This window comes from Nematostella vectensis, chromosome 9 (assembly GCF_932526225.1).
Source record: "Nematostella vectensis chromosome 9, jaNemVect1.1, whole genome shotgun sequence".
NCBI lineage: Eukaryota > Metazoa > Cnidaria > Anthozoa > Actiniaria > Edwardsiidae > Nematostella > Nematostella vectensis.
This window is the reverse complement of record NC_064042.1, coordinates 14066029-14333774: the sequence shown is the minus strand read 5'-3', so window position 1 is coordinate 14333774 and position 267746 is coordinate 14066029. Positions and strand designations below refer to the sequence as shown.

Here is a 267746-nt window from a genome sequence, read left to right as displayed (position 1 = left end):
GCATTTTTAAAATCAAGCTCATTGATGGTTTTAGCTCTATAATTATACCCTTTTTTTCTGCACAGATGTTTATAGCTTTTTTTTCTGTTTATGCAGGGTGTTTCTAAGGTGTGCGTCACCAGGGTTACGACTTATTCCGTTACCAAGTCTCCTAGTTAGTGTATGTTTGCTATTGCGACAATCACTATCAAACCAGTCGGGATAAGCAAGTCTATACGTATTTTTTTTGCCTCTGCGTATTTCAAGACTAAGGGCTGTCAATACGCTAGTAAGGTTTACAATCGATTTTTCTCGTCTTCGGGGGTATCTCTTTCTTTGGCAGTATAGGTAAATTGTGTTACCCATTGTTCAGAGTTGGATATGACATGAGGTCATTAACCCTACAGTAACGGAATTGGTAGACGATAGCCTCGTCACTTATAGTCTACCGTACTACACCCATTGTATTTAAAAAAGGTCATTTTACCCGGACAATCGCCTATAACCCTCCCATTCACTATTCGCGCAATCCCAGGGCAGTGCATGAGTCGATAGGGGCCTTCCCTCTGCTATTGGTAGCGTGATCGGATGATTGGCATATAACTAACTCTCCCTTTACTCGAAAATCTAAAAATATATGGTTCATGCCCGTTTATAAGGTCATCAGGGTTGGAGTTTTGCGGACTTAGATATTTACTGGCCCGTTTTCAAACGGTTACCAAAGAACTACTTGTGAAGATGGAGTGCGGATCTGTAGAAGGCCTTGAAATATCGTGTGCGTGTGTGTGTGTCTGGGGGTGGGGGAGTGGTACAGCCTTCCGAGATAACTTCAAGGATACGGTTGGAAAGCAAAGTTAGTCATTGATTTTATTTCAACATCATTACAATCAATCAATTCCGTCTACATTCCCATATGTTAAAATAAAAATGGTCAAGGATTATTAATTATTGGTGAGAAAATCATAAAAAAATATACAATGTATGGCGCACTTAATATAAATTTAGATGCTAGATCAACATGGTAAGCTGTTCTAGACTCTGATCATGAACGTAACGTGTCATTACAAAATCAGGACCTTCAACGGCTGAAATAAGTCAAGCTATCGCATAAAAAAGGGATTTGTGATTACTTAGAGTGCAAGGTTAGTAAGCAAAATACGAATACAAAATCTATAGTGATATGCAACAAATTGTCAGCCAAATTGCGTATAAAAATCTTTTTAACAAGCTCTTTAACCTTAGCAAATTCAAGTAAAAATATGGGAGCCTTATCGACAAGCACTGGTAATCATATAAGCTTAAAGGTGCCGTATTTCGAGTTTCCCGTGGGCCACGGTTAACATTCATCCATGAGGATGACGAGCATCAGGTATCAAACCTAAATTTTCCTCGGTTCTAATGGTCATTCGTGTGATATATTATATTGGAATAAAATCACAAAGTTGTCCCATTAGTATGGCCCACCGGAAACACAAAATACCATGCGCAAAAAATGCACGCAGCTAATGAAACAACCCCTTTAACTTATACCAAAGTGACCACTAGAACACGAACCTTGAATTCGTAATACCGATCATTTAGACATTTTTTTACAGACTGGTACACATTATATCGAGCGGGAGACGTACTAAGAGAAATGGCAAACTGGCGCAATCATGACTTAAACCTCAAAGTTTCGATAACTGCGATTCAAGTTATCAATAATTTCACGAGCTACCTGGAATTTGTTAGCTTACATGGAACTTTACAATGGAATATAAAATTAAAGATGCTTTTCTCTACTATGTACATATTCAATCTATTTTTTCTACAATCAATTTCAATTATGTTATTTGCCTAGTTGCATTTGCGAAACGTCTAGCATTTACTTCAAAACCATCAGCAAAAATCATACTTTGACTAAAAAAATCTGAAAAGTACCTGGCCTGAACATGTCGAGCCTGCGATCATGACTGCCTGGGGACAGCGGTTAAACTATAACCGCGCAAGTGCTGAAGCACTAAAAAAAATTTACTGTTAATCTTTGCAGATCAAAACGTGCTTTCAAAACAAAACTTCAATGTCGTCAAACCTTAGTGGCAATAACGTACTTGTGTTGGAATAAAAAAGGTGCTTTGAACAATAAAACAAAATTCAATGCAACGACTTAATGGTTTAAATAGACCTATAGAAATAGACCATAAATATCAACAAATCGTCAAAAGCAAAGTCCTATTAACACTCATGTGTTACTGCGAGCGTAGCTTAACTTTAACCTTATCAACGCAACAACATAGACCTACGATCTTTACTAAATAAGCCATCCTAAGCTATAACAATGCGACGCGCGCTACCGTGGCAGTTGACAGTTTGGTGAGGTAAACCGTTAAAACCAATAAGGACCCGAGAAAAAAACTAACATAAACTTTAGCCAATAAGAGAGTGAAAGACACACTTGAGTGCAGGAAGGATTGCTCCTACTTATGGAGTTCGTGTCAATTAAAATTGGATTCTCGGACGCTAATTGGCTACCTTCCTTGGTAACTATAACACTTTGCATTAGTGGCCACGGTAGCGTGCGTCGCACTATAAATGGCCTGCTAGTAATTTCTTTAAGCGCTAATGAACAGTGGTAACAAGAACTATTTACGAGCTACTTATCTGTTACTGTGGACTCTTGTTACAGATCCCACGATTGGTAGATAATGCTACCGTTAAGTTTCTCGTCCTCTACTCTCCTATTCGCCTTATACTCCTCCATAAGCTTGGAACATCGCTTGTCCTTTTCCTCGAGACTGTACCGATCAACATGGTACTTAGTTGGCGATAAACTAGGAGAAAACTCCAGAGCGTCCGTGGCCGCCATTTTTTCGTATTTTTCTTTGTCCGGGAGCGACTCGCTCGAGCTGGCGCTGTCGAGGTCTATCCCGAGGCGCCGTTGCAAGTCCAGAAGATGTCGCATGTTAGCGATCATATTCGGCTTAAAGGAAAAACCGCCAGTGTCACTTCCGCTCTCAAATTCACTCCCAGTCCCTTCGCGATCCCACTCGTAAGGTTCCTCCAAGTGTGGGAATCGACCAGCGGTGGTGTTCCTGAGAGCATGCGCCCTGGCAGGATCGATGGTCCTAAAGCCTTCACTACTGTAGCTGCCTCGTGAAGAGGCGGTGTCAAACCCGCTGGAAGACGTGCCGCTCGATCGCGCAGACCGTCTGCGTGACTGGTGAGGAGACGACTCGATGCTGTTCGTCTCACTGGAGGAGACCTGGACCGAGAACACACCGCTGGACGCGTTAGAGGGTGTCCTTGCGGGCCTGCTACCAGCGCGGTAAAACGGATCACAGACTTTAAGTTGATCAAGAGAATCCGTACATTTAATATCCTTTAGGGTTGTAACTGCTTCTTGTTCCTTGTCTTTATTGTGTTGAGCTGATAGTCTACTTTGACGTCGATCACGATCGAGAGTGTTCACATTTTTATCGTCCATCTCGCTTGTGTCCGACGCTGAACCTGTGTCAACAGACTTCAGGTAAGACACCGCTCGATACAAGTGAGACTTATCGGGTTCCCCAGAATAAGATAGCGGCCTTGATTCGCCACCTTCGTGAAGTTTCCGCGCAATCTCAGCGTCTACGTCGGAGTCCGACAAAGAAACGAGAGAATGTGCCGGCGAGACGCTGTTATCTGAATCGCTAACGTTACAGTAACCGGCTTTAGTCCTTTCGTGTCGTTGATAAGGCTGCCCTATGGCTTCCTCCTCCCATCCCTTCAGCTGATCCACAAACGAAGATTTTTGCGAGTCGTTTCGCTCTAAGTGTAGATACGAACTCCTATTGTCCTCTTTAGCCGCATCCTTCTCATCCGTGCTATCTTCACACAAACACTTGAAGCTTGGATTCGAGTCCTGTTCGCTAATTGGTACAAGCTCTGGCTGCTGAGACACCGCGCCTTCGTGGTAGGACTCAGGTCTCGCCCGCCGCCTTCGTCTGCGTGAGAATGAGTCGAGCGATTCCGAGTCCGAATTATGACTCTCTTTGTTGTTATTTGAGTCATCGACCCTTGACCCGCGGAATACTTCGGGCGTTGACCAATGGTGATGGGGACGTTTGTGGGATCCTATCAAAGACACATCTGTTAAGTCCACCTCTTCGGCGATCGCACTAAAACGCGATTCCCTGGCTGGCGGTTTTTCAAACTGGAGACTCGAATTCGAATCGAATTTCTTCACTAGGTGAATCTTAGATCCTTTGTGTTCGTATAGTGCACGCTTGCGTGACGCGCGGTCCAGTGAGTCACGCGATCCAGCATCGGCAGGCGATTGGCAAAACTGGTCGTAAGAGTCTCGCACCTCCCGAGATGCAGGCCGGGATAGGGTACAGTCGTACCAGCCCGACGGCTCTCCGAAGAAAAGAACCTTGTCCTTCGGAGAGTGGACAGGTGACTGATAGGGGCTTTCCTGTATTAGATCTTTGTGTCGAAGCATTTGACCACCGAATGGTTCATCATACGGAACGTTAGTCAAGAGAAGCATGGAATCCTCTTTTGTAATAGGCGAGCGCTTTGATCGCTTCTCTTCCGTAGTAATGTCGGGAGTGAATCGAACGGCTTCGGGCATTAGTTTGATCTCGGAGTCACAGAAGTCGTCTTCCGATTCTCCTTCGTATGCGTGAGTCGAGCTATAAAGAAAAAATGACGAATTTAGCGAATACGGAATAGTAAAAAAGGGTATATTGTATTGTGTAGCTGCCCAAAATGATAAAATTCATAAATATATCAATCTAGGGGGGGGGGGGGGGGGGGGGAAGAATGAAAGAACAAATAAAAGAAATCCCAACCTTAAACTCACAAGCAGAATGTATCTGGAGTTATTTTGCTACCTGAAGTCTCTTTATTCTTTCTTAATTTCGCTAAAGAGGCCTCACAGGGAATTACAAAGTTATGTCCGCCAGTCAAAATTCAGCAATCTCTAAAATCAGCTACCTTGAATTTAATCCTTTGTCACGCAAACGATTAAAACATTTCTGGAGAACTACCCAATATCAAAAGTATATAACTTTCTAATATGTCTTTTATATCTACCACATAAGCCTTAAATATCTGTATGTTGTCAAAACACAAAAGTTTTCAGACTGTTTACTTTCTGTGGTTAACCATTTCGACACTGAAGGTAAATGTTACGACTTGCATCTGTTTCAAAGTTAGATATTTGTTTTATTCCTAACCGTTGGCAAACAAAGAATGCAGGAATCGCTATATTTTCCAACAACTTGGTAGTTATAATTCAAATTCGAGAACACGAGGAAGCCCAATGCTTATAATACCTGAAGAGTGAGCCCATCGCGGGGAAAACCCTGGCGAATGTAAACAAAGAAAGCCCCAAGCCAAGGGAGCAAACAAATTACTTCAGCTGCCATATATCTTTAAGATCCCACGACAATGTCTTTGTATATATTAAATTTAACACCGCAGCTACAATATTGGTAAGACAAGCAAGTCAGACGCGCTGATATCATCTCATAAATAACTTATCACTTATTATCACTTATCATGCCTAAGAGCTTGTGCCGTTAGCAGGGTTATCAGCTCGACCGTCATTGGCGATTTCCCCGCAATAGAAGTCCAGATTTCCAGGGTTTTGTTTACGCGGCCACCCGTCAAATACTCATTGATTCTTCATACATTGTTTTTTGTATCATTTATTATTCAATATATAATGACAACTAATCTATCCGTCATTCTAGAAGGATAAGGGTCGGTAAAAGTGAGGAGCAAATAAAAAATCGCGAGCGAAAGAGGCATTTACGGTACGATATTTGTTAGGGGAGACTTTTGATGCAATATCGTGTTTGAAGAAAGGACTTTAACAAGATAAGACCTACACGTATCGTACAAATTTCCAGAACTCAAATTCCAGTACATTTGAAGACATTTTCAAAGACTTTGAAAAAAAAGGAAGTATATACTTAGTAAAATAACGTTGACAGTGTAAGCGGCAAATGGCGATTGGCAAATGGCAGTTCTACAACTGAAGGGTAAAATGCGTCTCATTATATTTCAATCGAATGCAGAAGAACATGAGTCACTAATACAATTGTCAAATAAAGGTTATCGATCTATAGCTCTGGCATCGCAGGAGCTCATTTATAGGCACCTTTCAGTACTGGAACTGTCATTCGCATTACCAATAAGCATTCTTATATAAGAATGTCTGATTTTCAATTGGGGCTGAGCCGTTTTCTTTTTTGGAGCATTTTAAGGCTGAAAACGCTCTAAATTTCAGTGGCATTGCACCCTGGAATGGAGGGTAGGATGAGATAAAAAAGGAAAAATGGCCTAACTGACAGGAAAGGGGGAATCTAGAAGACAACTGGAAATAAAATAGGAAGATTTTATTTGGAAGATAGTATAATAGAGAAACTAGCACTCACCCATCCGGAAGAACAAAATGGACCTTTTTGGACTTGCTATTTTCTGTTCCTGAAAAGTAAACCGATAAATTATAACCAGCCTTTCGATCACCGCGGTAACCTGATCTTTGTTCATGTATTATGAAAATGAATATTGTCAGTCATCCAGATACCTTGTTAATAACGGAAAAAAGAATATCCAGAAAAAAAATCCAAAAGAAAAAAAAATCAAGCTTCTGAGTATAGCAACAAATAGCTCCACAGCAAGAAAAGCTGATGGTTTAGGTAAAACCGCCATTTTTTTTCAGAGAATACTTCTCCAAAATTAAGGTCAAGTCTACCTTTTTTCTTGGCGTGGCATTGAAGACAACAGAAACAGACGAGACCAAGCAGAACCAAGAACGCCAAGGCGCCCAGGACACCCGCAACAATGGGTATGACGTCATCATTTGTCATGCGCTTGGCAACGACCGGTGCAGCTGAAGCAAAAGCACGAGACATTTAATGAAGAGATAGTCACAAAGAGTTATACGTATTTGTGAAGACTAATGGCGATGCCCAGCTCATTATTGTTGTTATATTTGTTTTTCCATATTGTTTGTCTTAGTACCAGAGGTTCTTGCATGACCTATTTTAGAGTGTGTGACACGTATGAAAAACTAAGCTTCAAGCTTGTCACTCTCTCACTTGCTTTCGCTTAAACTCAGTCACGCTAGCTCAGTCACTCTCACTCGGTCACCCCACTCTGTCACGCTAACTTGGTCACTCTTACTCGGTCACGCTAGCTCAGTCACTCTCACTCGGTCACCCCACTCTGTCACGCTAACTTGGTCACTCGCACTCGGTCACGCTAGCTCAGTCACTCTCACTCGGTCGCCCCACTTTGTCACGCTAACTTGGTCACTCTGTCACGCTAACTTAGTCAATCTCACTCGGTCACGCTAGCTTAGTCACTCTCACTCGGTCACCCCACTCTGTAACGCTAACTTGGTCACTCTCACTCGGTCACGCTAGCTCAGTCACTCTCACTCGGTCACCCCACTCTGTCACGCTAACTTGGTCACTCTCACTCGGTCACGCTAGCTCAGTCACTCTCACTCGGTCACCCCACTCTGTCACGCTAACTTGGTCACCGCACTCTGTCACGCTAACTTGGTCACTCTCACTCTGTCACGCTAGCTTAGTCACTCTCACTCGGTCGCCCCACTTTGTCACGCTAACTTGGTCACTCTGCCACGCTAACTTGGTCACTCTCACTCGGTCACTCTCACTCGGTCACGCTAGCTCAGTCACTCTCACTCTGTCACGCTAACTCGGTCACTCGGTCACGCTAGCTCAGTCACTCTCACTCGGTCACCCCACTCTGTCACGCTAACTCGGTCACTCTCACTCGGTCACGCTAGCTTAGTCACTCTCACTCGGTCACGCTAGCTCAGTCACTCTCACTCGGTCACCGCACTCTGTCACGCTAACTTGGTCACTCTCACTCGGTCACTATCGTTCGGTCATGCTAGCTCGGTCACCCCAGTCGGTCACTCTCACTCGGTAACTCAAAATACCGCGAAAAACTCTTACATGCTTAACTGATACATGCTTAACAAATCTCTTGCATAAAACTAGCCGAACGGAACTTTAGCATTGCATACAGACATCGATATCTGTTATTCTCTCACTTACCGATATGATAAGTATTTGAGACATACGCAGGTCGACTTCTAGTGTTCCCGTAAGCAAAGATTCGAAACTCGTAGTCCGTATTTGGGCTCAAGTGCTTTGCTTTCAGCGTGTAGGTTCTGGTGTCGCTAGGAATGCTGCCATCCGCTTCGATCCACTCGGACGACGCATTCTGCTGGCGGTATTGTACAACAAACGCCTTGACCGATGGTCGTCCAGGGACAGGGTCATGTTTCCATGACAACACGTAGCCGTCTGACGTGATGTTGACAATGACGTCAGTGGGAGGGAGTGGTTCTTCTGTTAAAAAATAGATAAAAAAAAACGTTTTTATGTGAAGAGCCGGTTAGCTTTAGGCAAACTAATATAATATTTACAACTCAAGTAAATAACAAGTAGTATTCAGTAATATTCAGGCTGAAGCAACAACAAAAAAAACCGGCATACGGTATTGCTCTATAAATACGCAAAACCCTATAGCCAAGTCAAGCACCCGGACATGATAGATAAATACCAAAACGGTTCCAGTAACATTCATTTAGCCTACAAAAGAAGGTGTCTTAACTGCGGTTTACAATATTCTACGAACTCGATTTCTAAGAGCTAAATCGTCTTCTGACTTCCGTCTTTTTTTTCTCTTGAAGCGCGTTTATTCTCCTGCACAGAAACTTCTTGGCATGGTGCTGACCAATAACAAATCGACAAATCACAGTAACCTCTCAAACGAAAGTGTAGAGATGTGTCAATATGGTAAGTATTTTTCGCTGTCGTTTGGGACGACTTTAGCTGAAGCAATCCATATCAAATTCTTCATATCATATCAGTCTCAGGTCTCAATAGTACTCCGGATGTAGCATTACTTACGAGGCTTGTTTGTTATTACGGTCGGAGAACCGCTTCCCTTCTGCGACATAATCTGACTGAAATCCCCAGGCCCTTCCTTATTAATAGCTCGCACTGCAAAGTAGTACTCAGTGTTTTCTACGAGTCCCGGTATCTCGTGAGACAGGGTTCCCAAGGGCAGCTGAGGCGTTTTTTTCCACTGGCTATCTGAGTCTTTGGACCTGCGGTACCAGACACGGAATCGCTGGGCGAATCCTCCGTCGTATCCTGCTGTCCATACGATTCTTGCTGTTGTGTATTCGATGCTGACTGCTGTGATGGTAGGCCTCGAAGGAACGGCTACACGTGGACAAGAGTCAGTGGTTGGTTAACCATCAAGGGAGATGTATCAGTGTGAACAGGGCTGAGTGATATAAGGCAACTGTTGCCATTTTCACGGGGAGGCAATGCATTTCGAAATCAACCGGCTTTTGCGAAAAAAAAATCATTATGAGAAGGTAGACTTAGCAAAGAGGAAGTATTGCTGTCGACCCTTTATATAATGGCTATAAATATTATTGTGGTTTGTATATAGAAATGATTACGTTTGACTTACATATGACGTTTAAAGTCGTTGTGTGGACGGCTTTTCCTTTATCTGTCTCGGCGACGCATTCGTATTCTCCGTGGTCTACGGTCTGCACGCCTAATATGGTCAACAAGCCCTTACTCGTCTGGGTTCGGTTCGAGAAAGCCTTTCCGACGCGCCGCCAGCTGACGCTCGGAACGGTCTCGGAAACCGCCGAGCACTTGAACCGAATTTCCTCGCCGACGCGTACGGAAACTACGCTGGATGGGACTTCGGTGAACGTCGGAACAACTAGGAATGACATATATAGTTAGTCATAAAAAAAAAAAAAAAAAAGCTAATTGCTAATTTGAAAATTCACGCTGCAGAAATTTCGCTTTATACTTCTTCATGATCACAGACCATGACCCAGTCTCTTTGAGAAAAAGAGCGGGCACGCAAATATCTGAGTCGCCCTACCCGTGATGCATTGCGCGTCTATACGCGATTTATGACTGCATTTTCCACAAGATCTCGCTAACTCTACTACAGTTTTCACCTCACCTTGCACGACCAGATTTGTAGTTCCAGGTTTTCCGGCACCGATATAATTAGAAGGAGTACAGACATACGTTCCCATGTCCGACCTTTTCACTTTTCGAATCAGAAGCGAACCCCTCTCGAGCACAACGAATTTATCCGGCGGGCCAAGTTCGCCGCCTACTCGGGTCCACTTCGTGACTTCGGTAGCTGGGTTCCCTTCCGACACGCATGGTAGTCGAGCGTCTGTGTTTTCTCCGACAGTAACGACGCTACTGATGACGATGATACTTGGAGGAACTATACGATGGGAAACAAGCATATTAGATAAATTTATCTTAGCACAGTGCCCTCGAGCGGTCATGAAAGCTAATGATGCATTGATGATTGCGTCAGTGAAACAAATTAGAAACGGCTGTCCATGACGATATTTTTTCATGAAAGCCTCAAAAGTAAGAATATCTCTAGATGCGGAGTCTTTAGTAAAGAGCAACTCTCTTCTTCTCTATTGGTCAATAATATCCTGAGTAATGTCCATAAGAGCCGCTCCGTTAATCCATTCAAGATGAAATGCAATACTTGAAAAATCGATTTTTCAATACTTTGTCTATAGACTTATATTTGTCATCCTGATTACAAAAATGTGTTTCTTTTTAAAATCGGACAAATATTTAATATTTTATGGATTTTTCCTTATTTTTCTCGGCTTGACCCTGAAAAACGCTACAAAGTTTAAACCAGATATCGCTACCTGCCGCGCAAAAAATAAACATCGCAGAAACAAAACAACAACACAGGAGGCAACCAGGATATATGCACTCAAGATCATTTTAATCTCGGCTTAATCCAATTGAAATAGAATATTTGACAGATTTTTTCAAATATAGCCTCACATCCATCATTTGGCACGATCGTTAAACCGACAAATTGAGGCCTCAAAAGTCGCGTCTGGTACATTGATCTATTAAAAATTGTCATTTTTCCTGAAAATACAGTCACTTATTTGTCTAGAATCTGAAATAAAATTTTGGGGATAATAAAATCCGGAGGGCTGAGAGCGCTTAGAAGATACAACACTTCACAGGTAATTGACCTTTGAGCTTGGGCATAACTGTGACACCAAGTGCTGAATAAGCAGGGAATTTTGGCTTTTGTCGACGCTCCCTCCTCAAAACAACGCCGAAAATAAATTTGAGGACCAATAAATATGTGTGTTATTACTTGAATTCATCACTGTGCGAGATGATTTAGGAAAAACACGTATTTTAAAGCGTATCTGAATAGCTTATATTTAATCGCGCGTAATGTTTGTGTCCAAACAATTTGTAACATAAATCAAACAACAAATTTAGTGGTTTCGAATTTCCCTCACCTCAGCTTGCGAAAGCACTTGATAGGCATCGTTTTTTATCAACGCTTTTTTCCTTTACAAACGAAGAAAAAACGCTTTAAAACTCACTTCGGTTTGCGATCCCGGAATGTTTTGGTTATGACCGGAAACGCACACAGGAATCCCGAAGGTTTCCTTAAACACACAAAAAAAAGATAAAAGAGAAAGAGCAACTAACCAAATAATATGACCCTTTTACTTATTTTTGAATAGAATGAAATAGATAATGTCCAACCGTAAGGATTGTTTGAAATTGTACGCCATCGAAGTTACCGGATAATGGATTTTATTCCAATGCGGGGCGGAAGTTACACCTCTTTTGTTTTGGAAATTGACAGTTGGCAATAAACAGATAGTTTTTTATACCAGTACCAGGTACCGCTAAAACTTATGCGTTCTATGAGTGTTCATACGCTGGTCTCTTCTTGCTGTCCGTATTGCTCAGTTTTAGTGAGAATATGGCGTTTTGCTCGTACTCTCAGTTTGTAGGCGGGACGTGTGGCGCTAGTCAAGACAACCCTGGTATAGTGCAGTGCGTGAATATCACAAACTGCACTAAAGATATCAAGAAGCATCTCCGTTCTTTGGGGGTGAGGGATGTTTCGCTAGATTACGAAGCGAAGCTGCTTCTGGCCCGTGCAGGTAAAACAATTTCAACATTGACGCACTATGAATAACCACTTTTTAAAACATACAGTTTGATTTGCTGTCCAGGTTTGTTTGACCCTGAAGGAAAATACACCAAGGTCACTATCTGTCCAAGCCATCGCGATTCACATGGTATCCGATGGCGCAGTAATCGTAAGAACTGCTGTTGCCCATTATCGTGGTCAGAACACCGGAGCCGCGCTAAAGGGGAACGTGGAATAACCTTAGCACAATCTAAGCAACTGTTCGCGGTCACAGGCATCCTTGTACCTGTTGGCTCAGGTAAGGAAGTATTTTTATCTTAACCGCACAGTATCAATCGAACCGGAAGCCATAGATGTGGTAAACGAGATATGTCCTGTTTAAACAGTTCGAGATTTAGGAGGAGAGTGGAGAAACCTAGAAAACGACAAGGCTGTAGGAACAGAGTTTCTAGACTTATCAATTCATCGGGAAAAAAACATTTTAGTGAAGTGATTTCGTGTTTTTATTGGGATATCTCCTAATAAAACTATGTTCCTGCTGCCCTAGGGTACGTCTAATTCTATTGTGCCTAATGGGTAATATTATATTTTTTACAGTAATCTGTACTCGTTGCCGAAAGCGACTAGACAAGGATGTAAAAGAACAACCGCAAGTGCCGGCCTTGGAGGTATGTTTTTTTCTTGTGGTGGAGCGTTCGTAATCGGTTTATAATCATTACCGTTAATGCTCATTTTCGAGCCCTTTCCGAGAGCCGTGTTGGTAAGTTGTGTTGGGGACAATAAGAGTCATGCCTAGATTTCCGAAGAAAAAAAATAGTACTATAGCTTCGATAAAGATGTCACTTTCTTGACAATATTTACTTAACTTTAATGGTGAACCACGCAGTAAGACACTTTGCTTTGCTTTATTGTTAGGAAGCCAAGAATGAGGTAGTAGAATTGTGCGAAACACTTCTAAACCTTTCCCTTGCTGAAACCAAAGGCGACGAAACACTTCCGGAACCTGTCGTAACACCAGGCGAGTACATTACGCCCATTACATCTACAGATATCACGCAGAAGGATCAAGCAGAAGAAAGCCTATATGTCCCTATTGGAGAAAGTGGTAGCAGCACAGCGTCCTCTGAAACACTTCCAAATATGCCACCAGAACCTCGTGGAAAGTTGAACAGTTTTTTGGAAGCTTGTGGTGTAGAGACGCGCATAAACAAGATAAGAAAACCCTGGGGAGAGGCAAGTGCGCGGACCCGAAAGAGTCACGTGGTTCAGGCGAAAGATGTCGTGGTATCTTCTATGCGAGTCATGATGCCTGGTGACGAGGCACAGCTTTGGGGAGCTCTAACCTCGTCTAGACTTGTAGAGAAAGAGCTTGGTAGTGACGACGGGGTAGATGGCAAATACCTGTCAGCGCTAGCCGAGGCCTATCACCTGGCGAATGGATGGGAAACCAGACGAGAAATACTTTCTGTTATGGCTGATCTGGTACCATTCAAGCGACTAAAAAGCTTTATTCCAGGGCTTACAGAATATCTCTTCTTGGCTGCCCGGCGACATAAAAAAGAGTTCGGCAGAGGTGCACCAAGACCTGCTATCAAACAGGTGCGAGTGATGATCGAAGAAAAGCAGCTGGACCACTTCCTGGACTTTATCACCAGTCCTCACATTGTGCAGGACCTGCCATTTGGTTTAAAGCACCTCTGTCTGTCTTCTGGCGAAATCCTCGAGACACCGAATGTCATAAGAACTATGATACCGGAAAGAATCGTCCGCCAATACCAGAGCTACTGTGAAGAAAGTGGATTCAAGCCTTTCGGGAGAACAACGATGCTAGCCATCCTTTCTGCTTGTAGTGCAACCGTGCGTAAGTCACTTCAAGGACTCGATTATGTTGCAGCTGAAGGTAGCAGTGCGTTCGATGAGCTGTGCGATATCGTCAAGGAGCTGCAAGACTGCGGGGCGATTGAACAGGGCACTGCGCAAAATCTTCAAAAACAACTAAAGGCCAGCAAACAGTATTTGAAGTCAGAATACAAGGTAAAATTCGCTATTTGCATCCTGTTTTTATTACAAGCCCTGGCTAAACACGCATTTCCCGATATTTGAACTAGTTCAAAACATTTTCATCAAGCATTTATGTACGAAACACGTTTGCCTGTTTAGCCAGGGCTATGGAAAATTATACTTTGCATGCGTCTGTCCTCTGATAATTCATGAATGACGTCACATCGTTTAATGAACAAGAAAAGTACACAACGAGACGGAATAATTTTTTTAGCAAATGAGCAAAAATAAAAACATGCGTATGTGGGGGGAGGGGTGTGGTGAGAGAGTACTTGCGTGACATATTTATTTATTACAATTAAAAAGTGATCTAAATCAGTGTGAAAATAATTCCATCCTATCATTAAAACTGCTCCGTTCTATTGCTAAAATATAAAATTTAAACATTTTAACATATCTATTAAAAAATACATAAAATAAAAACAAAAATAAAAAACCAAAACAACAGTGCCACAAAAGTCGCATCTATAGTCTAATGTTCTCTCTTTTGTATTGATTTTGCAATGTACAACTGAAAGCCGTTGTATGGCATTCATTTCAGATTCACGTTAGCGCTTCATCGCCTGTGGCCGACCACTGCAGTACATGGGCGCTGAGCGACAGCAGGGATAGACTGTTTCGCAAAGATTGTGACCATCAGCACGACTTTTCCTGTCCCCAATGCGAAGATCTAAGCGATGTAATAGCAGCGATCAAAGTCTCCCTAGAAGAGGATATCCTTCCATTTATAGAGGATCAGCTAATAGACCTTCGCCATAGATGTGGGAAGGCAGCAGAGGACATTCAGCTGTGGAAAGCTCATCTTCTTCGCAGCAATCGACAGGATGCTGCAAGAATTAAAGTAATAGCAGATCTCGACGAATCTTCAGTACTGATCACAGACGACTGGGCGATGAAATTTCTCCCGAAAAAATACCGTGAGTCCCAGACGGACTGGTTTGCCAAGAGGGGAATTTCTTGGCATATAAGTGTGGTGGCCAGGAAAAACGGGGATGAGGTCCAAACTCAGACCTTCGTTCACATCGCAAGGAACTGCAATCAAGATGCTTCTGCTGTGGTTCATATTGTGGAACACGTCCTGCGTACCATCAAGAGCGAGTGCCCTGAAATAAAAAAGGCATTCTTACGTCAGGACAACGCAGGCTGTTACCACAGTGCGGCCACACTAGCCGCATACGCCGACATGGAGAAAAGAACTGGGATAAGGGTCGAACGTGCAGATTTCAGCGATCCACAAGGAGGCAAGGGACCGTGCGACAGGAAAGCGGCGCACATAAAGGCGCATGTTCGCAAGTATATCAATGAAGGACACGACGTGACGACGCTTGAACAGCTGAAGAATGCTATGCTGTCATATGGTGGTCTTCAAGGGGTCCGTATAGCACTAGTGGATGCGTCTCTCATCAAGCAATCTCTCAGCGCCAAGTGGGAAGGAATCAGCTTTCTCAATAATTTTGAGTACCAAGGCAGCGTCATCAATTCATGGAGAGCTTTCGATGTGGGACGAGGGAAAGGTTTTCCTGTTGACGACATGCAAGGTGGGCATAGGTTTCTATACTTATTCAAATGAGCGGTGCAACTATTATCCATCTTCATCTAATATGCGCCGCATGGATCGAAAAATAAAATAAAATAAATGTCACCCTATGTTAGGAATATTCTGCTTTTATTCGCAATTGTATGTATTTTACTTCCATTTCCTCTTTCGTAGCCACTGTATTTGAGACGTCATTTGGGGAGACCTTTTCCCCTGGTGGCTTCACAGCAACGACTTTACCAAATACTCAGAGCCATGCATCGCAACAGTCGTCCTCTTCCTCTTCACTATTTCAGTGCACAAATGAGGGATGTGTTCGCACATTCATGTCGCTTTCCTCTCTTGAGAGGCATCTAGCCTATGGGGAGTGTGAAGTGCGTGACACTCGAGCAACAATGCTCGACATGGCAAAGATCAGGTACACTCATCGTCTTCAGGAGGGAGCATCAACAGCACTGACAAGACCAGGCCACCAGCAAGACCCTGCTGCACACCAGCTCGAAATGGGATGGGCGCTGAAATCCACCAAGAAGACCAAGCGCTTTTCAAAGCGTCAGAAAAAATATCTAGATGACATGTTTTCCATTGGGCAGCAGACTGGTAACAAAGCTGATGCCTCCGCGGTCGCGCGCAACATGCGCTACGCAAAAAATTCAGACGGCGGGCGCTTGTTCAATCCTGAAGAATTTTTAACGCCTCAGCAAATAACGTCTTACTTTTCCAGAAAGGCTCTGAAGAACCGACAACGCCAGTCCGTAGACAGTGATGATGAGGAGGCGGCGCTAGAAGAGCACACATATGCAAGTACTAGAACCCTAGTGATAAGAGAAGTCGCGCTTCAGCATCCCATCGCCTATGACCACTTTAACCTATGCGACATGATGGTGGAAGGGAAGTTGAAGCAGCTCAGTGTTGTAATGCTTCGTCAGGTGTGTGAGCAGCTTGACATCCATATACCTCCAAGCACTCGGCGGAAAGCTCTGTTTATTGACCTACTCAGTGATGTACTCAAGAAATGTACCTGTCACTCCTCCTAATGCCCAATCGCAACAAATCCAAAGCCAGTTCCAACTGTGAAGCGCCAAAGCCAGATCCCCCTGTGGACAGCGCCAGAGCCAGATCCCTCGTAGACAGCGACAGAGCCAGATCCCCCCGTAGACAGCGCCAGAGCCAGATCTCCCCGTAGACAGCGCCAGAGCCAGATCCCCCTGTGGACAGCGCAAGATCCAGATCGCCCCGTAGACAGCGCCAGTGCCAGATCCCCCTGTGGACAGCGCCAGAGCCAGATCCCCTCGTAGACAGCGCCAGACTCAGATCCCCCTGTAGACAGAGCCAGATCCCCCCATGTGGACAGCGCCAGAGCCAGATCCCCCCATGTGGACAACACCAGAGCCAGACCCCCCCTGTGAACAATGCCAGAGCCAGATCCCCCTGTGTACAGCGCCAGAGCCAGATCCCCCTGTGTACAGCGCCAGAGCCAGACCCCCCCTGTGAACAATGCCAGAGCCAGACCCCCCCTGTGAACAATGCCAGAGCCAGATCCCCCTGTGTACAGCGCCAGAGCCAGACCCCCCCTGTGAACAATGCCAGAGCCAGATCCCCCTGTGTACAGCGCCAGAGCCAGACCCCCCCTGTGAACAATGCCAGAGCCAGATCCCCCTGTGTACAGCGCCAGAGCCAGATCCCCCCGGTGGACAGCGCCAAAGCAAGATCCCCCCGTGGATAGCGTCAGAGCAAGTTATGCACCCCTATGAACAGCGCCAGAGCCACATATCCCCGTTTACAGCGCTAGTCAGATTCCCCAATGTAGATCTGATTGTGTACTGTACAGCCAGTTTCCCTCGGTGATAAATGTTATAGCAAAAACTAATCAGGCCTTTGGGGGTTTCAAACTATTGTGATTTTGTTTTCCGTTTTTGGAATCCCTTGCTATCAGTTTTTGTTAATATATTTCGGATACTTCGGGTACTATTTCACTGCAAAGACTAAACAATATTAAAAAATGGTATATACCTAACCTGAAACAAATTTGTTAATAATCGATGTGTCCCCTAGTCCTACCCACCATTTGAATAAAACCGTTATGGTTTTCCTGTGGTATGTCACGTGGCAACATGAATGAGCGCTGTTCCGACAAAAATCAACCTTAGTTGAGATAGTTCTTTGCTTTAAAAGCGTTTATGCGTTTGTAGAGGAACAGGCATTGATAAAAAACGATGCCTATCAACAGTTTTCCCAAGCTGAGGTGAGAAAAATTTGCAACCACTAAATTTGTTGTTTTGATCTATGTCACGAATTGTTTGGGCACAAACATTACGCAAGATTTTCAAATACGCATTCAAATACGTGTTTTTCCTAAATCATCTTGCACAACGATGAATGTAAGCATTAACACACATATTTATTGGTCCTCAAATTTATTTTCACCGTTGTTTTGAGGAGGGAGCGTCGACAAAAGCCAAAATTCCCTGCTTATTCAGCAGTTGGAGTCACAGCTAGCCCAAGTTGAAAGGTCAATTACCTGTGAAGTGTTGTATCTTCTTGGCGCTCTCAGCGCTCCGGATTTTATTATCCCCAAAATTTTATTTCAGATTCTAGACAAGTAGGTGACCGTCTTTCTAGGAAAAATGACCATTTTTGATAGAGCAATGTACCAGACGCGACTTTTGAGGCCTCAATTTGTCGGTTTAACGATCGTGCCAAATGATGGATGCGAGGCTATATTTGAGAAAATCTGTCAAATATTCTATGTTAATTTGATTAAGCCGATATTGAAATAATCTTGAGAGCATATATCCTGGTTGCCTCCTGTGGTGTTGTTGTGTTTCTGCGCTGTTTATTTTTCGAGCGGCAGGTAGCGATACTTGGTTCGAATTTTGAAGTGTTTTTCGGGGTCAAGGCGAGAAAAATAAGGAAAAATCCATAAAATATTTAATATTCGTCCGATTTAAAAAACAAACACATTTTTGTAATGAGGAGACCAATATAAGTCTATAGACAAAGTATTGAAAAATCGATTTTTCAAGTATTGCATTTCATCTTGAATGGTTTAACGAAGCGGCTCATAAAAACGTTTAACAACATATCGCTCTGGGCATTCTCTAGGGGTATTTTGAGGGGATAATTCTATAATAAGTGAATGCTAAAATGTTTGGTTTTCGGCTGTAAACAAGCTTTAAACATAATAGCAGGATGGATTGGCGAAATACTCACATTGAACGTCAAGGAAAATATCCGATCCAGGGTAATTGACAATACCCGATCCTGTCTGATCAAACGTCTTAGCTGTACAGCGATACACTCCAGAATCCGACCGCATTATGCCTCGAATAAACAGCGAGCCGGAGACTAAAACCGAGATCCGGGGATTTTGACTAGACGTGACGTCACGTCCATCCTTTGTCCACGTGAAGAGTACATTGGAAGAGGGGAGACTAGTGTCGGTTTGGCAGTCGAGGACGGTTAGTTTGCCCTCAGTTACTTTCTTGCTCTGCGATGGTACGGAGCTAGTTGAACCTGAAAGAACAAAGAGTAGGATCAGGAACGAAACAGTAATGAAGCTAGACAAGAAGCGTGCTAAGAAGAATATTGAATATTGTACTGGGATAAGGAAATAACTTTCTAGCGCAACATTTCGGCTAAAACTCTACTCTTGATCACGGATTGTTCTAGCCCAGGGGCGGATCTAGAAGTTTTAAAAAGGGGGGCCGAAGCAAAAGTTTCAAGGCAGAGGGGGGCGGACCAATTGTTCTTCCGTATATTTCCTGATAATTCTTGTTATTTTTAAGCCAAATGTCTGAAAATAGGGGGGCCGCCACTGTAGCCGAATGTTTGCGTTTTTTCCTATCCCACAACAAGTTGATTTCAGGCGCGTACCCAGGTTTGGCTGAAGGGGGATTCGCATTTATGGATATCATATGGAAAAAGCACAGTGTTTGAGATTGCTTAATAAGAAATGACCCGCTTTTTGGGACGCCAAGGGGGGAGATGCGCACTCTCCTGTGTACCTGTCCTAAAACGTACGAAGAATGTAAAGAAAGAAAGGCCCCGTAGTAGTAAGCATGCTGTTATCGTGCGTATGGCTGGGTAGAAGAAAACAAGAAAGGACAAGGCAAAAACCAAATGCATAATGCGGTCCAAGACGGCTTAAACATTCATGCGTCAATGTTGTGAATGTAAGAATGGGTTTTAAAGAGTCAACCTCACACCATCCATAATGCACTGCCTGAGCCAATTTTGATTTCAACAGCGTTCAAAACAAGATCAAACTTCTCAAAAAAACCTTTTGTAGGTTTTAATGTAAATCCTAACACCGCAATGCATTGTTGATAGACAAAGTTGCTCTACAATGCATAAAAAATAAAAGTGTGATAATACATAAAAGTATGATAATAGCAGAGAGGAAAGCAAAATAATTTGCAGCAAGCCAAGCGTTTTGACGTTGCTTTATATATTATCCAGATATAATGCACCCGTGCAACATGCAAAGACACATTGCGACAGTTACCAATGCACTAGCCCAACAACGTGGATTCGCACGCAACTAAACAATGATTTCTTTTATGTAAAAAAAAGAGAAGTATATTTGTATGTAATATAACTGAGATAACCAGCCTTTAACAGGAACTTTATAAATGAATCCAGACGAGAATAATTCGATTTTATGAAGTAGTAATTAAACGCTGAACAGGAAATTCATATCACCGAGAAAATTTCGAAGTCAGACGTTTCTCTAAAATACAAGCTCACCTCCTAGTAGCCACACAAAAATTATAAATGACCATGTTATTAGCATTATTATAAGACAACACCATATATGTATCTAACGAACAGACGTAGCGAGAAGACCGCATCCACAACAAGACGAGTACGAAACCAGGGTTCAAATGGCGAAAAAAATTATAATAAGAAGATAGAAACCACACGCGTGCTCTGCGGTATGTAATCGGTATAACCAGTAAAGGGACATGGAACTTCTTAGTATCGGTTGGGCAAAGTTTTCGAACAATAAAGAAATCTCTTAAAAGGCTTCAGGCTTAACGACTAAAAAGCTTTACAAGAAAAAAAAAACCAGTAGTATATTTTGTAGTTATATGCTCTACAAGTCTGTGTTATTAAGCAAAGGCTAAGGAGTATTACCGCTGATCAATCAATAGACGTATAATATTTCACCATTCGAAGAATGGTATTTATAAAGTGAACCACTCGCGTTTTTTGCTTTTGGCGGGAAGAAAAAGGCGGGAAATCACTTTGCCTCTTCTCTCTAGCTGCCCATCGCTACAAGGAAGACAGAAATGTTTTAAAAGAACGGAACCAATCTGGAACCAGTGGCATTATTCGGCTGGAAATTTTCACAAAAAATAACAAAGTGCATTATTTATTACGTATGGATGCTCATGTGCGAAACTAAAAGCGTTTTTTTGCAGCCAGCAAAATTTAAAAGAAAAAAAGATGTGAGAAAAAAAAACGTATGTGGATATCGATTTTTTTAATGAACATTTGAAGTCCTTACGCTGAACAACTATGTCGAACTCATGGAAGATAGACCCGTAATCATTGGCGGCGTAACACTTATAACGACCAGCGTCTGAGGCCTCGACTCGGGCGATGACAAGAGAACTGTGCGGTTCCCTAGACAATGTCGCACGCTCAGAGGGCAAGACGCCATTTAGTCGCTCCCAGTCTATCTCAGGATTTGTGCTCGTGGCAAAATGGCACTCAAGACTGACTGAAGTGCCCTCGACTGCAGTAATTCTGTCCTGCGGTGTTTTGACGAAGAATGGTGCAACTGACGTTTTGGAAATGTCAACAAAGAGGGAGAGAAAGACGTTACAGTTAGTAACTTTTAGTGGTTCTCATAAATGCGTGAAGTTCATTTTGGCGTGTTTTTAAAAATGGCTCTTGTTGTGTTTTCTGGGTTTGTCGGAACTTTCTTTCACGGTAAATGGCCTACTTCTTAGCCGAATTGGCTATAAACAGGATGCATGGGCTAATGAAAACCACTTTGACAGGGCGTCGGAAAAAGGTTTAACTTTACATTATTCACATAAACACTAAATAATACAGACATTACAGTACAAGGAAATTGTAGATGGAGAGGTATTAAGGAGAGTTATAACAAGGCAAGGGGAAAGGCGTGTAAGAGAAAATATGAATATATGGTCTCAGTGTTAGAGTATGCTTGTCTAGGGCGCGTATGTATTTCTTTGTTTGTTTTTCACGTTTTGCGATGTTTTGATTACATTATAATTCAGGCAAATGATTATTCATCTAAACTCCAGCTAAGAGCAGCACAAATCCGAAAAAAATGCAGGTGCAAACTCAAACACGTGACTAGAGCAACAAAAATAAGCTGTGCTTGCTATAATTGCCTCACAGGGTGTGGTATATGCTTAGCTAGTCCTACTAGTCTGCTAGTGCATCCATAACAATACAGTGATATCCTACAAGATCTTTCCTGCACCTTCTATTTACTCAAAAGTAACAGCTAAAAAGCCTGATGGACATATGCCAGCGTGAACAAAGCTCTTTAAAACTGTTTATCTTAATTCAAATCCAGAGCCTCTGTCACTATGGAGACTAGCGACATGAGTGACAGTTACCTTGACTAAAAAAAGCTCTGGCAGACCGCTGTACAACATAAACAAAACCTTTATTAAAATTTTAAAATTCAAGTTGGTGCTTCCGAAAGCCAGATTAAATAGCAATTTCAGCTACGTAAGATATAACAACTGTTGTTTAGATCCGAAAGGGGTAAATAAAACACCGGGAAAGCAAAACTTTAATCTGAATATCAAATTTAAGCAGCCAGCATTGTTCCAGCAGCCAATTTTGCAGTTGGCACATTTCAAAAAGATTATTTACACTTCTCTGTCAACAGTATAAAAACGAAATTAAAAGACATCCGTTATCCAATCCCTAAACGTGGGAACAGGATTACACTCTAAAATCAGCAGCTTTCGTAATACTTTTGGAATTTAATAATATTCTATCTAAAAGAACTTGTAGTTCTTTCAAGTTTAAAAAATCACAGGAATACATAACTAGTGGAGTTTTGTTGGCAATGAGACATAGTCACTTCACCAAAATATGTTTGTGAAAAAAAAAAAAAAAATCAGAAAGAAATTGTAGAAAGGCGAAATATAACAAGTTCTCATGCCAGTTGAAGTAAAGTAGTCCCAACCAAAGCATGTAAACTTACTTTGAACACAAATTAGGGAGGTGTTAGGCTTCTAACAATAGGGCTTGAAAAATAACTTAATATCTTTTGAAAACAAAAAGCCCTTACAACAAAAGCACTTATTTCTTTTGTACGGAAATGTTGGTAGTAATTTCCATTGGACTAATTTGACTGCAGCACGGAGGTTCAGTTAGTCTTTTTAACTACATGACTTTACTTAGAGCACGAGGGCTCTGAAAACAGGCTGTTTAATTCTTATCTTTGCGGGTTTTTTAAGTATGATAAGAACGAAGATAAAAACCTCCGACAACCGCAAATTAAATGTACTCATAACAAGAAGACTGAAAGCCACATTCTTTATCCCTTGTTCACTGAAACAAGATGATTTTATATGAAGATAGACCTTCATAAGGGGGGCATAAGGGGATCGGCTAATTACCAAACAAACTTTAGGCGCCACGACATACTTCTTCGAGTTTTATAGAATATAAGAACTTTTAAAACAGTTTTAGCATTTCCGTTATCCAAAGTTGATCAACATTGTAATGTTTCTCCATTTTTGCGCAGAAGTATACCAGGATATAAATCTTTTATCACCATTTTATTTGGCATTTCTATCAGGTGGCAACTTAAGCTTTAATTTTTTTCCCATCCATTTCCAAAAATTTTAAAGATATCAAATTACTTTCCCAAAAGAAAGCTAGCTTGAGTTCTTTATGAAAGCGAACAAGCCAAGACATACTTTGAATAGTTCCCTGACAATTCCTCACATTTTCTTATCCGAACTTTGTCATGTCCCGATAATTTAGCGATCTAAGTCACGAACGATAGCAGATAGAGTGATCTTGTTTTCTGATGATTGTTAAGAGAGAGAGTTGAGTGCAAGATAACCTCGACCTTAGTGTCAGGGCGACAGATTAAGAGGAATAGTTTAGTTTAAATAAACTCATACGGGCAAAATCGCATTAACAAATGTTCGAGAAACTATTCAAAGTTTGTGCAAAAAAAAAAAAATACCTAGCCGAAGGCTTTCAAAATAACTGGGGAAATTTAGATCGAATTTCAATCACCATTTATATAAAACTGTCATGGGATGAAAGGTTTGACAACTCTTCCAACCCGCATTGCCAAAGTAGAAGCTTGATCTGAACTTACAGGGCTTCCAAAGAATTGACACAAGCAGCAGGGATGACCTTGTCTAATTGATATATGAGACAAGGGTGGTCTGCTTGATGTAAAAGGGATAAAGAAATAAAACACTTCTGGCATCATGCTGCTTCAGAAAGTAAAAAGACACCGGATATTTTTTGTGTGTTTTCAACAGATCTAAGACATCGAATTTGATAGTTAACAATATCAGAAACAGCAGGAAATAACAAAAAGGGAGCTCACACAACCAATATCAATTGCTAAATACGATCCTAACGAACTGCCTCGTTCATAAAAAGGGGTTAATTATCTAGTGAAGGAGGGAGCAAAGAATAACCAGAACATGCATTGCATTGACAGATCGCCACAAAGCGAGATTTCCCGTGCTTTATACCGGTGATTTAATGTCTAACTTTGTCGGGACGGGCCAGGAAGAATCACTCATAACAACAATGTGCAGCACGGCATATCTGTTATACGATGATTCTAAGATTAGAAGGGTTATCGACCCGTTCCATTAGGACTGAAGTATTAGGAAGTAGAGATTGTTTAGAGAGACAACGAGGGTAGAATAGACAGGAATGTGGCCTGTCGCCTTTGGGCCTCTACGGATGGGTGTGTATGAGAGTGGGTAACCTCAGTAAATTGGGTATCCTATGGCTAATTTGAGCAGAAGATTAGGCGTTCAATCTTGCCTTTCGTTTTGGGAAATAGTCAGAAAAGGTGGGAAGAAAGATCGCCAAGCCTTAATATAAAAGATGGAGATAAAGTTTTAAAATTTGTGCACGAACTTTTTATCGCTGCCCGCAGACTCACATGCATGTTGAAATGGTCTCCGTTTTAGTATTGAAGTCTAAACAGAGTTTCACACAGTTGAACACAATTCCCCAAACAAATGGTCGACATAGTAGGGTGAGCCAAAATTAATATGACATACCTTGAATACGCAGTTCTATTGGTGTGCCCAGTTTAAAGAGGCCGGCAGTATCACCCGTGGAAGTAGCCATAGTCTTACACCGATACCTCCCCGCATCTTGCCCAGTCACACTCGAGACCAAAATGGCGCTAGAGTTCACCATGTGCAAGCGGCGAGCGTATTTTGCCGCCACATATGGCTTAAAATTCATAAACTTAATGAAAAAGGGGCTTTTAGAATTGTTTAAGCTCCAGTTGATCAAATCAAACGAGTTTCCGCCCGTATCGCACGACAAAATCACATCGCTGCCAGACTTCACGTCGATTATTATCGGGCCCGGAGTAGGACTCTGCGCCGAACCTGAGAATTAAACAAACGACAATTAAAGTTGAGTCAACTGCAGCTTTTGCTGCTGTGATCGCTGTTTTAACACACATTATTTAGTATGCGGGACGGAGGGAATTATGACTCACTCGGACTCAAATAATCGTGATTTATCTTGCGTGAAATTCAGGATTATTTCTCGAGTAGCGCTAGTAGAGTATTGCGCCTATCTTACGCTTATTCTATCCTATACTTTTGCCTAGTTTTGGTCAGTAAATAACGATCTTAGCCTCAGCAATTTCCATACACTGTTTCGACATTGGGATCTGAAACTCGAGTGGCCTGTACACATAATAGTTTCAGCGTCACTGAAGCAAAAACACTATCCCTCGATCTTCGCTTAGAAAGTTTTTAATTTCTCAAAATAGTTCATTTTTATTTAGAGCACCTTAATAAAATGAATCTTAACTCCGAAAATCGGAAGCGCATCTTGTTTATAACGTCACAAATAACACGGGGAAGGGTCCTTCTCTGAATTTTCACAAATGTGTGAGCTTTTCCTTGTCGTAAGGTTACAGCTCTAGTTGTTGTTCGGGATAGATAGCGAATATAATATTAGCTTGCCGTTCGGTGGATCGGCACTAGACATTTGGATTGCGCAGCAGTGCGTGATACTAAAATTGTGTCGTATTTAAATCTTAAGTTAAAATCACTTACCTGGGCTTGCGGCAAGAGTGAAGATACAACAGAACCACGCGATAACCAAAATCATGCCTCCTCAGATCCTAGGACACAAGCCCGCATATGAACCACAGTGGTATCAAATCTCACTCGTAACAATAAGCTCTCTAAGTTCGTGGCCACAATGGTAATATTTATCGCGATCAGAAGAAGTTTTTCACATGATCACGAAGATCCACAATCACAATGCTTCGATAAACTCAGATGGGCATTTGTAATGACTAAACTGACATGAAACGTTCTCACGGCCGACAGGAACAATCGGCTGAAACAAAGGTCATCGCTAGCCAATCAGAGCGCGCGACAAATGCTTTTGTCAACAGGTTAATCGATGCCATGACAACATCAAATAAGTGATGTGGAATAGAGTATTTGTTTGACTCGCGTGAATCTTAATCGGCCAGAGAAACAACTTTAAAAAGCAGGGCAAAGAAACTCGCGAAAGTGCTCTTGAAGTATCATAAAGTTTTGACAAAGGATTTATCATAATTAGCAATACAATAGCTCAACGGGGCGGTGAACCAATGGGCTAGTGTTTTATTGTGAGTGATGAGTGACGGCGAATAAAGGATTCAAAAGGCTCCCGGGGGCAGAGAACCGTGCAATTAATCAATTATAAAAACCTTGTATGGACACAAGATATCTTTGATCAGATTTGTTACGGCGAGTCAAAATATCACTTTACCAGCGCGTTTTACACGAGGAAAGCGTGCTGTCAATATTTGAAGCCATTAGTGAATTGACACTCTTTCACTTCGTTTGTTTTCTCGTGTTTTTAAAAGCAAACTAATTGATCGGCCTTTTGTTAAAGATATTGCAGGACTTAGCGTTGTCCTTGGTTTGTGGTTAGTTTCGGAATGCATAAACGTTTTTTAAAAATCTCTCGCGGAGAGCACTCTCATTATGCCCCACACAAGACGTCTGTGTGTCGCGGTTTAGCTGCTGTCGAATGCGCTCTAGTACCCTCTTGAAGTCGAGTTGACGGAAGCTTATTTTTCCTCTCGAGTTACATTCCATAGATGGGCCGTTGAGATGCAGTCGGCTTTCGACGGTTAGAAATTAAAATCCTTAGCGACGCATGCGACGCGCTCCACTTTAAAAAACGCAATAAACTGAGGCTAAGAATAAAGCGTAGATTGAAGAGCGTGGCGTCAGCACGTGTATCAGAGCGAAAAATATGTTTTCTTAGAACTTTTATCAAGACCCTTTTTACATAAAAAATCCAACAAAAAAGATACCTTGTTATGGGTTTTTGCCTGAATAAATTGATGTTTCAACTTAGTCGAGGGGTATAATCGTAATGAACGAGACTCAAACCATTTTTTTTCTTGACATATTTTTGACAGTTTAACTCAAATATATAGAGTAGATGCAATGAGTTCACAGTGAGACTTTACACCCTCGATACAACGAGCCAGTAAATACAAGAAAAAATGGAAATAAGTCGACGATTATTCTGAAGTTTAGCCAATATCAGTAATACAATGTCTAAGCTAAAATATACTTTCCAATTCTACATTTTAGAACGAGTGAGACTAAGGCCCAGTCCCCACGCATCCGTTTTCGTTTGAAAACGCAAACTTTATATTCCGTTCACAAGATCCGCGTCCACACGAAGCGTATTTCATTTTGAAACGACCCGTGTACAGTTCTACAGCGCATGCGTACTCGCGCGCCAAGTGGACTGGACCTGAGTTAGCACGCCATCGTTTTCGAAAGGTTCCCTTTTTAGTCCGTCCCCACGGCACCGAAGGGGTATCGTTTCCAAATTGTTCCACTCTGGAGTTTTTAAATCGTTCCTTTTTCGACCATCGTTTTCGCGTTTCCGTGTGGACGATACCCGTATCCGTAACAAAAAGGTTGCGTTTTCAAAAGAAAACGGATACGTGGGGACGGGGTTTAACGAATCAATACTATGCGCAATCTGAGCCACGGCATGTTCTTAGCATGTTCTGAAAATTTAGTGAAATCTCGGGCCGGACTTTCTTATAAAAAAAGGTTCTTATAAAAAAAGGTTCTTATAAAAGTTTTTATTTAAAAAAATGTGTATTGTGTCGGTCTCACAGTCACGAGTCACGCAATAGCGGCCTCCGGAAATCTTTGCAATAAATTTACCATTGTGTTTCCTTTCTTACATATCCTGTATTAAAACATAGTATTATATAGAAGAAAAATCATAGGCTAAAACGGATGTTTCGTTTACATATCTAGGTCACAGCTCTTAAAAAAAGATGACGTTTGAAAATTCCACGGGCTAGTTGCGTCTAGTTTTCAAAATTGGCGCCATACGGTGGCTGAGAAGCGTCTGTTGGATTAGTTGAAAAAGGAAGAACCAATGAATTAACGGGCTTGTTTTTTTTTACTCAATAAGCACCATGCAAAACTGCAAAATCCAGCATATAACAGATAAACCATAACAGAAGTTGATGCAGTACGAATTGACAAAATCGTTGCTTGTGAAAGCTTTGTGTCGTTCTAGATATCATCGTATAGATAATACCAGAATGGTGGCACGGGCGGCATAGTTTGCAAGTACGTCGTCCTCTCGCCGCTGTGGTCCAGATTCGAATCCTGGCTCTAACTGGGGAGAGCCCTTATCGTGCGATTTGACTCGAATTTGTGTCACAAGTGAGAGATATTTGTTCTCTGTGTCCAGTCTTCTTGTACCCTGGTTCCAGAGCCTCGAACGTCTCTCTATTTAGTGGCCAGCGAGGTGGAAAAAAGTAACAATTACTACGCAGATACAATTTAGTCATTGACATTGTACTATCTTTTGGCTGCTTTGATCTTGGAATATAATTCCGGGCCTAGAGCACAGTGAGCTTACCAAAGAAAGTATCAAAGCCGGTTTTTCTTGCTGTCTTTTCTACTCTTTCACAGTGCATCCACTAGGAAAACCATACAAAAAGTAATCTTTCTTTTGAAATTTATATAGCAATTTAGCAGTATTCTCCTATTCCTCGACGGAGGCGACTGCTCGAACTCCACTAATTAGGAAAACCTCACACAAGCTCTTAATTCCGCACTACTTGAGCAGCCAACGAATAGAGAGCTGCGTATTAGTTATATCTTATAAATACTTGTTCAGAGGATAGTTGTTTTGTCTAGCCCTTATCCGCAGCACAAATGCCTTAGTTTGCTTTGCATGGTCCGTATAGACAAAATACAGGGCGATGATATTACTTTCAGTTCCTTGCTTTTAGTCACACGGTCTGTAAGGGAAGATACCAGCTTGACTTCAAGATGGTTTTTGATAGCTTTTTTCATCTTTATAGCACTCGCACATATCTATCCTCGGGGATAGGCACGCTAAGTCGCGATGACGCCCTTGGAGGTACCTAGAACTTGATTGTTGATGAGATTTTCATGTTTGACGGGTCGCTAACGAATTCTACTAAAAAAATTCATGCAAAAATCTTAAAACCCAAGCAAAAAGCATGGTGACATTGGCGATTTTTAAAGAAGTAACAGCCTCTCGCAATAAGCAATAGGTAGAAAAAGAATCCCACTTATCTGAGCTAATGCCATGATATGAAAGGATAAATAAAATCAACAAAAGGGAATTCATAAAAAAGTATTTATAAACTTTTTGATGGAATAATCTTCTTTTTTTTCAGCAAAATTTCTTTTCATCTTTTGCCTTTTACAAAGCTTATTCTGATCACGACAGCTCTATACGGCAATACCCTTTATTATTAAAGCCTTCAATAATATAATGGTAAAACAGGAGGAATAACTAGATTAAAAGTGTAGCTGTGGAAATTGCTGACAACTATGGACGATGCGACGTGTAGAAATTGTAAGAAACTCAAATGTGAATTACGATGGATTGGATAATCTAAATGACAAGAGGATTGACTCATTCTTTTTTTCATGAGCAAGCAAATATGAGAATAATCTAATTGGCGTAGCCGTCAGTTTTCTTATAATAAGAATGACTCATCTACTCGAAGCAAAACGACAGGAACTTAGGGGAAAGCATACAGATTATTTGTACTATAAGCAAAAGGGGTTAGCTTATTTCTAGTGTAAACTTTTGGTAAAATGGTGAAAAATTGATCGTTCTTTTGTCGTTTGTTTCAGACCAACCGCTTTTGAATTCAAGTGTAATATTTACACAACAAAGCCATTACTTTCACCTATATAATCACAAGATCTGAACTGTGCAAGAACCAGAGGAAGTTGAATTACGATCTTTATCTTTCTTAGGCATAGCATGCACTTACCCAGTACCAAAAGAATGGTTTTAGGCAAAGCAGGATATACTAGAGAAAGAAAGGCCCTGACGTCTGAAAGAAATGCAAAATGGTACTTACAGTTTTGCAGAGCGGAGGAGGACGAAGCAAGAAAAATAAACTGGAGGCTCAGGCCTAGCAAAGAGCGAAAGAAAATATTGATTAGAATATTATGATTGGAAATTGAGCTACTGCATTAGCAAACAGAAATGGCGGAGCGCTGGCGACAATAATTGAGAACTCCCGTGACCTGGGGAGTAAATTAAACAACTCACCTCTTTGCAAAAAACATTTTATACAATCCGAAATGGAATTCAGGGATCGATCAAATTCAGCTTCGCTTTGAAACATCTATGGTTTTCACCATCCTACTACCCATTCCCCAAGGCTAACACTGAACGGAATAATAACTAAACCACTTCTTCCAGATAAGAAGATCTTGTGAGAAACCTGTTTATGGCAAAATGTTCTAGCAAAATGAAAAAAAAAAAAAAAAAAAAACAGCAAATACGGAGCTCCGAAATCGGCCACCTAACTCAAGCCAGAACCTTTCACCTGGAATTAAAACGGAAAAAGAGAGAACGCAAATTTCCTAAGCCCGGCGTGTCTCCCCATCTTTGATCGTCCAGTGAGTGATGAATATTTTATCCTATTGTAATTTGAAGCATGCTTAAATTTCAGTGGAGGAGAGTGGTTTTACGTAGAACAAATGCAGATCCATAGCCTTCAGTCTGGTAAAAGTTAGAGGGGGAGATTCATAACGAAGAATGAGTCTGTGTAGGTAGGTGGGAGTAAATTTTATTTACGACAAAGTGGGGGACTTAATTTTATTTCCATATATACAAGAGGAAGATCTTCCAAGCGAACTTTGGTCGCATAAAATAAAATAAAAACAAATTTTAAGCTACGCAGGTTATTTGAACTTTAACATGTCACATGATTTGCCATCGAGAAAAAAGTCCTATTGTCTATTACGACTTTCTCTCGGTATGGGTAAAGTTTATGACATCTGCATAAGTATATTACCCCAAGAAGCATGGTGGATAATCATTTTTGCGTTGCTGCTTTGGTCTTTTTGATGTTGAATTGTTGAACTGTACTCATCCGCTTTTGTTATTTGTGCCTTTGGGCTTATAGACCCTTTTTGCTGTCGTTACCAACAGTAAACATGCATAGTTTAGCAATAAAGCCCATCAATAGTGAATTTACTGTAAAAAAATATTTATATTTTACTAAGTATCTTACCTTTAGCAAAGCTCAAAACAAATGTAATCAAAGTTCATTGAATTTTGAACAAAAATTAAGTAAACAGCAACGTCATTATCAGTTTCTCTCTGTCAATCCAATTTTTACAGGCTAGTAAGGAGGTATATATATATATATATATATATATATATATATTTTCAAGTAAACACGATCCCAGAGCTAAGAAAATGATCGTTGATCCCAAAGCTGAGTGCGAAAACGTGATCCCTGATCTGATAAAAATCTTGTCTTGTGGTCCCGTACATTTTAGGGCAAATGATCCTTGATCCCTAAAAATTTTCATGATCCTAATAATGTTGAAAACGATCCCGATCCTACTGACCTCATTTTGATCCCTGATCTCCCATAAATACCTCATTTTGATCCCTGAGCTCACATAAATACCTCATTTTGATCCCTGATCTCACATAAATACCTCATTTTGATCCCTGATCTCACATAAATACCTCATTTTGATCCCTGATCTCCCATAAATACCTCCTTATTACTCTGTATTAAAAATTGTATGGAAGATGAAAAGAGCAATAAAGAATAGTGACAGAACACAACATAGGCAGTCGAAAAAATAATCAAAACGACACACAATAATATAATTGCAAACATATAAACTATAAGCAGTTTAAAAAGAATAACCAAAAGATGATAAATAGCATCATCATCAGTTTAAATACGACGCTTAGAAAGTGTTTTATAGCATATACGTCTATAGCAGTCTGCAAACCTTTGGCGTAATGAATTCTTCTTTCTCCACGACAAGCCGTGTGTCGTTTGAGGATAGATTTGTAGAAACAGATTGAACCCGGTATCTGAATTTCAAATGGCTACCTTTCTTGACTACATAACGAAAAAGTACCCATTAAACGAACTCTATTATATCATGCCATGTCCACTCAGATTCTTCCCACGTATGAATATAAACTACGATAAATAACTAATTATCGATACAGGGTGCCAATATTATCATAAGAACATCTGAATTAAAGAATCCAGATAAAAGGCATCAAGTGAATGTCAAATGACCCGTATTGAGTGGGTTTAAGTAGCGACTGTCTTTAAACGCATATAAATGAATATTGAATATTTCCAAGTCTCAGTCAAATATATCTTATGGTCACCAGATAGGGGCTGTTTACGCCCATTCTTTTTACTAAACAGAGGCGTGTCATAAGAAGATGGAATTTTAATGGTACCCTATGGTTTCGTACCTGTGGATGCACAGTTCCCGCCTATAAAACAAGGCGATTTCTCTTACGTACGCGTCTCTTCGACAATGTTCATGCAATGTCTCGGCCAAGCTTTTATTGCGCCCTGGGTCAATAAGTAGCTTTAGCTTAAGCTATCCTATCTCCAGTAGGACCTTGCACAGTATGTCTTAGAGACGCTTACATGATCAAAGTATGTCTTAGAGACGCTTACATGATCAATGCGCAATGCAATGTCTCGGCCAAGCCTTTATTGCGCCCTGGGTCAATAAAGATTTTAGCTTAAGCTATCCTGTCTCCAGTAGGACCTTGCACAGTATGTCTTAGAGACGCTTACATGATCAAAGTATGTCTTAGAGACGCTTACATGATCAAAGTATGTCTTAGAGACGCTTACATGATCAATGCGCAATGCAATGTCTCGGCCAAGCCTTTATTGCGCCCTGGGTCAATAAGTAGCTTTAGCTTAAGCTATCCTGTCTCCAGTAGGACCTTGCACAGTATGTCTTAGAGACGCTTACATGATCAATGCGCAAGGGTGCTCCTTAACAAAAACACCTTTTCCATGTTCAATGCTTGTCCAATCGATAGGCGACTTGCACGAAGAAATATTTTGACTTTTTGCGTGGCAAACTCAAGTCCAAATACACACGGAGTCACGCCAGAGAGCGACACAAAAAATACTGAAATGGAAATAATCTTTTTCTGTCAAAGAAAAGTTCTGGCTGCTTTGTGAACTCTAAATAAGTTTTGTTGTTGTTGTTGTTGTTGTTGTTGTTGTTGTTGCCTTTTTCCCGCTAAAAACGGAGAGTGTGCGCGAGTGACACAAAAAGGTCACGTGATTTCTTAGTGCAGTTCAAATTTGTTACGTATTACCTATAGGATCAAACTATTTTTCTAGCATATATTTTCTGCGCATAGCTGATCAAAGGTATAGATATGGATTTGATACTGGTAAATACCTTTTATTCAACAATCGAGTATAAAATAGGATGCCGGATAAAAAACTATGCAGGGGTAACGCTTTCTAAAAACATTTTCAACTTTGCATTAATATCAGCGATATATGTAGTGAAGCTAATATTCCTGAAAGACATGGGGCCGAAATTTTAAGCGCATTTGGAGATTTGAGCTGTTGTCTGCCGGCAAAAAGTTTATCGCCTTATTAAATTAACAAACTCATGTATATAATATAACACATGAATATCAGAAATTGTGCAAAAGCGAGGATTTCTATGATGGATAACGGTGTTGGAGGCTCTTTGTTATTGTTATCTGGTCTATAATAAAATACGTAAGCACTGAGAACCTTTGCGATTATTTCACGGGTACCCTGTGTTAGTTAAGAGCACACGCGCAAAACAAAAGGTCGTATTAAAGAGCCACGTGTAACCAGAAGGAAATGTGATATGCTTTTAAAAAAATGTTGTGCTTTTTATTTTATTTTCAGTAACTATGAAAACACTGCAAACAGGAACCATTATTGTCTCATTTGCAACAAAACTTTCTACATTGGAAAATCATCGGTAAAGAATTGGCTACATCGTTGGTTACAGGCCTCCCATAGGAGAATTGAGAGAACAAACGATTTCTGAAAGCAGAGCGTTATTTTGCTATCCTTTATATTGCTATCCTTTATCTTGCAAAAGATAAGTAGGCAAAGCCAAGTTTCAACTGCACAATGGTTAGATAATAGTTTGGCTTTGGGATTTTGAAAGGGGTTACCGTCAAAATCTGCTCAATATCTGTGATTCTATATGGTCATTCGAAAAGTGAGATGTGCAATCCGGTATTTCCAGGAACCCATCAGATGAAAAGCGGAGAGATAACTTACTACTTACTTTAGCTTCCTTATTACATGTGGGTTATAATATAACCGCCATTAAAAAAACAAGTAATTTTTTTATAAAAAAGTTAAGTTTGTAAAGCAAATATAAAGAACAATTTATATTTTACCGAGTGAGAAGATTTCAGAACTAAAAAATGGAAGCTTGATTAACATCCAAAATTCCATCATACATTTTGTAGTAAGTAGCGGTACTTACATAACCAACAACTTTGCGCTTGCCTTGAAACTTTATCATAAATATCGAATCTCAAGTATGTAGGAACTCTGTCAAAGTGCAATAACTTACTTTTAGCTTTAAGCCAGAATTCTCCTAATGCCAGACCCAATTCTAAAGAAAACTTTTTTTTTTCTTTATATGTCTAACAAAATACATACAAAGCGGAGAATTATGGGCACGTGTCATAACTTACACAGAAACCGAAACCACAAGATAAAGAGGCCATTGTAACCCATCTAAACATAATTCGATCTCGGAATGGGAGAGTTTTGGAAGCAAAAGGTGGGAAGATCCACCTGTCTAGCTTGCATCGCGGGGTTCCTTATTGTTGAGCCTAAAGCGCAACGAACGATAAACTTTCACCTAAAAATACGCACTCTAGAATGAAAATAACCTAGGTCCATCAATCTATATAATCAAAAAAGTCAATAGCTTTTAGGAGTTGGTGGTTTTAGTCTGCGTTTGAGTACGAGGGTTGAAATTTACATACGCGTGAGTTCGAAAGTAAGAATTTGAATTTTGTACCGGTGGAGCGCAGGTAGAATTCTTTACAGCGTGAAAAACGGGGAAATACCCATTGACCGTACAATAATAAACGATAATGTACTTGAAAAAGGTACTGTTCTCTGATTTATTAAGAAAAAAATGTCAGATGTAAAAATACACACAACCAAGCCATCTAAAATGAATTATTTTTATAGATATTCCTCTGTTTATAAAATCGCTTTTGCCGGTAAAAGTAATATTGGATACAAACATTTTGTACTTTCGCATTGAATTATTTGATCGCTCAAGTTACTAAAATGGCGTGAATATTTGACAGAAACAAGAATCTATGACATGGACAATAAAATAATTTACTTTTTGAAGGAGACAGTCATCCTCACAGTATATTCAAGACAATTACAATATTTGTAATTGTCTCAAATTTTATATCGTGGCAATATGGTTCTTCTAAACAGGTCCTAGTAAATTTTGTTGAGCAATGTTCCTTTAAATAAGTGGATAACTGATCCATGAATTTCGAAGAATTTACTAGCGAGTGAGCACTCTTTGCGGTCGAATGTGGAAGACATTAGCCGGCACTAATAACATGCGCTCCTTACCTGTTTCGCGACGGAAGAATCGACTGGCAAACTTCATGTGTTCTTTCAGATCCAGAACGTTAACACAGCTAACACCGTCCCTCAATCTCAAGCATCTGGCCACAAACAGATCCAGTTTCGTCCTTACTCAAAAGAAAAGAAACACAAAACCATTACATGAGATGGAAATCGAAAGAGTCCCACTTTGCGGCAACAGAAAACAAAACCAAGGACTGCTGACCGATCTTATCGGCAGGCTCATGACTGTTGAATGGTTTCCCAGACACTCAAATAGGTTCCCATACCAGTTTGCTTACATCATGGCTTTATACTGATTTGCGCCCGTCTGACGCAAATGCACAAATACGCAAAATAAATTTCCGCTTAGACTTAAGATTTAATAACAGCCTAAGGGAGTACGACAGTTTGTAGAAATTAATTCTTGTCTACTCAGACATTTTATAAGGGATTCTTCATGAAAGAAAGTGCTTTTCTGTCATGGGAATTTTTATAGGGGTGTAAATACCAAATTTTATGGGAAAACTGTATAATTGGTACTCAAACTAATGGGTAAAATGTCTAACGTGCTTATACTCACATGCTATACTGGCTTTTCAGAATAGAACTTATAGTCTATCACCTATTCGTTCTTCATCAGCCTTAATGGCTATTAACACATAACTCACCTAAAAATGAGCCTAGAAGTCTCCGGGGATGCACTGTTAACAGGTTCACTGTATTAATTAAATTTTTATTAAGGAGGGGGGGGGGGGGGGGGGAGATAGTAGTCATAGGCTTGGAGAAAAGATAAAAAGATATGGCGTGGGAATGGAGGTTAGGGAAATGACAATCAAGATTTGACTATCTACTCTTTTAAATCCAAAAATTGAACAATAAATAGATAATAGCCTTAATGGCTATTTACACATAACTCACCTAAAAATTAGCCTAGAAGTCTCCGGGGATGCACTGTTAACAGGTTTACTGTATTAATTTATTTTTTATTAGAGGGGGGGAGGTGGTCTTCATAGGCTTGGAGAAAAGATAAAAAGATATGGAGGGGGAATGGGATTTAGGGGAATGGCAATCAATATTTGACTATCTATTCCTTTAAATCCAAAAAAATTAACAATAATAGATTCTTTTGGGAAATTTATACAAATTTATTTGTTTATCTATTTCTTTTTAAAACTCTGTTGAAGAAGTCTTATTTTTGGAAAATTAAAAAATTAAGGATAAAGAACATTCCATGAAAACAGAATCACAGTGTAAGGTTAATAATTTATTCCTCTTGATTGCTGGGAAACGCTTAATAGGCTGGTTCTTTAAGTTTTTGACTCACAACTTTTTTAATATTCAATCTCCAGGGATCAGAGATGAGCAGGCAAAACACACAGACAAAGCTTTGCAAGACTTTAGAAAATGTCTAGCAATTTGCCCTTACCTCTCTAGATTTTATAGATTAGTGATTGTAAGCTGATTAGGAAATAAATAAATATAGCCTTTTTTTTCCAGAAGTGCACTAGCACTCCGAGGAGGGGTCCACTTTCTGCTCCCAATGGACGTACTATTTGTAGACAAAACTATAAAGCATAAGCTAGATCACTCTGGTACGTAGCCAATTCCGACAATTACCGTCCAGTGGATATACTGCAGTATTACAAATATGCCATGCCCATCTTTGTTAAAGACATAATACTTCAGGCCTGTACCCAGGAGGGGTCCACTTTCTGTTCCCAATGGACGCGCTATATGTAGACAAAACTATACAGCATAAGCTAGATCACTCTAAGCCAATTCCGACAATTACCGTCCAGTGGAAATACTGCAAAGCATATTAAAAATCCCAAATTGTTGAAAAAATAAGGTCCATTTTTTTTCGATTTTGCCCCCCCCCCCCCCCCCCAAAGAAAAATACTGGGTACGGGCATGTACTTGACATGGTTGGTATACATGCAAACGAGATGTACATTTCAGTAGGGAGAAAAAAAACTGCTTGAGTCACTCTGAAGAATAAAGTTTCATTTCATTGCTAAAGCATGAAATCATACATGAAAAGCTATATTACACATCAATTTTGGTCTGATTTTCCAAGGATACTTTGAATACAAAGAAGTTTCTTGTGAAGAAATGTATTCATGACAGTAGATTGCATCTCTATCCACTTGTTCTCTTACTGTAATACGACTCTGACAAACTGCAATATGCAAATCATCTAAAGTTTGGGTCTTTGGTTGGTAGGAAAGAAAAATTTAATATCACATATCATCTGTATTTTTTTTGTAGGAGATATAATAATGCACTTTGTCAGTAGTTTTGTCTTTGTTGGTAGTAGACAAAAATGCACTAGTCACATACAGTATCAACTGTAACTTTGGTCTTTGGTCTTGGTTGGGTAGTAAAGGGATATACAGTACCCTATGCTCATATCATCTGTGATTTTGCTTATATTCCCCGAATTTGTTTTCTTCTTATGTAGGAAGATATATCTATGCACATATCATATTTTGTTTTGTCTTTATGGGTAGGAAAGATATACCCCAGGCACATATCATCTGTAGTTTTGTCTTTGTGGATAGGTGTTTGGGGGCAATTGCGGGCTGACAAAAGGAGGATGCCCTCTTGACACCATTTCTGGTGTGTATGGAAACATTCCTGGATGTGATGGAAACTGTGCTCCAGGTTGCTGCCAAAACTGTCCTGGTTGTGAATGACTACGCCTAAACTCAGGTCTTTCAAAGGAGTTTTCAAGGTCTTTTTGCCTGCCATTGTGCTTAGGGGTGAGGAGCAGTAGTGGTGATTGTCTGTTGGGTGTCATGGCTGCATCTTGGTTATTGCTCTGTGGCTTCACATTAATTGCGCGGTCATACAACCTTATCCCATCTAATAGTTCGCTTGCATAGTGGACTGATACTGGGCTAGAGAATTCAACAAATCCAAATGACCTTTGTTGGCCTGTGTTTTTGTCTGTTGGGATTCGAACATTTTCCAAAGGGCCAGCCTACAATAAAATAAAAGTAATTTAAGTTATCCTCAAGACAATTATTTGCAATTACTGACTCCAATACCTTGTTTGGGCTAAAAAGTAAAAAAAAGCTCATTGAATTTATTTGAGTGTTTTCACATGGCTGGGATGACCAAATCAATAGGCCATTGCAGCTATTAGCTTGTGCGTGCATTACAACAGAAACCTACCTAAACTACCAGAATGCAGCATCCGCCTTTTAAAGCTTGCACCAAACAAAGGTACACTGCATGACGGTAGTTGAGGTAGGTTTCCATGCTTATAGCTGGAATGACCTATTGCATGCAGATTTCTTTCATCTTTCAAACTAGAAGCTGGTGCAATCAGTTCAATGGGAATCATTTTATAACAAGATTTATTTCCCTTTTGTTTAAGTAATTGTCATCCAATCACAGTGAAATAGTGAAATGGAAGGGAGGCCATCAGGCTTGATAGAGATTTTCTAGTAGTATCCCTCTTCTTGGTACTGAACGTAAGTAATAATCTGGATTTACAAGTGCTTGTATAAATAAGTATAAGTAATCTTGCCTAACACTGTCCATACAAAGCAATATATCCATCCTGACAGACTTGCAAATCCTCGCATTGTTTTAAATGTGCTGAATCACAATGGACCACTTGAAATTCGACCAGCTTAACGAGAGGAAAATAGGAAACTAATTTTAAACAGACAGCCGACTTATAAGTACCTGTAAAAAGAGCTCCCATAGAATCTCCTCCGTGACTCTTGAATCCAGATTGCCGACAAAAACCGAGCAGTCTTTTTCGCTATATCCTCCTGAGGCCATAGTATCTGGATTTTAACCATAAATAAACGAAAAATCTGTATGAAGTTTTGATGCAACACGAGTAAAATTGGAGTGAATTTTGAAGAAATTATAATCTGACCAGCGGTATACCATTTTAACCACAGGGCACCCGCACAAGTAAAGTGGTCTCACCCGATGATTCCAGGTGTTTCCGATGTCTAAGTATATTGCAGGCATTTATTCCTAAAAAAATATATATTTCATTTAGACTCCTTGGCTCAAATACTCAGAGACGATGACTCAACGGTATTTGTGGGAGCACTATTTGCGATCACCAGAGGGCCTACATTGCTCCTCAGCCCCTCGCCTTTGAATAATAGACTTAGTCGGGAATATCTGTGGGAGGAGACGGTACAGAGCCACAGAAAAAAAATCTATGACTGTTTTTTATCGGCTGATGGGTGTATGTGTGCGCCCGCCTCTAGCTACGCGTTTGCATTTGACAGAACAGGTAAACCATTTGTCGCATTTCCAGTTAAAATGTTTTCGACTGATTGTCAAACTTTGAGATACAGTTTGAATTCAACTGTTACCCCCTATTTTTTGTTATTAATATATCGACGTTATCTAACCTTCAATTACCGCTTGGTTCGTTGTCTATGCGGTTATCTAGGGAGGGCGCTTTTTTCGGTGAACGGCAAACACTCAAGCCCAACCAGGATTCTGGGCGGGAGGGTTCGTCCTAAACCCCCGTTTTGTTTGCTCTGAAGGGACCTTCAAGCCGGGTGGGGGGGGGGGGGGGGGGGGGGGGGAGGGTTCGTCCGAAACCCCCGAAACCCCCTAGCTACGGGCCTGACACTTTCGAATAGTCCCTAAAGAACGATACCCGGTTATCTTATATGTACCACAGTCACAATTCCTTTAGCTTAACCTTACAACTTCGAGACCGCGAAATGAAGTACATTTTAGAGAGATACTAAGATAATTCCGAAAAATGTTTAAAAAGACAGAAACCCCAGCAGGTGTATTTTTCGCATCGCTGATCTAAGACATGCGCAGTAAAACTCGCGCTTCTCCGGAAACCTCTATTCTTTGCCTATAAACTGTCGGCGAACTGCGCCGGGCGAAGCGGAGCCTCTCTCAGGCTATATATACCAGAAAAAAGCGTCTATGACCGGGATAAGGATATTCATGGATGAATTTTACCACACAAAAACAGGGAACAAATCAACTGGTAAGTTCCCAGCGTAAAAATAACAGGCAGGTAGGTGAGCGGAATTCCCCCTTCTTTATGTCTCAAACTATTTTACGGCACAGTTTCTAATAAAATCCCCGCGATAATTCTTATTTTATTAATTTTCACTGTCCTTTGTGATGTACTAAATGAGTGAGGAAATTATAATGTTTGCTAGTCGACTGCCTTAGAATCGAAGAGTCGGATAAGAAGTCACCTCGGAAACCACTTTACTGCGCTGATATTCGCCTTTTGCCTTCTCCGCTATCGTTCGCCAAAAAGACAGACATGGAATAAGTAAAAAGGGAAGTAAGATTTGCAGATAATACGAGTCAGAAATTTTCAACTCTGATTGCATTATTATTATGTATAGATCTTTTGCAAATGGTTTCAAGTTGCGCTAAAATGAAACCAAAACAAACTGAGAGTCCAGGTGTAAAAAGCTAAAATTTGCATACCATTGAGCTGGAGCGCCTGGCAACGAAGAAGATTCTTAGAGAGATGGCTGCTCATATTTTCGAGAAAAAAGAAAAAAAAAATCAACAATAACGAAACCAAGGACGTTGATATTTTTGCAGTATTTAGTATAGGTCTAGTCGTTTTCAGACGCCCCGGGTTTTTAATTATTTATTTACGAGTAAAAAAAATCTGCAACAGTCTTTTCTTCTCTGCTTGCTCGCTCCTTTCAGTGATATATGAATGAGATGACGGGATTAGGAAGATAGAAACTACCATAGATCAAACATGTCAGTTACTTTCGCTCGGAAGTGCGATGGTAAAGCGGTTTCGAAAGAAAACCTCCCAAATATTACTATATTTGTAGTAGTTTTAACAGTAGTTATTACACATACAAGTTTTGGCGCACTTCCTCAATATGGTAATAAAATCAGGAGCGAGAAAATATTGCATTGTAAGCTAGAATTACAGTGACAATTTCAGACCCTTATCAAGTCGGTCAACAAAAAAATTAAATTACATATATTTTCTTTTTTTCTAGGCCGTTTTCGGGTCGATAGGATTTTGGCACGAGAAACGAGCCTTTAGTCGTTCGGAGTTTTGTTTGTCTTTCATTTTTTTTTTTTATTTTTACTTTATTGACAATAAAGCCTAAAGTTAAACATCTGGCGAAATTGTTTGGCAAGATCTGACAAATTAGCCTGGCTCTCGCCAAGAAATTAAACCATCTGGCAAACGGCTTATTTTCAATCTGCTTAATAAGGGTAACCGCGGTGATATGGGCAGTTTAACACTGTTATTGGTCCGTTCCCTCTCTACACCTGAGGAATGGTGTATTTTAGTCCCTTATACCCACCGTAATAAGTCGAGTAAGCGCCGCGGCATTTCGGGCGAGGCGCTTATTCGGGGGAGGCGACTTATTCAAGCGATGTCTTTATAAAAAGGTGCATAAAAACGCGAAAGGAGTAAATATACTCCCTCTCGTTCCCACTCTACACCTGAGGAATGGTGTATTTTAGTCCCTTATACCCACCGTAATAAGTCGAGTAAGCGCCGCGGCATTTCGGGTGAGGCGCTTATTCGGGGGAGGCGACTTATTCAAGTGATGTCTTTATAAAAAAGGTGCCTAAAAAACGCGAAAGGAGTAAATATACTCCCACAGACACTAGAACAACATAAAGTCAAGTTTATCGTTATTCCAGAGAGTAGATATAACAGCACACTAGCATACACACACTGGCACCAGTTGGGCCAGTTATCTATAGTTTGCAAGGACAATGCTGTGTACAGTTAGTATTTCATTACTTTTTTTTTTGTTTTTCATAATTTATTTAGTGAATACTAGCAATTGTAAGCAAGAAATGCTAGGCAGAATAACACAAAGCTGATTATAAGTGTATAAAAGACACTATTGAACCATGATATAGTGTTCTTATTTTAAATATTGTTGATAATTTCAGGTTAGGGGTAGGGGACGGGTAAATTTTTATTACCCGTCCCCTAAATAGCATAATTTACATATGGTAAGCTTTTCTGCTGTAACTTTCTCTTCTTTTTGTGTATTGGGCTAGAATTTACAGCAAGTGTGTATTATATGATAGGGAACAATTTTTTTTTCAACATTTTTTGAATGACTTGATTTCAAGTGTATAATGTGATATTTTCTTGTAAATAGTATATTACGTAACACCTTAATTAGCATAAATTAATACAAAAACAATTAGTAAATGGTGAAAAAATTAAAAATGAGGAAACCAATGTGTAGCCCATTTTGTAAGCTTTCCATAGACATATAGCACAAGCAAATCGGATAAAAGCAGAAATGGCAGAATATTTTACAATGAGACACACAAAAAATGACCCCTTTTAGGGCAGGCACCAAATGGTTAAAGTCAACCTATTATTTCAGAGTCTGACATATCTTCTGTACAACTTGTGGTTTCGGCCTTCATAATTTCATAATTTTTTTTTTCGTGCAATGATTTTACGGTAAAATCGTGAAAAATGTTGCAGGGTTGGGTTGGGATTTTTTTCCTCAATCAGTTGCTTGCAGGAACGTTTTTTCCAAGTCACCCCCCCCCCCCCCCTAAATCAAATTGTTTTTCCCTGAGGACGCTTGGGAAGGAGATAACATTTGTATTTTTGTTTTTCTGTATAAAAAGCGTTACAATGCCCAACGACAACATTGTATGCATATCGTTTTGTGGGTTTGCATGCTCCTCCACTGTTTAGAAGTTTATTTCCATTTGTTCCTGTTAACTGATAAAAAACAGTATCGGTAAATCCAACTGTTATATACTGAAAGCTGTGCTTTGAACTAGATCATATAAGTATAATATAAAAGCTGAAAAAAACGGCTCCTAAAAAATTCAGAGCCCAACTTTAGAGGACCCTTTTGGTGGTTAAACATTTTAGGAACCCCCCTTCAATATCCCCCCCCCCCCCCTCGGTGCATTTACTGAACGCTCCCTTAGTCTAGGCGCTTATTTGAGCAATCACGTATGCTTATCTAAAACCCCATAAAAAAAATGCCATTTTTTTCAGATTTGTCCATGTTGGGTAAATGCCAGCTGATCACTACAAATTTTAAAACCCCAATGAAGACTGAAAAGCAGGTAAGTACTGCATCGTAGAAAGCACTTGCAGGACCTTGCCCTACAGCCTGGTGTGTTTCCTTTACTTCTTTTTCGAATCCCCGGATTATACTATTTTGTTAAACAGCCTTCCCCAAAATAGTAAAGGCGGATGAAAGGTCGCGGTTACCCCTTATGTACTAGCGGTTAGAAAACCTAACGTTGGAATGATGCACCACGCTCATAATCATCATCATCATCACCACCATCATCATCATCATCATCGTCGTCGTCATCATCATCATCACCGTCTCTATTATCACCTCTATCATCAATATACGCAGCATTCAGCATTCAACAGTCATACCTATAGTAATATTGTAATTTTATTGCTCCTTTTTCTAATAGACTCCACCAGACGTCATCCCGTTAAATGTGGGAGGTTACTATTTCGTAACGAGGCGGTCCACTCTCATGAAGGACAGCGATTCCATGCTGGCGGTTATGTTCAGCGGTCGCCACCATCTCGACACGGACAATGAGGGCAGATACTTCATAGACAGGTACTTAAATGGATTGTACTACAGTCAACCCCCACCCCCCCCCCCCCCCCCCCTACAAATGAACCCTCAAGACAGACTCCACCCCGAATAATACGAGTAATTCGAGTTTCTCCATACTTCCGGTCGCACGAGACGGGTAAAACAAGCTACCTAGAACATGGCCGTAGCACCGGGTAGGGCAATGGAGGTATGTGCCCCCCAATAATATTAAAAAAACGATATAAGGAAATGACATATTGGGGCGTGGCTGTGCCATCCCCTCAATATTTTCTTAATATTTTTATGCATTGTACCCCTCCCCCAATCTTACGTGGCCTGCCAAGGCTTTGTAGAAGAGATTATTTCTTATTCAAGAAAAAAAGAAACATTTTAAACGCTTTCTATTTTTTTTAGTTAGCAAGGGTTATCTGGCTTATCAACCACGCATATCATTTGTATAAAATTAAAAGTCTTATCACGCACATTATTTGTATAAAATTAAAAGTGCTATCGCTAGGATTATTCTGTACCTCCTTTCTGAGGTTGTTTCTCCCTCTCTTATCTCACTCAGGGACGGCACATACTTCAAACACGTGTTGGATTTGTCCTTTAGTCATCTTCTCTTATATCACCATCCTCACTTAGGTAATCTTACTCAGGGACGGCACATACTTCAAACACGTGTTGGATTTGTCCTTTAGTCATCTTCTCTTATATCACCATCCTCACTTAGGTAATCTTACTCAGGGACGGCACATACTTCAAACACGTGTTGGATTTGTCCTTTAGTCATCTTCTCTTATATCACCATCCTCACTTAGGTAATCTTACTCAGGGGCGGCACATACTTCAAACACGTGTTGGATTTGTCCTTTAGTCATCTTCTCTTATATCACCATCCTCACCTAGGTAATCTTACTCAGGGACGGCACATACTTCAAACACGTGTTGGATTTGTTCTTTTTGTCATCTTCTCTTATATCACCATCCTCACTTAGGTAATCTTACTCAGGGACGGCACATACTTCAAACACGTGTTGGATTTGTCCTTTAGTCATCTTCTCTTATATCACCATCCTCACTTAGGTAATCTTACTCAGGGACGGCACATACTTCAAACACGTGTTGGATTTGTCCTTTAGTCATCTTCTCTTATATCACCATCCTCACTTAGGTAATCTTACTCAGGGACGGCACATACTTCAAACACGTGTTGGATTTGTCCTTTAGTCATCTTCTCTTATATCACCATCCTCACTTAGGTAATCTTACTCAGGGACGGCACATACTTCAAACACGTGTTGGATTTGTCCTTTAGTCATCTTCTCTTATATCACCATCCTCACTTAGGTAATCTTACTCAGGGGCGGCACATACTTCAAACACGTGTTGGATTTGTCCTTTAGTCATCTTCTCTTATATCACCATCCTCACTTAGGTAATCTTACTCAGGGACGGCACATACTTCAAACACGTGTTGGATTTGTTCTTTTTGTCATCTTCTCTTATATCACCATCCTCACTTAGGTAATCTTACTCAGGGACGGCACATACTTCAAACACGTGTTGGATTTGTCCTTTAGTCATCTTCTCTTATATCACCATCCTCACTTAGGTAATCTTACTCAGGGACGGCACATACTTCAAACACGTGTTGGATTTGTCCTTTAGTCATCTTCTCTTATATCACCATCCTCACTTAGGTAATCTTACTCAGGGACGGCACACACCTTGTCCTTGGGCTTGTCCTCCTACCATCTCCTCCCTTCTCACCCTTCTGCCTTACCTCAATCAGGGACGTCACATACTTCAAACACGGGTTGGGCTTGTCCTCCTACCATCTTCTCTTATCTCACCCTTCTGCCTTACCTCACTCAGGGACGGCACACTCTTCAAACACGGGTTGGGCTTGTCCTCCTACCATCTTCTCTTATCTCACCCTTCTGCCTTACCTCACTCAGGGACGGCACACTCTTCAAACACGGGTTGGGCTTGTCCTCCTACCATCTTCTCTTATCTCACCCTTCTGCCTTACCTCACTCAGGGACGGCACACTCTTCAAACACGGGTTGGGCTTGTCCTCCTACCATCTTCTCTTATCTCACCCTTCTGCCTTACCTCACTCAGGGACGGCACACTCTTCAAACACGGGTTGGGCTTGTCCTCCTACCATCTTCTCTTATCTCACCCTTCTGCCTTACCTCAATCAGGGACGGCACACTCTTCAAACACGGGTTGGGCTTGTCCTCCTACCATCTTCTCTTATCTCACCCTTCTGCCTTACCTCAATCAGGGACGGCACACTTTTCAAACACGGGTTGGGCTTGTCCTCCTACCATCTTCTCTTATCTCACCCTTCTGCCTTACCTCACTCAGGGACGGCACACTCTTCAAACACGGGTTGGGCTTGTCCTCCTACCATCTTCTCTTATCTCACCCTTCTGCCTTACCTCAATCAGGGACGGCACACTCTTCAAACACGTGTTGGGCTTCCTGAGGGACGAGCAGGTCCTTCCACCGCCTTCTCTCGCCATACACGTGTACAAGGAGGCCCAATTCTACCAGATACAGCGGTTAATCGAGAGACTGGAGCGCTACGCAAACGTCTTCGCGCTCAAGCTTAACAACGCTAAGAAATTCAAACTGGGAGATTCGTTCGACGCGTGGAAAAACAACATTATCAGAACAGCTCAGGAGAGAAGCATGGAGAGCCTTTCGTCGACAGGAAGGGTGAACTTCGTGTGTGCCGAGGATAGAAAGATGTTCAAAGCAGCTGATGACTGCATTGGACAACTAGAGCACTCTCTTGTGGTCACGAGTCCAGGCAAAGACAGGCAGACCTGCTGTCACGAGTCGTACGAACAGGTCAGAATTACAATTAGACTTTTCTTAATAACCGAGGTTACTGGGAGGGCGTTAAACGGGGAGGTTCGATCAGTCGGTTTTCGGCGGTGGGGTGAAGGGGCAGTAGTGATTGCTATATGTATGAAGATTTCCATTGCAGCAATGCGATGGAGTGTGGAGTGTTATGATTGTGATGATATTAAAATGACGCTGCTTGTGATTTGGTGATAATAATATAGGTGATTATTATAATAATGACATCGACAACTATGGTGATAAAAAAATAATTATCCCTAAAAGTCCTATGTAATACTTGGTTAACCATTTTTTAATCAAAATACTTCGCCTTGAATTAGTCGACGGAAATGGATTTTTTGTGTAACCGAGTATTGACCGTCAGCGTGAAATGGGGGCGTAATTGGCCTTTAAATAAGGCCCCCATTTTTTGCTTCTGCTCGATGCTGAGGCACACAAAGCATCCATTTACATCGGCTAATTTAAGCGAGTAACCAATATATTTTCAATAAAGTAACGTTAAACGTAACAGATTTCATTCTTAGATTGTTATTTTTTTAGTTTCCTTGCGAATAAACCGTTGTAAAAGTCAACAGTAATCAATAACAAATGAGTAGTTGATCGATATTTTAAAGCCTTGATTTTCAGGTTCTAGGTAGAATCGCTAAACCTGACCTGGAACTGGAACTCTCCCCTGGGGACACAGAACTCTTTGCCCGTCTGACGGAGCGCGAGCTGAGAACGGAGGGCTACACGTGCCGGGTGTGGAGGGAGGAGATACGGTGCAATAACGTGCGCAAGCTGTTCGGAATCGGGCTAGAAGAGTGTGAACTAAAGCTAGTGGAATATTACGTGGAATTTGAGTGGCCCGAGCCGGAATCCGCTTGCGACAGACAGATACCATAGTATGACATCATGAGCATTAGTATGACGTCATAAGAATCCAGTCATAGAGAGAGAACGAGCTACAGCTAATGGAATATTACTTGGAGTTCGATTGGCCCCTGCCGGAGCACATTTGCGACAGACACCATAGTTTGACGTCACGACTGTCATGTCGTAACGTATAACAGAATGCGGTATACTGGTAGTAGTACTAGAAATACTACTGTATTTGACCTTAAACTGAAATCTGCTAAGAACAGATTAATTCCATTAATTTACGTCACGCCGTGATGTAAAAAGCAAAAGAAATGAATTGAAAAGCAAATTGAATGAATCAGACAGAACTCTTTACCACATGTGACATTTTCAAGTCGATTTTTTTACTGGGATACCTGTGGTAACCCAGTTATAAATTGCAACTGTTTTTTTTTCCGTGGTCCCGGGAAATCTGCAATGTTTCACAATACCCCAAGAGCCTCTGCGCCACAGTCAATACTTCGCTTGTTTTAGTATTGATTGCGACCTTACTGAAGCCTTTTTCTTACACGAAGTATCTAGCCTATTGTCCTTCGTCATCGCAACGCTTAGTTACCAAAAACTTTTGCATAATTTAAAACTGTGTCATGGCCGCCATCTTGAATTTGAGATTCCAGCTCTCAGATCCATGTTATTTGTGCAGTTGAAGGCCCGATTCGCGATCTAATAACTGTATATTTAACCATAGCCTCAATTTCTACCAAGTTATTTTGGAAAATCATCTCAGCTTGGATTGATTTCGCTGTATTTACTCGTGTTTACATTTGCGACCCGAGGAGACACGCGGCTCAAGATAAGAATTAAGTTAAGTGCTGACTGCTTTAGACTCATACAGCTTACTTCAAGACGTAATTAAATGTGCTCTGGACACTCATGAATGGACTCGAAGTATTTACCTTGATTGCTTAATCTATTTTGAAGTGGAAGAAGTTTGAAAAAATTAATGGAAATCGTCTCCTACAAATCGCTTTGTCGATGAATCTACTTTACATTGTACACTTAACCGGCTACCCTAAGATGAATTTTATGTTCTTACTATAAAATATCTTGATCTCTCTCATTGAATCTCATCATTTTAACCATGTCGATTTTAATAAAGTACAGCATAGGTGTTGTAAGTCATGTAAGTGTAAAATATGTACTTAACATATTGACCCCTCAACCGGCCTGTACCGGCTTTGGGAAGGACCCACAACCCAAAAAATTCATAAATGCAAACTAAACACAACAAGATGAAGATACTCAGGCATCAGTCTAAGGGATAAATGGTCTTGCAGATATGCATCCAACCAAGGTGTTGGCATCTACTCTTAAGCCAAATAATAGCACAGGTTCTTTGACAAATTTCAAATCGAACAAGGAAAGAAAAGCAGAATCACCTCTCTCAATAAAACGCTCAAACACAGCTCAAGACACAAATAAATAATTTTAAAACACATTCTCAGCTATCCTTAATCTTATTTCGATGCTAACTCTGATGTCGGGATAGTATTTGAAGATAGGACAATCAGCCCTGTCTACTCTCATGGAGCACACCTCGAGTCCACCCCACACCTGAAGAGATGATGCTCTTACTTTTCTTGCCCCAATCAGTGTTGTGATATGGCATTTACAATAAAAAACAAGATTATATATTTTTTATTATACCCAAAGTAGGCAGTAAAATCTTTGTCATACATGTCATACAAACAAGTTGCACATCTCAGGTATCCCAGTCAACCCTGCGGCAAGGGTCTAGTTTACTTTTTTCTGGCGTTGCCGTCGACATTTGCGGGTAGCAATACAGACGTCACCTCACTAACGATTAAAAAAAGACCAGAAATAACAGACTAGTAAATGGTCTATTTTTTATTAACGATTAAACACGAGATACCAACATTTTCCAAGTGTTAAAGTCATTCTCATTGAAATTTTGAAGACTTTCCGTTGAGGTGTGGCCGTACTCATTTCAATCCTCAATGTCTGCACCGAGTCCATCAAAAATTCTCTGTTTCCCATATAAACTCTTTTTTTTTCATATTAAATGACACATTGGCCTAAATCACGTCGGTTGCCTCTTTGCTGACGTTTTCCGCGATTTCTTTCGCTGCCGTAGCGACTGTAGAAGGTTGTAGTTGCTATAGTGGGTGAACTGTTCGGATATGAACGGAATGTAAAATGCGCGGAAGAATGGATGGGACCTACGAAAACATACAAAAAAAAAGTCAAGTATTCCTTCTGCAAAGAAACGACCCAAATGTATAGATTTCCTGTATTGTTAACGATAGAAAACAAGAACATATCAAAATGATATATGGAAGAATTGGTTCACCTACCTTTGTGAGTCAAGGAATGGTTTGGAAGCGACCACTTCCCAGTCTTTGCTCTGTCTGGAATAGTTAGGTTCGAGTGGGGTTTCTGTACCAGTGTCCAGATCCACAAGGAAGTGACATTTGTTAATGGACACCTGCAATAGCAGGAGAAACCAGTTCTTAGACCCATTAAGACGAATCACTAGATACTCCCCATGATCTTGTCGACTAGAAATTGCAAGCCAAAGTCCGTCCGATTTACCTTAGATAACACTGAGCAACCTTTACCGAACTACTTATTGCATTCTTGACCTATTCTTTATGCCTCGACTTATTACAAGTAATGTTTGGACGGAATGTGTGTGGCCATGTTTCAAAATAGACTCAGGACATGAATGGCCGAGGCATGTCTCGGCTACCTGTTTCGTGTGAAAATATATATACCTCGGCGGAAATGCGCGTGCTGTGTAGGTTATAACGGTTGAGGATGTGAGATTTGCGCACCACTGTTCGGTAAAGGCGTATGAACCATTAACCATTGGCTTATTGCTAACATTATTGCAAACATTTTTTATAGTAATCATGTTTAGAGGCGTGTGTGCGTTGAAGTACTTCGCAGCAGCCGAGGGACATGGATTTTCACGATAAACGGACCAAAGAGGCTGTATGCTTACGTATCTCGAGGGCTCTTCTTTGTTCATGTCGTTCATCTCCGTCGGGATGATCCACGTGGCGTTGGATCCCTGTGCGTATGGTTTTGGTAGTTGCGCACGGAACTCGGATTTGATAAACTGAAGGTGCCACCTGCAAAGTGAAGGCATACATAACATATCATACCGTTAGACCGTTGCTTAATTGTTTGTGAGATCGATTTGAAAGCAGCAAATCATCACGAGAAACATCGTTATTCTAAGTGGCGAGTCTACAAACTTATTTCCATCGCACAATGAAATAAACTCTCGACGGTTCCATAGACTAGACAACGATAACCCCAGCTTACGCATTGAGCTTCATCGTAACTCACCTTATTGGGTCAAATATAAGGGATACTCGCAAATGCAGAACTTCCTAGTTTAATAAATCCTATTTAAAGTACCTCGCATTAGGGCATTTCAGGGGATAACAAACCTCCCCGCCCCGTTTATGCGAGTTCAAATTTCTTATCATTTGAATAGTGCTGTATTGTATTCTTCTCTTCTCATATTAAAAATGGTACAAAAACGTGGCCAAATTGTGATTGATATAATTCTTCCTCTGATTGGCTTCGTTATCGAATTTGTCATTTCTGTTTGGTCACTGACCTGTCATTTGGGAGAAAGAAGCTGCTGGGGTAGCGGTACCACTCCTTGCCCACGCACACGTTGATCTGTTTGTCTCGCAGGGTCTCGTGTAACCTCTCGCTCATGTGGTTCATCTCAAGGTAAAGGTCAAGCGGCGCGTGATACCCTGAATCAAAACAATCCTTAAACAACGGAACCTCCACAATCCGGGTACTATTACCCTGAATCAAAACAATCCTTAAACGATGGAACCTCTACAATCCGGGCATCTATATCCTGAATCAAACCAATATTTATAAATTCTGATCTCCGTAGTACGGACATGCACACCTCAAACAAATCCTTATAAAGCTTAGCCTTTGCAGTGGAACTTCCATATAACGAACATCCATACCCTTCTTTATATCAAAACCAGTGGGAGCCCCATTTATCGGAGCTCAATATCCTAGATTAAAAAAAATATTGTTTTCAAACCTAGACTAAGTTACCAACAACTCCTGTTACCTTTACTTCAAACATAGCAACGACAATAGCTCAATTAAGAAAAATACAGTTAAACAACAACGACAAACCGCAACAACAACAACATCTACGACTGTATTGGCAAAAAAGAAACCAACAACAACAACAATAATAGCAGCATCAATAACGACGACAACAGCAAGAAAACTACACAGTGTCTGAAGCAGCAGCAGCAGCAGCAAAAACAGCGATAGCAACAACAACATCATTAGCAACAACAGCAGCTACAACAACAACAAAACGTAGACATCTAACCTACCGTAAAACAATGCGCTGGATCTTGATAGGGAGGCGGCTGAAAAGATCACCCCGACAAACACCGCCAACCACGTGGACGAAGCGGAATAGTGTCTCTTACTTGTACGTGCAGACAGGTAGTGGTACACCTTCTGTGGAGAACAAACCAAGAAACAGTTGAATAGTGTTCGCCTGGCCAAACGTTATTAATAAAAATATGAACGCTAATAAAAGTCAAATGGAACGAAGCTATTGTAGAAGATAGGTTTCGTATCTCATGCATTGCAAGAGTTGGTGGTAAGGTCTATTTCGGTCAGACGAACCTCTTGAACTCAATTTCAACATCTTCTTTAGTGAGTTCCATGCCGCATATATGGATATTAAAACATCAGGATGTTACTAAAAGTATGAGTAACCAATATAAAATATAAAATCGAACTCATTAGCTCTACTTGATGTAGCTATGTGCATGTTTGATAAAATTTTCACGTCCACCAACCTGTAACTCCGATAAAGAGACAGCTCCAAATAAACAGAACAATGGATAGATGGGAAACAGGAATCGCTCCTCCTAAAAGACACAGTAATTTCAAGAGAACATTACTACAAAATGCAAATCAGGTTATCACAATGTCTCCTAGTTCTTCACATACAACTGTTGACCCGTAAGTACAGATACATAAAATCCGCCCGGTCTACTACACCCAAGAGCGTGAATTAGTGTTCTATTAGAGGTCTAGGGACTGTGAGTCTCGCGTCTTCTCGGATATATATTTTAATTCGGAGGTCCCAACTCCATGAGGCTTACGAAAGATTTAATCTAGGGGGTAAATTGATCGTGACCGAAAGAACAATTGCAAAAAATATATATATTCTTAAAATGCACTAGAGTTTGCGATCCTGTTGAATCATAATGACTACGTCAGTGAAGAAAAGGAGGAGCGGAAAAGGAGTTGGGACAGAAAGTGCTTGTTCTTTTTTCCAGACAGCAATCCTCATATCTATTAGCTGTATTGCCTATATAAGGTATATCTCACCTTGTGAGGTCGTGTAAAAAAAATTGCTATCCAGATGTACATTCCACTTATAGGCAGCCATATTGGTAGGATAGAGGACGGAACTATAAACAACACAATTTAATACACAAAAAATAATGAACATTTGAAAATTGGAAGGGTACTTTTTGAAGGAAAGTACCCATGCTTAGTCCATGTAGCTCGCGCTAAAATCTACTGTGTAATCACGGGAGCATAGCAAAATTTGTTTCTAATAAGCGCACGGTTTAGATTACATGCTTACATTGTATGTGTTACTGGACGAGAGAAGTCTGGAGGCTCTGGTACCCAAGGTAAAAGATTACTAATCAGGTATTGGTAATGCGAGCTCCTTGTCATGTCACCTGGACAATAATAGCACTTAGGTCAAGAGTCGTTTCTCAACCCCTGTCATCGGTTACAGATCGCAAAAAATAAAATAATAAATTAGGCCCGCTATACACTTCATGCATCTTTTGCGCAGACACTATCTATCCAATATCTTTGGGTGGTCTGTATCTGATAGCAGGCATTCTCAAAGGGAGCTCGCGTTACAAATACTCAAAGAGTCAACTTTGTGAAAACACATTATCTAAATTGCTTGTTCATTAGAAACACATTTTGCTGTGCTCCCTTGGTGTAACCCGTCCATCTGCAACTTAAGGACGAGGAGCTGATGTAATGGCGGTAAAAAGAATGAAAGCACTGCATACTTTACAAGGCAGTTTTCATCTACTTACACTAAGATAAAATAGGAACTACCAAATGTAATACTCACACTTTCTTTCCTGTCTTTTTCTCATAACTATTTTAGAAAAAATCTGAGAAGAGAAAAATGAAAACTTAATACAACAACAAATGATCGCAAACTTATTTATTTTGTTATTAATATCGATTCTTGCTAATAGCTTTTAAAGCTAAATCGCCTTCTGGCTTCCATCATTTTAAATCCTTGAAGCGTTTTCATTGGCCAGTAGCATTAGTCTATGAATTTTAGTCTACCTACAGTATAAAACAAAGCCAGCAAAGTTACTTACTACAATAGGTAAGACAAGAAAAGCCAAGACAAACACAATGTTGAAGTTCAGGAAACCATTCCTAAAGTAGTATGTCCAAGGTTCAACACCTAAAATAGAAAGAACCAATCTTAGCCTAGAAACAACATGATTCTATTGTATTTTGTGTTTTCTAAATGGAATAAATTGATTCCTAGACATGGGTGCAACATTTTTGTTCTTCCAGTTAAGGCATGGCTTGCATTGCAGCTGGAGTTTGATTTAGCAAGTGATAGAGCTTGTTGCAATGCAGTTGGAAGACTTTAAAAGTGTTTCGAGCAAACGTACGTACCATATACAGTAGGTCAGGTCCACTTTGCCAAACACGTTGTATATAACTCAATGCTTAAAGGTGTAATGTCCAGATGCTTAAAAAATATGAGCACAAATCCATACGTACCATATAGGTCAGGTCCACCTTTGCCAAACACGTTGTACATGACAATATTTAAAGGTGTGATGACCATTTTACCATAGAAATAAGTATCCACATATACCAGTGGTCCCTGAAAGCATTAACCTTGCATCAGCTTACACATTAACGAGTACAATAAACATAGTTAGATTTCTACCTACAGTAGTATACATTGCCTATGTACGTGTACAATGTTTTATCTTTTAATAGTATACTTGTTATAGTCGACACAGATATTAAATACAAATCCCATCAAGAACGGCAAGCCTACAGCTTTGATTTTTGTGTCTGCAAAAAGGTAATTGTGCAAGAAGACATTGTGACGTCCCTATAAAAAAAATCTTATTCAAAGCGGCAGCTAAAACAAGCATTTATGGCAAGCTACAGTATCTACAAATAAAAGTCTGTATTTAGCCAAAAGTTTTGACTGCACAAATTCTGTCTTGAATACCATGATGTTTAACCATAATTCTATTCCAGAGTTTATCTATTATACAAAATTAACTAATAATAACTTACCAAAATGGCAATAAGGGAAATGAGGCACCACTCAATGAAATAACGAATTCTTCTTTGTCTGATGACAACATCCCAAGCAATTGGAATCCTGTGAAGAAAGTACAAGCAGGTTTTACTTATAGGTTTTGAAGGGTGCAAATACATACAGGCCCATACCCAGGGGGGTGCAAGGGGTGTATTCGCTCGCGTCCACTTCTGGCTCACAATAGACATGCTATTTGTAGACAAAGATATAAAGCATAAGCGAATATATATAATATAATTATATATAAAAAAGGCATTTAAGATCACTCTGGTATGTCATAAATCTATAAGTCTGACTTTTTTTGTAACCAAATCCGATAATAAATGTCCTGTGTAAATACTGCAATGACTGTTTTGTGGTCAGTTAGATTACTTATAAAAAAAACTCAACCCCTCCCCCCCAACCAAGAAAAAAAAAATACTGGGTACAGGTCTGACACACTTCTTCTTCTTCTACACTGAAGGGTCATTTTTTATAGTTTTAAATACGATTTCTAGGGTTTGAGCAAGTTGAATAAGACATGCATAGATGCTATCCAGCAGTTAAATCCCCTATGTACAATTAGAAAAAAAGTAATCCAAAATGGAGGGATTTTGTTGAACAACCTTAATAACAATTATGAAGCTTATTAAATAAAGGCATCCACAGATAAAAGGTTGGTTAAAATTGTATCTGATAAATGTAGAAAAAGGTGTGCTACCATACCAAGGCTTTTGAAGTACATACCCAAGAGCTGCACTGAAAGGCCAGCCAATCAGAGCACCTGCGGCAGTGGTAACTATGGCAACCTGCAGATAAAATGTTAAAAAATTCAGCCTCATATGGAATAAGTGGTGATAGCTGGCTTAGCTAGCACTCTTTTCTCAGTAAATCGCTTGGTTATCTCAGATAATTTTCTAATGCTATATGATTCTTCCGACAATGGTATTCAACTTTGCAAAATAAATATTATATTCCATATTCTTATTATATATCTCTCAGAGAAATTCCTTTCTCTAAGCCAGTAGAATCCGAGCTTAACAGGGGCAGGTTGCACCAAGCCTGGATAAGTCTTATCCACCGGTTAAATCCTTATCCAGCGGATAAAAGTTATAAGAGTGGCGTGATTCGGTTGCACAAAGCCTGAATAAAAGTTATCCAGCGGTTAAAGTTATCCAGATGATAGAGGTTGGATAAAATCTTATCCACTGAATAAAAATGTGAAGAAAAAACAAAATGGCGTCTTGCTTTGAAAGTTAAAACACATGCAAACAACTTTTTTTACAGTTGGTAAATTTACAATAAACTACGAACTTATGTAAATGCAGCTCTGGTAGGACTGGAATCAATCTATAATGCCGTTCTGTCAAGAAATGTGACTCCTAAAGACAGGAAGAAGCTAAGCACTATCCCTTTGATCATTCTGTGATTTACGTGTACTTTGCCTCATAAACTGTTTGTTTCTGGCACTTTTAGTAGCTCTTTCAACGGTCGCCATTTTGCTTGAAGGAAAAACAATGCGCGCTTTAGTGGTAAATGACGGCTAATAGTGGATAGTTATCCAGCGTGCTATCCAAGCTTTGTGCAATGCTATTTTATCCACCGGATAACTATCCTCTAAATAAGGATTTTATCCAGTGTGTTGCGCCTATCCGGCGGATAGCTTATTCACATTTTGTGCGACCCGCCCCAGATGTTTAGGAGATTTCTTATAAACACATAAGAATAGAACTAAACAGGACCTACTGTATATTCAGTCCATATTTATGTGCTATACAGCCTTGAGGTGTTACTCACGGGGTAGTTCCCGGCAAACCAGCCACCATAAGACAGCAGCATCATGTACATGGCAAATGAACTTGGTAGAAAGGCTGCAAGTAGAATAACCATGTTTGCTGAGATTAGACAGCTTAAAAAAGGGGGGAGAGGAGGGGACAGGGCGGGGCGGGGTGAGGCACAGAAAAAATGAAAGGTGCTGCATGGCTACCTACATAGGGGTACCGTTGGAGTTAGCGTTCTTAATGGGTTGCCGTCTATATGGCAATCAGTCAGGAAGAGCATATGGTTGGAGTTAGGGTTCCTAATGGGTTGTCGTCTATATAGCAATCAGTCAGGAAGAGCATACGGTTGGAGTTAGGGTTCCTAATGGGTTGTCATCTATATAGCAATCAGTCAGGAAGAGCATACGAAATCCTTTGAGTGCAACCTTATGTGAAATAGGTGTATAAAAACCAAGCAAATTATGTAATAAATAATTAAATAATATCATTAGTCTTTTTCTATATAGTGGTTGCTTGTACATGACTCCTAATGATTGTCTTGTGAGTATATCTTTTATCAAATTAAAGGAGGCTAAAGCTGTATTCACCAGCCACTTGCATATTTAGTATATAGAAACACAAATGAATTAAATAAGCAGTACTTACCAGCGGCAGATATAAACATCCCTGTACTGAAAACAATAAATACTGCAGCAAGTTGACTAACATAGCTACCGAACTGCTGGATAACACCCCTAGAACAACAGAAAAAATCACATCAATAGCAATGCATTGAGGGGGTAATCATCCACTCAATTTCATAGGGGGGCTCAGTGAGAAGGGGGAAGAATTTGCACCAATCAAGGAGGTTTCCCAAGAAGGATAATTTTTTCATTTAATGCTGGTACTTTAACTTGTCTATTTTTTTTTAGCAATTTATTTTAAAAAAACAATGATAAAGATGGTTAGTGGCATGTAAGTTACAAGAACAGATGTTACAGCTGAAGTTTGCTATATTCTTTTGATGGCTGCTGCCCATCAAATACTACTTCATTACTCCCCTTGGCCAGTCACTAATGCGCAAACACAACAAAACACCATATGTGTGTGGCTCGTGCTGGGTGCCTGTGAACATGGTACCACTTCACATTTTATTAATGTAGAAGCATTCTAAACTTATGACTTATAATACTTGGTTATATATTAAGTGCAAGTGCAGTTACACATTAGAAATTGAATCCAAGAAAAATACAAATTCATAACACATCACAGATACAAAAAAACAAGATTAATTGATCAAATGCATTGATTTATAGCCTCAAGGATTGAGGCCTTAATGTAACATGTTATTAAGTTTGGTTACACAGTGGTTCTCGGCGTCCAACAGGCGAGATGAGAAAATTATCACCTCTTATTGTATGATATGTAGTGCTTAACATAGTTACGTCATTTTACAAACATAAAACAATAGTTGTTATCAAAACAAGAAATTGCGGAATTTGATAAAACATGCTTACTAACAAAAACACTTTCCAACTGCATCATGTTACATTGGGAAGCAATTACATGTTATGCTTGCTGAAAGCTGTCGTGGGTAGTCTGGCAAAGCAATGCATCATGGGCAGTCTGGCAAAGCAATGCATCATGGGAAGGTTGGCAAAGCAATGAATCATGGGAAGGCTGGCAGAGCAATGCATCATTGGTGGGGGCCTCGTTAATCATGTACAGCCATGTATACAAATAGGACTACCTGTAGAAGTATGTTTCACATGCAGCACACACGATAGACAAGATGAACCGAAGAAAGTAGAATACCAACAGCTGTATGGCGAAAAAAACAAAAAAAAACAATGAACATTACATACTGTGAACCTGATATTTAGATCTTAGACCCTTTGTGACAACATCATACATTTTCAAATATATAAAATTATGCTAAAATGTGGATAGTATGTGAATGATACAGTACAACACCTTGTTGGCCTTTAATAAATGGACCTGCAGCAAGCCAGGGATGGTGTGAAGGGTGAGGTATCCGTACGACCTGATAGCATACAAGGGGGAGTACTCCCATGTCTGGAAACCTGACCCATACAACAGGAAGTGAGTCTGCAAGAAATGAAACATACAACAGGAAGTGAGTCTGCAAGAAATGAAACATACAACAGGAAGTGAGTCTGCAAGAAATGAAACATACAACAGGAAGTGAGTCTGCAAGAAATGAACATAGTGTACAACAGGAAGTGATTCTGGGAGAAATGAACCTACAACAGGAAGTGAGTCTGGCAAAAATGAAATATACAACAGGAAGTGAGGCCGGGAGAAATGAAAATACAACAGGAAGTGAGTCTTGGAGAATGAACAGAGTTTTCGACAAACAAACAAAATCTAAAAAAATGGCAGCTGTTTTAATAGAAGACTGAAGAAAGCAAGTCACTTAGAAGTGAAAGCTATGTATAGTGACAATGAACAGCTGAATGATGTTTAATTTTAGCATGGATTAAATTTTACAGCGATTAAAGCAAATTAAGTTTCTACAACTACTACTACTATTATTTGTGCCCTAATAATGCACATACATGCAAAATAAATGATACTAGCACTAAAAAATTAAAATTCGATCATTTCGCCGTTAACCCGGGCCCAAATACAAAAACAAAAATGTTGCCGCCCTACCGTCCGTTTCTTAACCCTGTAGAGCAGGCAATAAGTTGTTTGAAAGCAGCGATAAAGGCAGATATTTCACGGCCTGAAATATGTACAGGCAGACATGAACAACAGAGATGAAGCAGGGAACAGAGGAGTACCATTAGGTATTTATCGCACAAATTTGTTGCTGGAAGCGCTTCAGCAAAACATCAACACCATCGCACAGCCAAAATGTACCGAATGGTATAGGTTCATGCAAACCTATCTAACCACACTGCCTCAACGGCGAAATGATCAAAGGGTGATTTTTGAGTACTAGTACCATTTATTTTGCATGTATGTGCATTATTAGGGCAAAAATAAACGAGAAGTAATTGAATAATTATTTTAGGATATTGTTTGCCATAGAGGGATTATTGTTTGTACGGAGGCGCTAACGTTTGTAAGAAGCACGCAAATGTCTTTCACAAAATACTATTGTTTGCACTTGCTGTAATAAAAATGTTAATGAATATTTCGTTTACTGTATTGATTGCGAGGTCTTGTATTATTGATATTTTGTTTGTGTTATTGTTATGTATCAACGGACAGTGCTAAAAAAAGGCAAGACTAGTTCCAGTACTGCGCGGTTAAACCAGCCTTTTTGTTTTGAAATGGCGGCGTTTTACCGGCGAACTGTCACATTTTGGTGAATGCTAAGAAAACTAGATCAAACCTAAGGCTCAAATTTTCTTTATGGCTCCCTCATTATCAAACAAATCTGTCATCTTTTGTACAGTATGGTTTTAATGCTGTACAGTAAGTCAAAACAGCGACCGAAGTCAGCCTTTCGTACCTTTACTCAAACGATTCAACACTGAGATTTTGTTTGTTTTTTCCAGAACACGCGCATGCGCATACGTTTTTCAGCACTGTCATATCAACGTGCAAATGAAAATAGATTTTTTTATTCCTGGTTGTCGAATAGTGTAAATGAATGTGAAGAAAATGCAATTGTGTGCACTCAATTATGTAAAGTTCGTTAATGTATTTCCTTTTAGTTCGAATGATTTTCCTTCGCTTAAATGACAGTACATTGGTGTAAATGTTTGTAATTTTGGCTAAAATGAATGCGTATTTCTCTGTAATGAAAAGCAAAAGGTGTAAAATGAAATTTGGGTTTAATAGGGTGTGTGATGTAAGTTGGACCAACAGACATCCCCCCCCACAAAAAATAATAATAATAATAACATCCCTTGTTGTTATAGTATCAAGATTTAAAGGTACTCACTGGCTCCCAATAATTGAATGTCTCATCACAGTCAGAAATATTGCTGAGGAATGCTGAGCAGAATCTGGCTGATAGCAATAACTTGAAGATGGTGTATGGCTTAGGGCACCAGACCTCATTATCATGGGTACTGTCATCCCTGAGTAATAACATGTCAGAGATCAGCGTCAAAGTGTGAGGAGTGAATAGGTTCGCGGATCAGCGGATCAGCGGATTCAGCCCCGAAATGCTCACAGATTACTGATTTTGATAATTATTTCAGTGGATTGGCGGATTTTGGAAATACAGCGGATCACGGATCTGTTGACAATTTGGGCACAGATTTCTGATTTTGACTGCTTCGACGGTCGAATTTCGGATTTTAAATGAATTTCAATCGATGCTATTGTTAATCTGTCAAACCATGAGGATCTAAAAATATCTGTAGATCAATGGGTTTTCCCCGAAAATGTTGCGGATCGGCGGATTTACATACTCCTATCCACCCCCCTATAAAATTTGGAAAGATATGGCGTCACCAGAGAGCTCCCTTGTGATTTCATTTATACCAAGTTTTACAGTTTTTGGTTTGTCTTTTTCTCACACATATCATCAAAAGCACAGATTAAAGACTATTAACAAAAGCACAGTATAAATTTCCAAAGCAAAACAAAGCAAAGATTTGAGTGTAAAGTTTCAAATGCCCCCCCCCCCCCTTCACCCACAATACCACAGACAGACCAAGTAATAGAGAACAGTTTTACCCTAAAAAATAGCTTAATGATTGTAAGCTTAACTTATAGGAGCTGAGTAATATCAGCGTTCGACTATTTGCCCGGCGTAATTAATCGATGAGAATCGATCATCGGTTTGCCAATCGATAAATCGATATAAATCGATGAAATCAGCCGATTAATATTGATTGAACATTCTCTGGGGCCAACAAATATCGAAAAATATGTTTACTGAATGACTGTCATTGCAATTGTTGATAGTCATTAGTGGAGCTATGATTTGTTGAAATGCTCTTTAATGTTTTGCTCTTTTTGTCGACAGAGATCATAGCAGGCCGCTTGCGTCACTCATCTTGCCACGCAAGCTCAGCTCCCGAATTACGCTTTTCCCGCCGCTTGTGTGCAGGGAGACACAATATAAATGGCAATTGTTTTTTTATTCAAGGATTCACAAGGGTCCGTCAAAGGGAAAGGGGGTGGGCCAGGGAAGCCTGGAAAAGGACCAGCGACATGTTTCATTACAGCTAATCTCTGCTATTACAATCTGTATAATCAGAGAGGCTTATAACTCTGTTGCTGCCCGTTTCAAAAAGGTATCATCAAGGGCCTTTAACAACGAACGTTTACTAAATAAATGAAACATTTGTACTCTTTTATGTTCTTTGCGATCATTCAGATCATATTTAATGCAAATCGATATTAATCGATCATGGTACCATCATCAATTACTAATCGATGAAAGGTCACAAATTTGCAGATCATCGATTAACCATCGATTTCCAATATTAATCGATTGATTAGCATCGATTGATTTCGATTGATATCGATTTTCATCGATTATCGGTTTCATCGATTTATTACGCCGGGCTATTGGTTTTGGTTTGGTATGGGGTTCAGTTCCCCGTGGTTGAAAGAAACCCAATATTCATGGAAATTCACAATAAACATGGAGCATATCTTGTAAGCTTTAGACAACTAAAACTAACCTAAAAAAAATATTAGTTACAAAAAATGGTAACGTGCCGCGTCCTGTGTCGAGCTTGAAGAAGCGGTCACGTGAGTTTTATTCATTAACACACCAGCACAACAACTCATTAATAGGTGAAGTGTGTTTTTGTCATATAAGGACGGAACTGTTATTCAAGATACTTTAAGAACGCTATGATACTTACAGAAGGGACCTTTTTTCTGAAGGGGAATCTGAGACTTCCGGGTTGCGGGCTTCTACGGCCACTCGAGCCCTTCGAGTCGCCATCTTGTTTTCTGTGCCGCAAGTCAGCGGTCTTCTTTAAATACGGGGCATAATACTTCATGTGAGCAGTCAGCACAAGATTTCCAAGAAAACCTCAATCAAACGGAATTCGTTGCATATTTACAAAGTATTGAGCTTGTGCGGTTATTGCTGAAGGCTCATAAATGAACATGGAAGGCAGCTCGGAAGTTGCGGAGGAAAAATTGCGGGAATTTTGCTGCGATGGGGACGTTGAAAAGGCTCGATTTCTTCTCCAGCAAGGCGTTGATGTTAACTCTTCTAATAAGATTAATGGCTGGACTCCGCTTCACTGGGCATCGAAGCGAAATCATACAGGAATCGTCAAGCTTTTACTCGCAAATGGTGCGAAACTAGATTCCACGACCAAGAGAGGAGAGACTGCTGCACAGCTTACAAAGGACCCTAGTATCCAACAACTGTTATCCGTGGAAAATACAATTGAACCCGTGGAAGATTCTAAACTGCCCATAGTACCCAACTATATAAAATTTCCTAAATTTATATACGGGAGAGACGCGAAGGACTGGGGACAGGTTGATACTGTGAATGTTGCCAAGGGGGGTGGGGATGGGGGTACGCCCCAGACTTTGCCCCCTAAGACAGCCATTTCCAAGGATAACGTTAAAGAGCAACTATGTAGATGCTGTCAACATCAAAAAAACATTGCCCACTTAGAAGAGCTTGTCCTCAAAGTTCGGAAAAGAAACAATAATGGTATAATTGGGGAAAAGGACTTTATTGAAGTTGAGCTGGACTTTGGTGACTTAAGCTTTGAGAATCTTGTTGATGTTTGCTGTAGAGAGCTAAGCGTTGACCCACATTCAGTGACAAAGATAAGAAAACTACCTGACACCATTATTAGAAAGGATAAAGATGTAAAAAGGCTAAAGCAATATCAAGAGCTTGAAATAGTCCATAATTAGGCTGTTTGTTTTTCTCATTGTAAAGGACAGGACTCTTGACTCCGACCTAAGAAGTTTGAATGATTGGGCAAGTACTCGGCAGATGAAGTTCAATAGTTCCAAGTTGAAAACACTGATGCTTACACAAATAAGCGTAAACAAGTTATTTCTGAGTACAATCTTGGGAAGGGTGCTCTCTTCACATTATTGTCTGGGGGTCATTTGTAACAACAGGCTAAACTGGTCTGAATACTGTTCCAATATTGCTACAAAAGCTAGCAGATAATTGGAAATTGTTAGGCAGCTTAAACCCTATGATAGAATCATGGAGTGCAGAATACAATTTTGAGTAAAGTATATTTATTATTATTATTAACATAGGCTTTAAAAGGGTAAATGGATATATACATTTTTTTGTTTACATATTTTGTCGCTATAACTCATTTCTTGAGCAGGATGAATCACATAATCATTTTCGAAAAGTTGTGTTTTCCCCCGTCCACATGGTCCTGGAAGGGTATCGTTTTGAAATTCGTCCACCCTAGAGATTACTGTTCCGTTTTCAGTCATCGTTTTCACGTTATGTTTGAGCGTTGTATTGGTGACAGAAAGGTTGCCGTCTCAAACATATGCAGATGTATGGGGGGGGGGTCTCAGATCAAGTAAACCTCGGCATTCGTGCGTTCCAAAATCATGTTTTAGCATAGCTACAATTTACATAGTAACGATATACTGTTGGTTAAAGTCAGTGTAGGGTTGTCATACAAGGTTTACTATAATGGCTTTGGTGCGTTACTTCGGCTGCAGTATTGTGTGACTTCAAAATGACGTGACAATCACTGTTGGGTTGGTATATCTCGAGGCTGAATGGACCCCAGCCACGCAACTAAACTCCTGGAAAGCCTCTGTTTTGACACAACACGGACACAACCTCTTTCTAATGCCGTCACGAAATCTCTTGTCACGAAATGAGTAGATAACAGGGTTAATACAACCATTCAAGAGCGTGACAGTAAGTACAGCATTTGATCCCGTCGCTTCTACCTTAACCACACCCGGTGCAAACAGCTTCGTCAGTGAGAACATCGTATACGGTAACCAGGCAACCACGAATGCACCAATCACGATGAGGATCGTCTTGAGAGCGCGTGTGTCGTTGACGGTGACGCTTTGCTGTGAGGAGACGGAGTTCTGTTTTATTTGTTTCACGTGATGGCGGGCGACTTTGAAGATTTTACAGTAGCAGTAAATCATGATGGCGGTGGGAATGAAGAAGGCGAAAAATGCCAGAAACAGGGAGTATACCTTTGAAGACTTTACTTTTGACGACCATTCTATCCGACAGATATTGGTATCTAGATCAAAAGCTATCTCGCCCCAGCCTACCGATGGTGACGCGGCCCAGAATAGAGAGTGGACCCAAGCTCCTGCGATTAGTGCGGCCGCGCGCTCTGACGTCATGAAGGCCTGGTACCTACAAAAAACCAGCATTGACATTTTGTCTTTGGAGGTTAATTTTAATTAAAAGTTAAAAGCCTTTTGTTACTGTTTTACTGCTGCCCATAAAGGAAATGTTGGAAAACATCTCTCAACATGGTTTACAAACATGCTTTCAGGCTTTCTTGTTGCTGGTTTTTTTTTTTAAAATTTCTTTTTTAGTTGAATTTTCTATTGAGTCTATTATAGATTCCGAGTTTCGCTGAGATTTTTGTTTATTTATTAATTTCTGTTTTTTAAGATATTGAGATTTTATGGTCGATTCCTTATGGATATTCATAAAACATGCATGTCACCATTAAAAATAAGACAAAAGTGCTAATACACTAAAAGAAAAAAAATGCCGAATTAATTGGATAAAATTGGATTAAATGGATAATGAACAAAATCAAAAACCATTGTTTCAAACACTAGTATATCATTCTTTGACAGCACATAAAAGGGGTAAATTTTGCGGGACCAAATTAGATACGTTAAGGCATTTACAGACGTCCACTGGCAGCTAATCAACGTTTACATCTTGATACCATGGATACAGGGACACGTTCTTGAAAATACTCAATACTTTTTTAGTGTTCGTTGTCTTCGTAAAAGAAATAGTCAGGGCCGTAACCAGGGGGGTGGTCCAGCCCCTCCCCCCCCCCCCCTTCTAGCAGCCGAACATACAGTAAATAAATGAATCATTATCTAAAATACCGGAAAAAATGCCTCCCCCTGTTAAAAATCCTGGCTATACACCACTGATTCAATGAGCAAACTGGTAACTGGTAGCTTACAAGCTCTCAAGCTCTCTTATTCCAAGCGTGTAGTAAAAAAAACCCTGATTTTTTCCTCCTTTCCGACTTCTTTCTTGACGTTTTCGCCTGGTTAGTTAGAGAACCCACCATTTGATATCCGAACGGAGAGGTTACAGATTTTGTTTATGGTCCAATTTTTTTTCGTGGCCAGTTTAGGTGTGATCTTTCTTCCTCTTGGATTTGGCTGTGCTTTTTAGTCAGGGTTTACTCGAATTTATTGGGGGATTTTCGTATACCCGACCCACAACATATGAAATACGCAAATTGCCGGCCCCTAAAGAATATAGATATATCCAAAATAATGGATAAAATGGAGGGCCAAAATTTGCTACCACATTTGCTTTTTGGATTGACATTGAATGAAAATAGAAGCCATACTTTAAAAACAGCTGTACCATTGTATCCTAGCGACAGGATACAAAAAAAATAATTAGTTTCTGAAAATAATAAGTAACGGAAAAGTGGAAATGATTTCCCATCACAAAAGTGCTGAGCGTTTTTATTATTCATTTTGTGCTGGCTTAAAAGGCGATATTTTGGAAAAAGATATCGACAAGATGGTGAGGTACGCCATTCTTTTGACATGTTTGATATCCCGCTAATTTACCATCTAGATATTGCTGAGAGACAGATAGCTTTAGCTGTGATTTGTAATTATGACCATGCGTTGAACATATATTAAATTTAACTTTGCTTATGTAGTAGAATGGTTTCCCGTTATATTCCTATCTTACTTTAGAACGGGACAGCCTAAAGAGATGGTGTAATGTTTTTTTTTTTTTTTTACAGTAGGTGCCCCAGTTTTAGTGTACGGAAGATATTATGCCCCATTGCGATAAAAGACGGAAATGAAATGTTTGCTAGTCGAAATTACTTGTTTTCATTTAGCAAACACCGACATGGGTTGTACTATATATTAGTTGAATGTGAATTGTTACTGGGGTTAAACCAAGCAAAACTAAAACAGTAAAAAATAAGCTTTTCCCATTAAAACTACCCCATATAGATAGGATAGAATATGAAGTAGGCAGGATGTCAGATATTACGTTTGCGTTTCGAGGAAGCCAAATTCTTTTTGTTCTGTTTTTCATTTTCATTCTTTTGCTTGTAACACTGGAGTGCTATTATTTTTGCATGCTTGTATTTTTTTTACGAAAACTTGATATGTATAAAATAGTTTTTCCTTTGGGCTATCCTTTAGCCCGCGATATTTTTAGTAGATTGTATAAGGTCATCCGGTAACCCCGGTAGGGTAAGATTGCTTGATCGATCCGTAAACACATCATTCCTCCATTTCCGCGAGTTCTTTTGGTAGCAAAAAAAGAAAATGTAAAATACACATATATTTATATATATATATCCCCCTTTCTGTGCTGTAAAACAAGATGTGATTGAATTGTAATGAAACCGCCTCGCCTACAGCTCAAAGCCAAACAAGCACGGTAGTTCAAATCCATAAAGAAGAGATTGACGGCATACAAACGAAAATAGAAAAAAAATCTGCGCTGACAACTGTCATCAATCTTCTTTATAAATAGCAATAGTGTTGAAGAATTAAAAAAAGAGAGTATTTTTTTATATCTTGTTACACAAAGGTGACATATTATGTCATTTGTTAGAAAAAAGGGAATAGAATAGTATCATCATCATCCATTTCTAATTTCTACACCATTTTCCGGGAGCTATTTCTCGTAAAATTCAGTATGGCTTTCGGTAATTAAAAAATTTTTTAGTGCTTTGTGGCGGTCCATTCAAAGGTAATCAAAGGTGTTGTCATTTCAGACTGTAAAAGTAACAGTTTTTGGATAACACTTCCCTCTCCTACTCATACAAGGCTTTTTTCGCGTACTAAGTGAGCAAATGCGGAACTTTTTTCTTCACAGTGACTTACCTCAGAGGCTTAGTAATAGCCAGATAGCGATCCCAACTGACCAACGCAAGGGTTACAAGCGATGCATTGAAGCTTAAAGACACAGTAACGGCGAGAACATCACACCAAATCGTCCCGAAACCCCATCCGTCCAATACTGCTACGGCGAAAAATGGCACATACACAGCCCCGACGATGATATCTGCGACTGAAAGGCTGGCTATGAAATAAAATGTTGGCTTGTGGAGCCGATAATCAAAGTGAATGGTCGCTGCAACGAGTGCATTGCCGAGTACACTAGTTAGGCAAATGATGGAAAGTACAATCGCTTGGGTGACACGCTCTCCGATGCTGCGGGTTGGTGTTATTTCAGTTGAGTTTGCTAGTGTTAAATTATCCATTTTTGACCGCTACTTTTTGGGTGCAGTAGCGATAGTACGCTATTTACATGGTCTTTGGCTTAGCAAATTTCCGTTTGACATCTTGGAGATTCGCTGTTTCTATTGTGCTCTGGCCCTTGTTTATGTAAGACTGTGATAGGCGATCCGCGGGCAAAAGCTAAATGAATAAAATAAACCCAATTGTGAACTCTACGGTTGTTAAATGGTGACGGTTTTCTTTTTGCAATCATCTTATGTGAGCAGATGGAACATAAATTCTTTGTTTCAGTTATTATGTTACGAGCCTAGGGCAAAATAAGCCGTATGTAAACACGGGTAAATGAACTTGAGGAGGATATGTGAAATTCACACTTTGGTGTCAGTCAAGTTCGAACAAGATGAATTAGAATTGTTCAAATATTATCGTGTTTCTATTTCGGCACTACAAGCGATGTCAAAATAGTTACTCTATTCCTAATAACTAAAGAAAGAAAGAAAGAAAGAAAGAAAGAAAGAAAGAAAGAAAGAAAGGAAGAAAGAAAGAAAGAAAGAAAGAAAGAAAGAAAGAAGGAAAGAAAGAAAAAGAAAATAAATAAACAAATAAAAAGAAAGAGAAAGAAAGAAAATAATAGTAAAAGCACTAAATATTATTGTGGTCTCGAATTTTAATTGACTTTTATTGGCCAACCCAAAACCAAAACCAAGGTGTTGTTGTCATGGTAACAAGTGTACCAATCATTTTACCAAGGTTTCATGTTGGCTTTCACGGGATGAGGGCTTGTGTCGCCAGGCGTACTCTAGGAAAAATGGTTAAAGTGTGGATCACGCAGATGTGCAAACCAACATTTTACCCCAGATTTGAAATTTACAAAAGTTAAAGTGTTCACTTTCATTTTTATTTTTCCATACTGGGACGTATATTGTCAGAAGCTTTTTTTTTACAACGACACGCATTAATCGCGCGCTCTGATTGGTCAAGGGGCCATGTGTTATTAGAGGACAACACCCCTCCCCCCCCCCCCCCCCCCCCCCCCAACACAATTATTATGTATGATACAGCTTTTCAGGTAAATTTTATGTGGGTAACCAGCCTTGTAAATATAAGACAACAAACAGCTATTGTTCTTGCTTCTTCTGGAAATCACCAATAAGATAAATAGAAAGGACATGTTTCATACAATCTCTTAAAAATCTTACTATCTTCTAATGTTCTGCCTGCATGTTTAGTAGGAAAAAGATCCTATGCGGGAAAGCTATGACAAAGGTCTTGCCGCCGGACAATTTTACAACAAGCAACTTTGTAAATTCTACAACAATCGTTTTTTCTCGACGATTTTTGTTGTCTATTCTAACTATTTAGCATTCCCTGTATAATGTCCCAAAAAAAATGTTCTCCAGGTCCGGGTTCCTAGAAATTATGTTAACGCTAATCCAGGGATAAAAGCCCTTTTTGTCCAATCAAAACTAGTTAGCCTTATCCTTGGGTTAGCGCTACCCTGCTTCTAGGAAACGGCTCCAGGACGTTACAAACAGTATCGACTTGATTTTAACATATATCCAAAGATATACCCTTAATCCATGAAAAGCTATTAAAAAATTATTCTTTTGGATTTTTGGCGGTGCACTGTTCAAAGTTCTAATGTACTAATTTTTTTAATTCTCGTGCCTTGGCGCGCCACTGGAGATGGCTATCCTTCCAATTTCTTACACCAGGGCTTCTCTGTCGTTAAATTCAAAATGGTAGCTTTAATTTCGATTTGGCTTTCAATTTACTCTATTATTCTCACTATCAGACAAAAAATATTTTTTTCTAAAGTTAGGGATGAAGGAGAGAAAAAAAATGTAATATGAAGATTTAATATAATTCCGTAATCATGCTCGCTACAAGGATCCCAAGCTAAACATTCCGTGAAATGCATGTAGGAGAGGAAAAGCCATTTCAAGCATTGAAAATCATAAAAATATCCCGCCTTCCTCCCGTTACAAGAAGCCATTCGCTAGCAACAGAATTGAAGTGTAGATGTTATATTTTTATATAACAGGGCTTCTCTGCCGTTAAATTCAAAATGGTAGATTTAATTTCGATATGGCGTTCAACATGCATAATAAGACTTTAACAGCCAATAGTATTTCAAACTGTCTTAACTATCGATCTTTCAACAAGGAAGGGGGAAAGGGTGGGATGAATTCTGCCTTTATCCATGGCTGCGAGCAATGCCTTTTTATTAAAATCATTTTATTCTCTCGTGTCTCGCCGCGCCACTGGGGGTCCCCACAACGTTCAAACCTCATACACCAGGGACTCTCTGTCGTAAAATTCTTTATTTTTTTTTTTAATTTCGATATGGCGTTCAATTTACTCTAGTATCCCTAACAGACATCAAAATAATTATGTGTGTTTCTTTTTTCTAAAGTCCAGTAAATACTCGAGTTAACCCTAAATAAAGGCTCCAGTCTCACACCTACTTACTCGTGTCCCGCTAAAAAATACATGTAACTTTATGTTGCAGAGGAAAAGCCATTTCAAGCATTGAAAATTATATATCTCGCCTTCCTCCCCAGAATTAAAGTGGAGATGTTTTAAAAACATGAATGATGACACTTTAATAGCCGTCATTAGCTGACAGCTCATAAAAGGGAGGAGTCATTTTGAATGATGTATAGTGTTTGTTCGGTGGCAATGCGGAGAGGACATCATAATTAGTCATCATTAATTTAGAGCTCATCGCGACATAAGGGAAGGTCTTTAGGCACGAAGTCTTGCTTGATATATCAAAAGGGGAAGAGACGCAACCCAAAATAAAAGGGAGGAGTCATTTTGAATGATGTATAGTGTTTGTTCGGTGGCAATGCGGAGAGGACATCATAATTAGTCATCATTAATTTAGAGCTCATCGCGACATAAGGGAAGGTCTTTAGGTACGAAGTCTTGCTCGATATATCAAAAGGGAAAGAGACGCGACCCAAAACTATTACCCAATTCAGGCCGATCGTCGCGATGCAAACGAAAATAGTTCTTGGTCTATTTCTCATCTTATTTGAAGTAAAGAAATATACAACGGCTTTTCCAAGACCTCGAGTGTGAGAGCGGGAATGCTGAGGTTTTAGCTGTGTACAGAGAAGGAAGGAGTAAATAAAAAGGAAAACTAGAATTTGTAATTTGCCTTTTTGTTTTCATAAGAAGATTTACAACTTTTGGACTATGATAACCAAATTTGTGTCACCGGCTATAACTGGCTTACTCGAAGTGCCATCGAAAGTAGTGTTGTCCTACTGACCTCACTCTCGGTTAATAAGTAGTATTTATGTTGGTACTATTAACAGTAACTAAAAAGCGATTGGGTCTCAGATAGCTTTGTTTATTCAGCAAACATTTATTCTATAATAAAGTGACATCACTTAACATCTCCCGCAACTCTTCCTGCAATTGGCGATGACGTAATCGTGATTGTTGCAATAGCTGATCCAGCCTGGGCAGCTTTTATTGTTGTCAACACAGGTTTCTGTAAAAAGTACGTACAATAGATATAGAAATCGGGTAAGTGTATTACTTTATCGTTTCTAAAAGACATTCAAATTGATATCTGTAGGCATAAATACTTAAGGCTCCCACTGACGGCAACATCTCCACAGGGGGGGGGGGTGGAAATTAGATTTATTAGGGAAATTAAAGAATGCCAGTCCTGCAAATCAATTTGCATTGGATATTTCAAATATTGGATGGCGACAGAGCAAAAAAAAAAAAGGCAAGTTTTCCCAAAATAAGGTCTGGTTAGCTTCGGTAAGCTTGAATTTTTGCATAGAGGTTTCCTATGTTTTGTAAACCAACATATCAAAAAAAGTTTTTTTTAATGGACTCGTCTTCGAGAAATGAGGCTTGAAGTGCAATTTTCAAATGTTCAAAGTATGAATTCTCCTCGTTTTTAGGGAGAAGTCGGGCTCTGATCAGAAACTGCTCGCGAATATCTAAATTTCATATCTTCTAAATTTCTTTAGAATTTGGAATTAAGCTTTTGTTCAGAGGAACTCCTTGTATGCAGAATCTTGAGCTTACATATTAAGAATTGGAAAATTTCATGCCATTTTTTTTATCTTTCTTGGGTGGCTATTATGCAGGTTTCGTGCAAATAAACCGATGTGTTTTTCATTGTAAACAATAATAAAGGGTTGGATGATCGGCATCCGTGTTTTGATTGATTTCAAACCAAATTTTAAGTTAAAGAAAAAATGAACCACAAGCTCCCTTTAAAGATAATACATGTGATAGCTAAAGAAATGCTTGGACTTACGAGAGCCACCGGAGTTTTCGTCTCCTGTGAAATAAATACAAATTGTCAGTATCATAGTCGTATTAACCATGAGCTGTATTCGGTCAATTGTTTAATCTTCATTTGCAGGTTAATGCAACGTTAATATACTCTCAAAGAATGATATAAATTGGTGCTTTCAACATTTAAACATTTTAAGTGGCTTTACACTTCTGAGTTTGCAAGACGTGTATATCAATACTCACCGTAATGAGCCCTTATTCCCGCGATATCATCAGCCTTTAAGTTGAAGCCTGGCTTGTAACCCGTGTAGTATGGGTACATGACCGCATCTCGCACATCACTGTGGTGCAGGCAGAGGGAGTGGCCGAACTCGTGCGTCGCCACCCAGAGCAGGTTCGTGCCGTCGGAGGTCCCGTCCGTGAATTTCTCGTCCTCGTCAAAGTGGGCGCGGCCGTTAGGGGGGAAGAAAGCGTGCGCCAAGATTCCCCCAGGCCCATCAAAGGGGTAAGCACATGTACCCTCGCGATCATGAGGGCCTCCGTGAGACTTGGGTCCATAGCTGATGAGCGAAATGAATTATTTGTTAAGCGTGACTTAGCGTATGTGAAATGATCGTTTGTAATGGGTAGGCCCTAAACGTTTGTAAATATACAAACAGACCCTCTGCCAGGACCCTCCCCAAAAAGCTACATCAATCAACTTCGGACTTGTTTACTTTCGGTCGTATTCGCTACTTTATTGTGATAATATAGTCACTAGACTCCTCAGCAGGCGTCTCGAGCTTATTTCATCCAATGGTTTGTTCAGAAAGCACCGTTATTTCAAAGCGATTTTCATAATTGTTGCTAAAATGTGCGGCGTTTACTGCACTTGAACTGATCCGCTTCAGAAAAGTCAGATGAAAACAATACCTCCTTTAACAAAAATGTCCTTATTTTTATACGAATGCTTAGAAGAAAGAATGTTTGTTTATATGTATGTTTTTTTTTGGCTTGATGCGATTTTTTTTTCAATTTACATAGCTTTTAGTTTTTTGTGCTTCCCTTCTTCGTGGGTATAGTTCCGTATCACCCTGCGCCCATAGTGTGTTTTTGGTTTGACTGCAGATATAAAGCCGCGAAATGGAATGAGTGTTCATCCCGTTCTCAATTGACGATTGTTGTTGTTAACCAGTTGCATTGCGAAGTTAAAACCATTTTTATAATTCTGATTCTTCATGCGCGTCTTATTATCTACGCGCACTGTTTTTTTTTTGTTTCTAGTAATTCTTGAGACTACATACGCGTCTTCTTTTCTCAGCGCACTGTTCTTTGTTTTCTCACAATTCGAGTCTTCACACGCGTCTTATTATCTACGCACACTGTTCTTTATTTTACACGCGCATTTTCTTATCTACGCACACTGTTCTTTGTTTTCTCAATATTCTTGGGCCGGATGCACAAAGCTTGGGTAAGTCTTATCCACCGGATAAATCCTTATCCAGCGGATAAAACTTATCGGAGTGGCGTGATTCGGTTGAACAGAGCCCGAATAAAAGTTATCTAGCGGATAAAGCTATCCAGATGATAGAGGTCGAAAAAAGTTTTATTCACCTGAATAAATTTTGTTTGCAGGAAAATTAGCGCGCGCTTTGTATATTTGCCATGGAAACGGGGAGCCATTTAGTGGTAATGAATGCTATTCAGCGGATTAGTTAGCCAGCCTTCTATCCACGCTTTGTGCAACGTTATTATATCCGCCAGATAACTATTCGCTGGATAGGGATTTTCTCGGTGGGTAGGATGACAGTAGTAGTATATGGGGAGCAAAAGTTTGGCGGTTGGAGATTATAGGAGCAAACAGGAATGTAGGTTTGAATGGACCAATGGGAGCCACGGATAGGCACTCAGTGACGTCACAAGGCTGAGACTATAGGAGCAAATGAGATGTAAGACTCAGGGGTCAACAGACGTGCTCCTATAGTACGGAATGCGTTTTGCTCCTATAGAGTTTCCTCCCATGGTGCTCCCATAGTAGGGAATGGTATGCGTTTTGCTCCCTAGGTCCCGACGCCTGTCTGGCCACGAGGGTAAGCGGGGTCACATTCTTACGGTTCCTATAGGTTTTTCTACCACGCAACAACCCAAACACTTTCCGGCAATGGCTCAGCCCGAGCACCAAGAGCAGCCTAAAACAAAATTAGAACAAACTGTGGGGGAAGCTTTTGCGGTGCTCCGCACCTTCGGGGAGGAAAACGGGTGGCTACGGGACCGCGTCGGGGGAGAAAACGCGTAGCTACGGGACCGCGTAGCGTTATGAGGAGATAGAGGCAGAGACGGTGGCGGTCAGTATCGCAAACTCTACTCGCAAACCGTATTGACCTCCTCGACCCTTCTGTTTAAAAAACCCTCAGGATCTACACCAACTCCAAGAATTCCGAGGCCTCCTCTACGGCTACAAAGTATGGCTACAAAAGGAGGTCGCGGCCAAGGAAACCCTTAGGCGGGACCTATAGAGTTGGAGGGGCGAGAAGGGGCGAGGAAAAGAGAAGAGGAGGAGGGAGGAGGAGAGGAGAAAAGAGGCTGAAAAGGGGATGAGGGAGACGACGGAATGGTGTCGGGAGCAGCTAAGGGGTCGTCGTGTCGAGGGTGCCGAAGGGGATCCCACTCAAGTCGCGCATACCCGTACCGACGCGCTATTTAGTGCTGGACCGCAGCTCTGTAGGGCATTCTCTCCTAACGATGACCAGTGAGTCTACAGTACCGACGCGTTGGCAGGTCCCTTGCGCTTCTCGTTACGAGCAGTTGGGTTGCGACGATGCCTACATCGGTCATGAATGTGGTCATGGGCGCTTCCTTTGGCCAGAGAGCGGGTGGAATTTTGGAGCTGTAGGTGTAGCGGCTGCAACGACCAGCGCCTTTGTCAGCTCCAGTGGGTGATGAGCATTCCTGACGTTGTTGAGAAGCTTCAAGGGTTAGAGGGCAAATTGTACAGGACCCGAAATGATCCCAGGACCCGAAACGATCCCAGGACCCGAAATGATCTCTAAAAGTACCCCAACTGATCCTCGGACCCAAAACGATACCGAGAAGTCCCCGAAATCAACTCCAAGGAATTGCGGTAATGGACAAAGGGAAAGCATAAGAAATACTTGCAACTCTTGAAGCATAATTAATAGTTAACAGCGACTCGATTTCTAAGCAATGTGACTTAAAAATATTAAATTCCAACAAAATACTTCTATTTATTACATTGCCCGGCGTTAAACCCATAAACAGAGTCCAAAACAAATACACAACTTTAAATTGCTACTGAAAGGAATACAGCATAAACATAGTACAGCTTCGCTCAGATCAACCAAACTTTTGACCTCCCATTACACTCTTAACATTGTGCGGTTCCGACACATGACTTTGACACTATAAATCTAGTTTCCGGTAAACATCACCCCTAAAAATTAATATTCATTTGACAACCAAACATGTATTTCACCACCAAATCCTTGTTCACACGAGTGAATATTTACCGACACATTTTAGGCAGCGAGACATTTTTACCGACACATTTTGACCGAGAAGATGGAATGACAAAAGCACACTGAGTAATACACTCGAACAACCCTTCTAAAACCGATGCAAAATATTAAAAGGATGTGGCTTTTGTTGAAAGCAATATTATGTGAGTTTTGAATTTCCTCATGTAGTCGTGCGTACACCCCTGCATGATCTGATAGGTCTTTCATTCACAAAACAAACATGCCAAAAATAACTTTAAAACATTTCGCTTCATATGAAAAGCAGCATGCCCTATCTGTAAAGACTTTCTTTTATGGCTTGTTATGCAAAAATGATTTATCCACACCGGGTTCTTCAAGTTGCTATCACAGGAATTGTTAGTTGACCCCAATTTCTGACTCAACCACTGTATTTCCCCCGCAGTCGTATATTAAAATCTTAATACTATAGTTTTAGTTAATGTAAATTTCCCTTTTATAACACAAAAAAAGCTAAATGTTTCATATATTTTTAAAACTGAAAGCCAATCCTTACACAACCTTGAGTTGTCCATTACTGTAATTCCTTGGGGTTCATTTCGGAGACTCTTGTGGATCGTTTTGGGTCCCGGGATCAGTTGGGCAACTTTTGGGGATCGTTTCGGGTCCTGGGATCGTTTCGGGTCCTGTACAAAAGGTCTGATGTTGTTGTGCTGTTGTGACCCCCACGTACCCTGTCGTGCCGACCAACTGATTGCATTGTATAAGTACTGCGTGTTGGTGGCCCCTGATAAATACCTTGACAGCTTGGCGCTGACGTTTGGCAGGTCCGCTCAAGCCTAGTGGAAAATACTGTTACCACTGTCTAGTTTCAGTGTTCGCGCAATCATGGACTGTGTGGTGTGCCGCGAGGACGACGAGTGTCTCATGGAGTTGCTCCCCTGCTGCAAACATCCTTGCCATTATGGGTGTTTGTGGGTGTGGGTGCATAACCATACGATTTTGCTTTCTAAGTGCCCTTATTGTCGTGAGCGTCTCAAGTACCATGGCATCGTGGAGGCCATCTTGTGGGTGCGTGCGTCCGAGGGCACAGTTGTTACCAGCGTTCGAGCGCTACGCCGCGTTGTGTGAGGCGTACCCTCAGTACGCGCTGGGAGGCGACGACCCGTACTTGGCGTTATGTGTCCGCGCCTGTGCTGTGCAAACCGTCTGGAGGGGCTATGTGGGGAGCAAGGTCGACCGGTTTGTTAATTCCCCCAAGACGCTTTGCACCGTCTAAGAGCGACGTGTTTTGGTCACAGTGCGGTTGTGGGGGTCATGGCGTCTGGAGATATTGGAAGTACCCAGCGAATGGGGAGGGCTTGTGCTTCGCATGGCAGCACGGTAACGTGGTGCAGCCACCACCACCGTGCTGGTCGGAGGTCTACAAGGCTTACCTGGAAGACCCTAGGTGGTTATGGCGTCGATCGCCCACTGCCTGCATAGCAGCCTGGAGATCCTCGGCGGCGGTAGCGAGAGTAGTGGTAGCGAAAGCAGTAGATTTGGTAGACCGTTATGGTTACCTCTTGTTGCAGGCTAAGGAGGGGTTGGGGGGCAGTCCGTCGCGGGATGCTGTTGACGACTATGGCGAGGGGGGAGGGTTTGTAGGGAGGGCTCGCGCCCGTTTTATGATGAACACGCTGAACGCCGAGCGTCGCGAGGTAGTGGCCCAAGGACTCATAGCAGCCGCAAACTCTTAGTACTTTTTTATTTACCTTTTGTGCACTAAGGCTCCGAGGGTGTCCATAATGCTTTGGTGCACCCGAGCGTGCTCCCCGAGGCCTTGGTACTCTTAAGAAGAGTTCTTGGTACAGTTGCGCTCGCACGTCGTCGGGTAGGCTCTTGTCGACGAGCAGTGCTCTCATACGTTTCTCCAGGTTTCCCATGATACCGAGTTCAGGGGCCGGTGCAAGGCGCCTCTCAGTAATAAGACCATTAACAATTTCCTCGGGGAAGAGGACCATAGGTCGTAGTTGCGGGTAGGCATGGTGGGACTGAGGGTCGCCGTGTGGTGTGGGCCCCTTTTCTAGCGTAGGCTAGGGTTGCGAAACCTCTTCTTTTTCCGCGGCGGGGCTGGGTCCTCGTAGGCCTCAAGGTCCTAGACTTTAGGTCGCCGGCGGCGTCGTGGTGGTTTCGGTTGTGGTGGTTGCACTGGTAGTATTGGTTGCGGTGTGGGTGTTGGTGCTGGCGTATCCGGGGCACCTTGCCTATGAGGCCCCCGGCTATGGGTAGGATCATGTTCTTGGCCACAACCTATAGGTAGCATTTGGCTACGGCGGGGAGTAGGGCCGCTAGAGCGTTCCCACTACGTCGGTTGGCTAGGATGGCTTTGCGCCGAAGCCCCGATAGCTCACGGGTGCCGATGTTGCGGATCTTGTGGCGGTATGGGTGCAATTCCTGGTGCATCTGTTTGCTTAGGGGATGTTCTTGTTCAGGATGTTGACAGCGATCTAAACGAGATCGCGGGGCAGCGTTTTGGTCTTGGTTTCTGTGGTGCGTTTGCTCGGGGGTCCGGGGCGCTTGGTGGTCGATTTGGTCTTGGTGACAGTGCTCTTTTTCCGACCCCTTCCCTTTTTCTTCACACCCCCACTCTTGACGAACCCAGGAGTGCTTTGCGCAGAATTGTGTTACTTGTAGGTTTGCGATGGCGTGGCCGTCGTTTTCCTGTAATGTGTATGGGCGCGTTGAGGGGTACGATACTATTACCCACTGCATCCATGGTGTTGTTGTCGTGGCGGTAGGGGCGAGGGTTAGACTGATACCGCTGCTGTTCCTTTGGTGTGATTTTTGGCCTCCCAACCCTATGGTTCGGTGTTTGTGGTAGTGGTGTGTTACCGCCTCCTGGGGAAACCGCCTCCTCAAGGGTTAGATCCCTGTCGCGGCAGTAGACACGCGTATGGTGCCCCGGTAGGAGGTTCGTGCGGAAGCGACAGTGGCTGGGTGTAGCAGGGTGAAAGTCGAAATAGAGTTACCCGAAGGCTTGGGCTGTGGCGTGTTTAAAGGCTTCCATGACTTGGGGGACCACGGCCTGGGAACGCTTGCGCGACCATGGTGCGCACAGACAGCTGGTCTCGAGGGTTGCCAAAACAGAAGACACCGTGGGTATTGAGGTTGATGGTACGGATATCCTTTTTCTGTTGGAAAAGGACAATAATAATAATAATAATAATAATAATAATAATAATAATAATAATAATAATAATAATAATAATAATAATAATAATAATAATAATAATAATAATAATAATAATAATAATAATAATAATAATAATAATAATAATAACTGGTAGCTATGGGTAGTAGCCTCAATGCGGTCTTGCACAAGCCGGCACACTGGGTTTTGTGGCGTCAAACAAGAGATAAACCTGCAGCAGGCATCAGTCCGACGATCTTCAAGGGTGGCTAGGTTTGCCCTAGTTAGAGCCTCCTTGTAATCCAAGCCCGGATAGATAATGGCGAGGGCGCGTTTCTGAACTCTCTCCAATGAATCGGAAAGGTAGTGTGGCAGGTCTGCGAAAACGACGCTTGCGTACTCGAGCGTGGATCGCACAAGGGAGCGATAAACCACTATAATGTCATCAGTAGACACGCCACAGCGCTTTAGCTGCCTTATAGCATACAGGCGCCGGTTTGCTTTTTTCACTATAGAGTCACAATGTACCTCCCACGTCAAGTCGTGAGTAATGAAGACCCCGAGAAATTTTAAGGACTTGACTTTTTCTAAGATGGTGCCACCGGTCGCAATAGGAGGACATTGAAAACTATTATAGTGCAAAAAATCAACAGCCATTACTTTGCATTTTGTAGTATTCAGACACATATTATTGCTAGTTGCGAACGACTGGACCTGCGATACTATAAATGGTAAGGTGGATGGCGCGTTTCTGGGAATAATTTCAATAGCTGTAAGGCCGTCGACGAACTTCGCGCGTAGAAGCAAGCAGCGGAGAAGGTCATTGACCATAACTGCGAATAGAATAGGACCTAGACGTGTTCTCTGTGGTATTCCTCCATTGAGGTTGAGTGGTGGTGATGTTGAGGATGCTATGCTTACTACCTGGGTTCTACCTTCTAAAAAGGAAGCAATCCACCTGAGTAAACAGGGGTGGATATTTAGGCTACAAAGCTTATTTAACAGGATGTGGTGGTCTATTAGGTCAAATCCTTTCTTAAAGTCAGCAAAGAACCAGCGCACCCATACGCCGCCTCGGTCTAAAGCCTCTAGTGTCAAGTGGAGGAGATACACAATAGCGTGTTGGCACGATTTCCCAGCCACCGCAAATTGCTTCGTGTCTAGGTGTTGCACGATACCTAGAAGTGATCTGGATAGAGTGAAGCCTTCCATTGCTTTGGCAAGATGACATGTGAGTGAGATCGGCCGTATGTCGGTTTCGATGCTCTTAGGAGGGCTCAGTTTAGGCAGGGAGCGCACGTTGGCCTACTTCAACAGACCCGGGAGGTGACCTTCCTTTAGTGATGTGTTGTATAACTCAGCTACTATAGGTGACAGTTCGAATGCAAACATTTTCAGAATAAGGGCTGGGATCCCATCCGGTCTAGGTGCCTTGTTGGTGAGAATCCCTCGCAAAGACTTATAAGCCTCATACGATGATACCAAGAAATGATCCGGGACATCAGGAACAACAATGGCTGTGACGTCGTGGGGTAACAGAGGTCTAAAATCAGACGTTAGCTGGACGAAGAACTCGTTGATCTTCTTACACAGATTATCTACGCTGGCGATGGAGAAATCGTCTATTAACTGACTATACCATTCCCCTTGGCTCATTGACTGTCCTGTTAGGTTTTTAACTTCCCTCCACCACCTTCGCGTATTGGTGTCCTTAAGCTTTTTCACCTTCGACTGATAAAAGGAGCGCTTACACGTGCGAATGGCACTGGCGACTCTACCGCGCCAGAATTTGAAGATGACAGAGTCGCTGCCGAATTTAGCGAGCATTTTCTGTCTCTTAGCAATCCAGGACTTGATTTTATTATTCATCCACGGTTTGTCTGAAGGATGTGAACGGACAACTCTAGACGGGCAGAATCTATCGAGTGCGTCCGTAATTGTATTAAAGAAGACGTCAAACTTGGCTTGACAGGTGTGAGCGCCGAACAGGTTTGTCCAGTCGTGAGTAGTGATCCACTGGCCAAACTCTCTCAGTCTACTTGGCCTGGTGTCGCGTCTAGTAGATGACTGTTTGCGCAGTTTTGGAGAATTTTCAAGTATCTGCTCTACCAGGACAGCATAGTGGTCACTGGTACCAATTTTCGGCAGCTGGAGTCGAGTGATCAAGATGACAGTGATGTTACGGAGGTGGGAATCGCGGGTGTACAGGTCCGTGAGCTTGCATCGTCCATGAGGTCGTCGACAATGAGGAGCCCTGGGGTGTCGTTGGTTGTGAACAGGTCGGACACGTTGTCTGGGAGCCCCTTGTGGAATTCCACACCATTGCGCTTGGCCATGGCATTGTACGCTGGCTGCTCCTCGGCATAGCAGTAGACGATACGTCGAAACGTTTTGTTGAAACATTTGTTGTGTTGGTGTATGAGGTCTTGGACCAGGGTTGTTTCTCCGGATTGGCTGGGACCCACTACCATGATGTTGCAGGTACAGGGGATGCGTCTATCATCTACCGTTGGACCCCTAGAGTGGTTTAGGGTGTTGTGCGCTGTTTTTTTTTTTTTTAGATGTAAGGAGTCGTAATAGAGCGGTTTTTTCTTTTATTGGTTTAGAGGGTTACAATGGCTTTGGCTCTTGGCGCTTTGCATGCACACGTAGGGTGCACACACCTCCTTGGCGCAACAGGGTAGCGCGCAAGCCGTAGTGCGTACTAGTTGATTGTTTCATGTAGGGTCTGTGGTGTAGTAATCGTTTAAGATCGTGGTGTCGTCCACCCCTCGGGCGCGATCGTGGAGGAAGAACAGACAGTGTTGACCGCACACATCGGACGTTACAGTTTGGAGCATCTGAGGATTGTAGGTGTAGACGTTGCGGTGTGCACATAAATCCACCATCCGTGGGCCATAGGCCTGCGGGGGGTACCCGTAGCTATCGAACCAGGTGCAGCTGTCGGGTTTGAAATAGGCCGCTAACCTTACGTATGTGTGGTGGTATCCGTGGGTTGTTTCACTTGTTTATACCCTCCCTAGTACCCACCCATCATCACAGGGTAGCCCTTAAAGGAGGAGCGTCAGCCCTTCTCTAGCCTTCCGAAACGGATAGCCCGGATCGACCTCTGAGAAGGGGGAAAAGTGCCGTTCATAAATCTTAAAAGTTCTCTCTGTTTTACTGCCCATCCGGAAGCTAAATCCAAGTTTATGTTTCGAAAAATGTATTTTCTTATTAGCTAGCGTTTTATTTTCAAGGATAATCGTGTTCTGATGAAAAAATCAGTGAGATTAAATTTGAAGCCGTTCTTGAGGTTTGGCAAACGAGCGGAGGTCCTGCGATCACTATTGGAAGTCAAATCAGGCACAAATTTGGATCGAAGCGAGTGCTCAGTATCTTTATTAGAAGGGGAATATTCAATGCTGACAAGAATAATATCATTGGTAAGACTTTTAGTGCAAGTTTTATTTATTGCATATGTAAACACAACTCTCAATTCGAGTTTTGCTTTTGCTATCTCTCTGTTTATCTCTGATATTATATATATATAACATCAAATACGAACCACAACATTGCCTTAGAGTCTTCGATATGGCATCCAGGGACCTCTTCGAGCGCTGAAAACATATAGACGCTTATTTTATCAAGAAAAAAGAGATTTCTCAGGTGGTTTGAGTCATAACAAACAGTACTATTAACGAGTGCGATTCTCTTGCAATCTTTGTTACCCGATACTTTCGTATAATGGACTCTGATTTGCTATTTTGAAAAATAGTACACAGGCTTCCTGTCTTGCGAGTTACCGTGACGCTCCTCCTTTAACGACCCCTGCCTGTTTGTTTGCTAAGACCCAGACGTCGCAGTAGGGCTTTTTCCCCGAAACTCTCCGCAGCGATGATCCTGTCCTGGGCTGCTTTACTACCCTTGATTACTATGTTGGGTATGAAGTTGTTTTTCAGTTCGCTGGCCACCTTATTGCCAGCGCTTCGTGCTATGCTGCGTGTGATGGCATAGTTGATGAGTGGGTTTTTCAGGAGGTCACCCATGTTTTTTTTCACCCTAACGGCTGGGTCTTATGTGGAGTGTCACCTTGACTGAACGGTACCAAAATGGGATACCTTGGCCTGTGTATATAGACGCACTCTGCTGAGGGACCTGAACCTTGCGGGGAGGTAGAAGGGGTTTTGGAAGTTACGTTCCACAGGCTTCCCATCGTCCTCCTTCCGGGGTACAACCACCCTGAGTAGCTCTCGGGTGTCGCTCCCGAAGACAAAGTTCCCGTCGGCGAGGCTGCAGTAGATGGGGAGGTTCTGGAATCTGGACTGTGTCGACTCGGTCACCTTGACGGTTTCGCCCCCGTGCCCTATAACGCGCTGGTAAGTAGGGTCCGTTGAGCCTTGAATTACGAGCCAGAGTTCTGGGTCTTCAAGCTCGTAATGGTCCACGGTGGTTGAACCGCCTGTGGGGGTACCCAAACTGCGTCTCGTGGTTATGAAGAAGTAGCCTTTAGGAAAATCCTGTGAGGTGTCGGCTTTGTTAAGGGTGATGTCCATACCCTTTTAGGAGAGGAAATCACCTTTAGGCATCACATAGACCTGCCAGGGGCGGGTGTAGCCAAGCACTCTGGCGAATTCGATGGGTAGGAGCCCTTGGACATTGGGCGCGACATCTATAACGAGTTTAAAGATCGATGGTATCAGGGTGGACAGCTAGCCCCTCGTACCTCACGACGCAGTACCGGACCCGTTGACCCAACTGTTGGAGGATAGGTTTGCGCTTTTCGTTAAAACGGTCTATCTCGAGCCCCAGCTTCCGGGCGATGTCGTAGGGTCGTGTGAAGCGCACAGGCGCAAGGGTGATTTTGTGCCAGAGCTGTTTCCGTGTGGTCTCCCCAGGAGCGAGGGGGTCCGCTTGCGAGGGGAATACCCACACGGCGTAGGCCGCCTCAGGGTCGAACAGGTTCCATGATTGGGGGAAGATGAACTGGGTCATAGCGATTTCCAAATTGCCCTCTTGGGGGATCGCCACATCTTGGGGGGCTTGTAGTGTAAAGTCACCGATTTTGTTCCCCGGGTCAGCACCATCAATGGCGTTGCTTGAGCGCGTCACGTAGAAGCCCTGCCCTGACATGGTTGTGGGTGTCGTACAATGGTTGCGCGCAGCGTACCTCACAGGATATTATGCACTTTGCTAGCCAGGACCCAGCTGTCGTACTTGTCGGGCCAACTCTTCGCGGACTCCCACCCCTCGGGTTTTCACCACACTCTCGACCTTGAACAGTTGCGTACCCTTCAGGACCACTTATTGCATCTCTGGGGCGTTGAAGCGACCCTCGAGGGTAGTACCATCCCACTCTTGGAGGGTGTAGGTGTAGGGCGTGGCGTTGGTGTAGACCTTTGCGACGGTAAATAGCTCCTCGGACCAATTGGGACATACCCCATATTAAAGGTGCGCTTCACCTTGCTAATACGTACGGTGTCCCCCACCTTGAACCGTTGGGTGCCCTTAGATGGGGGGACCCCCCTCTCTTCCTCACCATACAGGACATCCCAGACCTCTTGGGCGTCGTCCAACGTCACGACCTCAGCAGGGGTACGTTTGATACTACAATGGTACGGTTGTAGTTGTCCACCAGGTCTTGGAGAACATTAATGTAGCGTCGCGTCTCCTTGTACGTAAAGTAGCGCCTCATCCACCCTTTGAGTGTATGGTTGAAGCGCTCAACCACGCTCGCCCTGGTCCGCTTCGTGTGGAGAAGTGGTGGATCCCTCGCTCGGTGAGGAACGCCTGGAAAGTGCGGTTCCGAAACTCTGTACCGTCATCAGTCTATAGCTTCTGGGGTACGCGACCCCCTTTGAAGATCGTCGTGAACGCGGTCACTAGCTCGCCACCCGTCTTGTCCTTGAGGTGCACAGCCCACGCGTGCTTGCCCAACACATCGATGACAGTGAGGATGTGCTTGTACCCGTCGTTGGCCTTACGGTAAGCCTGCATGTCACACAAATCCGCCTGTCACTGCTCATCCAGACCTTGAATCACCACGCGTCGCCTGGGGTAGGTGCGGCGCGCAGGATAATGGAGGTTGAAGGTGGCTTGTGAACATAACCAGTTCCTCACATAGCCGAGACTCGGATCCTTCTTCTTCCTCTCCTTCGCCATCCCGCGGACAGCCCGCGCTAGTTTGGTTGCTCCCCCCAGACCCCCAGCACTCCGTGGGCTGTAATACACCTGATGGAGAAGAGCGTCCCATGCCCTCTCCACCTTCTTCCTCTTCTTCCCCTGACCCGCCGTCCCCGCCTTCGCTTTGGCTGTCTTTGCCTTTGCAGTCGTCGTCACTGACGCCTTTTTGTAGGGGGGGGGGGGGGGGCATTGAGTTGGAAATCGAGGATCTCAATATGCCCCTTACAGCATGCGAGTATACAACGCAAAAGCTTCCACTGCGTCCGACAGCGTATTACAGGTGTGTCGGGAATGCTTGCAGCACCGCAGACCACCGTAGTGAAGTGTATGCACCTTGTCAGGGCAGATTACACGTTTACTATACAGCATACGGAATGTCTTATCGAGGGTTGTGGTGTGTAGGGTCCGACGCCTCACATCCCTCCGGATCGCTGCAGGGTTGGGGACGGTACGGCTCCCTGAGGGGCCCTCCTCCAGCAAATCTTCCATAGTGCGCATGTTCACCACATCAGCTGTGCGTACGTTGAGGTGGAGCCTCTTCACCTTGCACACGACCGTGCCTTGGGTCGTTGCGTACGAGTAACTCTTGGGGCCTGTGGACACGAACTGCAAGATGTGGTCCCCCGAAGGCAACTCACTGGTTAAGTCCTCGAAGAAATTGCCCAAGGGTGGCTTCCATTTGCCCGTGGACTGGGTGTAGATTATGCTGTCCGTGTCGTTGGCATCGACGGTCCAGCTGCAGGAGTAGCCGTAACAACTCAAGGCGTGCGTAGGCAGTGGTCAGGGCCGCGTAGACGACATTGTTGTGCTTCTGTGGGGGTACAAACTCGACCCGCATCTTGAACTGAACCTGCACCATATCATCATTGATGACGAACACGTCTTTAACCACGACGTCATCGTCCAGCAGGAGCGCAAAGTAGCGCTCAGGGTCGCTTGGGATCTCAGTCTTGGTCTGGTAGCCCTCTGACCAAACTTCCTCCACATACTATTCAACTTTGCCTTAGCGACGGTCCTCAACCCTGGGTTCTTAGCGATTTTGGTATGGCCGAGGCTTGTCCCTTGGTGCTCCTCGTACCTGAGGTACTCAACCTTTTTTCCGTCAGTGACACAATCTTCGCGCCACCCCCAAGCCTCCTGCTTGAGTTTAAGGAACGTGGAGATATAGTCGCGGAATAGCACACCCCATGTGTCCCAGTGCCATACTTCGTACACCTTGAGGACACTGTAGCCTCGGCGTAGGGCCTCCTGCACCTCAGGGTGGCACCACGTCCCAACCATGGCACGCTCTGCGTCTGTGTGGCTGCATGGCCCCTGGTGTTCGGCAGTGGCACAGGTTTTGCAAAGAGCAAACATCAATTGCCCGTTGATATCTGTTGGGAGTACGGGGAAGTATTGGTCCCGCGGGGGTAAGACCTTGAGCTTCAGCAGACCTCTGTACACGGTGATATCATCCGCGAACCCACTGGTGGTGACCTGCGTGTGGCCTTTGGGGAACTCCTTGTAGTAATTATAGAAGGGGTACAGCGAGCAGATGTCATCGTAGTAGATCTTGGAGTCCTCAGGGAGGTCGTTCACGACCTCCCGCAGAGTTATGGCGTTGGTGTGCCCCCCAAAGAACGCATCACGGGGGTTCAGAGGGACCTCACGCTCCATCTCCACAGCCAAGGCCGCTAGAGTAGGGTCCTCAGCCAACGTCTTATCGAAATCGCACTCCCACACCTCAACATAGCGGTACCCTCTTGCCACGATGGCCGCCCGACGCTCTAGGGTTTTGTCGTACAGCTCACTCCTGGTGAGGTAGGTTTGAGGGTTCACTGTCTCAGTGTCAAAGCACCGGGGGCATCCGTGGTAGAAACAACCTGTACAGAGAAGAAAGATAGCTTTTCTTAAAAGGGTAAGCGAACGCAGGAAAGATTGAAATCCCCTACTGATATTATACGATTTCTGTAATTTGACACTTCTTGTGTCGTAACGCCCCCTATGTCTCCCCGTGTTTATTTATGGTAATTAGTGGTAATAAGGTTAACCGAGAGGGGACTCGGTCAAATCAGGAGCGCAAAAAGCAGGAATGTTGAAGCTAGTAAGGTGTCTTATGAAATAATTGATTTTTATTCATCAAAAGTTGCCTGAAACTGAGAGTCCATCTTTAAAGGGCGCGTTCAATTTTATTTCTTTAAGGAAGTTGCGGCTTATTCGTAAGAATTCTTTGTTATTTTCAACAAAACAGGCGCGTAAACCGAGGATTATTTCTTAAAAAGGAATCTTTAAATACTTTTTCCACATGATAAATCTCCGAAAGCCAGATTGCTTTCAAGAAAACGACAAATAAATTACTGATAACTTATACTGATACTAATAAAATTCCCTTTGATTTTACCTCCGTCATAATTCCGGACATGGGAATGGACCACTTTGTTAAGATCACTTGCTAAGAAATGGTCTCTTTGATGGCGGCTACTCGCACCTCTAAGATACCCGGTGGTAAATGATGCTTTTGCAATCTTTGTCTTCGTAACACTTGTCGTTGCAGATACCGATGTTTTCCTCTTGGAGAGTCTTTAAAGAAACTCCAGTGAAAGCAATCCCGGGGACAGACTCGAAGTTCTCACGCTGTAACCCGCTAACTCTTGACGCAAGCATCAAAAGCGACCAGAGTACAATGGTAGATATGTCCATCTTAAGATTCGAGGACTTAAGAGATATGGCATCGACCTTTTTGGAAGAGATCCCGTTTTGACCTGTCATTTATAATAACAGAGTTGATAGAGGGGAATGGTTGCGGAACCCGCCGAACTTCAAAGGCCGAGCTCTCTGTTTTGATATTTTGTCACAGTGCACAGTATTGATGCAGATTCGAACCAGTGCTATTATGCTTGCATGTAGTCTCACTGAGATTGATTGATAGAACTCTAATATCTATAGAATTTGAACTTCGCTCGGCACTTGTTCAAGATACACATGGCTATAGAAAACTAATTTTCTAGGGCCTTAAAGCTCAGGGCCGGGCTCAAGAAAGCAGACGCTAAACCAGCAATAAATACCCTTTTTATCTAATGTTAACACTAACCTGCTTTCTATGAACCGGCATACGGATAAGATCCTATATACAGCAGTGATCCTATAAAAAACAGTGGTCCTATATACAGCTGTGATCCTATATACAGCACTGGTCTCTGGACTCTGCGATTCTGATTTGAGCCATAATACTACAAACTCGGAAAATTGTTAAATAATGGATATTAGAAATTGTCATTGGTAAGTTTGGAAGGCAAAGGGAGTTATGTCATTAGTCACGAACGAATTCTTTATGTGCCTTTCGTGTGTCGTTCATGTGTTGCGCCGTTGGTTGTTTGTCATAAGCGAACTTGAGATTTACGACGGCGGAGGGACGTCAAAGGCGCAGACGTTGTATTTCCCAGCGCGCTAAAAGAAAAATGCGGTAGCGCGCGCTGTGACGTCGTAGATTCTTCGCCTATAATTCATAGATCCGTCGCGCGCACGAACATCCAATCAGAAAGCAGCAAATAGAAGCCAGCGAAGTGCAACCCAAATGTCCCACAAAAGTCCCACAAATTGTACATGTCGGAAGAGGTCTGTGAATCCGCCCGGGTTTATCTAAAATAAAGACGTTTATAGGGGTTTTCCTGCGACTTGGGAAAAAAAACACGGTCACCTAACATGATGGATACTTGATTTGTTGTCCAAGCTTGTGGAAAATCTTGTATGAGAAGCTTAGAAATAGACAACAACAAGTATGTTTGATGAATGGAAACGGCACGAATCCAGCTCGAAATACTTGAAAACGATAAGATAAAGCGGTGCTCTCTTCGGTAGGTACTATGTGTTTATGTGCTTTTAACTTGCAGTGATTTAAGTGCGGGGAAAATTAGAAGAGAATGCCGTATTCGCTGTTTACGTCTGACTTTTAACTACAAGTTTTATCGGCAAACGTCAAGATTTACAGCAATAAAACGAACGACAGTCTCATTCATATATGTAATTGGAGTAACCTAGGATAATATCAAACTCAAGTTTAATGGTAGGACTTACACTGTTCTTGTATATGGTTTGTTTGCTTTTTGTTTTTCGTTTCTTTGCAGAAATTTTACGTCTTTTTCTGAAATTTGGGTTCCAACTCTACACTAAAAGTGGCCGGTCAAAGAAAACAGCTAGAAGAAAGAAAGAAAACTAGCACTTTCTAGGCTGACCGAAAAATGCTTATTTGCTTGTCCAGATTCGCAAAAAATATCTCAAAGCAATCTTTTTTTGCCGTCGACTGCCGACTTTTTGTCGGATCATATGGCTGTTATTGCATCATCTCTTTCCTGATTGGCTATTCGTGCGCGCGTGATTGACATCTATGAATTCTTTTTGTTCAGGCGGGTCTTATTACATACATGAACTTTTCGTTGTTTTCTCATAATTCCGATTGTTTACGCGGGTCTTATTATCTACGTGCACTATTTCTTATCTTTTAATATTTCTAATTCATTGTCTAAAATCAGAGGTGCGGTTGTGACGTCATAATTTATTGTGAGTGGCCCAAATTAGGGAGTGGCGATTCTTTGCATAATGATAGTCATTGTCTTTAAGTTGCACAGTCATAGGACAAATAGAGTAAAGTCATACATGATTAAACAATATGCTAGGAAAAGGCCCATTTCAAGATAACAATTTAATCACTGATTTCAATTCACAGGTCAATTTTTGCATGTAAGAGGTCCCTTGTAGGTCCCTTTTACTTCAGGCAGATATCAATTGCCCTCTGCTTTTCATTCGATGGGGTCTTTTGACATGGTGCTTTTCTCAGCCGGGCCTATCGGTCCACTATTAAGGATGCATTCCCCCGCAAACTTCTCCGACAGCGTACACCCGCGTTTCTTATTCCCCCATCGCCCCGAAAACCTAAAGAAATACGCCTGACCATTCCACTGCCCGTACGGGGTCACAACAAGGTTCGCCCAGGTATACCACTTATGCCCCGCGCTGGTGTAATCCCTCAACCTTTCCCCGTTAAACAGCTTCTTATAGGTATGTCCCCCTGGGCTGTCCCACATGCCATGCGAGCCCAAGGCACTATACAGCACAGGGTGCGAGTAATGCATCTTTATCTCCCTATCGCCTTTTCGGAACACTCCGATTTGCTTGTCGTAGTTGTACCGAGTGCCGAAATTGTGAGCACTCGCGTAGAACTGTAACGGCTCCATATTCCAATTGAGACGAATGGTCACGTGCTCCCAGTCGCCGACGTGGTGCCCGAAGGTGCTGTAGCCGCCGATACACCCGATGTACTTGGGTTTCAGGCCGATGCAGACCCTCTTTCCACGATTGTAGGGGTAGAACAGCCAGTAGTAGACGTCGTAGTACCGATTGGTGGTGGTCTTGGTGATCGCGTAGGCCTTTACGGTGCTTGAAGTTATGCCAAAGAGCACGCGGCCATTTGTGGCTGAGGGTTTACTCAGGGGAACTTTGGTCTCCAAGAAATCATCTGAAAATATTGCAGTTCTTATATCAGGTCTCAACATTCTGATATTAGGAACCTTGGGTAAGGACGACTCAACATCGACATTCAACCAGGTCAGTGGTTAAAATTCACTGGTCATAAATATGGACATTCAACCAGGTCAATGGTTAAAATTCACTGGTCATAAATATGGGCAGTGACGATTAATGAAAATGAAGAGACTATAAAGCGTTAATCAAGAAATTCTAGAAGGGGCACTATTCCAGGGGGGTATCAATTCAGTAATAATGACATCAAAATACCGTTAATGATAAATTTTGATTATCATGATGATGATGATGATGATTATTATTATTATATCTTACATTTATGCCCACTGCAAAGGTTGGACGACGTCAATGTTGTCTTTTTGCAGGTCTTCTTATCTCTTGAGTTCACCATGTTTACATAACTCAAGAAAAAGTCCACATCAGAGGGTCTGAACTTCTCGTCCTTGTGCAGATATACCAAGGGAGCCCACGCTTTAACCACGTACTCCAGCCGGTCTGCACACAGAATTTAACACTTTGCTTATTAATATTGGGATTGATAAGAAGACAGCCACGTAACTCCAGCCGGTCTGCCAAAAACATCTTGTTTTATTAACAGTGATATAAACCGGCCAAATACTGAAGCCGGTGTGCACATAAGAAAAAGCTTGCTTTATCAGGCTTGGAACAGACCGGCCAAATACTAAAGCAGTTCTATAAACAAAGAAAAAAAAAACAGCTAGCAATATTAATATAAATCAGCCAGTCATACTAAAGCAAAGCAAATAGAAACAGCTTTTAGTCGCCCCGTTTCTATTGTCTATCTTATTTTACATTTTTAATTCGAAAAATAGTCACATTGTTCAGGGTATAACCTAATATGCCCAAAAGAACCCATCAAATTTCTTAAATTGGTTGATATGAGGGTATGGGCATCTATAAATCAGAACTTACATTTCAAGGTTTTTCCAGCACAAGATAGTCTGTTGCAGCTGCGCATTTCCACCAAGACAAAGGAACACTTTCCGCCACAACTCTCGCTTTTCGTCTTAATGCGCATGCGCCTCTGAGTACCGTGTTGCCCACAGGCCTGGTTACAATGACTCCATGATGTCCAGCTCCCTACTTCACAGTTTTGGGGCGCGCAACGTCTGCGCCTGCGCCTTCTCCAAGATACCGCTGACGCGATGAGCACAAGAAGGATTGCAAGAAACAGCGCCGACCTCATGCTGACACCTTTAGAGAAAGTGAAATCAGGGATTTATAAGGAACGCAATAAAAGTATATGAAACTTTATGAGACTATTGATTCTCTGTTACTCCTGAAAGTATGAAAATATTACATTCAAAGAACAACGATTTTACACCTTAAGATTTTTTTAGTTGGTATGCACTTCTTGGGCAATTGTGGAATAACTCACGCGATTTTGGGGTTGACAAACATTCAAGCGCTTCGTCTTTTGGCGGCAAAATAAAAAAAAAACAGAAAAAGGAACCTATTTAGCCCTTATGGATCAGCTCCAATGTTAGAAAGGGTTTATTTTCATTAAAATCTTTTAATTGCTCTTTTGTGTGATATGACGGCCGCCGCCACCATTTCTTTGTTTATATTGTCCGTGAGTTTTCAAGCCAAAAAATCAGTGCAAGTCGTTTATTCCCGAAGGCTTCTCTCGGAATTCATATCATCTACGCGCACTTTGTTCTTTGTTTTCTCATAATTCGGAGTCCTTACGAGGGCGTCTTAGGCCCCGACCACAATTATACGAAATCGAATGAATCCGCTACTTTTTAGTTCCGGATACGGCTATCATCTATATCTACGCGTCCCCACGTATACGTCGATTACGCTGGCGAATCCGCAAACGAAAGCGGAACGAAATAAATACGCTTCGATTCCGTATACGCGTGGACGGCCAAATCCGAAACGTTTCGATGACGGAATCCGTGTGGACGGTTGAATCCGTAACTTTTCGATTACGATTACTTCAAAATCGTACCCAGTCTCCAACCTACAAGATGGCGTCGCAACGTTTAAAGCTAGAGTTAACACGGAATCCCCGTATACGTGTGGATGGGCGATTACGATACGATTACGCTACGTGTGGACGGGAAACTTTTCGATTACAGAAAAAAGTTGCGGATTTATTTGATTCCGTATACGTGTGGTGCTCTCTTCGGTAGGTACTATGTGTTTATGTGCTTTCAAATCTATTTTAACTTGCAGTGATTTAAGTGCGGGGAAAAGTAGAAGAGAATGCAGTATTCGCTGTTTACGTCTGACTTTTAACTACAAGTTTTATCGGCAAACGTCAAGATTTACAGCAATAAAATGAACGACAGTCTCATTCATATATGTAATTGGAGTAACCTAGGATAATATCAAACTCAAGTTTAATGGTAGGACTTACACTGTTCTTGTATATGGTTTGTTTGCTTTTTGTTTTTCGTTTCTTTGCAGAAATTTTACGTCTTTTTCTGAAATTTGGGTTCCAACTCTACACTAAAAGTGGCCGGTCAAAGAAAACAGCTAGAAGAAAGAAAGAAAACTAGCACTTTCTAGGCTGACCGAAAAATGCTTATTTGCTTGTCCAGATTCGCAAAAAATATCTCAAACCAATCTTTTTTTGCCGTCGACTGCCGACTTTTTGTCGGATCATATGGCTGTTATTGCATCATCTCTTTCCTGATTGGCTATTCGTGCGCGCGTGATTGACATCTATGAATTCTTTTTGTTCAGGCGGGTCTTATTACATACATGAACTTTTCGTTGTTTTCTCATAATTCCGATTGTTTACGCGGGTCTTATTATCTACGTGCACTATTTCTTATCTTTTCATATTTCTAATTCATTGTTTAAAATCAGAGGTGCGGTTGTGACGTCATAATTTATTGTGAGTGGCCCAAATTAGGGAGTGGCGATTCTTTGCATAATGATAGTCATTGTCTGTAAGTTGCACAGTCATAGGACAAATAGAGTAAAGTCATACATGATTAAACAATATGCTAGGAAAAGGCCCATTTCAAGATAACAATTTAATCACTGATTTCAATTCACAGGTCAATTTTTGCATGTAAGAGGTCCCTTGTAGGTCCCTTTTACTTCAGGCAGATATCAATTGCCCTCTGCTTTTCATTCGATGGGGTCTTTTGACATGGTGCTTTTCTCAGCCGGGCCTATCGGTCCACTATTAAGGATGCATTCCCCCGCAAACTTCTCCGACAGCGTACACCCGCGTTTCTTATTCCCCCATCGCCCCGAAAACCTAAAGAAATACGCCTGACCATTCCACTGCCCGTACGGGGTCACAACAAGGTTCGCCCAGGTATACCACTTATGCCCCGCGCTGGTGTAATCCCTCAACCTTTCCCCGTTAAACAGCTTCTTATAGGTATGTCCCCCTGGGCTGTCCCACATGCCATGCGAGCCCAAGGCACTATACAGCACAGGGTGCGAGTAATGCATCTTTATCTCCCTATCGCCTTTTCGGAACACTCCGATTTGCTTGTCGTAGTTGTACCGAGTGCCGAAATTGTGAGCACTCGCGTACAACTGTAACGGCTCCATATTCCAATTGAGACGAATGGTCACGTGCTCCCAGTCGCCGACGTGGTGCCCGAAGGTGCTGTAGCCGCCGATACACCCGATGTACTTGGGTTTCAGGCCGATGCAGACCCTCTTTCCACGATTGTAGGGGTAGAACAGCCAGTAGTAGACGTCGTAGTACCGATTGGTGGTGGTCTTGGTGATCGCGTAGGCCTTTACGGTGCTTGAAGTTATGCCAAAGAGCACGCGGCCATTTGTGGCTGAGGGTTTACTCAGGGGAACTTTGGTCTCCAAGAAATCATCTGAAAATATTGCAGTTCTTATATCAGGTCTCAACATTCTGATATTAGGAACCTTGGGTAAGGACGACTCAACATCGACATTCAACCAGGTCAGTGGTTAAAATTCACTGGTCATAAATATGGACATTCAACCAGGTCAATGGTTAAAATTCACTGGTCATAAATATGGGCAGTGACGATTAATGAAAATGAAGAGACTATAAAGCCTTAATCAAGAAATTCTAGAAGGGGCACCATTCCAGGGGGTATCAATTCAGTAATAATGACATCAAAATACTGTTAATGATAAATTTTGATTATCATGATGATGATGATTATTGTTATTATTATTATATCTTACATTTATGCCCACTGCAAAGGTTGGACGACGTCAATGTTGTCTTTTTGCAGGTCTTCTTATCTCTTGAGTTCACCATGTTTACATAACTCAAGAAAAAGTCCACATCAGAGGGTCTGAACTTCTCGTCCTTGTGCAGATATACCAAGGGAGCCCACGCTTTAACCACGTACTCCAGCCGGTCTGCACACAGAATTTAACACTTTGCTTATTAATATTGGGATTGATAAGAAGACAGCCACGTAACTCCAGCCGGTCTGCCAAAAACATCTTGTTTTATTAACAGTGATATAAACCGGCCAAATACTGAAGCCGGTGTGCACATAAGAAAAAGCTTGCTTTATCAGGCTTGGAACAGACCGGCCAAATACTAAAGCAGTTCTATAAACAAAGAAAAAAAAAACAGCTAGCAATATTAATATAAATCAGCCAGTCATACTAAAGCAAAGCAAATAGAAACAGCTTTTAGTCGCCCCGTTTCTATTGTCTATCTTATTTTACATTTTTAATTCGAAAAATAGTCACATTGTTCAGGGTATAACCTAATATGCCCAAAAGAACCCATCAAATTTCTTAAATTGGTTGATATGAGGGTATGGGCATCTATAAATCAGAACTTACATTTCAAGGTTTTTCCAGCACAAGATAGTCTGTTGCAGCTGCGCATTTCCACCAAGACAAAGGAACACTTTCCGCCACAACTCTCGCTTTTCGTCTTAGTGCGCATGCGCCTCTGAGTACCGTGTCGCCCACAGGCCTGGTTACAATGACTCCATGATGTCCAGCTCCCTACTTCACAGTTTTGGGGCGCGCAACGTCTGCGCCTGCGCCTTCTCCAAGATACCGCTGACGCGATGAGCACAAGAAGGATTGCAAGAAACAGCGCCGACCTCATGCTGACACCTTTAGAGAAAGTGAAATCAGGGATTTATAAGGAACGCAATAAAAGTATATGAAACTTTATGAGACTATTGATTCTCTGTTACTCCTGAAAGTATGAAAATATTACATTCAAAGAACAAGAATCTCAATTACTTTCACCAAAGGTGTCCAAGAGATCAATAAAGGTCTGGCCTCCGTCATTCAAAATAATTTTAAGGTTTTCCTTAGGCAGCACTGAAATGGTTTCTAGTCACGCCGCGTCTACCTGCCAGGCGCTGTCCGATCAAAAAGCACTGATCGTAATCCCGTTAGTTTGAATATTGACGACAACCAAAAGCGGTTTAAGTTAAATATCATCCAAGAGAGTTCGCGGAATTTTGAGAATCGTAATATAACTGTCTTGCAAATAAAAACAAGAAAAAGAGAGTAAAGAGAGATGTAGAAAATTTTATGAAATGGCGTTCATCCTATAGGTACAGAACGCTTGATGGTATAATTTTAGATACGATAAAATTATCCATAAAAAGTCAGAGATTGTGCTTACCTTTCCGTTTTGCTCAACTCCTAATCTGAAATAAATTAAGGAACTCAGTACGTGCTTAAATAACTATTAAGCCCAAAGGGAATTGCGTAAAAAAGTACACACTGGCAAGATAGTTCTTTGTTATGTTCGTAATCTGTTATCGTATCGCCTGAAATATCCACGCAACGATTTTACACCTTAAGATTTTTTTAGTTGGTATGCACTTCTTGGGCAATTGTGGAATAACTCACGCTATTTTGGGGTTGACAAACATTCAAGCGCTTCGTCTTTTGGCGGCAAAATAAAAAAAAAAAAACAGAAAAAGGAACCTATTTAGCCCTTATGGATCAGCTCCAATGTTAGAAAGGGTTTATTTTCATTAAAATCTTTTCATTGCTCTTTTGTGTGATATGACGGCCGCCGCCACCATTTCTTTGTTTATATTGTCCGTGAGTTTTCAAGCCAAAAAATCAGTGCAAGTCGTTTATTCCCGAAGGCTTTCTCGGAATTCATATCATCTACGCGCACTTTGTTCTTTGTTTTCTCATAATTCGGAGTCCTTACGAGGGCGTCTTAGGCCCCGACCACAATTATACGAAATCGAATGAATCCGCTACTTTTTAGTTTCGGATACGGCTATCATCTATATCTACGCGTTCCCACGTATACGTCGATTACGCTGGCGAATCCGCAAACGAAAGCGGAACGAAATACGCTTCGATTCCGTATACGTGTGGACGGCCGAATCCGAAACGTTTCGATTACGGAATCCGTGTGGACGGTTGAATCCGTAACTTTTCGATTACGATTACTTCAAAATCGTACCCAGTCTCCAACCAACAAGATGGCATCGCAACGTTTAAAGCTAGAGTGATCACGGAATCGCCGTATACGTGTGGATGGGCGATTACGATACGATTTCGCTACGTGTGGACGGGAAACGTTTCGATTACTGAAAAAAGTTGCGGATTTATTTGATTCCGTATACGTGTGGTCCACACTAACACGGATTCAAAAGTATCCGGATTCGTTTCGCCAAAAAGGCATTACTTGATTTGCGTCCACACTATCGTTTTCGCATCGTGGATCCAGCCGTCTGCACTAACACGGATTCAAACGTTTGAAAACGCTAAAATGTACGGGGTAACGTCATTTTTATTATATTTGCATGCTTGAAGCAGCAGACGCGCCTGCGATATGACGCCATCGTTTTTATTTTGATACGGATTCGACCGTCCACACTACGGAACAATGTTTACGGTTCATTTTGATTCACTTTCGACGGCGTGTTAGTGTGGCCGGAAGGCCTAAACGTATAAAAAAGTATACGGATCCAAACGAATCCGTGTAAGTGTGGACGTCCCCTTAGTGTGGACGGCCCCATATTAGACCCTGACCCCACGTATCCTTTTTCGTTTTAAGAATCAAACTTTTTTATTCCGTTTTTCAAAGGATCCTCGTCCACACGAAGCGTTTTGATTTTGATACGACCTGCCCTCACGAAAACGCAGAAACGATACGAAAACAAGCTTTACGGCGCATGCGTACAAGTGGACTGGACCTGAGTTATCATACGCCACCGTTTTCGGAAGGTTCCGTCCCCACGGCACAGAAAAACTATTAAACGCTGTTGCTAAATTGCTTTCGGAAATCTTGTTTCTTGCACATTTTTCGTTCTCTTTTAAAGAAGGACCTGCGGTATAAAAGGCGCCTGAGCATGGGCAAAATGGCTTTAGTTTTCAATAGACTTCCGAGCTGTAAGAATGGTACGAAGAATAAACAGTTGGCCGAGAAGCGAGGCTTCGAGGGCATTTTTTATTTTGAGGACCATTTCTAATGCACGGGCATTATCTGTCGATAGGCCAGTGAGCCAAGGAAGAAGTTTCTTTATTTTGTATCCCAACCACTTCACACTTCACACGTGATACACGTGGGCCAGACGTTCGGGTGTACCAGAATTAGACAAAACGCCGATCTGAGGTCGGTTTTTGCCATGAATGCACCTTTGCCGAGAATGCTAATGGCGCCGTCTAGCCTAACGTACTGGGGTGAGTAAGGGTCTTTAGAAATTCCGTCGTCAATGCTATCTCGCTCGGGGAAGGATAAATGATAAATAGTGCGCCAGTCGGCCGAATGTTTTTTGGGCACTACCCCAACTGGGTGGCATTGGAAGTTAGGTAATGGGGGCGCGGAGAACGGGCCTGCCATACGGCCTAATTTGACCTCTTCTTTTATGGTTTTTGAAATTATCTCAGGGTGCTCCCGAGCTGAAATGAGATTAGGTGAAACACGAGACTTTTGGGTGCCATCAAAACCTATGCGTGCACCGAAACGTAACGAATTAAATATTTTAAGTGCGTGTCCGCGACAGGACCATGCAGTCGCGGTACATGACCCCCCGCCGATCTGGATGAAACTTTGCCAGTTTGATGTGCTCCTCAGAGGACCTCTACACCTCGAACGGTTTGAAGTTTGAAGAAATTAGGGGGGAGTTAGACAACCCCCCTTGTTTTGGGCCTCAAATGGCCTTGAACGAAGCGCAGTGCGGTTTAGCCAACCCGGCGAATGTTACCGTCCACAGTTCAAGATTGACACGATCCCTGGGAATGGAGAAATCCTGAGCGGCATAGCGGCGAAAGTTCTCATCATATGTTAACCACGCAAAACCCCGGTATTTTGCTGCCGCGGTTGAGATTATCGCCTGGTATTGAATCATCTCCCAGTCCCGTCTTGGGAATGCCGTGACGATCGTAAGCGTATACCGTGTGTACGCGATAACCCATTTATAGAAGGAGTCGATGCTCTGGCGTTATTACGTTATTACGCAAGAGCCTGACGCTCTCCGAGTTCTCGGCGAAACCGAGCTGGAATTAAGGCCCGGCGTGCGCAAGATTATCGGGGTGAAGGAGGGCAAGATCGATGTACTCACCCCGAGTAATCTTGCCCTCTAGTGCCTCATCGTCCAGCGGGCGATCGAGGCCCAGGGGAGACGCCGAGCCAGGAGTGCTATGGCTTTCCGTGCCTTCGCTTGCAACGACTGGTGGTGGTGGAGGGTCCTGGTGTGGTGGCCGCCAACTTACTAGAGCGTCGGACACAGTTTTTCATATTACCGACAGCTGGGCTTCTGAAAAGCCGGTCGGATCAGTCGGATGACTGGTGGACGCTTGGCGCCCCCTTTTGCTACTCGGGGCTGAGGGTGAAGCCTCCTCACCGCCTCGAGTGGCTTGCCTGAGGCGATTTATTTGTTGCTGCCGCGTTCCACCGGATGGGAGGTTGAGGGCATGTAGTCGAAGACCTAGCACCTCGGCAGAGGCGGAAATACTCATCTCCTCCAGACTAACGCGAACGTTTAGGCATATTGAACAGATGTTTTATGTTTCTTTACAGTACTCGTAGCTTTACGGTAGCGAAAAAGCGAATGACTTTACTTTAGGTGTGGCGCTTAATATAGGTAGATAGCGACCAATAGAAATTAAGAGCGTGTATAGTGAGGTATCTCACGTGAAACATATTGAGTCATACCTGTGCTATCGTAGCATGTTACGCGTACCCTTACGATATATATGAGTGACCTTTGAGCCTGGCTCCAGCTCCATTAACTGAAAATACCGTCCCAAGTGGTGACGGTAATTTTGGATAAACGTCCCGTGGAGATACTGTAAAGGCATAAAAAATCCCTCTTTGTTCTTTCGGGGGTGGTCAGATTTTTATCAGAGAACTTCCCCCACCCCCCGGAAAATGGGGTCCACTTTTTCGGATTCCTCAACCCCCCCTCCCCCCCCCCCTCCCCAGGTACGGGCCTGGAATCAAATTCCCCTTTGTCCGCATCATTTTGGATCAGCTATGGCCCGCCAGTCTGTGGCATTTTGGACGCAGGCACAACATCGTAAAAACAGTCTATAAGATAAATATATTATGTAAATGAGAAAATAATTCATTCAAATTCAAACTTTAGCACAAAATCTGTAAGTGCACCCTCTCCCCCACAGAAAAGAAAATGCCGGATGCGCTTTACGTACTGATCAACAATATGGCGAATCTACAGAAGTCAACACAAAACTTAATTTTGTTATGCTGGTCCTGTTTTGAAGGCACAGCAAATGCGTGCCTGAAACGCGAATTACCGATGTGTGACAAATGAGCTTATTTTAAATGTATTGCTGGCTATGATTATGTTTCCCTAGCTGCTCCCAGCTGCATTCATTATTTTTCAAAACGCACTCGTGCACGGGAAAGTGCATATTCCCGTGTTCTTTGGCTCTGTGCATGATTAAATCTTAACAGTCACTGACGCATGCCGCCACTAGAAACGCTTATGTTATTAAATTGATTCGGTTCAAGTTCGGCTCGATGCATGCCTTAAGTATTTGCTTTCTTTTATTTTGGTTTATTGTTTACTAGAAATTAAATTGCAATTCGAAACTTTAACATAAACTACAAAAAGGTAAGTTGATACATAGTAAGATGTTTTTCAATCCTTTAAAATCGTAAAATTGCATGGTGTGGCCTGAGGTAGTTTGTTGCTGTTTTTGCTTTATAATGATGATGTAGTGTCTTCTATTATCTTATACGCTGTCGCCGATTACACATTGTGAAGTCTCTGAGGGCGTCACAATTTGAGTACTTTTGGCTAGTTTATCCTTTAATATTGGATTCTTGAGGTAAACCGTGGCCCACTGCAAACTAATGGAACAGCCCCTATTTAAGTCTTTGAATTTGGTTATATCTAGTAGTAGTTGCGGCGCAGGCTCTACTATTTACATTCACAATCATTAATCTAAATTCCAAAAAAGTTGCGAACAGATTGTAGTTTTTTCTCTTCTAGTAAAAGTGACCCCGAAAAAAAGCTTTGCGCTGTAGTCCCAAAAGCATATTTGAGTGCTTTTCAGGTCTGGCTATTTAACACTGCTGATTTACTGATGTTGTTACTGCCATCCAAAGTTATAGCTGTTGTCATCGTCTTTTTGTTATTGCTGATGTTGATGTTATTGTTTCTACTGTTGTTATTGTTTCTGCTGCTGTCGCTGTTGATGTTGATGTTATTGGTTCTACTGTTGTTATTGTTTCTGCTGTTGCCGTTGTTAAAATTGTTTCTGCTGTCGTCGTCGTAGTTGCTGTTATTGTTTTTGTCATTGTTGATGTTATTCTTTCTGCTGCCGCTATTATATTGTTACTTTCAATATTGCTGCTGCAGTTTTCAATATCAGGTTATTTGTATCGCTATTCTTAATCTTTGGTGTTTATTTGAAGCTGCTGTTGCTCTATTTGATGCAATCACTGAGCATCGTCTTCATCAGTTGTTGTTCTCTGCCACTCCCCTCTGCTTGTAATCATTCAGCAGTAGTTTCATCAAATCTCGGATCTCGCGTGCTGCTTTGGACCGCATGTGGTAGACCTTCTTCTGCATGGTGATGAGGACGACTGTATCTTTGGGGTTTGTTATCTTAGGCTTCTTGTCGTATGGACTTAAATTGAAATAAACTCAATTAACAAACGTGTAGCCCTTGAAGCACCATGCCTACTTTAATTTAGCAAAATCCCTGTGCAAAAAAAGGCTCATGATTTCACGCAGGCGTAATGCAAAGTATTAACATTTTAATGTTAAAACTGCACAAAAATTATGAATACCTAAAATCATCGGATCTATTATGATCACTATTTTGGCTCTCTCTTTGAATTGATCCCCCCCCCCCTTCCCTTTACACACTACATGTTGGGATGATGATGTTTAATGTACGAATAACGGGCATTCAGGTTTGGCTTGTGGACAACAACGTTTGTGTGTGGGGGGGATCCTTGATCCCGAGGGAGGGGGGGGGAACTCCGATGAAAACAGACAGGGGTGATCTTCGGCAAGATCAATCAGGGAGAACACTTTGGGTAAGGTCAACAGATATTCTTACCCCTAAGAGTTCAATTTATCCAAGTTCGAGTAGGCGGGGTTCTACTATATAAGAACTGCAGGTTGCGGGATCCCCGTGAGACTCACTTGTAGTCGGCGATCTCCTCTAGCTGGGCAAACTCAATACTGGCCCTATAGGCCTTGACTTGTGCACTGGGTATTGCTTGTATTATTGCCCCTGTTGAGTTGATATCTAGGTTGATGCGGGCTGGGTCAAGCTTGGGTCCTGATACCAAGACGCCTGTGTAAGACTTGGAGAAGGAAAGAGCCCATCGCATCATCGACTCTCGTACAAGAGACGCCTTCACTTGATCTGAGGACAAGGCATTTCGAATGCACGGGATCTGGAACGGAATGTGAAAATAGTGGAATATATTGGTATTTGGCAAAGTCGTTGCAACTTGGACCACGTTGCCTACAAACAATCCTTACGTAAATTAAAAAGCGTGCAAAGTAGACCTATAGAAAATAGCCTGGGACGTTATTAGTGAACATCAACCATGCATCAACCCTCGAAACAAAGGTAAGAACCAATAACCAATCAATCAAGCCCGGAACACAGTGCTGAGGAGCATAGCAACTACAGAGCGACGCTCTGCCCATCTCGCCATCAATGTTACCCTGTAGTTTCCACTGTATCCTTCATTTCACGCTTACCGAGTCAAAACTGCTTTTGATCTCCTCCATCAGATCTTCCATCATCTCGGGGTCTCCCTTGAGCTCGTCTTGAGGGGCAGTCTTCAAGATAACTTCTTGTAATCTATTTAAATCCAGCTCAGCCCCGTGCTCGATGTAGTATCGTTTGGCGATAATATCCGCTAGATCATTAACCTAAAAAGACATTAACAGAATCTATAACAAATTCACCGCAACAAGTCTACTTGAAATACTTCTAAGTGTTTAAAAATGCCATGGCCCTTCTCGTCCATCATTTGCCTCCGGGCTTAGCAGTTATTCATCCCTGGCTATATTTACTAGAAAGTAATTATTCACCTCTGGGCATAAGAGCTAAGTATCTATTCACTTCTGGGCATAGGTACTAGAAAGTAGTTATTTACCTATGGCTATACGTCTAGTAAGTAGTAATTCACCCCTGGCTATATGTGCTAGATAGTAGTTATTCACCTCTTGGCACCGGTATTCCCCCTTGTGCAGACCACCCATCAGTTGTGCGAAAACGAGGTTAGCTTCTAGAGGATCGTCTTCCGGGTTATAGCTTGGCCGGAAGATGTTCTTACGCAAGTAGAAGTGAAGTTTTGTATCACTTTCTGGGTTGCCCTAAAAATTGAAACGATATAACAAAGAATGGTATAACAATAACAACAGCAAAACAAATAATATTGATAAAATAAACAAATAAAATTAAAAAACAATTACAGGAAAGATGTAAAATGACCACGGCGGTCTGTGTTAATATGATGAACATTGTTCAAAACCACATTGAGTGTTTTATGTCTAACGCATTTTTTGGTTTGGCCGACGTTTCAAGCGTTGTAAACCATTCCTCGGATCATTAAGTTGAATCCAGCCTGAAATACAGGCGTTTACTATAAAAAAATAAAAAAACACCGGGTTAATGTCTGCATTGCAGGCTAAATTGAGTAATTTCCAGAGAGATTAAAACATAATATAATGCAGATGAGACAAGTAAACACACTGAGTGTGTTTTGTTCAATAACGGTAGACCGATATATCGACCTGTTCCGCAGCCCGTTTCTTTTCTGGCTGGGAAAATGTTAGACCCTTCGGCTGCTGGGACAAAAATCGTCCCGAATGGTTCTGCTGACAAATTTGTGGAGTCGAACTAGTTTTGCTGGGAATATTTTTGGGGCGTTGGAGCGGATGCTTGGGAAAAAAATTGTCCCGATCGGTTATACGTGCAATTATCCATGTGCTAAAACGCCTAACCAATGCTGGCTGGGAAAAAAACGAATGGTCCCTCCTGGAAAAAAGGAACAGATAATCTTTTCCTAGCAACTTCAAAAATGGATATTTTCGGCATCAGAATATATTCAAACGACAAAATATGCCATTATAGCGTATTTCGTGAAGGGGGGCTTGTTGTATGCCCTTGGATGTGCTAAGGCAATATTTTGGCTTGTTGGTAAGCGCGGATCCAGGAGAAAGTTGACCTGTTTCAAAAGAAAAAGCTGAACACTGTCGCCCCAATCAACAAAATAAAGACATGCGACACATACTTAACGTACTGACTATAAATATTTCGACCTGTTAACGTAAACAGGTGTAAATAGGTATGGATCCGCGCCTGGTTGGCTAGTACAAATCTTGTCAATCAGATAGTACGTTTCTCCCATCCTTATTGTTGTGGGCAGGTACTTCATGTAGCCGTAAATATACTGTCCTATACACTGACCCTTATCCTAACCATGTTGATGGCAACATGAAGTACTAGCCTTGTGCTGTCGCACACGTTCACTGCCCACAAAATGGCTCATTGGCAGAGCGCTAATGTTTTACCTTTCTCACAGAGTAACGTTCCGCTAAAGATACTGCATCCATTACATTCTCGTCATCGCTGCCCCAGTTGAAAATCTATAGAAAATAAAGGATATTTAGAACAATAAAAGAAGAAATCAGAGATTAAACTTAGTGTTGATTATCACAATTTGTGTGAATTAAACAGTGCAGCGAGGAGGAGGGTAGGCGGGCAGTGGCATTATATTTCAGTAAGTTTATCCTAGAACGAGCCAATACTTTTTGGAGTAGAAGAAGGAATGTTCGGCATTTCTGACATTCAAAAACTCCAGCGCTTCCTATCTATTCTAGCAACCAGTACCAATGCATTTTTTTTCTTTTTTTATCTTAGTAGACAGACATGACGAAAAAACATGACGTGACGCTTCAAATAAGCCCATTTCACATCGAATATGGCGGAGAATTTCTCTGAGTACTTAGCAACTGATAGCAAACAAAATATCAAGTGCGACTTTTTATAAATTGATGCGACTTTTTGTAAAGTGTCATTGAAATTTGAGCTTTCCGTCCTTGAACTGATACACAGGGCAATAATAATCAAGGAAATATTATCTTAAAAAGCCAAAATCTGGTTATGTTCACTTTGGCCTCACGTTATTTGTGTTTCGATAATCAGTCCGTAATACAAGGAACCTATAGCCATTGTAAGAAATTGTGTCATCTCTCTCTATCTGGGATTGCGCGTTTTCCAGGTTTTTCCGTCATGTCTAGTAGAAATTGCATTTGTAGGCCATACACACACACACGCTTCGCGTCTTGGTGACTATTCACCAAAGGTTAACGTCGCCGTTGGCGAATTGCTAAATATATTATTTATACTCTTTAGTGTTCAAGCAGATCTAAGTTTCTTTTAAACGCTTTGCTTTTTGGAAACTTATTTCCCTCTTTTTTATTTTGTCAGCCTTGTCCACACGCAAAGGTCGACCCACTCCCATTTATAGGGGTATCGATTTGGCCTGCTATGTTTTAAAAGAGTGCAATCACATCTTTGGTTTGTCATATTGGGATTGTGACCTGGTCAACAGCTGCGATGTAGATGGAGAATCCGTATATGCTCTTCAAACCGAGCTTTTCCCGGATGCTCTCGCAAAGCTCCTTGAACGTCGAGTTGGCGTCGACTTCACAGTCGAGTGTTGCGCCATCCATGAGCGTGACAGGTAGCACGATATTTTCTGCCCGTCTGGATGCCTAGTAAAAGAATATTGGTACTCATGTAAAGCACGTGTTATTCACGCGATTCCGGGAAACAAACTTAAGGATGCACCGAACGTCAAATGATTGGCTAATGGTAAACATAGTCAGATAAATATTTTATGAATTCCAAACTACCAATCATTTGGGGAAAAAGGAAGAGGTTGTATAACTTTCTGAATCGTTATTTTTAATTTGATTTATATTTTAAACTTAAATTTCCATATTTGGAGTGTATATTCAGACTTTCGGGTTACGCAAATCTACAGAAAATGCGCTATTTTGTCTTCCATTTCTATATTCAATTTAGGTACACTACGGTGTTTTGGATACAAGTTTTTAGCTACTGACCTTGAATAAGGTAACAATTTTCTGACAATATTTTAAAAAAAAGCTTGTGGTTAAATAAAGCAAAAGAACTAAAGACACGATCCTTTTATCCTATTCCCTCAAATTTTTCTACGTCTTGGTAGAAGCCATTCAATATTTTCTAATGATCAAAATAACAATCTAACAAACAATGGCGACAGCGTTAATACAAAGCGGGTGTACGGTTAACAGGATGCGCACGCTACCTGCATCTCTATCCAAGATGGGGGCTGCTTCCTATTGGTGCGTTCAACAGTCCTTCGCAGCCGACTGATGCAAAACTCGGCGACGTGTTCGGTGGCTTCCGTCAAGATGAAGTTTTTCAGGTAGTTCAAAAACTGGAACGTAAATTTAGGTAATCCGTCACTTGTTGAGAAGGCCAAATCCCAAAATGACATAAACTAACAATATTTTAATCCTGGGGTGAAAAATTTTAGGGTCCATCAAATCTTTATAGGAGATTTATAAACAGTGGGAACTATTGTAGAATTAATAAAATAAGACTTTATGGACCTTTATTGAATAGGTAGGATTATATTAAACGATTTATAGGGAATTGAATCATCTCTCCGTAGTTAGAGTTGAAGGTAAGGAGAGTTATAGTGGTGTTTAAGTCCCATGAATAAAATTTCGTATGATGGATCCTGCAAAACTAAAACTATACAATGAAACCAACCTTATACACTAGGAGCATGTGAGATACTTTAGCACTAAACTTATCAAAGAAAATTTTGCTACACGCTTTGTACGAGGGCTGAATAACAATAATGTTATACATTCTTTTTTAGAACGTCTAGCCTGAGATCTCACAGGCAATCTAGAAAACATGATAAGACCATGCCGAGGCTCAGATGAACTATACAATAGTTCGATATACTTAGGTTCAAGATACGACGATTCAATATGCTTAACTAAGGTTCAATAAACTAAGGTCCAGTATACTAAGGTTCGATAAACTAAGGCTCGTGAAACTAAAGTTTCGATATACTAAGGTTCAATATGCGACTGTACAATATACTAAGGGTTCGATAAACTAAGGTTCGATAGACTAAGGTTCGATATAAGGCAATTGGATGACACGCTGTACCTGATCGGAAGGTGGAAATACACCACAAAGGATACCCATCAGTATCCATCCGCGCCTTGTGCTTGTCATAGACGGATTGTTCACGAGTTGCTTACAAAGTTGGCAATATATTTCATCTCTGGAAAAACAACAGTTGAGGTTAGAAGAGCTGCGATATTTCTAGGGGTTGGGCGAGGACATGAAAGGGGCGATACAGAAGGTGAAAGGTGGCGAAATCATATGGTCTAAGAGGCGTGACAGGGTAAGATGTGGTCTAAGATGAGGTGTGACAAGGTAAGATGTGGTCTAAGATAAGGTGTGACAAGGTAAGATGTGGCCTAAGATGAGGTGTGACAATGTAAGAAGTGGTCTAAGATGAGGTGTGACAAGGTAAGAAGTGGTCTAAGATGAGGTGTGACAAGGTAAGATGTGGTCTAAGATGAGGTGTGACAAGGTAAGAAGTGGTCTAAGATGAGGTGTGACAAGGTAAGATGTGGTCTAAGATGAGGTGTGACAAGGTAAGATGTGGTTTAAGATGAGGTGTGACAAGGTAAGAAGTGGTCTAAGATGAGGTGTGAGAAGGTAAGATGTGGCCTACGATGAGGAGTGACAAGGTAAGATGTGGTCTAAGATGAGGTGTGACAAGGTAAGATGTGGTCTAAGATAAGGTGTGACAAGGTAAGAAGTGGTCTAAGATGAGGTGTGACAAGGTAAGATGTGGTCTAAGATAAGGAGTGACAAGGTAAGATGTGGTCTAAGATGAGGTGTGACAAGATAAGATGTGGTCTAAGATAAGGTGTGACAAGGTAAGATGTGGTCTAAGATAAGGTGTGACAAGGTAAGATGTGGTCTAAGATAAGGAGTGACAAGGTAAGATGTGGCCTAAGATGAGGTGTAACAAGGTAAGATGTGGTCTAAGATGAGGTGTGACAAGGTAAGATGTGGTCTAAGATGAGGTGTGACAAGGTAAGAAGTGGTCTAAGATGAGGTGTGACAAGGTAAGATGTGGTCTAAGATAAGGAGTGACAAGGTAAGATGTGGTCTAAGATGAGGTGTGACAAGATAAGATGTGGTCTAAGATAAGGTGTGACAAGGTAAGATGTGGTCTAAGATAAGGTGTGACAAGGTAAGATGTGGTCTAAGATAAGGTGTGACAAGGTAAGATGTGGCCTAAGATGAGGTGTGACAAGGTAAGATGTGGTCTAAGATGAGGAGTGACAAGATAAGATGTGGTCTAAGACGTGGTGTGACAAGGTAAGATGTGGTCTAAGATAAGGAGTGACAAGGTAAGATGTGGCCTAAGATGAGGTGTGACAATGTAAGATGTGGTCTAAGATGAGGTGTGACAAGGTAAGATGTGGTCTAAGATAAGGAGTGACAAGGTAAGATGTGGCCTAAGATGAGGTGCGACAAGGTAAGATGTGGTCTAAGATAAGGAGTGACAAGGTAAGATGTGGTCTAAGATGAGGTGTGACAAGGTAAGATGTGGTCTAAGATAAGGAGTGACAAGGTAAGATGTGGCCTAAGATGAGGTGTGACAATGTAAGATGTGGTCTAAGATGAGGTGTGACAAGGTAAGAAGTGGTCTAAGATGAGGTGTGACAATGTAAGATGTGGTCTAAGATAAGGAGTGACAAGGTAAGATGTGGCCTAAGATGAGGTGTGACAAGGTAAGATGTGGTCTAAGATAAGGAGTGACAAGGTAAGATGTGGTCTAAGATGAGGTGTGACAAAGTAAGATGTTGTCTAAGATGAGGTGTGACAATGTAAGATGTGGTCTAAGATAAGGTGTGACAAGGTAAGATGTGGTCTAAGGTAAGGTGTCACAAGGTAAGATGTGGTCTAAGGTGAGGAGTGACAAGGTAAGATGTGGTCTAAGATGAGGTGTGACAAGGTAAGATGTGGTCTAAGATGAGGAGTGACAAGGTAAGATGTGGTCTAAGATGAGGAGTGACAAGATAAGATGTGGTCTAAGATGAGGTGTGACAAGGTATGATGTGGTCTAAGATAAGGAGTGACAAGGTAAGATGTGGCCTAAGATGAGGTGTGACAAGGTAAGATGTGGTCTAAGATGAGGTGTGACAAGGTAAGAAGTGGTCTAAGATGAGGTGTGACAATGTAAGATGTGGTCTAAGATAAGGAGTGACAAGGTAAGATGTGGCCTAAGATGAGGTGTGACAAGGTAAGATGTGGTCTAAGATAAGGAGTGACAAGGTAAGATGTGGTCTAAGATGAGGTGTGACAAAGTAAGATGTTGTCTAAGATGAGGTGTGACAATGTAAGATGTGGTCTAAGATAAGGTGTGACAAGGTAAGATGTGGTCTAAGGTGAGGTGTCACAAGGTAAGATGTGGTCTAAGGTGAGGAGTGACAAGGTAAGATGTGGTCTAAGATGAGGTGTGACAAGGTAAGATGTGGTCTAAGAGGAGGTGTGACAAGGTAAGATGTGGTCTAAGATGAGGAGTGACAAGATAAGATGTGGTCTAAGATAAGGAGTGACAAGGTAAGATGTGGTCTAAGATGAGATGTGACAAGGTAAGATGTGGTCTAAGATGAGTTGTGACAAGGTAAGATGTGGTCTAAGATGAGGTGTGACAATGTAAGATGTGGTCTAAGATGAGGTGTGACAAAGTAAGATGTGGTCTACGATGAGGTGTGACAAGATAAGATGTGGTCTAAGATGAGGTGTGACAAGGTAAGATGTGGTCTAAGATGAGGTGTGACAAGATAAGATGTGGTCTAAGATGAGGTGTGACAAGGTAAGATGTGGTCTAAGATGAGGTGTGACAAGGTAAGATGTGGTCTAAGATGAGGAGTGACAAGGTAAGATAGGGTCTAAGACGTGGTGTGGCAAGGTTAGACGTGGTCTAAGATGAGGTGTCACAAGGTTAGACGTGGTCTAAGATAAGGAGTGACAGGGTAAGATGTGGTCTAAGATGAGGAGTGACAAGATAAGATGTGGTCTAAGATGAGGTGTGACAAGGTAAGATGTGGTCTAAGAGGAGGTGTGACAAGGTAAGATGTGGTCTAAGATGAGGTGTGGCAAGGTAAGATGTGGTCTAAGATAAGGATTGACAAGATAAGATGTGGTCTAAGATGAGGTGTGACAAGGTAAGATGTGGTCTAAGATGAGGTGTGACAAGGTAAGATGTGGTCTAAGATGAGGTGTGACAAGGTAAGATGTGGTCTAAGATGAGGTGTGACAAGGTAAGGTGTGGTCTTAGACGTGGTGTGACAAGGTAAGATGTGGTCTAAGATGAGGTGTGACAAGGTAAGATGTGGTCTAAGATAAGGTGTGACAAGGTAAGATGTGGTCTAAGATGAGGTGTGACAATGTGAGATGTGGTCTAAGATGAAGTGTGACAAGATATGATGTGGTCTACGATAAGGTGTGACAAGGTAAGATGTGGTCTAAGATAAGGTGTGACAAGGTAAGATGTGGTCTAAGATGAGGTGTGACAAGGTAAGATGTGGTCTAAGATAAGGTGTGACAAGGTAAGATGTGGTCTAAGGTGAGGTGTCACAAGGTGAGGTAAGGTCTAAGGTTAGGTTACACAAGGTTTGAGGTGCCGTGGGTCGTGCAAAGTAAGGTCGTGCCAAGTTTCACCTCAGGTTCGGGACGTTATGCCCATAACCGCAGATGAAGCGCACTTTTCGCAGATTGGTCGTCGGCTTAGCCATAATGCTCAAAGGTGGCAGCGAGGCAAATATCATGTCCTGAAAACAGATGACACTTCAATCTCAAATATGATTGACTAATATTATTCATGCAAATGGGAAGGTTGGGGTGGTGGTAGTGGGGAGGGGGATGGGGATCAATTGCGTGTCCCATAAAACGCTATAATTTCTACTCACGTCTTTTGGGCTGTCCTCGAGTTCTTCAACTTTGGGCTCTGGCAAATCGATCATGAAGCGTTGAATAGCGACGTAGATAGTCAGAGCCGCCTGAAAACGTTTCAACTAATACATTACAAAAATCAATCGCATCTCTCAGTCAAAATCTTAACGGAAATTGCTATCACAGCATTTAGCCTTAACCATCTATTACTACGGCACAAAGGAGTATCTTTAATTCGTGGTTACGATTTGCGTGACAATACTTCTTTTAAAAACTCAGCAATCCCTGAAAACAGAATTTAGTCATTTTCTATAGAAGGATTGATCGAATCACACTTCAAGCCGAAATAACTAAAATTTACATCGAATTTGCGTAGGATCTTATAGCCTACGAAAACATACGCTACCTATGGGCATTGACCGATAGTCAGGGTTTTGTTGAGTTTATTAACTACGAGCTCTTGGAGTTCAGGAAGGCTAGAGAGCAACTCCCTTCGACGCAAAGTGTATACTTGTATTAATTGAATCATGTTGAGGTTGACAGCTAAAAAAGTCACATTTTAATCATCTCGATCGGGATAAAAATCGTTTGATATTTTTAGTACCTCTGCCTCCATTTTGTCTTCATGGTGAAGTAGTGGCTCACGGAGTGATCCCTTCTTGAACCAGCAAGGGGCCTCTCCCTGGAAATTCTTCCTGGCATAAGTCATGAACTTGTACAGAGACAAGTCATGTGGTTCTGTGTGCTGTAAAATTCCAAAACAATATCATTTCATTACATTATCTATTTTTATTCTTATCTAATCAATATGCACGCAGGACCTTTTGTAGGCCATATTTAAGGGCTGAATGACTACTCCCCGTGGTCACATTGCTCAGTTGACCACGTTTAAGTTTATCAGGTTTTTACCTCCTCTTGATCTGGAAATTGTTCCGTCAAAGGACGCCCCGGCAGCGACCGCAGAAGCAGACCCCCCGGCAGTTGCAGCTGAGCCTAAATTGGAGGGAGGTTTTTATTTTTACCTCATTTAACCTCATTTTTATTTCGGGATTTCATGTATGGTTCTGTAACTCGCGGAGCACTACGCCTTTTGTAAGCCCTCACTGTGGGGAAAGTCTCACAAAATCAAATTTGGATTAAATTCACGTAGCTAACCCTTTAAGAAAGCAGTCATATTCGCCTCGCTGTTTGTCCAGTCAGCTGTTTATACATTTGTAGCCCTCGCGGAGATATGTAACCTTCGGAGCGAAGAATACACAATTATCAACGTCGCGAAGGTGCATCATCAGCGGTTCGGGTTCAATGCGTATATCCGCGGAGAAAAAGCACACAGAGTTGTACTGTTGGGTTCTTACCCTCAGCTATTCATTGTTTTACTTTCGCAATCTTTAAAATGTATTGAGCTTGCAGGTTTGCAAAAATACGAAATTTTGGCTTTTTTTATATGGCATTCCCAGTGGCGTAGGTCAAACAATGAATTCATTTCAATTCATTTCATTTATGAATTCATTTCTTTATTAATTTTATTCTAATTTATCTTAATTTAACTTAATGCCTCCCACGAAAAGGCACCTGCGTAAAAAGGCCTTTGCCACTGTCACAAGGGTCCTAGAGGTCCTAGAGGGGGTTCCAAGGGGGTTCTGGTCCTAGAGGGGGTTCCAAGTATTGACTCCTCGCGATCCGTCTCATGTATATAACAATAACTCAATCTATGGTAAGCAAAGTGCATATGTAAATTTGTTCTCGTTGCAAAACCTTTTGTAATAACAAAATGTAGTGATAAATTATCTAGTCAAACAAGGTCCTAATAATCTGTTCAAACTTTCTTTGATTCCTCGCTATTCCAAGGCCAACGTACTTAACGATAAGGGATAATAAAACACACCAGGAATATTGAATCTTTCTAAGGAATAGCTGTTACGTATTACTTAGGAATTTAGTTTTGCATATCCATCATTCTAGCCTTCTGCGTAGGCGTCTCGAGTGTTTTAGGTCTTTTATTGGGAAAAGGTTTTTTCAATTTCGGGCTGACTATGGCGCGACCTAGGAGCCTGGGCGGGAGGGAATAAGGGTCCCCTTCCATCTTTCGGAATTCGGAATTAACTCTCCCTCAGCCTCCTCTCTTTGACGAATACTACAAAAGGAAGCCCAACTCATAAAATACTGAAAGCGTCCAAAAAAACACTCGAGATGCCTGCGGAGGTGGCTAACGTCATTTATTGTTTTCACTGATCAACAAAAGCAAAGAACGCGTGACACGTGATATGAAAATTCTACGAAATCGGCGAAACAGAACTAAATTCAATCATTCTCTAGTTATTTCTCGCGAGAACAATCCATGGAAGCTACGGTGAAGATATACAATAGGATTATGCCTTGAGCAAAAATTTGCAAAACCTTTAAACTTGCTAGTTTTCTAGAAACGTTTGTCCAACGCATCTTACAGACTACGCATTCCGTACGAGCGATTAAATTAATGGACTGCATTGGTCTCGGTGAATAATAATAAATAGTAATTATAGATTTAAATTGGTTTCTTCACGCTTAAATTATTTCAGATATTTTGGTATGTAGTGTAATGTGTTCATCAGTCGCATAGATTTACCAGCCTGCCTTTTATTCTATAATAGATTTACCAGTGTCCTACCTACAGTATTAGCCGATACATTAGGTGATATTATTTGTCGTCTTAAAATGGAGAGGACAAAGAAAACTGAAAACTCTTTTCTCGGTTCCAGCTATATACTTTATAGAAAACGAAAGAAAGATACCCTGATGCAACGGCATTCAGAAGTTTAGACAGAGGAAGATATCCTTTTGTTATGTCAACAGCTTATGAAATAGAGCATGATTCGTCGGCGAGTGTACGAGAAAAGACCACTTGAATATAAAGAAAGCGCTAAGGGCTATTCTAGATTCATGATTATTTGCTCTTGTCATTATAGCCTTCGGGCACAAATAGTTCAAGTTTGTTTTGCGCCGAAATTGAATGCCTTGGACGCTCTCTATCTAATTATTATAATACCCATACTTACATTTCGTATAGTTTCCAGTTCCATATCAGGCTGTTAAAAATATTAATAAAACAGTCAGAAGACAAAATGAAGTAAAAAAAATACGTAAGCTGACTGGATAAATATAGACAAGTTTAGACACTTCTAGAAACTATTATAAATGGGGGGTTTGTCTTTATGTTCAAAGTTATATAATGACGAAAATATAAAGAAATGTCTAATCTGTTTTGTTTTCTCGCACACCATAGTTAGTATGCTCACACCAGGACCATGCTGTTGTTATAAAAGCTCACGGTAATGGGGCGTCTACTTATTCTACACAAATAGCATTAGTTTTGAGTATTGTCTGTTAGTTTTCGAATGAGTGTTTGATGTCCACAAATTGCATTAGCTTTGAGTATTGTCTGTTAGTTTTAAATGAGTGTTTGATGTCCACAAATTGCATTAGCTTTGAGTATTGTCTGTTAGTTTTAAATGAGTGTTTGATGTCCAAAAATTGCATAAGCTTTGAGTATTGTCTGTTAGTTTTAAATGAGTGTTTGATGTCCAAAAATTGCATTAGCTTTGAGTATTGTCTGTTAGTTTTGAATGAGTGTCTGATGTCTACAGATAGCTTTGAAATACACCTTAAAAATTATCTTTCATAGTTAATAGTTAATTATAGCCACCCCATAAATCTTATAGTATGGTGACAAAAGCATTACAATCTTTAACAAGCAGACTAAAATCTAAAAGTTGTAACAGATTTGACTCAATATACTGCCTTGATTCATACGACGAAGTATTTATTACTTATTTTGCAATACTTTTGAGGATAGTGAAAAACCAACAAGGGTAAATCATGCATATACTTGCATCTAAATGGTAAGTTCGTACGCGCGATGACACTTCCCAAATAAAACTGAACCATTATGAAACCCGTATTGTCCCTACCTGTTGATTTCTGAGAGACTTAACTTGCTTCCAGTAACTTTTTGTCACTTCAGCTTGAACTTCAACAAAGACTAGCAATGGACGTCTTCTTGAGTCACAGAGCTCGGAATGTATTGTTTGCGTGGGGTCTTAGTTCGGCGCGCAAACACAACAAGCTTTATATCATCATTTCAAAAAGTCACGCTTCAGAACAAGTGGATTCTACGTCACATACGCTAAGTACCGGGGCAAGCGCATCACTAATCTCTTAGATGGTAGGATCTAGACGATCGACAGCTATGGGGGGCAGAGTACATAAAGGCTTATGTTAGTCTGACTATATGCCACGCAATGCTCCCCGTTGTTTATAAAACTTTTCCTAACTAACTTCTAATTCTTAGAAGTCACGTAGTAGCCTGCGTTTCATTAAAGGTTTTGTACGGATGCAACACGGGATATTGGAAAAACCGACATGATGGCTTGCAAGATTTCCAAAAAGTTACAGAATATTAAAAAAAAAGAACATACAAATCATTTCTCTTTCAACCACTCTGAACAAGCCTCAGTAAACCATTTATATATTCATTATTCATCATTTGTTTAAAGATTGTTAAAAAATCCTAGAAAAAATACATTATATATTTTTGTTTCCTATCCATGCACCCATCAAATTTGCTTACAAACTTCTAAAACGACTGTCACAAAGTGACTACAGGTTTCACAGTCGCTTATAAAAATTACCAACAGTTTTCTTTTTCAGTTGCACAAAGCACTTTGTGCAGATTACGTCTGTCCTTATGGAAAGTTTCTGAAACGCTTGAGACTAAACGTTTCTTTTTCCCACGCTTAATGGCATATTTTGCGCCTTCCTTCTGCTAATGGCATATGGTACGACTTAACGTTGCTTCCTTCTGGTAATGGCATATGGTGAGACTTAACGTTTTTTCCTTCTAATGACACGAAGTGCGACTCTACGATCCTTAATTCTAATGGCATGAAGTGTGACTCAACGATCCCTCCTTCTCCTAATGGCATGAAGTGCGACTCAACGATCCTTTCTTCTAATGGGATGAAGTGCGACTCAACGATCCTCCCTTATAATGGGGTGAAGTGCGACTCCACGATCCTTCCTTCTCCTAATGGGGTGAAGTGCGACTCAACGACCCTTCCTTCTCCACATGGCATGAAGTACGACTCAACGATCCTTCCTTCTCCTAATTGGATGAAATGCGACTCTACGATCCTTCCTTCTCCTAATTGGATGAAGTGGGACACAACGATCCTTCCTTCTTCTAATGGGGTGATGTGCGACTCAACGATCCTTCCTTCTCCTAATTGGATGAAGTGCGACTCTACGATCCTTCCTTCTCCTAATGGGGTAAAATGAAACTTAATGTTCCTTCCTTCCCAAGCTAATGGCATGTATTGCGATTAAACGTTCCTTCTCATTGTGATGGCTTGAGCTGCGACCCATTTTCTTATATGGAGGACTCAATCTGCAGTGACGAGACTCCGCTGGAAGGAAGGTATGACTTTAGATTGCACTTCAGATGTTCGGGGATGCTCTCTAAAGGCTCGGGCTCATGCAGTCTGTTGAAGGCGTCCTTTGCCATCTCTGTAAGCTTGTCAGCGTTATCGGGGCCTGTCTCTGCCACAAGTTTAGAAAACACGCTTTCTGGATTTAGGAGCATGACAAAGGGCTCTTCGAACTCTACCAGTTTGCCATTGTCTAGGACCTGATTTAAAAAAAAGGAGTGATAATTATGATAATAATAACAATAATAACGGTGTTGATATAACGGATGGTGGTGATGATTAAGTTGATGATGATTACGAAAGAAATGATAAAAAAGTGTTCATATAGATAATTATCATGAAAATGGGTGCTCGCATCTTTTAAAACTGTGCCATGCTCTTGGCCATATAAACATAACGTATCGTTTAGATGATTTAAGCATCTACGTGGTCAAATAACAGTACATGTGCTCGACACATCCCGCCCCGTGGGGATGGTCCACAGTTGGTCCACATAAGCAATCTATAACGATCTATAGCTAGCACAATCGTTGTCCAAGTACTAGCTATAACCCATCCATCCTTGGATGCGTCCCTATATACATCCTCTTACCTACCCCTCCTAGCCCCGGTCCACCGTTACCCTTCTAATCTTGTCAAGCGCTTGACCTAACCTTACCCTGTCCATTGACAATGATGAGTCGATGAAATATCGTCAGTAAAATCGTAGTTTAATTACAAGCCCTAACTGTGTATCCCGTAAAAACCTCTCTGCCCGGTTTGCTTCCCCTTGTGAAGCGCTGAACTTAATATAAACCTGTCCATGTCAATGATGGTGCCGAATAAGCGTCATTACGTCCGTTGTCTGATAACAAACCTTAACTATACATTCCCTCAACCCGGTTACTCTTCTCTAGTCTGGCGCTGAACTTACAATGACTTTGTCCATGTCCATGATGGTGTTGTGTCGATGAGCTATATCGACAGTACAATCGTTGTGATATCAAGCCTTAACCGCACACACCCTCTCTCCTTTCAAGCGCCTGACTTACCATGACTCTGTCCATATCCATGATGGTGTTGAGTCGATGAGCTATCGTTAGTACAGTGCAATCTTTGAACTTGCTTCGTATAGTTTTTTGGATCAGGGCGTCCGTTCTGCAACACAGATTAGCCATCAGAAGGAACAAAGACTTGGATATTACCCTTTCTAGTAAATAAATATCCTAAAAACAACAGTTTTTTGGAAACTTTTGGAAACTTGCAAATAACAATCTACGAATGAAGTCTGATATCTTATTGACAATATTTGATTGTAAATATTTTGGTTTTCTCGCTTGAATAAGACGATGGAAATGGATGCTTTGTGTGACTCGCCATTGTAACACGGCGGCGTGATTGGCCTTCTCTAATGTAAGCAATCAAGTCAACATTTTGTAATTACAAACGTAAAAAAAAAACGCCTTCGTTCATTTTGCAAAAACACAAGCGCAAGCACGCGTCAAGAAGATACTTGATCCCAGTAAGAAGCAGCACCTGTCATCAACTAACATACTAACCTCTGATCAACATGTGCAGTAGCTTCGTCTATTATAAGGATAACATTGCGACGAAGCAGCGCGCGTGCTAAACATATCAGTTGCCGCTGGCCAACACTAAAGTTGTTGCCGGATTCGGTTACTTTGGTGTCCAATCCATCCGGGAACTCCAACACTGCATCACCCAGCTGCACCTAGTAAGGGAAACAGTGTTTTCTCAGAAAATATTAAGTGTTCATATAATGTGGTAATAAATAGTGCACACTAGTGACATAACGACATAACAACATAGGCGCGCACACTCTTTTAAGCCCGACATAACGACATGGACATAATGACATGTCGTTATGTTGGGCTTATGTCAAAATTTCGAACCATTCTCACTTGAACATATGAACATAAGGAAAACCGCGCCTATGTCGTTATGTCACTAGTGTGCACCAGGCATAAGTGTTATGTTGACATTTTAGTGCGAATTAGCATGCGAGGATCACATGATTGACACCACAACTTCCTCTAATGCCTGGTGCACACTAGTGACACAAGGACATAATGACTAATGCACATAATGCACCCTTATGTTCATATGTTCAAGTGTGAATGGTTCGACATGTTGACATAAGCCCAAAATAACGACGCGAACATATAAACATGTTTTTTCTTTTATGTCATTATGTCCAGGTCGTTATGTCGGGCTTAAAATTTTACATTCCATCGTGATCTGGCGTACACTCATACATTTTGTTTTGTCCTTGCTGATTGGCAAGTGAATTTCAAGACAATCAAATAGCACACGTTTGTCGCATTATTTTTGGCTTATTTCACAAAACTGTCAAGAAGCCATGGTAGCGCGCATCGTACTATACAGAACATTAAAGCTGGAGCTACAAGAATCACAAACATAAATCAATTCACTATCGACGACAAATGTCACAATAAACATTTGCTACTGCATTTACCTCTTTGAGCGCTGTCCATAGTTCCTTGTCCTCGTACTGGGAGACTGGGTCGAGATTATGCCGCAGTGAACCGCTGAACAGTACAGGGTCCTGAACACGAACGGAAGTATTACAGGAGTGGGGCAGAGTAGAACTGACTAACAAGTAATAGAAGTCTAATGAAAGATTATAGTGAAGCACATATCACCTATGTAAAGTGCAACACACCGGTTGATATACGACCTCACTCATCTATCTTACTTGCGGAATGACAGAGACTTTACTGCGCAAGTCATGAAGTCCAATATCAGTGATATCCACCCCGTCTATTCGCATGATTCCCTTGGGCTCGACCAATCGTATGAGGGCGGCGAGGAGAGAAGACTTTCCTGTACCTGTGCGACCAACAATCCCAACCTGGCGACCGAGTCACAAAATGTAACCAAGAACAAGCATAGAACAAAGGAGCACGGCAAAATAGGGTTTGAAATTGTTCTACGATTCACTTGCGTTGTGGGCGCGCGGTTGAAATTTCGAATTATATTTCTTCGGATTTTTTGTTCGTAGAACGCCTAAAAACATTTGAGGCTGGACATTAAAGTAAAACAAACAAACGCCGACAGACCATAGCCTCGCCACGTGCAAATAAACTGTATAATAAATCACAATCTATTGTTTATATGCTTTCTTCACTAACGGTTACAAGAAAACTGAAGGTGTAACATAGAAAACATATAGAGTCAACACTAGTCTCTGTCTACTCAGTGAGTTAAGCGAATTCAAATCTTCCCTATCCCCACTTCTCGCGCGGCCAAACAAAGATGGAATCCACGACTCGGCGCATCGCGAAAAGAGACCGCGAAAACGCATTCAAGTTAAGCCGATACCTTTTCTTTGGGTCGTACGCAGAAGCACATATTCTTCAGCACCCGTGGGAGGGTGGCATGGTATTGTAGTGACAGGCTCTCTGCAGTGATCAACCCGTGGACAGGCCAGATAGGGGGGACATCAGAACACTCCTTGTGCCACTCCCCCTCGGGCTCAACTTTGCTGTAATCCACCACGCGTTCAACAGCGGTCATCTAGAATAAAATGGTTATCTTAATTTGAGGGCAATCATTTGAGCGGACTGCTTTTATCAAGTGCATTATTTCTTATAAAGGCGGACGTCTAGAATAACGATAACGGTTGCATTACACCTACCGCAATTGGGGGGGCGGTTTTTGAGGTGGGGCGCTTATTTTATTTCGGCGCAAAAAACAGCTGCTGAATCGATTGAGAAAAATATTAATTTGCGATAAACTGAAAGGTAAAAATGTTTTACATTCATGGTTTTTCTATTGTTTATAAATCGTGACAAATCGTCTTCCAGTCGCTTTAATCAATAACTATATTCTCGGGGCAGCATCCTTGAGATTTACAAAATTCAAGTGGTGCTTTGAGATCTATTTCAGAGGAGGGGGTGCTTATTGTGCAGGGGCCGCTTATTCCAGAATTCGAGGTCGAAGTGGGACGCTCATTAGGGGGGCGGCACTCATTTAAAGGAGGGCGTTAATCGAATCATTACGGTGGCTTATCCACTCATTGCGCATACTTGGAGTCCTTGCTGGCAACTCTAAGTGACTCTCGGCCACGAAAGCTGAAACGGGGGTGGTATTCATTCACATCACCTGATTCTCGACCTCAGCGCTCATGCGCACACACCACTGAAACATTCCCGTCAGCATGACGGCGTACGACAACGTCAGACCGACAACCCCGGCATCGATATCTGGAAAACACGCGGCAATCACGTAAACAAAACGTGAAGGCAAATCCCGATCATATGATCGATTATGTGGATTGTCCACTTACGAGAAAGGAAGAAGTGGCAAGCACGTAAAGAAATCCTGCATTCTGATTGGCGGAGCTACTAATGGTATATTAGTTATAGACGGTGAGTAGCAAAATGCTAGATATAATGGCGGCTGAATCGCGATTTGCCGAAGTTAGAGACAACTTTCTAGCGGTAATGCTATCCCAGAAAAAAAACAAAAAAAGCAACCAGATTTGAAATGGGGATTTTCAACGGTAAAAAAAGAACTGAAAACGCCGATTAATTCTTGTAATGATTTCACGTTTTTCAACTTTTGGCGAGAAATCCCCGAGAGATGTAACATTTTTATCGTGTTTGTTTACGGTAAGTTTACATTTTGCAGAATGGAAGTCAAACAGAGAAGAAATAACTAAAGAAAGTCTCCAAGTATTTTATTCCTCGGTTCGACAAAAGGGTGGCACTGAATTCATGGTCACCTCAATGCAATCAACACGAGCAGCCACTGACCAATCGTCGCCATGTATTTATACGTTTGATCATCTAGTTGGTGAATTCTAAAACTATTAGACCTCCCCGCCTTTTGGACCTTAGGCGTCATGCTATAATGAATCATAAAACAGTCGGCCTTTTGGATCTTGGGCGTCATGCTATATTTAACAATTATTCGCCGAAGGCGAAGTAAATAGCGGTGGATAGTGGACGCGAAGCGGTGAGGGGACTATCCACCGCTATTCACTGAGCCTGAGGAGAATAATTGCTTTAGTATGTACTTGGTGGGGACTAGACCAGACACATTTTGCTGTAATTATTTTATCGAATTTCCAACTTTGTTTACCTTAATGGTCGCGAGTAAAGAGGTATCGATTCTGAGAGTTGTTGATGTTCGTATCTTTTTGAAGATTTTGCTCGCTTTGAACATTAAGGGCACCAAATCCATTCTGTTTTTTCCACACAATGCTTTAAACCACCACGAAATACAGAAACTCCAATGAAGACAATATACGAATTTTGACCAACATTATTGTGACTAATTTAGTCAAAATGCGCGCGTTGAAAATCATTTCGGCTTAAAGCAAGTTTTTGTACGGCAATTTTAACATATCGATTCATTATTCCGAGTTTTAGCGGTGAATACAGTCCCATTATTCCGAGATTAGCGAACCAATCAGAGCGCGCGTTCTTATGAATTTCCCGCCAAGTATATACGAATGAGTAATAGTACAACCGGCCTCGGGTTCTAATTTTTAAATTGCTGTGTTTTTTTCTAGATTATCTTATAGAGTTGGGCTAGGGTTAGGATGAGGGCGCGGGAAACCTGTGGTGATCTAATACGTTAGTGTCCAGACTTTCAAGGTGAGCAGAAACACTGTCGAACACAAATTACTGCTACTCTAAGTCGAAATCTACAGTTTGAACTCCCAAATATAACGAACTTAATCGAAATAAACAGATGCTAATATGATCGAGGCACGACACCTTCCGATCGAGAAACGAAACATCACGGATGTGGTACGCGACGCTTCAATCTATATATGATCAGGTACGATAGAGGCCCGACACCTTCCGATTGAGATATGAAACATCACGAACGACGCACGAAACGGTACAATCAAGATAATATATAGATTTAGGCACCGCCTAAACGCGGAGCCAGCATGCATTCAATTTGAGCCATACACTTATTTCAATAAACTTTGTCAGTGCAAATAGCGAATGACAGTAAGACCAATCACTGCTTATAATTATTTGCAATAATTATTATATTGTTATCTTGTTATTCACATTTTCCAACATTTAGTCGAAATTTGACGATTCCCATGGTATTTTTTTATAGCAGAACATATTTTTAAATAGCTTGTATATATTTTTTTAGGAAAGCTTCAAGGGAGGATGTTTTCAAAATGTTTTTAAAACTCTTTACATTGACACCATACATTATAGCGGAGCCAGCGCGGCCGCAGGCCGCGCGCGGAGCTCCATAGGTATAGAAATGTGGTATAATGTTTATTTTATTTTTTTTTCAAATAGTTGTGGAAATTAGTCAGATTATAAATGTCTTGATGAAAAGATTGTTTTGAAAGAAAGTCACTCTTTTATGAAGCAGTTATGAACCAGGGACTACCTGAGGGCCAAGATGAATGCTAAAGATCACATTAACCCCTGACCTCCCCAGAACCATAAAGGAGGGGGCTCAAATGACTAGGGCATTACTATGTGTTTCAGCAGTACACACTCAATAGGTACACACTCAACTAAAAACAAACTTTTGCTTTTTAAATAATAAATCTGTAACGAAAACAGTTTTCCATCAACCTAAAGAGAATGGGAAAGGGGATATTTGAGGAAAGTACTGAATATAATTATCACATTATTGTTATTATATTTTCAAACATTTAAAGAAAGGTCATATTTCTTCCTTTTCCTTCTCCCTGTTGACTATTTTTTATGCAATTGATGCTCTTTGTTATTTCCCCTCTACACCAAAAATAAATTAATGAACAGATTTGATTTTTAAATTAGAAATTTTCATTTAGTATTTTCACTTTTATCTTCTTTTTAGGATTTCCTTTCCAAGTCTCTTTTCCATTACATTTATTTTAAAGGTTTAGATTTATTTCATTGGAATGGTTGGATCCAGGGTTTCTAAAAACACAAAAATATAATGCATTACTGGATGTATATTTGTAGATATTAATTCCCATGAGGATGGAAAATCGCCACATAAAATGGTACATTAAAACTTCAGTTTTGCATCTTATCTAAAATTGTGTCTGACACTATAATCTATCTTTGAAATCCTGTTTCATCCATTACTTGTTCTTCGCAAGGACAAAGCTTGTCAGAATGTAGCTTTACAAATGTACATTAATGGAACTTTTATTAAGGGGAAGGGTTTTTTAGGGCAAGATACTTAAACTTTATAACACTAGCAACAACCTTGTTCTTTTTCAATAATAGAATTATGTTCACATAGCTTGGATAGCATAGACATGGCCTCTTTAGAGGCCTGTGGTGGTGAAAGGGTTAAGATAATGGGAAAGGGGAAATGTCAAGAAATGCTAATTCAAATTATTTTCATAACTGTTATATTTTTTTCAACAAACCTTTCAAGTTGAGTCAATTCCCCTTATATCTCCTCTCCTGTCGACTATTTTTTAGTCAATTGATATTCTTTGCTTCCTCTCTTCCCCAAACATAGATCAATGAAAGGGTTTGGTTTGAAATTAGAAGTTAGCATTTTAGCACTGTCAGTGATGCCTTAGATGTTTTTTTTAGGATTTGCTTCCAAAATCTATTTGTTTTTTCTTCATTGCATTCTTTTTGGAGTAGGCCACCAACAACAAGGCCACTATATGGTAAAGGGTGGGTGCACCAATATGTAATGCATGAAAGGAGATATATTTTTGGATTTTAATTTCCAGACATTTTTCTGAATTTTCGGTCCAATAAAGGAAAGAATCGCCAATAAATCAATACATAAAAATTACAGTATGGCATCTAAATAGTCTAAATATATAATTCAAATCTTTGGAATGCTGTTACATCCATGACATATTCTGCACAAGGGCAAAGCTTGTCGGAGTATTGTTTTGATTTAAAAAAAATATTCATAATGGAACTTCTATGATGGGACATAAGAATTTACCATTAGACTCTTGACAACTTTGACAGCCATATTCACACCAGGAATTGTGTTTGTTAACTTTGATGTACTGCATAGATTAAATTATTGAATAAGGCCTGGATCCATTTGGTTGGTACAATAAATAAATAAATCTCAGTAAAGAGCAGGATCCTAGATCCCCCAAAAATACCTCAATCAGTCAACAAATAAGGTGTTCAATACTGGCTCCGCTTTTAGGCAGTGCCTAAATCTATATATTAGTACAATATATCAGAAGATTACACTATGTATTGTATTAGATTTGCCAGGTGAATGTATAAGCGTTTTTTAGCAGAAATTGCTTTTTGTGCTAATAGTCTTGGAAATGTACACTTGTCTGGGTGGTCCATACAAGACACTGACCTACCTGTAGAGAACCATGTGTGCGGAAACATACAATAGAAAAACTAGTTTATTTGTTACTCAGGTTGTGTCAGTTTTCACTGAGCTGCATAATTCAAATGCATTATATAAATCCTGCCATAGCATCATTCTTCTAAGCTGGCAGCTTGCAGCTTGTCTCTTTTGTAAGTAAGATTCACATGAAAAATTATGGAGAACAGCATTTAATGCAAAACCCTGAAGGGGGGTTAGAGGACTTTAAAGGTAGATAAGAATGATCCTCCAATCTTTTAAATGAAATTCTACCATCTGCTATATTACTTCAAGGCTGTTTAGAGATTCCTTTCAATGCTGCTATTACTTAATTAAAAAAAAAATTAAAAAAGCAAATATATTTTCTTTGCTTGAACAACAACAACAACAAAAAACTTGTGGAAGATTAACAAGAAAGACGTATGTTTGCGGACTAACCCCAAGAATTTCCTATCATTTTTTATGGGCTAAACCTAGCTGAATTAGTGGGAAGGTATACTTAATAAAGCATCCCTTCGTCATCCCTTTATCTTATGGGCCGTCTACAAGGACAATTTTTAATTGACAAGTTTCCCGTGCGATGAGCCTTCAGACCTGCGGCAATACAAAAATGTAACAAAGCTTGCCATCACAAAATGGTGCCTCTGGTAAAAGATACAGACTGTGGCAGCAATATCAGCTTTTTTAATAATCCACAAGCATGAGAGAAGGGGGCCTAGGAAGTACTCTCATAGGCCTGGAAAAACTTGTCAAGTAAAACTTGTTGAGCGTCTACACGATGAACTTTGTACACTTGGCAAGTAAAAGCAAACACGCCAGCTTTTGAAAAGGAAACTTGTCAAGTAAAAGCTTGTCAAAGTTCACTATCTACACGAGGAAATTTTTCTTGTCTTTACTTGTCAAGTAAAAATTGCCCGTGTAGACGGCCCTTTACTCATGTTATAAGTAATTATAGAAGAGTAAGTTTTTTTTCGCTAAAAATGTCAATACAATAAGGAATGTCCATAGCTCCGGAACAATAAGGAATTTCCATAGCATAAAAAGCTACTATCACGAGTCTTTCTTACCTTCTTCTTTCAATTCTACGTTTGTTCTTCCATCTATCGTTTGTACATCTTTATATTATAAAAGTGTTTAGAGTGTCGTTCTATCTTGGTTTCTTACCAAGGCAAAAATAATGTTAACATTTGCAAAACCACCGTGTTGGCCGGGGGTTGCGAGAGCAAATCGCGCGAAAAATTACACGCAGGGTTCCCGTGAGTGCAAACACAAAAACACAAAAAGTCAAATTATTGTAGGTTTTAACCGTAACTGTCAGGGTTATATAAAAAAAATTAGCAATCCCGGATAGTGCAAAAGTGCATTCATTTCTAATTTTTCTACTGGGGAGACGATGCAAAATTATCGCAAAGTGTGCGGGCTGGCGGGCGGGCAGGCGAGTACCACAGGGTACCCGCACGGTGACCAACAAAACTGAGCCTCAGTTCCAACGTCGTATTCTCCATGAGCCGTATTCAATGCAAATGCATGCAAACGAATAGAGTCGATTGTTTCATCTTCATTTACACGCATTTTCATTTAATAAGGCTCATGGATAATACGACGTTTGAACTTAGCCTGAGTCGCATATTTATATACCATTTTTCTATACCTATGGAGCTCCGCGCTGGCTCCGCTACGATCTGGAACGATCGAGGCACGACACCCGTTTGAAAAACGAATCATCACGAATAAGGCGCGAGACGTTAAAATCAAACGAAACGACAAAATCAAGAAACGTTCGGGTAAGATCGAGGCACGACAACTTCCGATTAAGAAACGAGACGTCACGAATGAGGCACAAGACGTCAAAATCAAGATACGATCGAGTACGATCGAGACACAACACGTAACAATTGGGGAACGAAACAGTGCAAGTGAAGCACGAAACGTATCGGCCGATGTACAATTTAGGTACGATTGAAGCCCGATCACAATGAGTGAGAAATCTTCCCTTTATTAAACTTTACAGGCGCATACACATTTATTCCATTCTAATATACTATTAAATGGTTAGTGTTCAACATGATTATCAAAATCACAATTTAAAAAGAAATGCCTTGCTTTCCTATAATTATTATTATTTTTGTTATTATTGCTGTTGTTGTTGTTGTTGCTGTTGTTGTTGCTGTTGTTGTTGTCATTGTTATTGTTGTTGTTATTGTTATTGTTAATGGAGGCGTTTTATTGGAAATACAATATTTACAAGTTGCAAAATCCACAGGCGCTGGCTTTTTTTCAGGATGTGGTCAAATGAACAAGCTTCAAAATCAAAGGGGCTTTCGTCCTTTAAGCAAGCATTAGGGCCCCAAAAGGAGTCGCTAAGAAAATCACTCATAAAATATATATTATTAAGCAATTTTAAGTCGCCTTTTGAAAATAATTCTACATTATATGATTAACCCTACCTGACCGATATGGTTAACCTTTGGAAAAGAACTTTAGAAAAGTGGATATTTCCTGGTATTCAAAGCTCATTTTCAATAGAGCCTTATAGACCCCCTCGAGTGCATTTAAGAAGGTGGCTATTTCCTGGTATTCAAAGCTCATTTTCAATAGAGTCTTATAGACCACCTCATTCCTATTTCCTTATATTCAAAGCTCATGTTTATTAGAGCCTAGACCGGTTCCTTAATGCCTGTTCTTGATATATTTCATTATTTTAGACCATCAAGAGTCTACACCGGTTCCTTAATGCCTGGTCTTGATGGAATTTATTATATTAGACCATCTAGAGTCTAGACCGGTTCCTTAATGCCTGGTCTTGATGGAATTTATTATATTAGACCATCTAGAGCCTAGACCGGTTCCTTAATGCCTGTTCTTGATATATTTCATTATTTTAGACCATCAAGAGTCTACACCGGTTCCTTAATGCCTGGTCTTGATGGAATTTATTATATTAGACCATCTAGAGTCTAGACCGGTTCCTTAATGCCTGGTCTTGATGGAATTTATTATATTAGACCATCTAGAGCCTAGACCGGTTCCTTAATGCCTGTTCTTGATATATTTCATTATTTTAGACCATCAAGAGTCTACACCGGTTCCTTAATGCCTGGTCTTGATGGAATTTATTATATTAGACCATCTAGAGTCTAGACCGGTTCCTTAATGCCTGGTCTTGATGGAATTTATTATATTAGACCATCTAGAGCCTAGACCGGTTCCTTAATGCCTGTTCTTGATATATTTCATTATTTTAGACCATCAAGAGTCTACACCGGTTCCTTAATGCCTGGTCTTGATGGAATTTATTATATTAGACCATCTAGAGTCTAGACCGGTTCCTTAATGCCTGGTTCTTGATGGAATTTATTATATTAGACCATCTAGAGCCTAGACCGGTTCCTTAATGGCTGTTCTTGATATATTTCATCATTTTAGACCATCAAGAGTCTACACCGGTTCCTTAATGCCTGGTCTTGATGGAATTTATTATATTAGACCATCTAGAGTCTAGACCGGTTCCTAAATGCCTGGTCTTGATGGAATTTATTATATTAGACCATCTAGAGTCTAGACCGGTTCCTTAATGCCTGGTCTTGATGGAATTTATTATATTAGACCATCAAGAGTCTAGACCGGTTCCTTAATGCCTAGTCTTGATGGAATTTATTATGTTAGACCATCTAGAGTCTAGACCGGTTCCTTAATGCCTGGTCTTGGTGGAATTTATTATATTAGACCATCTAGAGTCTAGACCGGTTCCTTAATGCCTGGTCTTGATGGAATTTATTATATTAGACCATCTAGAGTCTAGACCGGTTCCTTAATGCCTGGTCTTGATGGAATTTATTATATTAGACCATCTAGAGTCTAGACCGGTTCCTTAATGCCTGGTCTTGATAGAATTTATTATATTAGACCATCTAGAGTCTAGACCGGTTCCTTAATGCCTGGTCTTGATAGAGTTCATTATATTAGACCATCTAGAGCGCGCTTTAACCGATAGCACAAGATCCGCCCTTGCCTGGCTAAGTGACCGCCCATCTTTTGTTACAAGCCTTCGCACAATGCATTGCGCCTTCTGCCAAAGAACCTTCTACTCAACTGTGGCCGCGTTGTGAACTGGGTCTCGCTGGCGCCGTCGGCATTCTGCAAAATCGAGGTCAAGAACTCGATAGAGTCTTCTCCCATTTCCTCCATGGAAAACATGGGCAATTGGCGAACGTGCTCTTCGAAGTACTCCTCACTGGATTCTTCAAGATCATAGTCCTGACTATCAAAGCTTGACTCATTATCGTCACGCATGTTAGTCAGGCTGTGGTTTGGGCGATGTAGGAAACCCAAGTCGCGCTCTGCTGTGTCGTAGACAAGCAATGGAGACGAGCCGTAGAATACATCATCGCTTAAATCGGAGGCGAAACTCGTGCTTTCATCAGCGGTATATCCAACTGAAGGTATAGGCGAGAGATGAACTCGATCGTAACGATCTTCAATACCTTCGCCATATTTGGGGCCATCATTCTCTTCACTTTGGGCTGGGAAGAAGTTCACCTCAATGCTGAAAGAGAATTTCTTTTTTCCTGTGACTTTTTCTTCGGGGAGCGACACGTTGATACTGTTTCTGTTGCTTTGGTCTTCTGATACACTGACTATGGGTTGCGAAACGGATCTTCGTACCAAGTGACTGGATGACGCAACGGAGGCATTCCCTCGATTGTTTTGCGCTGATGGTCCGGCATAGATGTTCATTTTGATGACTGGTGTATCCGGCATCGACATACGGCAGATTTCCTGTGAAGAGCCCAGGGTAGACATCGCAACGCAGAATGGCAGGGAATGTCTCTGTTCTTGTCGTGAAGAATCGGGGATCTCGCTGATTTGAGATGCACTCGGAGTAGAGAAAGGGTTTGAAATTAGCACTGACCTTCTTCTCGGTTCGGCGCCGTGCTTAATAGTATTGAAAGACTTCTGGTTCGAGGAATATTCTGCACTCTAAAAAACTTTCTGGCTCGTCCCCGGATATTTCTATTGCGGTTGGGTCAGAGAGGGTCAGAGATGTCATCATTTCCGGGTGTTTTGATTTCATCGGGTAAGTGCCTGGGACCGACCTTTGTCTTGGCTCAGCATCGTACATCGTAGAGATTTCTGTTTTCAGAGGCATGGAGCTTCTTTTTGGTTCTACAACGCCATGCTCGGGTGTGCTGAAAGATTGCTGATTTTGACTGAATCCTGTATTTTGGGAATACTTTCTCGCTCTGGCACGAATCTCTTCTTGGAAAATCTTGGAAACGGGGTTGTCATCTTCGCGTTGTGATGTGCTTGATATGGAGAAAGCGGGTGGTTTTAACATGGACTCGCCATTAGTGACATCTGTGCTTTGAGAATGTTTTCCCACTCGCCCTTTGATCTCACCTTGGACAATCGTCCCCAGAACAACCCTTTCCCGTTGTACTTCTCTGCCGTTCTGAATGAGGCATTGTGAAGGTAGCCCACCGGGAAGGGTTGTCACAAGGCCGCTCTTTCTTCTTCCTTGACGCTTTCGCGTGGTCGTAGATTGTGTTGAAGGAGACTGGGCGACTGATTCTTTTCTGTGAATCGCGGTCTCTCGTACTTTGATAGAGGCAAACGATGACAACAACGACGATGAACGCGCTCTCTGCTCTTTACTGGGTGTCAAATCTTCATCGAACGAGGAATGCGAAGTTGCTAACAGACATAGCTGAGGCAAGGAGTTCATTCGCTGTAGCTTTCCGTTTCTACAGCCTGTCTCTGTCAATCTAAACAGCGAATAAAATGGCGAGTGAAGAGACTTTCCGTCGGATCCGGCGGTCTCAAGGTGGCCAATATCACTTGTATGGTGGGTAAGGAAACCGGAGGGAACTGAAAAATAGTCGGGGAATGAAAAACCGGTGGAGCGGTCTTGATATCTGTTATCAAGGTCCAATCCACTTCGATCTGGGAATATGTTAGCGAAGCTCATCGCTTGGAATGGTGGCCCGAAGATCGCTTTCTCGACTCGCCAATATTGTCACTGTATCGACGAGGCCTTTCTTTTTCTTCCATGTTGTCGCTGATTTGAAAAACATCCTCCTGTTTGTACGAAAATGTGCTTCTTTGTCGAACAGTTGGTGGCGATGCAAGATCGCAGTTACTCCGTTTAGCGTCACTTGACTTTTTGAAACAGCAAACCTCAGACGATGACATTATAACGAGTAGTGGCGCTTTCACTCTTTTTACTTCAATTCCTTCGACAGGATACCGACGCTGACGTCATTGTAGTTGTTTACAATTTTCGTTATGTCAATCAAAAATCAATTTTTTGCTTGATTTTTTTAGTTTCATAATATTATCAAGAATGATTATTATGAATGATATTTTCAATTATGTTTAAGGCTCTCGTTTTCCAATACTTATAAGCTGGATATTCCTGGATATTTATTGTAAAATATATATTGATAAAAACATCAAACCTTAGTAACAAAATTACGTCCTAGTTGCTAAGATACCATGATTATAGCGGAGCCCCACGCGCGCGCCGAGTGAGCGGAGCTCCATACCTAAGAAAAAGTGTTCGGCAGGTGTCATGTAGGTGTCAAGGGGGATGCAACAATACGGTCACGTGTTGCGTTACGTCATCGATGACAAAGCAAAAAAACGTGATAAAAAACAAAAGCATTTATATATCTTGAAAGAAAAATTGTTTTACAACCAAACTTAGCAGGTGTCATGTTTGTGTCAAGGGGGGTATAAAAATATGGTCACGTGATTTGTGACGTCATCGATGACGTCACTAAAAGCAAAACTATTCCGATTTCATTAAGAACAAAAATATTCATATCTCATGGACGAATTATCATATAACAACCAATCTTGGTATGTGTCATGAAGGTGTCAAGTGGGGTGCACCAATATAGTCACGTGATTGTGACGTCATCAATGATGCACTAGAAGCAACAATATGCGGACGTCATCAAAATAAAAAAGCCTATATTTCATTAAAGAAACATCGTATGACAACAACTCAGTAGGTGTCATGTATGTTTCAAGTGGGGTGCTATGAGATGGTCACGTGACGTCATTGATGACATCCCGAAACACGCCGAAACATCGTATGACAGCTAAACTTGTTATGTGTGTGTTATGATCTGTGAAATCGTTGAATTTTTTAAAAACAGAAATATAATAATAATAATATTTAAAACTTTTAAACTATTAAGCGAAAATAAGCAAAGATATTGTCGTTTGGAGCTCCGCTTTTAGGCAATGCCTAAATCTATATATTATTGTAATGGCATCCTAATCGATGGCACAGTGCAGGTAAATAGCAATGGATAGCTATACTATTATAAAAATACGAGTAACGATTAGCCATTTAGGCCGTATAAAAATGAATTTCCGATACTCTTTGCCGTCTGCCGGCTCAGCTATGATTATTAGAAATTCAAATATTAAGCATAGTCAACAAGTCAAGTTGCTAAAATAATGGAAAGTTTCACCTTGTCCCGGATTACGCCCTCATTAACTAGTAAACTTGACCCCAAACAGTTCGCCCTTGCAGGTAGATCAACTTCTCAAGCGTTAGTCTATTTATTACATCTCGCATTAGAAGCGCTGGATAATGGCAACTGTTCGCTAAGATTCTTTTTTGCAGACTTCAAAAAGGGCTTTGATATTATTGATCATCGTATCTTGCTAAGTAAGCTTTCTAGCTATGGGTTACACCCCTCCTTAGTCAGGTGGGTTGCCGCTTTTCTTCAAGGCAGGTCACAGAGTGTCCAAATTGCTAACTCGTCATCAGCTTGTAAATCCCCAAATGGTGGAATTCCTCAGGGAACCAAATTGAGCCCCATTTTATTTGCAGTTATGGTAGATGATCTAGTGCGCGCCTGGGGTCCTAGGGTGAAATACGTTGATGACTTATCTATTCTAGAAATAATTCCTCGCAACGCTCCATCTGTCATGAGACATATGGTAAATAATGTCAACAATTTCGCACAAAATAATAACATGCTGTTAAATCCTAGTAAGTGCAAGGAGATGCGGGTTGATTTTTTACAGTACAATAGTTCTCAGTGCCAACCAATAGCGGTCGGCGGTTCCGTTATTGAGTCAGTCACCAGTTTCAAGCTTCTCGGTGTGTATATCTCTTCGGACCTTAGTTGGTCATCGCACTGTAACTATGTGATCAAAAAGTCAAACCGTCGTCTCTATGCACTCAGAAAACTAAAATCATGTGGTGTCTCAGAAAGGGAATTAGTGTCTGTGTACTGTTCTCTTATAAGGTCCATCTTAGAGTATGCCTGCGTTGTCTTTTCCAACCTTCCGCAATACCTATGTGCTGCCTTAGAAAGAATTCAAAAAAGATCTCTAGGAATAATTTTCGGTAGTGGCCTTAGCTACGAGGACGCCCTCGAACGCGCATGCTTGTCTTCTTTAGAGGCGCGGCGTCACAATGTGTGCAGAAAATTCATAAGCAATATCAAACAGGGGAGCGTCTTATACCCCCTAGTGTCAAGCAGACTTATATCCTCCAACTCGCCATACTCCCTAAGATCTAAGCGCTCACATAGTGTGGTTCCGGGTCGCACGGACCGTTTTTCCAAATTCGTCTCAGCGCAATATGCTGGGGATTTAATGTTATTATGAATTATGTATGGTGTAATGTATTTTGTAGTTAGCTGACCCCACCGGTAATTCAGTTGTAAAAGAACTGCAAACGGTTGAAATAAACGAGCATTATTATTATTATTATAAAAGTTTTCTTTAAAGTAACCTACGTTATTGTTTTTGTCGTTTTTGTTGGTAAAAACAAACAAAACAAACGTAAAATAAAATTACTTTTACTGTTTGTAATGTTATTTGTAGTATGGATTTTTTTGTTACTTCCGGTGCTTTGACGAAAAATCATTTGATTAAATAACAAATTGCCCGGAATAAGAAACCCTTCTGCCAGATTTTCAAGAAATCATTACAAGAAGCGAAAATATTGCTCGTATTTTGCCTTGTATAAAAGCCTTGGGAATTTTTTTCTTCAGATTTATTGAGTCAACATAACTAGTTACTTCAATGAATTTAGAAACATTACAATAAAAAAACAATACAGAGAAGGTTGTATTGTAACTATTGATAGGGTTAATACGCTTACCGTGGTTCCGAGAGAGGAAAAGCGGGGTGAAGGCTGCCATGGTAACGAACAATAAACAAAGCATTTCCAGCCGAATAGCTAACCAACGGGATGTGGCGATGAATAGGAACCAGGCCTCTGAGTGGTGATCCTGGCACGCGGCCAACTCCGCCGTGACCTGGGTCTGACTGGACAGGGACCGGATGGTAGCGAGACCTTCCAGGGTGGATGAAAAGTGATTGAAGATCGGAGTGCGGCCTAAGGGGGGTAGGGAAAGGCACGGCATTGCATTAATGAGCGAAAAGGTTCGCAGTACGAAAACTAGTCTACCAGGTATTTCCTAACAATACTTAGGATGTATCGGTTCGCGCATTTATTATTTTATTACACTTTCTTTTCGCGTCATTTTAATTTCGCGAATTTCGCGATTTAAAAAAAAAATAACGAAAATAAAGTGACGCGAAAATAAAGTGTCGCGACAATTGGGATGCCCGAAAATTAAATGAGTACACAAGAACCTTTGGTCGAAATATTAGCCGTTTAAATATGAATACGAAAACACCTTGTTACAGGTTCTTACAGTTTTATGATTAAAGCACATTTGAATTCCCTTCTTTTGTTTGGTCCTATTGTCCCAAAATCGCGAGATCGCAAGAATAAAGTGTCGCGTTAGAACGCCATTTTAAAATCGCGAAATGTTGACGTCGCGAAAATTTAGTGTAATAAGGCAGTTTGAATGTATTGTATTTATTAGATATTCTAGTTTGTATAGCCCTGCACAAGCTCTAGCCTCCCCAAAGTTATCAGAAAACAACAAAACCATCTAATCATCGCATCACGCGTTTAAACCAACCTCGTTTCAAAAGGCGGCATTTCACCGACAAAGTGACATGTTTCAAAAACAAGAACAACCAAAAGGCTATTATTTTCTTTATGATTACCCTTTTCTCAGAGGAAGCTGTAAAATAATATTTTGCCGAAAGGCGTACACTTAGTAAAAACGGCAACAACTGAACTAAACTTTTTCTTTTTTATCAGAGCTCGCGCTAGCGTATACGATTTTCAGTGCTGTCGATGGGATGTCAATAGGCTAGGCTACCTTACGATTTCTCTACGAGATCTTACCTATTGCCTCTAGACGCTTGACCTCTCTGCCGGTCTTCAGGTAATAGGATCGCAAGAAGAGAAAGGCGACAGCCAAAGGAAGTATTCCTATGATAACCCAAGGCATCGTGGCAACATTAACAACCACGACGGCAAAGCACAGGATTGCAAGCTGTAATACAAAAAAAACGTAAGATTAGTGACGAGACCCTTGGGATGGGGGGACTCCAATAAAAACAGACGGTGGTAAGGTCGTCGGCAAAATCAGTCTAAGAAATAGTATATTAGGTGTGGTCGAAGCAAATGTCTAGACCCAAGAGATAGGCATTCCTGAATTTTAGTCATTTTAGTCATCTGTTTTCTGACGACTTTTAAGTGTGCTGCCATAGTAGCGTAGTATTAAAGCAGAGTGTTGAGAAAGTTTTTCCACTTACGCTAATGAACTCGTAGAATGTTTCTGGAAGGAGATCATCCATAAAACCGATGTCTTTAGAAAATCTGTTGATTATTCGCCCTGAAGAGTAAGCACAACAAATACACTGTATTGCTGAGCCATCAAACAAGCGACTTTTATACCCCGAGTTCCGTGTTGTAACATGCCCACCCCCCTGGTATTTCAATGTCCGTTATTATTAGTTTTTTTTTTACATAGTTAATCAACTAATTTATTTAGTACTTATTTTATTTATTTATTTATCGATTTATTTATTTATTTATCTAGTTAATTTATATCCACAGTGATGGAAACTACTTTGTGGATTAAAAATGTAGATGTAGAAGTAGATACGGCCCTGCAGGCACACACACACAACAACAAAATACTTCAACAATTAAAAAAACCCTGAAGTAATGTAATAGATGGTTAAATCTCGCCAAAAAACTCGCCTATTGAAATGGATGCATTGTATGTCTAGGTGTTACGCTGGTAAAACATAAACTTGATTGGCCTTCTTTAGACAAAAACGTTTCTAGTCGGACGGGCAAACCAGAGGTATACTATTTTTAGTTTTAGCGCTACAGAATCACAAACAGGTTTCTTATCTAAGCCCGTGTGATAGGAAATATTTCTACCTTTTTTCGGTAATAACACAGTACTCTAAGTTTCCTATTACAGGCGTATACCTGCGGGGTTGGTGTCGAAAAAGTACATGGGTGCTCTTATCACAGCGCAAAACATCTTGTTGTGCAAAGCCTTGGAAGCAGCGACCTTGACGTAGAAGAAAAGAAACGATCGGATAAACGATAAAAGAAACGTGAGAAGCACTAGCCCGCCATACACAGCTATGTAGTAACGCCGGTCGTACGGAGACTGGGTGACGATCCCGCTGGTCTCGTTAAGCAGGTTTTGCTTGTAGTCAATGTCCGACCTGAGTACGAAAAGAAAGGCAAGTGGATGAGTGAGAACGTGCCGCTATTGGCATGACACAGCACAACAAGACACGACACGATACAGCACGACAAGACACGACACGATACAGCACGACAAGACACGACACGATACAACACGACAAGACACGACACGATACAACACGACAAGACACGACACGACACAGCACGACAAGACACGACACGATACAACACGACAAGACACGACACGATACAACACGACAAGACACGACACGACACAGCACGACAAGACACGACACGATACAACACGACAAGACACGACACGATACAACACGACAAGACACGACACGATACAACACGACAAGACACGACACGACACAACACGACAAGACACGACACGATACAACATGACAAGACACGACACGATACAACACGACAAGACACGACACGATACAACACGACAAGACACGACACGATACAGCACGACAAGACACGACACGATACAACACGACAAGACACGACACGATACAACACGACAAGACACGACACGATACAACACGACAAGACACGACACGATACAACACGACAAGACACGACACGACACAACAAGACAAGACACGACACGATACAGCACGACAAGACACGACACGATACAGCACGACAAGACACGACACGATACAGCACGACAAGACACGACACGATACAACACGACAAGACACGACACGATACAGCACGACAAGACACGACACGATACAGCACGAACGACACGACACAGCACAACAAGATACGACACGATACAGCACGACAAGACACGACACGACACAGCACAGCACAGCGAAGGAGAAAAAAGCACAGCACAACAATGCTCGACACGACATAGCACAGTAATACACGACACGACGCAGCAAAGCAATGAACGACAAGACACGACACGAGACAGCACGACAAGACACGACACGACACAGCACAGCACAGCGAAGGAGAAAAAAGCACAGCACAACAATGCTCGACACGACATAGCACAGTAATACACGACACGACGCAGCAAAGCAATGAACGACAAGACACGACACGAGACAGCACGACAAGACACGACACGACACAGCACGACATGACACAGCACAATAATGCACGACAAGACACGACACAGCACAGCATAGCTATGTACGGCACGACATACCACAGCACAGGTACACAGGAAGCTTACCTCTACGGATTGAATAAATTTTGAGTTGGTTCTTTAGCTTTGCGTTGTTGATGATTTTTTGTGCGTGTATGCATTTGTATTTCTTGTCTTCTTTTTCGGCGCCCGATGCTTTATTGCGCCCTCTTATTGGTTAGCGGTCTAACGGCCGTCCCGACTGCGCAATGGCTTCCGTGTCACGACATACCTAGTAAAAAGTGACAAGGGATGTAACTCTCGCTAAAGTTTTCAACGGCAATAGAACCGGCAAAATCTTTGAGAATGGCAATAGAATCGGCAAAATCCTTGAGAATGGCTTCGGCATTCGACATAAAAAATGGTAAATAACAGTTTTGATTCTTCGCATTTTCCTCATACGCAAGGATTCAGGGTAGGGCAAAGGAATAGGTTTAAAAATAGGAACAAAATATATTCCATAGAAAAATTCGAATAAAAGACAACTCGTAGAAACAAAGAGAAGTGTAAGACTGACATAATTTTCTTTGAAGAGTATTTCCCGCGTGTCTCAGTGCGCGCGAGCAAAACAAGCATGGGCTGGCGCGATTCGCTTATTAGTATGCAAACGGAAGTCAAATGTTCTTTAATGCATCTACTTCCGTCTACCTCTGCCTCGAATGAAACAGCAGAATAGAGCCAGAGAAAGAAAGGTTGCGAGATGCATTATTATGGACATGAGAACGCGTTGAATTTATTTTTTAACATCGCTAGCTTTAAAAGACATCTTCCTTCTATAGCTGTACGAATTTTGTGCCGATGAATTCGAGCTAAAGGTATTTCTCTGGCGTGTTTTCTTGGGCGGGTAAAAAGAGTTACATCCCTTGTCTCTTTTTACTAGGTATGTGGTGACAGGGAAGCCATTTCGCAGTCGAGACGGCCGTTAGACTGCTAACCAATGAGAGAGCGCCAGAAAGCACCGTGCGCCGAAAAAGTAGACAAATGATACAAACGCATACACGCGCTAAATCAACAACAACGCGAAGCTAAAAAAAATCTCTTACTTTATTCAAACCGTATAGGTGAGCTTTCTGTTACAGATGTTATGTAACAAGAATTAGAGGTTTAGAGAACTTAAGTTTTAAAGAGGTTCTTCCTGCATACAGCAATGTACGACACGAAATGACCCTGCACAGCACAGCATAGATACTATCTAATATAAGAATTGTATGGAGATCTCTAGTTTCAAAGTAATTATTCCCGAACAAATTTCTTTCCTTATCAAAAGCATCTTAATACACGCGCGGAAGGGTCACCTTCAAATGGTCGCTTACCAGTGTGCTAGCCACCAGTCCGTGATCGTGTAGGATCCCTAAAGACAAAAAGGTGATTCACAAATGCGCTTTTCAAAAATAATGTGCATAAGGGGTACATCATTTGTATGATGTCTCGTCGCAAAACCCACCACAGGAAACCCAAATATGGGGAGCTGGTTGCCAACGAATTATTATACCTGCGCGGCGAAGAAGAGGACGGACATGAAAACGAGGGTGCAGCAGTTTGCGCCTGCGTAGAACAGGTCGAGGTAAAGCTTGACGGGAATGCTTCCACGTGGTCTCTCCTCAGGCTCCAACTCATCAGTCTGGTTCGGGAATAGAGAATGTTAGGGAGGGGAGAGTGAGGGTGGGTTTTACTGTAGCAATAGCGGATTAACACTTTACAAGAGCAAGAAAACTGAGCACTGTGCTAAGCTCTATGAACGCACACAATTACTGCTACAAAATTTTAGACAACTATTATAGCTGGACAAGATAACAAATCAATCCATTCCAGATCTATAATAATTTCACGCCATGTCATGGTGGAAGACCACTGGAATGTGTCAGACAGAATTGCTATTGAAATTTTTGAAACCATTAGCAGAAACTTTCATAATTCAAAATCTTCCTCATATGCCCCCCTTCTCTAATAGGGGAATTGTGCTAAAAGAGCGAGTGACCTTTTCGGTTGCAAATTCAATAAAATAAAAACAGAAATAACAGCGCCCGTCACACCAGAGAACGATGAAAAAATAAAATTTCTAACAAACCTTTTCGGGAAAAAACTTCAGGGCTTTATTTGTTAGCGCTAAATAAGTTACTTTTTGTTGCTGTTATTTTGCCGCTTAAAGCCTGAGCGCGCACTTGCCACGATTGCCGCCCAAAACGTCACGTGATCTCTTAACGCAAGTTCCCTATTCCCTGGAGTCTGACACTTAATTCTCCCCTCACGCTGTTCGAAAAGCCCGATATCTGCTGCAAATCTAACACCTCCTCACCATTTCGGGTGCAATTCCGTTATCAGGCGCAATTTCAGCTGTAGACGCAGACAAACTTCTCCGGTAAATAGCCTTAGTTTCGGGTACCTCCAACGTCACTTCCGGGACAAGGAGCGAGTCATTGGTATCCTCCCCTATCGCACTATCCGCATCCGTCTCTTCCGCTTCCGGTTTAGTCTTGATCAGGGTGGTGAAGTCGATACCGGAAGTTGTCAGCTCTGTGTATGTTCCTATGCCAAGAACTCGTCCCTAAATTAAACATCAAGTAACGGAAAATAATATTTTTTGTACCATGGCGGACAACATGGCGATTATAGCAATCAACTGTGGATTTTATTCGGCCTAAATACAAGGAATACAGGACAAAGGGCGAGCTACAGCACAGCCAATCACAGCAGACATGACACCGCAGGGCTGCTTGTGTGTATTCCAAAGAATGTCACAATGAAAGCTACCACAAATCTGATCCCGTGCTTACAGAATACAAGAAGAAACAGAGATAAATCACGTGCCTAGTTCATTTACCATCTTAAAACATTCGAAAAAGGCAAAGTTCATACCCAGCGCATGATCTTAGAACAGAATTGTCATTTGCTTTTTACGCTGACGTGTAGTAGGTGTATGTAGATATTTTTCATTTAAGCTACAAGCAGCTCAAAGGAATTGCGTGAAAGAGGTAAGAACGCCTATTAGATGATGGACGTATCCTTTAAGACGGCAGTAGCGGATCTAGGGGAAGGGTTTAGGGGATTAACAAACCCCCTGTGAGCTACCAGAAAGCCATATGTAAAAAGAAAAACATTCCCCCCTTTGTCATTGAGCCAGCCCCCCCCCCCCTTTAACGAAAGGCTAGATCCGCCAATGGACAGTCCATTTTATTACCCAAACAGAATAACAAGTGAATATGAATTACTCACATATCCCCCTATTTCCACAGGCTCACTTTTAGAAGCTATTGTGACCCTAGGCTCAAACCAAGCATTCTTTAGATGATTACGTATTTGGCAATATTACTTTCGTCTAGAGAACTAAAGATCGTTAAAAATATCATTCTGCTCACCTCTTTTAGACAAAGTATCTCCGTAGCTGAGTGCAGATACTGCAGCTGATGCGTCACCAGTATCCGAGGACAATCTTTGATCAAGCCACAGATACACCTGAAAACACGAGAGAACAAATCCACCGGAATTCACCATCACCAGTATTCTAGGGCAGTTTTTGATTAACCATAGAAACACTTGAAACCATGAGTAATCTATCATAGTTCGTCATCACCAGTATTCTAAGACAGTCTTTTATTAAACCATAGAAACACCTGAAACTACGATAAAAATCCACCGGAATTCACAATCAACATATTCTAGGGCAGTTTTTTATTAACACTTGAAACCATGAGTAATATATCATAATTCGTCATCGACCAGTATTCTATTGCAGTTTTTTTATTAACCATAGAAAAACTTGTAACCATGAGTATTCTATCATAATCCGTCACCAACAGTATTCTAAGACAATCTTTGATTAAACCACAGAAACACCTGAAACTACGAGCACCATTAATCATAATTCGTTAGCAGCAATATCTCATGACCTATCATTCATCATAATCGCCTTGCAGGTCCCTCAGGGGACTGTACTTGGACCCATCTTCATCTTCATGAACGACCTGCTGGACAATGTTTCGTACAGCATCAAGCTATTCGCTGACGACTGCGTCACGTACCGAAGCTTCCTCCCATCGTCAGACCTTACATCTTGGAAACGCTTCTTCTTATATCTTAAGACATGAGCTGCGACAAGACAGATGTTTTTGCTCCAAAGAAATGAATAATAAAATGACCATCACTCTATTCCTGTAGTTTCACTACTTAATCGGTGACGTAGCACTTGAGGGGGTTCAGTATCAGAAGTAGCGTCTGTAATACACTTTAAACGCGCGCAAACAGTGCCCAGAAGTGATGAAGAAAGCCAGCAGGGTAATAAGAGTTTTCAAGAAGAACCTGTCTGCATGTAACTACGATATCAAGGCATGGTTAAGGCACATCAGACCGCTCGTGAAATACGCAACTCCTCTGCTTGGTCGCCTACCACAAAGAGAGACATTGTCTCCATTTGATTGCGAGGCCCAGTCTACGGTGACCACCGGCGTGTGAGCAGTGTGTCCGCCATGACAGATTAACTAGGATGGCCATCTCAAGGTCTCGCTGAGACACCAAAGATGTGTAGATTTTTATAAGGTCGATATGTGTCTCGTCCTGATCCCTTTTGCAGAGGAGGTGGAAAGGGTTCATGATGACACAGGGAAAAGATCGACGGCATTCAACCATTACCATCATCGTGATCATCATCACCATCATCGCCGTCGTCATCATAATACAATTGCTATAATATCCTATTAATAAAAATACTCAAAGACGCTTTTACAATTATGAATCAGGCATAAATAATTTTATTTATAATTGAAAACATTAATTAAAATAATCAAGATTTTCTTAAGTATTATCATTATTATAATTATCATCATAATTATAATTGGATATCCTCATTATCATAATCGGATATCATCATAATTATCATTATCATAATTGGATATCATCATTATCATAATTAGGTATCATCATTATCATAATCCGATATCATCATAATCATCATTATCATAATTGGATATTATCATTTTCATAATTGGATATCATCATTTTCATAATTGGATATCATCATTATCATAATTAAATAATCATCACTATCATAATTGGGTGTCATCATTATCATAATTGGATATCATCATTATCATAATTGGATATCATCATTATCATAATTGGATATCATCATTATCATAATTGGATATTATCGTTATCATAATTGGGTATCATCGTTATCATAATTGGGTATCATCGTTATCATAATTGGATATCATCATTATCATATTTGGATATCATCATTATTATAATTGGATATCATCATTATCATAATTTGGTATAATCATTATCATAATTGGATATCATCATTACCATAATTGGATATCATCATTATCATAATTAGATACCATCACCATTAATCAAGAGCGACAGTATGATACTCACGCGTCGAACAAGTGTCGTCCCACATGTGTGTCGACAGAGCTTAAAGGGTCGTCTAGAAGGTACACGTCGGCGTTGTAATACACAGCCCTGTAAGACGAACAATAATAAGTAAGGACAGGCGAGGTGAAGGGAAGGGCCGCACCAGGGGGTAGGGGCACTGGGGGGGAACGTATCCCCTCCCGCCCCTTAATATTTTATACTTAAATTTTAAAGGAAATGATTAGTTAGTGGAGTGGGTGGGTGGGTGGGTGAGTGAGTGCATGATAGGAAACAATTGATAAAGCCCGTAAGGTATGCTGGTAAAATTGGTTTTCGGGTTTTACTTTGGAGCTGACGATAACTTATAAAGAAGCAAATATAAAAGATATAAACATAAGCTGCATAAATACTGAGACAGCTTGGATAAATAAACTGGAACACGGCTATGATTTATAAAATGTTTGCAGCATAACGAACTTTATAGCGCTCTGAACGACTCAGCGTGAGCGGGGTATCAGTTTCAAGGTTGCGTAGCAACGATCCTTATCCAATTAAAACATCTTTCAGTAAGCACTTCTGTTTTGTACTTTGCTGTACTCAAAGAAGCGGCATCTGTTACTTGTATAATGACAGAGAGTGAACCCAGTGTGTGTGACAGTAATCCTAAATAGTTAATATGAAATATCCGTATAAATATTGTGGTTCCGCGCCAAATTCGAAGTTTCAAGTTCGTCCATGGCGAAGGAGAGCGGGAAGCGACCCGATCTAAGTTTAAGAAGAGTTTACAGCAATTCGCTCGATGCATCAAATGCGTGGTACGCAATCAATGTCGATATCTGCTATAGAGTTCATGATTTTCTTTCGATCGAAGAAAACAGAACGTATTTAAATAGGGATTTTGTCGAGCTAAGCCTCGACGAACTGAGGCAAGAAAATGGCGCGCAAATTCCCACCGATTGGTTCGGACCACGAGCACCAAGACGAGCCACTGTTGTTGTTGCGACCCTATATGGGATTATTTATAGAATAATCAGGATGAAGAAACACCCAAAAGAAACTGATGTCGCCTTTGGAATTCTAGAAGCTGCTAGAAAGCTACTAAATAAATCGAATTTGACTCCCCTTGATCAAGATCGCGATTTGGCGGGAGTCAAGTACGAGGAGAGTGAACTGCAGCCAATTTCACACGCGCCCTTGACTCCACCAGCAACTCCCGTGGGTAATCTTAAACGGTGTTTCGATTCATCTAGGGCCTCGAAGAGTTTCCAAGATATCGAGAATCTAAATAGCGCTGGGCCGCGTCAGAGGGCAAAGCGCGCCAAAGGCGCGTCATCGGTGTTGTTTCAGCAGCTCAGGAGAGATTTTACTCAGAGCGGAGAAGCGATAGGTCAACTGTTTGGAAATAGCTTTCTTTATGACGAGGACCAGCGGCCTTTCATAAAGGAAGCTATTTCTACAACATTAAACGTTGTATGTGAGAAGAAAGGGCCGCGGAAAGGATTTGCCGAAATCCTTGATGAGGATGTGCTGGAAAAATACATTTCCACCATGAAAGTGTCTGACTGGGTCCAGTTGCTGGTCAAACTATCGACGAAACTCCCAGATCGTTGCTGGCAGACTGTGCTCAGCTACCTATGTATTGGTAAAAGTGGGGTAAGCATTTGGTTGCTTTTATTAAATTTCAAGCTCAGAATATTTTTAGTTCTTTTAAGTAAGATTGGCAATTGTTTATTTTCTTGTCAGAAATCAACTGATGTAGGCATTCTCCTTACAAACAACGAAATCCGAGCCCAAAAAGAGCTTGTGTTTTCTGTAACACGCCAGTTGTTTAAAGTTGAGTTAATGCCAGATGTGCGTGGCTATGGAGCTTCACTTGAGATGATTCTGGTATGGGCCATCAGAGAATGCCGTCTCCATGCCAACATCCCGACAAACATAGAATTTAATTTGAAGTTGGATGGCAGGCCTCTAGGAGGTACTTATTTTATTTTTTCTGTTATTTTAAATTTTTCCCCTTACATAACTTCTTTCCCTTTACATAACTTCCCCTTACATAATTGTAGTTGTTATCATAGCCACTTTTAAGGTTGATATCTTCTGATCATTAATTAAACATCTTAATGTGTCCCACGCTCTCACATTCACCCTGTTTTGAAGGTGCAAAGCTTTATTGGGAAAACCAACTGGAGATTGACATGCTCTGAAGGGCTATTAGAACGGTTCAATACAATCAAACATTAATTTTAGTCACTAATGTAATCGTCGACAGCAATGGCCATATAGCTAGATAAGGCCACAGGTAGCCCGTGCTCTGTCAATGAGTAATTTGAACCAGCCAGCTTATTGATCGTTAATAGAGAGAACATAGAGAGATACTTTATGTTACATTTTGTCCATAAAAAAATTGTAATAAATTCCATCCAAATGCGCTCTAAAACCGCCTAAACGTGGAAATAATAGAAAACTATAGATACTACATAGATACTTTATGTTACATTTTGTCAATAAAAAAACTGTAATAAATTCCATCCAAATGCGCTCTAAAAACCGCCTAAACGTGAAAATAATAGAAAAATATAAATACTACATCAAGTTGAATAGAATTTATGGACAAATTCTAGCATAAACCAACACTCAGGTCAATAAAATAAGAACTTTAGAAGCACACTAGCATACACACATTGGCACCAGTCGGGCCAAGACGGGACGCTAGCACAGTCTATTACCCGTGCAGTTCGGCAACCATGGACAGCTGTTTCGTCCTTATTAGGACTCGTCAGCATGGCATAGCCGGTTTGCCTCAGTTAAACTTCATCGGCAAAAAAACTGCAGGGCGACTTCGACTCGAACGAAGTGCTTTAAACCACAGCTCACATCCATGTGGGATCTAGAGCTGCGACCGGGCTAGCGTGATGCCAATTGTGCGGATCACGCATGCGACCTTTGCTAGTCTAAAACTCCGTCGGATAGCCAAACTATCCTTGCGAGTATGTATACATAAATGTGAACTTTAGAAGCACACTAGCATACACACATTGGCACCAGTCGGGCCAAGACGGGACGCTAGCACAGTCTATTACCCGTGCAGTTCGGCAACCATGGACAGCTGTTTCGTCCTTATTAGGACTCGTCAGCATGGCATAGCCGGTTTGCCTCAGTTAAACTTGCACGGGTAATAGACTGTGCTAGCGTCCCGTCTTGGCCCGACTGGTGCCAATGTGTGTATGCTAGTGTGCTTTTAAAGTCCACATTTATGTATACATACTCGCAAGGATAGTTTGGGTATCCGACGGAGTTTTAGACTAGCAAAGGTCGCATGCGTGATCCGCACAATTGGCATCACGCTAGCCCGGTCGCAGCTCTAGATCCCACATGGATCTAAGCTGTGGTTTAAAGCACTTCGTTCGAGTCGAAGTCGCCCTGCAGTTTTTTTGCCGATGAAGTTTAACTGAGGCAAACCGGCTATGCCATGCTGACGAGTCCTAATAAGGACGAAACAGCTGTCCATGGTTGCCGAACTGCACGGGTAATAGACTGTGCTAGCGTCCCGTCTTGGCCCGACTGGTGCCAATGTGTGTATGCTAGTGTGCTTTTAAAGTCCACATTTATGTATACATACTCGCAAGGATAGTTTGGCTATCCGACGGAGTTTTAGACTAGCAAAGGTCGCATGCGTGATCCGCACAATTGGCATCACGCTAGCCCGGTCGCAGCTCTAGATCCCACATGGATCTAAGCTGTGGTTTAAAGCACTCTGTTCTAGTCGAAGTCGCCCTGCAGTTTTTTTGCCGATGAAGTTTAACTGAGGCAAACCGGCTATGCCATGCTGACGAGTCCTAATAAGGACGAAACAGCTGTCCATGGTTGCCGAACTGCACGGGTAATAGACTGTGCTAGCGTCCCGTCTTGGCCCGACTGGTGCCAATGTGTGTATGCTAGTGTCCTTTTAAAGTCCACATTTAATAAAATAAGCCGGCTGGTTGAAATTACTCAGACAGATCTCGGGTTACCTGTGGTTAATCATTGTTCCTCTTTTACTAGTTAAAGATTGTATTATTAATTTATAGTTTTTATACAACGATCATGCTCAAGAAATACCCTATTTAGATGTGTTAAGATTCAATTGTACTATGCAAAATAATATGTCCTCAAAGTCTTCCATTATTGTCACCTTATTAGCCCGAGTGTCAGGACCTTTTATAGTTCCCTTTTGAATCTAAAAAGAGTAAGTTCTATTTTCCTCTGCAACTTTTGAAAAATAAAATCGCCTCATATCCGGGCAACTATAATCGTGTAAGAAAAATTCGATTATGTAATGTTCACAAGCTAGCCACACGCAATCCCAGAAAGTGTCCCAGACTGCCTTTATTCTTCCGCGCATTGTCAAGGGGCGAGCGTGGGCGAGCGCAAACATCGAAAGACCCAGCAAACAGCTTATCAAGTTGAATAAATCTTAATTGAAGATGGAGATGCTGCCTTGTATTAGAGTTCCTTTGAATTCTTTGTTGTATTCATGTTGACTCAATAAAGTTGGGGCTCAGACAGAAATGAAAACGGAAATGAAAAATACATTCTTACTATTGAGATTGGTAAGTTACTAGGATAATATAATGCCGCCGGGAGGTACTTTTTAATAGCACTTTAAAGCGACATTGTCATAAGTTTAATTCCGGAGGGCCGACGGAAACCTCGACCGACCTATTTAACAGGCCATCCACTCTAAATTATCAATCACATTTTTAAAGAAACTTCCAAACTTCCAGACACATTGCTGTTACAATTTTGAAATATTTTTGGGGTGTTTCCGTTAAAAATCATCGGAGATTGTTACATAATTGCCCGAATTGGTGACTCCCGGTAACTCAAAACATGCAACACATTCAGTAAGTTTGCGTTACAGGAGAAAGTCGCGTTTAAGAACCTAACTTTACAATGTTTACATGAAAATTTCTTTATTTCCTTCTGTTCTTGTAGTCTTATTTAAAATTCCACAAAAGACGCTTCAATGGGAACCAATTTCCCTAGGCACAGCATGAGCCCACATTCTGCAAGCGCACTTGATCGCACGGGAGCTTTCATATGATCGCACATGATCGCAGAGAAACTTTCATCTCGATCGCAGAGAAGCTTTTATATGATCGAATTCGATCGTAGGAGAGTTTTAATATGATCGCAAACGGTCGCAGGCGAGTTTACGATTGCAAAACATAATTTTTTTTTTTAATTTAAACAACAGCTTAGTGGCTCATCTAGGGGTCTCGATCAATCACGATCGTCTGCGGGACATGAAATAAATAAACGTATCGAATTACTAGAGAGCAAACCAAAGAAGCTTCTGCTGTGAGGCATTTATCAATCCATACCCTAGAAAAAGCCACAATATGGAAAAGCTGAGTTTATTCCTTGTGATAAACATCTTTGTGGCTTTACTGTGGTGTGTTTATTGTAAGGATCCGCAAATTACCAACGAGGGCAAGATTCAAGCAAAGAGGATTTGCAAACCCGGACCGCGTATCGCACAATCCTCGAAAGCCAAGTGCCTCGTCATTGGAGATTCTATCAGTATAGGGTAAGGAAGCCACTTAACTCTTTTTATCGGTGGAAACCTCTAGATCAGAGGAGTTATACGAGAGTTTGAGAAACGAGACGGCCGCGTCATCAAGATTGCTCAGGGTCTAGATGGGGTTAACTGTTAACTGATAATAGCTGTTAACAGATCTTTTCACTTATTTTCTTAAAATAAACTATTCATCAAAAACTGTTATTAATATATAACAATTTTCCTCCATGTCGATAAGAGAGGGTAAAATTTTTATATATTAGTCATTTATATCGCTATTAATTATCGCTATTAATTATTGATATAAGATCAACCCATAATGGAAAAGATACGATTGCTGACTTTTATAGGGTACAACAGACAGATGGTGATCAAAGTAAAAAAAGCAAGAAGGCACGCACAGATCCCCTCCGCCCCTCTCTCTAGGCCCCGTACATCAGGGGATTTATTTGTACATGTGCACATAGGAGCACTTTTATCACGTTACTAATTTCCACTGAGCTTAGTTTATCCATTTAGATACCGTGCTTTTAAAGTCCACGTTTAGGCTTGTTGTGTTTATATGCATGGCGGTGGCGGTAATCACAGCGCGCGAACACGTTGCCATAATATGTATGTCTGTATGATCGCCAATGTAGGTACACTTCCTGGGTAAAAGACTCGGTGGAGGACCTATGCGATGTTTACCACGCCCCCTGGGACACCTCAGACGGAGGAGCACTGGACACGAAATACGGCGTCCAATGCCTAGACTACTTCCTCTCGTCCAATGAGCTCAGACACGTGCACTATGACGTCATCGTGTTCAACTTCGGTATTCACGACGTCAATTTCGACGGTGGCGATCCCGAGGAGTACACGAACGAGACCGACTACCGCGCGAACCTCAAAATCATCAAGGAATCACTGCTCAGAACCGGAAGTCACGTAGGATTCATATTAACGACCCCTGTACCATTCAATGTCACTGTAAATGATATGGTGAAGAGATACAATATCGTTGCTAGGGAAGTGATGAGTGGTGAGGTGGCTAGGGCTGGCAAGAAAGGTAGCGTTGCTAAGGGTGCAAGGAAAAGTGTTGAGGACTTTATAGAAAGCGTTGCTAAGTCTGGAATAAGAGGGAACCACGTTGTTATTGAAAGCGCTGCTAAGGCTGAGTCAAGGCATGACAACTTTGCTATGAAAAATGCTGCTAAGGCTAAGATAAAGAAAGGTGACCTTGCTATGGAAGAAGCTGCTAAGACTGGTATAAGAGGTGGACATATTGCTATGAATGGCTGGAGTTTGAGAGAGGAGAGAGATAGTGACAAGCCTATTGAAGTAGCGGATTTGTACGATTGGGTTGTGAAGGTCTGCGGTGAGCCGCCGTACAAGTCCTGCAGTATCGCCAGTAAGCAGCCCAGTCCTCACTATACACCACAGGGATACCAGTACTTGTCCAAACTTGTGGCGACTTTGGTGAGGGATCTCTTCCAGCGGAAAGGCAAGGTTTCCAAGAGAAAAGCTGTCTTCAAACATGGGCAAACGCAAACCAGTGTTGATGAGAATAAAGAAAGGCCGAATTCCCTTAATCATCTTGAAGCCAAGAGGGAGGAAAAATCACTCAAAGCTATCTTCCGACAGATCTTGCGACAGGAAAAGGGATATATTATAAAGAAGAGCAGGGTCTGGGATCTTCTCAAACCAAGAGGGTTAAAAAACAAGTTTGTGAATCAGGTGAGATGAAGAAAGGGTTGTGATTGGAGGGGGTATGATTTTGTTGGTTGTGGGGGATTGGGGGGATTACCAGTTGTATCCCGAAAGGAAATTCTAACGCGCGTTCTGATTGGTTGTATAAAAGTGGAGTCGCATGGTTTGAAATGGTGTTGAAACACAGGTTTCTCGATATACTTTTTCGTATTTTTTTTTGACACACAACAATTTCTCCATAAAATGGATATTTCTATACGAGATTTGACAAGACTAAACTTCAAAGTCCCTATGTTTATTCCCAGATTTCTGTAAAATTGCTTTGCTTACGCGTGACGCATTCATGCGATATGTTTTTTGCATGAAATACGAGTCCATTCGTAAACCTATATTCAACCTCCATAACCCACCGTTATCCATAAAACATAAAATGGTACCCTTGAGACGAGGAAAAAAAACTTGTAACAAAAAAAAACATTTCTCTCCCCAGGTCACCGCGAATGAATCTGGCCAGGCCCCGTGTAAGGATTCGTCCGGTGACGTTGTAACAGTGTGTCCGGACAGCGCCACTTGTGTCCCAGACACTTTCTCTGGATCGCACTGGGGCTGCTGTCCGTTGCGTGACGCAATCGATTGTCACGACGGTAAACACTGCTGTCCCGCGGGATACGATTGCGACCCGAAATGTAACCCTGAAGAATGCTCTTGCGTGAAGCCGAAAATTAGTGAAGCATAACTAAGATTGTTGTTTGGTCGGAAAATTTTACTTTAATTGGGAAGTTATCATACAGAAAGAAATCTTGATTGCAGCTTCAATATGTTAAAATGTTTTACAGGATTTATTTTAAATAGGGTGCGTGTTACTCCGCATTCGAGGGATAACTAGGGATAGGAATAAGAGTATAACGAAGTCCACAAAGTTAAATATCAACTTAATATTAAATTTAATGACAAATGATTTATATGTTTTATAAGAAACTTGGGTTAACTTCTGCACTATTAATTTCTGCTAATTTCTGAATTGATCCAAGGAAATCTTTACCCTGGTTCCAGAGCCTCGAACGTCTCTCTGTTTAGTGGCCAGTGAGGTTGAGACGAGGCTCTGGCCTCTAGAAGCGCTATTTCGACTTCTGCTAGGTTCAGAATCTGAACTTGGTCGCTGATTGGCCAATTGACGCGTGGTCAAGGACCAAGAAATTCTGAGAGTTTTCTATTGTATTTTTCGCTTCAAGTTCAAAATGTCAAAACCGGTTTTTAATTCTTGTTGTTCGCCATAACAAACATCTAAACGAACGAAGTAGAGGAGCGATAGATTATTTTAATCGCAATTAAATAGTAATAGTGCTTTGCAGTCCAAATTAGTTAAAGATTTACCAGTATTAAAAATGTAAAGTCTGTTCAAGAAGAGTCTTTAGGAGTTCATCAACAAGCGGCGAGATGTATGTCTTTTATGTGCTGCCGACCGGCTTCGAAGAATCGCTGATTTTCCAGCTTATTCCCGGCGTTTGCCTCGCCTCAACGATAGTGTATTCAACTATCCCAAGCAAGCGATTGTACTGGTCATTTGCCCCTTGAGTTCTTTGATAGACTCTCCGAGGATAACTGCGAACTTATCCGCGATTTTCTCTTCCTTGAAGCGCTTTCCCGAGAAAATATTGTACTCCCCACCTTCTATGCGCAGATTCTTGTCACTAACTCTACAGTAATGATCTCATGGGATTTCTGATGAATATCGTTGTTTTTAAATCGGGTTTTCATGCGCTTTTCATACTCGTGAATTCGATTCTCGAGCGAAGAGATGTTTACATCCCATGTGTAACTGACACATGCTAATCACAAAACGTTAACATGGAAGTGAGGCAGAAGTCGAAAAAGCGCTTCGAGAGGCCAGAGCCTCGTCTCAACCTCGCTGGCCACTACATAGAGAGACGTTCGAGGCTCTGAAACCAGGGTAGGAAATCTTTAGGAAAAGGCGAAAGATTTACTCGATATGCAGGAAAACCAGAGTTACCTTATGTGGTTCGCAGTCAATCTATATCCCCAAAACAAGACTCCATTGCATGTGGGACTGCAAAAGTATCTCGGGCGTGATGCGCAATGTCAAATGTCAATGTCAGCGACACATTTTTTTTTTCGATTTACTGTAGAATCCGTTGTATCGTGACCCGCGTTTTCAAAACACAGTTTGCTTGGGTTTTCTGTTCCGTCAGTAAAACCATTCTGAGCCAGAGTCTCGCTTTGTGCACTTCCCTGGCTATCCTCTGGACGAAAACCAGACAGTGTCGCGACAGAAAGCCAGGCAACTGCACTAGGCTAGAGATGGCAAGAATCTGATTGGCTCAGAAAAAACAAATCGATGTTTTGAAAATGCAGCGTCGCGGTACAACGGATTCGACAGTAATATGACTAGCTTTGAAGTGCTTAGTACCAGGTTTCCCATAAGTACGTAACCAGCACTCTAGTCTTTGACAGAAAACGGATTAAAATGAATCCACCATTACAAATTTCTAAATAAGGATAAACATAAGGCTAGAATCATAACCCTAATTCCTAGTTTAGAATCCCAAGGCCAACCCATGTTTTGTAAAACTCATATTATCTCACCTCGCTAAATTGACTCTGGCCTTTTGACCTCCGCTCAGGGCGAGTCCTTTTTCTCCAACCAGAGTGTGGTCGCCTTCAGGCATTAACTCGATGTCCTATGAAAAGAATTCGGTTAAAGAGGGCAGCTCACAATCCCAATAATGCATTGCACTGTTGTTGTTTTCAAGAAAACGTAATCCACTTAAATTTTATTTTGTCACTTTCAAAGTTCCTATCATTGGGCTAAAAACCTGTGCATAAAGCATAAAGATGCCTTAGAATTTGATTTTTCAAATGTCTATGCATTAATGGTGTCATGGCCAACCTATTCATTGGTGAGGCGAGTTGACTGTGTTGAATTCGCCAAATACCTTCAGAAATACGCTTGGTGCAGGTTAAAAGAATATAAAAAGATGTACTGCGTTCCCTAATAATGTAGAGTTGGCACATTCGCTTGTTAAATACTGGTCATCAGGTACGTCATCACCTTATATTGGTCAACGGCGAAATGAGCGGTATTTCATTTGGGATTTATTATTTCAATCCAAAACATGCTCTTGTCATCAGTACTCACCCTATCTAATGCGCATGCGCGGATGACCTTGTCGTAACGAGAATCGTTGTATTCCTGGCCGAACATCACGTTCTGCCTGACGGTTCCCGAGAAAACCCAGGCCGTCTGCGAGGCGTACCCGATTGTTCCGCGGGTCTTGATGTCTCCTCGGGTGAGCGGGAGTTCGCCAAGTACCGCCATCAACAGGGAGGACTAGAATGGCAAAAAAAGGCGAGGGGGAGGGGAGGGGTTAGAACGTACATCTAGCAAGAAATATCCTGCAAGTGTAGTTAGTCGTCGTCGACAGCATAAATGTCGTCATGATAATTCTCATCTTTTTGCCAAAATCAACACCAATGTAGAACACTAATATCATGATCATAACTATCATTGTCATCGCCATCATCATTGTCATCGCCATCATCATTGCCGTCGACAACATAAACGTCGTTATGATTATTATCATCTATTGCATTAAACATGATCATTGTAAAAAAAAAAACATTTTCTCATAACAATCAGCACTTTCATTACTATCACCATTGTCCTAATAATCTTCATTGTAATCGTCATCATCATCGTCGTAATGTCCACTGTCATAATCATCATCATTGTCATCGTCATTATCAACAGCAACAACATCGTTATCTTTGTCATGTCTAACTCGATCGAACCAATCAACCGAGACCAGATTAGCTTGCAAGAATCAGAATTTTTACATTTCTTTGTTTCTTTGGTGGTCCATACCTAACATTTTAATTGCTGAACATAAGAACTCACCTTTCCCGAACCAACAGCTCCGACAACAACCAATAAATCCCCCTAGAAAATAAATAATATATACGACGTTAATATAATTAAGCTGGGTGCCAAGACGGCTCCGATAGTTAAAATCAATTGGCATCGATGATTATAAGCACTTGTGTCCATTTCTTACTTTTTCAAATGTCACGCGATAATGATAATCACCTTGCCGATTTCGAAGCTGATATTGTCAAGTGTCCCGGTCCGGTTCGACGGATCCCATGAGGCACTGATGGCAGATGCGGCCACGCCCATTTCACCTCCTTGTGGGTTAAGCCGCGTCATACGGTCGTACTGGAGCTCATTCAGCTCGAGAAATTCCTATAGCAAGCCAAACAGAACGACTCTAGTATTCATGACATACGGTGGCAGCACAACTTTTTCAAAGTCATTATCAAGTATCAAACACAGAAAATCAATCTTCAAAAGTGATTTACTGAAAACGAATTTTGTCATTGCTTTCCTATAGAATTTCAACCTATTTCCATAGAAAACCGAGGATAAAAAAAATAGAAAATTAACATATTTTACAATCCATTGCCGTTGGTGCTTTCTTTCCGGAGCGTCATATTTATGAATAACCTAGACATTGGCTGCCTTCCCCTTTCCTAGTCACTTACTTATGTCTTTAACATCTCACTGGCTCCTCACCTGAAAACGCCCGAGGGACACCTTGTCACCATTATTTACACATAGTTTGGACATTTGCTGCCTTCCCCTTTCCTAGGCCTACAGTACTTGTGTCTTAGACATTTTATTGACTCCCCACCTGAAGCGCCTTTCCTAGGCCTACTTGTGTCTCAGACATTTTATTGACTCCCCACCTGAAGCGCCTTTCCTAGGCCTACTTGTGTCTCAGACATTTTATTGACTCCCCACCTGAAGCGCCTTTCCTAGGCCTACTTGTGTCTCAGACATTTTATTGACTCCTCACCTGAAGCGCCTTTCCTAGGCCTACTTGTGTCTCAGACATTTTATTGACTCCCCACCTGAAAGCGCCTTTCCTAGGCCTACTTGTGTCTCAGACATTTTATTGACTCCCCACCTGAAGCGCCTTTCCTAGGCCTACTTGTGTCTCAGACATTTTATTGACTCCCCACCTGAAAGCGCCTTTCCTAGGCCTACTTGTGTCTCAGACATTTTATTGACTCCCCACCTGAAGCGCCTTTCCTAGGCCTACTTGTGTCTCAGACATTTTATTGACTCCCCACCTGAAGCGCCTTTCCTAGGCCTACTTGTGTCTCAGACATTTTATTGACTCCTCACCTGAAGCGCCTTTCCTAGGCCTACTTGTGTCTCAGACATTTTATTGACTCCCCACCTGAAAGCGCCTTTCCTAGGCCTACTTGTGTCTCAGACATTTTATTGACTCCCCACCTGAAGCGCCTTTCCTAGGCCTACTTGTGTCTCAGACATTTTATTGACTCCCCACCTGAAAGCGCCTTTCCTAGGCCTAATTGTGTCTCAGACATTTTATTGACTCCCCACCTGAAAGCGCCGGAGGGTCACCTTGGATGAGAAGAGGTTGTGCACGGCAAAAGGGAAGTGTCTCGCCATGTTCACCTGCACCTGGTGCAGCAGCGCAAGCGAGCTGAACACCACCGCTGCAGAAAGGGTATTTCCGGTAAGAGAATACGTCACAAACAACAGGAAGCCCATCAATCCGGGAGACGCATAGTCGAATGCTCGGTCCACCGCCTTGATACACGACGTTTGGCGCACTTTGGATATCTCTTTACTAGAGAACGAAAAAAAGGGTTTTACTTATTTCAAGGGACATCGTCATGAGATTCCGTGGGCCATAATTTACCCGGCAATACGCCATTAAGAACAGAGTTAGAATTTAGTGTAGGGAGCTGAAGTTTACAAAAAAGAATTCCGGCAAGCATAAAACCTGATAGACTAGTGGCGTTAACCTAGCCTCAAGATAACAAAGTGAATTTCTTACTGGTCATTTGAGTAATACTTCTGGTACCAAACATTACATACATACATACACCTTTATTTCAATACGCAACACCTTACACAACTTGAAATTTAAAACAAACGTGTGTTTTCAAGATCAGCTGGTTTTCAGTAGGGGACATTGAAAATAATATATGTTCTAATAATAATTTATGCCCTTAAAAAAGTATTACATTTTTTGTCGGATCGTTGACAGAAAGTTTTACCTTCGTATTTTCTTGTGAGATAGTTGAAAGATCGTTTTAGGTCTTTGAATTTTGTTGTTAGATCCTTTACATATCGTTTTACCTTCGTATTTGGGTTAACAGGTCGTTGAAAGGTCGTTTTACCTTCGTATTTTGTTGACAAATGCTGTGTAAGGCAGTTCCCAGGTATACATTTTAATCACACCTATTCCACTGATTATCTCGTTCATCAGCTTGCAGCGCTCATCTGACAGTACAGCTGTTTTCTGTCTGTACGAGACAAAATGTGTGGAAAAACTTGATACCTTTCATGCTTATTGCCCACTTCCATCCTCCTAATACGTCCATGAAAAAGATTACAGAAAATTCAGTTTTTCCATGCACACCCATTCTCGGAAACCCAGGATTTTTCTAGCTCACAACGCAAACACATGAAATCTTTTTTTTTTTCACTGTTATGATGCGACAATGAAAAGGCACTATATTAATAAAAAAATTAGTTGATTGATACCTATCAACTAATAAATATCCTGTTTTTTTTCCTACGTTTCAAGTGTTTTGGAAATGCGACGGAAAAGGAAGGGGTAGCATAAAAACGTCCACATTGTAAGGGCTTCTATTACTTAGGGCAAAATCGGGGCTTCCCCACGTAGGAAGGGGTCTCACACACTAATGACGACTGCCCACGAGACTAATATCTCAGAAATAGACAACACCGGGCTTCGCTGACCAAAAACACTATATCTGAATGTAACGAACGTAGTCAACATCTCCTTTGTTTTGTTGTTAACCAAGTGAGGTGTCGTCAGCAGTTATCCTCCGTAACATACCTAAGTTTGCCAAAGACCTTGCCAATCCAGCTCTGGTAAGGTATAATTAGAAGACCGAGTGTGATCCCCACCAAACAGGACGGACCAAGCTCCATCCAGATGAGAGACGTCGCCACGGCGAGGTGAAGGGGCCCGATCCACATGAAGTGCGCCATAAGGAGAAACTAAAACCATAAATATTCCATCACCTAGACCGGTCCGAGTAATCATTTTACGTGAACCAGCGGGAACAATATATTTTTGAAAACCTGAATAAACAAGCTTTCAATTGAGCCTAAGCCCGCTTGTTCTCGTAAAATGAGTACTCGCGCCGAATTTTGGGTTCTTAGGTGATGGACTAAAATGCCAGGTTATAGAATCCCGACGACTTCAAGAGGAGATGGCCATGGCATGGACCTTCAATACGATGTTCCATATTTTCTCGTCAATAAACTGCTAACAGCTTTCTGTATCCGCCACCAAAACTAACTAATTAGTTATGGAGCGTTTTGATCGGTTAAAGTGCCTTGCGGAGAGGGCGCGGCCAATGATAATGCTTCAATGACTTTGAATGACGGAAGGCTGAATAGCTTGCTAGCCGGCTCTCATTCGCGCGCGCTACAGGATTCCCAATATTCGAAATGCAGAAGTAAATTTAGCTGTTGGAAATAGTTGGCGAGAATTTGCAGAATACTGTAAACACAGTAAGAGCCATTTTAGCTGGCGTATTTTAAACTTTTTAACTATTGCCCCATTTATTATTTTTTTCAAACCTCATCAAGTTTCTGTGCATCGGTTGATATAAGATTCATAATATGCCCTGTCTGCGATGCATCTTGGGACATCTTGCTGAGCCTCAGAACCTAGACGTAAAAAACGGGTTTAACGGCTCTGGACTTGGCAATAAATATAATGTAAAGCACTAGAAAAGATCTGAGAGCCACATTTGTTATTGTTTTCATTTAAAAAATGAAAGATAAATCTTCTGAAATAACCATACAATGTTTTTTACGTCATTCATAAATTTAATTTCATTGTCATTGTTGTTTTTTTGTTGTTGTTGAAAAAAATGAAAGATAAATTATATGAAATAGACATACAAAGTTCATTAACAAATTAAATTGAAAATATTCCAAAATCAGCTGATGCCAGGATAACAATTAGTGGCTGCATTATAGACAATCAGAAGCAGCATTATAGACTATTTCAATCTACACTTTTTTTAGCTGGAATTTACAACTAAGAGAAGAAAGACTACATTACACTCATATTACCCCAATACATCTGGGGTAATATGAGTGTAATGTAGTCAATATCCTATCAGCTACAAAAAGCTGATAGGATATTGAAAACTACCTTTTTGTAAATAGATCCAGTAACTGCAACCCTAAGCTGCATCCCAGCTTTTCGAGCACCATAGTAATAGTTCTGGTGAAATAAGATGGACAAGAAAACCAGGAGACTCAAGGCCCCCGCACTCAGGTACCCATAGAGTTCAGAAAGCTGAGATGCTGGATTAAAATATGAAATCAGGAGGAGAAGTAGTAATGCCTGGCCCATCTTGGCACCTTCCTGCAAAAGAAAAAGAAATAGTTCATTCAAATAATATGTCAATAGAAATTGAAACATAATTAAAAAAAAAACAAATTAAACTAGGACACTCTAGGAGATTTTACTGGAAAAAATAAAAATGCAATTCTGGTACATTTTGATGAATGAGCAATAAAAAATTAAAAGATGAAAGAGCAATACAAAAATGCTAGAAAGAATGTGGGAGGAAGTGCATTGAACTAGCTCCAATCCTATGTTTTATATCTGTGCCCCTTTAGTTCCCTAACCTCTGCCCCATCCTTTCCAGGAATTTTGGATTAGTATATCTAATGGATATATCTAGTATGGATCCCTTTAAGTTTAACAATATCCCTCAATATTATTAGTTCGCTAAAGGGATGAGCTATTTCTCCCATGAGAATGATCTTAGCTATTTCCCCCAGCTAGAATATAAAATTCAAGTGGTTGATGAACACTTTGGAAATCCCCCAGGCCAATATTTTACCATCACAACACCACTGAACCCAGTCCACAAGATGTCTGTCATGAACATGCGTGTAACAGCTCTCCATAATTTGGGTGATTTGTTTTTATTCTTGGTCCCATGGATTTCCTTTTGCCATTCACTAAAAAAAAAAAAAACAGAGCATCATGGTAAATATGAGAATAAAGGAAGATAACAGAATACTACTTTTTCACTGGATAAATCATTTAATCCCTACTAGTACTTTAAGAGAACTCTATGATAAATTTTGTGTGAAAATAAAGAACCAGTTATTTTTTTCGTATGCAATTGGAAATTTATTTATTTTTATTGAAATGATGTATAGTGGGATATAGTCATGGAGATACTGTCTTTTTAACAATTGGTAGACTTGGAGATGCAAATCCATTGGGATCCAAGTAACAAAGATGGGTCAGTTCTTCAAAACATTTAGTGGACCAATCTCCATCCTTCCAGCTGAGGGGGATGGTTCTCCAAACACCCTGAACTTTGCATATGGAACATTACAGAAAACAGTGCCAAGAAGTGTGCCAGCAAAAGCGGGAAGAAAGGAAAGGAATGGTCCCTTTTCCACCCATCTCATTTTCAAAATACTTTACTTCAGGGCATAGCTGTTCTCCCTCCCCTCCCCAATATTTTCTTAATTTTTCTGTATTGTGCCCCTCCAGTCTTACGTGGCCTGCTACAGCTCTGAACTTATATAGTTAATGGAAACCTGTGGAACAACAAAGACTAGACAGGGCTTACACAAGTCTGCCTCCTTCTCCATCCCCATTTTTTTCCATAAGAGAAAAGCCAGATAAACTTACCACTCTAGCCGGTCCACCAGAGCATTTGTGGAGTCTTCAGCGAGTACCTCATACAAGTCATCAGGCTCAAGGCGTCTGTCATAGCCTTTACGAAACAAGTCATTCAGCCACCTAAAACACAAAACAACACTGTTTAGAATTCACCAACTAGAGGTCAATCACAAATCCTGCATACTGATTGGCTTCTAATGGTCTATCAGTGATAGATGGTGAGTAGCAAAATGCTACCTAAAACACAAAACAACACTGTTTAGAATTCACCAACTAGAGGTCAATCACAAATCCTGCATACTGATTGGCTTCTAATGGTCTATCAGTGATAGATGGTGAGTAGCAAAATGCTCAGAAGAATGGCGGCTGAGTCTCGATTTGCCAAAGTTTTTCAAATTCTGATATTTATTTAAATCATCTAGTTGGTGAATTCTAAGACAATAAGATCTCTCCGCCTCTTTGACTATGATTTGAATACATCATTCGGCCTTTGGTCTCATGGTCTATTAAATATTAGTATAAATCTACTCACATACTATCATGAATTCTGCAATTTGATTGGCTCCCGTACTCACTATTTATGCTACCCACCTCGTTGACTATCTATTGACTCATAAAAAACTCAAACTCATAGTTTAATTGTTAAATAGTCCAATCGGCCTCAAGGTCTAGTTATTAAATATTATAGTAGATTGATTAGGTGAGGAAGATGATGGTTGAGGGTGAGGTGGAGTTATGTGCTGCATGTGTCTAATTTAAGGTCTTCAATCAGTCAATCAATTATCATTTTTAATCAATCATTTTTCTATTTATCAATAGGGGGCAAACACTGTCATAGCACCCCCTCCCTCCTCCTCTTCTATTACATACCGCCATCTATCAACAAATCCTCAATTCCTCATTGTTAATTGCCCCACCCAAACCTGCAAAAAGGCTCAACCACCCTTACACCCCAACCAGCCATCACACATGTAAAGGGTATGGAATTCTTTTATTAGCAGGAGGTCAAGTTAAGTTAATGTTCACGAGAAACACGACACTAAAAAATACTTACATTATAAACATTATCAACATACCTTCGTTTACAATGTAGTTATCTATCCTTCCGAGTCATTAGTTTTGAAAACGTCCCTAATACTCCTGTTATGCTATCTACAAATATCGGTTGTTGTTCCTAACTTTCTGTCCTAAAGATATATAACTTAAGTTACTCACCAAAAACTAACTCTGGATAGGATGCCGGCTCGTGCTAGCGGAGTCCCTAAACTCGTCTTTTGCGAGAAATTCATCAGGATAGATGAAGCTCATTAACGCATAGCACACACTACACAAAGAAGTCAAACATCGGCAGCTTGCTTTTGATGTTTCGTGGAGTTTTTACCCTGGAATCGGTCGAAATCCGGTCCGTCACAAAAGTAGCAAGAAATCTGATCAACAAACCACAGCACCCCCGGTTCCACAAATTTACATATTGATTGGGAGTCCTGTGGTTTTAAGCAAAGGAATATCACACTTTTGTTATTCAAGATTCAAAAATATCTTTGTTTAGGGATCAAAAGATATCAGTCTAAAAGTGACAAGAGTTATGTTTCCTTAAAGTGGTCAGTAACAATGTAATAAAAATGTGTATTCTATAAATAGAATGTCCCTAAGGTACTCGAGATGTCTTCGTGATGTCATCGGGATCTGCCGCTGTAAAATCGTAGGCTCATTAGGGAAGATGATCAAAACATGGACGAAATCACAAGTGCAGAAGATCTAAAGGTTTGACTATCACACGATTGCCTTTAAGAACTATAAATATTAGTGATTTATTGCACTAAAGCGTTAAAAATGCTTTTCTTGTAAGCTTTGGTATTCTTCTGTTATTCGACTATCGTTTTCAACTCCATTTACTCCCTGATTTAACTTTACTAATATTACTTCCTGTACCCTGGTGCCAGAGCCTCGTGTGTCTCTCTATTTAGAGAGACTCTCTAATAGAGAGACGCTCAAGGCTCTGGGACCAGGGTATACTTCTTGTTGAGTCCTAAAGATATTAGAAATGATGATAGGAAAAAAATGAACTTATATTGATCTTTCATTATTTCTAAAGAAATTTGAAGATATTTATATCAGAGAAGCCTCAAATGGGGAGGTTACAGCAAACACGCAGTTCAACTATGCTTACTGCCTCGTCCGAAGCAACAGCAAGAATAATATTGTGAAAGGAGCCTCGTTATTACAAGGTAAACTTTATCTGATAAACGAGCCTATTTTTCAGAATGATAGTATCAAGTAATATGACAATTAACAGATTATCCCTGAGAAGGGATGGCAGTACCCCTGTCATCAGACTCTAATTCTAGAAGACATGTATGGGAGCTAGCAACAACAAAATTGACCCCTCTTTACATATGTACACCTGTATACTCTCCTGCATTAGGCGGGAGTCTCAAGATTTTGGACCCCCTCTCCATCTCTCCTGCATTAAGCACCAGATCTCCCGCGTTTTAGCGATTTTTATAGCTTCCGAAAAATTATTCTATATAGAAAATCAACACTTTCTATTAAAATTAAAACAATAGTTTCCTGTGTAGCACAACTTAACTAATACCCTCGTGAGATCGAAAGTGGTTTTGTGTACGAGAGCTTTCTATGCAGGGAATGCCTGCAAGGGTATACCCACCCCTCCCCTGAAAAATAATTCTCAAAACGTAAGGTTTTCTGGGGCTGACAGCTGTATGCATGTTTTATAAAAACACCTTCTCCCCAATGTCGAGATGTCAAGTAATTCTGGATCTGCCTAGGCTGAATTCAGAGATTCCTGAACCAATCTACCAATCTTTCATCATTTGACCATTTGAACTCCTCCTGTGTTTCCGGACACCTACACCAGCATTATTAGAGTCTATCATATGTTTTCAGTGGGGGAGGGGGGGGCTTCTTGGTTTCTCAGGTATTATCCTTTTGGTGTTAAACATACTCAACTAACCATGGGATTGATATCAGCTGGTTTGTTTATAATATGTCTTCTTTAATTTTACAGGGCTTTGCCATAGTGGAACAGATCAAAGAGATTACTTATATTTTCTAGGAGAGGCAAACTACAAATTACATGTAAATTGATTTGAGTTTTTTTGTGTGAATACTTATGGATGTCTTAATCATATTTTGATGAGCTTATACTTTTCTCAAAACTTCAGGAATACAAAACAGCTTTGAAGTATGTGAACAGAGTTCTGCAAATTGAACCACAAAATAGACAAGCCCTAGAATTACAGGACAAAATACAGTCACAGATGCAGAAGGGTTTGTTTCTTGTTTTGAATGACCTATTTTAAAATAATGATGATAATAGATTATATCACCTATATATAATCACCTAATCACCTTATATGATTTATAGTCTATCTGATAGATTATACCATATATAACGTATGGTGCGGCCACTCCTAACTGTAATGTACAGCTATTGTAATTATTATGGTGATATAGTGATTAGGATTGTGAATGCAATGCTATAAGTAATGATGGTGGTGGAGCAGTTTAATGATTGTTGTTTATTGTTGTTTGATGATGATCATGTGGTGATGATGGTGATAGTGGTAGTTATTATGATGGTGGTGGTGATGTTGATGTTGGTGATGGCTATGATTGTGGTGATGATTGTTATGATGGTGGTGATGATGATGTTGATGATGATGACGACGATGATGTTAATGTGGTGATGATGATGATGATGATGATGATGATGATGATGATGATGATGATGATTATGTTAATGTGGTGATGGTTATGATGATGATCATGATGTGGTAATAATGCTGTGGTTATGATCGTGGTCATGATAATGATAAAAATAACATAGTCTTTATAACTTAACAAGGATTATGTATTCCCTGTCATTTCCAGATGGGTTGCTTGGCCTTGGGATATTAGGTGGCACTGCCTTCATTCTTGGCGGTGCAGCAGTATTGGTTGGGCTTTTTGCAGCTAGCAAATCCAAGTAACCAAGAGAAGAAGATGCTAAATACCAACACTGCTATGCTGAATGTTAGACTCCAAGAGACAGAGACTAAAATATCCCCACTGCTAGGCTAACTGTTAGATAACAAGTCATTGTATTTTAAGAAAGAAATCTCTAGTTCCACTTCTCTGCAGCCGTGGTTTCCAAATTGATGGCCAAATAACTAAACTAAGAAATCAAACTACTGTAGCTCGAAATAAAACTGCAACTCCTACACTTTTGCTAACAAGCATAAAATGCTCAATAATTTTTGAAGGCAGCTCCATCAGAGACTAGTGCTCATGATCACCCTATAGCACTTTAAGGTTGCTAAATAAGGATAAGGATTTGCTTTAAAAGTACATTATGACGCCATTTACAAAAAACTCTTATTACCAGCAATTCTCTGAAAGAGGTCGTTGGGTCGCCCCCATTGTGGTATTTTTTTTAAAAAAGGAAAAAGTTAGGATAATGGACAGGTATCTGAATTTTGTAGAGATAAGATCAAAGAATGGTTGACTTCTGCACCCAGTCATAATGGGAAATATCTCGTGGCCGTATTGTTGCGTGACCAAAAAGCATTGCGTGACCTAGGCAATTGGTATAGCGTGTACGAGACATAGTCCAAACCTAGCCTTGAAAAATGAATAAATTATTTCTTCGCCTTATTTTAAATTTCCGCTTTTAAACTTGAAACTATAAAAAGAAAGCACTGTCTAGTATTTTAGTCTATTTTAATCATGAAAGGGCTTCACGCCAATCCGGGGCTTGTCAGAAGAAAACCTCAAGGTGAGGCACAAAATAATAATTCACAGAGCACGGATCAATTAATTTCAAATCGGCATGTTAAGCTCAGGTAATAGGTCACTAGTTCTATCTGGAAACTTTTATAATTTAAATACACGCATAGAAATTGTTTGCGGGTTAACCGGGCCTGATAACTTGAAAACGAATCCATTAAAAAAAAACACTTTTTGATATGTTGGTTTACATAACATGAGGAACCTCTATGAAAAAAAATTCATGCTTACCGAAGTTAACCAGACCTTATTTTGGTAAAACTTGCCCTTTTTTTCTCTGTCAGCTCGTCATATTATTAGCAGGGTGGTCCGAACCTCTTAAACACCCCTTTGGACGCGCGCCTGCCAATTTTTATATGGTAGACTAATCACAAGGAAGCATTATTGTATCCCTCCTTTGATGAGTGGGTACAAGGTGCAGTAGCAGCTTCCTTGCACTGGATTTGAACGATTTGGGGCTTATTCAGAGCCTACCAGAATTAAAAGTTTCGGAGAAGGGGAGAATAGCCCAGGAACCTCCTAACGGTGCCCCCTCCCCCCGTGAAAGAATGCTTACTCTTTTCCGACCACGCCCAAAGTGTCATTCCTTAGAGCAGTAGAGTTCAAAGCGACTTTCTAAGGTGAAAGCTTTTAATAAAAAACTTTCTAATGTGCCTACATCAGTACGGAGACCTCAGGAAGTATGCTGAGATCGGGGCAGCTTTTGCCCTCTGCACTTCTCAGTTGATAGACGGGATGTCACTACCCTCAGGCCTGTAGCCAGGGGGGGTTCGGACGAACCCCCACCCCCCCCCCCCAACCCGGCTTGCTTGAAGGTCCGCTAAGAACAAATAAAAATATAAGGTTGGCTGGAAATAAAGGTTGGCTGGAAATATAGCGTGCACATCAATATATCTTTGAAAAAAAAACTATATTTTTTCTAATAATAATTATCTTTATTATTATCGATATATGTTAAAAAGCAATATTTTAAAAACAAGATAGATTACATAAAAAACATCTGAAATGGAAAAACGAACCACCACGCTCAAAATCCTGGATACGGGCCTGACCCTGGCTTTCTCGTTTCGCTCAAATCATTGTCGCCGCGATGCTCGGAGCCTCTGGTACCCAGGGTAGGATGTCACACAACAGGATGCCAACCTTGACCCTTCCGGGTGGTGACAAGAACTCGATACACAAGCTCACCAGGCTGACGTCGTGGTCTATCGGGTTACAGGCCAAAATACACCAAGGAATCGAATAACAGCTTGTTCTCAGAGACAGTGGTTCACTAGGGCATCACACAACCAGGTTTGTAAAGCCAGAGTTCTGTTCAGCTTAATAGTGTAATAGATTTGTTTTGTTCTGTAGCACAATATGTGTTACGACTCCTTACATGGTGATTTGCTACGATGTTTTTTTTTCTGAAGGTTTAAGAGGTCATATCTGCAAACATTCTTTCACGACTTTAAAAATCAATTTCTACCTTTTCTTGATTTATCAGTTTAGTTTAGTTATGGGAGTATACTTATTTCTAAAACTTACGAGACGCAAATGCACATTTCTAGAGGATCCAATGGTGATTACAAACAGTATCCGATAATTATAGCCTTTAATAAATGCCTCAAAATGTTATCAATTATCACACGATAAAAAAATACTGACTACCAAGATGTATTGACAATGTAGAAAGGTCCTATTTGCAGATTGTGTAGATATGAGTTATTCACACTTCTTGTACAGTTGTAGAGTATTCCTTAAAAAAAATGCGCTAAGCAAAAAACCAACCGCCGAAGGTGATGATCGGATGCCGATGATAAGAAACAAAGGAAACGGGTGCAAACGAGGATCCGGAGGCGGACTGGGGACTGGTGGATGCGTTCTCCAAAATACAGTCTTTTACTTTTTTTAAGATTTAAAAAAATAGGTATTTTCTCAAAAATCGAGGCACAGAAGGACAAAGTCCATTTGGGGTGGGGGGAGGGGGGGATAGAGTCTGTATGAAGAAAATCTCACGATGACAGCCATTATAACCCTAGGTCTTTTAATAATGTTTTGTTGCCTTCAAGAAACATGAAGCTACTCGCGCTGGTGTTGATGTTTGTGGTTGTTGCGGAATCGCGAATAGACTGCATCAAGAAAATGAGAAGGGATTACGAGGTAAATAATTCACTGGGCACCAGACGAGAGGCTCCAAGCTTCACTACACTCTTTTATTTATAAGGACGTCTAATTATCAGTTGAGGCTGAACCGTTTTTATTTTTGGGACATTTTAAGGCTGAATATGTTCTTAATGATGTTTTTAAATTTTAGGATATTTAAGATTATAATACCCAATGAATTATTAGGAAGAGAATTACACTAATGGTAAATAGCAATAATAAGGTTGTTACTATGAGCACAATTTGATTCTGCATTAGAACGCATCAGCACTAAAAAAGAAAAAAAAATCTGCTATCTGAGCCTGAGCATGTTCCTAACATGTTCTTAAAATTTGGTAAAATCTCTGGCTGGACTCTTAAATAAAAAAGGCTCTTTAAAAAAAGGGTGTACCATAGACGAGCCGCTTATCTATTTGTTTAGTTTTTCGATAATAGATTTTATGCCTTTTTCTTTGGATCTTTTAGGCTTAAAGCTAATAGTAGGGTTTCGTTTTGTTTCACAGGAAGATGATAATAATATCAAGTCAAACGAGGTGAATAGGATAAGCATTTTTGCCGAGTCACAAATGCGGCACGACTTGACTACAAATGTGGCACGGTGATAATACAAATGTGGCACGATCTTATAGTAAATGTGGCACAGTGATATTACAAATGTGGCACAATCTTATAGTAAATGTGGCATCGTGTTATAACAAATGTGGCACAATCTTATAGTAAATGTGGCATCGTGTTATTACAAATGTGGCACGATCTTATAGTAAATGTGGCACAGTGATATTACAAATGTGGCACGATCTTATAGTAAATGTGGCATCGTGTTATTACAAATGTGGCACAATCTTATAGTAAATGTGGCATCGTGTTATTACAAATGTGGCACGATCTTATAGTAAATGTGGCATCGTGTTATTACAATGTGGCACGATCTTATAGTAAATGTGGCATCATGTTATTACAAATGTGGCACATTGTCAGGCTCGTACAAAACACAGGGGGGGGGGGCTTTGTGATTTCTTATTAAGGTGAGTGGGTGAGTGGGGGCATCGTGTTATAACAAATGTGGCACGATCTTATAGTAAATGTGGCATCGTGTTATAACAAATGTGGCACGATCTTATAGTAAATGTGGCATCGTGTTATTACAAATGTGGCACGATCTTATAGTAAATGTGGCATCGTGTTATAACAAATGTGGCACGATCTTATAGTAAATGTGGCATCGTGTTATTACAAATGTGGCGCGACCTTGTAGTAAATGTGGCATCGTGTTATTACAAATGTGGCACAGTGTCAGGCTCGTACAAAACACAGGGGGGGGGGGGGCTTTGTGATTTCTTATTAAGGTGAGTGGGGGATTTCTTATTAAGGAATCTTCAAAAACTATGCTTTTCTATATAATACCTATGACTGTGAGCCCCCTCCCCTTTCAGCCAATCCTTGGTACGCGCCTGATTGTTATTACAAAGTGTGGCACAACCTTAGTCATCAGACATCAATACACCCACACAAAATGTATCTTGATATTTTGGCTAAGAATCGGGCACTGAGTTTACATAATTCCTACGACCAATGCCACCCGCCCGCAGTTCTTTTTCACTGTAGCATACAATAGTCGAGTGATAGTGTCATGTTTTGTCTAATACAATAATAATATCGACACTGTTTGTTTATAGAATGCCAAGGCCGCTAAATGGGGCTACACAAAGAACTATGACTATTTCGGCAACGCAACAAGTAAGGCGCCCCTCAGTATGACGTCACCAATGAACCAGCTTGAAGGACCAATCAACAAGCAGATTAACAAGGAGCTTTACGCTCACTACACCTACTTGTCCATGGTACGTGGGTAGTGTCTTAACTGGTAAAATTTAGTAGCTAGGGGGGTTCACATGGGGACCCCCTAACGCGCCTTTCTTTATCTAGGTTACTATAGTAGCGGTTTTGTCCTTATGAACAACTTGTATATTGCAAGTGTAAAAAGATTTGGGTAGATTTTGTTGTTGTTGTTAAATTCAATATCATTGACTCTTTCAGGCATTCCATTTTGATAGAGATGACATCAACTTACCGGGATTTAACAAGTTTTTCAAAAAGTCATCAAAGGAAGAATGGGAGCATGCCCAAATGGTAAAAACCGCTGCACTGCAAACTAAATGCTATATAAAGCTTACAATTGTGTGGTTGTTGTTTCAGTTCATGGCATATCTTACCAAACGTGGCGGACGTGTCAAGCTGAATGACATCCCTGTAAGTAACTTTTTATCTTAAACAATACAAAGTCACATAGACCGACACAATTTGATGTCGAAATTGATCATTAAACAGGTTCCACCCTGAGCCCATCTCTAGGAGCGTATATAGCTACTATGAGTGAGCCCATCTCTAGGAGCGTACAACTGTGATATAGGTACTATGAGTGAGCCCATCACTAGGAGCGTACAACTGTGATATAGGTACTATGAGTGAGCCCATCACTAGGAGCGTACAACTGTGATATAGGTACTATGAGTGAGCCCATCACTAGGAGCGTACAACTGTGATATAGGTATTAAAAGTGAGCCCATCACTAGGAGCGTACAACTGTGATATAGGTACTATGAGTGAGCCCATCACTAGGAGCGTACAACTGTGATATAGGTACTATGAGTGAGCCCATCACTAGGAGCGTACAACTGTGATATAGGTACTATGAGTGAGCCCATCACTAGGAGCGTACAACTGTGATATAGGTATTAAAAGTGAGCCCATCACTAGGAGCGTACAACTGTGATATAGGTACTATGAGTGAGCCCATCACTAGGAGCGTACAACTGTGATATAGGTACTATGAGTGAGCCCATCACTAGGAGCGTACAACTGTGATATAGGTACTATGAGTGAGCCCATCACTAGGAGCGTACAACTGTGATATAGGTACTATGAGTGAGCCCATCACTAGGAGCGTACAACTGTGATATAGGTACTATGAGTGAGCCCATCACTAGGAGCGTACAACTGTGATATAGGAACTATGAGTGAGCCCATCACTAGGAGCGTACAACTGTGATATAGGTACTATGAGTGAGCCCATCACTAGGAGTGTACAACTGTGATATAGGTACTATGAGTGAGCCCATCACTAGGAGCGTACAACTGTGATATAGGTACTATGAGTGAGCCCATCACTAGGAGCGTACAACTGTGATATAGGTACTATGAGTGAGCCCATTCCTAGGAGCGTACAACTGTGATATAGGTACTTTGAGTGAGCCCATCACTAGAAGAGTACAACTGTGATATAGGTACTATGAGTGAGCCCATCACTAGGAGCGTGCAACTGTGATATAGGTACTATGAGTAAGCCCATCACTAGGGGCGTACAACTGTGATATAGGTACTATGAGTGAGCCCATCACTAGGAGCGTACAACTGTGATATAGGTACTATGAGTGAGCCCATCACTAGGAGCGTGCAACTGTGATATAGGTACTATGAGTGAGCCCATCACTAGGAGCGTACAACTGTGATATAGGTACTATGAGTGAGCCCATCACTAGGGGCGTACAACTGTGATATAGGTACTATGAGTGAGCCCATCACTAGGAGTGTACAACTGTGATATAGGTACTATGAGTGAGCCCATCACTAGGAGCGTACAACTGTGATATAGGTACTATGAGTGAGCCCATCACTAGGAGCGTACAACTGTGACATAGGTACTATGAGTGAGCCCATCACTAGGAGCGTACAACTGTGATATAGGTATTAAAAGTGAGCCCATCACTAGGAGCGTACAACTGTGATATAGGTACTATGAGTGAGCCCATCACTAGGAGCGTACAACTGTGATATAGGTACTATGAGTAAGCCCATCACTAGGGGCGTACAACTGTGATATAGGTACTATGAGTGAGCCTATCACTAGGAGCGTACAATTGTGATATAGGTACTATGAGTGAGCCCATCACTAGGAGCGTACAACTGTGATATAGGTACTATGAGTGAGCCCATCACTAGGAGCGTATAACTGTGATATAGGTACTATGAGTGAGCCCATCACTAGGGGCGTACAACTGTGATATAGGTACTATGAGTGAGCCCATCTCTAGGAGCGTACAACTGTGATATAGGTACTATGAGTGAGCCCATCACTAGGAGTGTACAACTGTGATATAGGTACTATGAGCGAGCCCATCTCTAGGAGCGTACAAGTGTGATGAAATTACTATGAATGAGCCCATCACTTGTGCCTCTCTAAGCCTTTGATCTTATTCTTGGAGGAAAAAAAATTCCAAGAACTCCCGGGGGCGCGCTCGCTTTATCTGAAATCAAGGATCTCTATTTGCTTGTCCCCAGACCCCGTGCCGCGACCAGTGGGGTAATGGGCTGATGGCGATGGAGGATGCCCTGGCACTAGAAAAAGAGATTCTCTCCTCGCTCCAGGCTCTCCACCGCAAGGCCCAGGAAGAGAATGACGCACAGGTAAACACCAACGCACATGCGCTTTGCTTATAGATAGTCACGATGTGTGCTCAAATACCTCGTCATCCCTCCTTACAGATGCAGGACTTCATTGAGGAGACATTCCTGAACGAGCAAATGGACAGCATCAAGCAGTTATCAAACTATGTCAGTACGCTGAGGCGACTTGGAGGGGAAGGGCTGGGGGAGTATCAGTTTGACAAAGAGACTCTACAATAGTACTTCACTGACGTCACACGGACTGTTCTTACGTCACGCGGACTGTCTCGACTTGGATTGCCGTGAATGCTTATTTTAGCGCCCTGACTCAACACACCCCCTCCCTCGAATGAGCGCCCTCTTTGAGACATAAGATATTAAATTAGTTCTCAACCAAAAACTTACGAATTAAGAATTACCTTATGCACGGCTTAGGTACGTGACGTTATCGTTTCCGATCTTGACCAAATAATTGTCACCCCCATTGTTTCTATTGCTTTATCGTTTATGTTTTGAGATCAGCTCGCACCCTTTCCACAGGACTGACTAAAACATAAGCGTCCAGTGCGCTAAAACGAGTATTACGTCTTTTGAACTACATGACGAAACATGTATCTTACCCGTCTTAACGTCTGTTTATTTAGAAAAGAATTTGATTTTTTTTGGGGGAAATTGAGGTTGTTTGAGTTTATACTGTAGGTTTTATATGGGGGAATAAATCTGAATTAAAAGGTTTTAATGTATTTGTCTTTTTCTATGTTTTATTTCTCCTACGGTTTACCTGTGCTCTTTTCTTTTCTTGTTTTCTTTCTTTTTACAAAAAAAGACATTTTTATAACAAAGTTAAGCTTCGAATAAATCAATTTAATGGAAGTATTCGAACAAGACGGTTCGGTTTTACTCTGCTCTCGGTGATAACTGAAAAGGGCAACCGAAGCTGAAGTATTCTACGCTACGCTGAAAACCACTTGAGAAAATGGAAAAAAAAAAAAAACGTCCAGTTATTAACCAATAACAAAATTCAGTTCAAAATCGCTTGCCCTTTCTCGACAAATATAGAATACTTTGAACTACAATTAACTAGGTTATTTGAAGAAATTGAGTACTGTCGGGTACTTTAGTCAACTGAGGACCTTTTAGTTTAGTTTAGTTTAGTTTATTGGCTTTGTCACACAAAAATACTACGGTTTACAATAGGAAGTATACAAAATAAAGATAATAAGAAACAACATGACGGGAGAAGAAAACAGGGCGTAAGCCCCAATTGAAATTCTTTCCTGAGTATCGGGCATATAACAACTGCGAAATATAAAGAAAAAAATGAAGAATCATAACCAGGGATTGAGTGATTAATTATACGAAGATTTATTTACTCTTCCATAAAGATAAGATTACAGATAGAACAGATATACAGTAAGATATCTCTATAGCAAATTGGCTATGTATTCCGTCACACTTCTTTAATTATGAATCAGTGAATTCTTCTTGGGGAAAAGGAGGAACCTACAAATATAAGAACTCGTTTGGGCATCTTACACAAGGGTTTATCGAATATGGTTTATCGCAAAAACAAAAAGATGCTAAGCCTCAGATGACCAACTATCTCACAGAGGTAAGTAAGGACACTCGGCAGAATGTTAAATGGTCATTCATCACAAGCAAGTAACACGAACAGAGTTCGTACAATATATATAACCTTGTTTATTTTGCTAACTTGACCATGTGGGTTACCTAAAGATTAATGCGCATGCGTTGTCATGTAATAAAAAAAATATTGTCGTAAACTTTATCCTTATCCTCGTTTCACTTCCTAACGTCTAATAAATCACCTTCAAGAGTCTGATAAATAGGAAAATTAAACAGTGTAAAATGAGTTAATATCAATCTATCGCTAGGCTCTATTCATCGGCCGCCCCAGAAACGTGCTTGGAATCAAGCCTAATCTATTGCTACAAGGCCTTTCTTAATTAATTTAAAGATCCTTGATCCCTGAAAATTGTTCGGAGTGTTTTCTTATTGTGTAGAGTGGATTTATGATGAAAAGTCAGTCTATGATTTACAATATTTGATTGACAGCGCTCTGGTAACTAAACGATAAGACACAGATCACCCAGAACGAAATCATTACAACTCGAAGTCGCATAAACAGGAGGAGGGGTATAAGTTAGTGCTGCTTCTCTTAGAGGGCTTTACATAGTAAGGACAAAGTAGATATGGTCTAAAGATTCGCCTGCGCTAAGGTACGCAATTGATACGCGACTTTCTACTGATCTTTAACACGCTAGCTATTCAAACGCAATAACAAGCACCATGAGCAGATAACCCACCCTCCCCACCCCCCAACTACCCAAGGCAAAGCTGCCTCCGATGGCCAGTGCTAAAGCGATCTGAATTAAAAGAAAAAAGCATAAAAAGGATATTTTATTTGGCAATGTTTTTATAGTATGAGGGGTCGTACAATCAATGTCCCTCCCAACAGGAGGTCATCTTCAGCGTGAAGCTGTCCTTAGAGGGAGATCTTTGTTAATATCTGGACTAGTATACCTACAGCTAGAGAAAAGAAAACAACAACTGGCTTTCTTTTTATCTATGCCTTGCACTTTCAACATTTATATATCCCCCTTGTTTACGAAGAAAATAGCACACCTAACAAGGGAAATAACTTAAAGCAGTATGTAAATACCGTATCAGCTCCTATCAAAACTATTACCATAACTGTAATGCGATTTCTAATGTGTGTCGGAACCCAAGCGGAACAGGCTAAAGTGGCATCACTATCCGACTGTGTCCAGGCGAGAGCAAGAGACCGATAAAGGTACTTATTCAACTCACTTCTATCTCCCTCAGTAAACAAAAGATTGCCTTAGACCTTATTTAGCGATTGTTTTGCTTTCAGGTTTAGCAAAACACAAGCTAAATGCCGATGCTTGTTGTATCTGAGAGCTCCATCCTCCCGCGCTTCTTACCGACATTTCACTGGTAATTCGATTAACTTTATTTTCATAGCGATCAATCTGAGACTTACACTTAACCACTATAAACTTTGAACGTCAATATACCCAAAACAGCGTCAACGTTTTTTTAAGTCGGTTATAATTTATTCGGACTAGCACATTCAAACAAGCTATGTAATCTAGCTTGAAACGTTTAAATGTCGACTTGATATACTGAGAAGTGCTTCAGAAGAATCAGAAAGGATAAGAGTTTGAATATTCAGAGGGGGGGTTAGATATTAAGTATATGGCTTTTTATTGTTGAACGTCGCTCACTAAAGAGTTTTATTAGTTGTCTGTTACAGTGAGATGGCTTAGTGGTGGTTGTTCTTATCTGTCGGTGGCTTTCTTTTAGCGGTGAGATAGACGATAACACGTCTCCCAGATAACAAACAACATTTATTACCTTGGCTTGTTTGAAATATTAATGGTATCAAGCGTGCTTTTAAGATAAGTATCATTGCCATAGACTCAAGAAATTTTGAATTTGCATGTGTCATACTGTATGCGTAGTACAAAACTTTGGCCACCCACCCATCCACTGGTCTCTTTCTCGGGTCTGACTGGCTCCCTGTGGTTTCGAGAGGATAGTAATGACAAGTGAGCGTGTGAATTGTGCTTTTATTCTTTTAAGACATCTCGGTGCAATGATTAAATTCAAATTGAAGGCAAACCTGTTTTTTTATTGCTTTTGTATTTTTCAAATGACGATTTTTTGAGCTTTGAAGCAGTCTCAACTTTTTATAGTACCAGTTTATGTCTCGACCCCACTTCCCGTTCAGAATGTTCCCTCACTTCACATCATGATTGCAAAATAATCTATATACTGTATCAAGTTATATAATGTATAAGTAGATCTATGAAGGTCCTGTTATTTGTAAAAATGTAGTTCTTTTTATTTATAAAGCGTAACTCTCTCCAGCTCCTTCACGTGGCTCCGACCGCTTGGCCTCAAAATAGTCTATTTTCGCTTCTATTTCTGCCCTCTTGCAAGGCTCTTTTCTCTGTGTCATTATTTTCGTGTGTTGCCAAATTCAGATAAATAAAGCGCAACAGTAGGAACATAAGACAACCGATAACATCCAGACATAACCTGATAACCTGACGTCGAACATTTGTGGCCGTGCCTACATTTGAAACCTTCGTGAAAGTTTGAAGTGCCATTTGATAGCCTCATTCACCGATGCACTCACTGCAAATTGAAGGTTAATTCTAAGTCCTAAGCATTAGATGGTAGATAAAGGACTTGAGTTTCCTCTTTTAATATCACAGGAACGCACCAAGTAGAAAAGATGTCCTGTGTTTTCTCAATCATTTTCGCCCGGTAACTCTTGGGCTTGACCTTATTTAACCCTGCTAAAACACACCAACAGAGAAGTGTGGTCCAAGTCTCACTCTTTGCAATCTGTTGAGGTGCACGTGACAATGTGTCGCTCTTTTATGCCTCGGAATTCTGTAATTCTGTAAGCCTTGGCGGCAAATACAGATCTTTAGACATTGAGGTGCACGAGGCTGAATACGTCAACCCCCCGACACTAAAGATCCCGAATCTTTAGTGTCGAGGGGTTGACGCATTGTGATCCTAGTTGCGAAAATACTATTTTCGCAACTAGGATCACAAATCTATTAAGATCACAGGATCAACTAGGATCACAGATCAACTAAGAGCAAGACAGGTGTAATCACGATTTCCATATACTGTGATCTCACCGTTTAGGCCAGGCGTCCTTCTTCTAATACATAACCAATTGTTTTATTTACGACACACGGATTCTCGAATGCAAACTTATTTGAACTAAGTGCGTATACAGAGATACGCTCGCTGCACTACTAAAACCGAAAAATTAGCAAAGTAGTGTTAAATTCGTGGGAGATAACAAGAGCGTTTTTACAAACCCTAATACCGACTTTCCCGCACTTTTCTGTCCCTACGTTTTCCAAGACACGGGCAGCCGCATACCCCCACTGTATTATTACTTGCCGCACTACTGATGCGGATCTGAATAAGCAAACCAAAGTTCAAGACGTGAGGTGCTCTCATATTCCCGCCCTGCGCCGCGAGCTCTGTCTGCCGAGTTAGCGTCGGCTTCACGGCATTTGATCCTAGGCTTACCGTTGTTTTGACAGATCGTTCATCGGCAAATTCGACGGCGGACTCTACGCTGTTATCTACGCTGTACGGTTGGTCGCTGTTTGGGGAAGTCGCCCGAGGTAGCGAGAGTGGAGTGAAAGTCACAGAGGCCAAAAGCGCGGGAATTACCTTTTCGGATATTCGTTGACTGGTTCTGGAACCTTCTCAAGGCGTGAGGACTGTTGATGTGGTTCAATTATCGCTGGTAAGCTCACCGTGCAGCATTCTCTGTTACGTGAGCGCGCGTCCCGTTCTTTGTGCCTTTACGTGGATTTGCTTAAGCTCTGTAGTAAAACTGAATCATCACGAACTAAACCTTTAGCAATTCTATCTATTTAGCGGGGTTTTTTTTGTCTATAGGTTTCTATTGGTTTACATTTTTGTTTTACGCACAAACTGAAAGTATAGTTGATGGTAGATTGAACATCCCCATCACGTTAAAGCTTTCAAGCATTATAAATAGGAAAATATTTCGTGCAACCTCCTTAGAAACTAGCAGCAATGTATTTTCATTTAATTTTTCTAAGTTTATGATTTTTGATGTACTTTAATTACTTTGGACGTATTTCGCCGCTAGTGTAGACGCGTATATTGGCTGTCAATATTATTTCAAGTAATGAGATAGTGTTGATGTTTGTGCTTTTCTTAACGTCAAAATACGCATGGACGCATTCTTTGCACTTGGGAATATCTCTAAATTTCTATACAATGGGAAAAGAGCGGCTAATTATACTTCTATTCAATGATTTCGTACTTCAAAAGGAAGGTAATTTTTTACACGGTTATAATATATAATGGTGGACATGTCCTGTGCTTGCGCGCCCTGGACAGATTTGTACACACTCTTTAGTATGCTAAAAAAATGGCGAACCCCTGACGTTTATGTTTACTTAAAAGTCAACTAAATAATTACACCCTCCTACGTTAAGCGCGCTCACGCTAAGAGCGCACATTAAACAGTGGTAACTATATCATGTCGACTTGTTCATACTCCGTGACAATTTCAAAATTAAATAAACTGTAACGGGGTTCGGGTCACGATGGCAATTATCATTTTACAGCTCTTGTTGTTATCCGGCACATACATTGAAAATAATCTTTTTAAGAGGGATTTTCTTTTCGAATTTATTCCCTTATTTTATCAACAGACTGATGTGTAATTGCGTGATGTCGCTTCTCAAGATGAACAGTCTGTGCTTGCTTCTCGTTGCCTTGGTAGCGGCAAATACAGGTACGTAGAATTCTTTGTATCCATCTTCGCTCGCAAATGAGAAACCAACAGATACTGTTCGTCTGAAAGCTCTTCGTGAGAAGATCTGCTGAACAGCAGATTTTAGCCCATAGCGTTTCAAAATATTTCCCTTTTCAGATGTGCAGTATGTAACCCCTAATGCCGAACATATGTAACATAATGTCTCGACGAAAAGTATATGTTCAAAAGTAGTTTTTATTACGCAAAATATTTTTAAATATATTTTAAAGCAACAATTTATTGCAAACTCAATGAGCCTTTTAAGCTTTCGGTGTTGCCTTTCGAGATTTATGAGCGTCTATTTTCCAACGTATTTCCCCTGAGGCAACGGCAGTAATCCAACAAAAGGTCTCGCCCTTTTTCAACCCTTTCATTAATACCTCCCTTATTTGTTATTTGGTACTGAGAGTAAAAAAAAATTGAGTTTTGTCAAAAGCCTCTAACTATTTTAGAAAAAATATTACAATTAAACGTGTTTATACGACTTGGATATACTAGATGACGAATTAGAAAAACCTTATCGTAGAAGCCCCAGACCTCTGTTCCATGTGCTTGGATATCCCAGCATTCTTTGCATGGTCTTGAAGGGGTAAAATGGGGGACGGAATTCGCCCTTATTGATTTTCAGGCATGGAATTCGGGTTCGGGATGTGAAGCGTATAGAGCTTATAGGGATTGCGGAGCAGAAGTAGGATGCGTGGCAAACTCAAAGGGTTGGAGAAAAAGGAACATCATTCTGCTCGCTCCTGTGAAGGGGAAGAAAGCGAGTGGTGGAGCTTTTGGAGCTGACCACTTGACTTTCACCGTGCCCTCCCCCCCCCCCGTCTCAACCTTTCACCCGTCCGTCCCCTATCCCTAGAGTGTGTGCCAAGTTTCTGTTATTAGTAATAAAAATAAGTAGATTTATATAGCGCTTTTCTCTTAAGGATCTAAAGTGCTTAGGATCCAATCACTGTCTCTCCAACCGCGCGTGACTCATCTCCCTCTCTTCTTCTCTTGAGTTTGCTACGAAGGCTAAACCAAAAGAGCTGCAGGGAGAGGGATGTAGACTCCCACCCCATGTAAGGACCCTGTCTGTATGGTCGTTCCGAAAAATCAGGAAAGGCAGGATATCTTGGTTAAATAGACCAACTATCATGCATTTTGATGACAGCCAGTTTTTACGCCAGAGACACGTAGTGTCCGTTGTAGGGTGATAGCTGGGTGTCGAATCGTTAGACGATTGTTCATTATGTAAATAATTCGTTTTCAGTCAATGCCGCTGGTGTTTGCGAAGCTTTTCAGGGAAGTTGTAGTGAGTGTATCCGTGGAGGTCCAGAATGCGCCTGGTGTGAGGACAAGGTGAGTCGTGCCTTTTCTAGATTGCTACTAGCCTCGCATATCTTCGTAAAACGCCGCTTGGTCGACTGACGAGAGAACCGTCAACTGAAGAAGCCTCGACCGGCCGGACGAGTTTTTATGCAACCCTTTTTTATTTTATTGTAATAATATATTTTATCGTATTGCAGTGTAATAACATTTACACTACTGCTATACAATTACACGCAACGCTGAACCTGCCGCGGCCAGCACTCGCTCTCCCACATAACAGCCAGTACTTGCATCTGCATTCTGTCATGTTTTCTCCCTTTTCTATATATTTTTATCCCATTCTTTTTAAAGGAAAGTCGAAATTTCGCATCACATCCCTAGCAAACCGTTTTCCCGCCTCTTGAGTGTTTGGAAACGTGCGCGCGCGTAGATCGGAAATGGAATTGCACGCGCCTAGCAACCAGGTCGCATAGCAATGACATACGTGCATAGGGCCGTTTAAGTGGTTGAAAGCCAAAAAAGCTTGCTAAAGGCGTTAGTCTTTGGGGCTCAAAGCAATCGAAAAATAGACGAATAGTCGGAAATTTTCAGGGCTGCTAGAAGAAAACTCTTCACGCTATGAAAACAAAAACGCTCTCCATAGAACTTAGGAGCTGCAATTTATATTTACCACCGTTTGAACGAAGCTCATGCTTACCTCATTTTTTCGTGTTTTATCTGAACAGTGAATTCACCGCAAACTTGGTCACACAGAAGGTGGGGGTGGGTTGTCATTTCGCCCTGTCATCAACCATTTCCCTCAGAATGCACCCAAGAATCTCAAACTTTGTTTTAGAATGCTCAAGATTATTTCTGTCTACTATTCAGGACTACTTCGTCAGACAGCAACCCGCTGACCGTTGTGACAGTGTGCTCAATCACCAGAAGAACAAATGTCAGAAACTGACGAACCCAAAGTCAGGAACAGACTCTAAACAGGTAAAAGTTTTTCAATCTTTTGTTTTGAAAACCTTCGTTTTTTTCTTAACTCGACCTGTCAATTCTTTATTAGGACATTGCAATTGCATACCATTTTCCCCACATTATATCGCCCTAGAATTTTCTCGTAAACTAGCAGAAAACCGTGTTTACTGTACGATTTTGCTGACCGCCAAAAAATGCTACTTGACTCAAAACGTTTTTTTACCACTGGTGACAACCACTCGTGACAAAACCACTCGTGACAAAACCACTCGTGACAAAACCACTCGTGACAAAACCACTCGTGACAACCACTCGTGACAACCACTCGTGACAAAACCTCTCGTGTGACAGCTACTATTTGAAGATAGTTCGTGACAATAATTTTCTTCCATTACACATAGGCTTTCTCAATCGCTTATTAGATACAAACTTACAATTTAACTCAATACTTTAGCACTATAAAAATAGCGTAATTATTAATTTGCTTCATTGTTTAACAATTATAAGTTTGTTGTCGGCATTTATCAGCAGCTTAGATTTTTCGAAGCAGGAAAGAAATGTCATACCATAAACATGAAAAGTATTTGTGTAATTAAATCCTTAGATCAAATCCTTATACGCAACTTCGTGCAATTCTATATTCTAAGAAACATCAAAGTAAATGTTCATTTCATACTATTTCATTCCGGTTACCTAAGTCACTTGGTAACGAGGTTTGAGACCTCGAGGGGAAATAAATAATACTTTTGTAAAAAAAAAAAAAAAAAAACTAAAACTCGCTGCGGGTTAAAACTCCACGGGTTTCTTTGGTATTCTGTTTAGTATCGCGGTGTTATTTACATACATTTAGGGCGCCTGTCAGGGAATGCGGCGCTTATTCATTCATACTAAGATACGGTGGGGGGTGCTAGAAAATTTATTTTTAATGAGGCTGTCAATACATACTACAGTGTATTGCCCCAATTACGGACAGTTGTTGCATTTAAGACCATACCTTAATAGCAATAAAAAGAACACTTTTGATATTTTGCCAGTAACAGAATTAGAGGTTAACCTAAAAAAATACTTATAATATATATACATATTTTTTCAAGTTTAGGGCGCCGTGCTCGAAAAGTATGTGTCACTGATTTGCCCTAATCCCGGTGTTGGTCTTTCATCCACATTAATTACATTGAGATCGCACCATTTTCCAGGAAGAAATTAACAGAATGCCACAATTAGCTTTAATTCGATAGCAATTGATTCGAATCAAACCAAACTCATATAAATGAAGGATGTTAGTAAGATCTTTCATCCACATTAATTACATTGAGATCCCACAATTTTCCAGGAAATAATTAACAGAATACCACTCGTGACAATTGGCTTTTATTCGATAGCAATTGATCCGAATCAAACCAAACTCATATAGATGAAGGGTCTTAGTAAGATCTTTTATCCACATTAATTACATTGAAATCGCACCATTTTCCAGGAAATAATTAACAGAATAACACTCGTGTCAATTGGCTTTTGTTCGATAGCAATTGATCCGAATGAAACCAAACTCATACAGATGAAGGGTCTTAGTAAGATCTTTCATCGACATTAATAACATTGAGCTCGCACCAATTTCCAGGAAGAAATTAACAGAATACCCCACGTGACAATTGGCTTTTATTCGATAGAAATTAATCCGAATCAAACCAAACTCATATAGATGAAGGGTCTTAGTAAGATCTTTCATCCACATAAATTACATTGAAATCGCACCAATTTCCAGGAAGAAATTAACAGAATACCACTCGTGACAATTGGCTTTGAATCGATAGCAATTGATCCGAATCAAACCAAACTCATACAGATGAAGGGTCTTAGTAAAATCTTTTATCCACGTTAACTACATTGAGATCGCACTAATTTCCAGAAAGTATATAACAGAATACCACTCGTGACAATTGGCTTTTATTCGATAGCAATCTCTATTACACTTCGAATTTATGATCAAGCGTTGAGTTAAATTGCACGTATTTTTTTTTCTTTTTTAATGGCCTCTTATAGCCAAATGTGTTTTGTGCGACCTCCCAGAATCCATAATTTGCGCGTTAGTCAACCAAACCAAACAATCAAAACCAGACAAACCGCCCCAAAGCTTTTGTCTGACTACGGCTATTCCCAAACGAGATAAGGATTTTGGATTCACCGTGGTCGCGCAAAAACAAATTTGACTGTAACTTATCAACGTTAATTATTGTTACGAAACGTTTTCGTAACAATGACTCGTGACAACGTGATTCGTTAATGATAAGCAAAAGGTGTAAGAGGCTTGTGTTCTTCACAAGTGGTTGTCACGAGTGGTTGTCATGAGTGGTTGTCACGATTGGTTGTCACGAGTGGTTGTCACCAGTGGTTTTGTCACGAGTGGTTGTCACCAGTGGTTGTCACGAGTGGTTGTCACGAGTGGTTGTCACGAGTGGTTGCCACCAGTGGTTGTCACCAGTGGTTGTCACCAGTGGTTTTGTCACGAGTGGTTGTCACGAGTGGTTGTCACGAGTGGTTGTCACGAGTGGTTGTCACGAGTGGTTGTCACGAGTGGTTGTCACTAGTGGTTGTCACGAGTGGTTGTCATGAGTGGTTGTCATGATTGGTTGTCACGAGTGGTTGTCACCAGTGGTTGTCACCAGTGGTATTGTTACGAGTGGTTGTCACGAGTGGTTGTCACGAGTGGTTGTCACCAGTGGTAAAACACGTTTTGACCCCTGCTCAAAAAATGGTCACAGTTCCTAACGTTTGACAACATCACAGGTCTCCCGCGCGCTCGCCCCAGGCGAGCAAAATTCTTTCTTTAACATACATTACTCTTAACACAGAATAAAAAGCTTGACGACTCAACAAACGTCACACCTCGCAACCTGACTCTCCATCTAAGAAAAGGTAACAAGATGTTGATGGTGTCAATTTCGTATACGTCAACAATGGGCTTTCTGTATTAAAATCTGTGATAGTCTCAGAGCTTACTGAATGCCCCCCCCCCCGAATGATAAGAAAATATGGTTACCTAACATGTAGATGGTTTCTCTGAACCATTCAACAAATCTTATAAATATCCTCCTTTGAGGGCGTTTCTAATAGTGAACATTTACGTTTCAAAAAAGGTAATTAATATTGCCATTTAAGGAAGTTTTGAATGCTTACACCTTTTGAAACAAGCTGTCTCGATTATCTGCTACCTATTTAACGTTCTTTTTTCCCTACTTATTGTTGTCTTCGAACGATAAGGACTTGGTAAGTCTCTGATAACCAATGTTTCCACCGCCATTTTCTTTGATCCAAAATTCCACTATTAAATCATATTTCATCTTTGATAATGTTCGTGCCCAGGCCAGCCCGCGCGGTTTAACGTGAGCATGCGCACTCCCGAGAACTTCCCAGTGGATTTGTACTACCTGATGGACATCTCCGGCTCCATGTTCCAAGATATGCAACAGATTACGAGCCTAGGCAAGAGGATAGGTGAGTTAGTATAGTACTTTGTAAGTCCCCTACTGTCAGTACTAGGTGGTCCCTAGTTCATCATGGAGTCTTACATAACGTACTAACCTCTTGGGTGAACAGTGCCCGCTGGTCAGACGGATAGGGGACGCATAGATACATCCTTTGTTTGAGCTGTTTGCAAATAAGAGCGAAAACTTGAAGCATTCATAAGTTTTTTTTTTTATTGTTTCATTCTAAGCTCCAGGGGATTCTAGCTGGTATGCTCATTGGGATTTCTCAAAACAAGGCTGTCCATCTCAGCGAGGAACAGTAAAATAAATAATTTCGCCTCTCCACCAACCAATTACGACGTCTGTAGCCTGTAAGACTCTGATCCTAGTGCCCTTGTATAGGCAAGGAAGCTATTTAGCATCTTACGTTGTATCTATTTCGCAGCCACCGAGATGAATAAGATCACGACTCGATTTCGTCTTGGATTCGGGACGTTTGTGGACAAACCTGTGGCCCCATTTATAGACACGCAACCGGAACTGTAAGTCGACTCGCAAACTACCAAATAAATTGTGCGTCAGTGTATTTTTGAGTGCTTGTAGAAGGAGCTCTCCCTCAAGTCTCTGATGGATAGGTAAAGTAATATGGAAAATATTTTAGCGGTTGATCACCGAGAAAAATGACAATACTTTGTACAAAACACCACTTGGTTTACCCTTGACTAAAGACGTCACGACCATCATCACAGAAACATTAGCATTGCCATCACAATCATCATCACAACCACCATCGGTATTATCACCATCACTATCATCATCATTAGCACCACTAGATAGAACACTATTATCCAAATCACCATCGCCATGATACTTAACCGTCATTATCGCTTATGACATTGTCAGCACATTGAAATCCAATGACAGCCGCAAAGGCAGATGAAAATTAATATCATATCCAAGGCCGTCACAGGCTGTACCCCATCCCAGTTTTGTGTCTTGTGTCGTGCCCCATGTCCTTTATGGCCCTTGAATTATTTTGTGAAAATATTAGTTTGTGTGTGTTAATTACAGCTTAGCGCACCCTCGCCTGACTGATACTGGCATCGACCTTGACTCCATACCAGCCTTCGGCTTCAGAAACAACCTACCACTAGACCAAGAGACCTCCAAATTTGAGGTAAGGCAGTATATAGTATATATTATCATAGACTCCACCGAAGTCATCCCTATTTTGACTGAACGAGGATGTAGGTCGTTCTAGTTCGCAGTGGTACTCAATTTGCATTTGTTAGAGCGAATCAGTCGAGTGGTGTGTGTGTGGGGGGGTCTCTAGCTAGGCATGCAGGGGTTGGTAGGGGGGATAAAGAATTGTAAAAGCAGACTTTTAGAAAGTCGGGTATTGAACTTGTTACGTTGAACATTGCTTATGGTTATAAAATAGAGACTCTCAGATAGCCGACATTTTGTCATCCTAGCAAAAAAAAATATGTTTTCATTGTCTCTAAATTTTGTTTTTTATGTGATAACTTTTCGATTTTGCTACAAACTTTGTCTTATTGAATAACAAGAATATCAAATCTGTGGCTTGCTGGGGCTCAAGCAATCGTGAAGGAAATTTAGGGCGTCGTTGGGGAATAACTAGCTCTCGCCCAGCGCCTGACAGAACAAGATGTGAGAAAAGTGGCCTGACCTTGTTTATTTGGTTCAAAGGCAAAAGTCGCAGCGCAAAACATCTCCGGCAATGTTGATAATCCCGAGGGGGGGATGGATGCACTTCTGCAAATTGCCGTTTGTCACAAGGTGAGAAACAACATGTTTAGGTTGTTAGAGTGTTACAACATGTCAAGAGCTTTTCGTGAGCTCCACAAACATCTTCTCTTGGTCAGCTGCTTGATACAGTTTCAGAAGGGAGGTTTGTCCCTTGGCCCGGGACATGTAAAAACTCTCTGCGGGACATGTAAAACCATTGTGCGGACATGTAAAACCATTGTGCGGGACATGTAAAACCATTGTGCGGGACATGTAAAACCATTGTGCGGGACATGTAAAACCATTGTGCGGACATGTAAAACCATTGTGCGGGACATGTAAAACCATTGTGCGGGACATGTAAAACCATTGTGCGGGACATGTAAAACCATTGTGCGGACATGTAAAACCATTGTGCGGGACATGTAAAACCATTGGGCGGGACATGTAAAACCATTGTGCAGGACATGTAAAACCACTGGGCGTGACATGTAAAACCATTGGGCGGGACATGTAAAACCATTGTGCGGACATGTAAAATCATTGTGCGGGACATGTAAAACCATTGGGCGGGACATGTAAAACAATTGGGCGGACATGTAAAACCATTGTGCGGACATGTAAAACCATTGTGCGGACATGTAAAACCATTGTACGGGACATGAAAACCATTGGGCGGGACATGTAAAACCATTGTGCGGGACATGTAAAACCATTGTGCGGGACATGTAAAACCATTGTGCGGGACATGTAAAACCATTGTGCGGGACATGTAAAACCATTGTGCGGGACATGTAAAACCATTGGCGCGACATGAAAACCATTGTGCGGGACATGTAAAACCATTTTGCGGGACATGTAAAACCATTGTGCGGGACATGTAAAACCACTGGGCGGGACATGTAAAACCATTGTGCGAGACATGTAAAACCATTGTGCGGGACATGTAAAACCATTGGGCGGGACATGTAAAACCATTGGGCGGGGCATGTAAAACCATTGTGCGGACATGTAAAACCATTGTGCGGACATGTAAAACCATTGTGCGGACATGTAAAACCATTGTGCGGGACATGTAAAACCATTGTGCGGGACATGTGAAACCATTGTGCGGGACATGTAAAACCATTGCGCGGGACATGTAAAACCATTGGGCGGGACATGTAAAACCATTGCGCGGGACATGTAAAACCATTGTCCGGGCATGTAAAACCATTGTGGGGACATGTAAAACAATTGTGGGGACATGTAAAACAATTGTGCGGACATGTAAAACCATTGGGCGGGACATGTAAAACCATTGGGCGGGACATGTAAAACCATTGTACGGACATTTTAAAACCATTGTGCGGACATGTAAAACCATTGTGCGGGACATGTAAAACCATTGTGCGGGACATGTGAAACCATTGCGCGGGACATGTAAAACCATTGGGCGGGACATGTAAAACCATTGTGCGGGACATGTAAAACCATTGTGCGGGACATGTAAAAAGTATCTGCGGGACATGTAACACCTCTCTGCGGAAGCAAATGCCCATAACTCTATCTTGATGATCTTTTCAGGACATTGGTTGGGTGAAGAAAGAGGAAGCACGACGACTTGTTGTCTTGACGACAGATGCGAATTATCATTTTGCTGGCGATGGCTTGGTAAGATGGTGCTTCTAATAGTAGTGGAAAACTTAGTTTGGGAAAAAGGCCGGAGTTTAAGCTCACCTGTTCATTTTTCCAGCTTGGCGGCATCGTGACGCCTAACGACGGCAAATGCCATTTGTCTGCTGAAGGAGAGTACGAGGCATCCACACTACAGGTGAGGTGATCATCATAGTCATCAACAACATCGTCGTCATTGTCATCATCGTTATCGTCATCTATAACAGGATTATCATCATCATCGTCGTCGTCATCGACAACAGCATCGACATCGACATCTTCATCATCACATCAATCATTATCATCAAACATCATGGTTATCATCATCATCATTATCACCAACAACAATATCGCAAACACCACAAAAACCATAATCATAGTCATAGTTATGGGTTAATGGTTATTATAAATACTACTTATTAACCGAGCGCGAGGTCTGTACTGAGAAATCTCAGCCCGCGGGATTTTTGTACAGACCGACGCCGCAGGCCGAGGTCTATGAAAAAAGATCAAAGGCTGAGATTTCTCAATAGGGACCGAGCGAGCGAGGTTAATAAGTTATTTATTATATGGCTTTTTAAAAATATTTGTACGAGAAGTAAAACTTATGCTGCTTAAGTGAAAGAAGGAACATCAGGGGTGGATCCAGGTTTTTAAGTGAGTAGTTTGCACTGAGTAGTTTGCACACCATCACTAGGGGAGTTTGGGGGCATGCTCCCCCGAGAAAATTTGAAAATTCAAGCTCTATAAATACCATTTCCTGCATTTTCAGAAAAGTTAATTGCCCCAAAAAGAACAAAAGAACATGTTATCATAAAGTCAAACAAAGTTTTATTTTGTTGAAGGTGGTACATGGAACACCATGCTCTGCAAAAAAAATGTTACATGTTACATGTTCTGGATTTACAAGCCACGAGTGCTCAACTCCAAAGCTCGAGATAACGAGTCGATTAAGCCGATTTTACCGACCTTCGCATGAAAACATCATTTCTTTTATGAAAATTGAAAATCGTCTTCAAACTCCCTGTGTTATGACAATTTCCCGCCATAGTGATTGCAACGCGCGCGACAGTTTCAAGTTTGCTATATTTCTTTTTTTTTTTTTTTTTTGCAATAAAAGAAGGTAGCAAATCTTCTCTTTATACGGGGAAAAAAGGTGAATCACTCGATCACTCACCTGCATAATGTATCTTCATTCAAGAGAAGTATTTTAGTGAATATATCTTTACTGTCTGTAGAGAATTCAAGTGAAAAAAAACCTCTCTCCCATCAATTCGAGTGAAAAGCGACGAAAGGGACTGAATTATTTCACAAATTGTTTTGCAAAAATTCGAAGGTTGTCTTAATTAGAAGTTCTGCATTTGTGGATAATTAAAATTATTGTGTAGAAATACGAACTGGATTTTACTGAATGGTCATTCCGAACAAAATCTTCACGAACATCAGCGAAACTGTCAAAAGCACCTGTTTAATTAAGAAGAAAGGTAAACAGTTGGAAAACAGTTGGAAATCATATTGAAGAAAAATAAATAAGTAAGCTTACGTAATAAAGCCTGAATATAAATATTGAAACTCATTGTTGAAAAGATGACAACAAATTGCTATTACAGTGTAGAAAAAAAAACAACCTTTTCGTTTTTCTCGAGTGAGTCGTCGGTCCGGAACATTTTTTGTAACGACCGCGTTCGTTACAGCAGGATCCGGACCGCTTAACAGCGAATCAGCGTGCGCCATTCCACCGAAAGTGGTTGTTGCCATATAAATAATCATCATCATCAATGTTTCATGGTTATCAGCATCATCACTTTTGACATTATCATCATCATGATCATAATCGGCTATCGTCATCACTATAACCACAATATGATCGCTATTATTATTGTCATACCTTATTTAGCTTGTTTGTCATTGTCTCACTTCCCGTCACACAGGACTACCCGTCTCTTGGCCAACTACGAGAGATCCTCATAGAAAACCAAGTGGTGCCTATCTTTGCCATAACACAAAACCAAAAGGCGATCTATGATGTAGGTATTCACATAAAACCAGAAGGCGATCTATGATGTGAAGTATTCTCAAACAATTTATCACGTTCACACTTTTCGCATTTGTAATAAAGTTCTATATAGCTTAGCCACATGAAGGCTTTCTATGAATGACCACGGGTAACCACTAGAAAAAAGCTTTAATACTATCTTTTCAGAATTCATTGTTATATTGTTGTATTCATTAAAAGTAAGTCCAAAATAATCTTCATTAAGATACATTTTATGAGTGTCATATTGTCTGTAGTATGGTAATCTGTAATGTAGCATTATAGCTTATTAATCAATTGGCAAATGCAACTTCAATTGCATAGAAAATGTCTAACAAAGCTTTGTATCGCGGGTAGGATAAGCTAGCTCCTTTAAACTCCGTTGTCCAAGCGCCTCTACTTTTCCCCTCCTTGAACGTTTCTTATCAGCCCCGTAGCGTGAAAATACAAGGGTACCTCTAAAGGACTATACCTGATGCTTCCTACTTCACACTGACTCGCTGGTGATTCCTTTGTAGGTGTTACAGAACTTTTTCGGTGACCAAAGTTTTGCCGTTGCTGCCGAGCTTGAGGCTGATGGCTCTAACGTTGTAACACTGATCAGGGAAGCTTACGAGGTGAGATGGCTTTTCTGTTAAGAACTCCAGGCCCATCAAGGAAACGTCCTACACTCGAGTGTAGGACGATTTGTATGAATTCTGGGTGTCAGTAGGCTCGATTTCCAGCTCGTTTCTGTGAGCCGGTAGTACGTTGGAAATCGAGCCTAGGGTATCAGTGAAGATAGTTCTTTTTTTGTTGTTGTTGTATGGCTATGCCTGTGCTTACCAATTTGTAGTTAGATTATCGTCCAAAAAAGAGTGTTCCTTGACATATACACCTATTTCAAATAAGGTTGCACTCGGAGAGTCTGTGTATCGTAACCCGCAGTGCTTCATGGGTATCAAATAAATAAGCAAATAAGCGTTAATAAAATAAAAATCCAGGTGTCAAAAACTGTAGAATTCTTGTTTACATTCTTATGAGCATTTACATGGCTTTCATATAACAAGGATTCAGCCGTTTATAAGCTACACATGAGCCACCGCGGGCTAAGACACATGGATTCTCGAGTGTAATCTTATTTGATGTATTTGGTGTATATAATGGCGTAATTAATCCCTATGATTTCAGAAAATTGCCAAAACTCAAACCGTCTCAGATAACACCACTACTGGGGTGACAATAACGTACAAGGCAATCTGCCCGTGAGTATTCAATCGTACCAGGCAATCTGTCCGTGAGTATTTGATCTTACAAGGCAATCTGTCCGTGAGTATTTGATCTTACAAGGCAATCTGCCCGTGAGTATTCAATCGTACCAGGCAATCTGTCCGTGAGTATTCAATCGTACCAGGCAATCTGTTCGTGAATATTTGATCTTACAAGGCAATCTGTCCGTTAGTATAGAATGGTACAAGGCAATCTGTCCGTGAGTAATCAATCGTTCAAGGCAATCTGTTCGTGAATATTTGATCTTACAAGGCAATCTGTCCGTTAGTATAGAATGGTACAAGGCAATCTGTCCGTGAGTAATCAATCGTTCAAGGCAATCTGTTCGTGAATATTTGATCTTACAAGGCAATCTGTCCCTTAGTATAGAATGGTACAAGGCAATCTGTCCGTGAGTAATCAATCGTTCAAGGCAATCTGCTTCTACACCGTTTTGTATGATTTTGCATGTTGCTGGGCGCATGCTGCGTGGCGTTGGAAGATACTCATGAGCTCTTTGTTCACATTATTATTGCATTGTGCATTTGTTTATGAAGATTGCTGTGAGGTTGTTTGCCTATGCTTTCGACATCGGCGCCACATTTCACCAACACTGTTGCGCCTTACTCCCACGAATCAATGATCAGCCATTGTACAATTTCTAAACTCTGGTTGCATCCTCTTGTATGTTACAGAGATGGTACCTTTGAGAACAAGCAAGTTTGTAATAACGTCAAGATTGGAGAAGAGGTAGAAAGAAGATGTAACAAATGTTATTATTCTTTTTGTTTTTATAAGTAGCTTTTGATTGTTATTCCAATTCCCGGCAACTATTTTCATCTGATAAATTGCCCTTGGCTTAAATCATTTACAGCCAAATGCGTACATTCTAGAAGGTCGCGCAACAATGAAATCGGCTATAACTGTTTTCAAAGACAATTTTTTTCTCAGTTGTCTTCTTTAGTCCTTGACACCATTATCTAAGCGTTTTACAAATACCAGGTGACCTTTGAAGTATCTGTGACGGCTCTTGAGTGTTCGGACAAGATGCCGGACAGGGTCCATCTCCGGACAGTGTTTGGCGAAGTTGCCTTGAACCTGAAGTACATCTGTGAATGCAAGTGTCAGGAACTTGAGCAACACGTGAGTAACCGGCAATGTATAGGGCTGTCAATCATTGTCATCATCATCCTCATTACCTTCATCATCGTCATCATCATCACCATTTGAATCGTCATCATCATCATCATCGTCATCATCATTTCCATAGTCATCATCATAATGATATATCCCGTTTTCGTCATCATCATCGCTACCATGTTTACCATTAACACCATCATCACCATCTTCCATTATTTATCATCATCATCATCATCGTTACTACGCTGGATAAAATAACGACTTGTGGAAATTAAAAGTTATTTATTAGTTACTGTTTTGCTTATGATACAGGAAGAGAAAAGTTCGTATTGCTCGAGGAACGGTACTCTCATCTGCGGCGAATGTGAATGTGATCCTGAATGGTAAGCTAACAATTTTTTTTTGTTTGTACACGGGCTAAAGGACAATTTTACTCAAAGTGATATGTCCAAAGAAGTCCCAGCTTGGTGACGTTGGTGGTTTGATTTGTTTTGATAAGGTCGGATCCATCATAACTGTCCCTAGTAACTTGTCAAGTCAGGGTAAGGAAACGAGTAGAGGAGGGAACAATGGAAAGCGCTTCTCTTCCCTACCCTGTTATTTTCTATTGGGGAAGAGAAAAAACGCGCCTCTCGTGGTCGAGTTACTCATTTACCAGGCGGCGGCGGTTACATAGGGCGTCGTTTGACAGGTCGTAAGTGCGCAGGGGCAAAAACAAGGGAAATAAAACCAGCTAAAATATGGATACATTTTTTATTCAACACTGACAAGCATTAGACATCACTTAAGAGCAAACTTGTCCTATAAGCCCGTGGTTTGTTAAGCATTTTGGGGTTCTATTCCTGTACACTCCCGCATTCTAATTTAGGACTGGACGTCGATGCGACTGCGAAAAAGGTACCGCTGATGATCCATCAAAGTGTCCCAAGTAAGTTTTGCATTTTTTCACTCTTTAGTCTGCTTAGCAGCCGCTCGGAGTGTCAAGCACGACGGAAGGCGTATGCGGCACACTAATGTCTAGTGCACACTAGTGACATAACGACATAACAACATAGGCGACATGACATAATGACATAAAAAAACATTTTTTTCTCTAATGCCTAGTGCACACTAGCAACATAACAACATAACGACATGACATAATGACATAAAAAAAACATTGTTTTTCTCTAATGCCTAGTGCACACTAGCAACATAACAACATAACGACATGACATAATGACATAAAAAAAACATTTTTTTCTCTAATGCCTAGTGCACACTAGCAACATAACAACATAACGACATGACATAATGACATAAAAAAAACATTTTTTTTCTCTAATGCCTAGTGCACACTAGCAACATAACAACATAACGACATGACATAATGACATAAAAAAACATTTTTTTTCTCTAATGTCTAGTGCACACTAGCAACATAACAACATAACGACATGGGCGCGCGCACTCTTATCTTCGACATAACGACATGGACATAATGACATAAAAGAAAAAACATGTTTTTTTCTCTTATGTCATTATGTCAATGTCGTTATGTCGAAGATAAGAGTGCGCGCATAATGGACATAATGACAAAAAAGAAAAAACATGTTTTTTTCTCTTATGTCATTATGTCAATGTCGTTATGTCGAAGATAAGAGTGCGCGCGCCCATGTCGATATGTCGCTAGTGTGCACTAGGCATATTGTTATGTTAATGTCGTTAATTTTTGGCTTATGTCAAAATGTCGAACCATTCACACTTGAACATATGAACATAAAGGGTCCACGTGCCTTCATTATGTCGTTATGTCACTAATGTGCACCAGCCTTAAGAGCTGCTGCCAAGCAGACACGTGATTTTAGAAGTTTCATCGCAAATAAAGGAAGAAGTAAGAAGAAGTATCATCGCATTTAAAACGCTTATCAGTTTTAAGGTTTTTGGACAAAGCACAAGGACAAATTTATTTCGAATATTTTTCATACGGAAATTATTCTCGTAAGCGGACAGTTCAAATAGGGACTTCTTTTTATTTCACGAAGTGTTAGCTTATGAAAAAGTCTTATATGCTTGTTTATTTTGTAAGTGAGAAAATAAAATAAACTACTCTCTATTTTGGGCTTATAGTCAATACGATTCGCTTCACACTTTTTGCAGGAATAATGCCACTGGTCAAGTATGCAGCGGGCGTGGAAAATGCTATTGTGCCGAGTGTATATGTGACGAAAGCAAGGTGCGTGACTCGTTCTTGCGTTACATGTTGACCCTTACTTACCGCTAGGCGGAGGGGAAGGCTAGCCCTTGTTCAGGCTTGCGGCAAACACCGATCTTTTCGTGTCCGGTTTCAAATGCAAATGTATGAAAATAAAGATGAAACAATCGACGTCGTTCAAGCGTGCATTTAGAACGGTGCATACAAGAAACGGACTCTAAACCAGGCCTTAGCTTGCTTAAATCGCAGTGTCCTCAACCCCTCATTTTATTCGCCATGACTTCGTGCGTTCAAGATGGTGATCGTAAAGTCTTCTCTGGGATAAAAAAAAAACTCCACCGCCTATAAGCAGGCTAGAGGCAAGGCGCTTAACATTGTGCTTGTCGCAGGTCATTTGGCTTGTGATGTTTAGATCCGAAGGAAAAAGTTCTTTGGAATCATCATTAGATGACTGTGACGTCATATCACGCCGCGTGTTTGATAACGTCACTTCGTGTCTTTGTTAATTTGTTTCTTGTGTTCAGGTTCCCGGGGAGGAGTTCTATGGGGACCATTGTCAGTGCAGTAACATGGACTGCCCGCGTAATGACGAAGGGCTCTTGTGTGGAGGTTAGAAGATCAGGAGTTCTAGACGGGTTTCCTGTGGATGCCCTTGCACAGGGAACCCGCATGACTGCATGTATTTTTTTGCATTACGTGTATCTTTTACAGGACAGACGCACAAAAAATGAGATCAATTTTAATTAAAATGTCCTCTCGCAGTACAATCTAGCTTTGTTGAGTGCGCGCGCATGCCGATGTCAAGCGTGCGTGTGTCCTCTTGTAACACATGTTCTTGACCAATCAGAGCGCGTGTCTTTACGATAGTAATAACAGTACTTCACATATTTACACTATTCTATGCCAGGGCCAGAACAGGGCAAGTGTGACTGCGGTAAATGTAGTTGCTATGGCAACTGGACAGGTCCAGCTTGCAGCTGCACGACAGAGACGGCCTCGTGTTTCGAAGATGGGGTAAGACCGCATAATAAACCGACAACTGCTTGACTTCATTTCCGGCAAGACTCTCCAAGTTGTATCATCTCAAATTTGAAATTTCTTATAACATTTTTTTGAATAAGAATATTACTTTTGACTGAGATCAACCAATCTCTCGTTCAAACTCGAATGAGTATATTATAAAGCATACTACCATCACTTGGTCATCTAGCTTGATACATGGACATTCCAGTTGTAACACAAAACTATTTCAAATGTTTCTTTTCATGTGCAACTCTATAGTAAAAATGCACCAATTCCATTGTTCTATCTTCATTTGCATTAGGATTTGGAATGGTACATCAAAAGAACTGCGTTTGTCCCAGACCCCAGTTTTCTTTCCTTCTCTTCTAATGTCCCCCCCCCCCCCCCCCCCCCGTAAAGTGCAATCTCTTTCTCAACCATACAGGTGGCCCATAAGAAACCAACAAAATAACAACCTATCCCCTTTATGTAGCCTCTTTATGTAGCCCCTTGGCCCCTTTATGTAGACCCTTTATGTGGACACTTGGCCCCTTTATGTAGACCCTTTATGTGGACACTTGACCCCTTTATGTCTTTATTTAGACCCTTTATGTAGCCCCTTGGCCCCTTTATGTAGCCCCTTTTTGTAGCCCCTTGGCCCCTTTATGTAGACCCTTTATGTAGCCCCTTGTCCCCTTTATGTAGCCCCTTTATGTAGCCCCTTGGCCCCTTTATGTAGACCCTTTATGTAGCCTCTTTATGTAGACACTTAGCCCCTTTATGTAGCCCCTTTATGTAGACACTTGGCCCCTTTATGTAGCCTCTTGGCCTCGTAGGAGCGGAATGGCGAACATCGAATTTTCCCGCCGAAAATAACGAGTGACCTTTACTAGACTAATAACATGATGTCAAAATTGGACACCTGGATGTCAAACGTCCTTCCAAGTCTAATGCTTGGTGCACACATAACGACATAATGACATAGGCGCGTTCACCCTTATGTTCATATGTTAAAGTGTGAATGGTTCGACATTTTGACATAAGCCCAACATAAAGACACGAACATAACGATATAAGAGAAAAAAACGTGTTTTTTTCTTTTATGTCATTATGTCCATGTCGTTATGTCGGGCTTAAAAGAGTGCGTGCGCCTATGTTATGTCGTTAGATCGTGTGGACTAGGCATAAGTCATGAGGGTTTTGTGATGACCTGTTCTCTGACGCGGTGATATTTGTTCCAGGCCATGTGTAGCGGTCGCGGCGAGTGCGAATGTGGGAAGTGTGTCTGTAACGCTTCATTGCCGTACATCGGGGTCTACTGCAGCGACTGTCCGGTACGTGTCCGGTCCGTGCATACTGTCGTAGAGCAGTGGGATCTTAGTCTCCTTTGTAGCCGCTTGTGTCGGAATCACGCTTTTCACGTTTCACTAAATGGTCTAAAATAGCCTTGAGCCAGGGCGTTGTAAACCCGTGATGTTCTGAGAGCCTGTAGTACACACATTTTACTACAAGTTTACGGGGAAATTCTCGATGTACACTGCTCTAGGGTGATAAAAAGCGAAAACATGATTGAAACGGCAGTTTTCAAAACAAGTTTTTTTTATATGGAGGAATGTTATTTACAATTCATCATCTGGCAGCTTTGTGGGCTCTGATATGTAGCTTGGTGATGGTCTCTTTTCCAGACTTGCTCTGGCCAGTGTAACGCCAACAAGGCTTGTGTCCAGTGCAAAGTGTTTGGTACCGGGCCCCTGCAGAACGAGTGCCAGGAAAAGTGTAGCGATGACGTCATTAAAGTTAACATTGTGGATAAAATCACAGAAGGTAAATAAGACATCTTTTACAGGGTAAATAAGACATCTTTTACAGGGTAAATAAGACACCTTTTACAGGGTAAATAAGACACCTTTTACAGGGTAAATAAGACAACCTTAGAGGTAAATAAGACATCTTTTACAGGGTAAATAAGACATCTTTTACAGGGTAAATAAGACACCCTTAGAGGTAAATAAGACATCTTTTACAGGGTCAATAAGACAACCTTAGAGGGTAAATAAGACACCCTTAGAGCGTAAAGAAGACACTCTTAGAGGGTAAATAAGACACCCTTAGAGCGTAAAGAAGACACCCTTAGAGGGTAAATATTACACCCATAGATGGTAAATAAGACACCCTTAGAAGGTAAATAAGACACCCTTAGAGGGTAAATATGACATCCTTAGAGGGTAAATAAGACACCCTTAGATGGTAAATAAGACAACCTTAGAGGGTAAATAAGACACTCTTAGATGGTAAATAAGACACCCTTAGAGGGTAAATATGACACCCATAGATGGTAAATAAGACACCCTTAGAGGGTAAATATGACACCCTTAGAGCGAAAAGAAGACACCCTTAGAGGGTAAAGAAGACACCCTTAGAGGGTAAATAAGACACCCTAAGAGCGTAAAGAAGACACCCTTAGAGGGTAAATAAGACACCCTTAGAGGGTAAATAAGACAACCTTAGAGGGTAAATAAGACACCCTTAGAGGGTAAAGAAGACACCCTTAGAGGGTAAAGAAGACACTCTTAGAGGTGTATCATAATCAGAGACTTTTAAAAACAGAAAGTTTCTCTTAGTCTCTGAGATTGTCAAAATATCCACAAGTGCACACCATTCCATATTTGCCTTACAGAAATGGGTGAGCGGTGCTCATTTCAGGATGATGACGACTGCACTTTTACCTTCGCGTATCAGCCTACGGATGATTATCGACTAGAGGTCTTTGTAGAGAAAGAACGAGGTAAGGACACACGGCGATTGTCGACTGAAGACGTTTAGTGTAATAACGAGTAGGGGGCTTCTTTGTGGGAAAAGAACAAGTTAGGGCCTCCGAAAGTTCGCCGACTGGAAGTGTGCGAAGAGGAGGAATTAGTTTAGGAAGCTAGAGGTGATGGTGCCGTCTTGATGGCTCATTCTTTGTCACTCGTGGCATTGATTCCGCCTTATTATTTTATTGATTAATTCTATTATGAAGACCTTAGGTACTTGGTTTTAGCTATGCTACTGCCCTTGCATACAGGACTGAATGAACATCGCATTTCTTGCAGCGTGTCCGGAGCAAGTCGCTGCTTTAGTTGTCATTCTAGGAGTGATATTTGGAATACTCGCGATAGGCCTTGCGCTGTTGCTCATCTGGAGGCTCCTCGCTACTATACAGGTATCCCAATTATCTCACGCAGGAGATGTCACGCAATAGCGGACGTTTAATCACGCACGTCGGTAACGTTATATCACGCACGAACCTCACACAACTGTGCAAGTTTGGCCATTATCTTATTTACATAATGAAGGGGATTTCACGCACGTAGTTCACGTTACATCTCACATTAACTTCATAAAACTATACAGGTCTCTTAAGTATGTCGCCGGCATCACGAGAGGTATATGGTTACAATTTGGCAAACTTCTAACATTTTACCTTGATCACTCACGCAGCTCAGTGTATGTCTCACGTTTTGCAGTTCACGGTACCCATCACGCACGCAGTTCACGATATCCGTCACGCATACATTACCCATAAACTATTACGCACGTGGATCACGGTGTCGGTCACGCACGCAGTTTAGGATTGTCCGTCACACTCGTAATTGTGTATCAATCCCTCTAGGAAATCCCCCATTGCTTCGATTTCCAGTGTTCTGTAAAGTCTTGTCAATAAACCCAACCTGCTACGCTTTCTGTCCTCCTTCTTCCTCCTTTAAAGAGTCAACAGTCAGGTTGTCACTTGATGGCACGCATGCAAAGTACTTTATTTCAAATGCCTGGCGGCGGTGCTTCCTCCATTTTCTTGTTCAAAAATCGCAGCTGATGAATTATGGGATATTTGGCAGGATCGGAGGGAGTTTGCCAAGTTTGAAAAGGAGAGGTCACAAGCCAAGTGGGATACGGTAAGCAAAGCGCCACAAATGTCACCCCATTTTCTGTGAATTGTTAATCATTGGAAAAACAGGGTTTTTTTAGCAAGGAAACTCCAAAATAACAATCTGCGATTGAAGTCTGATATGTTATTCACGATATTTGGTTGAAAGTTTCTCAGTTGCTTGCTTGAATAAGCCGATGCAAATGGATTCTTTGAGTCACTCGCCATTGAGCGGGAGCACAACTTTGCGGCATGATTGGCCTTCTTTAATCTAATGCATGCGCCATTATCGTCCAAATTTGGTTGTGGTAAGCTTAACTCGTGTATGCTTGTCACCGTAATGCGTTGTACCGGTTTGAGATTCAGAAGAAAGTTATAAAACAAATGTATTATAAAATACACAGATTTATCTCAAACAGAGTGAACAAGCATTTGCTAGCAGGGTTACCAAGCCTCACGGCAATTTCGATATCAAACTATATAACCACTTCTTTTAAGAAGTTAAAACAACGTGTGACTTCCCTGATGGAGAATGAAAAAGTTTTAGGCAGAAAAAAATGTTTCTTTTTTGCTGACCATAGGATTCCGAGACCATAAGGCATATGACGATATAGTAAATCAGTGAAAAGTATGCGCTTTCCGTGCTCTTTTGGACGGATTTTGTATCATCACTTTGAAGAACAATCAGTCAAAGTAAACAGCGCATGCGCAACATTTGTCTTCTGTCCTACTCCTCCATATATTTAATATGCTAGTGCCTGCACCCCCCCTTCTTTCCCTCAAATCCCAAGATGTGTCTCGAAATTTTGTTGTTGTTGTTTTGCCATAATATGTCTAAGTAAATTTTGTCTTTTTTTATCAGGGAGAGAATCCTATATTTATTAATGCGACAACAACGTTCCAGAACCCGACCTACAAGAAAGCTTGAACCTTGTATAACACCCTTTAGGACCCAGGGCATCCCAGATATCGGATACCCGAGGATGGCTTCTGTATCGCTTTATGATTGGACCCTGGGCATCCCAGATATCGGATACCCGAGGATGGCTTCTGTATCGCTTTATGATTGGGCCCAGCGCATCCCGGATATCGGATACCCGAGGATGGCTTCTGTATCGCTTTATGATTGGACCCAGGGCATCCCAGATATCGGATAACCGAGGATGGCTTCTGTATCGATTTATGATTGGCCCCAGGGCATCCCAGATATCGGATACCCGAGGATGGCTTCTGTATCGCTTTATGATTGGACCCAGCGCATCCCGGATATCGGATACCCGAGGATGGCTTCTGTATCGCTTTATGATTGGACCCAGGGCATCCCGGATACCTGGATACCCGACGATGGCTGCTGTATCGGTTTTTGATGGATGGACGTATTCGTTGCTTCGCACGAAGTGGGGGACGGAATACGGACAGCGTTGGGTGATAGTTTTGAACCGAATGGACAGGGTTTTGAGCGGAAAATAATATTAATGTTGAAGGAGCGATCAGATCCCCTTGAAAAGCAATCAAGAATGTCTTAGTGTAGATAAGAGGGTGATATGCAAGAGAGGGGTCGTGGGAACAGAGTTGCTAAAGCGGTCATAGCACCAGTTTACTTCTTGAGGGCCAACGGAAACCTCAACCGACAAGAGACAAAATAATCTATTAGAATCCGCGCCTTTTAACAGGCCATCCGCTCTAAATTATCAGTCACATCCTCAAAGAAACCTCCAATAGACACACTGCTTTTACAGTTTTGAAATAAGGAAGTAAACTGGTGACATTGATGCTCCAATCCCGTTACGAAAGGGCGACGGACACAGCAAAGGAGTCGCACGATGGTAGGCATAAGGGCATAAGAATAGATAAGACTTACGGAACGGAGTCAGTATCGTCGTAATGGCATACATGATCGTTGACATAAGGGCATAAGCATTAATGAGACATGCGGTAAGGAAACTTATCGTCGTAATGGCATAAACATTATTAGCGTTAACATAAGGGCAAAAGAATAGATGAGGCATGAGGAACGAACGGAGTCGTATCGTCGTAATGGAGTAGGCTCTAAAGTATTTTCTAACCATTTTTGCGCTCCTATATGTTATATTTTTCAACGTGAAAAAGTAGCTTTATAAATGCTTTAGCTTTAGATAGTTATTTTCTCTTGTTTTCAATAAAAAAAAAAAGAAAAACGATAAGTTGTCGATAATAATGATCATGACAAAGATAATATTATAATTGTGATACTCATGATGATGGTGATGGTGATGATGATGGTGGCGATGATGATGGTGGTGGTGATGATGGTGGTTTGGTGGTGATGATGATGGTGGCGATGATGATGATGGTTTGGTGGTGATGATGGTTTGGTGGTGATGATGATGGTGGCGATGATGGTGATGGTGATGGTGATGATGATGGTGGCGATGATGATGATGGTTTGGTGGTGATGGTGGTAATGATGGTTTGGTGGTGATGTTATGATGATAGTGGTGATGATGATAGTGGTGATGGTGATGATGGTAGTGGTGATTGGTGGTTGCAGTGGTAGTAATGCTGATGATTGTAGTGGTGGTAGTGGCGATTATGGTTATGGTAATGGTGATGATAATGGAATTGATAATAATGATGGCAATATCATTCTGTTTTAAAATGTCTTGGTCAACACAGAGATGTGTTTTTTATTTTCATGTATCTTTTTTTTATATATATGTAATGTATTTACATCCAACGTTCCTGGTGGCTATTTATCAAAGTGTTATTTACTCGGTAAACGCCTTGGTGGGTACATTAGTTGAGGTACTTCAAGCAAACAATTAAATTGATTTGAAAATCTATCAAGGCTTACACATGAAAATGGATTCTGTTGATACATTTTAACTGTTCTCCCACCAAAACAGGATGACATGGACGGTTGGATTATATAAAGCTTCCCTTTTTTCCGTGTTTGCTAATACGTGTTGGGTTAATTCCTGTTTGTGCCTGAGTACTTTCATTAGAAGTAGTTTGGGCTTTATCGCCAAATGCTGAAGTATTTTTATCGCACGCGACTTCCTAGCATTTATCCCGCATATTCGTAATATGCTTTGCTCCGTGTGCGGTGTCTATTCCTGGGCTGCTTCCAACAAGTAAATACGGTATCCACCAAACGACCTGAGACCAGTAAAGCCTTGAGCAGCAGAAATACGTATAAGTAATGTATGTACCGCGACCAATCGAATGAAAAAAAAAATGAAAAATAAAAAAATAGTAAATAATAAATAAATAAATAAATAAATAAATAAACAGTTCAATATAAACTGTTCTCAACGAATTCATTTGTCTTGGCCCTTTCTTATGGGTCTCGTCGCGAGAAATAATAGCGATGCGATCAGGGTATAGTACAAATCTATTAAAATATCTGAAGCTTTCAAACCAAACAATATCGGCTGATCCTCTGAAGCTAGAGAAAACTCTTCATGGTTGGTACTACTCAAGCATGTATATCGTTGTCCCCGGTTGAACTGGTGAATGGGTGCGACCAGTTCTTTTATCTAGTTGGCTATATAAACTAATATTCTTATCTACATATATAATCTAAGGGTTCCCTTACAATAATATAGATTTCTTACACGTTTTTCTTTCATATGTAAATAAGCTATAGCAACTGAATTAGAACTAAAAGTTATAATTCTTGGCCACTATGAATGAAGAATATCGATTGATTTATTGAAGTACAAAAATACCTTTGTTTCCTGGCTTCTATTGGCTAAGCGGCTTGTCGGTTAATGAAGTCAATTTTGATTTGCGTCTCGCCATGAAGCCTGGCAAAACACTCATAATCAGCAAGTCGACGTGTCTATGGGCTTGTAAAGAGCCAGTTTGAAACGTCTATGGCTTATAAGGGAAACTGAAAATTGATTTTCTTTTTACTTATCACGCCTTTTGTTCATTCTCTGTCGAATGCAAACTACTTTGTGCTCTCTGTATTCTGGTTACAAATTTGCCTATTTTAAATAACTGCAATTTTCTGGAATAAATAAAAAAAACCCAAATAGTCGTGTTCGTGAAACAGTACACCAAAAACTGGTATTCGACTCTGCCAAATTTTCGTCTTTAATAAGACTTCTTCAGGGCAGACTGAAGAAGGTAAATCGTTACAACTTATTTAAATCAGAATATTTATAAGCTTGTAACTATTCACCTTCTTCAGCCTGCCCTGAAAAAGTCTTATCAAAAACGAAAATTTGGCAGAGCGAATACCATTTCTTGATGTATACCCTGAAGAAGTCTTATTGAAGACGAAAATTTGAGTCGAATACCAGTTTTTGGTGTATTTGCAATTTTCTGGAATACACCAAAAACTGGAAATCGACTCTGCCAAATTTTCGTCTTTAATAAGACTTCTTCAGGGCAGACAGAAAATTTGGCAGAGTCGATTTCCAGTTTTTGGTGTATTGTATTCATTGTTCTGGTACGAGATCGCGACAGTTTGGGCTTTTTGATTCTATGCAATTTTCTGGGATATACTTTGATTATATATATTATTTATACAAGTTTGTGCCCTTGTTACGTATGTCTACAAGACGTATGATCACGGTAATGGTGATTAAGATGTTGTTTAAGATGGTTTATGATGGTTTATGACAGGCCCGTACCCAGGGGGGGGGGGGGGGGGGGTGCAGGGGTTGCGAACGCATCCCCCCCCCCCCCCCCCCCCCCCACCACAACGGCCGAAAGTCCACTTTTGGTTCTCAATAGACGTGCTATGTGTACACAAAACTCAAAATCATAAGCTAGATCACTCTGGTATGTAGCCAAATCCTACAATAAACGTCCCATGGAGATGCTGCAAAGGCATAAAAAAAGCCCATTTTGTTCTTTTGGAGTTGGTTAGATTTTTATCAGAGAACTCCCTCCCTCCTCCCTCCCCCCGGAAAAAATTAGTCTACTTTCTCGGATTTCGCACCCACCCCCAAGAAAAATCCTGGGTACGGGCCTGTATGATGAAGTCAGCGACCATGATGAAAATGATGCCGCTGACCATTTGTTTGTTTGATATTTTTCTCTTTTAGCCCTGTTATTTATCGACTTCCTTTTTTTAAGCTTAAGAGGTTATCCACATTTGCTACGTGGACCAAGAAGCCTTTGTTCTTCGATGGCCTGCTTTCTCGAAAACTAACCTTCTTCCTTGGCTGTCGTTTTTCCTTAGAGGTCTTCTTTAGAGCCCCCGAATGGCCCCCCGAAATTTCGATGTGCTCGCAGTTTTCGGCTAATGCTCGCATGCTCGCGCAAATTTTTCCGCCGTGCTCGCATTGTATTTTTGGATGTGCTCGCTGCTCGATTTATTCAACAACTACTAAATACTCGGTCTCGCATAAAAAACGGGGTGCTCGCCAAAGACCTTTCTTTTACTGCATGGTCCCTGGCACCTCGATTCAAGGGTCTAGTTCCAAGGATGTCTTTTTTCGTTTTTTTTTTTTTTTTAACGCCTTATTCATCCCCTTCCAATAATGGTCTTGTTCCATGTCTATTTTTTCCGTGCCCTATTTTCGTTTTTTTTTTCTGAGGAGTGTTTCTTTTTTTTTACATCTCTTTTTTCTCAATGAAATGCTGTCTCTGTGCTTAGCTCCACGGTTGTAGCTCCATTTCTGTCTTATTTTCCTTGATATAATTCCCGCTTTCTATGACACAGTTTACGCATAGTTGATAGCCTTGTTCACTTTACTTGTCTCTACCTTAGTGGTATTCTGTTATCTTTGCATTGACCCTTTACACATTTGTTCTTCGATGACCTGCATTATTATAGTTCTGCTTCTGATTCTGTACTTGACCCCTTCATATCGAAGCTCTTTCAATCGTCTTGTTCCTTTGCTGCTGTCCTGTTATGTGACATTATCGATTCTTGTCTTATTCCCTTGGTGGTTGTTTGGCTGCCTGTATCACAATTGTCATGCCATTTGGATTTTATTGTTTCGTTTTTGTCAATTTGTTGATTTTCGATGTGTGTAATACTTGCCTGGCCCAGTCACTCGAAGCCTTGAAGGCACTTCACTCGTTCATATGAAGGCCAGGTCCATCGGCGAGCTTGTAGTTTCTTGAATTCTCGGTCAGACAGTGGTATACTCGAGAGGCGAACCTGCTTTAGGTGTCTTGATTTCTGAGTGTTGCGATCCATTTACGCCTGTCCTTCCTGGTGGCATTGGGTATTTGCAGCCTTCTTCCGCGATGTTTTGGTCTGGTTCAGATTCTTGGTAACATGGCCTAATGATAGCCAGTTCCATAAGCACACTGCTCCATTGTCGGTCTAGCCTGTCCGGGTCTTGTCTTCCTTGCCTTTTTCTGTCTGAGGTGAAGTCTATGTCATGTATTGGTCCACCGTGTATTCCAATAATTTTCTTGAACGCCCTTCTGAAAACACCATTCCTGGCAATATAAATGATTGCATTGCACAGGGAATTCAGGACGACGAAAGTATTGCTAACAGGCCGCAGTATAGATGACTTCGTAACTACCAGTGCAAGAATGTAACTGAATAGACACAGTGCGGTAATTATTAAAGATATAGTGCTGCTGCTACTTTGCTTGTATGAGGAAACCCCTATGGACTTGTTCTGCGCGATTATCTGTCTCTTGTGACGACGGCTTTCCAACAGCACCGTAACACAGCAGTAAGCACATGCTAGAAGGCATGCACCCCAAAACATGGCCGTCGGTATCTTCATGGCTGGCACCAGGATGTCAACGGAAAGAAACGCCGAAAGGACCCAAGCAAGGGCGACAGCGTAGGCGATCCGTCGATCGGTGACAATGAAGGGATAGTCAAAGGTCTTCTTAATCGCGATGTGGCGATCAATGTTTAGTAACGTGACGTGAAGTAAGGAACAAAGAATTAATATCTTAAATATCAAGTTGGAAGTAAATGAGGCACAAGGTGAGCGTTGCAAGGAAAACAAGGATTTTAAGTTGTTAACGACAAGAGAAGTCTGAACTATTGCCCCAGTCAAAAAATCCACGCTTGCCAGACACGCTATGATAATGTTGTGCGAGCTGCGTAGAAATGGAAACTTCACAATAGCTATGATGACCAGTAGGTTAAGTGTGATTGTGAAAGGGCATGTAACGGCGTGAACAATTGTTTGAGCCATGTAGATCACTCGAGTAGTATGCGGTGCGAGGCTCGTGTGCCATACTTCAATGGGCCACTCGCAGTTTTGCGGAATAAAACTCGTGTTGTTCATTTTTTTTCCTGCAACGAACGACAAAACAATTTCATAAGATAATAGCGATAGGATCAAAGTTTTTTTAAATAATACAAAGAGTGTCGAAGGTTAAAGAAAATGCAATTTTGTTGATTTAGAGACAAGCGTTATATTCAACTGCAGTCAAGGGACGGACCGAATAGAAAAGTGAAAGGGGGGGGGGGGGGGGAGTTAGTCGTGCATGTTTTTTTCTGCCTCAAAGATGTGCATGATTTTTTTTCATCATGGTATGCATTTTTTTCTGTCTGGTTTCGGCTGCATGCATTTTGTTTCCAGGCTTTTTTCGTGTATGTTCCTTCTCCCTCCCCTCCCCCCCTTCACTTTCTAATGGACCGTCACTAAAATGTGATACATGGGCCACAAAATAGCTGGTGACAAAAACAAAAAAATAGACTTTGAGTTAATTATGAAGAAGATAGCACACAAAAAACAGTATCAGCCGTAAGACGGCTCCAGAGTCCGTCTTCACTATGCGCTTTTCAATATTCTGCGAACTCTCTTCACTTTTCTAAACGTTAAGCCGCTTTCTGGCTTTGGTCATTTAAACCTGATTGATTAAAATAATATATAGATTTAGGCACTGCCTATAAGCGGAGCCAGCATTGAACACCTTTTTTGTGTTGACTGATCGAGGTATATTTGGGGGATACAGGGGTCTAGGATCCTGCTCTTTACTGAGATTTATTTATTCGACCAACCAAATGGATCCAGGCTTTATTCAATAATTTAAATTATGCGGTACATCAAAGTTAACAAACACAATTCCTGGTGTGAATATGGCTGTCAAAGTTGTCAAGAGTCTAATGGTAAATTCTTATGTCCCATCATAGAAGTTCCATTATGAATATTTTTTTATCAAAACAATACTCCGACAAGCTTTGCCCTTGTGCAGAATATGCCATGGATGTTACAGCATTCAAAAGATTCCAAATAATATATTTAGACTGTTTAGATGCCATACTTTAATTTTTATGTATCGATTTAGGGGCGATTCTCTCCTTTATTGGACTGAATATTCAGAAAAATGTCTGGAAATTAAAATCCACAAATATATCTCCTTTCATGCATTACATATTGGTGCACCCATCCTTTACCATATAGTGGCCTTGTTATTGGTGGCCTTCTCCAAAATGAATGCAATGGAGAAAAAAAGCAGATTGATTTTGGAAGCAAATCCTAAAAAAATACATCTAAGACATCACTGAAAGTGCTAAAATGCTAACTTCTAATTTCAAACCAAACCCTTTCATTGATCTATCTAGTTTTAATGCTCTTTCATGAGCTACATAGATGAGCGATGGCTATAGTAGCACCCTGCAAAGATACCAAGGTTTTTGGTTAAAAGCGGGTCAGCCCGAACTGAATAATAGGCATAAATGATCAGCCGCTTAGCCGGAATAATATAGTTTGGCCCGGTGGTAATTGTTTCCAAAACAGCGGAACCAGAACGTTTTTTTTTTTTTAATTTGATAAAGTTGGGAAATATCTTATTAATTATTGTTGTTCATTAAATTTTAAATTTTCAATCTTCAAATGGCAATACAAAAAGTTGAAAACGACCTATTTTCAAAAAGGAAAAATAAAATTAATTTTAAAAACTGAATTATATTTAATTATTATAATTATATCTTATATATCTTAGGAATAGGCTGCGAATAAAAAACTGTTACTTTAGTCAAGAATGGGGAACTCTTATAATAAAACTATTTCCAAATTTACATCGGGGTGTTTGGCGCGAAGCTCTGACCGAGATAATTCAACTCACCAGGAATCACCCAAAGGGTTTTCAACAGACACGCACAAAATGAAGAATTTCAATAGAAAAAAACAAAACGTCTCTTTCAACCTACAACTGGCATATAATTATCAGGCGCTTTTAAAAAAGCTTACGTCCGAGTATGTTTTATTCTTTGTTTTCTGCATCATCCTCTCATAATTTTTTTATCTGTTATTTTTTTTTGGGGGGAGGGGGTGGTGGGGGCGGGATTAGTCTACGCCTTTGTGCACAGACATATGCGTTAGACGATCGGTTAAAGGTAAAAGCTTATTTGCTAGCCTATTTTTTTCTACTAGAATTTTCTTTTGATTTTCCCTTAATCGTTGGCTGTCGTTGGCCTTAGATTAATTAGTCTCCCGCGAGCGCGCTAGCCTGCAAGCTAGCGGATCCCGAATCTCCGGAGAGCCCGGCTACGAGCGCGCGGGAGACTTGTTAATCCAAGGCTTTTAGGGTCTGGTTCATAAACATCAATTCCTATATGTTTGCTTGCATTTACTGGACTTAAACTGTTCTAAGAGAGAGATAAAGCAAAAAAAAAAATAACAAATAACAATAACTCCTAATAAAAATAACAATAACTCCTAACAACTCGAGAACCTCACCATTTACAGATTTAGAATCATTTGGCAAAAAGGAGGACTACTGGTTTCTCGCAAATGAGCGATTTTAACCCGAAACGTATATATTTAGAAGCTCTGATATAAACCGCGTATGAATGCTCAGTAAAAGGGATGATCCCTAAAATATGTGTGAAAAAATAAAACATTTCCATCGTTAGACAGTGGAACGACTCTGAGCTCGTAGAGAAAGGAAAACAGGTGATGAACAAGAAGATTACAAATGGGTATTTCATAAGGAAAACACCCTATATATTCTAGGGTGCACTTTTAAATAGGTAAGATCCGTTATCAGAAAAAGAAAACTGTTTAATAACCCCTTGCCTTGAATCGATAACAGACAAAACTTAGATAAAAACCTATTATAAACAAATTTCATGAGATGAAGAGAAACCTTATCTTTAATTAAGTGTCTTCAAGGTCACTTACTTTTAGCAACTTCATTTTGCCGAATTTGGCCGGAGGACAATTCATATTCTATTTTTTTTCCTCAAAGATTGCTTCTTAATCATTGCTAATATCGGTGGGGGTCCTAGTTGCTAAATCGAATATTATATTAGAAAATGGCAAAAATCAAAATAGATTTTTATTTAGGAATAGCTGCCATCCAAAATTTTTCTATTCCTAAATAGAAATTGAGCATTTTTGTTGAAGTTGATTTTTTTTCCTTGCTTGAAAGGTCCCGAAAGTTGTTGTAGCAGATAAAATTAAAGTGTCACTAAAATAGCGATTTTTATGGTGGTAACTTTGATAACGATTTTATACAGTTATAGCGTTACACTGGTTTCAGAGCCTCGAACGTCTCTCTATTTAGTGGCCAGCGAAATTATAGTGCATACAATCAAGACAAAAACTTCCATACCGACAACAAAGCTGCCCTTTCGCAACAAATATAGAATACTTTGAACTCACTAGAATTTACTGGGTTGGTTGAATGGATTGAAAACTGTCGGGCAGGGCATTTAGTCCATCCTTTTCCGACTGTCGGGCATATAATGTTTTTAAAATTGACCGATATGCAATTTCTGAATATTTGAAACATTTATTTTCCCTTAAAACATGTTGTTGTCTGGCCTGAAGTTTTATCGAAAAATTTCACCTACCTGGAATGGTCCACAAGAAAGAAGAGTTTTGTAAGCAAGAGAGAAGAGTTTTGTAAGCAAAGGCAGAACTTCTCGTCTCCGTCAAACCTACAAATGGCGAGTCAGTTACAAGCTGACTTCCAAACGATGTTCGTTGTTTTCTGAGAATGACGACAAGAGAGAAACCTTTTTTCCTGTTCGTTGTTTTTGCGGGATTGGTATACACCTGTTTGCGTACGAAGACAAATTTTGTCTCGAGTCTCATGTAATGGAAAAGAGTATTTCTTTTTTATATTGGGGCTTAAATATCGTCACGTACTAGGTTTTTGAATTTTCTGCTCAGAGTTGAGTAGGTTCTGTAAACGAGATTGTATAATCATCGGATCATATAATCATCGGAAACAGCTAAAAAGCGTTTTTTCTTCTCAGTGCACTAGTACTAGAGGAAGTGGAGAGGAGGGGGGGGGAGGGGCTAGAATATCCCTTTGATATTTTCCCTCTATCAACGGCTGTTGTTTTCCTGAATAGTGAAAAGAGCCTGCAGCGGGAGACCTGTGATAACCTAAGGCGTTGGAGTCTGGGCCGGTTTTCAAGATGGTGGTCAGGAAAATCGTAGTAAACACGAAATTGGAATTTTATGAGCTTACACTGGGGAAGAAACAATAAAGAGCCGTAGTTTTCAAAACAAAACTATTTGTTAGGCGGAAAATAACAAACGTCGAAGCAAAAACTGTACAATGATCTGAATTTTCCTTCTTTCGACATTTCCGGATTCTTACCAGTTACCTATTCTGCCTCGCCGTGTTATTCTCATTTGGAAGAGTAAGGCGGTACGCATGGGGACATGAGGGGAAGGATGGCCTGGAGCCCCTGGGGCTAGTTTCAAGTCATTCATATTATGTGACAATTTTCTATTGATAAGGTTTTAATTATTTTTCTATGACATATTAGTTAGCGATAACCATTAATGATTCATGATTGATGCAGTTGATAATATGATAAATAGATAGATAGATTTTTTTAAACTATGTACATTTTTTATCCATTATAAATAGTAAAAAGTAAGGCAAGGATTGGATTATAGTTAATGCTCCTATGAACATTCCAATGGCTTTCAGATACCTGGGTTCGGGCATGAAGCACTGCGGATTACGATACATTGACTTTTGAGAGTAAAAATAGGTGTATCCCGTGCGTTGCCGTTAGTTAACTACACGCGGCTCTAATAGCAGATATTGCGTTTCCGCTAGTGTAAACACGACTTTAGGTCTAAGGTACCCGACATAAGCAGATATGGTGTTGCCGTTAGTTTACACGCGTTTTACGTCCGGTATTATAAGAAGTTTGATATGATGTCGCTATTGGTGTAAACACGTCTTTAATGTCCAGTGTCCTATCATAAGAAGGTAGATATGATGTCGCTATTGGTGTAAACACGTATTTAATGTCCAGTGTTCTATCATAAGTAGGTAGATATGATGTCGCTATTGGTGTAAATACGTATTTAATGTCCAGTGTTCTATCATAAGTAGTAGGTGGATATGATGTCGCCTTTGGTGTAAACACGTCTATAATGTCCAGTGTTCTATCATAAGTAGGAAGATATGATGTCGCTATTGTTGTAAACACGCATTTAATGTCCAGTGTTCTATCATAAGTAGATGTCGCCGTTGGTGTAAACACGTCTATAATGTCCAGTGTTCTATCATAAGTAGTAGGTGGATATGATGTCGCCGTTGGTGTAAACACGTCTATAATGTCTAGGTTTTTATCATAAGTAGGTGGATATGATGCTTCCGCTAGTGCTCTTCACGTGTATCGCCAGATTGTCCACGCCAAGTTCTTCAAACTGCGAGCTCTTTCTCTCTGATGCCTTGCCGCTTGCTGTTGGATAAAACAAGCACAGGTGTCGATTCTTAGAAAATGTCTCTGCTTAATGTGAGAGGCATGCTTAGGGATTCGGCGATTTGAAAGCACTCGGAGGCGCCCGCTGGGTCTCCAAGGTTGCGGGGGGGGGAGGGGGTAGGAGATTGAGGTAGGGGGTGGGCGATGGGGGGGGGGGGCGTAGGGATAAAAACCCGGCCGAGGTCAACTAGGTGGTTAAGTGCCAAAATAAAATTGATATTGTTTTCGCGCTTACAAATCGATATCAAATCTCACGCTTTTTGCACAATAAAATAACCTTGCTCGGTTGACAAGCGTATTTCTAGCTTTTCGGACCACAAATGCAGAGATCTCAGAGATCCAACGGTCTTTGTGGGCAACTACCAAAAGCCAAGAAAGCACTAAATTATATAACCTACCGGACTAAGGTGCTCTTTATTTTTTTGTGACTGTTTAAAATTTGTGCTTAAAGATGTTGATGTCATAATGATGTTGACGATAATTATGATGATGATGTCATAATGATGTTGACGATAATTATGATGATGATGTCATAATGATGTTGACGATAATTATGATGATGATGTCATACTGATGTTGACGATAATTATGATTATGATGGATTTTTTATCATGATGATGATGGTGTTGGTGATGATGATAACTATACGTTGACGATGGCTATGATGATGATATGATAATAATTAAAGATTATTTGACCCGTAGCAGTATTATTGGACGAGAGACGGTGTTATCTTTTCAGAACTCGCGAATATGAAACCTTATAAAGGCCCGTTCCAGGAATTTTCTTGAGGGAGTGCGAAATCCGAAAAAGTAGAACTTTTCCGGTGGAGGGGGGGGGGGGGGGGGGTGTAGTTCTCTGATAAAAATCTGACCACCCGCGAAAAAAAAAATGATTTTTTTATGTCTTTGCAGTATCTACACGGGACGTTTATTGCCGGATTTAACTACATACCAGAGTGATCTAGCTTATGCTTTAAATACGAGGTTCCGCTATAAAAGGGAAAGCTCCTCCCACCCCTGGCTCAAGAACAATCAGTTATTAATCAGCCGTCAATGAGACAACATGTCACGACAATTGCTCTGAGCGCTAAATTCAAAATGTATATTCTAAACCAAAATAAATATCATTCCTAGAGTTGTCCATCTAAAAATGTTTCTATCTATCGTAAAATAATACCAACCTGTGTGCGCTCTAAAATATGAGCATTTTAATCAGGGAGAATAATTTATGCAGGTGCGCTAGATTATGGATAGCGCAAAATTTTAAAAATTTGCATTGAAAACGTGAGTGGACATCAAATAACTAATTCAACTGTCTGGTTAATTGTGCAAAAATATTTTTATTCCAGCCGACTGAGGCTTAGAGATAGGCAATTTTACAGAAGGCTTATAATTTGTGACCGCTAGCGTGGCAGTGTTCTCATTATAATTGCAAATTCGAGCCCGGGGATGGGAGGAGCTTTCCCTTTTATAGCGGAACCTCGTGTTTAAAGTTTTGTCTACAAATAGCACGTCTATTGAGAACCGGAATTGGATCTTCGGCCGTTGTGTGTTGTGTGGTTGGGGGGAGGGTGCATTCGCACCCCCTGCACCCCCAGGGTACGGGTTTGCTATAAAACGCAATAAATATGGGTCTTGGTCATGCATGAGGACTGGTGTTAGTGAAGATATATCATCTGATAACATGAGCATGTTTATATTTTTATTAGTATCAATCAAACATATAACTTCACTACTTCTAACAAACATATTACAACAATCATAGGAATTAGACGACTAACATTCATTGTTAACACGTTGTATATTATGATTGGTTACTAACAATCAAACTATACTCCATAATAAAGGCTCCTCTTAGCCCGCGTAGCAAGCGTTTTTTGAGGTTTTGGCAGAAATAGGGATAGCTCAAAGATCATGGCCGCGGGAGAGTGGGGATGGGTCATACTCTTCGCTCACTTTCTATTTCCGTCTCTCGCTCTCTATTTCCGCTAAAACTCCACAGAAACGCTTACTACACAGGTGAAGCTCCCCTCTGCCTTGCGAACGTCCCCAGAATCAGGCCTACAGAAAACTCTCTACTAGACTAGGCGAAGGCCTAATCAAATATTCACTACTTCTGTCCAGCGGTATACCGCGAAAGCCGCCATTACTCGGGTCCTCGTTACCCCTGACCAGCGGAAAGCCACAATACGCGCCCTTACCTGGTGTGCTTTGAGTTTCGGAGTCCTTCCGCCAGACGTTGAGCGATCGGCTTCGGATATTCCTCGTTGGTCGGAAGAGCACGATGTATACCTTTGGGCCAAAAACGCACAGTAAAAGCGTCGTGGCGTTTAGCGTTACGTTTATACTTAGCGTTAGCGTTTTGTAGTCTTTATCGTTAACGCCGATTTGAACGGGTAACAACGCCAACCAGATGACGCATGTTGTGTACATGGCAAAACCGATGTATCGTGCTTCATTGAAATTCGCCGGCGTCTTACGAGTCCTAAAGGCGTACATTGTACACAGCAAAATCAAGAGAACATTGTAAGACATTGCCACAACTAAATCGTAGTCTTGAATATTACAAGTCGATAATATGTCGGACTTGGTTGGGAATTTTTCGATTTGTTTCGGAGACCAGTAGCCGAGACCGACGCCAGCAAGAACAACCTCTACGCCGACGACTGCAGCAAGGATCAGAAGCTGGGAAGCCGGATTAATAAAGTCGGGAGGCTTCGTAGAGCGCTCGCTCTTCGCGAAGATCCTCGCAATACGGTTCGTCTTAATCAATAAGGCGGCGTAGCAAACACACGGCGCGAATCCGACCCCGAATCTCTGCAGCCCGCACACGAAGACGGAAGGTCTAAGAATTAACATGATCCCCTCGACGTAACATAAGAACAGGCCAATGAGAAGAGTCGCAGTGAGCTCGCGACCTGATGCCTTGACCAGGGGGGTCTCACTGAACATGATGAAAATGACAGAAACCCCCAGGACACAGATGATGCCGACTGTCGCAAAGCACGTGACCATGATACTCCAGGAGTCGCTGAGGTAGCGCAGGGGGAGGAGGACACACCCAGTGCGGGTGGGATCGGGCCTCTCGAGCTCCGTACACCGGCCACACCCCGTCAGATCTAAAGGAGAAAAGAACGGTTGTTAAGCCTAGAACATAGTAAATACATGACTTATGACATGTTTTTTTTTTCTACTGAAGGAGGGGGGGGTACTGTAAGTTTTTAAAGATGTCCTGAGTCGAACCCTTCCCCCCCCCTCAGGGAATTTAATGAACACTCCCTGACACCATCATGGGATGAAGTGGCTTACCTTTCACGTACTCGTCTTTTCCACAAGGCAGGCATGTCCAGCAGCACGCCTTGTCCCGCCTCAGCTTTCGATAGTAGCCCCGAGAGCACGGCTCGCCACAGCTTGACTGTACCCCACTGGGGTTCAACAGCACACCCTCTCCACCCAGGTCTAAGCCCCCTGCCTGTAAGGCGGGGTCTACAAAATGTAGGCCTCCATCCCACGTTGCCACTCTTATATAGTTGTACCCGGATTCAGTCTGATTGAAAGTGAACACGTCGTACATTCCCGTGGCATCCCCCTGTGAGTCGAATTTCACTTCACCACTGACCCCCTGAAAGGAAATATTCTGTAAAATCGACATCAGCTCTTCACCATTGTTTTGTCGCATGAGATCCTCACAAAGACCATCCGTATTAGGGCACTTATTGCGATAGAGCACATCCAGGCCTGTGGCAAAGGCCCTCACTGCATCAATAACAAATGGGACCTTATTATCAATGTACATTTCCTTATAGAGGGACGTGTTTGCTGGACACGTACTCGAGTTTCCGGTCAACTTACATTTGAAGTTCTTTTCCCAGAATTCCTCGAACCACGGGTTGGCTTTGGAATAGTTCGTAGGTGTTAGGCTGGTAAAGTACTCGCGATATTCCGTGTGTGGTATCGAGCGTAGAGTAATTGTAATTGCACCCTTAGCTAACGATTCACGACCTTTTACAAGCCCGTGTCTTGTACCCCAATAATCACTAGCGATCCAAGAAAACCGGCCTTCCGCCTGGACTCGCTCTGCCGCATTCAGTAGTTTCCTTATATCATTATCCGTACAAAATAGCACCACTCCGCGCATTCCGGTCTCCCGCATAAACCTTCTAATAACATCATCAAATGCTTCCGCTGTGAATGAGTGCTCAATAGTTACGGCCTCGACAACACAAATATTTGCCTCTTTCGCCAGCATGTGAAATTCCTCGATTCCGCGTTCCCCATAATTTCCTTTCGAATTGACAGTGAAAACAGCGCTCCAGTTTAGCGCCCTAATAACGTCTCGGATAACGCGCGCTTGGAAAGCGTCAGATGGTACGGTTCTCATAAAGAAATCGTACCGGTGTTTGTTACTCAGATCTGGACTTGTTGACGCGTAGCTAATTTGTGGCATTTTGAACAGCCTCAATAAATTCGCGACTTGAATAGATACCGAGCTGGAAGCTGCTCCTATAACTCCCGCTAGAAGGGTTTTATTAAAGTTTTCGTCGACTCCACTGCATTGCTGAGTGGGTAAATTCTGTCTCGAGAGAGAATCCATAATGAATTCTAAAGTCTCTTCGAGTCCTATTGTATCCGTTCCGCAAGTATCATGTATTAGAGCACCTAGCGTCAAATTCGGTAATAAGGTAGTATTTTTGTTGACTTCCTCTATGGCGAATATCATCGCTTCCAGCCTTTGAACTCCTCGCTCGCTGCTCAGTTCGCCACATGTTTGACCTACAGCTGTTTCTAACCTCGAGTGCACGGGGAAAAGACCCCCTAAAACGATGTCCGCTGTTATGTCTGGCGGGAAAACAGCTCTTTTCCGCCTTGTGATGGGCCGCGAGGGATTTAATGGTCCAACAATCGAGTCTAAACTTTCGGGTCTTTGCTTAGCACTTTCTCGGGCAGTTTCTCGAGTAAAACATCCGCTGTTTCCAATAAATAGAAGTACACTTGTCAATAGAGAAACCCTCGAGAGAGAAGACTTCATATCAAATAATCATCTGATTTTGAAGGATGATACGGGAGACTCTTCAAATTTCGACGTCTTCTGCTAGAAGCTTGGATGACTCTTTGCTTTGATCGGCTTCAATTTTAGTTAAAAAAAAAAAAAAGACAAATGGGATCTTAGCACTTCTATTGTGTCTCTTAACACACCGAACTAAAAGAAAATTAAACCCACAATAAGTAAACTTTAAATACTAATCATGATTCGGAAAAAGGTAACACCTATAAACATATCACAAAGCACACATCCGAAAATTTCTCGTCAGCTTTGAAGATCATAAGCCGCCAAAGTGGCGATGTTTGCACGTGGTTTTCTGTGTTAAAGTGTTAGTTTCCAGCGTAGGAGTTTGATTTTGCGTCATAAACAATTCCAAACAAACACAGACAATAGCGATTTGACAGCTCATAATTCTCCATGGGACTAGGGTATTAAATTTTTGCACCATTTTATATCATATTATCTACAAAAAAAGTAATCACAGCGCGTTTCTAGTAGAGTTTCTATGGAAAGAAAAATAGATTTACATCACTTTCGACTTGTGTTTTTATTATCGTAAACAAAGCTGGTTTTTTTTAATATTCTACAAAATAACCCAGAAAAATCGTTTAAGTATGCCTTTCTCATATGTGCTACTAGTGACTATAATTGCAATCTCAAATGGTCATTGTTATCTTGTTATGGTTTTATTCCGAGCAGTCAAGTCATGAGTATGTTGTGTAACGTTGCCAAATACAGCTGTATCCCTTTCAAGCTCCTTACTTTGATAAACTGTCAAATTTATGCATTATTTAGGAGCAACAATTTACTTCCTCGTTCACAAGTTAAGAGAAATGCTGACCTGCAAGAACTTACCACAGATCTGAGAGAAAAATCAGTGATTTTTGCGTTGACTTACCATTTCCTGATTTGGCTAGTCTGGGGTCTTGTCCAGCGTTTTTATTTATGGCAAAAATAGAGATTCTAATTTAGATGAGCAGTACCAAATCACGCAATCAAACGAGACTTACTTCCTTGGTCGAGAAAATGTGCACTTTGTATCCAGCTAAACTTCAAAGAAAGTGCTACTTGAAGTCTTCTTACAGATGTAAAGTAGGTCCGTTGAGTCATTGGGTCATGGGTATTTCCGGTTGTGTTAGAATATTCGAGGTTTACCGCAAAAACACAGCTCGAATTTCTGTAAATGTCTCCGTAGGAAGCTCCGAATTACTGAGAAGACGGGCTAGCTGTGGATAATGTCAAAATCCCCCGTTTTGACACAGGAATACCAGAAAACTTTCTTCAACAGTCTTTGGAATACCGTAACTTGGAGCCAACAATTCCATAAGCACCATAATTAAGCAAACGTCACAGCTCCAAAGTAATATTTTATTTCATTAATTAATCAACTTTTTTTTCTCTTTGATTTGCAATAGTGTCTAAAAATATTTGTCTTCTCCCTTTAGGTACAAAGGCGACCATAATCCTCTTAGAGAGGGTTGGGGCACGGGAATTAAGGATAACTTTGTCAGCGATTTCTTTATAAAATAAACAAAAATGAATTCCCAAATTTATAATCCAAAATGTCTCCTGTCCTCTGAGTTAGCGAAATCCTTTTAGTTGCCTCTTGTTATATTTCTATTTCTCTTTTCCAAAATCGTTGTTTTAAAGTCTCGAAACATTTGAACGGTACTGTGTAACCATAGTACTGTGTGACAAGCCCGAGCCCTCTTCGAACCTAACTTCGTATTTAGGTTCTATATAAAATATAATTTTATAAAGAAATCGCTGACAAAGTATCGTAATTCCCGTGGTTGGGGTTGGTGTTTTTTAAATACCACGAGGGGAAGGGAAGATAGGGGAGCAGAAGTTTTAACAACCTTAAGGGGGGGACTCTGATTTTTTTATGAGTTATACTGAAATCGTGAGGGTGTTGTTGTTGTTGTTGTTGTTGTGGTGGTGGTGGTGGTGGTGGGGGCGGGGGGTTGACACCAAAACACCTGCCCTGAAACTTTAAGGTGTCCTGAGTCATACCTCCTCCTTGCACTCCTGCACACAAAAGCGAAGCGACCACTCGTATTTCTAAGAGGGTTGCGTGTGTGTGTCTGGGGGGGGGGGGGGGGGGGGGGGGGGGCTTACCTAGACACCATATGGCAATGTGATTTTTTATAAGGTTTCTTATGGTCAAGAAAGGCGGCATGCATAAAACAAAAGAGTAGAAAAATTAGTTTATTTATCCTTTTTAAACACGGACTACAGCAACATCCCTAAATTAAATCGAATATCGGACTTTCAAATATATGTCACTGTAACAACACTCTTTTACAAAAAGAAACATTAAAAGGCTGGGCATTTGAAGTGATGATGGCTACGGAATGCTTCCTTAATTATACCCATAAGACATACAAAAACAGTGTTATTTGCTTTTAAACGTGGCAGCCTCCTTCAAAACCACCATCATCACCACAAAAGCACTAATGCCTTTGTTGGTATATAATACTTGAAGAAACTCTTTCAGTTGCCATTTTGTTATTTTAACATCATACCAAGATAAAGCATGCATTTCCAACGACTAAATAAGTTATATTGCAATATTATCGAATGAATTTGATTAATGGAATATTCAATAAGTTGCTACATAATTTATCTTCCATTGATGAAGAAAAACAATAACAAAAAAGTGGCTGACTGAGTTTCTTTAATCTACAGTTACTGCTCTGTATCCCAACAATACCCTCTTGGCACTCGCTTTAACTTTATACAAGTTAACGTCGCCAAATAACATGTAACGTACATGTAAGTTGGTTGAGAAATAAAAATTTTTTGATGTTTTTATCATTTTCTATATTGTATCAAATAATTTAGCTCTGTTGACTTTAAGTTGAAGAATTAACTTCGGAATTCTAAAACAAAGACGGCAATAGAAAATAATATCATCTAAAAAAGGCGGCCCTCGGGCTTTTTTGTTACTCTATCAATAAATTAATGACCTAAATCATATTTTGCAGTCTCGAAGGTTTAATGCCCTCATAAATAACAACAGGATTCAAAGACAAAGTTTATCCGACTATCACTGGTAATAATACTAACTATGTCACCATAGATCAATGCATGGTAACCTTATCTTATGCAGCCCCTCCCCCCCCCCCCCCCAAAAAAAAAAATATATATATATATATATATTTTCAAAACTTATAAGAAAATGGGCGTGGATGTGCCTCCTAATTTTTTCTTAATGTTTCTGTGTCATGCCCCCAATATTTCGAAGCCTGCTACGGCACTGTTATATCCAAACCGATGCAGGGAGACTTTTTACCTATGCCACAGTGTGGACAACACTATGCGTGAAACTCTATTATATCTATTTACCTCTAGTCTTGTGCAGACTCTTAGCTGTGGTTCACGTCTATTAGTGTGAACAAGACTTTATTGCAGACTTTATGACACTATGCGTGTGTACCCGACATCACATTTTCCAGCTTTCTTTATGCCTAGGATTTGTTGAGACTTTATTTCTATATGCGTCATATGCGTGTGAACAAGACTTCATTGCTTGTGAAAACGACAAGAGTTCATGCCTCTTTATGTGTGAACCCGACTTCATTGACTTGTGAATGCTTCATGCCTCTGTACGTGTGAACCAGACTCCATACTTGTGCAGACTTCACGAGTTTGTGGACAAGACTTTATGACTTGTGCAGACTTCATTCCTTTACACGTGTGGACAAGACTTTATGACTTGTGTGCAGACTTCATGCCTCTATACGGTGAACCAGACTTCAGTGATTTGTGCAGCCTTCATGCCTTTATAAGTGTGAACAAGACTTCATTGCGTTGTGGTGACTCGAGGACGTGTCCATTCACTCTCTGCTCGTTCACATGGACGGCGATGGCGGACCCCTCGACTCGTCCCCCGTAGGCCTGGAAGCCGAGGTAGAGGGCTTTGCCGTCATGTGCTTGTACAAGGGAGCGGAAGGTGCAATTACAGCTTGGTTGACCTTCAGGGATATGCATCTTGAACAGGAACGCGCTGTGCTCACTCGTCACCATTTCAAGATCCACAGGTTCCTATAGACAAAGAGACAACAATCAGTACAGCTTGAATAAATGAGTGAGGAGAGAGGCCGAGAAACTATTTAAGGATCTTCCTAGGAAAAAATGAGTGAGGAGAGAGGCCCAGAAACTATTTAAGGTTCTTCCTAGAAAAAAATGAGTGAGGAGAGAGGAGAAACTATTGTTTACAACTGTCTTTTGATCTGCCTGTATATCTGTCCCTCCGTCTGTTTGTCTGCCATTCATCTGTGTTTTGGTCTACCTCAATGTCTGTCTGTCCGTCTATTTGTCTGTCATTCATCTGCCTTTCTGCCTGCCTGTCTGTCTGACCTTCCTTCAGGCTGGCTGTTTGTCAGTCTTACCATCATTATGACCGACTCATTGACGACCGCCACGCATCTGCCACTCGCTTCATGTTGCAGGATAACAGTTATGCCAGCGTCGCACGACAACGATTCATAGATATGCATCTTGAACAACGCCCGCCCTTGACCTGAAACAAAGCAAGATATTGGTAAAGAGTAAACTGGTTACAAACAGGTTACAAAATGACAAACAGGCTATAAACTGGTTACAGACGGGCTACGAACCGTTTATTAGTTCCAAAAGTATTATTTACATAGGTTAAACAGTAAGGACCAAGACAGTAACCAGGCATTAAAGGAGCTGCGAAACAAACATCATAAACCGTGAACGTACTTTCTTGTATTGCTAGATGGTCGTCTAGAACCAGCCCCTGGTGCTCGTCGTATATGACAGTGGGGTAGTCAGTACAGTTAAACTGCAAGTACACTCTTCGTGGGTCCCCTGTGTGGAGAAACGTCTCGGGGCCGCTCAAGGACCAAGAAGACTCGACCTCCACTACTTGTATGATCTCCAGTGTGGATACTGACGATAAAGAAAAACCTAACATAAGCACACTGCTCCACACTCGCTAGAACTTGCGTAAAAATGACTGCACTTAAGTGGCTGTGCTTTACCGAGCGACCAACCGACCGACTGATTAATAGAAAACTCTCAATTAAATGAAAACTGTTGGCTGTTTTAATCCGGAAAATATAGATCCACAGTTACGTACGAAAGAATCAATAACGTTTGCGCACGCTATTAAAAGAATGCCATCGTTTTATCATGTGTCTAGCAAAGTATCGAATCCTTACCGTCGCTATTGTTGCCAATGATCATTTTCTTCAACTCTGTTTTTCCCGTTCTGTGATCCTTTACTTTTCTAAGAATTTCCTACGAGAGAAAATGAGGGTTTTTTTAAGCCTCATCTACACTAACAATTTTTATGTTTATGTTGCAACTATAGTTGCTCAAAAGGTAGCAGGTTTGCTTTTTTTCGGCAATTAAAAATTGTCACACATGAAAAATTACTAACGTGTAGATGCCAACAAATATAGTTGCCAACTAAAAATTGTTATTGTAGTAGATGGGGCTTAAGATTGCATGCAAGCTCTCTTTTAAACTGCTAAAGTCGCCAGCCAGTCCCGTCAAACATAGACAGCGACCAGGGGCGTGGTCAGGGGCGTGGCCAGGGGACCCGGAACCCCCTCCTTTCAGGTCTAATGAAGCTATTACGTCTAAAGCTAGACGTCGTTACGTCGTTACGACGTCGTTACGAAAGTTCTTGAGCAACAATCAAGGGAGGGTAGTCTTTCTTGCAGAGTTTCCTGTGCTAGGAGATGATACGTGCGACAGCGTGGGGCCTGTGACGTGCTCTCGTTCCTTGTGACGTCCAAGCTCGTAACAACCACAGAACCCAATCAGTGTAAAAGCCAGAGCGCTGGGGACTAGGATAAAGGCAAGGTTTCAACTTACCAATCTAAGGTCGGTGCTATTCACACTCCAAAATATGTTCTTCGTATCTTGCACTCCAGAGCATTCCCTGTCATTCACTTTATGGATGACATCCCCCGGTCTGGAAATAAAAAAAAAACATTATAAACAAACTATTAAGTAGCTTTAGGGGAGAATATGAAGTTCATCCAATGAACAGGTTTACCCACGAGTCTCAAGGCAAATCCTTGCGCGAGAGATTTAGATTGTTGTACCCAAGCACATCAAACAACACTAAAGTGCATTTCTCATGCAACCAGCTCACCTTAAACCGAAGCTATTCGCGAACAAACCGACCTCTACATGAGCGACAGAGATCATAGCATGTCGGCCGTCACCTGGTCTGACTACTACATTGGCGACAACGCCACACAATGGAAAGAAAGCCATTAGAACATTTCTTGTTCAACCAACTCACCTCAAACCAAATCCATGCGCGAACAAACCGACCTCTACATGAGCGACAGAGATCATAGCATGTCGGCCGTCACCTGGTCTGAAATGATCGCATCTGTACCGAGGGGTGATCTTCATTCCCATTGGGTGTATCTTGCCCCCCGTGCGGATGGAGATCTCCGCCGTCTCTTCTTCCTCGTAGGCTGAGCTGCTGGAGTTTGAGCGGGATGAGGGCGGGGTCGTCGGGCTTGGGCACTCGGTCACGAAGATACGTGGCTGATTGCGGTACGCTTCACCCTGCGAATACAAGGTGACAAATAAATAAAGTAGAACCCGCTTATTGAAGCGGTGTTGCCACCAGTCTACTTCCGGAGGGCCAACAGAAACCTCAACCGACAAGAAATAAAAGAATCTTTTAGAATCCGCGCTATTTTATACGCCGTCCGCACTAAATTATCAGTCACACCCTTAAAGAAATCTTCCAATAGACACGCTGCTTTTACAATTGTGAAATATTTTTGCGTTTTTTCCGTTAAAAATTATCGGAAATTGTTACGTAATCGAGAGGCAGTAACAACGCTTTAAAGTTCGGATATCTCGAATCAGGCCCGTAGCCGGGGGGGGGGGGGGGGGGGGGGGGGGGTCCGTGGGCGAGAAGAAATCGGAGCGTGTGGCCGGAGGAGACTGGGGTGAAAGGGGAGGGAAGCACCGATGTTTTGCTTTCTTTTACAGACCACTTGCCCAAATTAGGCTGCACTCGGAAAATCAATGTGTGCAGTGCTTTATGGGTACCAAATAAACAAGTAAATAAGCTGTTACGAAGTTTGGAAAGCTGCATCCATGTTGACACTTACATGGTTTTCAGATACAGGGATTCAGCTATGTTATCCATCAACGGATTCTCGAGTACAACGTGTTCACTTGAATAGCTCGAGGTCAAACGTCTCGCTAATTCGATCTATCTTTCGTTTACTCTGGCCATGTTTCGCCCCAGCCCCCCCCCTACCCCGGATTAATAAGACTGCCCCCTTAGTGACAAATTATCCCTGTTGCAACTGATTTTCCTCATTAAATATTTCAATTTTGTTTTGTCTATTTAGGCTTAACTTAAGTGCTATAATGCCTTCATATCGAGTGTTATTTTATCCTTCTAGTGAGGCTTGATTGTTCTCAATAAGAACCGAGTGGATAAAATCTGATGTAATAGGATTTTCGAGTAAGAGGCAAGCGTCATAAACTACGCATCTTAAAACACTAGTGTTAAGTGAGTTGACGGATAATCTTTCCTGGCAAACTTCTCTTGATTTCAAATGACAGCTCCTTTATCTTTTGGAATAGTTATTTCTCTTTTCGTTACGCCAAAATCTAATATTTCATCTTTGCCGTCCAAATACTTTTCATCCTAAAAATAGCAGATGTTGATTGATAAAAAAATGTTTCTTACAGGACAAAGGAGACATTCATTGACCACATAAATAAATAAATAAATAAATAAATAAATAAATAAATAAATAAATAAATAAATAAATAAATAAATAAATAAATAAATAAATAAATAAGTAAATAAGTAAATAAGTAAATAAATAAATAAATAAATAAATAAATAAATAAATAAATAAATAAATAAATAAATTAATTAATTAATTAAGAAAACCCGTAGTGATAATGTGGAGATATACTCTGAGGTGATAGTTTTTTAATAATTCTTAATTCTCGATTGATTAAACATCTTTTTCTTAACCTTTCGAAAACCTCCAAGCAAAAACGTTGTCGAGATCCTATCTGCAATGACGCAGAGAAAGAAGACAAGAGCCTTAAAAGAGTTTCCTAGGCATGACAACACATTTTGCTTATCACACTCATCATATGTAAAAATATCGAAATACGATTAGGGTGTGCATTGTTCGGCCAAAAACCTGTTCCTATAAGAAACTGCAAATGCTTTTGAAATCTTGAAGTCCTAAATATTGTCGCAAAACAGCAGTTCAATTGATCAAAGCTTATGTCAAGACGCCGTATTTTACTTACAAAGAGAGATTGGATATGATAGCTTGTCGGAAGCAACAGCGACAGATTTAAAACTGGTGCAAGTTTGGCTGTCATTTTGTTGTACCTTTGAGGGCTAGCACTACTTTTTGGCGCCACGCAATTCTCTAAAGTGATAAAATTCATTGCGAAAAAAAAAATTTAAAAAAATAAAAATTTACGTATGTCAAGAGGATGTAGTAAATATTGGGCGGGGCTATAATTTAAATTCTTAATTATGTTTTTTCTTCCAAAACGTCGTAAAGAGAAGAAAAAATGGGAATTCTCGAAAATGCTAAAACGCTTGCTCGCCTACTTGCCTATAAAATTAGCTACAACTAGACTAATCAAAAAATTTATACTAATCAAAATGAGACATACGAAGCGGTAAAGGCAGTAGTGATACACTGCACCGTATTATGCGCCCAAATCAACTATAGTAATTTTGTGGCAACCCTCAAAACACTTAAGAAATACAATGTGTTAAAAAGCCAATCTAGTAAATTAAATTTAAAACCTGTATTACACTTTTGGCTGTCCCATGAGTTGCTTTTATTCTACATTATTTTTTTTTCATAAAATCCTACAAGTAATTTCCTGATCACTTATTTGTGATGTATGTAAAAAAATTGGGAGTGAGGCCATATGTCTTAAAACGAAAACGGCGAAACAACACATTGCACGGTTATCTTTAGCTGATGACGGAGCTGACGGCCCAGGCCACATTAGAGCTAACAACACAAGCAAGGACAGAACGAATAATAATAACAATAAGATTTTTGCTCTTTGTAAGTTCCGATCGCGAAACATAGCTTGTTATGTTTTCTCGCGAAAGCCCTCGACGACATAACTTCTCCAACGTCCAACGTCCAACACCAGCTACCCCCCCCCCCCCCCCATCCCCCAATACATTGTTTTAATATCTGCATGCTTTCTTTACATCTGTTCGTGCCGATCGCGAAACATAGCTTGTTATGTTTTCTCGCGAAAGCCCTCGACGACACAACTTCTCAAACGTCCAACGTCCAACACCCCCTACCCCCCCCACCCCCCAATACATTGTTTTAATATCTGCATGCTTTCTTTACATCTGTTCGTGCCGATCGCGAAACATAGCTTGTTATGTTTTCTCGCGAAAGCCCTCGACGACACAACTTCTCAAACGTCCAACGTCCAACACCCCCTACCCCCCCCCCCCCCCATCCCCCAATACATTGTTTTAATATCTGCATGCTTTCTTTACATCCGCGTCTACACGACGGAATCGAAGAGATGTTTTGTTGTGTTATTCAAAACAAATTATAAAACGTTCAAATGCTTGAACTAGCGTTATGCATAGTGTCTAATTTATTTTTTATTTAAATATTCGTGGATACTTCTTTGAAAGAAAAAGAAATCATCGAAAAACGTGACAAGAAAGTAAAGGTCTTGCTATCCATCCAGAACGAGTGTCCCCAACTTCCGGTGTTTTGACTCGCCCACCCGGAAGTCTTAAAACGGAAGAGGTCGATTAACAATCATAATATGATGGAATTTCCGTCTCAAAAGAGACGGAAATTAAACGTTCGGCTGAAAGCATCTGCCATAATTCTACACGCTAACGGTTTTGAGTGGAAAACCCGAATAAAATAAATAATTTTAAGTAGGCAAAACATATAATTTAGCCGTGCAATGCAATCTATATCGTCACACATGCATTTACTTGAACTGCATCCAATAATTATGTAAATCCCGCGATAGCTGAAGACACGAAATTCTATCTTTTTGTGACATGATAGCATTACAATATTTTTATTGCATTTTCGTTCAATAAAGGTTGTCAGCGCAAACGGCGAATGGCGATTGCCAAATGGATGTTTTACGACCGAAAGGGTAGTAATTATTTGTAAAAATAAAGGTGATAAGTAAACTCAAACAATGCCAGAATCGTATATTGATTAAATTAAATGGATATTCGTATGTTTTATTTCTATTTTTCTAAATATGGAATGTGTATTTTGGGATCCATGTGTCCTTTCGGCCGTAGAACTGCCATTGGTCAATCGTCATTTGACGTTTGCTGCACTGGCAACGTTTTTTGAAATAGGTGAATATATATATATTTTTTAATTTTGGGAAAAAATCGAAAATATTTTAAACATCAATAATCATAAGAAAAACATTAGGAGCGTATTTTCTTAGCAAAGATGTTGTTTTATACAAATTGATTCTATATTTATCTCTAATGTGTTTAATGGAGACAAACGGTTTCCTTCGATGTCAAAACACAAAACCTCACCATTATGGTGAACGTGAGGGTTCTGTAAATCAAATAAAAAATAAATACAAGAAAATAAAATAAGCTTGTTGTTTTATTATTAAGCATTAAAGTCGTTTTTGAAAGCGATTCCGGTATTATTTTAAACCGAAATCACTTGTACAAGGAGACGTGACTGAGGGAAAAATAACTGAAAGCAATTTACTCCACGAGGAGACGGCTACATAGATCGAAATAATAAGAACTGCTGGTCCACGCTACAATTTAGATATACAATATTTTCACTAAGAATTCAGACATGCTAAAGTAACTTGTAAAAGTGTTCGATGGAAAAGATTAGAAGGCATGATTGTTTATCTAATAACTTCCATATTCAATGTTGGGGTTTATTCAAGAATAAAAATACACATATAAGCTTTATTGTTCGTTCAGATATTGTTTTGTCTTAAATAATCACATTTGCGTGACTAAAATATTGAATAGTGTTTTAGTATGATCAGAATAGCGCTGTAATAGCAAGGAAAGATTTTCCATGACTATGCAAATTGCACGTTGTCAAACCTACGTACTCTTTTGTGGTTTGTGACCTAAACATTTTGGATACTATACATTTTGTAATCACATTTTGTAGTATACTTCGCCCAATACCCTCAACTAACAAACTGAATAAGCACTTAAGAAATAAAATAAACGTATTTGTTTTTGTTGTGATGGATTAACAAGCTATTTGTAGTAGACTATATCCAACTAGGTCAGAAGGGTGAAATTTAATAACTACAGATCGAAGTATATCTTACCCGGGATTTAGTTCCAAAACAGGCCCATTTACGAAACTTTTTTCCTATTTTGCTTGCCATACCAGTCTCCTTTTCCATATGAATCTGTAAGATAAAAACAATGTGAAGGAAAATCAACATGAACGAATTTCGCGTGTACACACGTTTAAATGTATATACCCTTACATTTCCTTCGATAAGACTCCTCTGATAGATGCTTCTCGACACTGAAATCTTAAGACTATTGCCTTTTTCCACCTGGAGTTTTGATTTCGAAGAGCACTAAATTATCGTGTGTATACGCTATGAATTTTTAGCTTTGAATGACACTAAGGACGAAGCCCTCAACCAAACTTAACACTCGTGTGACGTCACATAAATCACGTCATTACAGGAAGTAAATAGCTTTGTAGGAAGTTAGATTTGATTTCGTGTGCACTTTCGACGTATCTTAGGGAAAGACCCAGAATGCTTTTATGACTACATGGTCGGGTCGATTTTCACTCGCAAGGGGATTCCTTTTTATAATCCATGAAGTAAAATAGAATAGCGTGTTTGGGAAAAGTGACAGCGACTTTAGTTTTCGCATGATGTACCGTGGCGGCGTGTGCAACAGGGGAACCCCCCAGATCCTTTATTGATGATCAAACTCACATGGGCAATAGGCGTGGGTGGATACGGTGATTTTTTGCTGTGCCAAATAACTAGCAATTGTGTGTGAATATAATTTACAACTAGTCCCGTGTCGCAATTGAATACTATTTTGGTATTTTGACTCGCAAGATCTTCTGGGTCAGTACGCAGCTCTTACAAGCTGCAATTTGATTGGGCAAATGAACAATATCCGCACCTCGACACAAAGAACGAGAAGAATAGAGACAAAAGAACTCCTTTGTAGAACAAAGATAATAGGAGACAAAGCAGCTGCGTGCTTACTCAGATCATTGCAAGATGTCACAACAATGAAAAAATCAACAGGTTGTGCATATTTCAGCATTGCTTGAATGAAAAAATAATGAGAAAATGATGAAAGCGCACCGAGGGGGCGATGAGTTTCATAAATACTACTTCTACTCTCCATTGTCAAAATCTTATAATATTTTGAAGGAAACCGGTGCGTCAAAATCGTTTTTAAATAAAACAAATGGATTAGACAACAATGGTACCCTCAAAGCCAGATAGGATATATCTAAAACTATATTTATTAGTGTGTTTCCAAAACCAATTAAAAGATTCATGCATACATTGTAATAAACCGAGAAGACTACAACGACAATGCACTAATCGTCACATTACGCAAATGTGAAAGGAAAAACCGAGGAACGAACCCTTTTCGCATTCCATTTTGATCTGTTACAAGAGCAGATAGTAAAACATTTGCCTGTTTCGAGCTGCTTGGAACGATTGGCACAAGACGATTGATTAAGCAGATTGCGTTACAAAGAGCACAGAGCAGTTATTGTCAGGTACATGTAGCGATAGCAGGGAAACCCCCTCTTCACAGTCCTATACGATTGGTCGAGGTCATGATTGCGAACTATTCGGGGAACTCCCGTATGCTAAGCACTTTCACTTTCGCTTTTAATCAGAGTTTTTGGCGCAAAGTTTCGGCAGTATGAGTCTCGATAGTACTAGGTTTGAATATATCGATGTTCTCGAGGATAGATACATCTGCAACGCATGTAGAATGCCGCTGAACCATCCAATGCAGGCTCAGTGTGGACACAGGTTGGTACAAAACATTGAAAGGGAACACAGGATGTAGTTATAGATATCGAGGGTAACTTTTTTTTACCTTTATCCAAGACAAAGTTGGTTTGAAAGAATAACTCGTTCAGATGACTTATAAAAGTATGACAGAAGGACATATCTAGGTTCGTCGAATAACAAGAATGTGGAAATATTTTACAACGAACCATTTCCGGTTTTAACTGAAGAGTGAAGTCAACTTAAATATATTCTCATCTTCCTGTAGAATACGAAATGACTACATCGTGCGACCAAACACGGGTTCCGCTTTTTCAAAAGCTTAATATTCCCTTTGTTTACATTTCAAAGATCTATTTTATTTAAAACAAAATTCCAAGGGATAAGACACATGACTGTCCCGAGTTCAAGCGCGAAAAAAGCCTCATGTGATATTTATGGGAAATCATCAAGGGGCCATTGCGCACCTAGTTTGCGCATGAATGTTTAAGTTTTACAGGTAACAGAGTACTACGCTGAAGGTAAAAACTGTGTGATTCAGATTTCACCTTCATCAGGAGCGGCATCGAGATTGCGACAGGATGAGCCATTCGGTCATGGCCCATAAAAACTCTTTCCATGTACATCCGTCCTAGTTTTAATCAGACGCTTGGAGATCGTTCGCTTTACTTCCACAAGAGAAAGGGAAGTGAACCAGCTCCGAATAGCTGAGAAATCCGACAATCTGTCCGCGTCCAAATCCTTTTAGCATTGCCGCAACTTGTTTTTAAAGACTTGAAAATTAATAAGCAGGGACACGTAGAAGTAGGACAGTGCCCCCCGACCCCTTGCCGTCCCCAAGTCCGCGCAAGCAGTATTTCTTTAGGAGTTCGTAAAGAAAATGATACACACCCAGTGCTACGGCGCGGTTTATAAACGAAAACCTAACTGATCGCCCTTATGCTATTATTCAAAGCCCACCAAAAGGTATATTTCGAACTTATAAGAATTTGAGCATCCAAAATATCCCAAGCAATCGATAAATTTGCCTTGGAAATGCGCGTAATTCGTTATCAAGAGGAGTATTGGTTAGTACTTGTCAGTTAGTTGTGCAAGCATTCTAGCCACCCACCCTAAGAGCGAGACCAGATTTCGGGCCATCCAAAGGCACCTAAAGTTTTCCTCTTCCATCTTGTTTAGCATGTTTTCTCATTTGACACCACATCTTGTTTTTTTCCGCAACAAAAATCTTCATAAAAAAAAATAACACGTGCGGACATGGCGCCTTTGACTTGCAAGTTGGGCCAAAAAAGAGCACATGCGACAGAGCCTTAAGGATGTCGATCAAGCACTCATTTTATTGTTTATCATTGAAAATACAACGGTTTATTCGCAAGGAAACTTCAAAATAACAATATACGAATTGTACGTTATTGACGATATAGAGAATATCTTGGTTACTCGCTTGAATTAGCCGATGGAAATGGATGCTTTGTGTGACTCTTCATTTAGCGGGGGCATAAAATGGCGGCGTAAAATGGCCTTCTTTTAAAAGGGATTTCACGATTTCAGATTTTGTAAGCATTGCATCGACGTCATACTTCTCTCCCCTTTCCCTGCCTGCCCGAGAGATGGGCAGACCATACAAGCCTTGAGCGTGTTCCATGACCGCTGTGCCTTAGCAGAGATGCAGGCGCTTCCGTGTTACTGTCATGGAAGGTGTGATGGCTGCCAATGGACTGGACCTGTTGCCATGGTTACCGTGCATGAAGAAGTATGTGCATTTATAAAGGTTAGTCTTGACTGGCTCCCGAACTATACGGTTTTCTTTAATATTGGGTTTGTATTTCGTCATATGGCGACACGACAAAAATGAAGCGACTTTCTCCCTCTAAAACTGCAAAGGGAACCCTCGAAATATGACTGAATATCAGCCCCTGTGAGCCCTTGAAATATGATTTTTAACCCGTTATAAATTTCCCTGCATGCCTAGAAAACGAAAAGAAGAAAAAAAAATGGGTTGGAATTTGTTCAAATGGCGACACAACAAACATGAAGGAAGTATCCCCCGTTTAACATCTCCCCGGCATAGTATTTTCTACCATAACCTCTCTAGTCTTGAATCATCCTCGGAAACCCTCGCTTATGAACGAGGCGGAATAAGGCCGGTAGAGGGGGAGGGAAAGAAGAGCCTCTCGCCGTCACTTCGTCCTCGCGCCTCTTTACGCTGTCCTCGACGTCCTGGGTAAGAATACGTTATTTTCTCAACTATCTGACTGAACAAATGATTAAACGATTGATTTATAGATCGATTGACACGCATTGAGTTAAGCGGTATGCCGAGATTTTCCCCTTCAAATATGGCTCACAAAAGTAATGGTTAGGGTTGAGTGACACTATAGTGAACCAAACATGAATGACCTATCTTTTTTCTGTCCCCAGGTATCGTGTATCCACGCATCTGACGGTTGTGGCGAGATAATGCTTCGTTTCCAACTGGCGAAACATGTTGAGAAAGAATGCCCATTCCGGCTAATCACGTGTGTGTACTGTCAAAACGATGTCCCTGAAAGAACACTCATTGAACACCTCAAAAAATGTCCCGCATTTCCAATTGAGTGTCCTAACGAGTGCGGAGTTAAATGTATTGAAAGAAAAAAGCTTAGTGCGCATACGCGGGAATGCCCGAATGCGCTGACCGACTGCAGATTCAGCCCTTTAGGATGTACTTATAAAGTTAAAAAAATAGCTCTAAGGGAACACCAAAACAAACACGTGATTAAACATATGATCTTACTAGGGAGGACGACAGGGGAACCTCAACCAAATTTATTGGAGCTTCAGAATCAGCTAGAGCGTTTTGATGGGGAAAATACATCTTTTAAGACTGAATTGGAAAGGCATAAGTACGAATTTGCGCAAATGAAAGAAAGGTTTAATGACCAGAACGCACGACTAGGAAAAGTAGAAAAGACAGTGGCAAACCAAAAAGGTGACATTGCAGAAATCTGGATGCGTTTTGACCAAGAAAACTTAGTAGGAGAAGTGAGAATGCTAGACAAGCTGAAAACGTTTAGGGTAAAAACAAAAGCGAATAAAGAATGCCTGTTATCGCTAATGAAAAGACTTGAGGTCCGAGATGATAGTCAGACAAATCCTAACAAGCTGAACAGACGATTAAGCCAACTGGAAAGCTCCATAACAATACACAAGACTAAACTCTTCCAAGAGGATCTTAGGATCCAGATACAACAGGCAACTTCCTACGATGGTACCTTTTTATGGAAAATAGAAAAATTTACCGAAAGATATGCGGAGGCAAAATCAGACAACGCAACTTCTATTTACAGCTCCCCGTTTTATACGCATCGTTTCGGTTACAAATTGTGTGCGCGGTTATTTCCTAACGGCGACGGTAGCGCGAGGGATAACTACTTGTCGATATTCATAGCATTAATGCGCGGTGAATATGACTCAATATTGCCCTGGCCATTCCAAGAAACAATTACGATAACATTGATAGACCAGGATAACGGAATGAATATTTCAGAGACGTTTGATCCAGACCCGTGCAGCATAAGTTTCCAGCGTCCGACACGAAATATCAACGTTGCGAGCGGATGCCCGAGGTTCTGCTCCCAGACTGTCCTAAGAACGCGCGGTTACATGAACGAGAACTGTGTTTTTGTCAAAATTGTCGTAGACAAGATCGAGAAAGGTAGCACATGCACTTGATTTGCGTGGCCTACACGCGCGCGACCTTGTATGTCAACTTGCCATCGAACGAGATGGATGGATCATACATGTGCTCTGCGTGGCCTACACGCGTGTCAACTTCTGTCAAATTGCCATCGACGAGATACACGTGCTCTGCGTGGCCTAGACGCGCTTGAGCTGCATGTTTATTGAAATCCAAGTCTATAAGATGTATGTCAGTCTTATGCGCTTCTATTATTCCCTTAATCATCCCCTCTTGGGTATAAGAGGGGGCGACACAGACACGCGAGCATTAGCGGGTTCACGTGTGCGCGTGACCTACACGCGCGAGAAATGTATGGATCGCGGTTGACAAGATGCTTATACCCATGTTCTGCCTGGCCTACACGCTCGCGAAAGAAGACCCATGTAATGCCTAGTGCACACTAGTGACAAAACGACATGGACATAACGACATAAGAGAAAAAAAAATTCTCTTATGTCATTAAGTCCATGTCGTTATGTCGGGTTTATGTCAAAATGTCGAACCATTCACACTTTTGAACATACGAAGATAAGAGTGCGCGCGCCCATGTCGTTATGTAACTAGCGACATAACGACATAACAAAATAGGCGCGCGCACTCTTTTAAGCCCGACATAAAACATGTTTTTTTCTTCTCTTATGTCGTTATGTTCATGTCGTTATGTCAAAATGTCGAACCATTCACACTTGAACATATGGGTGCACGCGCCTATGTTGTTATATCGTTATGTTACTAGTGTGCACCAGTTATAAGAGAAACCTACGTTTTTTTTACTTCTACAGGCTCACGCAAGAATTGTATTTTCTTCTGTTTTTCGAACAATAAAGGCCCGCAAGCGGCTTCTTTGGGGGAAACGTTTAAGAACTTGGTAAACCTCGCTTGTAGATTTTCGGATTGTTTTGCTTGGAAGCATATGGTAAGGGTAACATTAATGCTTTTGCGCACCTATAAGTAAACAATGATTGGTTGGGTTCGCTACCTTGGTCAGCTCGGCGCACACTGTGAGAAAATTTTCACGCGTGCTCTTTGCTCGCCGCCTCGCGAGGCCAAAAACTCAGTGTGCGGACGTCGATCAAACGAACTTAGGTCTCACGGGTAACTGAGGCAAAGTTTCCTCCTGCTTGAGCTGTGAGTTTGAGGACTCGTGAGGCAGTGAGCAAAGTTCACGCGTGGAATGTTCCTTACCGTGTGCATCACACACGTTCACACACGTTCACACACGTTTGCGTAAATAGTTTAATGGTTTGCATAGTTTTTTTAAGGAAAACTTATTATTTGTACTTAAAAAACTCATCAATATTCAATAGGCATGTTGACCAAAAGTTGCTATATTTATTCATTTAAGAATAAGTCACTTGATCATCCTTCAGAGGTAAGCCTTTTCTGGCCTCTTCACTGCTGAAAAGAAAATTCTAAATAAATATCAAACGAATGACACCAAGATATGTTATAAATAAATGCTAATAAGCCGCCTGTTCTGCACTTGTTTGCAAACATTAATATGTCTTGCCCAAGGGTGGAGTGCAGGCATACCCATGGGAACTGGTCATTTAAGTATTTGAACTCGTTCTTCGGACACGTGAATAGGCTTTATACCTAGCAATACACCGAACAAATCTCTACGGGGACGTCTCAAGGGAAATATTGGGGTACAATAGAAAAACAATGACAGACTAACGAACATGAAACATTATACAAAGCTATCATCTTATTGCATCTTATTGCACACAATCAGAACATTTTTGGCCATGTATCGGTCAGCAGATTAAACAACCAATACACAGCTTGTCTTTTTCGTATCATCGCATGATAAGCAAAAAGTTGAAACATGACATATATTTTTGGGCGACGACAACGTCGGTATTATCTTTTGAACAGAAGCTGAGAGGGCTAGCTCCAGGATTTCTCGAGGGGGGACTTTCGCAGGGGGGGGGAATAGGGGGGGGACTGGGGGGTTTCAGAGAAACTAGTGGGAGGCGCGGATCGCCCCTCCGGGCCTCCCAGCCCCGTCTCCCGTCTTAGGCCTGGGAGGCGCGAATCCCCCCTCCGAGCCCCCCAGCCCCGTCTCTATATATCAGGCAGACGTACATAAACAATCGGCAAAAGCTGATGTAGGCCAAATCGATTTCACGTACATAAGCTTTTGGCGATTGCTAATGTAGGCCAAATCGATTTCACGTACATAAGCTTTTGGCAATTGCTAATGTAGGCCGGGGCAGTTCCGCGTACATAAGGTCGGGGCGAAAAAGAGCATGGATAAATCTACGCAAAACCCCCTCCGGGCCTCCCAGCACCCCGTCTCTATATATCAGGCGGATAATGCTTCACGTACATAAACAAACGGCAAAAGCTAATGTAGGCCAAAACGATTTCACGTACATAAACAATCGGCAAAAGCTAATGTAGGCCAAATAGATTTCGCGTACATGAATAGTCAATTAGGGCTGCAGGTGTTTCGCGTGCATGAATAACTAATTAGGGCAGCGTACATGAATAACTAGGGTGTAGGCCGGGCGCGTGCAAGCCCAAGGACTTGCGCGTACACGACTTTTGGGGCAAATAGCGATGGGGCCGCGAAAACGAGGAGGGCCGCCGACCTACGGGGTGCGGAATAACCGTTTTTCGGCCGTAAATTCAAATCCGCTGGCGTGGCGTTTAAACCTGAATTCTACTCGAACACCTCGCCCCCGAACTCCTCGCGAATTTTTCGCGCTCTTTTTTTCGCCTTTTCGCGTGCCTCCGGGGAGGGCCCTTTCCCGCTTTTTTCGTCGCGCGGGGCGAGGCCATGTCGAGCTCTGATAGCGGCCTTGAGCTCGTTGTATCTCTCTAGTTCCCGAAGTATTAGCCGAAACTCGTCGTCTGAGATACGCCCGTCTTGCAGAGCCTTAGAGACCAGCTCGATGATCGAGTTTTTCTTACTCTCCGCTAAAACCATCGTGTCTTCGTGTTTAGCCACCTTGCTCGTAAGACCCCTCGAGACCGCCCCCGCGCCCGCGCCCACGACACCGACCAGCCCAGCGACCCCTGCCAGCGGAGCGCCGATCAGAGCCCCTATCCCACTCAAAGAGACTCCCATCCCGGCGCTGGAGAGCGCCCCTGCAGCGATGCCGGATGTCACAGACACAGCATGGGTAACGGCGAAGGCGCGCTTATACTTCTTCCGCTTTGCACGTCGCCGCCGGTGCTAGCCAGAGCGGTAGGCGTTTGCGGGGGGCAGACGCTGGGAAGCGGGGGGTATATGCCACCGCTGCTAACGTCGCTGTTCGCCATGCCTGTTATGTCGGGCCTAGGTTAGCTCTAATACGAGGCGAACAGGCTTGCCCTTAAAGTCCACCCGTCTACCGTGGTCATCCCTGATCCATATTCGGATACTCGAGACAAACTCAGAGGAAGACGCTACGTCACAAACGGGGGTGTCGGGCCCATAGGCGACTTTCTCGTGCGGCCTCCCGCGGGTTTCTAGGCAAGCGAGAATGTTTGAAAGTTCGTCTAAGGCGAGGCACTGCGAGCGGTCTACGATGTCGCAGAAGATGTAGAAGGCCTCTATTTTCGGCAAAGTCACCTTAAGTGGGGGAGCCCCCAAGGGCAGTGCGAGGCCCCGCATACCCATCTGGTCGTCTTTAGCCTCTAGGCCAAATAGTGGGCAAAGTTCGGCATTCAGGAACGCAACGCCATTGGACACGAGCACGATCTTCCCGGTGAGGGGATCCAGCTTCGCGGTCAGAATCTGGCTTTAAGCGTGGTTGATCGTTTCCACGATGGACTCGGCCGTGTGGTGCCTGGCTGGCAGAGTAACGATGGGTGGGAGGGGGGCTATAGTCGTTATCTGCTGCTCCCGCTCGAGATTATACCAGCTGCTAAACAGCGAGCACTGCCGGAGCGCCACAAAGCGTGGGCGCCTTATCGGCTGCTCGAAGAAGAGCGTCAGTTCACCTACGGTGAACACAGCGTGTAGGACCACCATTGTGTTGAACAAAGCCCGCCTTTGTGTTTAATAGGGCTGAGCATGGGTTGGGAAGGCTGGCAGATGCTGAACGAGGTCCCCCGAAGGAAGGAGGAGGAGACGAAGAACGCGGCAGTTGCGGCGGGAGCCTCTATAGCCGAGCATATCAAACACGCTATAGCCGAACAAGCCAAAAAACCGGTTTCCCTAGGTTTCCCTAGGTCTCTGATCCTCGCGCAAAAGCTGCTCTACGCCGTGCCCGCGACCCCCGTGGAGAGCACGGCCTCAGACATCACCCCACTACTCACGCAGCTGGAGATACACGTGGCTGAGGACAAACCATTCACGACTAGGGTCCGAGACGTATTCAAAGAGACAGTAGTCACGCACAAGTCCGCCAAGGAGTCTCGCCGGTGGCTATCGGAGCCTTGCTATGGGTACTGGCCACAGCAACTCAACTTTGCGGCCTGGTGCGCAACCGCCGGATGTGGGGTGTCCCTAACTGACCCCACTTTCGCCACGCCCCCCTTTGTCATCAGGGGATTTCTAAGGTTTCACGTCTACTTTACCACGCGGAGGATACTCTACGAGCTCGGCGTCCCCCTGCCTGGCGACAGCCCGTTCACGCAAAAAGGTAACCCCTACAAGAAGGCCGCTTTCGAGCGTCTATGCATAGAGTTCGGTTTGCCGCGTAAGCCGATGGAAAGGCGGGCGGAACCACGGGCTAGGCGATGTGTTTGTGTTCTACCCGGGGGAGGGGTATCGCAACGTGCACGTGATCTGTGTCTACGACACTGCGGCGGACGAGTACCCGAGCCACCTCAATCTGTTTAGCGACGAAGGTGGGACGTACAATAGTGGGAAGCAGGTGGGTTACATACGCAGCGACGACCACGGGGGCGTGCAATATAGCTGGTTTGCGCCTCCCAAAGGCGAGGGGCTGACCAAAGCAGGGCTAGGGAGACTCGACCGCTCGGTCGAGGCTTTCGTCTACACAGTGCTTGGCGCGCAGGTAAATGTCCGTTCCTCCATCGCAGGGGCCGGTGGGCAGGCCATGGAGGCGCAGGCGGAGTTCACGGAGCTGCTCGAAGACGCGATCATAGAAAACGACATCGCTCAAAGCGTGCAAAGGTACCAGTTAGCCGTGCAGGAGGCCAAGGTGAGACTGAGTCTTGCGGTTGCACCAGGAGTGTGGCTGATGCCGAGCGATCTGGTGATAAACACGCAAAGCGTCGTGGGCTACAACAATAAGCTGCAGAAAGCCACGGACTCCATGAAGCTCGGCGCAAACGCGATCAACACCGAGACAAAGCCAGTCGGTGCTCATAACATGGCCGGTGGGCATCCTAGGGTGCAACACGCGACTGACCACGTGCCGCCCCGGCGGCAAAGCAAGGATCCCGCCCCTGCGAAAGTGCACGCGGAGGGCCCGGCCCCTACCCCCGCTGCGCATAGCATGTCGGGCGAGAAAAGTGACCACACCGCCCTCAAGGCGGGGCTGTCGGCGCTCGCGGTGGCCGCGGCGTATTACTTGTTCCGATGACTGCTTTGCATTCGACGAACCAAGAACGCGGCTACGGCTAGAATGAGCAGCCACGCATTTTCGCCAAGGAATTTCACCGCTTCCCCTGCAGCCTTAAACACGAAGTTCGCGATGCTGCCTACTAGCCCGGGGAGAAGCTCGCCTAGCTTTTTCCCGATAGCCTTAAGCCCGTTACCGACCCCTCTGGCCACGGAGGAGAGCGACTTGCCGAGCGACGTCACAATGGCCGCGATCGTCGTCGGTACGGCCAACCCGATAGCGGTGACGGTAAAGCCGTACTTTTTGAAGATGGCTTTGATGCGCTCTCTGAGCGGCTTTTGGTTCTCAAGCTCTCGGTTTTCGCGTTCTAGTTCGTCAATCTCGGATAGCCTTTCCTCGTTGCGCTCACGGGCCTCTTGGCGGCGACTCTCTGGCGTGTTAGGGTCGTCGATGGTCTTCCTGTCTGTGGCTACCACCCCTTGCAGCTCTTGGACTCGTTCTGTGTTCTCCTGTATGACCGCGTCTATCTCTGCCACGGACCCCATCGCCATCTTGAAGCCTTTCAGCTTTGCAACGTCCTGTCGAACGCCCCCGTTTTCATTGAACAGCTGTCTTGATTTAATCCAACCTCCTTTGCCGAGGTTGCGAAGCTGTATTAGCGTCTTTCCCCTCCGGTCTGACTGGAACCGTATCAGATTCTCGTTAAGGTCTGGGTATTCCTCCCTGATGGACTGGAGACCGAGTCTTGTCGCTGCACCCTCTGTGATGAACGAGGTTTCAGCGCTTGCCGTTCCTGCGGTTTGCGTTGCGCTTCGCGAAGCCATGCTATGCGCAGCATGCGTACGCGACGACGTGCTCGTCATTGGGATCGACTCCCCATCGTCGGGGTCAAACGGGATGAGGGGCGTCGTCTCGTCGTCCCCCGCCCCGCGACCGGCGGACGCACCCGGCAAGGTATCGTCAATGTCAACGTCAACATCACCCATGATGCGTGCGCATAACTCGTGCTATGCTATGTTAGACATGTCTAACAGTCCGCACCATAGCCACGCGACTTCGTACTTTATGTGCATATATATACATATCAGTATACGATGTCAGTCATTGATAAACTCGACCCCCAGCGAACACCCAGAATTCCTCTGGGGTTGAAAGCCGAGAGAACTGTTCACCGGGTCACTCTCAACCCGTCGACGGCCTCCCCAGGCGAGACGCTATATGTGGCGGTCCCAAAGCTATCGGAAGGCGTCACGCTCGTGCCTGGCTCCTTGAGGGTCGGTCTCGATCTCTCCGTCTCAGGTCATGCGAATAATACCGTCGTGAACAACGTCGGCCGAAATCTCGTGAGCAGCCTGAAAATCACGTTTGCAGGAGAAACGCTCCAGGACACCAACCGCTACGACGTCTTCAAGATGTATGAGGAGCTTTACCTGTCCAAGGTCGAGAGAGAGGACCGCCTGGAGCAGGGCATACAGTCAGAAAACATGCGCAAGCTTCGCTCCAAGGCCGGCGATAAAGCGACCAGTAACGCCAAGGAGAACGCTCTAAACGCCGCCCACGGGGCGAGGTACACCATCCCGCTAGACCATTCTCTGCTGACGGACCACGGCGTGCTGTACCCAAGGGCGCTATCCGAGGCGCTGCTCTTCGAGATCACGTTCGCAGCGCCTGACCAGGTAGTAGTCGGAACAGATGCCACCAAATTATCCTATGGCGCCAAAAATCTAGTGCTGGAATACGAAAGCCTCAGGGACGACAACCTCGCCCGGTCTGCAGCCGCCGCCTACCACAACGGAACAACGTTCTTCTACGAGCAAGTGAACCTTCACGAGACCTTCATGATTAGCAAAGGGACGGACAGCATAATCAACAAAAGTGTCAACCTGCCGCGAAGGTCTATGAGTAGTCTGCTGCTCCTCTTTGTGGAGCCATACACGGCAGGGACTCGCGACTCTGAGAAGTTCGTGTACCCCGACATCAAGAGCGTTCGCGTTACAATCGACGGCATGCCAAAAAAAGTCTTCAGCCAGGGCCTGCGTTTCACGGATTTCTGGAGGGAGGCGAAAAGGCGGTTCGTCCGCCCCTCCCCGGGGGGGGCACAGCGGAGCGCCCGCCGCCCCGGCAATCGGCCCCGAGTCGTTCTATGGCGATAACAAGTTTGCTCTGTGGATCGACCTTCGAACGACGGACGACAGTGCTATCCATGGGGGTGGTCTCCGATTGGTCAATACCCGCGATGGTGTGCACCTCGAGATAAAACGCACGGCAGGCGGCTCGGGTAGCGTAAACTGTCACGTGTTTGTGGTGGCCGACGCCCAAATGAACCTTATGAACGGACAGCTAGAGTCCATACAATACTGAGCACATACGCCGGAGCGGTATAGACCCGAAAAACGTCCCATTTAACGCTCTCATCGTGGGCCCGACGTCATGCGGGAAGACCCAATTCGTAGTGGACCGGCTGCGCGGCCCTTTCCGGGGCAAGTTTGACTACATAGTACTCATGTGCCCTACCTTTGTCTACAACAAGGCATACGATGGCTTCGGCGAGGGCGACAATAGTCTGTTCGTCATCGCACCTGAGGCGGGTCGGATCGACATGCTGCTGAGGTTTAGGCAAGGCCCTGACTCACGACGACGTCAAACGCATGAGCGCCGAGGAGGTGAGGAAGTACGAGAGGCGATACGAGACCGCTATAGCCAGCCGGACTACAGACGCCCTGGCAGACAGCTTTCTGAAGCTTACGACCAAGCTGGTAGGCATGGCGCTGCCGATAGACAGTGTGGTCGATCTTCACAATGACCTAGTGTCCGACTACATCGTCATCAACGAGCTCCGCACAATGTGCGGAAGCCTGGCTCTACGCTGCGGTCGTTTGATGGCTTTAGCCGCCGGGGCGTTACACATAGCACGTCATGTGAACACCGCCGGAACGGCAAGCGCTGACACGCGGTGTCAACAAGGGGTAGCAGCCGCGGACAGCGCGTGTCTGCCGGAACAGCACACGGACAGTGGCGAGTCTGCCATCCCAGAGTAGACGTTCATTTGAAAGCTCGCCACTTCTTCTACCACTTGGTACCAAGTAGTTGACACCGCGTGTGCGTGCGCCGACGCACACACACACACACAAATGGAGGAACTTCAAGGAAGTACTAGTGCCAAACCTGCCGGAACGTTAGCGGAACCTGACTGCTCAAGAACCTGCACGTACGCCTTCGGCGTTGGCGGAGAGAATCACGAGCCCCGGACTCGACCTAAACACCCTGGACGAGTCGAAGCCGGAAGGCGCTTGGCAAAGTGGAACCGAATTAACAGAGCGAACAAAGAGGCACTTCGTGTCGTGCAGTCGCCGGTGGCCCCGGGGCCGAGCGAGCCGCAGGGCTTGCGCGCGCGCGCCGACGATGCCGCCGCCGGAACGGCACGCGCTGACACGCCTTCGGCACACACACCAGTCCCGGAAAGCAACTCTGCTTGGTCGGCTAGCTCGGTTATCGGGGTCGCTGGTCTTCTAGTGTCGTTGATCGGCCTCTACACACGTAGGCAGGAGCTGGCTGCCGCGCTCACTCGTACACCAGCTGTTAACCAGCGAGCTACCGATCCGCATGCTACCAATCCGCATGCTACCGAAGGTGCCGACGGCGTGACTCCGCCCACAAGGCCGCGTTCCGGCGACAGCGCTTCGCGCTCCCGGATCTCGGCTGTTATCCATGGAGTAAGCAGACATTTAGACACGAGGGCCCCACCCATATCCGCACGATGTCGACGGCGCAGCAGAGCAAGATCACAAAGACCATCACCGACGCCGCAGTCATAACCGGCCTCGTCGCCGGTATCGGCTGGGTTGGGCGCAAGGTCTTACGCGAGGACTTCACCAAAGACCCCTCCGCGAACGCCATGAACTACGCAAAAATGACTGCCGCCGTTGCAGGTGCTGTCGCTTTGAAGGGTTACCTTGAGGACCAGAAGATCCTACCCATGTAGGCCGTGTATTAGACTCGTGCGCGCTTTGCGCATACACACAGCACGCGAAGTGTGCTTCGCACAAACATGACCTCTATCGCGATTTTGGTTGGCGGCGCCGTCCTAAACGCGACTGCATTCGTTGGTGGCAACTACCTCGCAAAGTTCCTGTCGAACGATGAGAGCCCCGCCTTAGCTGAGAAGGAGAGGCACGACAAGGCCCTAGAGAAATACCAACAAGACTAATGACGCTACCAACAGCGGCGAAAAAAAATCCTCGATTGGCAAGCTCAAAGTCGCGAGAGAGGGGCCCTCGCAAAGCAGAACTTCACCGACACCGACTACGCGCTCAAACTCTACAACCAGACCTCCCTGGAGTCGATGCGGGCCCCCGAGCTGTCCGACTACTACGTCCCCAGCAAAACGCAGAAGAACGCCGAGTTAGCGTACATAGGCGCCGGCGCTCTCGCCATCGGCTAAGCAGCTAGCCGCTTGCTGTGATGCAGCTGCCGTCGAAACGCGTATACGCACGTATGCGTCTAGGCGGCCTTTTTCCATGCTGCGCGTATACGTGTACGTATACGTACGCTGAAGGAAGCTTGCATCCGGCAAGACAAACCGCGAGTGGGTTACTGCTTTGCCAATCATCATCTCGGACATGAACGCAACGAAGACTCGCATGACTGGCCTTGCGCCTGAGGACTCCATAAAGCTGAGGCGCGTGCTTCTCAAAGCCGAAAAGCCCCCCTTAGAGGTCCCCTTAGAGGTCGGAACGGAGGTGTACATCGCCGTAAACGTGATCAGCGCTTGTGCCTTCTATTGCAGCTGAGGCACGTGAGTCTGACATTCCACTTGTAGTGACCCTGACTGTCGTCCCGCCGGTCGATACTGAAGCATTGGGGATGACTCTTGGTGTACCCCTGAAGCAGAAGCTGAGTGCCACAGAGCGTGCACTTCTTTTCCGCGTCAGCAATCATGCCGAGCACGTGGTCTACCGTCAGAACGTGGTGCGGCCCCGTGTACTTCGTGCGACCCTTTTGCCTGTCGTCTATAGCGTATCGCTTGATTCGCGCTATAATGAGCTCTTCACTGGGCGTAGCCTGCAGCCCTGTGGGAACCAAGGCAACTGGGGTGTCATCGGGGGGGGGGGGGGGGGATCACGCGGACTATCTGGTCGGCGAGCCGCACGCGGGAGATGCCGGTGTATACAGCATTCGTGATCCAGCCCTCTAAGCTGTGGTCTATGATAAACAGGCGCCTTGGAGTCTGGAAGGTCTTGCCCTGCACCCGGTGGACTGTCCCCCAGACCGCGTATTTCCACTCGAGGGGAAGCCCGTAAAGGACCACGCCGAGAGGGACCTCGACTACCGTGCCTTTGTACGCGTCGACCTTCTCACCCCTTTTGCCTGGCACTTGCACCGGCCGCCCTTGCTTGCGATAACGATGCGCGATGCTAGGATCGGGGTCAAAGCGGATGGTTGCTGGCAATCGGGGGTAGTTTTTCCTGTGGTGCTCTACCAATCGCTGCTGAACAAGGGCCCCCATCTTGTTGGTCGAGCACACCCACATATCGCTTGGGTGGGCCTGCTCGATCGCCGCGTCGAACGCCACCCCATCCCACTGCTCTCGAAACACCTCAAGCTGTTGGGAGTCTGGCTGACACCAAATCCGGCCCTTTATGTCGTGGAGCCTGGAGGAGGGGGCGGCAGAGCCGCAGTCGCATGTACTGTACGGCTTTCTGCAGTCTTCACACAGGCAGCGGTAGTCGGACTCGAACCAGCGGATGTTCCCTTGTGCCCACTCCTTGAGCATATCGTGAGGCCCCTCTTTATCTCCCCAGGGCGGGACCTGCCCATAGTCGCCACAACACACTACCTGACACGGCCGCGTGGCGAGATACCCTAGGATGGCGCGTAGCACTTTAGTCTGTACCTTACATCACTCGTCAATGATGATTACTTCTGCTAGACGGTCGAGTTTGTGTCCCAGCTCGGAAGGTCTCCACTCCTCTATCGGCTTCTCCGCTGGTATGCAGAGGTAGTGGTGGTAGGTTTGAGCCTTCACCGCGAGGCGCGGGTTGTTGCGATGGTCGTGGGCGAGGTCGTTCTCGGGGGTGAACACCATAACGTTACGGCCACGGAACATGCTCACCGCCCACTCGGTCTTCCCCGATCCTCCCTGGCCGGCTGGATACATCCTCGCAGAGGTTGCGGCCACCAGATCGCACGGCAGACTCGGCGCAGTGCTTGGCTCCCTAGCCAAGCACCCCGACCTCTTCGGACCCCAAGCCGCTTCGGGTCGCCACCCGTACCCAGGCCTCTTGTGGCGCCACTCTCCATACCTCGGATTTCGCTCCACGAGCTTCACACCACTGGGCACCGCCTTTGCGTATATGGCATCTGTGCACACTCGGAGGACCTCTTCGCGAGGGAACCGCCTCAACATGCGTCGCAACGCTATGTTTGTGTACGCCAAGACGAAGGCCCTGATATGGTACCATTGTGAGCGCCGGACTCCGTCTTTGTATTGGATCAGATGAGCCCCGTCGGCATGCTCGAAGTTAAGTAAGTGGTCGGTGCCCGCAAGGAGGTTCGTCAGATACGCGGCTTCTTCACGGTCGCGGACTACGATCGAGGACTCGTCGCCATGGCGAGCGCATTTGCCTACGAAACGGACAGCGAGATCTCGACCCTGCGAATCTTCGCCGCCGGGGCCGGAGTGGGGGAACTTGATAGAGTCCTTTTTTCCGACGCTATACAACACCTCCCTCGCCGCGGCCATGGCGAGGTCACCCGAGTCTAGCAGGTCCTTGAGCTCTGGCGTGGTGATCCAGCCCTCGTTTTGTTCCAAGTGCTGCCCTACCCTCCCGGAAGTGTAGGGGTGGCAGGCCTCAGAGAACCCCCACTCGGTCAACTGAATGGCCCCGGTCAGTTGAAGAACCTCGCTCAATGGCCGTCCCGCAACATCCGCGATACGATACACGTACGTAGGGAAGCCGTATTTCCGTACCAGATCAATGGCGTCCGAGGCGCAGCCGAAGACACTGTCCTCGCATCCTAGGTACGCCGCACGCATATCGATGTGCGCATGAGGCCACGTCCCTAAGTTTTCCCTGCTATTCCACACTTTGGACTCAACCTGCGCAGCTCGCCAGACGTCCCTGTATCTAAGAGGCGTTGGCCTGATGTTTTCTCTTTGGGTCCACTTCTTGAAGCGATACCCTATTGCGCCGCCCATCGAGTGCGTAGCTTCGATGTACTCTTGGTAGGCTGGGTGATCATCAGGGAGCCATCTCGTCTGTAAACGCCCTGTCGATAGCCCATCCGTCTTGTCCCGATCGGTACAGTTTGCCTTCGTGCGTGACTACAACACGCCCACACAGCATGACCCTCGAAGCGGAATGAGCACCTCTCGCACCTTCGCCTCGTGCGTTTTTGCGGCGGCACTGATAGCGCGAGGCGCTGCCTCTCCCTGACATAACGAACGAAGCTCCCTCTCAGCCTCGAAGTCTAGACCGTGGACGCTCGCGATCGCAGGTGGTTCAGTCGGAAGCTCCGCCCAGGCGTGGTTATTGTGGCAAGGGATGGTGACCCTCGTCTTAGTCCCGTACTTCCCCGAGTCCCACAGGACGTTACCCAGGGCGTCCATGGCTACCAGCTTTACCTCGAGCTTCTTTTCCATCTCAAAGAGGTCTTCTTTGGTGCATCCCGTAGTGGCCAGCTTCTTGTCAAATCGCTCGAGGATCTTGCCTCGAGTCTTGGTCAGACCAAGGGAGCGCGAGGTGCCGCGATTCCTCAAGAAGTCGGCAACATAGCTCACAACACAGTTAACGAAGGCGTCACTCCCCTCTCGCACAAACATTGGCCCAGGCTCACCATTTTGCTCAGGTAAAGGGCGAAGCTCGTATCTCACGTAGACGAGGTACTCTCGCCCTTTCTTCCAAATACCCACATCGATGCCTTCCAGGGCGCCGACTGCGATTTGGCCCCCCCTCTTGACTAACGACCCACCGATCTTGTGCTCCGAGCGCCCTTCCTCCTCTGTGATTGGCGCCAATGGCTCTGCGGGGGCCTTACCAACGACCGTGAAGAGTCTGTAACGCCGGTCGGGGTCTACCATCTCGAGCACCAGCGGAAGCACTGCGTTCGCCCGCAGAGACTCTCGCTCGTGCGAGACCCACCACATTGAGCCGTCGTCATTAATATCAGGCCCCCGCACAACCGGCTTTAGAGCAATGACACCTGTTCCACCAAGATCTCGCATCTCCTGGTAAACACTGGCGCTTATGTCTTGGCCCCGTAGAGTGGCATCCACGCTTGGGAACCGAAGATGGGCGCCGCCGACGAAGAGAGAGTAGTACTTCCCGGGGTCTAAGCTCTCTGGGCCCTCTTGCCGCCGTCCCGGCCGCAGAGGGTCGAACTCGCGCCAGACCTTCTCCGTCCACACCTTCTCCGGTACGAGCGGCTTAAGCAGCCTGTGTTTGACACCGTCGGGGATGTCCTCGTCCAGGATGTTCTGGACCAGCCCTGCCAGTACGGCGGGCGCCTCTTTGTCACGCATGCTATCGAGAATCTCCTCTATATAAGCGTCCATGTTTGGGTATACCCTGTGCCACCCAATCTCCAACTGCCCGTATCACAACCGGCGGGATGAGTGCCCGGGTATGACCCGCGCCACCCAATCTCTAATTGCCCATACCGCAGCCGGCGGGACGAGGGTTTGGGTGTGCCTTGCGCCACCCAACCCCTAACCGCCCGAACCGCGGGCCGCGGTGTCGGACAGGGCGCCTGGGTGTGCATTGTGCCACCCAGTATCAATTGCCCGTGCCGCGGGCTGCGATGTCAGACAGGACGAGTGCGAACCATTTCCGAGCCCGCCTCTCGACGCCATGCATCCTCTGCCCTACACGATTCGCTCCGCAGGGGCGGCACAACCGCGTCTCCGACCGAGTCCCTACGCCGCAGATCCCGCACGGCACGGCGAGGGGGATGCCCATACGGAGCCTTTGGAGGTGCACCTTGCAGTAGGTGTCCATGCACCTTCGGCCGCACGTGTTTGCGTGGCCGGCCTTCAGCCACCCGCAGTAATCCCTTCCGTACCTCATCCTTCGAACGCTCGGTATACCACAGGAAAGACGGATGTCTAATTGCAAGTCCAACGCCTAATTAATTATTCATGCACGCGAAACACCTGCGGCCCCAATTAATTATTCATGCAGGCGAAACACCTGCAGCCCTAATTGACTATTCATGTACGCGAAATCTATTTGGCCTACATTAGCTTCTGCCGATTGTTTATGTACGTGAAATCGTTTTGGCCTACATTAGCTTTTGCCGATTGTTTATGTACGTGAAGCATTATCCGCCTGATATATAGAGACGGGGGGCTGGGAGGCGCGGAGGGGCGATCCGCGCCTCCCACTAGTTTCTCTGAAACCCCCCGGTAACTCCGTAGGTTTTGCGTAGATTTATCCATGCGCTTTTTCGCCCCGACCTTATGTACGCGGGGCCCCGGCCTACATTAGCAATTGCCAAAAGCTTATGTACGTGAAATCGATTTGGCCTACATTAGCAATCGCCAAAAGCTTATGTACGTGAAATCGATTTGGCCTACATCAGCTTTTGCCGATTGTTTATGTACGCGAAACATTATCTGCCTGATATATAGACACGGGGCTGGGAGGCCCGGAGGGGCGATCCGCACCTCCCACTAGTTTCTCTGAAACCCCCCAGCCCTCCCCCCCCCCCCCCCCCCGAATAGCCCGCGTAGCAAGCGTTTCTGTGGAGTTTCACCACATTCTTCGCTCGAAACTCCACAGAAACGTTTGCTAAGCAGGCTATGGGGAGGGGGATATATACCGCATACAAAAATGAAATTTGTAATATATGAGAAATTGTGTGGAATCCAGTACTCCTCCTGGATGCACTGCTAACCAGCTAACGATCCATCAGTTCTAAATAGTCCAGTTCTAATTAAATTGTACAACTTTATGAACAATACGCGGACCTCTGTGTGTAAAATGGGGCTTGATTAATGTTCAAAGCACTTACAACGAAAGCTCGATATAAGCGTTATGATAGCAAAATTGCCCCTAGCGAGAGCTATGCCCGTTTATGGATTTCACAGTGAATATTACACTGACTGTTCGCTGTGTTTTTTTTATTCTAGGAGATCAGTGTTTGTTTTACTTTTGTATAGTACGTGACATTAACATTATTTGCACTCGCCTTTTGAATAATAAGTTTTAGCTTTTCTTTTGTCATTTCTCCATATCAGAGCGATAGTTCATTGTCGCTCTATACCGGTTCAATTTTATTCAAAAGGTGTCACAATGTACTCCTTTGCATAAAAAAATTGAAAGCTCCGTGACTCTGTTGAAGAAGGCATAAAATCAACATTTAATTCACAGGGTCTCTAGCCCCTAATTATCTTAATTCATAAAGACGGCATAAAGGTTGACATAAAGTTTAGTAATCAGTTATCTTCGTACAGTATTTCTTCATGCCCTGGAAAACCCCTCCCTTGTGAGCAGTTAACATGAATAAATACTATTAAGGGAATAAAACTTTGAGCTATTTTTACTCGTAAAAGATATGTTATGTTGATATTTGCATGGAGAATACATATGGGTAATGTCATTTTACGTGACAGGCTTTTAAAAATTTGCATTCAAAACAAAACACAAAGAGCAAATGTGTTCAACAAACAGATCAGGCCAAGGTTATACTTTTAAGAGGATTATTTGCAGTGACGAACCAGCGGTATCAAACAAAAACAACCGAGCTAAATAATAAGTTTTAAAGTTGAATAAAAAGAGATAGAACCTTTTTTTGCAGAGAGTGCGTTAAAATGGACTTGGCCTTGTACAGACCAAACACGCGTTGTACACGTGACACAGACAAAAAAAGAACGACTTGTTTACACCAAGAAGCAGCAAGATATTACAATAGCAAAGCTATAAAATAGAGCCCTAAAACACTTATAAATCCTATCATTACCAAAAAGAACCATTTGAAGTTCACATTTCCTTTTCATTTCCTGTTGTGGTGCAATAAAAAACTTAATATGCAATACAATGAGTTGTGATCAGCTTTTGATATTCTCCTAACTATTGTACAACGAATTTATTCAGGTGAGGTAAAAGATTTGGGAAAGATCATATCTTATCTGGGAAAAACTTCTTAAAACATCATCAAAGTCACTTCAGAAGAGCTTATTCCCACAGCGCTATCAAAATTGATGAAAAGTCGCGGAGCTTTATAAAAAAACACTCGAATGCATTAAAAAAACAAGCATATATGAATATACATATATCCCGACGTTACATGACAATAAATTGATAATAATTGATGCAAATTTACAAAATGGTTATCAAATATTATCAGTAATTGATAACAGTTGATACTCAATGCGCTTCGCTCAAATCATTGTCGCCGCGAAGATGAGCCTCTGCTACCCAGGGTACACTTAGGTGGCCAAGTAAAAGCTGCTTTTCCGGGGACGGGTGACAGTGCTGAATAACGCATGCGCATGCGCGTGTTCTGGCAAAAACAAACACAATCGTAGTGTTGAATCGTTCGAGTGAATGATGGTACGAAAGGCTGACTTCAGTCGCTGTTTTGACTAACTGTACAGCATTAGAACAATACTGTACAAAAAGATGACAGATTTGATTGATTATGAGGGGGTCATAAAGAAAATTATAGCCTTAACTTTGGTTTAGTTTTCTTAGCATTCCCCAAAATACCGTTCGCACGGTACTGGAACTAGTCTTGTGTTTATCAGCACCGGCGAAACGACAATTTGAAGGGGTCCTGAAGGGGTAAAACGGGGGCCGGGATTCGCCTTATTTTGGGCCGGGAAAACGGGATCAGGGTTACCGGGAAAACGGGATCAGGGTTACTGGGAACGGGATTTGTCTACCGGGAACGAGAATCAACATGATTCAACGGGAACAGGATTTTTCAAATCTCTTCTTGTTGATGCTGAAAACGTTGTTAATCTATATAATTTTTCGCATTTTAAGAGCTTTTTGATAGCATCAAACTTCAAACCTTGCTGCTCAGCGGACGTCACTTGCTAAGCTCCTAACCCTTCTAAATTTAGGTCCCCCCCCCCCCTTTCTCTCATCTCCCGGCCTCGATAATATACCGTATAGCCAGCCACCGGGATTTTGCGAAAATAATGGCCGGGAGACGGGATTTGGACCCCCTCCTCCCCCTCCCTCCTCCCCCCCCCCTCCCCCCCCCCCCCCCCCCCCTCAGGACCCTGTTGAAAATATGATATTGCCCACTCCCCCCCCCCTTTCAGGATCCTGTTGAAAATATGATATTGCCCAAAAGACAAAGCACAGAGCAGGTGAGAATGGGCATATGAAGGAAAAGTTGTCGTTTTGGGGGTCTGGTACCGAGGAATCTTGTTTCTTTTTAGATACTTTCTCTATAGACTAAATATGGTCACATTCACTGTTTTTCTCTTCTGATTACACGTCATAAAGTTTACGAAGCCCCTGCGATACGACAACTTTTAAAATGACAAGAATCGTGCAGCTTTTCCAAATAAGGAATATATTAGTTTCCTTATATGGAAGTGACCGCGTTTGGCAAAAACGACAAATTTTGGCTGAATTTTCTTGATATGCAAAGGCCTGAGGAGCAATCAGAAATAATAAGACAAGAAATAATTCAGATATGATGCGATATGAGTCGCACTCATGTCACGCATTTCTAACGTTCAAGGATTTTGGGGAAAAATCCAGTAGTGTTTTCCGGTGGGAGGTCTTGCCAATCCGGCGTTCTAGAGTAGCTCGCGCGGCTTATAAAAGAGAACGCTGACCGTACATAGCCAGACACCGAGCAGCCGCTCAAGCGTACCAGAGATACTGCAGCTCTTTTCTACAAAAGGGAACGGGTGAGCTTAGACGCGGCGGTCTCTGGTACGTGAGTCCTCACTGCAGTTGAAGCAAGAGTTGGATTTACTCAAGGTAAAATATCTTATAGTCAATTTATTTGTGAGAGGAACTAGACTTGTTCAGTCTTTGGGTATGAGTCGCGCTGCATGTGTAGAAATCTCATACTGTGAAAGTCGTAATGCTATATGGCCATCGGCGCGGGCAAAGCGCAAACAGATATCGATATTACTTCAATGAGCTTACAGTAAATAGATAAGAATGCCAAATCTTTGATGCATAGTAGCAGACAAGAAAAACAACTTTCCGCTTCGAAATAAAGATGGGATAAAAGGATAAAACAAAGGACCACTTTTGTCTATGCGCGCAGTGGCGTTTTCTCGACAGTGATGTTTTCTCGACAGAGAAGATCCCGGTTTAAATTTTTTGACATTTCATTTAAGTTTTAAGAGCTAACATACAATTTCAATAGTATAACTGCTATGACAAAAAAAATGAATAAAATTATAAGAGAAAACAGAAACACAATTACTATAGTCAACTGAATACCAAGTTTATTTTCGAAACCATGCTTGATTTATTGATTCATTCTCATTCAATTTCTCTTCTCGCTACGTGCATTTCTTTTCCTAAAACAGAAACCCTCTTATACATCTTTTCGCCACATACAAGTGCTTAGGCATTCCCTGCATATTTCCACCGAGTCAAGGTTAGCCAGCTACATTTCTTACTACGCACATGTATCTTCTAGACATACCGCCTTGCGCGACAAAATCCCCATACGCTGTGCTCTCAGTATAAGCTGAAGGATCAATGATAACCACGCAGTGACGCTATCGTCTTAGTTTCTAATCTCGTGAAGAAGAAAATAGTGTGAGGGGGCCAAAAAGAGTAAGGATAAAATAGCGATGGCAAACGAATCCCTGTGGTACGGTGGCGCGCAGACACACAAAAAAAACTTTATGAAGATCTCTTTAAAAATTATTATGAATACGAACTGAGCTAAGAAAACTCGCACACTTAAAATGCCTAGTGGAATAACTTACACAAGAAAGCATAAACTTAATAAATAAATAACAAAATTTGCGCAAATGAATTATAAGCATTTGATCTGTGCAAGCAATTATATCAATGCAATTAAACTGCGACAAAAAAAAACTATACAAAAAATAAGCATCAATTCTGACACTATGCAACGCAACTTTTCAGCTGTCAACTATACAATTTGACCTTGTTATTTCTCCTTTGGAACGTCATGGCCTGATCTCCTTCTTATTTAAGAAGTGGAATGTATCTAATCTTATCCGTTACTGGAATCATACTTTTGAAAAACAGCTCATCTCAGCGGATGGTGTCTCTAACTGATAAGACAGTGATCAACGTGGCAAACAGTAACGCCCGGTTTAGGTAAAGTCCTTACTTTTGCATTTTTGATATTCCTTTGTTCGTAATAATGAGTTATTCGTATTAGGAGGGGTCGCGAGATTTGATTGGAGACATAAGTGACCGAAAACGAAAAGAAACTGCAGTTTCTAATGCAAACGATTAGGGAGGAAGCGAAAATAATGCACTGGTAATCCAACACATGGACGGCCCCCACTATAACTTGTGTTTGATTTTTCTTCTAATGAATCGCTTTTAACATTGTTCCCCACCAGTCGGCGAAGGGTCATCGTTTCCACCTTACGTGAGATCGGCTTAGAATTAAAACTTGGCTCCCGACCTTCGGGTCAATCGGATGAGAGTGTTTGTGAGACAAGCTGTTAGTGGTCTAAGACAGGTTGAACAGATCGCCGAAGAAAGGGGCCAGAATGCCCGCAGCCACGTGTATTTTTTGTCGATTGATTGCGCTCTCTAAAAATCGCAATTTATTTACGATGAAGTGAAGTGATATGGTTGTATTCGAGAATCCATGTGTCGTAGCCCGCAGTGATTCATGGGAAGCGTATAAATGGCCGAATCCTAAGTTTCTAAACCTTCGAATACTCACAGGTAAACTAACAAGAATGCTAAAACTTTCCAAACCGGGATTTCATTTCATTTACGCATATTTGATACATGGATTTATGTTAGTATGAGGTTGATTTGAATACACATATTTTAAAGGCTGTGTATGCCGCCGTCTCTTCTAGTAAAGTCGTTAAAATGCACGCATTTGCATCGCAAAAGCATTCATTGGCAGTAATGATAATGACTTCAGAAGAAGCTATGCTTTTGGCTAATCGCTTTTTGATAATATTCTTCAATGGGCCAAGGAGACAAAAATGCAAAAGAGAATGCACTTATGAGAGAGCACGTCAATGCAAAATAAAAAAGAGCATATGCTACTATGTATGTATTGTTCTAAAAGTGTTTTGCTTCCATTTTTCTTCGGAAGCTGATAGTATGAAACCGCCTGAGAAACGAATACGTTGAGTAAAATAACATTAGGGATGCTCTATACAGGACTGATTAAAGCCAATAATACTAATACTAAATACACTTAGCATTAGAATAAATACTTGGCTGGGGAACACGAGCCGACAACAGGAAAAGCATGCTTTTGCAACCAGCGCTTTCTTTGGTTAACACAAAAACAAACCGCGCCGGTAAAATGCGGTTGGAAGCATTTAGGCGCGCTCGCAAGGGTCTCAGAGCATGCCGGGACAGCACAGCAGGTCCATTCGTCAAGCTGTTGACTGTGTGGTATTCGGGGGGCACGACCTCTCATGATAGGGCTCGATTGATTGAATCAGCGGCTGTGTTTACAGGAAATCCTTGAGAGTCTTGAGAGCCAAGGCTAAGGTCGACATATCCTCAAGACAAACATACATGTCTACGTGTGGCAAGCGTGCGTATCGATATCTGGGGTAAAGTAAGAGGGAAAGAAGTCATCAGGGGTCACAACTGAATTTGGTTTTGAGCTTGAGAGCGTCGCTATATTGTAGGCGCGGTCCAAGGATTATTTTGTTATTCGACAAAGCAGCAAACATCAAAAATAACATTTTTGGCTTTTCATCCAGCAAAGCCAGAACCACTCTGACATTAAGACTAGTGTTATACTACCATGACAAACCTGTCATGTCCTCAATCAGGACCAACACGATTCCGGGTTGACAAGAATGTAGAATCTCTTTTCTTCGAAAACTTTCGCTTTAATATTTATCCCGACCTCGCCAAACTTTGTGTTTGTTTGTATCTTGCTTTGAAGAGAAACTAAGCACAATGCAACAGATACTGATCTTAAAAACAAAATCTTTAAAAAATATAAGGTGACAGGTCACTGGTTCACTGTAAGGTCCACACAGCGATAACAACCCTTTAAAACCAAAATAATATGCCGGCATCCGAAAACTTGAAATAAATATTTGCCTTGAGTAAATAGTATCGTGTACTTTGACCGGTTGTTTACATTTTCCTTTGATAAGCGAAAGGTGAACTAAAGTGAAAGCCAAAAATGTTTGTCAAAAACACTTGAAAAGTGAAGAGGGGTTACCCTTGTGGTTCAATTTTAAACAGGGAAAGATAAAGGTAATCCTTTTGTTTATAACTTTCGAACAAAATTTCCAATATTCAGTAAAATCAGCACTGTTTAATTTTCTCAAGAAAAAAGTTGGTCCGTGGAGTCCAGTAGGAAAAGGTCCGGCCCTCGCTTCCCCCACGCCAAGACCGGCGCGTCTGTAACCAACTTGCAAAGACACCCTCTGTATAACGGATCTATTAATAGAACCTCTGTAATACATAAATCCTTATAAAGACTGCCTGTAACGCGACTTCGATGTCGCGTTACATAATATGATGTGGCGTTATATCTGCAAGTAACTGGTAAATTGATCGACTTTGCTTCGTATACCTTAATTCACGTGTTCCCGTTAGCCTTCGCAGCGGCTCAAGGGAAGGAGAGGGGCGGCCGGCCGCTCGCTTTGTCTTCTCTCGCCCCCTCTTCCCAGATCCTCTCCCTTGAGCCGCTACGCAGTCTAGTGTTTAGTGTGCAAACGGACTGAGTTGTGTGTGACTGCGGTATATTATCATATAAACAGCAGGAATCAGTAGGGTTTTTTTTTTTTATAAAGATCTTCGCCTCTGTTAGCAGCAGGTGACTAGCTAAACCAATGGAAACCCAATTCCGGCTCTCGCCCCAGGCGTATCCGATACCCAAGCGAAGTCGCACCTTGACTCATTCAAGTAGTACACGAATGCGCGAGCCGTAGAAACTAGAACGCTCGAAGATAGAACAAGTTTAATCCAACATCTCTACATGTCTTGAATGCGTAAACATTTACAAAAAAAAAAAAGGGGGTTTAAAGGCAGTCTGGCGCAGCGTGTAATACTAGGATCCCACAGACAATTGGTATCCTGTATTATATCTTCTTATGTATTTGTAGTAAAATATAACATATCCACAGTCCATTTGCGTTGAGTTAGGGCAAACAGTAGAGTATTGTCCCACGTCGGACAGGATCTTTATTACAGCTGTTTAAGAGTTCCGCCCGCGGCTGTGCCGCCGCGATAATCGTCCACAAGGAACTGCCGACCATTTGATATCTCTGGGAGAACGTTTAACACACATTTTTATTATCTGTTCGATATCTTATTCCCAGTAAATTCCTTGCTCGCTTATTTTCTCAAGAATGTCGCTGTGCTTTAGCCAAGGTCTAGTCCTTGTCTATATTTTATGTTTTTATAAAGATTTTGGCTTGCTGGAGCTTGTAAAAGTTATAGAATTCCCACTAAGAAATTACTAAATTGACAACTAACGCAGGTGAAAGTGATAGAATTCCCACTTAGAAATTACGAAACAGTGACAGCGTGAAGTAGAAAGAGGCCCAGACGAATCCGATTATCATAAAAGCGGTCTGTGGCTTATTTAGCATGACTCAGCACCATGAACGAAGAAAACCAGGAATAGAATGTTACATCCAAGTGCTCGCAATTTTAGGACGATTTTCCGTATTCTCATATCTCATATCAAAGCTCGCATCTGGGACAAAATTCAGGGCCCTTGCATGCGATCGGCGGCAAGACAGAGGTAGTCTATCACCGCACCCCAGGCCTACTGTCCCTTCTTTGGTGAAACCCTGTCAAGCCCTACTCAATCACCGTCTCACGTGTGCACTACCCGAAGAAAATACCTCTCTCGGGGCTTGAATTCGATTCGTTCTTTGATTTGGATTTCACCAAGCTCTGGATTTTCGGAGACCCTAGCGTCGTACATTCCGACCGCTCTCAAGGCCCGGCCTTATGAAGCGCTCTCGAGCAAAACTAGTACTTACTAGTTTCTTACAAAACCATATGGCTTTTGAAAGAATATAATACAATTTCTAGGAGCACTATTCTGCAAAGTTTAGATATCGCCAAGACAGGAGCGAGCGGTGACAATGAGTTTATTCCCGCTGTTTTCCGTCCACAAACACGGTTCCTACCTCACCCGCCCCCGCGAGATACTTGCGGGACGTCACTCGAAGTTCATCATCAGCCTAAAAAATAAACAGAGAACTTCCGAGTTACCTCAAACTGGGTAGAGGAAACACTAGCGTCGAGTGGGATATTATTATATCTGGATCCATGTATGTTTTCTTTACCAATTGGTTTCAATATAATATTTTCGTTAATCAAAGAGTTGAAGTTTGGCTATGTCAAGGGACCGACCATTTCATATCTGAGGTAACAGATATTTGTCCTGCTCGATTTTTCGCGGCCTGTCGGTTTGCTCGATTCCGGGGGCCCGTGATTGGATTGCCCTGGGAAACTCACCTCGGGAAACTCTTGCCGAAAATATTAAGGACGGTATACGGCAAAATTCTAAAACGCGGAATGGAAAATAATTTTTGTTCGCTACTTTTGATCGCAAATCGGAGATTGCAAAAAGCACAGGAAAAAATTAACAAATAAAAGGTTTGGTACTCGCCAGTAAGTGTTTAGCATATACCAACCAGCGCTTATTCGTTCCAAAAATAAAGATAAGTTTTTGAATAGATGTTAGCTTCAAGACAAAGAACAAAAGAATTTATTCATTCCGGTCATCTGGACAAGAAAAGTGATAAGTTAGCGATAATTTATAGAATAGAAAGGCTCCCTTAAAATCATCATTAAGAAATTATGTCATTTTTTTCTATAATAATCTGGACTGTTGAAGAAAATAAAAACATTTGCTTAAAAATGAGCTCGAGTTATGAAAATAATTTAATTTTGATTTCAAAGACTGGAATAATAATACGGCCAGAAAATGATGGTAATGTTTTTGAAGCTTCCACAAAATCGATTCTCGTTTTGGTTGATAACATGGACCGTTCATAAAAGCACTTTGAATACTTTTAGTTTAGAGACCTAAGTCAATAATGGAATAGGCAGAATCGACTAAGAAATACGAGAATTTTTTGCGTAGCTAGGGAGAAATGTGACGCCGTTTCCGGTTCTGTTTAATAATAGGCTTTGCAACAAGGCCAAGGGGAATGTTTGACAGAGGAATAAAAGCGATATGAAAAACAATTTTAAATTTTCGTGACCATAATGAAAGCTGTTTTCGATATTTTTGTTCCAAAATGCAAATTCCCCACGTCACATGAGTTTCACACCTTCAGCAATATCTCTCCTTTGTCATCCACTCGAACCACCTCATAAAAGCAGTACAGAGAAAACGCGTGTCAATCAGGACCAATAAGTGTGGTGTAAACAGGCTCTGGCAGCCAATCAGCGCGGCGGATCGGCGCTCAGTGACGTCACGCGCCCGTAACAAATAATCCTGACAGTTCTCCGATCGCTGTTTGATTCTCGCTTGCAGGTTGTGCTATACACTGCTGAGAGGTCCCGAGAACAAGCGACGAAAAAACATCTCAAATCGCTAGAATTTCAGCGCCCCAGAGCGCGCGCCAAGCACCCAACACCGGTGCAAGAAGCTGGTCTGGAAAGAACCGCTAACACGAAATGCGCTGCTGCAAGAAGAGTTTGGACGAAAAGCCGGAGCCTCTGGTGGATTACCCTGACGGCGGATGGGGATGGCTCGTTTGCCTCGCCGCGTTTATCACACAATTTATTGTGCTAGGAACTATGAACAATTTCGGAGTAATTTATGTGGAACTCTTGCAAGAATTCAAGGTCGGGAAAGCTGAAGCAGGTACGAGTCTTCCTTCTTAATTGTTTAGTAATCAATTTTCTAGGGATGAAAAACAACATGCAAATGAGACTGGTTGTTTTGTCATTTCGGTTTTGTAATGAACGCATTGTACAGGTTTTAATTTACGTGCGCTCGACTAAAATATACCCCAATAATCGTTTGGGGGGTATTGCTACATGAATATTCCGGAACGCACACAGCGTTAGCTTTGATAAAGCGATTATAAACCTTGCGACAAAATGCTGAGTTCGCGTGACTTCAACATTTAAATACGGAGTTACCTTAACTGACGGGCCGAGAATAAGGCATACGTATGCTAGCTTATATAATTCCGATTTTGAATTTATGTTATAAGCGAAAAGATAATCAGAGGTATAGAGGGCACTTTTGTGACTGGACTTTAGATCTTTCCGATCAGTAGGTATTATTTCCATGTGCTATAATTACTTCGATTTTTAAACAGCTGATCATAATATTCTCAGCGAATAAATTTTTTCACGTTTTTGAAGTTTTAAAACTTAATTTTATGAGGGTCGCGGATAATTTCTTGACAAGATTTTCTTGAGAGATTCGAATCACGTGCAAGTTCGAGCAAATGTCAAGGTATAATTTCCTGTCAAACCGGTTTTGCACCAATAGGAAGCAGTTTCATTTTGATTGACACAGCGGTTATAGGCTTTACCCTGCGAGCGGTCTAAAAATATAAAATCGCCCCTAGAGAAGTTTGAACACCCAACCGCCCAGATCTTGAAAGTAAAAATTAAAACTTTGAAGATGTCTTTCTGACATTTGAACATACAAACAAAAGAGTACTTGGGCTTGTATTTTAACAATGGGTAAGATTAATGCTTCATCTCATTTAAAAGTCAGATAAACAAGATTTAAAGCCAGGGAATAAGCTTTGTTTAAACTTGTGGTCAAACTTTGATTACAAGCTAACAGATTCACAACTTGCGTGGACGCTGGCACGATTCGTGATGTTTCTACCTATCCTGTCGAAGCAAAAACCTAGAACTGACAGTTTTTGACCGCTTGGGTTCTTTATCAGCTGTTTGACAGCACAACATTGACAAACAATATTAGAAGCGCATAAAACAAAACCTCAAGGGAGCCAGAACATAATGACCTTCAAAGTTGCACAGTTTTTATTGCATAACGAAAATAATCGCTCTATCGTCAATCAACTCGACATCCTTCAATATGGGTCCTCTATAATTCGTTCTTATCGCTGGTTTTAATTTAAGACTAGTTTCCTTATTTCAGTATTTTTTTTACCCCTTAACACAAAATCCACATAGAATCAAATTGACGAAATTGTTTTGTTTTTTTCAATCAAGACAAAATGTTTGAAATATAACTCTATATGTATTTCACAATTTTTCTTGAAAATCCGGATTTGCATTAGGCTGATGACGCGAGGCAAGCCCAAACACACCTCCTGCTAAAGGTCAAATAAAAATCCACCAAGTGTAAAAAATATTCACTGTCTTTTCTTATGGAAAACACTCTTTCTGTTATAGTACCTAATCATGTGATTTATTTAGAGTGTGGGAGGAAACAACAAAATAATTAGCGCACGCGCTCATCCATGCCTAATCTAACGCGAGCAAACGATTACGTTTGATTTTGGAAAATAAAAAGCCTGGAATTTGTCGATTATTTACCCAGTAGAAGTCTCTAGCGCGAGGGACTGATTGACCTGTCTTTTGCGCTGTAAAAAAGGGATTTTGGCTCTCTCACGAAAGCGCTAGAATAAAAGGCCTTTATTGTTGGGTTAGCGCGTGACACGGGCAGTGAGCTGGGGGGGGGGGGGGGGGGGGGCTACTCAGCAGAACGTGCCTCACTCAGCGTGTTAAAGAAAGTTCTAGCTCCCATGCCACGCAATAAGGAAAATGTCAGAGCCCCCTCAAGCCGACTTTCAATTGTGTTTTTTTTAGAATGAGTGTACATAATGTTTATCGACTTGAATAGATCAGTAAAAGCTTATTTGATTTGTTCTCTATGCAGCATGGGTAGGTTGTGTCGCACTGTTATGACATTAATCAAATACTCTTCATCTTACCTTTTGATTTGTTGTCTATGCAGCATGGGTAGGCTGTGTCGCACTGTTATGCCATTTATCTAATACTCTTCATCTTACCTTTTGATTTGTTGTCTATGCAGCATGGGTAGGCTGTGTCGCACTGTTATGACATTTATCTAATACTCTTCATCTTACCTTTTGATTTGTTCTCTGTGCAGCATGGGTAGGCTGTGTCGCACTGTTATGACATTAATCTAATACTCTTCATCTTACCTTTTGATCTGTTCTCTATGCAGCATGGGTAGGTTGTGTCGCACTGTTATGCCATTAATCTAATACTCTTCATCTTACCTTTTTGATTTGTTCTCTGTGCAGCATGGGTAGGTTCTATCACCTACGGCATGATGTTCCTCCTTGGGCCTCTTGGTACCACCCTGTGCAAAAAGATCGGCTGCCGCCTGACAACTGTCGTAGGATGCATTATCGCGGCAGGAGGGTGTCTGCTAGGTTCAGTTTCACCCAACATCTATATCATGGACTTGACCTATGGACTCATGTTTGGAGTAGGAGCTAGCATGTGTTACTTCCCATCCGTCATCATCCTGGGCACCTACTTCAACAAGCGCCTCTCCCTGGCAAATGGCCTGACATCAGCTGGTAGTGGTGTAGGGTCCCTGGCCATGGGACCTATTCTACAGAAAATCATAGAAGCTGTTGGGATGCGAAACACGATGAGGATCTCAGCCGCTATGATTTCTAGTATTGTCCTTGTCTCTGCCATCTACAGACCAATAAACACGCCATTCCTGAATGCAGCCAAGTATGAGACGAAGCACCAAGAAGCTAACAAGAAGAAGGGCTGCTTGAAATTCTTAGACTTCAGTCTGTTCAAAAACAAGGCTTACCTTTTGTGGGCTGCTTCTCTGTCATTGTGGATGTTGGGCTACTTTGTCCCATTTGTCCATCTGGTAAGTGTTAGCAAAATAATAATAAATGTTTGTTCATTGAAACAAAGGCACAGATTGTGATACCTGTTTGAAGCCTTGGGAAGCTTCAATTGACTAACAAGTCTAATTATGCTGGCTTACAATAGAAAGCAATGATATTCTTTAGTTTGTCAGACTCAACACTTATATGGACTAAGTGGCTTCTAATATATTGTTTGCATGCCATGTACGCATTTATCCATTTATTATATTATTTGTAAATGTGTTCAAAGTTGTACAAGCTACACAGAACTAAGTTTTTTATCTTTTATTTCTAGATAAGTCTGGCCACAATCCAAGGCATTGACATTTACATGGCAACCCTACTGATCGGCATAATGTCAGTGGGATCAACAATTGGACGTCTAATATTTGGCAAGATTGCTGACCACCCCAAAGTCAACCGCCTATACCTCTACCAGTTTTCATTCCTCATGATTGGCATCAGCAACACCATCTGCCCTGCCTTCTCAACATATGCTGGCCTGGCGTTCTATGCCGCTTTCTTTGGATTCTTTGAAGGCTGTTATGTGCTTCTGGCTCCTGTACTAACTGGAGATATTGTGGGTCGAAATAACATGGCAACTGGTGTTGGAGTTCTGTTTGCAATTAAGTCTGTGCCACTTACTCTTGGGCCTCCCATTGCAGGTAAGCACTCAGGTCTCTCTTGCCACCTTCTGACAATATGATTTCAGTATTAAAGCAGTGTTTTTAACTTACTTTTGTAAAGACCACCTCCCCAATTTTTAGTGATGGCAAGACTGATAATTGGAGTAACAACGTTGGGACTCTAATATACAATGTTATAGTTAGCAGATGATGTATCATTAGTGTACCATAAGAAAAAAGCTTCAATGTCATCATTATTTCGTATTGATACCTACTATTTAAATTCTTCGATATAGATACCACATTTAATTTTATGCTGTGTTTTTATCATTCCAGGTTTTATCTATGACATGTCCAAGTCTTATGAGCTGGCCTTTTATGTAGCTGGAGCAGTGCCTGTGATTGCAGCATGCATGATGTTCGGCATCCCATTCCTGATGCCTCCCCAAGAAGATGATGAGATGCACAAGCACTGTGGCAAGTTTGAGGTGATTCTAGATGAAGAACATGACTTTGAAAAACCACTGAAAGAAGACAACAGCTCTGGGTACCAATCAGAAAACCAGATTCCTCAGTTATTCATTGAGCCACCGACACCCACACTTCCTTTGGAGTCATCTTGTCCCCCAACACCTCTTCTTCCGCCTCAAGTTCATCGCAGTTCGCAGAGCGTGGTCATGCAGTCACCATTACTGAAACGTGTTCTTACTCAGGATCTGCCACCCAGGCCAAATTCTGAGCACTTCCATGACATAAATCTACTTGAAAATAGACTCAGCTTCAATGCCTCACAACAAAGCATCAACAGTGTTTTGAGCAGAAATGCATTCCTGAGTACAACAAGTCTTAGTAATCCATTACCGCCCATACGTGAGACTTGCTTGCTTGATGATAACATTGATGATCATGTAACTGTAAGGAGAAGCAGAGTGTTGGAACTCAAAAGAGAGCTTAGTCCCTCTGTTTTCTCCCTTGTCCGTCGTCATCTTGACTTGGGGGTACCCAAGCAGATCTCTGCATCCAAATATGGTGGTAGCATTGGGTGTATTTCTGTTTCAAGTGGTGCTATGCCTGCATCATATGCCAATGACCAAGATGATAATTCATCATCTGGTGCAGTTGGGAAGATGACGACAGTTTGAGTTAAGCGAAGACCCCTGTGGGAAGCATAAAGTTCTGGCCACAGCAAGTGCTATTGTCCTTGTTGAACATGTTTGCATCAAGATTCATTAGGTCTTTTTGCAAATACATTGTAGTAACACCTCTCACTGCAAGATATTGCTAGATGAGAAGGCAACACTAATGAACAAGTTCTGTTAAGAAACCTAAATAAGTGTGATAGAAAACACACTTGAATACTTTTGTAGTTATGCAGTGTTATATGTGTTAGTGTTTTAAGTTACTACTGTAGTTGGAGAAAAGTCTTACATAGGAATCAATGTTCTATTTCATGAGCACAATTTAAATCTGCAGCATTACTAATCTTCGTACAATTTTCTTACAGAAATAGAGGCCTATATTTTTACTCTTGAAAGAATATTTTCTATAACAGCATGTGCAGTATGAGCTTAAACTTATCACTGGTATTTTTAAACAGGATTTTTACTCTTCAGAGGCTCTCCTTTTGATTCCATATAAAAGAGATATATTTGTATAACGACATTTGTGTGCCTTGGTATTGTGTTTTGTTTAAATTTGTAATTCCAGGTTTTGCTGTTAATGTTAATGTTTTCAGTGTTTAGGTTTAATAATTTCTTAACATCATGCAAAGGAGTAAACAAAAACTTATAAAAAGGATATAAGTTACAAAAGCAAACATACAAAAACACATTGTATGCACCAAAGCCATGTATGGCTGTTTACTTTATTTTCATTTTTAAAAAAATAAGTAACATCAGTTTGGATGCTAAGACTTGCAAAACATGCTTCTCTTTTTATTATTGTATACGTCATATTTTTTTAAAGTCTTTGCAAACTGATGTTATTTATTACAGGTTTTCACCTGCATTCATTCAAATTCATTTTCGAATTCATTAACCTTGTAGAATTCTAGCTTGTTCTAGAGCTAGCATACAAATACTGGGACAAATAATTTGAGGGTTTAACGCAATAAATTAAAATCTTCTGAAATTTGTCTCCTTTGTTCTGTGAATACGCTGGGAGCCTGGGGTGCAAAGCTAGGTGTGGAAGAAAGGAATGCTTTGGCTTTTGTTGAAGAAAACCCAGGAAATTTGGCCATGAAAAAGAGCTGGTTTTATGGGTGATGGAGGTGGTGGGGGGGCAGCAAATGTGGGTTGTGTGAAATAAAGCTGAACTGTCGCTCTCTTGGCCAACTACTAGATCTACCCATCGGCTATTCTACATTCCCCATTTTCTACCATTTCTGTTAAAGGGAAGGAAAGCATAATTTTATGTGTTAAACTGTAACCAGTACAATGGACATAAAGCCAAACAGAGATCTACCAATCATTCATGTTTTATTGTTTGAAATCTCTGGCACATAGCTAGTGCTGCATTCACCCCCCCCCCCCCCCCCCCTTTTAACCACCAGTAAGCCCGTTTTTTTTTTTTCACTGAAGAGTCTCCAAATCGGAGAGTTTTTGCATATAGGCTTCATATCTATGCTTTGCATCCACACATAGAAAATCATGGCTAAGGGCAGGGGAAAGGAAAGGCCTATTTTCTCCCGAATTCTCCGTTTTTTTTTACGAAATCTCCGGTTTTGTTATAATCGAACTGTTCATTTTTTAGGTGATCTCCAATAAAAGAAATGGTTTGTTAAGGCAACAGTTTTAACAATTTTGGGGTTATAAGTTTTTACTAGCTTAAAATTATAATGTCCGGTTAGAATTGTTTCTTTATACATAACTTACTTTTATAAAGTTGCTAAGTACTTTTTTAAAGATTATATGCCCCCTATGGACCTGTATACAGAGGGTTTGCCCGCACTTACAGTTTTTTTCCTTCGAACTTGTCAGTTTCGTAAGTTATGGCCTTCAAAGCAACACCGCCATAATAACTTATGGGGATCCAAGAGACTCCTGGGTGATTTTGAGTATGGCGTCTACCCAGAAGCCCTTGGGGACAGGGTCGTTTGAATCCGTGTACTTTTTGATACGTTTAGGCCTTCCGTCCACACAAGCACGGAGGTCGGATCCAGCGAATCCGGATACATTTGAAAACGCCGTTGAAGTGAATCAAAATGAATCCGTATACTTTGGTCCGTAGTGTGGACGGTCGAATCCGTATCAAAATGAAAACGGGCGTCATATCGCAGGCGCGCGCTGCTTTGAGCATGCGCATATCATGAAAATGACGTCACGCTGTACCTATCATCGTTCGTTTGAATCCGTATTAGTGTGGACGGCTGGATCCAGGCGAAACTTCCTGCGAAAACGATTATGTGGACGCGAATCAAGTGATGTGTTTTCAGCGATACGAATCCGGATACTTTTGAATCCCAGTTAGTGTGGACGACCCCTTACCTTATGGCGAGTCGATCCCCATAAACCGATAATTTTTTTTTTTCGTTTGTATAACAACATGCACCTGGCGAATGTTACCCTCCCCTCCCCCTTACAAGACCTATGATATTTCTGATCAGATTAATTAGATATTCACCCTATTATGTGCAGTCTCTAGCCACTATCACATTATACTTCAACTACTCCAGAGTCATGGGGATCTTGCCGCAGATCACGACGTCAGAATCTTGATCCTTCAGCTCCGCCTTCAGTGTCAGGTGCCCTGTTGGGAATGTTTGATCGATGTAATGCTCGAAGACGAGCTCGACTTGCTTCCCGGACTTCAGAGGGCAGGTCAGACCATAACCCTTACATCCGTCCGAGTTAGGGAGGGGCAATGGGACGGGAATGAGACCGAAGATCGCGTAGGCCAACACCTTGGAGCTCGTGACGACCTCGTGTGGGATAAACGTGATGACACCTTGAGTTTGACAGGTTAATAGTTAACATTAAACAGATAAACAAATTCTAGTGTTGCTGGAGATATGACACTTTATTGGTTTTATTATCTACAATAAATATTGGGTACTTTCATTTACGAATCCCATATCGAAAAATTCTGGTTCCCCTAATGACCTCGCGAAGACGTGAGTTTGAGTGACCTTTATCCCTAGTAAAGACTTATGTACCCAAAGCATTTGCACCTCTCTTGATCACAAACCCTAGTAAAGACTTATGTACCTGAAGCATTTGCTCCTCTCTTGATCACACACGGGTCTGAAGAGCAAGGGGTCAAATCCACCGAAATTAGCTTCCCTTTCTCGGAGCCACAGTCCTGGAACTTCACCTTCTTGGCTCTAGCTTCGCAGAGCAGAAAGAGTAAAATGGCTGCGCCGCAGAGGAACTTCATTTTGTTGCAGGGATGGAGAAGCGGAAATTGGTTCAAGATCACATGAGACTCACGCTGGGGAAGTTGTCATGACAGCACAGGGAAATGGTGGAAAAGTTCTGATTGAGAATAGGTGAGCATTAATCTTGGTGCTGATAAAGTTAAAACGTGGGCCGTTTACAAAAAAAAATGAATAAACGTTTATAAATGTGCGCGTGCGTTGGAAAATATGTGTTGTAACAATACATTTTAAAATGCACTATTAACTACATAATATTTCCACTAGAGGCAGATCAGAAAGAAAAAGTAACTCTGACAAGGAAGCTGAGCAGAAAAAGCTCAGCTGTTGAGCTGTTTTTGTATAAAATTTGTTTTTTTAGACAACTAAAGGTACGTCCTTTCAACTATTATTGGGCCAAGATAAATGCGCGGTGTTCGCTTATAAACATGTGGGTGCGTTAGTGCATTCATAAAGATGTGAGATCGCTTAACAATACTAGTGAATATAAAGATGCAATCGTGCTAATAAAGATATGAAGTTATAATGAAATGAGTGCGCTTATAAAGATGTGGGTGCGCTTATAAAGATGCGGGTGCGCTTGTAAGAATGCGGGTGCGCTGTAAGAATGAGTGCGCTTATAAAGATGCGGTTGCGCTTATAAAGATACGCCTGCGTTTAGAAAGATGAAGGTGCGCTAAAGCTAGTGCGCTTATAAAGATGTGGGTGCGCTTATAAAGATACGGGTGCGCTTATCAAGATGTGGTTGCGCGTATAAAGATGTAGGTTGCGTATAAAGATGCGGTTGTGCTTATAAAGATGCGATTGTGCTTACGCTAGTGCGCTTATAAAGATGCGGATGCGCTTATGAAGATACGCGTGCGTTTATAAAGATTTAGTTTTTAAAGATATGGGTGCGCTTATAAAGATGCGGATGCGCTTATAAAGATGCGGTTGTTCTTACGCTAGTGCGCTTATAAAGATGCGGATGCGCTTTGCTAGTGAGTTTATAAAGATACAGGTGCTTTTACGCTATTGAGTTTTTAAAGATGCGGGTGCGTTTATAAAGATG

At 41.8% G+C, this 267746-nt stretch overlaps 25 protein-coding genes and 1 long non-coding RNA gene across 45 annotated transcripts; 11 read left to right on the top strand and 15 right to left on the bottom strand.

The window, feature by feature from the left end:
• Positions 1-828: 828 nt before the first annotated feature.
• On the bottom strand, positions 829-35975 carry LOC116614255 (protein turtle homolog A). Of its 4 annotated transcripts, none has more exons than XM_048732345.1 (13): positions 35772-35975; positions 30213-30266; positions 25873-25940; positions 24853-25191; positions 21099-21374; positions 18800-19102; positions 9991-10266; positions 9475-9738; positions 8901-9218; positions 8040-8336; positions 6704-6841; positions 6384-6432; positions 829-4631 (listed from the first exon to the last, which is right to left on the bottom strand). In XM_048732345.1, the coding sequence occupies exons 3-13, from the start codon at positions 25925-25927 to the stop codon at positions 2639-2641; spliced, it is 4308 nt and encodes a 1435-aa protein (XP_048588302.1). In that variant the 5' UTR covers positions 25928-25940; positions 30213-30266; positions 35772-35975; the 3' UTR covers positions 829-2638. The 4 variants fall into 4 exon arrangements, with proteins under 4 accessions (XP_048588302.1, XP_048588303.1, XP_048588304.1 ...); XM_048732346.1 differs by lacking the exon at positions 35772-35975 and adding an exon at positions 30407-30553; XM_048732347.1 differs by lacking the exon at positions 30213-30266.
• LOC125572200 lies at positions 14529-15697 on the top strand. The gene has a single exon (XM_048732350.1). The coding sequence runs from the start codon at positions 14942-14944 to the stop codon at positions 15617-15619; it is 678 nt and encodes a 225-aa protein (XP_048588307.1). The 5' UTR covers positions 14529-14941; the 3' UTR covers positions 15620-15697.
• LOC125572199 lies at positions 15730-16801 on the top strand. The gene has a single exon (XM_048732349.1). The coding sequence runs from the start codon at positions 15730-15732 to the stop codon at positions 16621-16623; it is 894 nt and encodes a 297-aa protein (XP_048588306.1). The 3' UTR covers positions 16624-16801.
• Positions 35976-37757: 1782 nt separating the features above from the next.
• On the bottom strand, positions 37758-39663 carry LOC5506643 (RNA-binding protein 7). Its single transcript, XM_048732947.1, has 2 exons — positions 39465-39663; positions 37758-38751 (listed from the first exon to the last, which is right to left on the bottom strand). The coding sequence occupies exons 1-2, from the start codon at positions 39561-39563 to the stop codon at positions 38302-38304; spliced, it is 549 nt and encodes a 182-aa protein (XP_048588904.1). The 5' UTR covers positions 39564-39663; the 3' UTR covers positions 37758-38301.
• A 914-nt stretch (positions 39664-40577) lies between these two features.
• Positions 40578-49227, top strand: LOC116605526. Of its 2 annotated transcripts, none has more exons than XM_048732484.1 (5): positions 40578-40758; positions 43759-43829; positions 44196-44350; positions 46789-47194; positions 47837-49227. In XM_048732484.1, exons 1-5 carry the CDS (start codon positions 40695-40697, stop codon positions 48092-48094), a joined length of 954 nt encoding a protein of 317 aa, XP_048588441.1. In that variant the 5' UTR covers positions 40578-40694; the 3' UTR covers positions 48095-49227. The 2 variants fall into 2 exon arrangements, with proteins under 2 accessions (XP_048588441.1, XP_048588442.1); XM_048732485.1 differs by lacking the exon at positions 40578-40758 and adding an exon at positions 42362-42503.
• LOC125572247 lies at positions 41848-42322 on the bottom strand. Its single transcript, XR_007313696.1, has 2 exons — positions 42213-42322; positions 41848-42035 (listed from the first exon to the last, which is right to left on the bottom strand). It is a non-coding gene; the product is annotated as an uncharacterized LOC125572247 (long non-coding RNA).
• Positions 49228-49939: 712 nt separating the features above from the next.
• On the bottom strand, positions 49940-63169 carry LOC5506634 (alpha-1,2-mannosyltransferase ALG9). Of its 3 annotated transcripts, XM_048732481.1 has the most exons (18): positions 63031-63169; positions 61146-61284; positions 59201-59335; positions 58977-59047; positions 57893-57981; positions 57264-57337; positions 56214-56275; positions 55463-55550; positions 54929-55034; positions 54511-54599; positions 54252-54294; positions 53477-53559; positions 52939-53010; positions 52462-52591; positions 51702-51846; positions 51075-51204; positions 50425-50555; positions 49940-50289 (listed from the first exon to the last, which is right to left on the bottom strand). In XM_048732481.1, the coding sequence occupies exons 1-18, from the start codon at positions 63111-63113 to the stop codon at positions 50151-50153; spliced, it is 1809 nt and encodes a 602-aa protein (XP_048588438.1). In that variant the 5' UTR covers positions 63114-63169; the 3' UTR covers positions 49940-50150. The 3 variants fall into 3 exon arrangements, with proteins under 3 accessions (XP_048588438.1, XP_048588439.1, XP_048588440.1); XM_048732482.1 differs by lacking the exon at positions 63031-63169 and having other exon boundaries at positions 59199-59335; positions 61146-61276; XM_048732483.1 differs by lacking the exons at positions 58977-59047; positions 59201-59335; positions 61146-61284; positions 63031-63169 and adding an exon at positions 58793-58953.
• Positions 63170-63274: 105 nt separating this feature from the next.
• Positions 63275-64795, top strand: LOC5506655 (ankyrin repeat domain-containing protein 40). The gene has a single exon (XM_032375084.2). It carries the CDS (start codon positions 63275-63277, stop codon positions 64052-64054), a length of 780 nt encoding a protein of 259 aa, XP_032230975.2. The 3' UTR covers positions 64055-64795.
• LOC5506656 (dopamine receptor 2) lies at positions 64377-68926 on the bottom strand. Its single transcript, XM_001627295.3, has 2 exons — positions 68219-68926; positions 64377-65507 (listed from the first exon to the last, which is right to left on the bottom strand). Exons 1-2 carry the CDS (start codon positions 68596-68598, stop codon positions 64853-64855), a joined length of 1035 nt encoding a protein of 344 aa, XP_001627345.2. The 5' UTR covers positions 68599-68926; the 3' UTR covers positions 64377-64852.
• Positions 68927-71920: 2994 nt separating this feature from the next.
• Positions 71921-75886, bottom strand: LOC5497246 (50 kDa hatching enzyme). Its single transcript, XM_048732632.1, has 4 exons — positions 75591-75886; positions 73091-73407; positions 72867-72890; positions 71921-72080 (listed from the first exon to the last, which is right to left on the bottom strand). The coding sequence occupies exons 1-4, from the start codon at positions 75671-75673 to the stop codon at positions 71977-71979; spliced, it is 528 nt and encodes a 175-aa protein (XP_048588589.1). The 5' UTR covers positions 75674-75886; the 3' UTR covers positions 71921-71976.
• A 9990-nt stretch (positions 75887-85876) lies between these two features.
• On the bottom strand, positions 85877-88333 carry LOC125572419. Its single transcript, XM_048732920.1, has 3 exons — positions 88192-88333; positions 86511-87516; positions 85877-86390 (listed from the first exon to the last, which is right to left on the bottom strand). Exons 1-3 carry the CDS (start codon positions 88331-88333, stop codon positions 85877-85879), a joined length of 1662 nt encoding a protein of 553 aa, XP_048588877.1.
• Positions 88334-90317: 1984 nt separating this feature from the next.
• On the bottom strand, positions 90318-92410 carry LOC116610909 (putative vacuolar protein sorting-associated protein TDA6). The gene is made up of 3 exons (XM_048732988.1): positions 92105-92410; positions 91487-91666; positions 90318-91145 (listed from the first exon to the last, which is right to left on the bottom strand). The coding sequence occupies exons 1-3, from the start codon at positions 92376-92378 to the stop codon at positions 90430-90432; spliced, it is 1170 nt and encodes a 389-aa protein (XP_048588945.1). The 5' UTR covers positions 92379-92410; the 3' UTR covers positions 90318-90429.
• A 1757-nt stretch (positions 92411-94167) lies between these two features.
• On the bottom strand, positions 94168-96825 carry LOC125556808 (putative vacuolar protein sorting-associated protein TDA6). Its single transcript, XM_048732972.1, has 4 exons — positions 96759-96825; positions 95954-96235; positions 95336-95515; positions 94168-94995 (listed from the first exon to the last, which is right to left on the bottom strand). Exons 2-4 carry the CDS (start codon positions 96225-96227, stop codon positions 94280-94282), a joined length of 1170 nt encoding a protein of 389 aa, XP_048588929.1. The 5' UTR covers positions 96228-96235; positions 96759-96825; the 3' UTR covers positions 94168-94279.
• A 3952-nt stretch (positions 96826-100777) lies between these two features.
• Positions 100778-115702, bottom strand: LOC5506658 (unconventional myosin-VIIa). Of its 2 annotated transcripts, XM_048732965.1 has the most exons (14): positions 115546-115702; positions 114634-114663; positions 112508-112591; positions 112203-112343; positions 111616-111705; positions 111368-111477; positions 107783-107900; positions 106902-107033; positions 106150-106323; positions 105118-105192; positions 103765-103917; positions 103297-103470; positions 102727-102983; positions 100778-102202 (listed from the first exon to the last, which is right to left on the bottom strand). In XM_048732965.1, the coding sequence occupies exons 2-14, from the start codon at positions 114655-114657 to the stop codon at positions 102031-102033; spliced, it is 1704 nt and encodes a 567-aa protein (XP_048588922.1). In that variant the 5' UTR covers positions 114658-114663; positions 115546-115702; the 3' UTR covers positions 100778-102030. The 2 variants fall into 2 exon arrangements, with proteins under 2 accessions (XP_048588922.1, XP_048588923.1); XM_048732966.1 differs by lacking the exon at positions 112508-112591.
• Positions 115703-116095: 393 nt separating this feature from the next.
• LOC5506633 (ATP-binding cassette sub-family C member 4) lies at positions 116096-161901 on the bottom strand. Of its 3 annotated transcripts, none has more exons than XM_032375070.2 (28): positions 161667-161901; positions 160461-160571; positions 159652-159772; positions 158952-159167; positions 158369-158458; positions 157617-157780; positions 156931-157056; positions 156125-156374; positions 154802-154957; positions 154613-154654; positions 153854-154045; positions 153301-153395; positions 143469-143555; positions 141449-141545; positions 140389-140637; positions 139585-139713; positions 139406-139443; positions 136709-136953; positions 136021-136100; positions 135608-135758; positions 134504-134740; positions 121186-121286; positions 120403-120597; positions 119777-119932; positions 119537-119626; positions 118599-118771; positions 118092-118197; positions 116096-117260 (listed from the first exon to the last, which is right to left on the bottom strand). In XM_032375070.2, exons 1-28 carry the CDS (start codon positions 161738-161740, stop codon positions 117003-117005), a joined length of 4029 nt encoding a protein of 1342 aa, XP_032230961.2. In that variant the 5' UTR covers positions 161741-161901; the 3' UTR covers positions 116096-117002. The 3 variants fall into 3 exon arrangements, 2 of the variants coding, with proteins under 2 accessions (XP_032230961.2, XP_032230963.2); XM_032375072.2 differs by having other exon boundaries at positions 156146-156374; XR_007313824.1 differs by lacking the exons at positions 116096-117260; positions 118092-118197 and having other exon boundaries at positions 118721-118771; positions 119724-119932.
• On the top strand, positions 143895-145892 carry LOC125572454. The gene is made up of 2 exons (XM_048732968.1): positions 143895-145100; positions 145191-145892. Exons 1-2 carry the CDS (start codon positions 144183-144185, stop codon positions 145530-145532), a joined length of 1260 nt encoding a protein of 419 aa, XP_048588925.1. The 5' UTR covers positions 143895-144182; the 3' UTR covers positions 145533-145892.
• LOC5506639 lies at positions 148736-151654 on the top strand. Its single transcript, XM_048732967.1, has 3 exons — positions 148736-149016; positions 149646-150723; positions 151187-151654. The coding sequence occupies exons 1-3, from the start codon at positions 148829-148831 to the stop codon at positions 151430-151432; spliced, it is 1512 nt and encodes a 503-aa protein (XP_048588924.1). The 5' UTR covers positions 148736-148828; the 3' UTR covers positions 151433-151654.
• A 199-nt stretch (positions 161902-162100) lies between the features above and the next one.
• On the top strand, positions 162101-165161 carry LOC5506638 (mitochondrial fission 1 protein). Its single transcript, XM_001627284.3, has 5 exons — positions 162101-162215; positions 162547-162679; positions 163480-163550; positions 163637-163742; positions 164346-165161. The coding sequence occupies exons 1-5, from the start codon at positions 162183-162185 to the stop codon at positions 164441-164443; spliced, it is 441 nt and encodes a 146-aa protein (XP_001627334.1). The 5' UTR covers positions 162101-162182; the 3' UTR covers positions 164444-165161.
• A 1224-nt stretch (positions 165162-166385) lies between these two features.
• LOC5506642 (soma ferritin) lies at positions 166386-172570 on the top strand. The gene is made up of 8 exons (XM_001627285.3): positions 166386-166532; positions 167291-167381; positions 167888-167917; positions 169061-169225; positions 169422-169514; positions 169581-169634; positions 171723-171848; positions 171927-172570. Exons 2-8 carry the CDS (start codon positions 167295-167297, stop codon positions 172065-172067), a joined length of 696 nt encoding a protein of 231 aa, XP_001627335.3. The 5' UTR covers positions 166386-166532; positions 167291-167294; the 3' UTR covers positions 172068-172570.
• A 1375-nt stretch (positions 172571-173945) lies between these two features.
• LOC5506648 (integrin beta-1) lies at positions 173946-200866 on the top strand. 5 transcript variants are annotated; one of them, XM_048732962.1, is made up of 30 exons: positions 173946-174067; positions 174579-174642; positions 174724-174806; positions 176948-177156; positions 178100-178182; positions 179456-179544; positions 180382-180492; positions 183330-183393; positions 183841-183972; positions 184390-184486; positions 185016-185121; positions 185655-185744; positions 187260-187346; positions 187429-187506; positions 189281-189376; positions 189903-190001; positions 190555-190628; positions 191328-191382; positions 191635-191775; positions 192085-192155; positions 192641-192700; positions 193912-193987; positions 194491-194575; positions 194874-194980; positions 196210-196302; positions 196654-196792; positions 197646-197753; positions 198061-198170; positions 198844-198900; positions 199735-199869. In XM_048732962.1, the coding sequence occupies exons 5-30, from the start codon at positions 178104-178106 to the stop codon at positions 199798-199800; spliced, it is 2370 nt and encodes a 789-aa protein (XP_048588919.1). In that variant the 5' UTR covers positions 173946-174067; positions 174579-174642; positions 174724-174806; positions 176948-177156; positions 178100-178103; the 3' UTR covers positions 199801-199869. The 5 variants fall into 5 exon arrangements, with proteins under 5 accessions (XP_048588919.1, XP_048588920.1, XP_048588921.1 ...); XM_048732961.1 differs by lacking the exon at positions 173946-174067 and adding an exon at positions 199899-200866 and having other exon boundaries at positions 174351-174642; positions 199735-199838; XM_048732963.1 differs by lacking the exon at positions 174724-174806.
• Positions 200867-204084: 3218 nt separating this feature from the next.
• LOC116614256 (histamine H2 receptor-like) lies at positions 204085-206230 on the bottom strand. The gene has a single exon (XM_032375055.2). The coding sequence runs from the start codon at positions 206075-206077 to the stop codon at positions 204947-204949; it is 1131 nt and encodes a 376-aa protein (XP_032230946.2). The 5' UTR covers positions 206078-206230; the 3' UTR covers positions 204085-204946.
• A 4831-nt stretch (positions 206231-211061) lies between these two features.
• Positions 211062-218403, bottom strand: LOC5506645 (metabotropic glutamate receptor 3). 5 transcript variants are annotated; one of them, XM_032375092.2, is made up of 3 exons: positions 214791-217374; positions 213683-214600; positions 211062-211458 (listed from the first exon to the last, which is right to left on the bottom strand). In XM_032375092.2, the coding sequence occupies exons 1-3, from the start codon at positions 216508-216510 to the stop codon at positions 211346-211348; spliced, it is 2751 nt and encodes a 916-aa protein (XP_032230983.2). In that variant the 5' UTR covers positions 216511-217374; the 3' UTR covers positions 211062-211345. The 5 variants fall into 5 exon arrangements, with proteins under 5 accessions (XP_032230983.2, XP_032230981.2, XP_032230980.2 ...); XM_032375090.2 differs by lacking the exon at positions 211062-211458 and adding an exon at positions 217381-218403 and having other exon boundaries at positions 213171-214600; positions 214791-216606; XM_032375089.2 differs by lacking the exon at positions 211062-211458 and adding an exon at positions 217424-218403 and having other exon boundaries at positions 213171-214600; positions 214791-216681.
• A 317-nt stretch (positions 218404-218720) lies between these two features.
• Positions 218721-228197, bottom strand: LOC5506646. Of its 2 annotated transcripts, none has more exons than XM_001627304.3 (8): positions 228037-228197; positions 227872-227955; positions 222815-223089; positions 222379-222478; positions 221718-221796; positions 221257-221445; positions 220920-221050; positions 218721-220572 (listed from the first exon to the last, which is right to left on the bottom strand). In XM_001627304.3, exons 2-8 carry the CDS (start codon positions 227947-227949, stop codon positions 220303-220305), a joined length of 1122 nt encoding a protein of 373 aa, XP_001627354.1. In that variant the 5' UTR covers positions 227950-227955; positions 228037-228197; the 3' UTR covers positions 218721-220302. The 2 variants fall into 2 exon arrangements, with proteins under 2 accessions (XP_001627354.1, XP_048588538.1); XM_048732581.1 differs by having other exon boundaries at positions 228031-228187.
• Positions 228198-229419: 1222 nt separating this feature from the next.
• LOC5506647 (TNF receptor-associated factor 3) lies at positions 229420-233640 on the top strand. Its single transcript, XM_001627287.3, has 3 exons — positions 229420-229578; positions 231109-231328; positions 231979-233640. The coding sequence occupies exons 1-3, from the start codon at positions 229466-229468 to the stop codon at positions 233269-233271; spliced, it is 1626 nt and encodes a 541-aa protein (XP_001627337.3). The 5' UTR covers positions 229420-229465; the 3' UTR covers positions 233272-233640.
• A 24728-nt stretch (positions 233641-258368) lies between these two features.
• On the top strand, positions 258369-264453 carry LOC5506649 (monocarboxylate transporter 10). Its single transcript, XM_001627288.3, has 4 exons — positions 258369-258705; positions 261104-261696; positions 261993-262362; positions 262660-264453. Exons 1-4 carry the CDS (start codon positions 258516-258518, stop codon positions 263463-263465), a joined length of 1959 nt encoding a protein of 652 aa, XP_001627338.3. The 5' UTR covers positions 258369-258515; the 3' UTR covers positions 263466-264453.
• Positions 261968-266727, bottom strand: LOC5506650 (NPC intracellular cholesterol transporter 2). Of its 2 annotated transcripts, XM_032375081.2 has the most exons (3): positions 266529-266727; positions 265945-266268; positions 261968-262391 (listed from the first exon to the last, which is right to left on the bottom strand). In XM_032375081.2, the coding sequence occupies exons 1-2, from the start codon at positions 266695-266697 to the stop codon at positions 265988-265990; spliced, it is 450 nt and encodes a 149-aa protein (XP_032230972.2). In that variant the 5' UTR covers positions 266698-266727; the 3' UTR covers positions 261968-262391; positions 265945-265987. The 2 variants fall into 2 exon arrangements, with proteins under 2 accessions (XP_032230972.2, XP_001627355.2); XM_001627305.3 differs by lacking the exon at positions 261968-262391 and having other exon boundaries at positions 264784-266268.
• Positions 266728-267746: the final 1019 nt, after the last annotated feature.

Bases quoted from the DNA above. Each gene is read 5' to 3' on its own strand.
- LOC125572200 (XM_048732350.1), top strand. From the start codon at position 14,942: ATGAAATTTCTCCCGAAAAAATACCGTGAGTCCCAGACGGACTGGTTT.
- LOC125572199 (XM_048732349.1), top strand. From the start codon at position 15,730: ATGTATTTTACTTCCATTTCCTCTTTCGTAGCCACTGTATTTGAGACG.
- LOC116614255 (XM_048732345.1), bottom strand. From the start codon at position 25,927: ATGATTTTGGTTATCGCGTGGTTCTGTTGTATCTTCACTCTTGCCGCA. The intron at 21,375-24,852 runs GTATGTCATATT...CCAAAACGTCAG, and splicing joins AATAGAACTGCGTATTCAAG to TTGCACCATTCTTCGTCAAA. The intron at 4,632-6,383 runs GTGAGTGCTAGT...TTTTCTTTATAG, and splicing joins CATTTTGTTCTTCCGGATGG to CTCGACTCACGCATACGAAG.
- LOC5506643 (XM_048732947.1), bottom strand. From the start codon at position 39,563: ATGGCCTCAGGAGGATATAGCGAAAAAGACTGCTCGGTTTTTGTCGGC. The intron at 38,752-39,464 runs GTACTTATAAGT...ATTTTATTGTAG, and splicing joins TATGGGAGCTCTTTTTACAG to GCTGGCCCTTTGGAAAATGT.
- LOC116605526 (XM_048732484.1), top strand. From the start codon at position 40,695: ATGACCGGGATAAGGATATTCATGGATGAATTTTACCACACAAAAACA. The intron at 40,759-43,758 runs GTAAGTTCCCAG...CATTTTTTTCAG, and splicing joins AACAGGGAACAAATCAACTG to ATTTGTCCATGTTGGGTAAA. The intron at 44,351-46,788 runs GTACTTAAATGG...TACCTCAATCAG, and splicing joins GGCAGATACTTCATAGACAG to GGACGGCACACTCTTCAAAC.
- LOC5506634 (XM_048732481.1), bottom strand. From the start codon at position 63,113: ATGGCGACTCGAAGGGCTCGAGTGGCCGTAGAAGCCCGCAACCCGGAA. The intron at 59,336-61,145 runs GTGAGTACCTTT...CATTTCTTGCAG, and splicing joins CATTCAATTATTGGGAGCCA to ACTCACTTCCTGTTGTATGG. The intron at 55,035-55,462 runs GTAAGTTATTAT...TAATGCTTTCAG, and splicing joins TTTCCCTTATTGCCATTTTG to GGACCACTGGTATATGTGGA.
- LOC5506655 (XM_032375084.2), top strand. From the start codon at position 63,275: ATGAACATGGAAGGCAGCTCGGAAGTTGCGGAGGAAAAATTGCGGGAA.
- LOC5506656 (XM_001627295.3), bottom strand. From the start codon at position 68,598: ATGGATAATTTAACACTAGCAAACTCAACTGAAATAACACCAACCCGC. The intron at 65,508-68,218 runs GTAAGTCACTGT...GGTTTTTTGTAG, and splicing joins GCTATTACTAAGCCTCTGAG to GTACCAGGCCTTCATGACGT.
- LOC5497246 (XM_048732632.1), bottom strand. From the start codon at position 75,673: ATGACCACATTCATGACCGATGTAGGCATCGTCGCAACCCAACTGCTC. The intron at 73,408-75,590 runs GTACTGTAGACT...TTCGCTCATCAG, and splicing joins AGGGACCTGCCAACGCGTCG to CTATGGACCCAAGTCTCACG. The intron at 72,891-73,090 runs GTGAGTATTGAT...TTTATTTCACAG, and splicing joins GGGAATAAGGGCTCATTACG to GAGACGAAAACTCCGGTGGC.
- LOC125572419 (XM_048732920.1), bottom strand. From the start codon at position 88,333: ATGGACATATCTACCATTGTACTCTGGTCGCTTTTGATGCTTGCGTCA. The intron at 87,517-88,191 runs GTATCTGCAACG...TTCTCTGTACAG, and splicing joins TCTCCAAGAGGAAAACATCG to GTTGTTTCTACCACGGATGC. The intron at 86,391-86,510 runs GTGCAGGTTCAG...CTACTCCTGCAG, and splicing joins TCGTCATCAATGATGATATG to CTGGACCGTCGATGCCAACG.
- LOC116610909 (XM_048732988.1), bottom strand. From the start codon at position 92,378: ATGAGGTCGGCGCTGTTTCTTGCAATCCTTCTTGTGCTCATCGCGTCA. The intron at 91,667-92,104 runs GTAAGTTCTGAT...TTCTGTGTGCAG, and splicing joins TGCTGGAAAAACCTTGAAAT to ACCGGCTGGAGTACGTGGTT. The intron at 91,146-91,486 runs GTAAGATATAAT...CAATATTTTCAG, and splicing joins CCTTTGCAGTGGGCATAAAT to ATGATTTCTTGGAGACCAAA.
- LOC125556808 (XM_048732972.1), bottom strand. From the start codon at position 96,227: ATGAGGTCGGCGCTGTTTCTTGCAATCCTTCTTGTGCTCATCGCGTCA. The intron at 95,516-95,953 runs GTAAGTTCTGAT...TTCTGTGTGCAG, and splicing joins TGCTGGAAAAACCTTGAAAT to ACCGGCTGGAGTACGTGGTT. The intron at 94,996-95,335 runs GTAAGATATAAT...CAATATTTTCAG, and splicing joins CCTTTGCAGTGGGCATAAAT to ATGATTTCTTGGAGACCAAA.
- LOC5506658 (XM_048732965.1), bottom strand. From the start codon at position 114,657: ATGGAACTGGAAACTATACGAAAT. The intron at 103,471-103,764 runs GTGAATAACTAC...ATGTCTTTTTAG, and splicing joins GGGAATACCGGTGCCAAGAG to GTTAATGATCTAGCGGATAT. The intron at 102,984-103,296 runs GTAAGCGTGAAA...ATTCCGTTCCAG, and splicing joins TCAAAAGCAGTTTTGACTCG to ATCCCGTGCATTCGAAATGC.
- LOC125572454 (XM_048732968.1), top strand. From the start codon at position 144,183: ATGGCGAAGGAGAGCGGGAAGCGACCCGATCTAAGTTTAAGAAGAGTT. The intron at 145,101-145,190 runs GTAAGCATTTGG...TTTTCTTGTCAG, and splicing joins TATGTATTGGTAAAAGTGGG to AAATCAACTGATGTAGGCAT.
- LOC5506639 (XM_048732967.1), top strand. From the start codon at position 148,829: ATGGAAAAGCTGAGTTTATTCCTTGTGATAAACATCTTTGTGGCTTTA. The intron at 149,017-149,645 runs GTAAGGAAGCCA...TCGCCAATGTAG, and splicing joins GGAGATTCTATCAGTATAGG to GTACACTTCCTGGGTAAAAG. The intron at 150,724-151,186 runs GTGAGATGAAGA...TTCTCTCCCCAG, and splicing joins AAAACAAGTTTGTGAATCAG to GTCACCGCGAATGAATCTGG.
- LOC5506633 (XM_032375070.2), bottom strand. From the start codon at position 161,740: ATGAATTTCTCGCAAAAGACGAGTTTAGGGACTCCGCTAGCACGAGCC. The intron at 134,741-135,607 runs GTAAGATCTCGT...TACCCCCCTTAG, and splicing joins CAAGCGTCTAGAGGCAATAG to GCCGCACTCCGATCTTCAAT. The intron at 120,598-121,185 runs GTGATGTGAATG...ATTTTATTCTAG, and splicing joins GCGCTGAGGTCGAGAATCAG to ATGACCGCTGTTGAACGCGT.
- LOC5506638 (XM_001627284.3), top strand. From the start codon at position 162,183: ATGGACGAAATCACAAGTGCAGAAGATCTAAAG. The intron at 163,551-163,636 runs GTAAATTGATTT...TCAAAACTTCAG, and splicing joins AGGCAAACTACAAATTACAT to GAATACAAAACAGCTTTGAA. The intron at 163,743-164,345 runs GTTTGTTTCTTG...TGTCATTTCCAG, and splicing joins ACAGTCACAGATGCAGAAGG to ATGGGTTGCTTGGCCTTGGG.
- LOC5506642 (XM_001627285.3), top strand. From the start codon at position 167,295: ATGAAGCTACTCGCGCTGGTGTTGATGTTTGTGGTTGTTGCGGAATCG. The intron at 167,918-169,060 runs GTGAATAGGATA...GTTTGTTTATAG, and splicing joins ATAATATCAAGTCAAACGAG to AATGCCAAGGCCGCTAAATG. The intron at 169,635-171,722 runs GTAAGTAACTTT...GCTTGTCCCCAG, and splicing joins TCAAGCTGAATGACATCCCT to ACCCCGTGCCGCGACCAGTG.
- LOC5506648 (XM_048732961.1), top strand. From the start codon at position 178,104: ATGTGTAATTGCGTGATGTCGCTTCTCAAGATGAACAGTCTGTGCTTG. The intron at 179,545-180,381 runs GTGAGTCGTGCC...TCTACTATTCAG, and splicing joins GCGCCTGGTGTGAGGACAAG to GACTACTTCGTCAGACAGCA. The intron at 190,002-190,554 runs GTGAGATGGCTT...CTATGATTTCAG, and splicing joins TGATCAGGGAAGCTTACGAG to AAAATTGCCAAAACTCAAAC.
- LOC116614256 (XM_032375055.2), bottom strand. From the start codon at position 206,077: ATGAACAACACGAGTTTTATTCCGCAAAACTGCGAGTGGCCCATTGAA.
- LOC5506645 (XM_032375090.2), bottom strand. From the start codon at position 216,510: ATGAAGTCTTCTCTCTCGAGGGTTTCTCTATTGACAAGTGTACTTCTA. The intron at 214,601-214,790 runs GTAAGCCACTTC...TTTCTCCTTTAG, and splicing joins AAAAGACGAGTACGTGAAAG to ATCTGACGGGGTGTGGCCGG.
- LOC5506646 (XM_001627304.3), bottom strand. From the start codon at position 227,949: ATGGAAAAGGAGACTGGTATGGCAAGCAAAATAGGAAAAAAGTTTCGT. The intron at 221,797-222,378 runs GTAAGTTGAAAC...TTTCTCTCGTAG, and splicing joins ATAGCACCGACCTTAGATTG to GAAATTCTTAGAAAAGTAAA. The intron at 221,446-221,717 runs GTAAGGATTCGA...CTTTATCGTCAG, and splicing joins CATTGGCAACAATAGCGACG to TATCCACACTGGAGATCATA.
- LOC5506647 (XM_001627287.3), top strand. From the start codon at position 229,466: ATGAGTCTCGATAGTACTAGGTTTGAATATATCGATGTTCTCGAGGAT. The intron at 229,579-231,108 runs GTTGGTACAAAA...TCACGATTTCAG, and splicing joins CAGGCTCAGTGTGGACACAG to ATTTTGTAAGCATTGCATCG. The intron at 231,329-231,978 runs GTTAGTCTTGAC...TTCTGTCCCCAG, and splicing joins AAGTATGTGCATTTATAAAG to GTATCGTGTATCCACGCATC.
- LOC5506649 (XM_001627288.3), top strand. From the start codon at position 258,516: ATGCGCTGCTGCAAGAAGAGTTTGGACGAAAAGCCGGAGCCTCTGGTG. The intron at 258,706-261,103 runs GTACGAGTCTTC...TTCTCTGTGCAG, and splicing joins GGTCGGGAAAGCTGAAGCAG to CATGGGTAGGTTCTATCACC. The intron at 261,697-261,992 runs GTAAGTGTTAGC...TTTTATTTCTAG, and splicing joins TTGTCCCATTTGTCCATCTG to ATAAGTCTGGCCACAATCCA.
- LOC5506650 (XM_032375081.2), bottom strand. From the start codon at position 266,697: ATGAAGTTCCTCTGCGGCGCAGCCATTTTACTCTTTCTGCTCTGCGAA. The intron at 266,269-266,528 runs GTACATAAGTCT...GTCAAACTCAAG, and splicing joins GAGAGGAGCAAATGCTTCAG to GTGTCATCACGTTTATCCCA.